General features: G+C 35.2%; 1 protein-coding gene across 3 annotated transcripts; it reads left to right on the forward strand.

The window, feature by feature from the left end:
• Positions 1-244,981: 244,981 nt before the first annotated feature.
• Positions 244,982-255,376, forward strand: LOC131039482 (DEAD-box ATP-dependent RNA helicase 47, mitochondrial). Of its 3 annotated transcripts, none has more exons than XM_057972259.2 (2): positions 244,982-245,212; positions 253,178-255,376. In XM_057972259.2, the coding sequence occupies exon 2, from the start codon at positions 253,291-253,293 to the stop codon at positions 255,067-255,069; it is 1,779 nt and encodes a 592-aa protein (XP_057828242.2). In that variant the 5' UTR covers positions 244,982-245,212; positions 253,178-253,290; the 3' UTR covers positions 255,070-255,376. The 3 variants fall into 3 exon arrangements, with proteins under 3 accessions (XP_057828242.2, XP_057828243.2, XP_057828244.2); XM_057972260.2 differs by having other exon boundaries at positions 253,189-255,376; XM_057972261.2 differs by having other exon boundaries at positions 253,251-255,376.
• The last annotated feature ends 32,982 nt before the right edge of the window (positions 255,377-288,358 follow it).

The following is a 288,358-nucleotide window of genomic DNA, read 5'->3' on the forward strand; positions in this document are numbered from 1 at the left end:
ATGCAAATCTAAATCCTTATTCTCAGTTCTACTTCTTTTGCCCCTACAAATAATTACATAGCATCATATTTATACCAAATGGAACATATTCAGGTCAACCTCAAAAGATTGCATTCACCAATGCAGGAAAATGAAACCTATAATTAGGTCAGCCCTAAGATTTAAGAAATATTTCCAGAAAATAACAACCAAGTGATGCGGTTTAGCAGTAAGGTCGACCACACACCAATGAACATCAGACAAGACCCAAGATGGATCCACATGACAAGAATCGCGCTGGTAATGAAGGAAAACCAATTGGTAAGCACAAGAACTATCCCAGGAACCCAGAAGCAGCCAATCGAAAGCGATAACTGACCAGAGAAGAACCCAAATGAACTAGAAATATGGAATCAACCATATGAAACTGCTAGGAAATTGCAAACAAGATCTGCCACAAAGAACAACTAATTACCGGTACATACCGATAAGAATACAAAAAACTACACAAGGAACTAAACAATAACAAAATTGAAAGGAAATATTTTTGGTTGATGCAAGATTGCTCATCGACCGAGAATGCTCCTGCATCAACTTAGGAAGTTGACTACTTTTGAACTTAACTTTGAGATCAGAGTGCTACTAAAAATGAGATTGCATTTAAAGCATTTTCCTCTGGTAAGCAGAAGACATACTGGAAGGAGTTATATGCTAAAGAATTGGAAGACATTGAGAGAGAAGACAAAGAACTTGAAGAGTTGGAAGCCCTAATTGCCAGACGAATCCCTAAAGGACTAGTTGGAAGTAAGTATGAAGGAAAAGTTCCTTTTAAATGTTTTTCATGCAATAAGATTGGTCATTTTGCTTCTAGATGTCCTAAGAGCTGCTAAGAATCATGAAAGATTTATGAGGAATTATAAACCTAATTTGGAATATTAGAGTAGGCCTATATTTAGAAGGAATAAGGATACTATGCTGGTGATGATGATTTTGGTATTATTGATGATGATGATGATGATGATGATGATGATGAACCTATGAGTGGATCCGGTAATGGAAACTCTGACAAAGATTGGGTCTTTATTACTATTAAGGATGATTCTTTGGAACCTGTCATTGATAGAAATCATACCAAGGAGAAAGCCCTAGCTGCTAAAATTGAAGAGATGGATGAATGGGTTATAGACAATGGTTGCTCACATCACATAATTGGTGACAAGAGGAAATTCCTAACTCTACAAGAATTTGATGGTGGACTAGTCAGATTTGGAGACAAGGCATGCAAGATCAAACACAAAGGAACAATTTCCTTGGATGGTAAGACTAATACCGAGAATGTTTATTATGTTGAAGGTTTGAAGCATAATATTTTGAGTGTAGGTTAGATGGTAGATAGAGGATTTTGTTTACAATTCAAAGATGGAAAATACAAGATTATCAATAGATGTGGTTTGGAAATTGCATCCGGAACTCGGACCAAAGGAAACATCTTTCATTTGAATTTCAGTGAGAAGGCCTGCTTGATTGCTCAGATTGATGAAAGTTGGATTTTGAATAAAAGGACGTGTCATGTAAATTTTGATTGCACAGTGAAGATCAGTTCAACCTAGGCTATCAGAGATTCGCCCAAGATTATCAAGCCTCATAATCTGGTATGTAGAGAATGTCAAATGGGTAAGAAATTTAGAACTTCCTTAAGAAGCATACATGATAGATCTAATGGAATTCTTAATCTTATTCATACTGATCTGTATGGACTGGCAAGGACTAAAAGTTTTCAAGGTGACAGATACTTTATGTTGCTTATTGATGATTATTCTAGAATGATGTGGGTTGCATTTTTGAAAGAAAAATCGGAATCTCTTGAGAAATTAGAAATTTTCAAAGCTATGGTTGAGATAGAAACAAGATTGAAGATAAAATGCTTAAGATCAGATCAAGGTGGTAAGTTTACATCTGGTGAGTTCAACAACTTTTGTGAGAAGCATGTAATCTGAAGATAATTTTTTGCACCTAGAACCCCACAACAAAATGAAATAATGGAAAGGAAGAACAAAAATATCTTAGATGTTGCAAGGTCAATGATGGTGGAAGCCAAATTGCTTGATATCTATTTTTAGAGAAGCTATCAATACTGTGGTATACACTTTCAACAAAGTACACATAAAAGGTGATACCGGTAAGACTCATAAATCATGGTTCGGTCATACTCCTACTGTCAGATATTTTAGAATTTTTGGAAGCAAATGCTATATTAGAAGAGATGATGCACTAGGAAAATTTGATCCTAGATGTGATGAAGGAATATTTTTGGGTTATTCTACTAAGAGTAAAGCATATAGATGTTATAACAAAATATTGAATAGGATAATGGAAAGCGTAAATGTCAAAGTGGACGAGCAAGGTAATAATCAAATCAGATCATATGACTATGGACCCTAAGATGAAATTGTCAAATCAGAATCACTAGTGCAAGAATTAGTTTAGAGCATTGATCCAGTTGCTTCGATAACATCAAAAAATTCCACAGTGACTGTTGATGAGAAGAAAGAGTCAGATTGTCAAGATAATTCTAAGACTCCCAGGTATGTAAAGTTGAATCATTCTGAAGATCAGATCATTGGAGATAAGAGGAAAGGTGTGATGACAAGAAGAAGGTTAGATGCTAAAGAGGTATGTCTCATTTCTCAAGTTGAACCAGAATCTTTTATTGAAGCAAGTAAAGATGAGAATTGAATGAGAGCTATGGAAGAAGAATTGAATTGGATAGAAAAGAATAAAACATGGGAATTGGTTCCTAGGCCTAAAGATAAAAATGTTCTTGGAACCAAATGGGTTTTCAGAAATAAATTAAATGAGGAAGGTCGGGTTGTAAGAAACACGGCTAGATTCATTTGCAAAGGATATTCACAAGGAGGAGTTGATAATGATGAAACTTATGCTCTAATTGCTATGATTGAAGCGGTAAGACTATTTCTTGCCTATGCTACGCACAAGAACTACAAGGTTTATCAGATGGATGTTAAATGTGCATTTTTGAATGGAGATCTTGAGGAGGAAGTCTACATTGAGCAGCCTGATGGATTTTCATTATCAGAGGACAAGGACATGGTTTGTAGATTGATGAAAGCTTTATATGGATTGAAACAAGCCCCTAGAGCATTGATGAGCCTATAAATTGACCATATTATTTAATGTTTTACCTCATGTTCATAATTTCCTTCCAATTAATTTCCAAACATTACCTTGGTTTTGTGAAGCATTCACTAGGATTAATGGTGTTTGATATGCATATGTGTGTCTAGCTAGTTGATGCTAAATGATGATAAAATATTATAATAAATGGTTATTATTGAATGTAAAGTACTTAAGAAGGATTAAATTTTTTTTTTGGAGTGTTTTGAGTCGTTCATGCAGCTAGAAGAAAGGAGGAGCAAGTTGGCAATTGGCAGATGTAGCAGTTGACTAAAAGTGCAGAAAAAGTTAAAAGACCGGTTTCAGTAAAATAGGCATATCTCACTCGTTTCTTAACAAAATTAATATTTTTAAAATGATCTGGAAATATTAAAAGAAGGTATCAAATGGGTTTAAACTGTTTGAGCTTATTCACAATATTTAATGAGAAGCATTCACCAAAATTTGACTAAGACAAACTATCAGATTTCTAGGCACAAGTTAAGGATTGAGTTCTAGTTCAACTTGGACTCTTCTACCTCTTCACGAGTTCGTGTATTTGGAGTTGTTAAAGTGAAAAAAAATTGTATAAGATTAAAGAAACAATATCTGATGATTCATCAATAACTATAATATTTTGTACACATGTTCAACCATGACTGCACTTTATAGTTGTAGAGTTCGAAGAGGATTAGAACTCTCTCAACTCTTGTTAGTTTAATCTTTATTATCAGTCATGTGTAGAATAAGTCATCTCCTTAATTTCATAGGAGAAATTACATTTGTAATAAGTTGTTGAGTTTGTAATTACTTCAACTCTCAAGCTTCAAGCATAAATCTGAGATTTTGTTGAGTTGTGAGTAAGTAGTGTTGAAAGTAGTGTAGAGAGTATCCTGTTAGTGTCGAGTCTTGTTAATGGTGTCCAATTTCAATCAGCAAGTCTGATACATGTCCATGTAATATTTGATTTACAATAAGAAGATTATTTGAGCATTGAAGCTTGTCTATTGAAGATGGAATGCTAATGACATATTGAAGCAACTCAAGTAAGGGCCACTTGAAGAACTATGATTTAATAATAGTTTAATTTTTTATTCATTATGATTTACTTTAATTAGTGAGTTGGTTATGAAAGGTTTTGTTTTCAGCATATTTGATTTCACTAGTTTTAGAACAGTCGTCCTACAGCTACTGCTGTTGCAAATAACCAGTCATCCTGTAGCCACTGCTATTGCAAATAATCATTCATCCTACAAGCCACTGCTGTTGCAAATAACCAGTCATCCTGTAGCCACTGTTGTTGCAAATGACTAGTCTTCTTGCAGCCACTGCTGTGTAGTTGGTTTTATTTCCAACATTGTCATGTTTTCAATTCAATTTATTATTCTGAGTTTATTTTCTATACACAACTGATACAATAGCTTAGAAGGATTTCATAGTGCATATACAGTGCTGTCTCATTTCAAGTTCACGTCCCTGGGTTGATAATTAAATGTAGCTCCTAGTTCATGAAGGGTTTCTTAGTGTGGATAAAATCCCCGAGTTGTGAACTAGTATTCCAACCTGGATTGCAATTAAAAATCCCAACATTTTTGGCGTCGTTGTCGGGGATGAGTCAAGCTGTTAGAGTCACTAAGTTGTTTTAGAAGTCAATGAATCGCAATAACCAAGAGCGAATATCATTTGTAGTAAGTTTGGAAATCAATGAAGACATGTTCTCTAACAACATAGAGGAATTTTGTTCATCTATTGATGACAAGGTGCTGGTTTGTGAGAAGGTAAAGGGAAATAACCTTGTTTTGTAAAATAAAGAAGTTACCATACACAAGGTTGTTGAACATGATGTCAAATCAGAACTCTTACTTCAAGAAGAGAGATATCATAAAGCTAAATGCAGTCCTCTAATGCTGAAAAGTAAAGAAGATATTGATGAAGACATGTTTTGGGATGACTTAGAGAATTTTTGCTTAAATTTGGATGCTGGACAAGTATCTTTTATAGAGAAAAATCATGAGTAGCAAGAGGAAAGTGCAGAAATTTCTATGTTTCAATCAAATAAGTCACACAAAATGGAGTTTACAAACCAAGAGGAGGACAAAGAGGCAACTCATCAACACAAAAGAACCAAGGAGGATTCTAAATTTGTACTTTCACGAGGATGTCTCATTAGACATCTAGCTAAGAAGGAGGCAAGCAAATCATCACAACTTATTGCATCCAAGCATGAAGTTGTTGTTAAAGATGAAGCTAAATTTCCAGTTGCAGCTGAAGAAGAATGGTTTCATCTCTCTTATCCACTTCAAAACAAAGTATGTATGGTCAATATGAAGTTGTAAGAGAGTTTGTTAATGTCTTTGAAAAGTCATTGCAGTTGTGTGTTAAGTTTCTATTGATATTGCAACTCTTTTTGGTTGCACATAAGCATGTGAAGCATTGTAAGTTGCTAAGAAAGGGCAGATATTTCATAAAACTAGTGAATGGTTTTATTTGATTGAGTCTTATTTGCTGGTTAGTGTAGGTTAGGATAGGCTAGGATAGGTTTTTCATTCAACAAGTGCTCTTGCACAATGTCTTAGATGTCTTTTTCTTCAAGTGTTCATGCTTAGTTAGTTAGGTGTTGTCAGTGGAGTTGTTTTCCCAAATTATTCTTGTTTAAATGACTCTTTTAGAGGTGTATACAGCTGGTTTGTTAGTCATATTTCAAGATCACTTGTTTTTCAAGGTTGTGAGTCAGTCATGTCTTCAATTTTGAAAGAAAGTCTATTCATATATTGTTGAAAAAAGCTTCCATTAGGTTGTTGGGTCTTCATGGAATGAAAAATGTCTATCCAAATGGTATAGTCTAGTTGATCTACTCATGTTCTAAGTTACCTGCAACAGCTGTAGTGTGACTAAATAGTCAACCTACACAATCTTTCAAGAAGTCTATAACAACTCTTAATGTCAAATATGTAACACTCTTCAAGGGATCTGTAAAATCAACTGTTTAGGGACTTGTACTTTCAGCTCTTCACCAAATTTCTAGCTTTTCAAATCACTAAAGGTACTTATATTTATGATTTTCATTTATTTGTAATATTTATCATTTTTAGTTAATTGGCTATCTATGCATTATAATTTGTTTCCCAAATTTTCATTTTTCTTGTTACATGCTTCACAACTTATTTATTTTTCCACCCTCATCCATTCATTGTCATGTGAGGACAAATGACCTTTCAGCTGGGGGGAAATATCTATGCCTTGTATTGTTGTCCTACACCATAAAAAGATGTTCTTTCCATAGTTGTGTATATTCATACTTACCTTCTAGATTCATAACTATATTTTCTTCATTTGATATGTTGTTGTATTCATTTTCCCTTTACTATTATTGCAGCAAAGTGAAAAAATAAGTGTTTAAGGGCAGCTATACCAAACAAGAATGACACTATCGAGACAATGGAAAGGGATAACAAATTACAAATTGCAGCAGGGATGTAGATTATAAATTTTTTTAGTGCAGGATTAAAAAATGAAAGAACAATGAAAAATATTATCATATGAAGAAGTCAAAAAGATAAGAAAACATGATACAAAGAGGAAGGAAGTTGACAATAAGACGATAAGAATGAAACATATTAGTACAACAACAAATAAGCTTCTACAAATTGATCATACACAACAAAAGAGATGATGAAACAAGATCAAGGAATGATTATAAATAGAAAAGCATGGAAAGAACATTTTCAAATCCCTTGTAGCAGCAAATATAATGAAAAGAAAAGAAGAGCCAAGGAAGAGGATATGACAGTCACATAATTTTATGCATAACCAATGTCTACTCCTTGCTTGAGGACAATCAAGATTTCAGCTGGGGGGAACGATGAGCCTTTAAATTGACCATATTATTTAATGTTTTACCTTATGTTTATAATGTCTTTCCAAGTAATTTCCAAACATTACCTTGGTTTTGTGAAGCATTAACTAAGATTAATGGTGTTTGATATGCATATGTGTGTCTAGCTAGTTGATGCTAAATGATGATAAAATATTATAATAAATGATTATTATTGATTGTAAAGTACTTAAAAAAGATTAAAATTTTGTTTTTGAGTGGTTTGAGTCATTCATGCAGCTAGAAAAAAGGAGGAGCAAGTTGGCAATTGGTTGATGGAGTAGTTGATTGAAAGTGTAGAAAAAGTCAAAAGACCAGTTTCAGTAAAAAAGGGCATGTCTCACTCATTTCTTAACAAAATTAATATTTTTAAAATGATCTGGAAAGCTTAAAAGAATATCTCAAATGGCTTTAAACCGTTTGAGCTTATTCACAATAGTTAATGAGAAACATTTACCAGAATTTGACTGAGACAAACTAGCAGATTTCCAGGCACTAGTTACGGATTGAGTTCTAGTTCAACTTGGACTCTTCTACCTCTTCACGAGTTCGTGTATTTGGAGTTATTAAAGTGAAGAAACATTGGAGAAGATTTTGGAAATAACATTTGATGATTCATAAATAACTATAACATGTTTTGTACACATGTTCAACCATGACTGTACTTTATAGTTGTAGAGTTCGAAGAGGATTAAAACTCTCTCAACTCTTGTTAGTTTAATCTTTATTATCAGTCATGTGTAGAATAAGCCATCTCCTTGCTGTCATAGGAGAAATGATATTTGTAATAAGTTGTTGAGTTTGTAATTACTTCAACTCTCAAGCTTCAAGCATAAATCTGAGATTTTGTTGAGTTGTGAGTAAGTAGTGTTGAAAGTAGTGTAGAGAGTATCCAGTTAGTGTTGAGTCTTGTTAATGGTGTCCAATTTCAATCAGAAAGTCTGATACATGTCCATGCAACATTTGATTTGCAATAAGATTATTATTTGAGCATTGAAGCTTGTCTATTGAAGATGGAATGCTAATGACAAATTGAAGCAACTCAATCAAGGGCCGCTTGAAGAACTGCGATTTCATCATAATTTAGATTTTTATTCATTATGATTTATTTTAATTAGTGAGTTGGTTATGATAGGTTGTTTTTTAGCATATTTAATTTCACTATTGTTAGAACAGTCATCTGCAGCTATTGTTGTTGCAAATAACCAGTCCTCCTGCAACCACTACTGTTTCAAGTAACCAGTCATCCTGCAAGTCACTGCTATTGCAAATAACCATTCATCTTGCAGCTACTGTTGTTGCTAATAACCAATCATCCTGCAGCCACTGCTGTTGCAAATAGCCAGTCTTCCTGAAGCCACTATTGTGTAGTTAGTTTTATTTCCAACATTGTCATGTTTTCAATTCAGTTTATTATTCTGAGTTTATTTTTTATACACAACTGATACAATAGCTTAGAAGGCTTCCATAGTGCATATACAATGTTGTCTCATTTCAAGTTCACGTCCCTAGGTTGATAATTAAATGTAGCTTCTAGTTCATGAAGGGTTGCTTAGTATGGATAAAATCCCTGAGTTGCAAATTAGTATTCCAACTTCGATTGCAATTAAGAAGCTCAACAAGCATGGTATGCTAGATTAGATAAATATCTTTCAAAGCTCTGTTTTAGCAAAGGTAATGCTGATAATAACTTATATTTTAAGATCGAGCATGATGACATACTAATCATTGAAGTCTTTGTGGATGATATAATTTTTGGAGGAGAAGAAAATCTATGCATGAAATTTGCTGATGATATGAAGAATGAATTTGAAATGTCTATGATTGGAGAGATGAAATTTTTCTTACGTTTGCAGATTACTCAGACTGATAATGGTATTTTCATTTGTCAAACTAAGTATGTGAAGGAATTTCTTAAGAAAATTGGTCTTGAAAATTCAAAACATGTTGGTACTCCTATGATAACCGGTTGCAAATTATCTAAGGAAGATGAATCTCCTAGAGTGAACCCATCTAGATAAAAATCAATGATTGGTGGATTGTTGTACTTAACTTAGACCAAACTAGATATAATGAATGTTGTTTGCATTTCTTGTAGATTTCAGTCTGATCTGAGAGGAAGTCATGATATTGCCATTAAAAGAATATTCAGATATTTGACAAGAACAATAGAGTATGAGTTATGGTATCCAAAGGATGATGATTTCGGATTGTGTGCCTATACAGACTCAGATTGGGCAGGAGATGTTGATGACCGAAATAGCACTATAGATGGTGCATTCTTTCTTGGGAAGAAATTGGTTTCATGGCTTAGCAAGAAACAATCATGCACTTCATTATCTACTACTAAAGCTGAATATGTAGCTGTTCCAACAAACTATACTCAAATCTTATGGATGAAGCAAATGTCAAAGGATATAAGGGTAAGTTATGATGAGCCTATTATTATTTACTGTGATAATACTATTGCTATTGATATGTCAAGGAATCTGATATTTTATTCCAAATCAAAACACATTTCTATAAGGTATAATTTTTAAAGGAAAAGGTTGAAGCAAAGGAAGTCAAATTGGTTTATGTGCCTACTAAGGAACAAATTGTAGATATTCTAACAAAATCATTGCCTAAAGATACTTTTGAATATCTTAGAGATCAGTTGGGGGTCACCACCTCTTTGATAGAGACTTAGGGATGTAGGGATGCATCAATCCGATGAGCTTATCAATAACATCTTCTAATCCGAGTTGATGGGATGATGATGCTGCTTAGGGGGAGTAGTCAGTTGTTTGGTTTGGCATCAACCCTTTGTCATTGATGTCAAATGGGGAGATGGTGTTCATGTGAAAATCAAAAAATCTTAGGGGGAGAGATATTTTGTTGGTTCTTGATTGTTTGGGGAGATTATTGTTGGTATTCCTTGGCACTTGGATGTTTTTTCACATTCAATGTTGTCATGAATGCCAAAGGGGGAGATTGTTGGCAATATGCTGAAATTGTTTATGTGTTGTCATTGACATCAACACTATGCTCTGGTTGGATATGGTTTTGTTCTGATTGGTTACTGCTATCCTAGTTGGATCTGTCCCGGTTGGACTTGGTTATCAATTTTTTTGATCCGGTATGATCAGATCCTTGGTTTCAGTTTTGGATGGTTATTCGGGATGGTTATATGCTTGTCACATTTAGTTGGTTCATGATTTGGTTCTCCAGAAGCTATTGCTTATGTTTTGGATTACTGGTTGATATTTCCCGGTACCAGTTGGTAATATTCGATGATTTGGTTAACTGATTTTGGTTCAGCTTATAAAAATGGTTCCTAACATGCGTAAGGCATTCTTGATCACATCCTAATTGTTTGGTGGCTTTGCATTGGATAGCATGATGATTTGGTAATCCTATTTGGATCCAGTTGGTTATTCTATTTTATTACACTGAGGGTTTCTACCAGTTGGTGAAACATGTTGATATTGGTCTTAGTGGAATTTTTGGGGAATAAAATTGTTTGGGAATTTGAATTAGGTCCATTATATGTAATGTAAATCATAATATTGGTCCAGTGGTATCGTGTGATGTAATTTTTGTAATTATGGTTTATGGGTTTAGGGTTTAGTCGACCTTGTTATCAAGGTTGATGATCTGTATTTATAGGTGATATATTCATGTAATTTATATAGGATGATATCAGTATGGTTATTTCTGCATTATCAAAGAGAGGTAATTGTGTGAATGAGATATATCATTCATCAAAGGTTTGTGAAGGATTTAGTGTTGCAGGGCAGACATTGTTAGGGTTCCCACAGATATTGAGAGGGGGGGTGAATCAGTATCTGACCGGTATTCAAATTTTCTTAAGTTAAAACATGCAGAACATAAAGTAGCAGTATACCGGTATGCAAGAATTAATGTAATAAACAGAATAAAAAACATCCACATGAAAAGAACACCATAACATAAGATGTTTTAACAAGGAAACTCGGTGTGGGAAAAACCTCGGTGGGATTTGTGACCCACAATATTCACTTACTGGCCAATAAGAGAATATTACTTATAATAGGGGCCTGCACATGCAGGAAGGCCAATTGCCTAGAGCTCACTGCTCAATGAGAAGTCACACTGACTTACAATGAGGATTGTACTAATCCAATGATCTGTACTACTTTACAATAGCATCTCCAATGCTAGATTCAGTACCAGTTCTAACTCTGTTCTTTACATATACCCTTGACCTATAATTCACACATTAGGTCTGCCTAATAATTTTATTTTTTGTTCGCTTCCTTACACTCACAAATGCCTACAATGATCTCTTTTATATACAGGAGTCATTTTACAATTTGCCAAGTCGGCTTACAATAATAATCAAAATATTACATATCAAAAATCTTGTCGGCCTCTGTGCCGATATACATCTTTTCTTCTGTGTCGGTGTTGGTGCTGGTGTAGAGTGATCTTGTTGATGCTAGTGCATTGTCTTGCTTGAATAATGCTTTGCCGGTATGATGTCTTGTCGGTGCCATAGGATTGCAAGGTTGCCATCAATGACAAAACCTTCAATCACACACAATGTCTCATTGGAGTGTCTATATGCCAACAATCTCCCCCTTTGGCATTGATGGCAACAGTCATAAGAAATTTCAAAAAAGTGTCCAAAATGTGTAGATGAAAATTTTTACCAAAAACCAAAAATTTTACCAAAAATATGAAGGGCTCCCCCTGAGCATATGATTCCTATTTTTGAACTTTCTCATTCCTACTACTCCCCCTTTGGCATCAATGACAAAGGTTGTCAAGATGTTAGTAGAGTTTGTAGTTATACCGGTCCATATCCTCAACCTTGTAGTTGGGTAGTTATTATCTGAAAAAGATCGCCCAAAATTAAGTTTATACTATCCATAAACTTTTTGCTATCTTTTATTATTGTTTCAGTCCTCTTCACAGTACCAGTGAGATGTTGCAATTGTTCTACAAGTGTTTTACTTCCCGGTGTTAATGCCTCTGAGATTTCCTTCCGCAGAGATGCTAGATAGTCCAATCTTGGACTCAGTTTAGATCTCAAGTGTTTTGCCTTGTTTATTATTGTCTCTTTCTCTCTTTCCTATTTAAGTAATTCTGCCTCAAAATTTGCTAACTTATCTTAAAAAATAGATAGTGAATCCGGAGAGTTGACAAAATTATCTGCAAGCTTGTTTATCTCTTCCTGTGTCTTGCTTATTTTCTTGTCAATATCTACAGTCAGGAAGTTTGTTTTGCATGTGTCTTTATACAGGTTTTTATACTCTTTTAGCAAACTACTCAGTTCCGGTAGAAGTGTGTCAAAGTGTTTGTTACACTTCTTTATTTCCTCAAAGAATTTTTGTTTCTCCTTTTCTACAATGTCCTTTACAGATTCTTCCTTTATTTTCTCAATATTTCTAGAAATGTATTTACATAATGTATCCAACTATCCTAAAGAATCTTTATTATCTATATTACAATCAGGAGCAATTATCTTCAAAATTGGTATTGAATCATCTATTGCTTTGTAGCTTGTGAACTATAGTTAGTTATTTTCTTGATGGATTCAAGTAATACCTCAGTCACATTTGTTGACTTTGATGATGACCCAACAAACTGAGTACTGGTGGAAGTGACCATGCTTGTATTGACCTCTAGTAGGTCAGTTTGTGTCTGCATTTCCTTTAGCATTGGTTTTCCTGCTTCATTGCTTACCGGTGGCATCTGTTCTGGAGCCTTTAGCTCTATCGGTTTCTCTATTTGTGCCTCAGATTCCATCTTTTTCCCTATATCCTCTGTCAGTTGCTTTGTATCTCCAGTTACCGAAGGCTCTTTAGCCATATCTGATTTTTCACTTGTGTCTTTATCAACTGTTATGTTGATCTTTTGGGTATCAACATTTACAGTGTATAGGACTTCAGGATTTGTATTGTTATCCTCTGCATCCATACTTTCAGCTATTGGTTGGTTTTCAGGGATTGTAATTTTTACAGGTGGAGGTAGGTTATCTTTAACCTTTATGCTTGGAGGTCCACCAATTTTGCCTTTCCCTTTGTCCTTATCCTTCTGATATACCTTAATAGGCTTGGGATTCCTATATTCTTCTTGTTTCTCTTTTTCAACCAAAAATATGTCCCAACCATCTTCTGTTTCCTCTGAAACTTCTGTAACTCTACCTACCATTAGTGAAATTTGTCGGTGTGCAGTGGAAAAAATTGTCCGGTTAGCCTGAGCTATCAGATCATCAATTTCTTTTGGGGAGTTTACTAGATATACAACAAGTAGTTTTTCTATTTTTATTTTCTTGTCCAGTTTAGTTACTCCTTGCCTTCTGGCCTCAAGTCTTTTGTATAAGTCATCAAGAATTTCATTTATGACTTCCATCAAAAACTTTTTGAACATGTCCATGTGTAATATTACACTTTCCTCAACTTGCCCTTTCTCATCAGCCGATAGGGTGTCATAAATTTTCCCTATGTTCTTCAATTTTCCTTCCTCTGTGATCTCATTTAGCAAAATGTCTAGAGGTGCCAAGTCAGTTTTTGCCTTTTTATTTTTCTTAGGAGTAAGCTTCTTTTTAGGTGTGACCTTTCTGATCGGAGATCTCATAGCTTGTTGCTTCTGCCTTGTCCTTCTAGGTGAAGGAGTGGTTGCCAGTGAGGGATCTCTTTTCCTAACAACTCTTTTAAAGGTTGCTGGCATGTCTCCTTCCGAAGAAGTACCTACTGGTGATAGATGAGCTTCAGATTGTGGGGCTACCAACTCATCTTCAGTTATGCTAGTTTTCTTTAGTACATCTTCCTTAATGGCTTTTGCTTGTCTGGATCCTTTTCTCACAAATGCCTCTACTTTCTTCACTCTTTTCTTGGACTATATTTGTTTTTCTATTGTTTCAACACTACCAAATGCTTCCTCCTTGGGTTCATTGGGGGCTTCCAGAAGTGCTTTGGCATAAGTTTCAACTATGTGGTCATCTGTCTCATAGCCCATTTCTGTTACCTAGATTGTCCTTGGGATGACTGCTTCCATCCATATTTCATCCTTTTTGATAACAAAGCATATATCATCTTTGTATTTATCTACAATTTCCTGAGATAACCTTGTCCTTTTCTTCATTTTTGTCTTTAGTGCTTGGAAAAAGTCATGAATGTTGTTTTCCTTATTCTCACCCATGGTTTTGAACAGTTCTGTCAGTTGCTTTCCTACCGGTAAGTCATATCCAAGTTCTTTATATCCTATACTGGGAACTTGCTTTCCCACAGATACTGAGAGGGAGGGGGGGGGGGGGGGGGGGGTTGAATCAGTATCTGACCGATATTCAAATTTTCTTAAGTTAAAAACATGCAGAACATAAAGTAGCAGTATACCGGTATGCAAGAATTAATGTAATAAACAGAATAAAAAACATCCACATTAAAAGAACACCATAACACAAGATGTTTTAACAAGGAAACCCAGTGTGGGAAAAATCTCAGTGGGATTTGTGACCCACAATATTCACTTACTGACCAATAAGAGAATATTACTTATAATAGGGGCCTGCACATGCAGGAAGGCCAATTGCCTAGAGCTCACTGCTCAATGAGAAGTCACACTGACTTACAATGAGGATTGTACTAATCCAATGATCTGTACTACTTTACAATAGCATCTCCAATGCCAGATTCAGTACTGGTTCTAACTCTGTTCTTTACATATACCCTTGACCTATAATTCACACATTAGGTCTGCCTAATAATTTTATTTTTTGTTCACTTCCTTACACTCACAAATGTCTACAATGATCTCTTTTATATACAGGAGTCATTTTACAATTTTCCAAGTCGGCTTACAATAATAATCAAAATATTACATATCAAAAATCCTGTCAGCCTCTGTGCCGGTATACATCTTTTCTTCTGTGCTGGTGTCGGTGCCGGTGTAGAGTGATCTTGTTGATGTCGGTGCACTATCTTGCTTGAATAATGCTTTGTCGGTATGATGTCTTGTTGGTGCCATAGGATTGCAAGGTTGCCATCAATGACAAAACCTTCAATCACACACAATGTCTCATTGGAGTGTCCATATGCCAACAGACATTTGTGCTTAACCAGAATTGTATCAAGCATTAGGAGATGCTATTTTCATAGTTCATTTTCTCTGGAGTGTAGTCTGATGTTTATGTAAGTTAGCGATATTTCTTTTTGTGATGAGAAGTGAGCTCTAGGTGGTTGTTCTAATTGCAAGTGCAATCCCCATTGCAATTATTTCACATACTGCTGCAAAAGTATTATCTGACTGTGGGTAGGGTTTCCCACTGTGGTTTTTCCCTTTAGCAGGTTTTCCATGTCAAAATATTGGTGTTGTGTGTTATGTGCTTTCATGCTTTATCTTTCACTATGTTGTTTATATTATGCTCCGGTAAATGGTTTAATCTGCATTAATTATTTATACTTGTGGAAAATTGATTCACCCCCCCTCTAAGTTTTCTTCTGGTATCAAAGATTCTAACAATATATATATATATATATATATATAAATGAATGATATTCTATTTCTCTCTCTATAGCTAGTGTGCAGAGATGGCGTGACCTTATTTGTCACATGCTTAGTGTTATTATCACTTCATTATGCATTCCACGGTCCTCTAAAATCACACGTAGATCACAATAGAGTGTTGAGCGACATGAGGATGTTTTTGATGCAGTTAGGATAGAGTTGGAGCCTAGGTGAGAGGAGAGGGAGCTTTAGTGTGAGCTTACAGAGGCTCATGTGGAGTCAACAATGTATAGGGATATAGTGATGGATTGGGATCATCAAGGAGTCACTTTCATTCCACATCTATCTAACAACACACACCCATGGGATCATCACGACAGGGGCTAGAGGGATCAAATATACACCATCCATAGAGTTGGTGATATAGATACCACATTTTGCACTAGTGGGTTGATATGTATATGTTGTATCATATATATATATATATAAAATAATCCTTTGTCTCAAATGTGTTCCCTCTAATTGCAAAACAATTGCCTTATTGTTTTGATTAAAAGTAACAAATTTAGAAAGCTTAAATGTATGTCTAATTTAATACTCATGTGATTGATTGCTCAATATTTTCATGATTAAATTGATACATGTGTGATTTAACTAAACAACTAAGTGTTTAATTAAATACAACAAGTGATGATGTAATGAAATTATGTTAAAGTACATGGACAATGTGATATAACTAAAGTCTATCTTAATTAAACACAACATGATGCAATCTAACTTAATATGTAAAGAAAATTGAATGATAAGCTAGCATAACAAAATGTAAATTCCTAAGACTTACACAATGAATTCAAGACAACCAAAACTATAAGATTTTTGTCAAGAATGAAGCAATACATATTAAATTAACAATTATCTAATGTCATATAATTTAATGATGACATGTTAACATATCATTCAATTAAGATGAAAGGGACAGTAGAGAAAGAAAGGAAGAGAAATTTCTAAGCATAACATCTATGAAGATGCATAGTATTTATGGGTTCCTTAAGAGGCGTACCTTCCATATCTGTAATTTTGTAAGCACCGAACCTATAGACATCAGTGATGATGTATGGTCCAACCCAATTTAAGATAAACTTTCTTTTTTCTTTCGGTAAAGCATTGACATTGTGACATAATTCTTATAAAGTATCAAATCATCCACAGAGAAGGACCGTTGAATAACCTTGTCATTATAGCTTCATTGTAAAGTCTTTTGATAAGCTTGGATATGCTCAGAAGTGTGTATACATTATTCATCAAGCATTTCAAGTTGTTGAAGATGTTTCTCTCAGTAAGAATCATCATCAATTATCCCTTAAGAGAGATTCTCAATGAAGGAATCTCCAACTCTAAAGGCATAATTGCATCAACACCATAAAAAATATTATGAGTATATGTGAACATTTTTTCGATAGGCCCAAAGAGAATAGGTCAATTGAGTATGCCAATCCTTACCATGCTTATTTGTAATCTCATGAAGGATTTGCTCAATGATTCTATTAGAAGCTTTAGCTTGACCATTTGATTGAGGATAATACAGTGTAGAAAAGCAATGTTGAATGCGATATTTCTCAAGGAACTTCTTCACATCTTTGTTCTTAAATGAGGTGCAATTATCAAAAATCAAAGTGGAAGGTATACCAAATTGAGAAATAATGTTATCTAGAAGAAACTGACATATTACATTAGTGGTAGTGGATCGAAGAGGCATAGATTCTACCGACTTCATAAAATAATTTGTGGCAGTGAGAATGAAGGTATGTCCTTGGGAAGAAGGAGGGGGAATTTTACCAATAACATCCAAAACCCACAAGGAAAAGGGCCATGAGGCCACTTGTGATTTAAGTTCATGTGCAAGAGCATGAATTAAATGGTTATGTTGCTAACACTGATGACACTATTTGACAAAGGCAAAGGAATATTTTTCCATAGTTTGCCAATAGTATCCAATTCGAAGCAACCTTTGAACCAAATACTTACTGCCAAAATGCCCCCTGCAAGCACCCGGATGTGCCTCCTTGAGAGTAATAGGGATCTCAGTTTTGTTGAGATAATGAAGAAGAAGACCATTATAACCCCCTTTCTATAAAGGCATTAAAAAGAATAATATATCCCACAACGATCTTACAAATTCTAGCTCTACTATTTTTACTTGTAGAATATAGAAAAGTACCATCAATCAAATATCATGAGATATGAGAATACCATTCATCAAAATCTAAAGCATAACAAGTCACATCACTAGGACTATAAGTAATAGTAGGGAAATAAAGATGATGAATAATGTAATGATAATTCATGGTAGGATCATCAAGGGATGTAAGAGAAGTTGCGCTCACCATCACATTTGCATTTCAATTACCTTTTCAAGGAATAAGTTCTATGGTATAAGAAGTGAACTCTATTAATGATAAGGCCAAGTTGCAATATTGTGATAGTTTGTCTTGTTTAGCTTGATAAGTTCCCATAACTTGTCTTATAATCAATTGTGAATCATTATAGATACACAAATATTGGACATTAAGAGATGAAGGTTCTTTTAGACAAGCAATAAGGGCTTCATAATCAGTAATATTGTTAATACAAAGGAACTTGAAATGATTGGATAAAGAGATTGATTTTCTTGAAGGCAATATTAAAATGACACCAACACCTGAACCAGTTTGACACTTAGATCCATGAAAATACAATTCCCAAGTCTTATCAATATCAATAGTCCTTGAAGAATAAAGTCATCAAGAAAGGCCTCCTAGTTAGGTAAGGTAAGAGGAGGAGAAGCATTATCCAAATGGTCGGTTAAAGATTGTCCTTTAATTGCCTTTTGAGAAACAAATTTGAGGTCAAATTTAGTTAACATCATAACCCATTTTGTTAAGTGTATGAAAGATTAGTTTTAGAAAAGAGATGTTTTAAAGGATCAAATTTGATGATAACATGTATCTCAACATTCAAAAGATAACGTTTCAACTTCTGAGTTACGAAAACAAGAGTGAGAAATTGCCTTTCTATCGTAGAATATTGAACTTCCTAATTGAGTAAAGTGTGACTTATATAATAAACCAGACATTATTTACCATCACTATTATGTTGTGCCAATAAAGTTGTGAGAGAATGAGAAGAAGCAAAATTATAAGGAAGGAAAGGCTGAGTGGGAATAATAGGTTGCAAGATAGGAGGGTTAATCAAATATGTTTTTAAATCTTCAAAAGTTTTTGAAAACCTTTATTCCATCGAAAGGTAGTATCTTTCTTAAGCAATTGAGTAAAATGGAAATTCCAATTTGCAAGTTGTGAGAAAAACCTATGAATAGCCTAAATTTTTCCTTGTAAGATTCGCAATTGAAAGATATTTCAAGGGGGTGGCATGCTCACTATGACATCTATTTTCTTCATATCCACACCAAAAACACATTTTCAGGGATTCAAACACATGTTGTAGTTGTGAATTCTTTTGAAGATTTGGGGAAGGATTCTAACATGGTCTTGACGAGATATAAACTTAGCTAGAATATCATCAACATAATCTTTGAAGATTTTGTGCATGTAATCATGGAAGATAAGAGTCATAGCATGTTGATAGGTTGTGCCAGTATTTTTCAACCAAAAGGCATCATAACCCAACAAAACATACCCCAAGGAGTGGTGAAAGCAATTTTGACTTGATCTTGAGGATGAATAAAGATGTGATTATATCTTGAGAAACGATCCATAAAGGATAACAAAGCATAACCAACAATAAAATCTACTATCATATCAATGTTTAGAATTAGAAAATCATCCTTATTGAGATCTCAAAAATCAGTGCACTTTTTAATCTTGTTATCAAGTTTAGCAATGACAAAAGTATTCAAAATCCAAGGGGAATAATCAATAGACTGAATAAAGCCAACTTCTAGAAGTTTTTCAATTTCAGCCTTAGCTAGCAAAGCTATTTTAGGATTCATTTTTTGAATCTTCTATTTCACAGGTTTAGCATTGAGAATCAACACAATGTTATGAGTCATAATTTTAGGATCAATGCTAGGAATACCAAAATAAATCCAAGCAAAGATTTCAGGGAATTATGTACTAAGATAGAGTATTCATTTTGTTCATCATCACTTAAGCACTTCCTGATTTTTATGATTTTCTCTTCTTTATAAGGATCCATTTTAACATCAATGGTATCACTCACAAGAAGATAAATTTGTTGGGGAACATCCACCAGTTGAGGAAATTAGTAATCATCTAATCATTATCATTGTCTAATTCAATGTCTTTCCCAAAGTATGCTCAATATTCAAACAATAATGGAATCCATGATTATGGTGATAATGAGAAAGATTATCATAAACTCCTAAAAACTCAAATAAGGAATCATTAGTTGAAAAGATATCAAGGGAAGGTGAATGAGAGTCGGAATCAATGAATTCAGGATGTATTAAAGAAAGTGAATTGGAAGAGAAAATAACATTAACATTAAGGGATGGTCTCTTAGAGGCTTTGATGGGCTTAAAGGGATTGCATCCAAGTTTGAAGGATGTTTCACAAACATGATTCTCTAAAGGAAACTTTATCCATTGTTCATGTGCACCACAACCATTGTAATTATATCCACTCTTATCTAAGATGTGAAATCCAAGATGATAAAGAGCAACAATTTCCATAAGTGAAGGTGGGGCCTCATATGTATCAATGTCATAATCAATTGAAGTAGAAGATGTTTTAGATTTTGAAGCAACCACAAAGTTGTTACTAAGTTGTTTAGACAAAGTGGGTTTCTTTTTAGATTCAACCATATCATCCTCCTTTTTAACCTTAGGTTCTATTGGGGGGATTTTATTTTTTCCTATGAAGGAAGGTATAAAATATAAGGGCCCCAAGTCATCACCTAAGAGTACTTCCTTAGATGAAGAAGTATCTTCAGGAGAAGATTGTGTTTCATTTTGAATAGAAGAAGAATCGAGAGTACTCAAAGAAGAAGTAGGAGACTTGGAGAAGAAGTAGAAGTTGTTGAAGAATATTTAGAAGATGAAGTTTGTAAACAAGCTTGTAAATTGGTATTAGCATGAAAAGTATACATCTTGTTGTTATAAATGAATTTAACTTGTCTATAAAGAGTAGAAGAAACAACTTGCATACAATAATAGAAGGCAGTCCTAACAAAAGATTGTAGGTAAGATTATCGAGCTTGACTTGAATAGGTGTGGGTAAAATGATAGGTCCCATGAACTAATAGGCAAGGTTATAGAACCTAAAGAAGTTCTAGCAACATTGTCAAAACCATAAATAGAAAAAGATTTTGGTTTAATAAGAGAAGTATCCACATTTACCTTACACAATAGATCAATGCTACAAACATTAAGGCCATATCCATTGTCCACAAGGGTTAATCACATATCATTACAATTAATAAGGACAACAATCATAAGGGGATCATATTGGTGTTGAATCTCTTGAGAGGGTAACTCATCTTGTGAGAACATAATTTGAGCTTTAGATTATTTCATGAAGTTAATCAAAGAAGCCACATTATTAGGTGTCACTGCAAGTGGGACATCTAAAGTCTTTAAAGCATCTTGTAACATTCCATGATGTGTGGATGAAGTTTGAATAAAATATAAAAGAGATATCTTGGTGAGAGTAGATTTTTGTTGTTCAATAAGAACGCACTCTTTACCAAGATATTGTGATGTACCAGGTGTTGGTGGAATAATAGGTTGAGAAGTAGGAAGTGAAGCAGGGATAACTAGAGGAGGATTAGGTTGCCTATTGTTTCTTTTATTATATGTGTGAGCAATTGAATTATAACTTTCTTAGGTAATTTTTTTAGCATACTCATAGATACTCTTAGTGGGATATTCTCCTTACACAGTATTGACTGGTTTATTAGGAGTACAAAAGGCATCATTAGTATAACCACCTTGAACTAAAAAGGGAGGCTTGTGAAGAGGTTGAGAACTTGGACAAGGACTAGAACCTTGAACAACAAAGAGAGGTTTATTAGGAGGTGTTTGAAAATTATGTTCATTCACATTTATCATGTTAATCAATCTTTTAGATGTTTGAAGAAATTTTAGTAGAAATGAAATCATCAAGAACATCATGTAGCATAGCATAGTCATCACTATTAAATGGTTTATGTTTGGATTGACAAGGAGGTATTTCATCATAAAGAGGATTTTCATACACCACCATGTTACTAGATTTGGAGAATGATGTGATAGGGATGTCTTCATGAGGATAGCCATACAACTTATCAATATCATCACTACAAAATGACATAGTAATAATGTTGATTAGTCTTTGCCAAAATGTTGGTTTAGAAGGTTTGGGATAAGGAAACTCATCAAGAGCCTCAAAAATTTATTCCTTACTAAAAGTATAATCATCATAAGCAAATGCATTACCATATGAATGAAGATCTTCAAAATAAAAATCTGACATCATTTTAACACTAACTTTGGAAATAAAAAATGCATATAAAACTCAAAAACACACAATGCATATAACAATATTGTTGAGATTTTTATGTTTTTTATTTATATAAAAGAAACATGCAATAACAAGATCTAATCAGAAAATACAAATGTAAGAAGGTCGGGTTCACCAAAATGTATTGGGTAAAAATGGGACCAGGTAGTTTTAGGACCTAATCCCACTTTCATCCAAACATTGGAATACAAAATCTCTTAAAGCAGTGATCTGCTTTGACTAACTCTTGTAAAATAGAGTCAAGGGATACTTTTAGGGTTTTTATTCCTTCACTAATATGAAAGGGAATATGTTGAATGTAGGAGAATGCAAAGATAATCTCGTAATATGAATGAAAACAACTATATTAATAGTTGATAACAACCCACTAAAGAAGAAAAAATAAGACAAAAAGTATAGATCTGAGAATAAGGATTTGATGTGCACTTGTGACACCAAACTAAGCTTGATTTTATAGGGCCAGGGTATTATACAACCTGGTCTTAAAGACAATGAGATGTTAGAGTAATTGGGTCTTTACTTCATTAATTAAACAATATTTGTTTAATTCTTTAAGTTCCCTATTATCTTTTTACACTTAAGCTAACATTAGGAGCATAATAATTAATTCTTTTATTAATTATTATGTGCAAGCCTAGGGTTTTCCCTTTTAGGGTTTCTTGACCTATTAGAGGTTAATTTTCTTTTCTTTTTATTATTATCTCATTACACTTTTAGTGAATATTGAGCTCTCATCTTTTGAGCATATTTTCTGTGTTCTTTGATTTTTAGTTATTTTGCTTCCTTGCTTCTCCTTGTAAAAGATTGCTTAGCTTGCAGAAGATCTTTAGGCTCTTGTGGTGTTGTGTTTCTAAACTCTCACATGAGAAACTGCAAACTAAAGGGCTAGATTGTAAGTCTATTTGAGAACTTCTTGTAAAATTTGGAGTTGACTAAGGAGGACCAAGGTGTGGAATGCCCTGGTCTTGGAGGACTAGGGCATGGGGTGCCCTAGTTTGTAAGATCTAGGTCCAAATTTTGTTGATGGGTTTGTGTCTATCTATTGAGATCTCCCAGAAATTGACTTCTTCGACAAAAACCTGTAACTACACCTGCAAGCTAGAAAATGGTTTATTTGTGGCTATATAGGGGTTTTCCTTAGTCAAACCCCTTGTTTTGGTGATTTACACCTCCACAAATAGCCAATATTGTATTGAGAAGTGTGTGTGTCCTAGAATCTCATGTGTTTGTAAGATTCCTATGAGCTAAATACAAACTAGAGTTCTACCCTATGTTTCGAGCAAAACCCTAAAATGAGTGTAATGTAAATGATTCAAATTACAAATGCAATATAGATCTAAAGCATTAATGTAAATCTAAAAATAAATGATATGTAGATCTAAAATTCAATAGAGATATAAAAATAACATGAAATTGTACAAAATCCTATGGAAGAGGTACAACCCAATCAATAGTCGGTGATTTCCTTATCATTCTTCAATATCTCATAAGCTTCCATAATTGATGAAAATGTGGATGAAGACTTGATTGATGGATGAATTTTCTGATTTTAGAGTTCACACAAAGCTTCTCTTTTACTTCACAAGGATCTCCTTTCAAATTTCTAGATTAGGATCCTCAAATAAGGGAAAGACGGGCTTTATATATGAAACCCTAATCTAAATATGATAAAAGACTGACTTAGAATTGATAAAAATTGACACCTAGTGACATTTGAAAATTATAATACTACTAAATAAAGCTCCCAAATTTTAGGGAATTTTTTTTGGGACTAGGTAGTATATTACCTTGTCCAGTCAACTTTTTTTCTATTTTCTAGGGATGCGAGATCGTGATTCTAATGCTAAATTTAGGTAGTAGGTCAATCGAGGATGTGTAGATATGCAAAAACGTGCCTTGAATATTGAAATTAGGACATTCTTAGAATTAAATTAAGATGAAATAAATGGGGCACACTTAGGGTTAATGGCCCAATTTAATGATGTGTGAATTGATGAGAGAGGACTTTAAACTTAATTAAATTAATAATCAAATGCCTAAAGAAGCCTTATAAATTAAAAATGCAATGGGACACACTAAGGTGGGTGCTAACTAAAGTGTGGAATTGGACAACCCTAATTAGGGGTGTACAATTTACGATGCTGCAACAGTGGGGTGTTTTTCAAAATTGGTCTAGATGATGCTTGGTGGTTCTTTGATTTGTGATTTTCAATGTCGCATCTTGGAGGACATGTTTATTTGGTTTGTGTAGTGTTCCAATTCAATTTTCTAGTGATGGTATGATTGGCAAATAATGTTATAGTGTTTTGAGTTCCATGTTGTTAGTTTGGTTGGTTTTCATTTGACTAAGGTGGTATCCTATCTAGATCATGTCTTTCTAGTCTAGATATACTATGGTGGTTAAGTTTGGATGTTGATAAGGGTCTCAACATGGCATGTGTAGATCTGCATTGAGTTTTGTGCATTAGAGGATGTTTTCGGGTCGATTGGTTGGCATGCTACCTTGTTTATCTACGTGTTTAATTTGATGTTAATCTTGGAGGTTGTGTTAGAGTGTAATGTTCATTAAAATAATTTAAAAAATATGTGTTGTGATGTGTTTGGGTCCTCTCTATCTCCTAGAGTAGATTACATTTAATATTTTTGGTTTGGGAGTCCTAATTTATGTAATTTTATATATTTTGTCTGTGATCGACCAAGTTAAGGATTTTAAATGAGTGTAGATGTATGAGTTGGGTATGGGATGTATGTGAATTGATTTGAAGTAGATGTGAATGTTTCACAAATAGATTTGGTATGGTATATGTATGAAAGATAGTTTGAGAAGAACTTTGAGATAGTATTTGAGGTCAGATGTGTTTGCCATGATATTGGTCGCTTGACTCAGTGGTTTGAGGGCAGTTTCATGACCAAAAGATCTTGTTTATTTGAGTTCATTGATACTCTGCACTTGTTAGAAGAAGGTGTGTACCTTTTGGTAACCAATGTATTCATTTGTATCTTACCCTGAGATAGTGATTCTCTATATTGCAAGTTCTTTGTATCTTACCTAAAGGTTGTACGCCTTGGTCTTGCAAGTCCAGTAAGGGGCAGTGAGCTCCTTGGTCTTGAGCCTAAACATTATAATTAGTTATTCATATTGTGAGTGTGATTCTCGCTATGTTTTTTCCTTGTTTAGGGTTTTCTACATATATATAGTGTTCATGTGTTTGTTGTGCTTTGTGCTTTCATGTTTCATAATTATAGTAATACGTAAATTTTGGTTTGAATTTTAATAGATCAAAAGTGAAGTGTTTTGAGGTTTGGAATAATTTACCCCCCCCCCCCGCACTTCTCAGTCATGTGGTGTGTTCAACACATTTCTCTCGGGAGGACTTGTAGGCTAAGGTGCACTACCCCAGGGAAAGATACAAGGGACTTGCAAGTTGAGACTAATTGCCTTAGGAAAACATACAAAGAACTTGCTAGGGATCCTCAAAATCTCTAAGCAAGGTGCATGAATATATGAATCAAAATGAATAAACCTTCAACAAATTGCCTCTATAAATCTCCATGCATGAAGTTTCCCTTGAATCTCTATCTCGAGGGACCAACTTCAAAACAATCATCACACACATTGTTTGCCTTAACTTCACATCACATACTTTGTAATTGATATGATCATGTAATCACATTGATCCAAACATTCAATCCACACATTCACATTAATTTGATCTTCTATATATACCATCCTCTTCATCACAAAATATATATTAGGTCAGCCAAAATATGTAACAAACATAAGTACTATCATGTCAACCACCAAACACAATTGTGGTGAAAGCTGTCCAATACAAGAGATAAAGAGGACCTAAAACATCGTATTACTTTTTGTTGGAGTAAATTATTTTTTACTCGTAATCATAAGTTTACTTAGGCATATCATTTTCCTAGGTAGTAGGTAAAGTTTATTATATTTTATTATTTACCTATATTAATATTTGTACGCAATTAGTTGGAAGGTGGTTATACCTGCCCTCTCACCTCATTGGTACTTGCATTCTACTCTTTCCTATATAAGGAGAGCTTGTGTACATTTCTAAAATCATCTCAATATCATTCATCTATTGGTGAAATATCATATTCTCTATAGTGAAGGTATATAATTGTTTGCATGTCTTGGGAAATTGATAATTCCTACATGGTATTACAGCAGAAATCTAGTGACTCCTTCCAAGTCTGAGAATTTTTACTAGCATTGATTGAGGTCCTAGGGGTTCCAATTGGAGATATTAGCGCCATTATATTTGGTACTCCTCCATTCATTTTTAACTTTTTTCTCAATTATATCAGTCTGTAGTTTTTATTTGTTCCTATGGAGGCTGGTTTCTTCAAATTATAGGACATTTTTATATTGCCGCATCACATTTGTTTTTCTGTATTGGTTGACATTTCATTCTAATGGTCTACACTTTATTTTCAGTGTTCACAACACTTTAATTATATGATTTGTGATTGTAGGAGGCTTGTAATTTGTGTTTGTACCAAGCAATTTCTACAGTTAATGGACTAGTTGATCCCTTCTGGCCAGTGCATTCGCTATCGACTTATCCTTCCAACATCACACCACTTTCTTAGCCGCAATTTAATTATGCTTCAGGTCCTTCCTATTTAAAATTTTATATGATAGATTGATTTAATTATTGGTGGAAAAGTGATTTAATTATTGGTGGAAAAGTGATTAATTTTCCCATCGTGGTTGTATTGTATTCAAATCAACCTTTCCGCCAACATCTTTGTGAAACAGGCAATAATCTATATTGTCAGAGATTGATTTCTGTTGGTTTTCTAATGGGGTGAAAAGTGAATGATGGAGAGATCAAGAGGAAATATTTTCTTCCCTCCAAGGAGAGATGAAAGTTTCACCACAGATTTCCCTTCAATCATCTCATGCACATTACATTTAAAAGAGGGGGGGATAATTCACTAGATCCAATCTAGGAGAGAGATTGAATACTAAATGAATTGATAATGGTATGAAAATGACAGGCTAACCCCTCTTTTAGAATGAGTAATGGTTGATATATGTGTTTTGAGATTAAGTGTAAAAGTAGAAAATAACTGATTATAACTTGAAATAGAAGCATGGGATGAAGTTGTGCACCTGGATCTAGTTATAATATGTCGAGATGAAGTCGCCCTATGAATCTGAGGAAAAGTTGTCGGGACCGTGTTGAAAGTGCACACGGTCCTCTGAAAAATCCGTGAAACAAAAAGGGTTTTTCCGCCTTTGCAAATGGAGTCTAAATATGCAAATACAACTACACACCTACAACCTACACACAGAAAAGAGAGGAAAAGGGGTTGGGATTGGGGGTTTGCCTTTAGGTCAAATCCTGGTTTTGGACTTAACCAAATGATGAAAGAAATTACTTGCAAGTAAATGTAAATGAAAGACTGAAATCTAAATCACCTCAAAGAGATGTTGCAATAGGAATGCAGATAGAATTGCTTGTGAGAAATTGAATGATGAAAGAGATCTCCTCTTCAATGGTTGAATCATTGACTTGAATGCAACACCTAGCCTTGAAGGGAGACTTGAGAATGATCAGTGCTTGAAAGGGATGCTTGAATGCTTTAATGCTTGAACTTATGCCCACTTTTTTACTTATTAAACTTATGCAAATGAGAGGACAAATTTGACTTATATATTTGTCAATTAGGGTTAATAGGCTGATTTTTCGTCATAGGCCAACACAGGGGAAGTTTTCCTGCTTTAAGTGCAAAGTTCAATGCATAGTTTGAATGAAGGGGCCTGGAAATAAGGTAAGGAAAGGGGTGCCACACCCTTGTCCTAGGGGGGAAAGGGGCACCACACCCTTGTCCCGCCCTTATCTTAGAACAAGAAGTAGGTTCAAGTAGTGCGGGGGGCATAAAAAGTGCAGTTTTGGGGGATTGAGCAAGTCTCAGGTCTCCAATCAGGCTTGGGGATTCAATTCGCTAATGTGAAGACCCTAATGTGGTCGAAAATTGTAAGGGTCGCAATTTTATGACACTACAAGTTTGTTGATTGTTGTTTGGAGCTTGTGGTCATTTTTATAGGCTCATGGAGAATTCTTGGCCCGTCTATTGTTGATAAGAGACATTTTTATTGATATTGGCTTTTCTCTGCTATTTGCTTGATGATCTAAAGGTGGTGACTGTATTTGTCAAGCCTTGTAATATCCTTTGGTAGAGTGATTTTTTGATAATCAGTGGTTTGGAAGACACTTATTTTGTCTTTTGCACAAAGGCATTGTATTTTCTGAATTGGTGTTCAAGACAAGATCTTGTTCACAAATTCCTTTATCACTGATTGGACAATCTCATTTGTGTTGAGGCTGTGTTGGGCACATTTATTTTGATCTATAATACATCGAGAGGAGTGGATATTTTGTGATATTGCCAACAAATCTGTGTTTGACACAACTAATTTATTTTTTGGCAAGCTTCTTCTACTGTTGATAGCAATGGGCGTCATATTTTTTTAGTTGCTTAGTATTACTTTCCTATGATATTTAGTGAGGTTTTTTCTTGTAGTTGTTGTTGAATCCTTACATCCTTGGTAGATTGATTCATTGGCAGAGATAGTTGGCAGTTATGGTTCATTGGATTGTGGCTCTCCTTTCATCAGCAAGACTGATTTCGCAAGGTGCCTCCACTCTATGTAGAACTGCATGTGTGCATTGATTTGGTGTACTTGACCTATTCTTTATTTCTGGCAAGATTTTGTGTCTCCTTTCTTTTGCTAGCGTTAGATTTGTGGTTGACTTTTTTTGGCGTTAGCTTTGACATATTTTGTTTAGCAATAAGCCATGTTCTTATGATTAGATTCTTTGGTCGAAGGTTGTTTCATTGTTGCTAATTGCTAGATCCATATGTTTGGTTGGCCTGACTATGAGTCTATTGAATAGTAATTTTGTTTTGCATGCATGATCGACGATTCATTATTGGGATTAGTGACACCATTTAATCCATTTGGTCAAATGTGAAATTGTTAGACAGTTCAAATAACTAGAAGACAACTGAGGGGGGGGGGGGGGTGAATCGGTTGTCACCAAATTACCAGAACCTTAAACAATTAAAACTTTAATAGCGGAACCCAAAATATCAATATCAGAATGCATAAACCAAACACCGAAATAGAAGATATATCTATTAAGCACAAACAATAATTAGAGAATAAATACCATCCACATGACACCAAGATTTATATGTGGAAAACCCAGTAAAGGGAAAAACCATGGTGGGAAGCCTACCCACAGTCAGATAATGCTTGTGTAGTAAGTATGTGATTACAATTGAGGGGCTTGCAATTGAAGGAAGGCCAACAACCTAGAGCACACTACTCATCACAAAAGGAGTTTCACTGACTACATAGAAATCCATACTACAATCTAGAAGAATGAATGAACTGCAAAGATAACATCTCCTATGCCTGAGTACAGTTCCAGTGAAGCTCAATACCGAAGGACTAAATCCTCTTACATAAACCCAACTCGATCACCAATGATCAACCAAATCCTCTGCCTGAATGATTATTAAATTATTCATTCCTATTACCTATCCATATCCCTTCCTATATTCCCATGATCTTTTTCTATATCTTCTACAATGAGATCTTACATCATATATATACAAACCCTCGACCACAAACAATAAGGTCGGCCACTAGACAATAAAACATATTACATAATTACAAAACATGTTGGCCTGAGGCCAAAAAAATAATATCCAACCCATAAGACATCCCGAAAACACATCAAGAAGTCCAATCCACACGTTACATTAAGCCGGTCCATAACCTAGATAATCCAAGACCCAATTTAGGTCCATGTTTTTAGGCAGTAAATAAGCGTAAATTGCATAATCAGATATCAAAGAGCGAATCACAACTCTAATCTAATCAATATTACTCCTAAATTACAATGAAATAAAGCTAACATCAATTGAATTATGAAATGAAACTAACTAAAAGCTCCCTCAATTGACATAGCAAGGCTTCCATTGCTCTTCTCCATTTTTGTTGATGTAGGTGGCTCTCAGGTATTGCACTTGATTTCCTGCATAAAATAGACAACAATATTGAAGACTGTGATTCTAGACTGAATTGAGAAAATGATGTTGAATTTATAGATTTTCAACACAGAGGGGGTGAGAATTTGAACTCAAGTGTTGATTGACAGATAACTGAAATTGATTGATCAGTGAACACAATTGATTGGTTTGTTAACTCATTTGATTGAGTAGTCAACTGGATTGATTGGAGAGTGCACTCAATTGATTGACCAGTAGATTGAATAGACTGGCTAGTTGACTGGATTGATTGATTAGAAGACTGAATTTATGGATTAGTCATAAAAAGTTGATTTTGAGTTAAAAAGGATGATTGATGAGTTAACTGAGTTAACTAATTAGACAACTAATTTGATCAATCAGTTATGATTTTAGCATGTGTTATAGGAATTTGAAATTGAATTTGATTTTCATTTTCAATTTGGATTTGAATTTGGTCATTCGAATGCTGAAATGCACATGAAATTAATTGAAATTCAAATTTGGTGAAATGTGAATTTGGAAGAAATGAAATTAGATGAAATTAAGTGAAATTCGAATTTGGGGAAATATGAAATGAAATTAGATGGAATTAATTGGAATTATAATTTGGGGAAATGGAGGAATTTAATTAATTAATTTAAATAATTTAAATGAAAATTTTTTAATTTAGGAGATTGAATTAATTAAATAATAAAGATTATTTAACTAAGGAATAAATCATAATTAATTAAATAATTGATATTTAATTAATAATTGAGATATTCTTAATTGATTAAAATGATTTGAGAATAGAAATAAAATAATTAGAAGTGTTGGAGGGTGATGATTAGAAGAAATAGTTAATTTAATCAAATAATTAAAGAATTATTTAATTAAATAGATGAATAAATAATGTAGAATTAATGAGACATTTTTAGGTGTCTACATTTGCCCCTCTTTGAGACAACGTCGAAGTGACGTTGTTTCGAAGAAAATAGAAAGAAAAATTTCCCTAGTATGCCCCAGTGATGCTCGGGTATAATGCCCCCTCAGAAAAAGTGGTTGGAAAATTGTGGAACGAAGACTAGTTTTTTGGAAATGTGCTATATAGTGATAATATGAAGTTTGAAATGGTTTCAATCTTGTTTTCTATGTCTACAATTGCATTGAAGCTGGAGTGGTCCACGGGCATTATGTTGAGAAACCCTAATTTTGAGCTTATAAAATGAAGATTTGTATTGATTTGAGCTCATTTGCATTGTTTTGTTTTGAAAGAAGTCTTTAGAGATATTAGTTCTTTCAGCGTCCTTGAAGCGAAATGACAAGTCACAAAGTGAGGCTGCATTTATCCGAGCGAGTGCGGTCTTATCAGAGACCTCCTGACACTAGTAGCATAGTGAGTTGTATGGTTTTCTGCTTGTTTATGTCTGTATTTTGCAAAAAAATTAATCATTTTTTGGTGTTCCATTTGTCTTTAATTTCACAATTGATTGTCGATATTGTCGCAATTGATATAAATGCTTCGCATTTGATAATTTATTTCACATTTGAGAAATATTGAATCACATTTGAAAAAATTGGATCGCAATTGAAATTTTTGACTCGCAATTGATAATATCGTATCATATACGTTAATTTTGATTCGCATTTGAGAAATTTACTTTGTAGTTGATAATATCATTTCGCATATGATTATAAAGGCATTTTTTTTCTTCTTATTTATGTGTACTAATAGTTTTGATGACATAGTTGACTGATTTTTATATTTTCCAAATGTAGGCGCATTATCCAGTACTTCTTGCTAGGTAGACAAGGCCAGATGGTCTTGATCAACGTCATGAGTTGGATCCACAGGATACTGCTTTGTTATGATAGGTTGGATTATATTTTATAGCACATTTGCCTGAGGTTATGACCAACAAGGCCATGATTACTACTTTGATTGAGCGGTGATATTCAGAGACATGTTCTTTTCATATACCGACTGGTGAGGTGTCGATCACACTTGAGGATGTGTGGCGTATTTTACACATTCTGATATTTGGTAGATGATTTAATTTTGATCGTCATGATGGCATCTCTGCTTTGTGTACATTGTTCGAGTGTGAGGAGAAGGATCTACATATCTATGGTCCTTATGAGATTCACTGGGATGATTTTGATTAGGATGATCTCACCGTTGTGCTTGCTTGTACTGTTGCTAGATTATTGATTCCTGATAGACGTGCCCATGGTTTTCCTATTGGATGGGGATGTGTTATACATGATATGATTATTGACAGACATGTATTTACTTGGGGTCATTGTCTTCTTGAAACTTTGTATCATCAGATGCATGGGATTGTTTACTTGCAATATAAATCAGTTGGATGTGGTATTACTTTGCTCCAGACATGGGCTCGGAAGCACATAGCTATCTTCCATTCTACATTACATATGGATTTAGAGCCAGATCAACCATATTATTTTGGGTATACTATTGGTGTGAGGCATAGGGCATTGGGTAACATCTTGTATTGGCATCATCAGATTGATATCTTATAGTATTTCTCATGGAGACCTTATCTTACTTGCCTTGGTTGGATTGATGATGCTCAACATCTTCCTTTTTGTCGACAATAGAGATATCTTATTGGTTGAGATGTGGGTAGTCATAGGGTTATTGATATGCATCTTCCTGGTCGTGTGTGTACTTAGACAGTTTGAGGAAGTATAGGGTATTCCGTATGTGACAACTTATTTTTCTCGCACTACTCAAGAGGTTGGTGATTGGGGTGCTTGTGTGCAGCCTCATTTTGCTATTGCTGAGTTTGATGCTCTTGCTCCTATTTTGTGGGGATGACATCTTGGTGTAGCAGATCTAGGGTCCACATCACAGTATAGTGTATGGTGGATACAACACAGGCCTATACCTTTAACAAATCTGACAGTTCCGATTGGTGCTCAATAGATTAGACATGGCAAGGGTCCTATGGGGAGACGGAGAGGTGGAGAGCATGGAGGAGGTAGGGATGGAGGAGGTAGAGATAGAGGAGGTAGAGTCTGAGGAGGTAGGGGTGGAGGAGGTAGAGGTGGAGGAGGTATATATCTGATAGCAGCAGTTGCAGAGCAGGTGGATAATGGAGAGGAGGATGTGGGTATTAGTGGAGAGACTATATCCATGAGAAATTCTGATGAGAGTGGTGAGTCAGGATTAGGATCATTGAGCAATGATAGAGATGAGGGTGAGGATGATGGATATAATGTGGAGATTCCCCAGGCTTCAAAGTCTATAGGTGTGGAGAGAGGAGATGAGGAGGTATTGAGAGATCAGGTTAGGTATTTAGAGAACGTGGTCGCTAATTTACGACAACGATGGATGGAGGATAGAGATTAGTATTGACATGCGATGGAGGGGTTGAATGCAGAGAGGGATTAGATAGCTATTGAGAGAGATTGATTGCAGAGGAAGAGGGATGAGGCAGTTAGGAGAACCTCGATCACCATGGATGCATATGATCAGTTATTTGGGCCGGTGATAGAGGCACGTAGCCAGGCAGATAGATATTTTGTTGCTACATAGGAGACTATTTATTATCGATAGGCTTACGAGAGATCTATTCCCGAGGGTTAGAGGGAACCTAGTTTTAGTGAATTTATGGGGAGAAGATCAAGTCGATCTTGTTAGATAGTTTAGATAATTGGAAGACAACTGAGAGGGGGGTATGAATCTGTTGTCACATATTACTGGAAGCATTAGCAATTTAAAACAACAATACCAAAACCCAAAACAATAATACCGAAATAGCAATTAATCCAATTAAGCATAAACAATAATCATAGAATAAAATCCATCCACACAACACCAAGATTTGTACGTAGAAAACCCAGTAAAGAGAAAACCATGGTGGGAAGCCTACCCACAGTCAAATAATACTTCTGCAGTAATTATGTGAATTACAATGAAGGGGCCTGCACTTGCCTACACTTGCAGGAAGACCAACAACCTAGAGCACATTACTCATCACAAAAGGAGCCTCACTGACAACATATAAATCCAAACTACAATCCGGAGAAGTGTTAAACTGCAAAAGATAGCATCTCCTATGCCTAAGTACAATTATGGTTTGCCTTAATACTGGAGGATTAAATCATCTTACATAAACCCAATTTGATCTCCAATGATTGACAAACTCCTCTTCTTGAATGATATTACATTATTTGCACATTACATTCCTTGACCATGACTTCTTACAATAACCGTGATGACCTACAATGAGATCTTACATCTTATTTATACAAACCCTCGACCATAAACAATCAGGTCAGCCACCAAATAATAAACAAATTACATAATTACAAATTAAGTCAGCCTTAGACCAAAACAAATAATATCCACACATAAAGAATCCCAGAAATACAACAATAGGTCCTATCCACACATTATATCAATGTCGATCCATAACCTAGATCAATCGGGACCAAGTATAGGTCCACACGCTTCAACAATGATCTCCAAATGCCAAGTCTCGAACATGATCACCAACAACATCTTGAAACTCCATCAGAAGCTGCACCAACACCAATTATGCAATGCATCAAAGATCTCCACCAAAAGCTCTGCCGGTGAAACCCTTGCTAGAACCAGAAACCAATCTTTTGAGTAAGAAGAATAGCATCCAATCACCAGACCAAAACCAACTGACCAAATATTAGTATGTATTATGAACAAGTCAATTCCATCACCAGATTATACCAGAGTGTACTTGATCAAGCCGGATCCAAGTTAACCAAAAAACACTCAACCTACCGGGACCAGAAGGGTGTCGGTAAAGCATCCAAACAACTAGTGTTGACATCAATGAAAAAACATCAATGCAACACATAATCAATTCCACTAAATGGCCAACAATCTCCCCCTTTGGCATTGATAGCAACACTAGATGTAAAAAACATCTAGGTACCCAGAAATGCCAAACAAGTCTTCCCCTATGGAAGACAACCAACAATATCTCTACCTCTTTGAATAATATCTTTGTAAATTTCTGAATTTCTTTTCACATCACTATCTCTCCCCCTTTGACATCAATGTCATAAATCTGACAGAAATATCAAAGCAAAAACATAAGCCTCTGAATCTCAAAGCTGACTACTCCCCCTCAATAGTAGCATCCCACATCAGTGCTAGAATGAATAGTATCTCTAATAATGCATGTCGGAATAATGCCAAACCACATAAATCAAGTCTCTACGGGAGGAGCAGAAACCCCCAATCTATCTCTCAGGTACTCAAATGATTCCTTGGATAAAGGTTTAGTAAAAATATCTGCAATCTATTCTTTAGTGTTCACATAAACTAGTTTAATTTCATTTGCTTCCACCTTCTCCTTTAAAAAGTTATACTTGATAGATATGTGCTTTTTCTTAGAATGAAATACCAGATTCTTTGATATATCAATAGTAGTAGAGTTATCACAGTGAATAACTACTGGTGCATCACAGTCTACCTTTATATCCTTCAACATTTGCTTCATCCATAAAACTTGTGTACAATTAGTAGCAGCAACAACATACTCAACTTCAGTAGTATATAAAGAAGTACATGACTATTTTTTGTTGATCCATGAAACCAACTTCTTTCTAAGAAAGAAAGCTGCACCGAAAGTACTTTTTTGGTCATCAACATCTCCAGCCCAATCAACATCTGTATATGCACATAAAGTAAAGTTATCATTCTTAGGGTACCATAAGCCATATTCTGATGTACCTTTCAAGTATCTAAAAATCCTTTTCACCGCCATCTCATGATTTTCTCTTGGATCACTCTGAAACATTGAAACAATACAAACAACATTCATAATGTTAGGCCTACTCTGAGTCAAATAAAGTAGACCTCCAATCATAGATTTGTATCTTGTAGGATTTATCGGTGCAAAAATATCTTTCCTTGTCAATTTATCACTTGCAACCATAGGTGTTGATTAGCCTATAAATTGGCCATATTATTTAATGTTTTACCTCATGTTTATAATGTCCTTTCAAGTAATTTCCAAATATTACCTTGGTTTTGTGAAGCATTTACTAAGATTAATGGTGTTTGATATGCATACGAGTGTCTAGCTAGTTGATGCTAAATGATGATAAAATATTATAATAAATGGTTATTTTTTAATGTAAATTACTTTGGAATTATTAACCTATTGTTTTTGAGTGTTTTTAGTCGATCATATAGCTAGAGGGAAGGAGGAACAAGTTGGCAATTGACAGATGTAGCAGTTGACTGAAAGTGCAAAAAAAGTCAAAACACCAGTTTCAGTAAAATGGACATATCTCACTCGATTCTTAATGAAATTAAGATTTTCAATATTATCTAGAAATACTAAAAGGAGATCTAAAATGGGGTTAAACTGTTTGAGCAGTTCTCAATATTTAATGAGCAACATTCAACAGAAATTGACTGAGACAAACTAGCAGATTTTCAGGCAATAGTTAAGGATTGAGTTCTAGTTCAACTTGGACCCTTCTACCTCTTAATGAGTTTGTGTATTTGGAGTTATTAAAGTGAAGAAAAATTGGAGAAGATTTTGAAAACAATATTTGATTATATATAAACAATTATAACATTTTTTGTACACATGTTCAGCCATGAGTGCATTTAATGGTTGTAAAGTTCAAAGAGGATTAGAACTCTCTCAAATCTTGTTAGTTTAATCTTTATTATCAGTCATGAATAGAATAAGTCATCTCCTTGTTGTCACAAGGGAAATGAGATTTGTAATAATTTGTTGAGTTTGTAATTACTTGAACTCTCAAGCCTCAAGTATAAATCTGAGATTTTGTTGAGTTGTAAGAAAGTAGTGTTGAAAGTAGTGTTGATAGTAGTTTAGAGAATATCCAGTTAGTGTTGAGTCTTGTTAGTATTTTCCATATTCAATCAACAAGTCTGATACATGTCAATGTAATATTTGATTTGCAATAAAAAGATTATTTGAGCATTAAAGCTTGTCTGTTGAGGATGGAATGCTAATGATAGATTGAAGCAACTCAAGCAAGGGCCACTTAAGGAACTGTGATTTCATCATAGTTTAGATTTGCAATATTTTAGATTTTTATTCATTATTCTTTACTTTAATTAGTGAGTTGGTTATGATAGGTTTTGTTTTCAGCATATTTGATTTCACTAGTTTTAGAACAATCATCCTGCAGCCACTGTTGTTGCAAATAACCAGTCATCATATAGCCACTTTTGTTGCAAATAACCAGTCATCCTATAGTCATTTTTGTTGCAAATAACAAGTCATCCTGCAGCCACTATTGTTGCAAATAATTAATCTTCCTACAACCACTGTTGTGTAGTTAGTTTTATTTCCAACATTGTCATGTTTTCAATTCAGTTTATTATTCTGATTTTTTTTTTCTATACACAACTGAAATAATAACTTAGAAGGATTCCATAGTGCATATATAATGTTGTTTCATTTCAAGTTCATGTCCCTGGGTTGATAATTAAATGTAGCTTATAGTTCATGAAGGGTTGCTTAGTGTGGATAAAATCCCTAAGTTGTGAATTAGTATTCCAACCTCAATTGCAATTAAAAAGCCCAACATTTTTGGCGTCGTTGCCGGGGATGAGTCAAGTTGTGAAAGTCACTAAGTTGTTTTAGAGGTCAATGAAGCACAATAACTTAGAGCCAATATCATTTGCAACAAGTTTGGAAATCATGAAGACATGTTCTTAACATCATAAAGGAATTTTGTTCATGTATTGATGACAAGGTGCTAGTTTATGAGAAGGTAAAGAAAGATAACCTTGTTTTGCAAAATGAAGAAGTTACCATACACAAGGTTGCTAAACGTGATGTCAAATCAGAACTCTTACCTCAAGAAGAGAGCTACCTAAAGCTAAATTCAGTCCTCTAATGCTGAAAAGTAAAGAAGATATTGATGAATACATGTTTTGGGATGTTTTAGAGAATTTTTGCTTAAATTTGGATGCTAGACAAGTATCTTTTATAAAGCAAAATCATGAGCAGCAAGAGCAAAGTGCATAACTTTTTATGCTTCAGTCAAATAAGTCACACAAAATGGAGTTTACAAATCAAGAGGAAGACAAAGAGGTAGACCATCAACACAAAAGCACCAAGGAGGGTTCTAAATTTGTGCTTTCACGAGGATGTCCCATCAGACATCTAGCTAAGAAGGAGGCAACAAAAGTATCACAACTTATTGCATCCAAGCATGAAGTTGTTGTTAAAGATGAAGCTAAATTTCCACTTGTAGCTAAAGAAGAATGGTTTCATCTCTCTTATCCCTTTAAAAACAACAATATGTATGGTCAATGTGAAGTTGTAAGAGAGTTTTCTAATGTCTTTGAAAAGTCATTGCAACTATTTGTTAAGTTTCTATTGATATTGCAACTCTTTTTGGTTGAACATACGCATGTGAAGCATTGCAAGTTGCTGAGAAAGGGCAGATATTTCATAGAACCAATGAATGGTTTTATTTGATTGAGTCTTATTTGTTGGTTAGTGTAGGTTAGGATAGGCTAGGATATGTTTTTCATTGAATAAGTTCTCTTGCACAATGTCTTAGATGTCTTTTTCTTCATTTTTTCATGCATAGTTAGTTAGGTGTTATCTAGTGAAGTTGTTTCCCCAAATTCTTCTTGTTTAAATGACTCTTTCAAAGTTGTAGTAAAGTCATTAGTTGGAGGTGCAAAAATTGTTCAAAATTCCAATGTTAAAGGTTTTGGGTCCTTAAAACCTATTTTTCATATTAATCAGAACAATTGTTCAAAATTTTTGCAACCTTTTTAAGTAATTGTAGTAGTTGTAGTGTGACTAAATAGTCAACCCACACAATTTTACAAGAAGTCTACAATATTTTTTAGTGTAAAATATGCAGAATTCTTAAAGGGACCTGTAAACTCAACTACTTAGGGACCTGTACTTTCAGCATTTGCAACTTTCCAAAGAACCAAAGGTACTTACATTTATGATTTCCATTTATTTATAATATTTATCATTTTTAGTAAATTGGTTATCTATGCATTACAATGTGTTTGTCAATTGTCATTTTTCTAGTTACATGCTTCATAACTGATTTGTTTTGCCACCCTCATCCATTAATTATCATTTGAGGACAAATGACCTTTCAGCTGGGGGAAAAGATAATATTTTTAGACCTCAGTAGTAGTAAATACAAATAGAAGAAAAGGCAATTACAATCTTGAAAACATCAAAGGATATGACGGTAAAATAATTTCATGCATAACCAATGTCTACTCCTTGCTTGAGGACAAGCAATATTTCAGCTTCGAGGAATGATGAGCCTATAAATTGGCCATATTATTTAATGTTTTACCTCATGTTTATAATGTCCTTCCAAATAATTTCCAAACATTACCTTGGTTTTGTGAAGCATTTACTAGGATTAATGGTGTTTGATATGCATATGTGTGTCTAGCTAGTTGATGCTAAATGATGATAAAATATTATAATAAATGGTTATTGTTTAATGTAAAGTACTTTCAAATTATTAACATGTTGTTTCTGAGTGTTTTGAGTCGATCATACAACTAGAGGGAAGGAGGAACAAGTTGGCAATTGATAGATGTAGCAGTTGACTGAAAGTACAAAAAAAGTTAAAACACCAATTTTAGTAAAATGGGCATGTCTCACTCGATTCTTAATGAAATTGAGATTTTCAAAATGATCTGAAAATATTAAAAGGAGATATAAAATGGGTTTAAACCATTTGAGCGGATTTACAATAGTTAATGAGCAACATTTACCATAAGTTGACTGACACAAACTAGTAGATTTTTAGGCAACAGTTAAGGATTGAGTTCTAGTTCAAATTGGACTCTTCTACCTCTTCAGGAGTTTGTGTATTTGGAGTTATTAAAGTGAAGAAAAATTGGAGAAGATTGAGGAAACAATATTTGATGATTCATAAATAACTATAACATTTTTTGTACACATGTTCAACCATGAGTGCATTTAATGGTTGTAGAGTTCAAAGAGGATTAGAACTCTCTCAAATCTTGCTAGTTTAATCTTTATTATCAGTCATGAGTAGAATACATCATCTCCTTGCTATCACAAGAGAAATGACATTTGTAATAATTTGTTGAGTTTGTAATTACTTCAACTCTCAAGCCTCAAGCATAAATCTGAGATTTTGTTGAGTTATAAGAAAGTAGTGTTGATAGTAGTTTAGAGAATATCTAGTTAGTGTTGAATCTTGTTAGTAGTGTCCATATTCAATCAACAAGTCTGATACATGTGCATGTAATATTTGATTTGCAATAAGAATATTATTTGAGCATTGAAGCTTGTCTATTGAAGATGGAATGCTAATGACAGATTGAAGCAACTCAAGCAAGGGCCACTTAAGGAACTGTGATTTCATCATATTTTAGATTTGCAATAGTTTAGATTTTTATTCATTATGATTTACTTTAATTAGTGAGTTGGTTATGATAGGTTTTGTTTTCAACATATTTGATTTCACTAGTTTTAGAATAGTCATCCTGTAGCCACTGCTGTTGCAAATAACCAGTCATCCTGTAGCCATTGCTGTTGCAAATAACCAGTCATCCTACAGTCACTATTGTTGCAAATAACCAATCATCCTACAACCACTGTTGCTGCAAATAACCAGTCTTCCTGCAACCACTGCTGTGTAGCTAGTTTTATTTCCAGCATTGTCATGTTTTCAATTCAGTTTATTATTTTGATTTTTTTTTTGCTATACACAACTCAAATAATAACTTAGAAGGCTTTCATAGTGCATATATAATGTTGTATCATTTCAAGTTCACATCCTTGGGTTGATAATTAAGTGTAGCTTATAGTTCATGAAGGGTTTCTTAGTGTGGATGAAATCCCTAAGTTATGAATTAGTATTCCATCCTCAATTGCAATTAAAAAGCCCAACAGGTGTACTTACTAGTTTAAAATATCCCATACCAAATTTCTTCAACAATTTCTTAGCATATTTAGTTTGATAGATAAAAATAACTTTGTCAGTTTGAGTAATCTGCAAACCTAAGAAAAATTTCATCTCACCAATCATAGACATCTCAAATTCTTTTTTCATATTCTTAGAAAATTCTAAGCATAATTTATCTTCACCTCCAAAAATAATGTCATCAACAAATACTTTAACAATCAGTATATCATCTTCGATGATTTCATAATATAAATTACTGTCAGCACTACCCTTAGCAAAACCAAGCTTCAAAAGATATTTATCCAACCTTGCATACCAAGCTCTAGGTGCTTGTTTCAATCCATGTAAAGCTTTCCTTAACCTGCAAACCATATCAGTATCATCTCATAGTGAAAAACCATCAAGTTGCTCAATATAAACTTCCTCATCAAGATCCCCATTCAAGAATGCACATTTAACATCCATCTGATAAACCTTGTAGTTTTTATAAGCATCATAGGCAAGAAATAATCTTACAACTTCAATCCTAGCTACCAGTGCAAAAGTTTTTCCATAATCAATTCCTTCCTTTTGAGAATATCCTTTACAAACCAATATAGCCTTATTCCTTATAACTTTACCATCCTCATTCAATTTATTCCTACAAACCCTTCTAGTTCCAATAACATTTTTTTTTTTTAGGCCAAGGAACCAAATTCCATCTGTTATTCTTCTTCATCTCATCTAATTCTTCTTCCATAGCTTTTAACCAAAATTTATCTTTACATGCCTCAATTACTGATATCGGTTTAACTTGTGTAATTAGACATACCTCATTAGTTGTCAGTTTTCTTCTTGTTATCACGCCATTGCTCTTATCACCAATGATTTGATCTTTATAATGATTCAATCTCACATACCTAGGAGTCTTTTGACTCTCTGTTCCTCTTCCTTGTTCTTCAGTTACTGTAGAATTCTCTGGTGTTGCCGAAGTAACTTGTTCAACTCTCTATTCCGATAAAGGTGCTATCGGTTTAGATATAATCATTTCCACTTCCGGTTCCTTCTCATAAATTCTGATTTGATTTTTGCTCAGCTCATCTTCTTTGACATTAGCACTCTCCACTATTTTCTACAATCTCTTGTTATAACATTTATATGCTTTACTTTCATTAGAATAACCAAGAAATATGCCTTCATCACTTCTAGGATAAAGTTTCCCAATAGTATCATCTCTCATGATATAACATTTACTACCAAAAATTCTAAAATACTTAACTGTAGGTGTATTGCAAAGCCATAATTCATAAGATGTCATGATATGTACTCTATTGAATGTATAAATCATTGTACCAACTACTTCTTTCCAATAGATATGAGGTAGATTTTCTTCCATCATCATTGTTCTAGCAGCATCCAAGATAGTTTTGTTTTTCCTTTCCACACCTCCATTCTACTGAGGTGTCCGGGGAGTAGAAAATTGTCTTCTTATACCATGCTTGTCACAAAAGTTATGAAACTCACCGGATGTGAATTCTCCACCATGATCCGATCTCAAACATTTAATCTTCAATCCCGTCTCAGTTTCCACTTTAGCCTTAAAGATTTTAAATTTTTCAAATGCTTCAGATTTTTCTCTAAAAAAAGTAATACACATCATTCTAGAATAATCATCAATGATTAGCATGAAATATCTATCACCATGAAAACTCTTAACTCTAGTAGGGCCACACAAATCAGTATGAATAAGATCAAGAACATCATTTGATTTATCTTGTATACTCCTAAAAGAGGTTCTGGCCTGTTTACCCATTTGACAGTCTTTACATATCGAATAATAGGGCTTCATAATCTTAGGTATATCTCTAACAACCTTAGTTGAACTGGTCTTTATAATGCAATCAAAATTCACATGAAATAGTCTTTTATGCCATAGCCAACTCTTATCAATTTGTGTAATCAAACATGTCTTCTCACCGAAGTTCAAGTGAAATATGTTACCTTTTGTCTATATACCAATTCCAATCTCCAAGCCAGATCTGTTAATGATTTTGCATTTTCCATCCTTGAACTGTAATTGAAATCCCTTATCTACCAATTTTCCTACACTCAAATGATTATGCTTCAAACCTTCAATATAATAAACATTGTTAGTATTATTCTTACCATCCAATGATATACTTCCTTTTCCCTTGATCACACATCCCTTGCCATCTCCAAATTTAGCTACTCCACCATCAATTTCTTGCAAAGACAAAAACTTCCCTTTATCTCCAATCATATGATGTGAACAACCAATGCCAATTACCCATTCATCCTTGTCCTCAATTGTAGCAACAAGTGCCTTCTCCTTAGGTACATTCTCTTCCAATGTCGGATCATCTTCCTTGATAGCCAAGAATACCCATTCTTTCCCATTGTCAGATCCACTAGCAGAATCTTTTGTCTATTCATCACTTGAATCGGTAATGCCTTCCTCATCCACTATGTAGCATGATTTATCTATGTTTTTCTTGAATCTATACTTGTTCTGATATCTAGGGTTAGGCTTAAATGATCTTTTAACTCTTTCTTCAAATCTTGAATTCCTTTCAAGATATCTAGATGCAAAATGACCATTCTTATTAAATGCAAAACATTTAAAAGGTGCTTTTCCTTCATACTTATTTCCTACCGGTCCTTTCGATACTCTTCTAGTAAATAGTTGTTCAAGTTGCTCAAACTCATTATCTTCTCTCTTCATATCTTCTAGTTATTTTGCATATAAATCTCTCCAGTATTGCTTACCAGTTGTAGATGTAGATGCATGAAAAACAAGTTCAATCTTTACAGCTCCAGAAGGTCCAAATTCCTCAAGCTCAAAAGAAGATAGTTTCCCAACCAAAGTATCTTTGTTGACAAATGTATTAGCCATTGTTCTCAACTCATTAATAGCAGTAGCCTTCATTTTGTAAGCTGGTGGTGGGGCTCTCAAGACTTTAGAAACAATCTCATCTTCGCTCAGAGTTTCACCACAACATTGAATTCCTATAACAATCTCATTTACCCTTTCCATGAATGCAGTAATCCTTTCATCTTCTTCCATCTTCAAGTTTTCATATCTTTCCCGATAACCATCAATTTTAGCAACCTTCACTGTAGGGTCACCTTTATTAAGAGTCTACAACTTATCCCATATAGCCTTTCCAGATGATTTGTCATTTAATCTCATTATTTGCTAATCAGAAAGTGCACACAAGAGGGCTTCTCTTGCTCTATAATCATTCTCAAGCTCCTTGTCCAGGTTTTCCAGAGGAGGATTGTCAGATCTCGAATTAAAGGGTGTGACCCCATTCTGTGTGATCTCCCAAATCTCTTGGTCAATACATCTCAGATGAGTCTCCATCTAAATCTTCCATAGTGTATAATTTGTTCCTTCAAGCCTCGGTATATCCCTTCGAAAGATATCTCTAGAAGAATTGGATGAACTTTAACTATTAGTCACCATAGGATCTTCCTCAAGCAATTAATCTTTCTGCAGAGAGGACCAAAGCTCTGATATCAATTGTTAGACATTTCAGATAATAGGAAGACAACTGAGAGGGGGGGGGGGGTGAATCAGTTGTCACATATTACCAGAAGCATTAGCAATTTAAAACAACAATAGCCGAACCCAAAACAATAATATCGGAATAGCAATTAATCCAATTAAGCATAAACAATAATCATAGAATAAAAGCCATCCACACAACACCAAGATTTGTACGTGGAAAACTCAGTAAAGGGAAAAACCACAATGGGAAGCCTACCCACAATCAGATAATACTTCTGTAGTAAGTATGTGAATTACAATGAAGGGGCCCGCACTTGAAGGAAGGCCAACAACATAGAGCACATTGTTCATCACAAAAGGAGCCTCATTGACTACATATAAATCCAGACTATAATCCGAAGAAGTGTTGAATTGTAAAAGATAGCATCTCCTATGCCTGAGTACAGTTCTGGCTAAGCTCAATACCAGAGGACTAAATCCTCTTACATAAAACCAATTCGATCTCCAATGATCGACCACCTCTACTACAATAGGATTTACAAAAAAAATAGGGACAAAAGAAGAACCAACCTCCATTTTGAATGATTGATTTGCAAAAAATACATGAAAATAGTTGTCGCTGATGAACCCTAAATATCTCCTTCAAATGCAGTTGAAATCTTTGATGGTTGCCTCTGATCGCTCTGAATCTCCCCTAACTCACTCTGTATTGCTCTGAATGCAAGGTGAACATACTGAGGTGAATTCTTCCTTTTTTCCTTCGAAAAACCCTAATTCGCCGTTGACATAAATGTCTTTTGGTGAGACATACTAGATCTTGATTCAACATATGTATGCTAGATAAACTTCTTAGAAGTCTAGAACTACCTTCCGGATCTCTTTCCTAGGGAATATGCAGGATTTGCATGAAATTTGCCTACCCCTAAGGCATCTACCTCAGTTTCCCGACAAACTTCTTGCTAGTGCAGGAACATTTTTCTCTGCCAGTTGAGTAACCAGTGCAGTTTCACCTCTCGATTGATCATCTAACTTCCTGACCCATCTCTTGGTATGATCATGCTGAATCTCATTGATCTTTTTCCCTCCTTTATCATTTGATCCATCATTGCTAACTGGTGGATTGTTGCTTCTATAAAACTTGGCTATGTGTCCAATCTTGTTGCATGCATAACATGTAACATTGTTCATTTGAATTGATTTTCTATATCCAAAATAATTTCTTGACCTGCACTAATTAGCCATGTGTCCAAACTTTCCACATGCATGACATTTTACATTCATTCTGCAATCTTCTGTCTTATGACCATACTTATTGGATTTGGAACATTGACCGGGGACATAATTATAATCCTGATTTTCTCTACTTCTACATTGTCTAGCCATATGACCAAATTTATTACAAACAAAGCATTTGCCATTAAATTTGTGAGCATTGAATTTTCTTATCGGTGTCTTCTGGTTTCGGTTGTTCTGATCATTCTCCTTATCGGATGTCTGATCTTCATTTGCAGTATCGGAGCTCCGACCTTATTCAAATCCAAGTCCTCTAAAGTCTTTATTCTGCCTTTGACTCTCCAATAATTCATTAAGTTGTGTTTAACTAGCCTTGAATTTGTCCTTATACTCATTTGCAATAGTCAGATCATCTCTTAGGATTGTCATCTGCCTTTCAAGTTCTTGCTCATTGTTTTGGAATTGTACTATCTTTGTCCTCAACACATCATTTTCATGAGCTAACCTGATGCATTCTTTAGATTTGTCCTTCAATGATCTAGCAAGGTCTTCTTCCTTTTTCTTTCTATCTTCAATTTATTTTGCCATCTGCATAGTTAGGGATTGTGTTTCAGTCTTCATAACTTCATTTTCTTGACTCATCTTCTGACATAAGTTCTTCAGAGTGTCCTTTTCTTCATCATCTTGATCTTGCAATGGTTCCCATAGTTTCTTCCTTTTGGCTTGAGCACTAGATAACTTTTCTTGCAGAGTGATAATGAATTCTTTTGTAGATTTAAGTTCATCTTCCATCTTTATGTTTTTAACCTTTTCAACTTCAAAATCTTCAAGAGCAACTTCAAGTTGTTGTCTCAAACACATCTCCATGGATTCTGGATTTAGGATCTCCCTCAAGCTGTTAGGCTTCCTCCGAGGCACAAAGCTCTGATACCAATTATTGGAATCCAAGAACACTGAGAGGGGAGGGGATGAATCGGTGTTCTATTGGAATGTAATATTTTATCCTTATCAAAACATTCATTCATCAGCTAGTAAACATAAATACATGTAACCAAAATAAATAATGCAAACACATAAATGAACACCATAAAACAAAGAGTTTATACGTGGAAAATCTCAATGAGGAAAAACCACGGTAGGATTTGTGACCCACAATATCAGTTCACTGACCATATGAAGAGATTACATAAAATAGGGGCCTGCACATGGAGGGAGGCACACTTCCTACAGCACACTACTCATCACAAAGAGTCTCATTGACTACAATCACTTTTGATACAAAATAACAAAACTAAACTCATATAATGCATCTGCTATGCTCAATTGAGTTTCAATTAAGGCTCTGGCTATTCCAATTCTTAAACCCTAAACCCTTGCCAGAATAACATACACCTTATGAGTACCCTATAAATCATCTACAAATCATTACAGAATACTATTTTCACATACAAATGATCTCGCATACATAAACTTCACATGTCAAATCTTATCTCCAATGTTATATCTTAAATGACCTAATAGATTGGCTTATATACCCTTACAAAAATTTATGGCATATGTTGGCTTACATACAAAATGATAATACATGTCGGCTCATTACAAATACATATGAATTATAAAATGCTTTCCTAGTATACTATCCTTTGTTGGATCTCCAAGTGATGTCGGCTTCCCATATCGGTACCTAGTTTGTCGGTTACCTTTGAAATCCTTGATGTCAGTAAAGTGTTTATCATTGTTGGTGCCGGTGAACCAAAATATGTTGCCAATGTTTACATCAATGACAACATAAGAAACTGAATGAGTGTGAGTTTCCAACACACCATACATAATGAGACACCAAATTTTACATGGAAAACTTTGTTAGGGGAAAGACCATGGAGAAGATATTCTCAATATATGAACACCTGTTAGGGTGACACCGGTTAAGGTGATTTTTACAAAGAAAGGCTCACTACTAGAGGGTTCATAGCCTGAGAGAAAGAAAGAAGAGGCTCACTATAGAAGGGCTCACTGCTACAATGAAGAAGAATAAAAGAAAAAGAATCAACTATAGATGCATTTCTACAATCATAAGATATGTAGACACCTTTCTCTCATTACTTATGGTAGCTAGCACATGAAATCTCACACTACTTAACACTTTTACCAACTCAACATCAACCATAAAATAGTCAGGAAGATAGATCATCTTTCATACACCATCAAATTTCACTTTCTTTTGATAAACTTATAAAGCACTGAGGAGGGGGGGGGGGGGGGTGAATCAGCGAAAGCAAAAATAGCAACACTTTAATTGCAAACTGGTAAAAAAATTTAACCAATTTACCAATGACTTTGCATATAATCCAAAGTGTTATAAAAGTATTCACCACAAGAAAAATATTCACCATAACACAAAGATTTATACGTGGAAAACCCAACTGGGAAAAACCACGGTGATATGAAACTCACAAGTTAACTATCTGCAGTATAGATAACTGATTGGTTAAGGTCTACAAATGCTCTGTTAGGAGAAGATCCTATTAGAGATCTCAAGCCCTGTTAGGAGCTATACCTAGTTAAAGGTAACCTCAGTGGAGGATTTAGATCCAAGTTAATGAATCACCTTGTTAGAGGATTTTTACAAAGAAGCTTGTTAGAGCTTACCCGGTTAAGGGATTTTACTGTTGTAGTGGTTAGAGAACAATAGTTGGATTGATCTAAGAATAGAACCTTCTACTGGTTTAGATCCCTTTCTGTGCATACATTACTGTATCATCGACATACTTTGCAATTCCTTCAATAAATCACATCTACTTCAACTCATATCATAACTTGTTTCTTCTATATGAAATAACTCATCACAATGTCCTTTTATAGATATCAAATTTCATGTTGGCTCCTGAACCTTGACATAATTTCCTAGGTTCAATGAATCAAGACAATCTTTCTTAAACACATCACAGTCGATGATAACTCATCGCACAAAGTGGGAAAACCGATTAGAACATCGATAATGATTCAGTGTTGACCACATGAAATAAAATATTAACTCATAGACTGGTTCACTTTCAATTCATATTGGTTAATTGTCTCCATACTCCTCCTTATCTGTTGCATCTCAAAACTGGTAACTCTGGAACTGATCAAAATTGATTGATTTATCTACATATATCGGTTTAGGCATCTTCATACCGGTTAGACTTCCATTATACATACAATACTGGTTAACAACACAATGATTAAAATATATCAATTTATATTAACTAAGATGACTATGACAATCAAAATAGATGTGCCATCAATAACAACACATGAAGTCATCAAATACAAAAATCATCATCAAGCTAATATTCTCCCCCTTTGGCATTGATGGCAACACTTAGAGAAAATTTTGACAACTAAGTGTGGTTACAAAAATGTAGAGACTCTAAAGACTCCCCCTTAGCATAAGATTCTCCCTTTGACATCATACATGATTACATACAAAATTTTCACATATATATTACTCCCCCTTTGACACAAATGACAAAGGTATGCAAAAACATGAATAGATAAAGCATCATAATAACATTTGCATCAATAAAAAATATAGAGGAGTTAAATAGAAATGTCTAAAACTAAGAAAGATTATCAAATACATATTTAAAGTCTTTTTGCATAATAATAAGGTCAGTAGACCATGTCTCCAATACTGTGGCAATAATCTCCAGTTGAGTCCTTATATGAAATGCCACTTCCTCCATTGCATCCAGAGTGCTCATCTCCTATGTGGCTAGGATTGTATCAGTATGTAGAAAGCTCCTTTGGAGTACCTATAATTTTGGCAATAAAACCATTTGAAGCTCCTATAAGGTTTTTGAACTTTTTATTGTTTCAACCTCTATCTTTGCTAACTGGTGTTGGTATGACTCAACAGTCTGTCCATAAGTGATAAATGAATCATAAGGAAGCTTAAAAGATTATAGTTAGCCTTTAATTTATGCTTCAATTTTCTCTCGTGATTTTATTAAATCTTCATAAAATAAATCACTTAGGCATACTTTTCTCAAAATCTTGTGGCCTTCAGTCATGGCAATAGAGATTTTATCTATGTTATGTACAAGACTCGCCCGGTTGGTGTCAATACACTTGATCAACTCTGCTGATTTCTTCTTCCCATATTCTTTCTCAGCATTCACCTATGTTGTTTCCTCCAAAGTGTTGACTTGATCAGTAATAGATGTACATAGAATATCAAGTTGCTTTATTGGGTTTGAAATACCTAAAATGTCAATATCTAGCAGGAGATTTGACAATACATCTATTGTGGTCTGGAGAACCTCCTTCTCCTTCTTGATCTTTATTTTCTCTTCTTTATCCTAAAGTTCCAATGACAACTTCGTCAACTCATCTACATCATCAGGTATGACAATGTTTGTAGGTGAGTGGGGTTCAATTGCAGCTTGCTTTTGACCCTCATGACCAATTTTATCTCCTTTATTTGTCTCCTAATTTACCCATTCTTCAGATGTCATTACTAGTTCCTTATCCTTTTCTTGGTCTTTCTCTTTTTCCACTTTCTTTACTTCCTCTATTCCCTTTCCCGGTTCTTATTCTTTTTCCTTATCCGGTTCATTATTGGTACCGATTATATTAATAGTATCCTGAGTATCATCAACAAAGAATATGATTGGTGGTGAATTAGTGTCATTCTTATCCTTGTTAGTGTAGATTTCATCTGGTAGAAGCATTTCTTCAGTTTCCAGCTCTGGTGGGACTCTGGTTTCAGTCTGACCAAGTTTACTATGATAATTATTCATTTGTTCATTCATTCTTAGAATATTTTTGGTAGCTTGATGAGTATCATCTTCTCCTACCTGAATTCTTCCTTCCAATAGTCTAAGTCTCCTTTCTCTTGAATGAAATTGTCCCTTGTGTTTAGAAAGCATTTCTAATAACTATTCATGAGACAATTTAGGAAAGTATTGAACAAAAATTCTATCTATAATCTCTTGATCTTGATCTATGATCATCTTTTATTTATTTTCTAGAATTAAATTCAAAGAATCAGAAATTTCCTTTTGAATTTCATGTGGTAATCAGTTATATTGACATAGGTAATGTATTACCTCTTGTACCACTTCTTGTTTATGAATATCATCAAAAGAATCAAAACAATCCTTTACATCATCAAATTGCTTTCTTTTTAAATTTTTCATAGTCCTCTTAAAATGACTCATAGGCTTGAAAGATGCAATATCAATAGGAATATTTTATTTAGGGATTTCCCTTACTGGTTTAGGTTTCCTACTAGTTTCCTTCAACTTCTTCTTATCTTCCTCGAACTCTGTTTCCTCAGATTCTTCTTGTAAGATAAGATGTTCGCCTCTCTTCCTAGTGGAAGTCGACTTCTTTGCATACACTTTTGGTTCCAGTTCCTTCTTGGATTGAGCGCTCCTTGTTACCCATGTACTTGTTGACACTGAAACTACTTGATCATCTTTCTTCTTTTTCTCCTTCACATCACTGGGTTGTGCTTGTGCAATTCTTTCTTGATATGTACCTAGTCTCTTCTTCTTGGTGTCCTTAGGTGATGCCAGAAGGTTGTTGGCATAACCGATCAATAAGTCATAATTGACTTCATAACTCATTTGATCCATCTCTTCTTCTCTAGGTTCTACAACCTCCATTAGACAAAAATCGGTGGTCACTATGAAACAAATGTCATTTTCAAAATGTTTGACCACTTCATCTGATAACCTCATTCTCATACTCATTTTCTTCTGAAATTCAGTGAAATAATTGTTCATAACAATTGAAAATATATTCTTAACAACCTTTATACAATTTTTAATTTGAGCAGAAATAGGTGTATCATTTGACCATTGGATACCTCCAATATTAGGAATAAAGTTATGAAAATAGAAAAACAAACTGATCAAAAGTTGCCCAAACTTGAACTTCTAATTGTTGTCCTTCTTGATTGATTCCAGATTCAACATTAATTGACTCTGCATTTCCTCATACAAGTCATAATCTGCATTTTCCTTTATCATCCGGTAGGCAGCATGTACGACAGCTGATTGCACACTATTCATTCAGCTAGAATGAAATATCCTGTAACCGATAACCATTGTAGCATATTTTACTTGTCATTGCACGACCATCACAAGTGGTCTTTGTCAGTTGCATAACATTATTCTATGAAAATTTTCTCAACATGGGAACTTCCCCAATTTGACACAATCTGGTCACAACATGAATGACCTCCTTGGCAATAGTATGTGACCTGTCCAAATACATGTTTCCTCCATGAACGCGGCTGAGGATGATTCTGATGTGCTCTTCCTCAAATTCCTCAAGAAACTAAATTGTATTGTGAAAACCTTTCTCATGAACCCTAATATACTTGGGTTTAATCTTTCCGTTCTTGTTACACATAGATTTCAGCTATGAATAGATTGCCAATGAACCTAAATCTTCAATCTTACAATCTATATAACTAGACAGATCTCCTTTAACCAAAACTCCTTGGGGTACCTGTGATAATGCATTGTATGATTCTATCTTGTCCAACTCCATTGAATCAATGGCTTCAACAGTGATGAAAAGACTCTTTGATGGTGTAGATGATGATGTCATTCCAAATAACTTTGATTCAAGAGAGGAGAGTGACCAAATACCTTGTTTCCTTCATGCTACTAGGGTTTCTGGTTGCTCTCTTGCTTGCACACTAGATTCACTTTTCTTTGCTTCAAATCCGATCCAACTTCTCAATCCACTGTTCAAATCCATTCACAATCTGCAGGGAATTCATTGTTTCACTCTGCAAATGCTCACAAAATGCTCTTCGAATGCAATAAGGTAAAAATAACCTAGCGAAACTATTTTTTATTTACTTTACCTACTATATTTATTGCACTATCGATAGGGTGAAAAAACCCTAATTATCACTTGACATACTTGCCTTTACCGATAGGTATACTAACCAATTGATAATCCTTAGAAATTGATTGGTAGCAATATCAAAAATCTTATATTTCAATTCAAAATACAAAATTTACTAGCCATACTTTCTTCAAGGGGTCCGAAAATGGATTTACCGATATGCTCCCCCTAAGCTTGTTGAGAAGCTCAGTTTTCTAGTGAAGGATTCTCCACACTAGGTGAAGTATTTGGTTCTTCTGATGGCTTATCCTCACTCTTCTTTTTCCAGATCCTATTCATCTCAGCTCTAGTTTCTTCACATCTACTGTCTTCTTCCCTTTGAGATCTGCAGAGTGACTTATCGGTTGGTTCTTTTGCTATCTACAAAACTTAGCAATGTATCCTGGTTTATGACAATGATAGCAGGCCATTCCAGATGCTCTGCAACGTCCTGCATTGCCTCTTCCTGTTCTTCTTTCGCATTTCATAGCCACATATCCATAGTTGTTACAAATTATGTAAATCACATTAGTTACTTTCTCCATCTCATAGGGACTAGACCTGTTAACATAGGGTTTTTGCCAATTCATGTTTCTCTGGTTATCATAATTTCTTCTCCAATCACCAACATGTCTTGTACTCATATGAGATGCTAGGATGTTTTCTCCATACCTGCATTCAACTAATCTATGCCCATACATATTGCATGTATAACAGTAACCTTCAAATCTCCTAGACACATTTCTAGTGTTAGGTCTATAACCGGTGTTTTCCTCAGATCTACTTCTACACACATTTGTAGTATGTCCTGATTTGTGACAGTTAAAACAAACAGGTTTGTAATATTTCTTACCAGCAGGTTTCTTAAATTTAGGTGTCGGTTTATCTTCATGCAAGTTGACCTTTGTATCAGAAGGTTCACCTTTTTCAAATGTAGAGTAGCCCAACCCAATTTTATCTTTGTTCATCCTTTGAGATTGTATATGCTCATTAAGCATTGCAGAACTCTTATTGAATTTGTCAAGCTTCTCATTAGCCTCAGCAAGTTCCTTTGTAAGATCTTCATTCCTTTTCATCAATGTCTCTTTAAGAGACATAGCCATATCTAGATCTGCTTGTATGCCTTCTTTTTCTTCCTTTTCCTCATGCAAATAAGCATGCAAGGTACCAACTTCTTGATTCAACTTGAAGATTTCATGCTCCTTATCTTTGATCTGGTCTTCAGCCCTTCTCCTATTTTCCAACTCTTGACTCATTCTAATGGTTAAAGCTTACAATTCCTTTCTCAGATTTGACTTGTCTTTATTTAGTTTATCCACTTCATGGGCCAATGCATCCACATTATCTTCATCCAATGAACCATTTTCAGAGATTTCCATTAGTTGCTCTACCAATTCTCTTCTTTTTGCTTGTGAAGCCTTGTATTTCACCTTGAGCTCATCAAAGGCCTATTTAGTCTCTGTAAGTCAATGTGAGAGTTCTCTGTATCTCATTTCCCCCATGATAGCTTTAGGGTTTCTTTTGAAGCTATTAAGCATCAAGGAAGTCAGGCTCTGATACCAATTGATAAACTTATAAAGCATTGAGAGGGGGTGTGAATTAGCGAAAGCAAAAATAGTAACACTTTAATTGTAGATCGATAAAAACATTTAACCAATTTACCAATGACTTTGCATATAATCCAAAGTGTTATAAAGGTATTCACCATAAGCAAAACATTCACCATAACACAAATATTTATATGTGGAAAACCCAACTGGGAAAAACCACAGTGAGATGGAACTCACAAGTTAGCTATCTGCAGTATAGATAACTGACTGGTTAAGGTCTACAAATGCTCTATTAGGAGAAGATCCTGTTAGACATATCAAGCCCTGTTAGGAGATATACCTTGTTAAAGCTAACCTCAGTGGAGGATTTAGATCCAAATTAATGAATCACCTTGTTAGAGGATTTATACAAACAAGCTTGTTAGAGCTTACCTGGTTAAGGGATTTTACTGCTGTAGTGGTTAGAGAACAAAAATTGGATTGATCTAAGAATAGCATCTTCTACTGGTTTAGATCCTTTTTTGCACATACATTACTGTATCACCAACATACTCTACAATTGCTTCAACAAATTGCATTTACTTCAACTCATATCATAACTTGTTTCTTCTATATGAAATAACTCATCACAGTCTTTTTATAGATATCAGATTTCATGTCGGCTCTTAAACCTTGACACAATTTCCTAGGTTCAATGAATCAAGACAATCTTGCTTAACACAACACAAATCACCGCCATAGAGTTGGTCGATGGTAACACATCATAGTCGATGATAACTCATCACACAAACTAGGAAAACCGGTTAGAACACCGATACCAGTTCAGTGTTGACCATATCAAATAAAATATTTATTCACAGACCAATTCACTTTGAATTCATACTGGGTGATTGTCTCCACGTTCCTCCTTATCTGCTGCATCTCAAAACTGGTAACTCTGGAACTGATCAAAACTGATTGACTTATCTACATATATCGGTTTAGACATCTTCATACCAGTTAGACTTCCATTATACATACAATACCGGTTAACAACACAATGACTCAAACATGCCCGTTTATCTTAACTAAGATGACTATGACAATCAAAATAGATGTACCATCAATGACAACACACGATGTCATCAAATACAAAAATCATCATCAAGCCAACATCTTTCACCCATTTGTTTATTCACACATCCACACTACCCAAACATCACTATATATATCATCCTCATATATGCAAAGTCTCCCCAGGTCGACTAAGAAACTAACCGAGCACAATTCAAATTAGGTCAGAACTAAACATTCACATGGTGATAAAAGAATGTAAAGTGGACCACAACAAAACTTAAATAGGACCAAACTGATCATCAAACACATCATGCAAAAGTCCATAATCATCGGAGTAACAATATGAAGTGTAAACGATTGTGGTCGGCCAAACCTAGAGTAAAACATCATTGAACTTGAAGATCATGCTTCTGAAGCCCAAGAACATGTGTTGACTGAATATAATGAAGCTAAGGGCATTATCACCTTAACTCCAAAACTGTAATGCTAGAAACCATAACAAAGAGAAATGCGAAGCATGCATTTCATATGAGAATATTGTCGACACTTTCAAACATACTAATAAACACAAATTCTTTATCACATCAATCTGGAGCACCAAATCAGAACATAACATCTCCAAATATAACTGAACAACAAATCCAAACTGCATAAATAGATGCACAACATAGAAGATATGCGAAACAAATGGCTTAGCACAACTGCACAGAAAACTCAACATCACTTATACCAATTAGTCACTAATGACAACCAAGGAATGTTGATACCAATGACAACACATAAATAGCTCATTTCGATCAACCTTGTAACAATATATACATAAAACACACACTTGTGCAACTTACTTTCTAGTGGCATATGATGAAGTGGTGATAATGTATGTTGCATTGATGTCAATAAGTGCTTAAGCTGGTGAACCGATATGAAGATTGGAAGCGGTTATAGTCAGCCGGGATGGAGTGGACCAGTGTTGGGATTCACTAAGTGTGACTACTGGTTGATAGTCTCAGTTCAGCTCTATGGTTACCATTTGGCTTGTGCGGTGCAGCCAATGATGTTTTTGTGATGATTTAGTTAAGAACAAGGATATGGATCAAAGATGCCACGTCAGCTATGTGCACGTGAAGGATTTCTTTGAGGATCTTGCACATGAAGATCAAATGCATTGAATGTCCACCTCAGGAATGCGCATTTTCCTTAGCAGTATGTGAAAAGCGCATGATGGGTTACTATTTTCCAGATGCGGTGAAGATTGGACGATGCAGAATGAATTGAGATCTGTTTTAGATCGTTTCATTCTATGTAATGTGTTTGGATGGTCAGGATTGGACCACCTGTAATTGTAAACCTAAAACATTTAGGGTTTAGGGTTTATGCTACCGACCTAATTGTTGTCTATAAGGTCAATGAGTTTTGTTATTGTAGTTGTTGGCAAAGGTTGTGTTTGTGTCTGCATGTTGAAGATTTGATACTTGTCAAACCAAAGTGAGGAATCTGAAAAGTGTGATTGCATAAGAGAGGAACTGTAAAGGATCTACCTTAGCAAGGAGTGTTGTTATCAGATCGGAGTTTTACATGTTGTCTTCTAACTATTTCAACATAAGGAAAATCCCTTGACCGAGTAGCTTTAACAAGCTTTGTTGTAAATCCTCTAACCAGGTGGCTCAAGTTCATTGAGTTATTTAAATCCTCTAGCGAGGTAACCTTTAATAGGGTTTCAACCTTTAATAGGGTATATAGCCACCCCTCAACCAGGTGATCCCTAACAGGATCTGTTCCTAACATAACCTTTATTGTAAAGTCTTTAACCAGACTAGGCTCCTAACAGAACAGACTTCAAAAGAGTTCACAAACAAGCTTGTGGGTATTCATCCCCACCGTGGTTTTTCCCATTTGGGTTTCCATGTGAAAAATCTATGTGTTATGGGTTTTGAGTTTTTGATGTGATGATTGAGTGGTTTTTGATTAAGTTAGATATGCATGCATTGTCTAATGGTTGTGGCTTTTATTGGTACAACTCATGCATGATTAAACTGGTCAAGTAGCTATCAAGAATTGAGATCTGTTGAATGTTGTTTGAAGTATTTTTGTTTAATTGGTATTGCTATGGTTAAGTACAGTGGTGAAGACAACCGATTATCTGTGTTTTGATTTATCAAAGTGTCAAAGTAAGTTTTTGTGTGTACTGATTCATCCCCCCCCTCTCAGTACCGGTTAGGACCTTAGCAGTTCATCATTATTCATCAATTGGTATCGAGCACATCCAGGTCCTCAGTGATATAAGCTTAACTGCTCGAGGCAAAATGTCTTTCTTTAATGATGAAGAGGGAAGGTCCTAAGTTCAATAGGAATAAATTTAAAATAAGGAAGCACAGAATGAAGATATATATCAAGAGTTTGGGTGCACAACACTGGAGCTATGTTGAGAATGCCTATGTAATCCCCATTGGCACTCTAATTGATGATCAGAAAAGAGAGATACAAGAAAATGGGCAAGTCATGGAAGCCCTTATTAGCAGCTTGTCCAATGTAGAGTTCATTGAAGTACAAGATAAGGACAATCCGAAAGATGTGTGGGACAAACTGGAATCCATTTATGGCGGTGATGAACATGTCAAGCAGGTTAAGGAAGAAAGCCTTAGAGGAAAGTTTGAAGATATGAGGATGGTTGAAGGAGAGACCATTCAATAGTATGGCATAAGAATCAAGACATTGGTTGGAGAAATCAAGAGCATCGGTGGAAGAATTGATGATGGCACTATTGTTAGTAAAGTTCTGAGATCACTTTTACTGCTCTATGCAATCAGGGTTGCCGCTATTTAGGAGCTAAGGTCTATCGAAAAAACCAAGGTATCTTTAGACTCTATTATTGCAAAGTTGACTGCATATGAATTGAATGGCTATGATGATAGTGTTCAGAAGACCGAGTCAACCTTTAGAGTGGCTGCTTCCTCCACACCGACTAGGAAAGGAAAAGAGGTCAGTACCAGTTATGAATCTAGGTCAAGCAGAGATATGGACGATGAGGAGATTCTGATGGAGTTTGAAGCTCTTCTTGCTAAGAGACTTCCAAAAGGCAGTGGAAAATAGAGAGGTAAGCTTCCTCTGAAGTGTTTTTCCTACAATAAGATAGGACATATAGCTATTAACTGTCCTAAAAATAACAATAAGGATAAACCAGAGAGGTTTAGGAAGTATAAAGGAGTAGGTAGGAGAAATTGTCTTGTTGCAGTGGATGGAGGTGTTACCGATGAGGAATTTGAGGATGAAGAGAATGAGGACATAGTGTTTGTAGTTGTCAAGGAAGATTTGTTTAACCAGAAAGCCCTTGTCTCACATATTGACAACTCTAACGAGTGGATCATTGATAGTGGGTGTTCCCACCACATGACCAGTGACCGGAGAAAGTTTCTAGCTCTTGAAGAATGTGATGGTGGTGTTGTCCAGTTCGGTAACGATGCACATTATATGGTGAAAGTAAAAGGATCCATCTCATTGAATGGAAAGAGCAGTGTGGATGATATCTACTGGGTGGAAGGCCTTAAGCACAACCATTTGAGTGTTGCTCAGTTGAACGACAAAGGACTCATTCTGGAGTTCAAAGGTGGAATCTGCAGAATAATTGGAGAGTGGTGAACTTATTGCCACCGGTAAGCAAACCAAAGGAAACCTGTTTCAGCCGAATGCCAAGATTAGTTAGTGCCTGATGGAAAAATTTGATGACAGTTGGATATGGAATATGAGACTTTTTCATATAAATTTTGACAATATTGTAAAGGCTGGTAAGATCAAGGTAGTAAGAGGACTACCCTTGTTGAACAAATCGAAGAATGCCTTGTGTAGAGAATGCCAACTTGGGAAGATGTCTTCCTCAACATTCAAAGGTAAGTCCTTTCCAGCTAAGAACTTACTTGATCTAGTGCACACCGATCTATGTGGTCTGATGAAAACTAGAAGTATTTAGGGAGATTAGGAGTTCATGATTCTTACCGATGATTGCTCAAGAATGATGTGGGTCACATTCTTGAAAGACAAGTATGAGGCATTTGGAAAGTTCAAAGCCTTTAGGGCATTGGTGGAGAAGGAGAGTAGTAGAAGAATAAAATTCCTAAGAACCGATCAAGGAGGTGAATTCACTTCTGATGAATTCAATAAGTACTACGAGGAGAATGGTATTAAGAGGCAACTATTTGCCCCAAGGACACCACAACAGAATGACATAGCAGAAGAAACAACAGGACTGTAGTTGAAGCAGCCAGAACTATGTTGATCCAATGAAATATCGCTCACACACTTTGGAGGGAAGCGGTGAGCACTACAGTATATACCATGAACCGGGTACTCATTAAGAAAGGTAAAGAAAAAACCCCTTATGAGTACTTGAATGGGAGAACCCCCAATGTGAGTTATTTCAAAGTGTTTGGGAGTAAATGTTATATCAGGAGAGGTGAGCACCTGAGCAAGTTTGATGCTAAGTGTGATGAAGGAATATTTCTAGGATATTCCACTAAAAGCAAAGCTCTCAAGTGATACAAAAGGAGGACTCAAAAGATTGTTGAGAGTATCAATGTCAAGGTTGATGAATCCCCTGAGAAGCTTGAGGAAACCGACAACAAGCAAATGGAAGATGAATTGGGTTTATCTTTCTGGGAACTGGTTAAGAAAGAGACAAGTGACAAACATTGCAAAGACCTCATTGTTTTTGTACTGGTAGAAGCTTTAATAGGTGAAGAAGAAGATGAAGCAAAAAAAGAAGAGGAAAAGGAAGTTGAACCAGCTACGGTCATTCCTAGGTATGTAAGACTGCATCATGATCCAAAGAAAATCATAGGAGACAAAGATGCAAGAATACTTACAAGGAGAAAGGTGAAAGAAAATTCTTGCATGATTTCAAAATTTGAGCCTAAGACCGCTAGAGAGGCACTTATCGATGAAGACTGGATAAAGGTAATGGAAGAGGAGTTGGACCAAATAGAGAAGAATGCAACATGGTCCTTGGTACCCAGGCTAGGACACAAGAATGTCATAGGTACCAAATGGGTCTTCAGGAATAAGATGAATGAAGAAGGCACAGAGGTAAGGAACAAGGCAAGACTTGTATGCAAGGGATATGCTCAGGAAGAAGGCACAGTGGTAAGGAACAAGGCAAGACTCTCATGTTGTGAAGATAGGATTTTAGAGAACAAGTGAGGACAACAACATCTACCTGAAATCTGAAGGTGGTCAGATTTTGATATGTGAAGTATTTGTAGATGATATAATCTTTGGTGGAGATGATGATATGTCATGCATTTGCAGATGAGATGAAAAAGGAGTTTGAGATGTCTTTGATTGGAGAGAAAGTTTTTCATTGGTCTACAGATTCAACAGATGAAAGATGGTATCTTCATTACTCAATCCAAGTATATCAAAGAGGTATTGAAGACCTTTGGCATGGAGGAGAGAAAACCGGTTGGAATGTCGATGGTGACCGACTGCAAACTAACAAAGGAGGATGATACAATGTTAATGGATGAGGAGTACTAGTCAATGATCAGTAAGTTCCACTATGTGGTGCACAGCAGACCAGATATTGCTCATGCAGTGGGCATAGTGGCCCATTTTCAGAAGTCTAAGAGAATCCCACTTGGTAGAGGTAAAGAGGATTATTAGATATCTGAAAGGGACAGTTGATTATGGGTTATGGCATCCATACAATGACGACTTTGATCTCAAAGTGTTTACTGATGCAGATTGGGCAGTTAATGTGGACGAACAAAAGAGCACAACCGATGGAGCATTCTTCCTTGGTGGAAGACTAGTCTTGTGGACAAGTAAGAAGGAGAGCTGTATTTCCCAGTCTACAGTTGAAGCAGAGTATGTGGCAGCATTTATGAACTGTACTCAGGCAATCTGGATGAAGCATGTACTGAATGGCTTCAAAGTGACTGTATCTGAACCGATGATTATTTTTTGTGATAATACTAGTGCAATCAATATTTCCAAAAATCCGGTATTGCATGCTAGGACAAAGCATATTGAGTTCAAGTATCATTTTTTGAGAGAAAAGGTTTAGAATAAAGAGGTTGTATTAGAACATGTTTCTAGTAAGGAGCAACTAGTAGACATATTCACTAAGCCCTTACCGAAGACTACATTTACCTATTTGAGAGGTGAATTAGGGGTTCTGCCCCTTCATGAAGTAAATTAAAGATGTGCGATCCACATCAATTAGGTACTACCATGTCAGATCTTATAGGATTGATGTGTTGAAGGATGCTACTCCATAGGGGGAGCAACATAGTGGAGCCCGGAAGCTTGTGCTTCCACTTTGGCATTGCTGTCAAAGGGGGAGAAGATATCTGATGGTGAAGATATATGGGGGAGAAGATATATGTTTGAAAGATAATATGCAAGTGTGAGAAGCAACTGAGCAAAGTGCACACTGACCAGTCCAGGTGGTGGTGGTGGTGATCTTGTATGTTGAACCAGTATATGTTATTGAGAATGGTGTAGATACTAAGTAATGATACACTGAGTATTGCCATCAATGCCAAAGGGGGAGATTATTGGCATATGATGAAGCAGTGATAATGTATGTTGTCATTGATGTCAATAAGTGCTCAAGCTGGTGAACTGATATGAAGATTGGAATCGGTTATGGTCAACCAGGATGGAGTGGATCGGTGTCGGGGTTCACTAAGTGTGACTACTGGTTGATAGTCTCAGTTCAGCTCTAGGGTTACCATTTGGCTTGTGCGGTGCAACCAATGATGTTTTGTGATGAGTTAGTTAAGAACATGGATAAGGATCAAAGATACCACGTTAGCTGTGTGCACGTGAAGGATTTCTTTGAGGATCTTGCGCATGAAGATCGAATGCATTGAATGTCCACCTCGGGAATGTGCGTTTTCCTTAGTGGTATGTGAAAAGTGCGTGATGGGTTATTGTTTTCTAGATGCGGTGAATATTGGATGATGTAGAATGACATGAGCTCTATTTTAGATCATTTCATTCTATGTAATGTGTTTGGATGGTTAGGATTGGACTGCCTATAATTGTAAACCTAAAATTTTTAGGGTTTAGGGTTTATGCTACTGACCTAATTGTTGCCTATAAGGTCAATGAGTTTTGTTATTGTAATTGTTGGCAAAAGTTGTGTTTGTGTCTGCATGTTGGAGATTTGATACTTGCCAAACCAAAGTGAGGAATATGCAGAGTGCGATTGCAGAAGAGAGGAACTGTAAAGGATCTACCTTAACAAGGAGTGCTGCTATCAGATCAGAGTTTTACTTGTTGTCTTCTAACCATTTCAACAAAAGGTAAATCCCTTGACCAAGTAGCTTTAATAGGATTTGTTATAAATCCTCTAACCAGGGGGCTCAAGTTCATTGAGTTATTTAAATCCTCTAGCGAGGTAACCTTTAATAGGGTTTCAACCTTTAATAGGGTATATAGCCATCCCTTAACTAGGTGATCCCTAACATGATCGGTTCGTAACATAACTTTTATTGTAAAGTCTTTAACCAGACTAGGCTCCTAACAAAGTGGACTTCAAAGGAGTTCACAAACAAGCTTGTGGGTATTCATCCCCACTGTGGTTTTTCTCATTTAGGTTTCCACGTGAAAAATCTGTGTGTTATGGGTTGTGAGTCTTTCATGTGATGATTGAGTGGTTTTTGATTAAGTTAGATATGCATGCATTGTCTAATGGTTGTGGTTTTTATTGGTACAACTCATGCATGATTAAACTGGTGAAGTAGCTATCAAGATTTGAGATCTGTTGAATGTTGTCTGAAGTATTTATGTTTAATTGGTATTACTATGGTTAAGTACAGTTGTGAAGACAACCGGTTATCTGTGTTTTGATTTGTCAAATTGTTAGAGTGATTTTTTGTGTGTATTGATTCACCCCCCCCTCTCAGTACTGGTTAGGACCTTATTAGTTCATCATTATTCATCAACTTTCTACCCCCAAGCAATTACCTTACTTGAAGATGAGACTTATCACTATGATTTTCTCTACTTTGATTTGAACTATGCATATAACTATAATCTAAGAATGATTTCCTAGTAAATGCTAATATGACTCTAATATCATTTTAAGTTATGTTTAAAAAAAAATATTGTGCAATTTATGAGTAAAACTCATTGACCCATATTTCATAAATAGTGGTTCACACAAACTCATCTTTCATGAGCATGAATGGTCCACTTAACACTTATTGCATATAAGGGATGCTCATAAGAATCAAACATCAAGACTTCCCAAAAGGTCACCCATCAAAACCCTACTTTGACCCAAATACATTTAGCCATAATTTTCCCCAAAATCGAAACCCAACTAACTTACTATACTATTTCCAAAATATTTACATATTACACATATAACTCTACCCCTATCCACAAAAATTAACACTTTAACCTTCACTTTAAAATACTATATCATTCACCATTATAACAACTAAGGTGTGTCACTATGAGAAACTAATATGTCCTAAATATCTTGCACATTAATTTAAAAAAGAAGCCTACATATATGTCATAATAGTGTATCCTATGGCAAAACATTAGGCTTTTGACTTGGTTCATTTGGGTAGTTAAGAACTCAGTGTATGACGTATGAGATGAGAGACATGATTAGACACTAGAGTCAATCACATGCAAATGCAAATCAACTTATATCATGATGTATACGTAACTATCAAAATTCATTTGGATTTGGAATTGCTTTCCAATCAAGTGGACCAAAATTTAACCACCCTTTTTGAGTTTCTAAACTTGCCCACTTTTCCTCTAACTTGAATTGTTAAAAATATCCCCACTTAAAAAAGTGGATGTAAGAAAGAGAATTAGTCATCATTTGGTAGGGTGGGTAATATTATTTTATACCAAAAAATAACTAAACAAGGAAAAACAAAAGGATTCCATGACGAGCTAAAAATGAAAGGACAACAAAATTTGGTTGTTGAAGTTGTTAGGTTTACTTTGGGAAATCAATCAAAATATTCTTCTAAGAGCTACAAGTCATTTCTTATTTTGATTTGTTAGGACAGAAGCTTTGAAAAATATATCAAACTTGTTTAATAGTTATTAAATTGTGGATATTAATCCACAAACTCTATTATCAAATAAGAGGATATTCAAAATTATAGAAGATTGAATAATATGTAAATAAATAAAGTTTTTTTTATCAAATTCAAAGATGTAAATATTGGTTTTTAAATGTCAGGAAAGTAGAAAAATATAAATAAGAATAAGAATAAAAGTGATATAAATTATAAATAATAGTTAGATATTATTATAAATATTAAAGGAATTTTTTTAAAAATATTTGTTTGATGAATTTAATTTTGTTTATTATATGTGGTATACATATATGATTTTACAAAAAAGGTTTATCGCTTTTTAAGTTGTTATTATCTTTGGAATGATGGATTCTAGTTAATTTGGTTAGAAAGAAGTTAAATATTTTTGTAGAGTGAATAAAAGGATCTAAATTAGGGGAAAGGAGCCAGTAGTGGACATAGCTAACTTCACGCATCTTAAGCTCCTAAACGGTTCATCCAATTTCGACGATTTTTCTTTTGTTCTCTTTGTATGCGACTTAACTGCTTAAAGCTATTGTTTTGGCTTGTGGGTAGTAACAATGCACACTGTGGAATTCGTTATGTGCACAAAGGTCAAAAAGTACAACTTTTAAATTGTGGTCTAATACATAATCACCTTTGTGCCAATAGTAGATAACTTAAAATAGCCAGTAGTAGTGGACAAATGCCCCAGTAGTTAAGCACAAATGACCCAGTAGTGGTACACAAATGTCCCAGTAATGGGCTAATTATGGTCAAAAAAGCTAAAAAATAATCCACTATTGGTATTGTGATATTTATTAATGGACCTTCCATTACCATTTTTTTGGCTCCTACAATGTCTACTAACAGAGGGTGAGGTTGACAAAAATATGATGATTATTGATCCTATGTCTACTACTAGCTCCTTTCCCCTAGACATGGAAAAAGATTTGGGGAATGATTGAGGATGTGTTGGCTTTACAAACAAGTAAAGAAACTAGAAGTTAAAGTGTGATATTATCCCACCTATCTTTTATGTGAACTAGTGCATTATATGTTTATATTTTAATGCAAAAAGTGCACTATTCATCATAAAATGTATTCACTCTTAAAAATTATATTTTAATTTTTAAATTTGCTTATTTTAAGATTTAAGTAGTATCTTTTTAGTCACATCTTTATGTGACTCTTATATTGACACAATCAAGCTTAATTGGGTAGAAAACTATGTAGTATTGTTGGTCTAATAAATATTTACATTTTAATTCATGATAAATAAAAATAGTACATTTTTCTAAAATATAAGTGAACAAACTGACAATACAACTAAAAAATTGTGTACAGCTATCCTTTGATATAGCTAAAATATGGAATTGGTTCATAATGGAATCAATTAGTGTTATCATCCAAATTTTTAGGTATGGAAAAAATATTTGTGTGTAATATTTTTGAGCTCAATAACATAGGCAAAGGATATGAGTTGATCTATTTAGAAGGCTTTGGTTTGTGCAAGAAAAAGGTTAAGCCAACCATTGTATGAATTATTTAATCAAATTGGGATTGATATTAATTAAATATAATATATGTGGGCCCACTTGACTTACCATTAGGTCAATGAGTATTGACAATATAACTACTCATCAATCTTCTTAAGTTGACTATTGAATGAGGGTGGGTAGTTAGTTCCCCCTTTGTATTTATCATTAAATTTTATATAGGTCAAAAGTTATAATAAAAGAGAGTGGAATTGGAATACTACAATAAGAACAAAATGGGAAAGGAACATGGAGGTTAATCATGTATTGCAATGGTAGTGTTGCAAGTCGCGTTGATGCGGATCACGTGTTTGATTCCCTACAGGTTTTATCGCCTGGTGCACAATCAAGGATTGGTCAAAGTGTGGCATGAGGAGCAGTCCATGATGGAGACCCACATTGGCGCTACCTTGTAGTCCAACGTTGACCCTGTAGCTGCCCAACGTATGGAGGATGTTGGTGGTTGGTGGTAGCTGTGTAGAAAGAAAAGTAGAACGAATGGTGGATGAAGTCATAAGGAGTTCAAAGAGATAAGGTGGTAGGCTCGGTGCAACAAAGAGATAAGGTTGGTACACGAGCAAGGAGATATAAGGAGATCAGAGGGATAAGGAGCATGGAAGGATAAGGAGTAAAAATGAATTTTGCTTAATTTCGTAAGAATCAAACCTAGGAGGTGTTAATACCTCAACAATGTAACCAAGAGGATGAGGTCCCCCAAAGTGATCCCACTGGTTCAAATCTCCAGTCAAAATCATAAGAGACCTAATTACCAATAAAAAAAATGGGAAAGGAACATAATATTTAAGCATAGTGCTTCATGAAAACATAAAATATTTATGGCTAATCTTAAATATTAAAATATATTGTTGAAATATTAGACCAAAAATTGTCAATCTCTTTCAAAAATAGATTAAGAACATATGATATTTAAATTTACCAATAGATGAATGCACCAACAACATAGAACATGTAGCATCCTAAAATTGGGACACTTGCAATTTCGACTGCATTTCGGTCTTCACGATGGCGGCGCAACACGGAACCTGAATGGAGACCCCGAAACCTAATTATGACACTGAAAACTGCATTTTCTTGCACCCTGGCCTGAACCTCCTTTGCACACTGCTGTCCCGGGAGGTGGGACCAGAGCGCCCAGCGCCCTGGTCCCCCAGGACCATGGCGCCCAGCGCCCTGGTCCCCCAGGACCATGGCGCCCAGCGCCCTGGTCCCTGGCCCTATTTTGGGCCCAGTTTCCTATGAGGCTTCGGGTCCTTTTGTTTGCAAATTGGAAAATAAACTTTCCTGGTCGGCCTAAGGTCGGGAAAAATAGTCTTTTAACCCTAATTGGTAAGTATATAAACTACATTTTCCTCTCTCATTTGGACATATACATAGATGATGGGAAAAGCGTGGAAACTATACTCAAGCATTCAAGCATTCAAGCATTCAAGCATTCTTTCAAGCAATTGATCATTCTAAGTCTCCATTCAAGGCTAAGTGTTGCATTCAAGACAAGGATTCAACCATTGAAGAGGAGATCACTTACTACATACAACATACAACATACAACATACAACATACAACAACATCTATACCTTCGCACATAAGGATACAAACATCCTTACAACAAGGTATTAGTACTTGTTTTACATTACAGACATTTACATTTACAGCAATTTCTCATTTCTTGGTTAATTCCAAAACCGGGGTTTGACCTAAAGGCAAACCCCTAATCCCTAACCCCCCAATCGTCTTCGCTTTTATGTGTGTAGGTTGCAGGTACGTGGCTGAAATTGAAGATCTAGAATCCTTGTGCAGAGACGAACAGATCCCCCTTCGTTTCGTGGATTTTTCGGAGGACCGTGGCGCCGGGCGCCATCGTCCCATCAACTTTTGCCCAAATTTGCAGGACAGCGCCGTATCGACATTTTACTGCTAATTCCAGGTCTGCAGCTTCATCCTATATCCCTATCTCAGTTTATAAGCGAATCTTTCTCACTTTCTATGCATTCCTAGCTTAATCTTTCTATGCACATTCTTTACAAAAGAGGGTAGCCTTGCTGTCTTAACCCTTGAAACGCATTTAGCATCCAATCTTGCATTGTGTGGGATTGGATCTTGTGGGTTTCAACCCCTCTTTTGAATGTAAAGTCTCCCAAGTGAAAACCATCAACCCTAGCAACCTCCCTTCTCTCTCCTCGGAGTTGGAAGAGGGGAGAGCAACTAGGGTTCGATTGCGATTTTCCGCTTTACATTTTGGTGAACCTGACATGAACATCCTTTCTGATTTTTCATGCTTAGATCTGAAAAATTGGATTCCTTGATTACATTTCCATGTTTGATCTTTTGCAAATTTTAGAGGTTAATTGCATAAAAACCCTAAATTTTCTTTTTGAAAATTGAACTTGTGAAATATTTAATTGTTAATGCTTGTTTCAGATTTGCCCTTCTATTACAAATTATCAATTCATATTTGTGCTTTAATTTTGAAAATTAAGTGGTTAAGTGTCAAAACCCTAATTTTTGAAACCTTCTTGATTCAACCTTTGTCCGACAATTTCACTGATCAAAACATTTCCAAAGCAGCTGTAACTTTGGATTCCGCAATAAAATCACAATATCTTTCATCCCTGAAAATTTGGAAAAAAGTTGCGAGGACCGTGTGCACTCCGAGCGCCATCGTCCCCGACATTTTTTCCGAAATTTCGGGAGCAAGATTTTACTGTATTTTTCTGCTAAAATCCAGAATTTTGGCTGATTTTGTCAATTATAACACTTTCAAAATTACAGTCAAAGTGGGTCTTGTGATTGCTTGGTTTAAGGCTCCTAATCATTTAAAAATCATTGAAATTGAAATTTTGTGTCAAAATTGTGTCTTTACTGTCATAAATTTGAAAAGTGTGTTTGCATTCATTCGAAACTTCAGTGCTTTATTCAAATTCTTGCAATTTGTGACTTTTGAAATTAAGTGCTTAATTACAGCAACTTTAATTTCCGCTTTCAAAACTGAATTTTGTGTGAAATTGAGTCAATTTTTAAAATTCAAAACTTGCATTGCTTTTGGTATTCCCTCTAAAATCATAAAATTCAAAATTTCAGTTTCCCTCTCTTTTTCAAAATTCAAATTTTGCATTTTTTCGACAATCTGGGTAGGGTTCAATTTTGAAATTGCAACTTCAATTTGGCCTATCTATAGATCGTAAAATCACTCAATTTTTTTCAGATTAGCTCTAAAATCATCATACCTTTCATCCCTGCAAATTTCAAAAAATGTTGCAAGGACCGTGTGCACTTCGAGCGCCACGGTCCCAGACATTTTTTCTGAAATTTCGGGAGACTGTCGTGATTGCATTTAACAGCTTAAATCTAGAAGATTGACTGATTTTACTGAAAATTTGCTACCTCTAAATTCAAAATCTTCTCTCCCTCTCTAGTGCATGAGTTTTACAACAATAAGCCCTACTTACACTATTCCCGTTAGACGAAGCCATAGAATTAAGTCTTTCCGAGGTTTAATTACCGAGGAGATGGAACCTAATTTGAATAGCCTTTATAACAAGGACATGGGTAATTCCTCTAATCCTCCTAATGATGAAGAAGCTCTCCATGAGGTTTCTGTAGAACAACTTTCAAAATTGGATAATCAATTTGACGATTTTCGACAATGGATGTCTCAAGAATACCCCGATAGTCAAGCTCTTCCTTTAATTGAGGGTCTAAAACGCATGCTTCAAAGTGATAAGAATGGAATTGATATTTTGCGTGGTATTGCACACATTGTGGATTCGAATGTGATGCCTATGAAGGGTTGTGCCGAATCTTTAGGTTATACACAACCTCCTACACAAGTCAATCATTCTATTCCTTTGACAACTCCTATTGCTAGCATACTTACCTTTACATCAAACATAATGACCACTTCTATACAAGATATTCCCCCTGTGATCACTAGTCATGGGGGCAATCCTTCTTCTTCAATTAACCCTCTTCCTTCATTTAATCCGACTTCTTCATTCATTCCTTCAATGAGTGTTCCTATTATATCTTCACAAATGAACATGACGCAAGGGGGCAATCCATTCAACCATTCCATTCCTCCTTGTAGTGTTCCTCCTGTCCAATCCTCTCCTATGACTAACTATCATAGAGTCCCACCACCTTACTCTTTGCCTTCTTTCAATAACAGAACACCTCCATCTCAATCTAATACATCTAATATGAATTCTTCGACTGAAGCAACCATTAACAATCTTGCACAAACTGTCTCTTCTTTACAGCAACAGATTGCCTCTATGAATCAATCTAAGTTTAGTGTGCCCACATTTGATGTTGCGAGCCCACTTTCTCTTGATATTGTTTGAGCTATCCCTCCTAAACATGTTGAAATCCCGCATTTGGAGCTTTATAATGGTAAAGGAGATCCTCTAACACATGTTAAGACTTTTCAAACAATATGTACTGATTTTGCTTATGACCAAAGGTTGCTTGCGAAACTGTTTACCAAAACATTAAGAGACAAAGCCCTACAATGGTATTGCTCGTTGCCTTCTTATTCTATTACTTCTTTCGAACAACTTGCAAATGCTTTCATTCAACAATTTCAAAACAATATAAGTCCTAAAGTTACTTTGATTGATTTAATGCATTGTAAACAAGGTGTTAAAGAAAAAGTGACTGATTTCATTGGTAGATATAAACATTTGTATGCTCAAATTTCTTTTCCAGTGCATGACAATGATATTCAAAGAATCTTTATTTCTAATTTACAAAAAGATATTCGAGACAAACTTCTGTTTTCTGAGTTTACTTCTTTCCAACAGTTGTGTGCAACTCTTCACAATTATCAACTGACTGTGAGTCAAATGGAACAATCACATCCTATGGCTTCGAGTGATAAGGGTGATAGAAGTCAACAACCATTTGGAAAGATTAAACTGAACAGAGATTCTATCAAATTCAATGAAAACATCATCAACAACAATGTGAATGCAGCATCAGGTGTGCCTCCTATTTCTAAGTTTTTCAAGAAAGAAAGAAAGTATACTCCTTTGAATGAATCATTGCATAGTATTATGAATAAGTTATTGGAACAAAATGTGCTTACTCTTCCTCCTGTACGACAAATTGATCCTGCAAAGATTACTTCACCTTATTTTGATAATAAATCTTTTTGTCACTTTCATCGTCAACCTGGGCATGATACTGAAAAATGTTTTTCTTTAAAGGGTAAAATTCAAGATTTGATTGATAATAATACTATCTCTGTTTCTGGAGTGAATGATAAAGGCAACACATCTGTAGCTCCTCCTAACCAAAATCTTCAGATTTTTGCTGATCCATTACCTTCTCATACCTCTAATGCGATTGAGGCCAATGATTCCTCTCTCTCATCTGATGGTCTTGTGTCTATGACTCCAAATGTGATTAACTTTGTAGAGAAGCAAGAAAACCCTAAAGAACCTTCCATCACATTTGATTCTAGTGAAACTATCAGGGCACCTGATGGTCCTTTATACATAGTTGCAAAAGTCAAGAATACACCTTGCCGTGGAGTGCTTATTGATCCTTCGTGCATGGTTAATATTATTAATGAGGAACTTCTTTTTACTTTGCAATTGAATCAAGTGATCTATGACAAAACGGATGTGATTGTGAAATTATTTGATGCATTTTCTTCTCCTGCAATTGGTTCTATTACATTACCTATTGAAGTCCATAACAAATCCCTTGATGTGAACTTTGCTATTATCCCTTCATCCGAACAATTTCGTGTGAAGCTTGGCTATCCTTGGCTATCTTCCATGAAAGCTATTGCTTCCCCTATTCACAAGTGTATAAAATTTCCCCATAATGGTGAAGTTGTTACTGTCAATCATAGTCTCTTTAAACCAGCTGAAAGAACCTCTATTGTTCCTATAGATTATTTTTGGCCTAAACAATTCCAATCTCTTCCTCCGCGAAGTGATCATCTTTTCAAATCTTATCAAAAGTGGAAAACAGATATGATCTTATCTCTAAGTGAACCTAGAACACCCAAACTTGATATTCCTATCGTTCTTGAGAAGGAAGTTCTTCCTTTGAAAGATAAAACTAATGTCTTTCCTCAAGAAGATTCCCAACCCATCCCTATGGATGTGACTATGTCTATGCCTAATAAACTTTCTAAAAGTAGACCTATACCTCCTCGTCATGATGGACTTGGTCTTCTTCCTAAACCAAAAATTCCTCCTTTATATGGAGCAGTTCCTCCTCCTTCTTTTTATAGAGACAAGAGACCTTCCTCTTCTCCTATTATCCAGCCTAAGAGACCACAGCCTAAACACCCAAGTGATAAGGATGAGAACATTCCTCCTCCTCAATCTTCTCCACTTCCTACTAAGACTAGATGAAATCGTTCTGCACGTGAACGCCGACGAAAGCGTCGTCTTAGGGCTCAAGCAGCCGCTTCTCAAACTTTGCAATCTCCAAAAACACCTTCAACAAGCATTATTCCATTTTCTCCAAAATCTCCTAAACATAAGATGCATGATGGTCTTGATCCTGTGCGAGTTAAAGACCCTATTTTTATAAATCTTGATGATGCTATAGATGAAAATGTTATTCATGATGAACATATTACTCCTCTTGCTTCTGATAGTGAATATGAACTTATTGATAACCATTTATCTAATGAATTTTCTAAAACACTTATCCTAGCTCCTAGACAAGAACAACGTGGCTTGGAACATGAACATAGCCCTTGTTTGGATCTTGTGATAGCTCCATCTGCTATGTTGGATGTTCCTCCTCTAGCATGTTCCCTGCCTTCCTGAAACATTGATCAGCAAGATCGGGGGGTAGATGACGTGCTAGACTAGTTACATTAGCATAGCAGATTCTCTCCTCCTCTCTTGTGTTACTTCTTCTATATGTTATTCTCATTCTTCTATTTGTTGTCCTTAGTGTTGTCTACTTGAGGACGATGCAAAGCATTGAGATCTCTTTTGGTCTCTCTCATGTTGACTCAAAAGACACATGTGTTCCCTTCTTCTAGGTGACCTTCCTTGATTGGGGAATGAAGAACAATTATGCATACATACATATGATATACATGACTTATCATACAGCATACTGACCCTGAGGAAAGCGAAGTCACCTCGTGCTTTGTGTTTTGTGTCTATTATCCTTGGGTTTATCTCACACTTGGGGGCTAAATCTTTGTGATAACGTGCTCCTTTTCTTTCTCATTTCTTATGTGTATCACTACGGTAAAACAATCACCCCCGTTGAGGCGTGTGCGATCGCTTTAACGTAGGGGGGCATACACCTTGTCTATCCTTTCAAGATACTTGAAAATTTCTTGGTGCGAACTTAGCTTTGCCTTGAAAATTTTTGGTATTTTCTCTTGCATGACTCATAGTGAGGGAACCTTACTACTGACAGTCATGGTTCTCCCTCGTGATCTTCCCTTTTACTTTGTCAATTGAAGTCGTAAGATCCTTAGTCCACTGGGGGCTTGGTGTGTCTTGCCTCCTTGACGTGGTGAAAGTCTTTCAATGATGATTCCTTGTACTTTACCGGAAGTATGAGCATACATACTCCCGCTAAAGTGGGGACTAAATGTAGCGTCCTAAAATTGCGACACTTGCAATTTCGACTGCATTTCGGTCTTCACGATGGCAGCGCAACACGGAACCTGAATGGAGACCTCGAAACCTGATTATGACACAGAAAACTGCATTTTCTTGCACCCTGGCCTGAACTTCCTTTGCACCCTGCTGTCCCGGGAGGTGGGACCAGAGTGCCCAGTGCCCTGGTCCCTGGCCCTATTTTGGGCCCGGTTTCCTATGAGGCTTCGGGTCCTTTTGTTTGCAAATTGGAAAATAAACTTTCCTGGTCGGCCTAAGGTCGGGAAAAACAATCTTTTAACCCTAATTGGCAAGTATATAAACTACATTTTCCTCTCTCATTTGGACATATACATAGATGATGGGAAAAGCGTGGAAACTATACGCAAGCATTCAAGCATTCAAGCATTCTTTCAAGCAATTGATCATTCTAAGTCTCCATTCAAGGCTAAGTGTTGCATTCAAGACAAGGATTCAACCATTGAAGAGGAGATCACTTACTACATACAACATACAACATACAACATACAACAACATCTATACCTTCGCACATAAGGATACAAACATCCTTACAACAAGGTATTAGTACTTGTTTTACATTACAGACATTTACATTTACAGCAATTTCTCATTTCTTGGTTAATTCCAAAACCGGGGTTTGACCTAAAGGCAAACCCCTAATCCCTAACCCCCCAATCGTCTTCGCTTTTCTGTGCGTAGGTTGCAGGTACGTGGCTGAAATTGAAGATCTGGAATCCTTGTGCAGAGACGAATAGATCCCCCTTCGTTTCGCGGATTTTTCGGAGGACCGTGGCGCCGGGCGCCATCGTCCCGTCAACTTTTGCCCAAATTTGCAGGACATTGCCATATCGACATTTTACTACTAATTCCAGGTCCGCAGCTTCATCCTATATCCCTATCTCAGTTTATAAGCGAATCTTTCTCACTTTCTATGCATTCCTAGCTTAATCTTTCTATGCACATTCTTTACAAAAGAGGGTAGCCTTGCTGTCTTAACCCTTGAAACGCATTTAGCATCCAATCTTGCATTGTGTGGGATTGGATCTTGTGGGTTTCAACCCCTCTTTTGAATGTAAAGTCTCCCAAGTGAAAACCATCAACCCTAGCAACCTCCCTTCTCTCTCCTCGGAGTTGGAAGAGGGGAGAACAACTAGGGTTCGATCGATTTTCCGCTTTACAGAACATTAGACCAATAAAAAAATAGAAAAAAACCCAAAGAAAATAAATGAAGGGGCCACACCAAGTATGTAATTTAGAGAAATAATTTTGCCACATGATTTGCTATTTAAAGAATTACCAACCTCCATTCATGCATGAGAATGGGGAAGTTTCGCTATGACCATCACCACTTAAATATGCCTAGGATTGAATCCATCCCAATCTTGAACAAGATTGTTTGTTCTCCATATCCACATTCAATAGGATATATTGTGTACCTGATTTGTTGGAGGCCTGCAAGACAACAAGCAAACATCAAATGCACCCATGAAACATTATATCAAGAAATCTAAATGAAGAAAACATGTTCATCAAATCAAATTACTCAAAACCATCTCACGGTCCTATATCTCCAAGGATCTTCAAGATTCAAGGTGGCCCTCACTTGGAAGAGCACTTGATCTTTTAGATGACAACCTAAAGAACGAGATTGAAGGATATGATCTAGGATCAAAATGGATGCAACTAAAATCCTAGTGATTAGATGAAAAACTATTGATATGATATGCAAGATGGAAGTGTATTTCCAAATTGAAAGATTAAGTGATGTAATTAAGCTAAGATATAGATTAGATATGAAAATGCTATAAAATTGATATGAAATTAAGCTAAATGATAATCTAAAGTGTGATATAATCTAAACTATAATGCAATTAGGATGGCCTAGATGCTTGAGGATGAACAATTGGAGCTCCTTGATAACATGCACAACAAAATAACTATAATATGGATGCAAAAGATGATTGATTGATAGATTGAAGAAATGGGCTCTATTTATAGAGAAAATAGAGAAATGGATGGTTGAGATTGAGCAATCTCAACAAGGGCTAGGATTGAAAGTTATCAATCCATGGGAGGAATTCAATCCAATCTCAAGTTGACAAATGTCACCTTGAGATGGCTTGAGAGGATGCTAAGCAAGCATTATATGCTAAGTAAGCATTAGGGATACCATCAATGGATGACATCATTGGATAATGCCATTATCCAAGGGATCATGCTATTGTCCAAGAGGTATGCTCTTGTGCAAAGTTGAGGGATGACCAAAGGGACAACCATCATGGTCTAGGGTGATGTCTTGTAAGAGACATTAAATGATCTTTGAAAACTTTGGAGGTTAACTTGTTGAAAGTTAGATAACCTTACAAGTTTGGAAGACTCAACAAGTTAACTTGTTGAAGAAGGTAGAGTCTTCAACACATTTTAAAGACTTTCTCCAAAAATGGAGAAGTGACTCCCCCAATTTTAGGGATGTGACATGATTAGAGGAATTAGACTAATTAATGAGAGGTTAGAGGGGTTCTAGAAGAATATTAGCATGCTAATGGAAAACGTAGGAGAATGCAAGTGGAGGAAAATAGGTATTTTTAGATAAAATAAAAGATTTATTTTAGCCAAAAGGGATGCAACTTGCATTTGTAGGATTTTGCAAGTGGGGGGACTATTCAAAAATAAACAATGATTTATTTAAATGCAAAAAGATTTTAATCAAATGTAAATTCAATTAAAAGGAAAAAGGGGTTTTAATTAAATAAATGAGATTTATTCAATTAAATGGATAGAGGGTACTTAATCAAACCTTAGTTTAATTAATAGGTTAGGCTAGAAGAAAAGGATTTTAATCAAATCTTTAATTTGATTAATAGGTTGATTAGAGGAATAGGGATATTAATTAAACCTTAGTATAATTAATAGGCGAATAAACGATGATTAAATGAATAAAATTCATTGAATTAGTTGTGCAAGTTTTAGGTGTCTACACATATTATTACATGTTATAAAGAAAAGGATATTTGTAATAAGAATTCCCATGAGACCAACTTGTTATCCCAATAAGAGTATTCATGTCATGAAAGGCCAAATTACCCTTACAAAGAGTCCAAAAGAATCATAGTCAAGAAAAATAATCCACCATTCAATCTGTTTGGATTTGAGCATTTAATATGTGATATTATAGCATGTCATGATGCTCTTCCATCCCAATTTCAATCACAACCTCTACATCCAAGTTGTAAAGGAAAATATAGCTAATAGTAATGCTAATAATATATTTTTTCACATGTGTGGGCATAATCCTACATTCCCAAAATGATTTTTAAAAAAATCAATGTGAAAATATAAGATATATTTAAATATTGTTTTGTTTGTTTTTTGTTATTAACATGTGAGTGTAAGAAGTAATGAGAAAGAAAAATTGTAGACAATGAATGTAGAGAAAAGATAATGTGTTGAGAAAGAGTATAAAACATGTATGTATAAATAAAAGGATTATTATACATGTTTATTTATTTCAAGATTGAATGAGTAATGCATTTAGTTAATATCAAAACCATATAAAATATCAACATACAAAAATTTTAATTTTCTAATAAAATTTATCATTTTTTGTTGTGAGAGATTATGTTAATGAATGTTCCTAAGCAATGGAGTTAGATGATAAAAAAAATTACTTGGGATCATGTCTTCCAATTTTTTAATTTTTGTATAAGCCCTTAACATTATATATGACCATTTGAAAGTCAGTCTGAAATCTTATTGTGTTAATTTTCAACAAGCACACCATCATGAAGTCTTTAATCATAAAAATAACCTATCTTCCTTAGATTGAGAGACAATGTCGATCACAAAAATTCAAGTAGCATATGAAAATATATGTAGCGTATTGGATCTAAGTTTCAATACGAGCCTCTATCAAGCTAACCTTAATTTAATTAGACTAAAGACTAACCAATTGAACCACACTATTTTACTTCTTTCACTGCCTTTTTCTATATTAAATGAGACAAACCTTTTAACTATTACAAATAACATTAAGAATTTTACTTATTTGATTACTTCATCTTACATTGTCTTATAGTGTATAAATAATATATGAAACCCAATCACAATCCAATTATTTTTAAAAAAAAACCTTACTTATAAATTAAATCAAATAATATATATCATACTAATTTTGACAACCAATATTTTATTTAAAAAAAAAATACAGAACCAAATAAAAGAGAATTAAATATTATAGAATTTTAAAGAAAAAAATGAGCACATATACAATATTATATAAATTCAAAACTATATTATAACCATTACAATTTCAGTTCAAAAAAAAAAATGTTAATGTCAGAATTTCTCAATCGTTATGGTTCAATGGCTATCTCCTACCTATATTATATTTTTTTAATCTAAGCTTTAAATGAGGCCCTAAAATGGTCAACTTAAGACAAAAATAACAAAATTACACCCAACACAACATGTGAGGGAAAAAACATGAAAACTACCATAGATATCAATTTAAACATTAAATAGAATTGATTTTTGATTTAGATTTGTTCAAAGTGGCCTTTAGGGCTGAATTACGTTAATAAGAGTACCCCCACAAAAAAGGATGAAAAGGACTAGACATAATTTCTAAGAGACAATTTGCTGCAATTCTAATCAAACATAACATGTGCTTGAGGGTACCCAAGGGCCCATGGGTCACCAAAAATATCTAGACTTCATGTGAGTATGTTCCATATGGAGCCTCAATGTAGGATTTCCCTAAAGAAGGCTCTAGAAGATTAGATCTTTAAATGGGAATGAAGATTTTTATTGTGATATTTTTCACTAAGAATTGTTGTCTCATTTAGTTTAGATTTAAAATTTGAGGGTATTTATTTATTTTTTAAATTGTTTAAGCGTGATTTTAATATCAATTCTTAAAAGTATTTAAATTTTATATTTATGTTGTTAATTACAGTTTTTAGAGTTATTTCTTATCAGTCGATGAGGTCATCAAATGGGACCTCATTCTTGTTGGTAAATATAATTAATCTAATACAAATAGTGTTTAAACTATGTCAATTTGTTGCCTGACGCGTTCATAAACATTGAGTTAATATTTTAATTGTTTGAATAAAAAATAATGATTGACTATCTTAAGTTGACAAGTTTGAGACTATTTCATAGAATCAACAAATTCTACCTACAGGTTCTTCATAGCTTTGCACTGACACTCTCCCTCCTGCAGGAAAGAATGATGCTGATAAACAAACGGCCAAGGAGCTATACAAGTTCTTCTATGATGATTGGGATAAGGTCATAGACATGACTGGGGTCCGTAAATCGGCCCCTTAGGTCTTTGGTTGTTGGTCTTTTTGCTTTTGTTTGGGGTTGGGCCCTCTTGTTATACTGTTGTACTCTCTTCGATATGTGTTTTTGATGTTTTGAAACTATTTTAGGGTTGTTAAAGTGTTGTTGACAACTTTTTGCTATGTTAAGGGTTAGCGTCCCGGTTAACGCTACTTTTTTAATCGAAAACAAAAATACGTGTTTACATTATAATTTTTTAAAATATTAAATTTTTAAAATTTATGGAATGTTAGTTTTAAATACAAGTATGCGATGAGGTTTAAAATACAACTAAAAACTATTGATTTGTAACTTAATATATTTAAGTCGTGTCTTTTTCATGTATTTATAAGTTAATATATGACTTATCATTTGTTTATGTTATAACGAGATAATGATAGTGAATGATATATTAGGTCACATTTTCGTTAACAATTATTATTCATCTATTTTATCTTTATGATGTCAAAAGAGTAAAAGGTTCTCATGTTATTAAAATGGACTAAATATGATTCATTTTATATATTATTAGATAGAAATTTTACAATCTTATTGCTCTCCATGTGTAGCATGAAGAAATAATTACTATTTTTTAATGTATAACAATAATGACAAGTGTCCAGCATTTTTTTTTTTTTTTGGAATTGATATAAAGTTTCAACACTATTTAAAAATAGATAAATCTAATGTTATGATTATCCTAGTTATTATTTTATTACAAAGCACAAGGAGACTGGCAAGTGTCTAGCATTTTCTATTTTTAAAATTTGGTATAAAATATAATGTCATTTTCAACAATATTTCAAAAGAAAAAATATACATAAATTACTTAAGATTAGCTATGATTATCTAGAAATTGATAATTGAAATAAATGAGTATACAAAAATAAATAAGAATATATAAAGCAATTAGCTTTTGAAAAAATAGTGAATATTTTGATGTTGCACAAAATATGTTCATCTTATCATAGAAAATGGGTGCTCTTAGTGTAACCATTGTCTATAGATTTTATCCGATAATTTTATGCAAGTCAAATGTGTAATATACTCGATTGACCTTGCATGTAACAAAACTATTCTACTTTTCAAACATACTTTGTTGCTTGCAGGATTGTTTTGGTAGAGTATGTACTTATGCAAATTGGTTTGAACCATATCGGTAATAAAAAATTATGAGTAAATATTGGTCATGTTAAAAAATACCTTAGATAGAATAGCAAATTGTAAGGATTATGTTCTCTATGCTCCACCCTTTACAATGATGAAAGAGCATTGAATATGACATTCTGGAGCATGTAGTTGCCCTAAATGAATTTGATATAGATTCATGTAAAAAATAATTCACTATCTAAAAAAACTATTTGTAGAACAATTTCTATTATCAATGCATATCTCTTGATAATTGCTTATGAAGTAATACACATTGAATTTATTTAAATACCAAGGCATTGGCATTGATCATCAAAAAATATATTAACTCATAATAGCTAGTAAAATAGGTAATAATTAACAAAGAATTGGAATTGCTTTTTTGAAATTTAGAGGTCAATTTCACATGGTGTGGAGCCAAACCTACACACTATAAGATTGACCATTGAAAAGGAGGCAAGCTAGCAAGATGATAAGTGAATTTTATGCATGTGGTTGAAAGGATTGGAGTTATAAATTTGGTAAGTATGTATGAATAAATGTGAATATCGATAGGATGAAATTAAATGCATGGAAGTATGTATAAATGGAAATAGGCAATGATCCAAGACTGCAGCAAACATTACAGAAGAGTGCACCATTTCTTGATATCTAATAAGATAAAATGTATTTAGAGTCCAAACTTGGCCCAAAACTAAAAGCAAAATGACACAAGCATGTGAATTTCACCATTACACAATGAATTTAATAAATTTATTACATTAACACTAAAAATTCAAATTTTTTTTTACTATTTTAGATCACAACCTAAGGTCATTAAGGAGGGGTCAAAGCTCTCCTTAATGATAATGAAAATCCTCTCATTGAACATACAATGCTTGGTTAAGCATCTTTTATCTTTAAATAATTATTGTTTTTCTTTTTCAAGAAACAAAGTTAAGTTTTGATAATGGTAATTGTTTGTTTTAGAATAAGTCCTTGTGGAAGTATATTTTTTGTTTCTTTGTAGGGTGCATTAGAGGGCTTAGAAAATCTCTAGTCTTTGAAGAAAGTGAATGTAGATCATATTTCTACTAGTCTAGAAACTATACGTTGTAGGGTGCATTAGGGGGCTTAGAAAATCTCTAGTCTTTGAAGAAAGTGAATTTAGATCACATTTCTTCTAGTCTAGAAACTATATGTTGTGCAAAGTAGATATTTTTCTCCACGATATTTCTTTTTGGCTTTTAAATATTTACGATCCCTTTAGATTGAATTTTAAGAAACAACTTGGGGGTATTTTAGGATATCTACTCTCTAATCTAAAATAGGAACCCGGTGTTCTCGAGGGTGATTTCAATGATATTACGGTTATTTTGAGGATAAATAAAGAGATGTGGTTAATGCTTCTAATTTTCAACTTTACTTAAAAATATTAAGTATTTGAAATTCTAATAAATAATGGAAAGTTTACCTTGTCTAATAGATGGTTAAATTTTTGTACTAATATAACTAAATTTTTAGATAGATCATTGGTGTCACATTTATGGTTTGTCAAAAACATTAGTCTTTTTAATGGTATTCTCCCCTAATATCATATTACTACTTAACATATCTTAATTTATTTGATGATGAGACCCCAAAGAAATTTTCTTTCAAATTTAAATCAATGTAGTTTTGGGATAATTTTTTGCGATTCTAAAAGGTTGGTGAATGACATCTCTTGTGGTTAAGGGTTAAAAGATGATTCAACTATTCTCTAAACTTAAATTTATCAAAATTAATCTCAAGGTTTGGAATAAGACATCCCTTAAGAGTATTTAAAGAGAACTATATAATAGAAAGTGAAAATGAAAATCTAAATGAATAATTTATTAAGATAGAATGGATTAGGAACCTTACTTGCATAATAAGGATCTTTGAAATGATTTACAATAAATTCATGTTCAATAAGAGACTTTTTGGAGATAAAAGTCAAGACAATTGTGGCTACAAGAGAGTGATATAAATACATAGTTATTTCATGTGTCAACTAATACAAGGTCGCTTAATCATATTTCATGTATTAGGTCTTGGGATAACCACTCTCACTAAATCCTCATGCATCCAATCTAAAGAAATTCATTTTTTAAAACTCGAAGGATAGTGATGATTCTAATTGGGAAGAATTGGATCTATTGATCCTTAAACATTTTCCTTTGGTCTTCTTGAAGGATAAAAATAGTGCACTTTTGGCTCCAATTCTTTAGAGGAAATAATATTGTTGTCTTTTTTACAATGCAACATGATAAGGCTTCTAGCTCTAATGGTTTTTTGACAATATTCTTTAAAAATATTGGTATTATATGTCCATGTATAGTTGGTTAAATAAACTAAGAGGAATAAGAATACTCTAAAATAATTCAATTTAACTTTCATTGCACTTATCCCAAAATATGCAAATCCTAGTTCTTTTGTTGATTTTAGGCAAAATACTCAATACAATACAATCTTAAATTATTACTGTTGGAATCCAATAATATTCAAAGGGGGGAGGGGGGGTGAATCAATGTTATACTAGAATGATCAATTTTAGCCTTATTAAAACATGAATACACCAACCGGTATACTGGTACATACAAAATTGAAAGAAGTAAAGCAACCAATACGCCAATCACATAAATGACAACCATAACACATCGAATTATACATGGAAAACCTCAAAGAGGAAAAACCACGGTGGGATTTGTGACCCACAATATCAATTCACTGGCCATATGAAGAGATATTACAAAATATAGGGGCCTTCACTTGTAGGAAGGCTTACAACCTAGAGCACACTGCTCAATCACAAAAGGAGCCTCACTGACTACATATAAATCCAGACTACAATCCGAAGAAGTGTTGAGCTACAAAAGATAGCATCTCCTATGCCTGAATACAGTTTTGGTTAAGCTTTGTCTATTCCGGTTTGAAACCCTAAAGCTTTTACTGGAATAACCCTTTACAATAATATCCTCACATACATAATCTCTCTGATATATTTTGCATCTCCTTCCTAATACATATTCACATTATATCACATTCACATATATCCCAATACAATTACAATATCAAAATGATCTAATCCAACTGACCTATATACCCTATATAGTTTATTGTGCCTTATGTCGGCTTACAAAGATAATTACAATATCAATATACATGTCGACTAGATAACATAAATATATGAATATAAAAAATAATTGCTGATGTCGGATCCAAGAGATGTCGGCCTCCAATACCGATAACATTATTCTTAACCATGTCGGCATGCATTGTCGGTAACAAAAGAAATCCTTCTAACCTATCAGTGTCGATGTCGATGTAGTGTATATGAAGTCCCTGTCAGTACACAACTGAACCAAAACATGAAGCCGAAACAAGATACCATGTTGCTATCAATGACAACATAGTGAAACCAACCAATTGAGTGTCAATTTCCAACAATCTTCCCCTTTGGCATTGATGGCAACACTCATGTGAAAAATGGTCAAGATTTCATCTGTCGGTTTCATCCTACCTGCTCGCCCTGAACTGAATATTCATCAATGCAAAATACTCCATACTCCATGTCTCCCCCTAATGTGTACAACTCCATTTTTTATTTTTCACATCTGTATCACTCCCCTTTTGACATCAATGCCATCAAAAATTCTAAAAAGAATGTCAAAGATCCAAAAAACTGTACAATGAATATCCCAAAAATATCTTACTGGAGCTTAACAAATTTGAAAATTTTCAAATATACCTTCTCCAATAGCTCAAGATAAGTATCCCAACCAATTTTGAAAGTGTCAAAAATAGATAAAATTCCATTTAGTATATGAGAAAATGATTCTTTCTCACTTAACTCTGTCAATGTGGGCTTTCCAGCCATATCTATACACTCCTTCTTATGTACACTAATTGAATCCAACTGGGGACTCACCAAGCCTTGAAGACTTCTGGCTCTTCTTATGATTTTATCTTTTTCTTTCTCAAGAACATAAATTTGGGCTTCCAAAACCAAAATTTGACCATCAATTGATGTAGTCAATGAAGTCAATCCATCAAAATAATTAGCTATACTTGCAATTTTCTCCTAAAATTCCTTAATCTTCTTATCCATATTAACTATAAGTACATATGTGTTACAACATACCCTGTATATATTTGTACACTATTTTAAAGAATTGTCTATCAGTTTCAACTTTTCATCAATCTTCTTCTTCTCAGATTCAATCACTTGATCAAATGTAGCTCTTTTAGCCTGTGTGAACCTCTCCAGAGATTGCCTGTTTGAAATCTATTGCAAGGATTGAAAATCATTTGAAATGTGCTCAGTAAGTGTCTTAAGCTTTCTAGATGGGCTCGCTTCTCTGTCAATCTTGCAATCTGGGAGTAGTCTATGTAAAACAGTGATAGACTGATCAATAATCCCTTTATCCATAAATCCCTCCTTCATCAATTTCTGTGAAACCATCATCATGAGTTCAGTAGGACTCATCTCAGTTATGTTTTTCTTTACAACCTGCGAGGTGTCAATTGACAACAATGATGGACCTACTACCGGTTCCCTTCCAGATTCCTCTTTCTTCTCTTGTGATGATTTATCCTTTATAGCTTCCTCACTTGCACTGGTGGCTTCGCCACTTGGTGCAGACTTTGTAATTATCGGTTCCTCTGTAGGAATTGTAACCTCAACCTGTACATTTGTATCTGGAGGATTGTTGTCCTCAACATTAGTATCCTTTACATTATCAACTTTTATACTCTCTGTTATTTTCGTTATCTCAACATTTGTCTATACATTTGTGTTTACCGGTGGCTTAATTTCCATTATCTTAATGTTTTTCAAAATTGAGGGTGAAGTACCCATAATACCCTTTCCTTTTCCTTCAACCAGGGTGTCTGCAGTGTTTGTCTTAGATTCCAGTGAAGTAAAGAAACCTCGGTTCTCTTCAAAAAACTTAACCCATGCCTTTTAGGTCTCCTTCATTATCTCATTTACCCTTCCTAGCATAAGAATGTCTATTCTATGTTTGTTGTTAAAGACTTTTCTATCTGCCACCTCAAGTGTCCTATCTATTTCTTCTAGAGTAATAGAAACACAAACAGATAACAACTCTTGAATTTTTATGTGCTTGTGTTCTTGCATTGCTGACAATCTCCTAACATCTAACATATCATACAATTCTTCTGGTATTTGATCTTTAATTTCTATCAATGCTTTCTTATAAATATCCAAGTATAATAATACTACTTCCTCTACCCCTCTTTGTTCATCATTCTCTAAACAATCATAGTAAAACTGTACATTCTTCAACATGCCAATCCTTGGTTATTTCATCTACTAACTCTACATAATTTTTTGGTGGAATGATAGTTACATTATCAAATTGAATATATGTATCAATGTCATTCTTCTTCTTCCTTTTTGTCGTAGCGGATGGAGCTGAAGGTGTTACTTTTGGTGCTTGCTTCTATGCCAATAACTTGAATGTAACTTTCCTGACCGGTTGCTTTTTAGCCTCTACCTTGGTTTCCTCTATTTTCTTCATTTTGAATGCTAGGGGTATGTCATCCTCATATGTAGACTCTGTTGTGATAGACTCAATGAACACTTTTGGTTCTTTCCTCTTCTTGCCTTTCTCTGGGATAACATCAATTAATGCTTTAATGTCTTGTGAAACCTTCTCAACAAACTTGCTTACCTTTCCTTCCTTCTTCTCTCTCTTCTTCTGGTTGAACTCTATTTCAACCTCTTGTGTCTTCTATTTTGCAGTACCACAAGGATTCTCAACCTCATCAACAAGTGCATCAATCAACATCTTTGCATAAGCATCAAGGATCCGTGTATCAATTTCATAGCCCATTTCCTCAATCTAGATCTTCCGGGGCTTGACCGCTTCCATAAGTGTTTCATTTTTCTTCACCATGAAGCATATGTCAGTTGAGTATTTCTCAATAATATGCTTGGAACCCTTTCCCTAGATTTCATAGACTTCTGAAATCCCTTAAAATATCCCCATACTTTGTCATCCCTTTGACTACCCAATGTAGCAATTGATTATTTCAATTGTCTCCCTACCAGGATATCAAATGCCCATTGCCTCTTCCCAAAACCGAGAGTGTCATTCATGAAAAATAACATTAAATAGACAATCAAGTTGCCATACCAGAAAGTCCCTTTCTTTTCACCTTTAATCTTTCCTAGATTTATTAATAATTCATCTAACATCCAACCACATAGATCCATTTTCTCATTTTCTCTCATCATCTTGTAAGCTGCAAAAAATGCAGGAGCTAGAAACAAAATTTTGTCGGTTTGACTAAGTTACCTTATAACCGATGATCATGCTACTGAATCTGATGTTTGTGTTGGTAATAGTTCTTATTCTTATAGATCTCTTGTCAGATGTTGTGCCAGTAATCTTGTTGACATAATCATTAGAGACCTTCTTATCTGGATATTGCCCAGCCTATGGTGAACCAATGATTGCCCTGATGGCTTCCTTGGTGATCTTGTAAGGTCTATCCAACCAGATAAAATCTCCATGTACTCTGCTTAAAACATACCTAACTATTTTATCTTCAAATTTTGGAATGTCGGTAAACCCTAAGTCTTCAATGTGCTTGTATGTTGGTTTGATCTTTCTAGAATCTCCCATAAGCTTGCTCATGTACATGCTCTTTATATTAGATGTCCCCAAATCCGCAATGTGGTAGTGTATGTATGCTCTAACATCTTCAACATAAACAACTCCTTTTTGAACACAGGAAAATTTTCCAACCAAATCTTCCAGGGTAGCCACATGAGGATACTGCTTGAAAATTAGCTTGGGATTGTCCTTGACCTCTACAACAGTTAGGTTTGCAACAAAGATAGGAATAGATGATTATCCCGCTTCCATGATTAAAGATAAATACCTTTTAATCGCTTCTAGTGAAACCCTTAACAAACTCTTCCAATCGTCGGTGAAATCGCTCAAGAAGATATCTGATCACATTGAAAAGCCTATGATCGCTCTGAATCACTCTGAATCACATTGAATTGATATGAATTCAAGGTGATAGAAAATGAAGTGAATTCGATCTTTTATCCTCCAAGAAAAACTCTAATCTTTCATTGACAACAATGACTTCTGGTGAAAGATACCAAATCTCGATAAAATATATCCATGCCGGATAAGAATCTCCAATGTCTAGAACATCTTCCAGAACCTCTTCCCAGGGCATATGCAACATCTTCATGAATTTTTCCTACCCCTAAGGCATCTTCCTTAGTTATTGGATGACCTACCTGCCGGTGCAGGAGAAACCTCCTTTTCCGGATAAGTAACCAGTGCATTCCCATCTGCAAATTGTTCTTCAGTCTTCCTGACCCATCTCTGGGTATGATCTTGTCAGATTTCAATAACCTTCTCTTTCCCTTTCTCATTTGATCCTCCATTACCAATCGGTGGATTTTTGCTTCTATAGAATTTAGCAATATGTCTAACCTAATTACATGCATAACATGCAACATTGTTCCTTTGAATTGCTTTGCTAAAACAGGTATAATTGCTTGACCTACACTGATTAGCCATATGTCCAAATTTTCCACATGCATAGCATTTAACATTCATTTTGCAATCTTCTATCTTATGACCATACTTATTGCATTTAGAACATTGACCAGGAGCATAATCAGGGTTATGAATTGCTCTGTTTGTACATTGCCTAGCCATGTGATCAAATTTATTGCAAACAAAACATCTACCATTAAATTTATAAGCATTAAACTGCCTTATCGGTGCCTTATAGTTTTGATATTCATTAGCAGTATCGAAACTCCATGCTTTCTCAAATCCAAGTCCACTGGAATCTCCATTCTTCCTTTGTCTCTTCAATAATGTTAGGATTCCCAAAGATACTGAGAGAGGGAGGTGAATCAGTATCTTGTCGGTTAACAAATTTTTTGATCTTATTAAATAAATTGTATTCCAAAACAGTGTACCGGTAAACCAGAATTAATGCAGTAAATATGAACAATAAACACAACATAGAAATCACACCATAACACAAGATTTTTAATGAGGAAACCCGGTGTGGGAAAAACCTTAGTGGGATTTGTGACCCACAATATTCACTTACTGGCCAATAAATGAATATTATTTACAATAGGGGCCTGCACATGCAGGAAGGCCAACTGCCTAAAGCTCACTGCTTAATTACAAAAAGGAAGTCTCATTGACTTACAAAATGGATTATGCAAATCCAATATAATGTACTGCTTTGGTTCAACATCTGCTATGCCAAGTTCAGTACCGATTTAAGTTCATACAATATCCATAAACCTTACTCCAAAATTTGCCTTAATATTCTCACATTCACATCTACCTCTTACATTCTTACACAAATGGTCTACAAGATCTCATACTTATATATCAATCGAATTACAATTCGCCTTGTCAGCTTACAAAAAGATATTATAATTAAATATAATATGTAATAAACAAAATCTTGTCGGTTGGGGTGCCAGTAATCATCTTTGCCGCTGCCGGTAAACTATTTGTCGGTGTCGGTGCCATAGGATTGCAAGGTTGCCATCAATGACAATACCTTCAATCACCTACAATTTCTCATTGGAGTGTGCATTTTCCAACAATCTCCCTCTTTGGCATTGATGGCAACACTAATGAGAAAAAAGTCAAAAAAATGTATCCAAAATATGTTGTCCAAAAATCTTGCCAAAACTGTACCAGATGTGTGCTCCCCCTAAGCAAATGATCTCTTTTGTCCATTATTTTTCTCATCCCTACTACTCCCCCTTTAACATCAATGACAAAGGTTGTCAAAAATGTCAACTGAGTGTAGTTCTCAGCTGGATCCCTATAATCGGTTGGTTACAATCTGAAATAGATCTTCTAGTACAAAATTTAAGCTGTTATTGAACCTTTCACTGTCTTTTAATGCTGCTTCTTTCCTTTGTATTGTACTGGTGAGTATGTACATTTTCTCTTCCGGTGTCTTAAGTCTAGGAACAAGTGCCTCTGATATCTCTTTTCTCAAAGAGATGAGGATGTCAAGTTTCAGGCCAAGTCTACATTTCAGTTCCTTAGCCTTGAACTTTATTCTTTCCTTTTCCTTTTCCAACTTCTCAATTTTTTCCTCAAATTCTTCTATTTCTTTCTCTATTACCGATAATGATTCAGGTGAACAAATGACATTATTAGCAATAATATTTATTTCTTTCTGCACTTCACTAATTTTCTTGTCTATATCTACTGTCAAAACATCAGTCTTGCATGTATCCCTGTACAACTCCTTAAATTCCATTATTGTTTTTCCTAGTGTCGGTAATAAGGTATCAATGTGTTCCTTGCATCTCTTTATTGTTTCATCAAAGAATCTTTCTTTCTCTCTATTCATTTTCTCACTGAAAGTTTCCTCATTAATCTGATCAACTGCCAATAGGTTGCCGGTGATATACTTAGACAATGTGTCTAATTGACTCAAAGAATCTTTATTGTCCACATTGCACTTGGGTGCAAACAATTTCAAAATAGGGATGGTATCATCAATTGCCTTGTATGCAAGTGCATTGCTATCTGTTATTTTCTTGATGGAATCCAATAATACCTCTGTTACATTGGTCGGTCTGAATTCTGTTAAGGAGGAACCAGAAGATTGTCCAACTACTTTAACAATGTGCATTCCACCAGTGTGAGTAACCTCTTTGCTTATGGTGACCTCTGGTAGGTCAGTCTGAGTCTGCATCTCAACTAGCAAAGGTTTGGGTTTCTCAGTTGTTGCTGGTGGCACTGTCTCTGTCTCAACCTTTTTCTCTTCATGTTTCTCATAATGTACCTCAGTATGTTTTTCTGTTCATTCTTTTGCCGGTTTCTCTAATGAAGTCTCAATATTTTCTACCAATTTCTCTGTGTGTACCTCTGAACTGTCCATTGTCGGTATCTCAGCAAATTTTACTATGTTATCAGTAACTTGTTGCTCTAACTTGGTAGGTTTCTCAGTGTGTGCACCAGTGGAAAATACATTCTTGTTAGCCTCACTTATTAGTTCATCAATTTCTTTTGCTGATTTCACTAGGTGAACTGCAAGTAATTTTTCTACCTTTATCTTCTTATACAATATCCATAAACCTTACTCCAAAATCTGCCTTAATATTCACATGTTCGCATCTACCTCTTACATTCTTACACAAATGATCTACAAGATCTCATACTTATATATGAGTCCTATTACAATTCACCTTGTCGGCTTATAAAAAGATATTATAATTAAATATAATATGCAATAAACAAAATCATGTCGGCTGGGGTGCCGGTAATCATCTTTTCCGCTGTCGGTAAACTATCCACCGGTGTAAAGTCTACCAGTGTTGGTGCTTGCCGGTGCCATAGGATTGCAAGGTTTCCATCAATGACAATACCTTCAATCACCTACAATTTCTCATTGGAGTGTGCATTTGCCAATAAATAACTCATCTAGCTGTGCTAAACTAATCTTGATTTTTTATTTATACTCACTTGCAGTAGTCAGATCTTCTCTTAGAATTATCATTTGTCTCTCAAGCTCTTGTTCATTACTCTAGGATTGTACTAAATCAGTTCTCAACATATTATTCTCATGAACTAGCCTACCACATTCTTCAAATTTGTTCTTCAGAGATACAACAATATTTTCTTCCTTTTTCTTCTGGTCCTCAATCTCTTTAGACATTCTCATAGTTAGAGCTTGCATTTCATTTCTCATAACCATGTTCTCCTGACTCAATTTATGACACTGTTCCTTAAGTGCTTCGTTCTCTTCATCATCCCGATTTTGCAAAAGTTCCTTCCTCCTAGCTTGAACAGATGACAACCTCTCCTGTAGGACAAGAATGAATTCCTTAGCAGAATTAAATTCATCTTATAGCTTTAAGTTCTTCAACCTTTCAACATCATAATCTTCAAGTGCCATCTCAAGTTTCTTTTCCAAACCCATATCCATGGATTTTGGATTCAGGATCCTCCTCAAGCTATTAAAATTCCTCCGAGGCACAAGGCTTTGATACCAATTGTTGGAATCCAATAAGACTGAGAGGGAGGAGGGGGGGGGGTGAATCAGTGTTATACCAGAATGATCAATTTTGGCCTTATTAAAACATGCATACACCAACTGGTATACCGGTACATACAGAATTGAAAGAAGTAAAGCAACCAATAAACCAATCACATAATTGAGAACAATAACACACAAAATTATACATGGAAAACCTCAAAGAGGAAAAACCACGGTGGGATTTTTGACCCACAATATCAATTCACTGGCCATATGAAGAGATATTACAAAATATAGGGGCCTGCACTTGCAGGAAGGCTTACAGCCTAGATCACACTACTCAATCACAAAAGGAGACTCACTGACTACATATAAATCTAGACTACAATCCGGAGAAGTGTTGAATTGCAAAAGATAGCATCTCCTATGCCTGAATACAGTTCCAGTTAAGCTCTGTCTATTCTGGTCTGAAACCCTAAACCCTTTACTGGAATAACCCTTTACAATAATATCCTCACATACATAATCTCTCTGATATATTTCACATCTCCTTCCTAATACATATTTGCATTATATCACATCCACATATATCCCAATACAATTACAATATCAAAATGATCTAATCCAACTCACCTATATACCCTATACAACTTATCATGCCTTATGTCAGCTTACAAAGATAATTACAATATTAATATACATGTCAACTAGATAACATAAATACATGAATATCAAAACCAATTGCCGATGCTAGATCCAAGAGATGTCATCCTCTAATACCGATAACCTTATTCTTAACCATGTCAAGTTCCATTGTTGGTAACAAAAGAAATCCTTCTAACCTGTCGGTGTCGGTGTCGGTGTAGTGCATGTCCTGCTTTAGCCTATATGCATTACTAAATGACATCAAAGCCTACCCCAACTTATTGATCGATCGCCCAAGGGGGCTAGAATCGAGGGGAAACTAGCTGTTGGGAAGCAGGGTGTTCATGAACTGTCCTACTATTATAGTGAAGGTGCCTGCCTAAATTAAGATTTCTTGCCTGATAAAGGGTTCTTTCCCTCCCCTAACTAAAACAAAGCGACTGGACAAAACCTTCCTTCCGAAAACAAAGGATCCAGGCAAAGGACTCGACGATTGGCATATTCCCATCTCCTATAATTCCCAAGTGGGAGGGAACTGCCTGTCAGTACACAACTGAACCAAAACATGAAGCTAGAACAAGATACCATGTTTCCATCAATGACAACATAGTGAAACCAACCAATTGAGTGTCAATTGCCAACAATTACTAGAACTATTTCTTGTAGGTTGAATACCATATTCCTTGACATCATCTCTTTAGAACAAAGGGGCTTTGTTCTTGGTAGAAAAATCTCAGAAGGGGTGCATACTACACATAAAGAACTTATCCACACAATTGAGAGTGATAATGAAAGTAAGTTAACGTAGTGGAATAACTTCCTAAACTAACCTTGAGAGGAGGGTTATGCCAAAAAAATAGATCTTTACAAAAGTTACAAAACTTAATATAAATAAACATAAGTAGTATTCAATAAAATAACCTCTGTCATAATTTGACTATGTCATTCCCTTCATAGATATCTCTCAACTTTTCCCAAACCTCATAAGCAGTATTCAATGAAATAACCTTTGTCAATTCAGTCTTAGATAAAGCACTAAGGATAACATATCTTGCCTTTTCATTCTCTTCATAATATTTAATCTCACGAGGAGTGGCAATACCATTTGTTGATTGAACATGCTTAGTTGCCACTACTTTCCAAGTATTGTACCCCAAAGATATCAGGTAGCCTCTCATATTCACTTTGTAAAAACTATAGTCAGATCCTTCAAAGATAGGAATAGTCAATTTATGTGCCATCGAATCAGGATCTACCTCAAGTGGTTAAGTTCTTCTCCAAGGAACCAAAGCTTTGATGCCAATTATTGAATATCTGAGCAACTAAGAGTGGGTGAATCAGTTGATAGTTTATGTTAGCATCAATCAAGAAGGAAGACTGAGAGGGGGGGGTGAATCAGTCTTTATCGGATCTCAACAAATTAAACTTCAAGACATTAACTGATAAACCAAAACAATAATAGAAGAAAATTAACAGCACAACACACAACACCAATATTTTGGCATGGAAAACTCGGTTAAGGGAAAAAACACAATGGGAACCTACCCACAATAAGATGATACTCTGCAGTAGTATGTGAAAATATTACAATGGGGAATGCACATGCATTCAGGCACACTACTCAAAAGATATATGCTCAGAAGGCTACAACCCTCAAGTAAGTCTCATTGACTTACAATATGATTTGGACTACAATAAGGAAGGAATGAACTACAATAATAGCATCTACAAATGCCTGACGACAATTCCGGTTAAGCACAATTGTCTACTCCGCAAAACCAATCTCACCACAACACTTCGCTAAATGATATATCCTTTGTTCACATATTCACCTCTCTTTGATAATGCAGACACAATACTGACACCTAAATTACATAAGTATATCACCTATATATACAAATCATCAACCTTGATAACAAGGTCGGCTAAATCCTCAACTCATAATTACAAAAAATACATTACATGATACAAAGATCGACCACCAGACCAATATTATGATTTACATTACATAGCATGGACCTAATTCAAATTCCCAAATGATTAAATCCTCTGTAAATCCCACCAATATCAACCGCAACATGCTACACCACCAGAAATACTGCATAACACGCAAATTATCACCGATTCATAGAATTCACCAAAACATCACACACCGATCAATGAAGATCACCAAAAAAAATAGGACTCGACTAGGAAACACCAAAAGCATGTTAGAATCATCCGCAATAGTTGCAGCAACACCTCTTTTCAAATCTTCATCGGTCAACATCTCAAAGCTCAGAAACACAACCAATCAACAACTGTCATGAGGAAAGATAACTTGCAGAGCACCAAATCATGAAACATCTGAAATGAAGATACACAAGATCATCCCAAACAATAATCCAAAATCTTAGCACAAGATCTGATCACACCAAAATATACCAGATTCTTCAAAACAGTGATCAACAAAACCAAACTACAAAATCAGACCAAAAACCTTTTTCAAACTCATTGGATAACTCATAGGAATATGTTGACATCAATGACAACAACATACCCTAGCAGCAACAATGAACAACCAAATCCAATAATCTCCCCCTTTGGCATTGATGGCAACATATGAATGTGAAAAATAGTCAATGCAAAGAAAGAAGATATCACTAGCAAACACCCCCTAAGATCAAGATAGATAAAGCAATTTTTCATATGATCTCTCTTCCCCTTTGAAAACAATGCCAAAGATTACCAAAACATAAAATCAAACTCTCTCCCAAAATAAAATCATGAATCTCTCTCCTCTTGGGACACATAATCAAATCAACAAACTAGTCCAATAGAGGAGCAACACCAACTCATCAATATGGATAATTAATAAGACTTTGAATTCCACATGATCAATGCAACTCAATGCATCTAGTTCTCATCAGGAGGGGTGGAGACCCCTAACTTGTCTCTCAGATAGACAAATGTATTTGTAGGCAAAGGCTTAGTGAAAATATCAACAATTTATTCCTTTGTAGATACATACTCCAGCTTCACCTTCTGTTCACTGACTTTCTCTCTCAAGTAATTATATTTGATTGATATATGTTTAGTCTTTGAATGTTGCACCAGATTCTTAGACATGTTTATAGCACTGGAATAATCACAGTATATAACAGTACGCTCATCATTAATAACTTTGATATCTTTCAACATTTGCTTCATCCATACTATCTTAGTGCAATTACTAGTAGCAACAATCTACTCAACTTCAGCAGTAGATAAGGATACTCAATCCTATTTCTTGTTGGCCCATGAAACCAACTTCTTACCTAAAAAGAATGCTCCACCGGTAGTACTCTTTCGGTCATCAAAATCACCTACCCAAACTGTATCAATGTAAGAACACAACATGAAATCATCATTCTTTGGATACCATAAACCATAATCTTTAGTTCCTTTTAGATATCTGAATATTCTTTTAACAACAGTGACATGACTCTCCTTCATATGAGCTTGATATCTAGCTGCCATACACACAACATACATAATGTCAAGCCTAGTCTGAGTAAGATATAATAATCCACCAACCATAGATCTGTACAAACTCTGATTAGCTTTAGGAGATTCATCATTTTTAGACAATTTACAACCAGTCACCATAGGAGTTCCAACCGGTTTGGAATCATCTAATCCAAACTTCTTCAATAGTTCCTTCACATACTTAGTTTGAGATATAAAGATACATTTTCCTGTCTGTGAAATCTGCATACCCAAGAAAAATTTCATCTCACCAATCATAGACATCTCAAATTGTTTTTGCATATCACCGACAAATTTCATACTCATATCATCATTACCACCAGAGATTATGTCATCAACAAAGACTTCAACAATCAAAATGTTATCATTTTCAATCTTAAAGTACATATTACTATCAGCTGCACCTTTGACAAATCCCAATTTTAGCAAATATTTGTCTAATCTAGCATACCAGGCTCTAGGAGCTTGTTTCAATCCCTAAAGTACTTTCTTCAACTTACATACCATGTCTCCATCATTAGACATTGAAAATCCATCAGGTTGTTCAATGTAAACTTCTTCTAGATCACCATTCAAAAATGTAGATTTGACATCCATTTGATATACGTTGAAATCTTTATAAGCAGTATAAGCAATCAACAATCTAACAACTTCAATTCTGGCAACTAGAACAAAAATTTCTCCATAATCAATCCCTTCTTGCTGTGAATATCCTTTTACAGACTAGTCTGGCTTTATTTCTTACTACTTCACTGGCTTCATTCAGTTTGTTCCTAAAAACTCATTTAGTACCAATAACATATTTATCCTTAGGTCTAGGCACAAGTTCCCAAGTATTGTTCTTTTCAATCTAATCTAACTCTTCTTCCATGGCTCTAATCTAGTTGTCATCTTTACAGGGTTCAGCAACATCTTTAGGTTCAACTTTAAAAATCAAACATATTTCTTTTGCAACTAACCTTCTTCTAGTCATTACTCCTTTATTCTTATCACCAATAATCTGATTCTCAGGATGATTCAGTCTTACATACCTCAAAGTCTTCTGATTCTTCTGATTTTCAGACTCAGGATCCTGAAGATCTTCATTGACGGTAATAATATTCTCTCTCTCTATCAGATCATTCTGCTTAGGCTCTTCAGACCGAATAAGAGCTAAAACAACATGTTGACCTTCATCATAAGCTTTGATCTCCTTCCCAAGGTTTTCATCCACCTTCACACTTGCACTCTCAACTATCTTTCTCAGTCTCTTATTATACATCGACAAGCTTTGTTATTTGTAGAATATCCCCAAAAGATACCTTCATCACTTCTAGCATCAAACTTTCCAATATCCTCATCTCTCTTGATATAACATTTGCTACCAAAAACTTTGAAATATTTCATAGTAGGAACATGACCAAACCAAAGCTCATAAGGGGTCTTATCGGTATTACCTTTGATATGAACTCTATTGAATGTATAGACTGCAGTGCTAATATCTTCTCTCCAGTAGATCTTCAGAACATTTCCTTCAATCAACATGGCTCTTGCAACATCTAAAACAGTATTGTTCTTCCTTTCAACAATCCCATTCTGTTGTGGGGTCTTAGGAGAAGATAGTTGTCTTTTGATTCCATGCATCTCATAGAAGGAATTGAACTCACCGGAACAAAATTCTCCACCTCTATCAGATCTCAAACACTTCAATATTCAATCCGGACTCAATTTCAACTTAAGCTTTGAATATCTTGAATTTCTCAAATGCTTCTAATTTTTCTTTCAAAAAGAAAACCCACATCATTCTGGAGTAATCATCAATTAGCAACATAAAGTATCTATCAACCTACACACTTATAACATTTATAGGTCCACATAGGTCAGTATGCACAAGATCTAACAATGCATCTGATGTGTACCATTTTCTCTTGAAATAAATTCTTATTTGCTTACCCAACTGACATTCCTTACATACCAGATCAATAGGTTTAACAATCTTAGGAAGATCCCTAACAACTTGTGCAGAACTGATCTTGATCAATGAATTAAAGTTTACATGACACATTCTTCTATGCCATAACCAACTCTCATCTATCTTAGCAATCAAACAACTTTTCTCACTAGCATTCAAATGGAAAATGTTACCTTCAATCTTAGTTCCAGATGCAATTTCTATACCAGAGGCATTCAAGATCTTGCATCTACCATCTTTGAATTGTAGATCATAACCCTTATCAACCATCTGTCGAACACTCAAAATATTATGCTTCAAACCTTCAACATACAAGACATCATCAGTGTTATGCTTTCCATCAAAAGAAATATAACCTCTCCCACAGATTACATAAGGTTTGTCATCTCCAAATCAAACTATTCCAGCATCATACCTTTCCATGCTTAAAAATTTGCTTTTATCACCGGTCATATGATGTGAACAACTATCGTCAATCACCCATTCACCTTTTTCTTCTACCTTAGTAGCCAAAGCTTTCTCCTCAACAAAGCAACTAGTGGAATCAATAGGCATAGGTATATCTTCTTTAATGGCAATAAACACAACTTCATCTTCTTCTGATTCTTCATCTGTAACACCTTCATCTACAGCATAATAATAGATCTTTTGGTTCCTAAACTTCCGGTTAGACTTATAAGGCTTATCATACTTCTCATGCTTCTCATATCTATCATTTCTATCAAGCTTATCAAACTTATCATATTTGTCATACTTATCCATTCTCTCTGGACATCTAGAAGAAAAATGTCCTATCTTATTACAGGAAAAACATTTCAAGGGCAAATTTCCATCATACTTACCCGCACCTTTAGACAATCTATGGCAATCAATGCTTCAATCTCGTGAAGCTCTCTTTCTTTCTCTTCTCTCTCTGTCCTTTTTCTTTCATAAATGGATATCCCGCACTCATCAGGATCATATTTCTACTTACTGGACATACATGTTGATGCTTTGAATATTGTCTCAGACTTTCCATGTGATTCTCCAAATTCACTCAGCTCAAATACAATGAGTTTTCCAACCAATATATCTCTTGTCACTGTAGTTACACTCCAGATCTCATCAATAGCTACAACCTTATGTTTATAAGCAGGAGGTAAATATCTTAGCACCTTAGCAACAATCTCATCTTCTTCAATCTTTCCACCAACAGATTTGATACCAAGGATAAGCTCATTCACCTTAGCCATGTATGAATGTATGTTCTCATCATCTCCCATTTTCAATGTCTCATACTTTCCTTTTAAACTCTGCAACTTAGCAACTTTCACTTGACTATCACCTTCGTAAAGGATCTCAAGCTTCACCCAGATCTCATGTGCGGTCTGAAGTTCTATAACATTTGTCATTTCAGAATCAGTCAAAGCACTGAGTAATTCTTCCTTCGCTTTGATGTTATATTCAACTTCTTTAACCTCATCAGGATTGGATCGTCCATTTTGAGGAACAACATAGGAATTCTTAGTAATCTTCCAATAATCTTCTCCAAGACATTTCAAATGCACCTCCATCCATTTCTTCCATACAGTGTAGTTGCTTCCATTAAACCTCAAACTGTCCTTCTTAAAAAGAATAGCTTGAGCTGCCATCCCAAATCTCCTCAAGCGATTAAGCTTCTATCGAAACATCTATCTCTGAAACAAATTGTTAGCAGCAATCAAGAAAGAATACTGAGAGAGGGGGGGGGGTGTGAATCAGTCTTCACCGGATATCAACAAATTAAACTTCAAGACATTAAATAATAAACCACAACAATAAAAAATAAGAAAATTAATGGCACAACACACAACACCAAGATTTTGACGTGGAAAACCCGGTTAAGGGAAAAACCACGGTGGGAACCTACCCACAATAAGATGATACACTGCAGTAGTATGTGAAAATATTACAATGGGGAATGCACATGCATTCAGGGACACTTCCTAGAGCTTACTGCTCAAAAGAAATATGCCTGGAAGGCTACAACCCTCAGGGAAGTCTCACTACCTTACAATATGATTCAGATTACAATCCAGAAGGAATGAACTACAATAATAACATCTACAAATGACTGATGATAGTTTCGGTTAAGCACAATTGTCTTCTCTACAACACCAATCTCACCATAACAATTTGCTAAATGATATATCCTTTGTTCGCATATTTACCTCTCTCTGATAATGGAGACACAATATCGACACCTAAATTACATAAGTATATCACCTATATATACAAATCATCAACCTTGATAACGAGGTCGGCTAAACCATCAACCCTCAACTCATAATTACAAAAAATACATTACATGATACAAAGATCGACCATCGGACCAATATTTTGATTTACATTACATAGCATGGTCCTAATTCAAATTCCCAAATGATTAAATCAATAAAAAATCCCACCAATATCAACCGCACCATGCTACACCACCAGAAATATTGCATAACACGCAAATTATCACCAGTTCATGGAAATCAACAAAAACTTCCACAACAATCAATATGGATCGCCAAAATAAATAGGACATAACTAGAAAATACTAGCAAGCATGTTAGAATCATCCAAAAGAGTTGCACCAACACCTCTTTTCAATTCTTCATCAGTCAACGTCTCAAAGCTCAAGAACACAACCAATCAACAACCGTCACTAGGAAAGATAACTTGCAGAGCACCAAATCACAAACCATATGAAATGAAGATACACAAGATTATCCCAAACAATAATCCAAAATCTCAGCACAAGATCTAATCACACCGGAATATACCAAAGGGAACACTGGATTCTACAAAATAGTGATCAACAAAACCAAACTACAAAACCGAACCAAAAACCAAACCAAACTCACCAGAACAACTCACAAGAATATGTTGACATCAATGACAACAACATACCCTAGAAGCAACAATGAACAACCAAATCCAACAACTTAAAAACAATTTCTTTATTCTTTTTACATCCAAATCCAAACCAATAGAATTAACTAAGACATATATAACATGAAAACCATAGACATATAACATATTACACTATGAACACCAGATATGATGTGGGAAACCCAAGAAGGGAAAACCCATGGAGAATGTCAGTTCTCAATATAAAACACCGATTAAGGTAATTTTTACAAAGGGTGGCTCACTTCCAGAATGCTCACTGTAGGTGGGCTCACTGCCGAGAAAAAGGCTCACTGTCGAAGAAAGAAAGAAAAAATCCACCACTGAAACACAATCTTCACAACCAGACTGATTTTGGTGCCTTAACACCAACACACTCTCACATATCACGAATAGTCAGATATTTCCTTTCGAATCTCGTATATCTTAAAAACAATGTCACACCTTTTCTATTTCTAACACAATCAAATCATTCTCATATAGATACTGTCTTCCGGTATGCATACTCTTCCAAGTCGGCCAAGATAGAGATCTAAAATAGGTCAACACTAAACATTCTGGTGGTGGGAAGGAATGAGAAGTAGACCATACCACAATACACATCAACAATCAGATCAACACGTTACAATCATTATAAATTCTAGATCCAAAACATGATACACACGCTACACCATAAGCCGCTACACATCCTCAAATTTCAGACTTAATCCGGACCCAAACACCATTACCCAAAGAAAAAAAAAGAATGGGACCAAGATATACATGAATACCATTGATCAACACCATATCGGATAAACAAAGGTATTTGGATCACTATCGACACATCTTTTGGAGCACCCAAGATTCTGAGAACGCATATTCCAGATTACCAATACCAAGAACAACAATGACAACCATTATGTTGACATCAATGACAACCACTCAACATCATCACGATCACATCTACAATAGTACCTTATGCTTAAGACCAATGCAAGTTTAAGCATACTAAACTTTAACTCAATTATCTATACAAATTGATTAATTGTTATATTTTTTAAGAAGTTTTGCAATATACCTAAAAGATATGAGGGAATGTTATTTCCTTTAAATGAAGAAAAAGAAGTAGTAACAAATTAATTCACATTCTTCTTCGCATTACTACCCTTTCAAAAACTAGTTGAATTTTGAATGTTAGAAGGTTAGAAATAATGATAATATAATTCAAAGTATTTGAAACTAACAATTACCCTCAAGATTCTTCAAATGTGTACACTTCTCTAAAAGAGGAGAAGATTTTTATGTGCACATTAATATTTATAACTATAAGTAATACCTTAAGAAACATGATTTACAATTCACCACTATCAAATTGATATTTTATTTTACCAAAGAAAGATTCAAATCTAATAATATAATCATTGATAGGTTCATTACACTTTTGTGTGCATTTGGTTTAAGGTCATTAGTAACATAATGAACTTGAAATAGCATTATTGTTAATTGTTACAGGTGATGGGGTTGCTATTTATTAACTAACATCTTTTCATACCCATTTATTTGATGAGCTTCATTGCACTATTTTTCCAAAAAGGTTATTTAACCTATGCATGCCTCTACAATTGCATTATTTAACCACTTATTTACTCTTACACTTATCTATTGACTCGATACATATTTTTTCTTATCAAATGATTCTCTCAAGTCATTTAGAACTATTAGAATTTTTATTATTTTACTACAACCATGAGATTTTATTAGTACATCTTTGAAGTCTCACATTAGGGGATACCATGTTGGTCTCCCTTTATATTTGGACTACTATTGCCAGATTTGTATACATGGAGGACATTGGCCTTCCCCTTTTATACATCATTACACATTATTGCATATTTAGCCCACATGAGCTTTCTTATTTGATTTGAGCTTTTAGCTTACATTTTACATTATTATGTTACCATCAGCCATTTTGATTATTTTTGGAAGAATCACTTTAATCTTTGTCCTTCCTTCTTATTGTTAGGGGAGATGCATCAACCTTGATTCTAATGTTGAGTATATAAAGAACACAATTTTCAGATTATAAAACATTAAAACTCAATTTCTACGCTATAGAGTTCATTTTTGGCAAAAAAAAACTATTTTGCTTGTTTGGAAAATTCATAGATCACTTCAATCCCTATATTTAAAAAAAAAACTGCAATAGCCTCACATATCAAAAGTTGTGACCTCCTAAATTAGAAATTAAAAAAGTTTCTAGGGCATTTAAAATAGCTAAGAGGGGGGTTACACTAGTTAACGAACTTATGACGTGCTCGAAACACATAATAAACATATTTAAACAAATATAATGGAGCAATGAAATTGTCAGGTTGGTGTCTGAGTTATGACAAGCTTATGGTAGGTTGAAGGAATGTGTTATTTTTAGCTCATGGTCTCATCTTCAGACTGTGTGTTGAATTACTAACCATGGATTTTGGAACTACATTTTAGGTGGTTTTAGCTCATGGTTTTTTATTTATCATTTGATGGTTTCATATATTGTTTCTCCTTTTTATTGACTCCTTGATATGGAGGTTTGGATAGTTGATTATATTGTTATGTTGCTAAAAGTACTCCAAAGTTATATGTTGATGACAATCCTATAAGGGCATGTACTTGAGATTATTTTGATTCATGTTTTGGAGTGTTGGGTTTTTCTCTCAAAAGGGTTTTCCTCGCATACACTTGTATTGTGGTATAATTTTATTTTATTTATATATATATTTCTCCTTTTTGTAATTGTAAATATCTAAAATTTGTTTATTATTCTTCTCTAAGATTAGTCTAGGAAGTGCTTTTATGTACCTTTCTTTCTTTCACTTATGGGCCCTTCACCCTTATCATGTCTTCACACCTTCAAATTTTGTTTGATGTCATCTAGTTTGGTCCGTTGACCATAGTTTTAACTCTTTACTGCTAGGGGTTAATTTAAATTTTAAAATTCAAAATTATCTAACTTCCCACCTTTACTCTTTTCAACTAGGGTTGGATAAACACAAGTTTGTATGATATGTTTCTATGTCCTTGTATTCAAATGTATTAAATGAATTCATCATAGTCAATGTGGAAAGCTAGAAATCAAGCAAGTAATTTGAATATCATATGCATCTACACACTTCAATAGGGGCACCAAAAGGGATCTAGCATTACACAATCATTTTAGAAGCATTTAACTGACTAGGAACTGATGTTTTTAAAATTGTTCAATTTCAAGATGATAATCAAGGCATAGAGTCCTCATGGTCTATCATATGGTAACTCTAAACACACACACATACACACAGACTAACACTCATAGTCCCTACCTATATCAAGACAATGTTGAAGAAACTAAGGTACCTTATATGAAGTAAAGAAAACCAATCTATGTATCACATAGGTTAAGTACATGGGTACATGATAATTTCACAGTTGTAAACATGTCTGTGATAGTTGGCCTCATACATGTATCGAGTCAATAAAGTTGTGTTTCAAGACAATTACTAGTTTACTATTAGATAATCTCAAAATATTACAAATTTAGATCTTCATTTTTTTACATTAAGTACATTTATTTCTTATTTACATTTCCCACATTCAATTATTTCAAACTATGAAATATTAAATCAATTCAGACTTTTGACGAATCAATTAAATTAATCACGCTTATACACACTTTTTTGAAAAAAAAATCTTTATAATATTTTATAATATAAATTATTCCTAAAGATATTATAGGAGCCTATTACACATCACAAAAACCTAAGATTCTATGAGGGGACAAGTCTAGAATATCTATCTTATTATAAGGAGAAACTTTGGAATCTTTCTTATTTGCCGTAAATATATTTGACTAAGTAAATCAAAAAATATATGGCTGCCTATTGGGCGCGTGCGAATCTTTCATTTTCTACCGTATACTTGGACTTAGTAAACCTAAATATATATTTCTATTCAAAGTAAAACATATTTCTAAGGTGCTTTAGAGATGAGGACAATACATCTCTATCTATTTAAATATAAAAAAAGATTTTTTCTATTAAATAAATTGAAAGGAAGGTTTGCTTTTTCACGTGTACTACAAGCTATCACATCTCACATACAAAATACAAATCTATAGTGGAAGTTGTCTCTTTCCTTTAAACATTTGAGATGACTAGGTATACTATTTTTTAATCTTCATAAACAATCAATTTAACCATAAGATTTTTCTCCTTTTCCTTGGATTTAAAAACCATAAGATTGTTTATGATTTTTAATTTTGTTGTAAAAAGTTACATATGTTTAATAATAAAAAAATCTTTTATATTGTAATTGTGGTATAATGCAAGGCAAATGCTAGAAACCTACAAATAGAGAAAAAAACATAAAGAAAATTTATTAAATTAAGAAAATAGAATTATACGAAATAAAGGTAGTAGTGGATATAGTCAAATAAGTTAGATAACATTAGGTAAAATAGTAAAGAGAATAGTACAAAGAAAAAAACAAAGCTATTAAACAAACTTGGAATTTTTTGTCTTGAATCTACTGAGATGATAAAGAAAGGAGAGTTTGACGTTAATTTCTTATATCCATGAATATCAATAACATATATTAGAGACCTGAGCATGACAAGAAGTTAAAATGAATGTCTAGTTGCTAATGTCAAATTCAAGAATAACCACTATGACAACAAATAGCTTTGTTAATGCTGGACATGTTTTAGATAGATATATTTATGACATCTATACTAGTTTCTATGAAATATATATTAATGATTACAACAATTTATTTATAAATTACATCATAATATGAAATCTAGAACACATCTTCCTAATTTTTCTACATATTAAAAAATAATATTAAACTTGTAGCCTTTATGTCTGATGAAGGGCACTCCCTTTACAAACTCAAATACACAACAACAATAGAGAAATAAACATAAAATGTAAGCAAGAACATCTTGCTTTATATTATATCCCAATGAAATGAAAACTACAACATTAAGAAGCTAACATGCTATAGCCATATGTGCTTTCTCATTACAATAATTTGCAAGGTGAAAGCCACAATTTACACAACTGAAACTATCTTCAGTCGCTCCCAAATCACGTTCTTTATCTAGAATGTATGACCACCCTAGAATGTTCTGAAAAGTGAAATCCTCATTTTTGGGCACCAAAAGCCTAACTAACTATTTTTTGACTTAAGAAAATACTTTAATGGATTTTTAGAAGTCAAACTTATGGGAGCCATAAGTTTTAATCCATCAATCGGAACATCAACTATCATATATCATTGGAAAACTCATGAAGATATCTACTATAGTGAAGGGTGCTAATGCAACTATGGTCAACTTTTGAGCCCATTTGAAGCCTCTAAGGCCCTCAAAATTGCATTTGAATCTATATTGGAGCAATTTCCCAAAAAAATTGAATATCTCTAAAATACCATAGGACGTTGGGATGATTCTTTCAATAGTAGCTTCATTTCACCATTCAAGAGGTTATGTAAGATTTCATGGAAAACTGTCAACTTACTAAAAATAGTAAACATGTCAGTTTCAACCCTTATTGAAAAGTAACAATATTTTTGGGTAATACAAGAATGCTCTTACACCTTGGATGCTCCTACATAGTGACACAGCCATAACCCGGAGGATCCTCAAAGAGAACAGTTTGGATCATGCAACAAGAGTAACACAACGAAAGCACAAACATAAAACATAGAAAATGCAATCAATGACATCTGCAACATCATATATTCATCAAAGAACATTCGGTAACATCTGGTTACATGCAAGCTCAAATGCCCAGCTACAAACTACATTCCAGAATACAACTCATCTGAATCTCCAAGAAATATCCAAATTACAAATTATGAATCTAGATCATCATAATACTTCGATATCCTCCAAAGGATCACATACAACAATATATATACCATCCAGAACACATCCAGGTCAGCCACAAAAGATCACACTCTCCAAAACAAGAAAATAAAATGTGTAAAATAGGTCGGCCCCAAAACGCAAAGATCTCCTCTACCAAGAATGCAAATGAAGTGTGGAACACCAAGAAAGGTCAGCCAAGGGCCCAAGAATAATTAGCAAGGTACCAAATAGATCCACAAGACAAGAAATCGCTTCACACGAGAAGAAATCTCCAACTAGCCATTAAGCTCAAAAAATACTCTGGGAACCAAGAACATCCAATCTGGAAGCAATAAATCACTGGAAAAGAATCCAAATGAACTACAAATTTAGAACATTAAATAAGAGCATGTCTAGAAGCCAAGAATCTAATCCGCAATAAAAAATAAACAACTATCGGAGAATGTCGAAAGAAACACAGAACTGCAACACAAAACAAGAACAACTGAAAAGCAAAATATATTTTTCGTTGATGCAAGATTGCTCATCGACTGGGGATGCTCCTACATCAAACACCCAAGGTAGGAAAAGATGTTCCATGAGAGGCAACTCATGAACATCGCAAAGGATTTGGGATATAGATCCCATGCTCAAAAATTGATCCAAAGGTCCTCTTTGTCTGCAAATTTCTTCCCGCTTAACCCTTACAATGACTCAGCTGAATTCACCAACTTATTTGCCACTTCTCCTCTTCCTCCTTGCTTCATATCTACACACTATTTCTTTTTACTACTCTCTTTCTTCTGTAAATCTGATCTATTTCTTCCACTGGAATTCTTCTTGTCTGCCACCATAACTCTAGCCTTATTGCCATCTGGTACCACCTTATTAACAGATCCATTTGTAAGATCAATCTTTAGATCCATACCATCATCTGGTACAACCTCTGCAACCTGTTTCTCAGTACTACAACTCTTATCAAGACTAGAATTTTTCACTTCCTTCTCTTTCTCCTCCAAAGAAGCTAAAGTAAACTTCTACCCATCCTTCTCAATAGTGACCAGGTTTCTTCTACAATCATAGATAGCTCCCCTATCATATTGCCAAGGTCTACCCAGCAAAATATGACAAGCACTCATAGGCACAACATCACACAAGACTTCATATTTGTAAGGCCCAATATTAAAATTAACCAAGCATTGCTCTTTCACCTCTACCACATGATCATCTTGTAACCAACTCACCTTGTAAGGACAAGGGTGCTCAAGCCTCTTCAAACCAAGCTTTGCCACCATCTCCTTAGATACCAATTTTTTAGTACTACCGCTATCCACAATAACCTTACAACACTTACCTCCTGATTTACAACAGTTCGAAAAATATTCTTCCTCTGAGTAGGTATGGTATCCTCACTGCTCTACTCCATAAAGACTCTTCTGAACATAAGGGATTATCCCTGCTCTGGTGTTATCGTGCCCTCACCTACAACCCCAGTTTCTGAATCTTCACTTGCTAAGAGATTTCATGCCCTTCCCTTGTTACCCTAATGACATTCAAAATCTCTATGTTTGGTTTTCACACACTTGAAACATGTGCCCAAGAACTCCTTACTACTACCCCATTTCCTCTGTGTCTTCTGCTCCATTTATTTACTCCATTTAGATTTTGGTTCTTTAGCAGTCTGCTTCTCCATATTGCCACATATCTGCCCTCTATCTGCATGCCTCTCTCTTCCCTTAGGGTTATTCTATTATATCCTCTTCATTTTATCTTCTACCTTCAATGCATATTGATAAACCTCCTCAACTATAGAAATCTTCAGCATAATCATCTCATCCTGAATGTTAAATCGAAGTCCATTTATGTATCTAGCCACCTTCTCCCTATCCATCTCCCAATGTTCGGATCTGATCATCACCTTGTAGAATTCTTCAATTTACTTCTTCACACTCATTTCCTTCTGCTCAAGTTCTACAACCTCTTGAATAGCTCCAACTCATAGTCTCCCGGAATGAATTTATCCTTCAATCTTGCAACCATCTACCTCTACCAAGTGATTTTCATCTCACCATTCTCCACTCTATCTCTCCGCAATTATTTCTATAGGAGTTGAGAAAATACAACACCACAGGAGCCTGAAGATCTTCTGCAAGCCGAATAACCTGTTACAAGGAGAAGCAATGAAGCAAAATCTGAAGAACATACAAAACACAGAGAATATGCTCAAAAAGAGAGAGCTCAATATTCACAAAAATATGTAATGTGATTCTTACAATGAAAAGAAAGAACTCAACCTTTAATAGGTCAAGAAACCCTAAAAAGGGAAAACCTAGGTTTGCACATAATAATTAATTAAAACAATTAATTATATGCACCTAAAGTTAGCTTAAGTGTAATAGAGATAAAGGGAACTTAAATAATTAAACAAAGAATGTTTAATTAATCAAGTAAATACCCGAATACTCTAACACCCCCCCTTAAGCTAGACTTAGGGAGAAGCTAAAACCTAGAACAACTACTGAAAGCATGAAAGATGGGTCCCGGCAACAAGGCCTGATCAGGTACCCAAATACAATGAAATCTCTATGAACTGGAGAAATAGAGAAAACCACATGGGAACAAAACTCTACTCCAAAAAGAGATGGAAAATAATATCACTGAAGCATGAAGACCCTGCAAACTCTGCCGAAGAATAACTGCTGATCTGAAGAACATCCACTGAACTAGAACATGACCAGGTAGAGAAGACTGTAATCTGCATGAGTGCCCTCAAATGACACTACTCGAATCAGGAGGCAAACAAGGCAAAACAACTGAAATCGAAGATACAGATGGCATGAGAAACCAAAGCCTGAAGAGCTGATCAATCGAACCACGGAAGCAATAGAACCAACAGGATAAACCTCCCCATAATGCGAAAGTGGGAGAGGGACAGGAACACTGAAAAGGACAGCCAAAAACAACTACATGACGAAGAACCAAGAACATCAAAGGTGCTGAGACACATCATCATGAGGTGAATGTCGTGGAAGGAACACTCACTTGACAAAGGAAGATGGCAAATAAAGGCAAACATCAACCCCCTCATGGCACTGGATCAACAGTGCATGGACAACTAGACACAAGATATGCAAGATTCCAAGTAAACAATGCATGATGGCACTTTATCTCAGTGCGTTTGCATAATTACAAGCTACAATGATAAGAAGACTAGAAATAGAAACGAGAATGAAAACAGAGACACCCTACTCAGAAAAGAGATCCTAGGACCTGAAACAACCACGATATCCACTAGAGTGCTTAAAAGCAAAAAACTGAATAAAATATGCATGGACCAGAATCTGGAAAGTACACAGAACACGCTTTCCGAAAATATAAAGTTTTTGAAAAACGGAGGTCGGATGCTCATTCTACGTCTCCCGGAGTGCAAAAAAGAGACCTCAATTTGACTGTAAAAAAACACAGTCAAACAGCAAAATGGGAATAAATTACCAACACCAAGAGGTTGGCCTCAAAACCAGCTTTCCGATGCCTATTCGTTCTCAAAAAAATGACTCTGTTTGCCCATTCTAGGGCCCTGGAAGTGCAAAAAAGAAGCCCGACTTTGACTGGTAAAAAACACAGTCAAACAACAGATCCAGGAAAAAAATCTACCACCACGAGGTCCGGCTCTGATACCATATAGGAGTTGAGAAAATACAACACCACAGGAGCCTGAAGATCTTCTGCAAGCCGAATAACCTGTTACAAGGAGAAGCAATGAAGCAAAATCTGAAGAACATACAAAACACAGAGAATATGCTCAAAAAGAGAGAGCTCAATATTCACAAAAATATGTAATGTGATTCTTACAATGAAAAGAAAGAACTCAACCTTTAATAGGTCAAGAAACCCTAAAAAGGGAAAACCTAGGTTTGCACATAATAATTAATTAAAACAATTAATTATATGCACCTAAAGTTAGCTTAAGTGTAATAGAGATAAAGGGAACTTAAATAATTAAACAAAGAATGTTTAATTAATCAAGTAAATACCCGAATACTCTAACAATTTCCACCATAAATTAGCAATGCCCTTTCAACTTAGTCTATTCTAGTTGAACTCTGTGTGGGTCCTTAACATCCTCAAACTCAAAGTAGTCCTCCAACTCTTTGATATAGCCTATTAGGTCTTCCAAATTCAGCAAACCCAGAAATTTTAACACCTCAACTTTATGAACTTTTCTTACTTGCACCACCACCCTAAGAAATATTTCTTCACCTTTTTTTTTGGTCTCTCAGCTTCTTCAACCTCAACCTCTTCTCCCGCCTGTTCAAATTCATCCTTTGATTCCGAATTTCTCCACAAACCAGCCAATGCATTTTGGATCTCATTCCTCATCTCATTCTTGAATTCCTCCATCATCTGCTCTACCCTCTAAGGGTTCATTCTTCTTGGCAAAATCTCCTCCTTTGCTCCAGTGCAACTGCCTCGAGTAGGCGATCTGACTACAAGGTTTTAATTGCCTCTATGTTGGTGATCTATTGAACACACTTGCAGACTGTCTCAAATAGACAATCTATTGACCCAAAGGAATGCTTCAAGGTTCGCAACCTGCTCTAATACAATTTAATACAACCAGAAGTCAGAGGATCCTCAAAGAGAACTATTTGGATCATGCAACAAGAGTAACAAAATGGAAGCATGAACATAAAACATATAAAATGCAATCAGTGACAACTACAACATCATATATTCATCAAAGAACATCCTACAACATTCGGTTACATGTAGGCTCACATGCCTAGTTACAAACTACATTCCAGAATACAACTCATCCAGATCTCCAAGAGATATCCAAATTACAAATTATGAATCTAGATCATCACACTACTTCGATATCCCCCAAAGGATCACATACAACAATATATATGATCCATAACACATCTAGGTCAGTCATAAAGGATCACATTCTCCAAAATAGGAAAATGAAACGTGTAAAATAGGTTGGCCCCAAAATGCAAAGATCTCCTCCACCAAGAACATAAATGAAGTGCAGACCACCAAGAAAGGTTGGCCATGGGCCCAAGAATAATGAGCAAGGCACTAAATAGATCCACAAGCCAAGAAATTGGTTCGCACGAGAAGAAATCTCCAACTAGCCGTTAAGCTCAAAAACTCCTCTGGGAACCAAGAACAACCAATCCAAAAGCAATAACTCATCGGAAAAGAATCCAAATGAATTGCAAATATGGAATAGGAAATAAGAACATGTCTGGAAGCCAAGAATCTGATCCGCAATAGAAAATAAATAACTACCGAAGAATGTTGGAAGAAACACAGAAACTGCAACACAAAACAAGAACAACTGAAAAGCAAAATATATTTTTGGTTGATGCAAGATAGCTCATCAACCAGGGACGCTCCTGCATCACATAGACACAAAGGTGAGCTTGTCACATCTAAGGTGATCTGAGAAAAATGAAGATAGTCCACCTCTTCCTTAGATAGCTATGACAAACCTTTGATAGGATTTCCTTTCCATTTAACAAAGTACTCTTCATATTGTCTATTTCTTGTGCTTCTACTCACCTGGATATCCAATATGTCTTCTATCTCCTCCTTTTCTAAGGTAGGTGCTAGAATATTCCACTTATTTCATCTTCAATACCTACTTCATGATACTTTGTCAAGTCTAAAATATCAAACATAGGTGAAATGTTAAGTCCACTTGGCAACTCTACCTCATAAGCATTTCTTGAATCATGCTTCTTTGTAGGATTCTACATGGTCCAAATTTTTGTATCTTCAAGTTATTATGTTTTTCCATTAGAAACCTCTATTTTCTCAAATCAATTGTGACTTTATCTCCAATATAAATTCCTTATATCTCCTCTTCTGATCTGACCTATCCTTGTACTATATATTCATCTTATTAATATGCTTTCTCACCTCTTCATGCAAATTCTTCAAGTTCTCTACAAAGTGTTTAGCTTCAGAACTATTATTTTCTCCTTTGTCCATCTTCCTTAACTCTGAAGCATTTTTGGTACTACTTCAATATACAATCAAGAATGGTTATTTACCATTTCTTCTATTGACATAATTGTTGTAAGTAAGTTCTACCTATAGAAAAATAAAATTACATCCCTCGGGCTTATCTCCTACAAAGAATCTTAGGTGGTTATTGTTGGAAACTTGACTTATGTTGTCATTGACATAATTTTGATATCTACACTTGAGCCCACACTTTAGTTCACCTTCTTTACATCTCATGTCTTGAAATTCCCTTATTCACTCACACAATGTCTAGATGCATTATACATGGATAAAAAATTTAGTAGAAAAGATTATCAAAGATACTACAAATAGTTCCATGTTACTCAATGCAAGAAATGTGTACACATATCCCACAATTATGTCATTTAATATTATGAAAACACCTAATCTTAGGATTTTATCACACTTGTTTCTCAACAACCAACTCTTTATCTCACTCTCTACATTGTGTGACATCTTGTATATGGGTGCACATGTATCTAGATATATGCATGTAGTTCAACTCCATATGCACGTCTAACATGTGGCTATTCTCTGAACCACATAGTCAAAGTATCTATTTGACATCATATGGATATGACACATGGTACCAAGTTATTTGACCTACCATCCAACATGCAAAATCAAGATTCAACACCAATCACCTACATATCTACATGTACAATGCACAATACACACATGACACATATCAACATTCTATTATAAGCTTAAATAATGGTCACTATATGAATACATCTATTATATATATACTACTTGGACTATGTCATTAGTACATTTCAAATTGGTGCAAGTGGTTGGATTCCCTGTGTCACTACAATATTTAGACCTGATTCTAACCTATGCAACAAAATATAATTCAGATGAGTAAAGAGTTTATGGTCCTCTAGGTGATGTCATCCTAGATATTTACCTCGATGCCATTGAAGACGCATTCCATATTTAGACACGTGATACATATGACAAGGTGATAGTTGCCCAAGGGCAACAATACTATCAAGCTAAAGTATATCCCATGGCCTGTATCAATGAGAACTTATTGGAGAAGTCCAAGAAGCCTAATCAACTTGAGAAGATGAAGATTATTCATAGAGAATATCTGAATATTGATGCTAGAGACTATGTCACTCTTCTTAGTAGGGTGGTAGGACTTCCAAATGCCAAAGAGTTTCAACCTTGGATGCTTTTGTTCATTAAAACTATCCTTGCAAGACAAGAATTCATAGACTGGAGAAGAATGATCAATGATAACCTTGATGAGCAATTGCTAAGGGTAAAATAAACTGCAGAACACATTAAACATATTAGGAACTAAGGAAAGAAGGTTCCCTTACTGATCATATTACACATGTGTACAATGATTATCCTTAGCTGCAGCTAGAAATAAGTAGAAAGAGCCACTACATTGTCAATGATTTCTTTGTGTTCACTACAACAACATTAGCAAGAGGCTGTTACTAGAGGCTACAAAAGAGATTCTCTAGTTTGGAAGTTATTTAATTCAAATAGAACTTTCATTTACATTCAAGTTGTAGGCTATACAATTCCTCCACATACACTATCCTGATATCCACATGATAGGTTGGTTGTTTTGGAGTTGTGTAGGCAAATTGCAGATGCACACAAGTTGGTAAAGAGTAGAAATAAGTCATGTTTTCAATTTCCTATGAGAGTAGGAGCACACTCATGTTTAGAAATGAAAAGTGTAGATGTAGAGTTGCTTATATTTTCCTTAAAATAATTGAAGATAGATCGCAACAAGTCTAATTTTGTCAGTACATTTAGTAAGGTAATGGGCTCACGTTTCAAACATGTGTTAGGTATTGAAGACCATTAGGATAAATGTATTGATGATCATGAGGTAAGAATCAAAGACTACTGCATATTGGATCTTGACCTAGTTATACAAGAAAATCAATCATGGGTGTCAAATGAAGTAAGAAAGAAGGATGGCAAGGACAAATTGCACCCATTGTATAATGAGAAGAGAATTTTTTATATTCCTATTCACAATGTGGATCAAAATTGCCTTAAGATAGAGGATATGAAGGAAAGGGAAAGACATGTAATATATTGGACCAGTGAATGGATAAGACATCCTTTAGATATGTTGCCTATCCCACAAGTTGAGACCAAGTCACTATTGGATTGAGCCAACACTTTGAAGAATAAGAAGGGTTCATCTTCATCAAGAAAGCTACCTCCTCCTTGGAATCCTACTAGACATGCAAGGCCTTATGTGGATTAAGTTCCATCAAAGGTGCGTAAACAAATGAAGGAGAAGAAAGGGACTCAAAAGGAACCTTCTTCTAGCACTCCTCAATATAGGAAGAGAAAATATATGTGCGAACACTGCAGTTAGCAATTCCCTTATTCACTCACACAATGTCTAGATGCATTATACATGAATTTTTTTTTAGTAGAAAGGATTCTAAAAGATACCAAAAACAACTTCATGTTACTCAATGCAAGAAATATGTACACATATCCCACAACGATGTCATGCAAGCCTTGTTTGATCAAATGGTGAATCATGGTGAATCAAATGGATGCACTACCTTGTTTGATCACATGAACCTACTTTTCTTGACATGATTTCTATATCTTGTATTTTAAATCATTAATTAATCAAACAAATGTGTTCACATAGTTCTTAGACTTTGTTTCACCTTGGCCATGGTATGAGAAATATTGAATGTCATGCTATTTCTACTAGAACTATTTTTTACTTGATTTTTTAAGCTCCATAACTTTCCCTACATGCACAATTATTATTTTATTCTTAGACTAAAGTGAGATTAGATAAGGTTAATTTCATTGTATTTTTTATTTTTATTTTCTTTCTTGGGTTTCTTTTTGGGGGTTTTGGCTCAATAAGAAATTTTTTAGGTGATAACCGTAACTATTCTATAACTGTTGTAGGGATATTAAGAAATGGGTTCATATAATATAGATGTTGGATAGGGTAGTACTCAAGGTTTATGATTCTTGTACAATTTTTTAACTCTAGTTCCTAGTATAGAGTAGGTAACTCACGATTTCTATACTTTCTAATTCATCATTGATTAGGTCAACTTGGGATTGATACCACTCTACTAGAAAAGGGGGTCTGGTAGTGGTCCAATGGATGTGCTAAGGTTGTAGAGTAGGGTTGTCATTATCTATAGATCAATTAGACATTCAAAAAATGTGATGTAAGTATGTTGCTACTCTTGTAAAGTGTTTCTTTGGTCCCCTACTTTAGTTAGGACTTGACTCGTGTGATTATGCTATAATGCTATGAGACAATGCATGGCTCTATGATTGATCAAGTGATGCTTGATACAATGCATGATGTTATTATTGGCCTAAGTGCCACTTGACTTATGCATTGAAGTGAATTAGTCATCTGACACTTAACAAATGCATGTATCTCAATTCATATCTTGGAAACTAATTGTATAATTACATGACATGTTAGGCTTCAGTTTCAAATTCAAAGTTAAATAAGTTTGTGCATAAGCATAGAGCCTCCAACTTGATAAGTGTTCAAATGGGCTACAGCTGAAAAGGAGTGTTTGGGCAGACAACTGAGACAATTTACTGCATTATTAGTACTTCCTTGTTTAATGAAAAAGTGGAATTGCTTAGGGATTCTTCTTGAGCTGTTCCACACATTTCAACGTAAAATCTTCCTCTGAATCTGGAAAAGATTATGATGGTTCATCATCTGAGTGAATTATATTGTCCTTGATGGGAATTATCGTCTCCATGCATACAATAATTGGAGCAAGTTGGGTCATTCAAACTTTTTCAATGAATGGACAAAAATGACAATTCTGAGCTGTAAAGACTTGAACAATTGAGTATAATAATTGTTCTTATGCCAATTAATCACTGAAACTTTTTAGACAAATTAAAAAATGGTAAACTTAGCAAAAAAAGTGATAATCACTCAATTTTTTAGGTGTTACAGATTGAATCTGTTTTGAATAATGTAGTTTCAGTACTTGGAAAGGTTTAAAATAAATTAATGAATTCTGGAGGTGTCGCAAATTAAATCTGGTTTGTGTTATTTTTATAATTAGATTATTAGAAATATAGATTTATTTGAATCATCTATTATTTTATGATGATATGTATGTTGATAAACAATGTCTTAGTTTTTTGAGTACTCTACTTAAATATTGCAATCTTCTGTTGTCTAATGGTCAAGTGATCAAATAGTCGATAGCAATTTTACTCACCTTTATAAAAAAATGGTGAATAATTGTCCTACTTTTATTGGTCAAAATTTACCTTTGAACAATAAACTCAATGTTACTTAGGTATAGTTTCCTTTGAACTTTAATCACCGAAAAGATAATTTGTAGAAGAAGGGACGAGGACTTGCAATTATTACTTCTAAAACCACATCTCTATATATGAATGACTTCTAAAAACTAAAATCGTACACCTAAAGATGTTATCTATGAATAGCTTATTTGTATATTAGAATTTTTACTCTTATCTATTGAGACATATGTCCAATAATTATAATACACATTATTAGTGATTATAGTTGGCAAACTAAAGGTAGTGGAAAGTTATTTAATGGACCTGAGAGTAACGCCAAAATGAATTATCTATGAATAGCTTAATTCTATATTAGAAATTGTACTCTTATCTATTTAAACATATGTCCAATAATTATAATACACATTATTATTTATAATAGTTGGCAAACTAAAGGTAGTTGAAAATTATATATTTTACAAGTGAAGAACACTAGAAATGTGATGTAGACTTAAGAATAACGTCAAAATGAATTATTCTCTCTTCTACTGTCTTGTCATTCCTTAATTTATATATATGAGATTAAAAATTGTGATAGCTTTTTTTATTGTGGGAAAATATGAGAGATAGTTTAGAGTGAAAAAATATCTTAACTTGGTTGTTGAAGTCGCACTTGATGTGAAAAGAACTATCCAAAAAGATTAAAAAAGATTCAAGAAAAAAATCAATTAATGATAAGATCCAAATCCTCTAAAAAATTGAAATTTTATTAACATATGAGCTACGTAAATATTCAATGACATGAAAATCATTGCGGAATTTTAAGTTTTGAATCCTTGGCCAACCATTCTTAACAACAATCAAGTTGTGTAACAACAAGTAAACAAAATTAGGTTAGAAGAAAAAAGGGAGACCATTTATTAAAGACAAAAAAAGAAGAAAATAAACATCCTAAAAAAAATCAATGAAAAATGTAATTGCAAAAGATATAACAAACTCTTTAATTTGTAGTATATATAAATGAAAAAGATGAGTATATATGAGCACCAAGGCGCGCACCTCTGGAGCGCACCAAAGTGAACAGACTCGTGCCCATATTGTAAAATTCGGATTAGAAGGCGAGAAAAAGCATTGCGGGTGATATGCATTCGAACTGGGGGGATATGAAGGATACACGCAATCTGTTTGAGAAAATGCCCGAAGGTTTCAAACCCTAGCCACAACCCAGATAGGGCACGACCATGAGGACTTATTTTTCAGAACCCTAAGTGAAAACTCACATCGCCACAACTTTTTAACATTTTCAGTTGTCTTTTACAAAATCCGAGGGAAATCTGTGACCAAAAGCGATTCACGATTTCATCTTTTCGCCATTTTTGTTACTTCGAATATGTGGAGAATTTGCAGAGATTGTGAATTTCTGTCGGGCTCGACTTTGCAACGCAGGAGGTGGTTTTCAAACCGGCATCAGAGACATACTTAAACAAAAAGTATCAAGTGAAACATTAGTGCTCTACAATTTCTTGCTCGGTATGGGTGAAACTAGGTTTATTGGCGAGTGGGCTGATGTGGGCTAGGATGATCCGCCGCATGTCCCACAGCTAGTCTTCACGAAGGGCAAATGGGTAGATATGGCGGCGCAGAATTTGTTGAGGGAAGACTTAAGAAATTTCAGACGGGTCTCCAAGTATTTTCAGGGTTTTTTCAGATGTCCAAGCAATGGAAATTGGCGGAGTATGGACAAATCTGGTGAAGGGCATCAACGATTTTTGGATCGTAGGCATTTTGGTCAGGGCCTGCAGCAAAAGTTTATCCCAAATCATTTAAAGGGGCTTTCGAGTAAACGATCTACAGAGTTGGGAGGAAAACCATCCTATGTGAAAGTTGTGAAGTTTTCATCTGTAAATGAGGCAATTAAGGTTTCTTGGCTGAACACTGGTGAAAAGATGATGGACAAACAGTCTAACAGTAACCCACTTGAGTTATCTTCGTCACATCAAAGGGGGGATAAGGTAAGGGAATCTTTGACATCAGGAAAAGATGATAAGGTAAGTGAAAATCAAACCAGCTCTGATTTAGGAGGTGGGTATTCACAAGTATGGGCTCTTGTTCCATGCATTGATTTACTTGATTCTGTTGTGGATTTGAAAGCTCATTGTTTGTATACACATGCTATTTCTGGGGAAATATGGGGGGATGTAACTAGTTTATCTAAATTTCATCATAAATTGTAGAAAAAGTGGTCTAATATGCGTTATTTTCAATTACTCTTTGCAAATGCATTTATTATTGTTTTCAACTCTTCTTCTGTTAGGGGTGAAGTTTTAAAATCTTCATATTACTGGTTTGGTTTGGCTTGGAAACCATTTTATGTTCCTGATTGGTCAAGCTTTAAATTAGTTCCTTTCTGGTTTGGCTTGCCCAAATTACCGTTTGAATTTATGGACCCAGAGGTTTTGGAACAAATTGGTAATACTTGTGGTTCTTTCTTATCATCAAGTTTTGATTTTCTAGAGGGGGAGGTTTTGGTAAAAATCTGTGTCCTGACTAACCCTAATAATGTTTGCCCTCGGACCTGTATCATTAAATCTCATGAGGGTATCTGGAAACAACCAATTAATAAGTTGGAGAAAGACTTTGGTAAAACTTCCTTGTGACTGGATGCTCCTTTTCTTATGGATTTTTTGAAATCCTCTGTTCTAGATAAGGCAGAACATTGCTTTGATTTGATTTTGTGGAGGGGGAGGTTTTGGTAAAAATCTGTGTCCTGACTAACCCTAATAATGTTTGCCCTCGGACCTGTATCATTAAATCTCATGAGGGTATCTGGAAACAACCAATTAATAAGTTGGAGAAAGACTTTGGTAAAACTTCCTTGCGACTGGATGCTCCTTTTCTTATGGATTTTTTGAAATCCTCTATTCTGGATAAGGCAGAACATTGCTTGGGTAGTAACGATAATCCATTTCTGGATAAACTATTAGTTAATGGTTCCACTGGGAAACATCCCGCTACTTTTGAGGTTAACCGGGCTATGAGGGATGTTGGGAAGCGAGAGGTTTATGTTGTGTCTCACGATCCAGAGTCTGTAGGGTTATTTACAAGTAAGGATAAGACAGTAGCTCACCAGAATATTGTGGTTTCAGGGGACAACAATGTGGATGATCTGCTTCCAAATCTCACTACCTCGAATTCCTTGGATAAGTCACTAAATGATGGTGGTGGGAATCCTGTCTGTCCTGTAAAGTCAAAAGAATACTTAGAAAGTTGTCAGGGGATTGGTTAGATTTTTGCGAAGAATGACAGGGTTGTTTTTGAGTCTAATGTTGGGGTTTCTTCTCTAGGGTTTCCTGATGATGCTATCCTTGTTCAACAAGTCAAATAATTGGTGTCTAATTCTTCGCAGCATGTTGATGTGGATTTGGTTAATAACACTGCCTTAGGAGATAATATTCAATTGGGGGACATTCCTGTTATTGTGCCAGATGAAAATCTTGTTCACCAAGTAAATGATCTTTTTAAAGATCATGAGCATCAGATGGATGAGGATATTACGAATAGGGTTATAAATTCCATTGAGAATGACTTGGGGGGAATTAAATCGACCCTTCCTATTTCTACATCTACTAACCCTTTTGAGGTTTTGGCCTCATCAGAAGTGGGTATCATAGATAATTTAGTCATGACTTCTCCTAAGTCAAGTAAGAGTTTACCAATTGTTCAAATTACTCTAATTAGGGCTTTATTTGTGGTTTCTCCTAGTAGGGGTAGGCCTCCAAAGAATCGAAAGACTCAATTGGAAATTGATGCTGGGATTCAGCAGACTTTGTCTCTTTCTCCTGGTGTTGGGAAAGGGAAGCATTCGGTTTTTCTTGGTGACGCTATGAAAGGAAGTGGTACTCCTAAGGGTAAGAGGAGTAAGAGGTCTATTATCAGTCCTCCTATGACTAGGTCAGGGGTTGTGGAGTGTAATCTTCAAAGTAGTTTTGGAGAAGGTAAGTCTTCTCCATCTAAAGGAAAGAGGGCAGCCTCGGTCTCCCCTCGAGAGAAATAAGAATAATATCTTGGAATGTTAGGGGCTTAAATGCCCCTAACAAGAGGTGCTTAATTAAGTCCCAGATGGACTTAGTTAAGTGTGATATTTTCATGTTGCAAGAGACAAAATTGTCAAAGGAGTCTGCTGATTTGGTTTTTTCTTCTTGGAGAAAGTGGGAATTCTTCTCCTCTCCAGCTTGTGGTACGTCAGGGGGTTTGGCATTGCTTTGGAATAACTATAACATTGAGGTTGAGCTAGTTGCTTCTACTGTAAACTGGATGTTGGCCTTAGTTAAAAGCAAGCTTTCGAAGGTTAAGTTTTGGCTTTTTAATATTTATGCTCCTTCTGGTATTCAAAGGAAGACTAAATTATGGGGAGATCTTAAGAGAATTTCCTCCCCTTTAAGGCATGGTCCCTTTATAATCTTTGGGGGGGATTTTAATGCTATCACTGACTTGGGAGAAAAGAAAGGAGGTACTCTTCCTAATAAAAAAATTATGGAAGACTTTGGGATGTTCATTAAGGACATGGGTCTTTTTGATTGTCAGTTTCAGAATGGGATTTTCACATGGACAAATATGCGAAGAGATTTTTCTCAGATTGCGGAAAGGTTAGATCGGTTTTTGTTATCAGATGTTTGGATTGATTCAGAGTTCGAATTTTTTTCCTCTATTCTTCCAGTTTCGGGGTTAGATCATTTTCCAATTTCCCTATCAATTTTGCAAGATAAAGCTCCTTTTAAGTCATCCTTTAAATTTGAACCGATGTGGTTTAGAGATTCTTCCTTTTTTCCTTTGCTCAAAAAATGGTGGAGTTCTGCTCCTTATTGCTCTGGCTCCTGAATGTTTCAAATTGCTAAGAAGTTGAGATTTTTGAAATTTAATATTAGAGAATGGAATATCTTGCATTTTAAGAGCATCTTTCAGGAAAAACAGAGGATTCAAGATATGATTGAATGTCTTAATTCACATGTGATTCAACATGGTATGGTGCCTCTTGTTTTTGATGAACTAAAATTGCTAAAAGTAGAGCTTGAAGAAGTTTTGTCCAGAGAAGAAATCTATTGGAGATAGAAATCGAGGGAGATCTGGCTTTCAGATGGTGATAGAAATACAAAAAAAATTCACTCTTCAAAAAAAATTAAGAGAAGTAAAAATAGGATATCTTGTATTGAGTGTCCAAATGGCAGACTTTTAACAGAACAGGAGGATATTTCTTCAGAGGCAGTTAGGTTTTTTAAGTCACTATTGTCTTCGGAGCATGGAGATCTTCATAATAATATTTCTTCTAATATTCCTTCTTTGGTATCTTCGAAAGATAATAAAATGTTGATGTCTCCTTTTTCTTTGGATGAAGTTAAGAATGTTGTTTTTGCAATGAACCCTGATAAGGCTTCAGGACCGGATGGCTTTACTCCTTTATTTTTTCAGAAATGCTGGGATTTTGTGGGAAATGATGTTTTATTGGCCCTTGAGGAAGCTAGAAGGAATAGGTTTATTTTGAAAGATCTTAATAATACAATGATTGCAATTATTCCTAAAAAAGAGGTTACCAAGACATTTGCTGATTTTCGCCCTATTGCTTTATGTAATACTTTGTACAAGATTTTTACCAAGGCTATTTCTTTAAGGTTGGCTAAAATTTTACCTAAGATCATTTCTTTAGAACAAGGTGGTTTTGTTCCAGGAAGGGAGATGACAGAGGGAGCTATAGTGGCACATGAGGTTCCGCATTCTATTTCTACTCAGAGAATCCCGACCATGATCCTCAAATTAGATATGATGAAAGCATATAATAGAGTAGAATGGGGGGCGTTGTGTGTTGTTCTACTTAAATTGGGCTTTTCCAAGGCATGGGTCAAATGGATTCGTGCTTGTATTTCTTCTGCAAGGTTATCGGTTCTAATTAATGGCTCCCCTTGTGGTTTTTTCTCCTCTTCTAGGGGTTTGAGGCAGGGGGATCCCCTGTCTCCTTTCTTGTTCATTCTTCTAGTTGAAACGTTCAGTTGGGCTATAAGAGCTGCTAAGTTGGGAGGGCTTTGGAAGGGAATTAGGATTCAGAATGTTCAACAAAGCATTTTGCATTGCTTGTTTGCAGATGATACCTTGTTATTTGGTCAGGCCTCTTTGGGTGAGGCAAGAGTGATAAAGGGGATAATACAAAATTATGCATCCTTTTCTAGTCAGAGAATCAATGTTGATAAGTCAAAGATTTTTTTCCTTCATGCTTCACCATTGGTTCAGGATAGATCGAAGTTTTTTTGGGGATTTGCATCTGGAAATCTTCCTTGTTCTTATCTTGGTATACCTTTCTTCATTAAGAAGGATAGAGCTGAGTTTTGGGATAAGATCATTTCAGTTATCTCTAGAAGGATCCTATCCTAGAATCATAGATGGTTATCTTTGGCTAGTAAGATTGTTCTTATTAAGTTTGTCCTAAATGTTGTTCCTATTTATCTCATGTCTGTTTTGCAGTCTCCGAAAGCAACTCTTGTTAGTTTGCAAGATACTCTTAGGTCCTTCCTTTGGAGTAATAATAAAGAAGGTAAGAAGAAACTCCCTCTAGTAGCATGGGATAAAGTTTGTTTGCCTAAAAACCTTGGGGGCACAGGCATTAGGAGTCTGGAAAATCAGAATTTAGCCTTAGGTGCTAAGTTGGTTTGGAAATTGTATGAGAGACCATTCTCCTTTTGGGCACAAATTATGTCTGCTAAATATTTAAATAACGGACCAAGAGAATATGTTTTTCAAGTTTCTAATTTACCGTCTGGTTCAGCTATTTGGAATTTTCTATGTAAATGTAGATTAGTGATTTTGCTTCATCTCTCATGGATTGTTCATAATGGTAGAAAGGTCGGGTTTTGGGAGGAAGTTTGGAATGGACATCCCCTTTGGTGAACTTGAGGGATTGGTCTCCTTTAATTTCCACTCTTTCTTCCCTTTGGGGTGTCTTTGTGGCTGATTATTTTGAAATTGAGTATAGTGGGAATCTTAAGGTGGCAAAATGGAAATCAATTGAGTTTTTAGATATTGATCAAAATGTGAAATTGGAATATGAAAAGATGTTGGTGAAGAGAGTAATAATTCTTTCTGATGCTGACGATGAGCTTATCTGGACAAGGAATATCTCTGGTAAGTACACAGTTAAGGATGACTATAATTCTCTCTTGGTTGCTAAAGATTTATCTACTTGGCCATACAAGCTGTTTTGGGATATGGCTTGCCTCCCAAAGGCTAGTGCTTTTGCTTGGTTAGCAATGCAGGACAAGGTCCTTATAGGCATGAGGTTGGACAGGTTGGGTATTACTCCAGTATTTTCTTGTGTCTTTTGTAATAAAAATTTAGAGTCCTCTGCACACTTGTTTCTTCACTGTGATTTTGCCTATGCTTGCTGGTAGTGGTTGTTTGAAAAGCTTAATCTTTCCTTTGTTATTGGTAAGGATCTCCTTTCCCACTTTAGAGCCTGGCCTCTCCTGTTTGCCTCATCTTTCTATGCATGTCTTTGGATTATTTCTCCATCTATTGTGATTTGGAATATTTGGTTAGAGCGTAATAATAGGATTTTTAAACAAACAAGTTCTTCCTTGGCTGAGGTTTTATTGAGGATTGAATCTTCCATCTCTAAAGTTGCTTTGTCTTTTATCTATAAGAATTTGGAAACCCTTACCTCTTTTTCTCATTGGGATGGTAGGGTAACTCGAGTTTGGAGAATGTTATCAGTCTTACCTTCTCATGGATCTATTTTAAATAAGACTAATGCTATAAGTAAGAGAAATTTTGCTTGCTGGAAACCTCCTCCGCAAGGGCACTTTAAATTGAATTTTGATTGTGCTTCTCATGGGAACCCTGGCTTGGCAGGGGTAGGTATGGTAATTTATGATCATAAGGTAAGATTTATTCAGGCTCGTTGTCATGCGATTGGTTTCAAGTCTAACAATTGTGCAGAATTCTTTGCTTTGTCCTTTGGTTTGGATATGGCTATATCTTTGGGAATTAAGAACTTGATAATTGAGGGTGATTCTATGGTTATTATTCAAAGTGTCATGAAAAAGAAGTCGAATTGTTGGCAATTACAATATATACTTGATCATATTTTGCAAAAATTAGACTTTTTTGATTCCTTCTTGATTTCCCATTGTTATAGGGAAGTGAATAAGATTGTAGATTTCTTGGCTAATTTAGCCATTGACAGTGATGCTAATATGCGGGAGGTAAGTATGGATGAGATCTCTTCCTCAGTTTTGAAATTTTTGAAGTAAAGAAGGGCATAGTTGTTGTCTTCATCAACCTCCTTATTTGGTGTGGCTTTTCTTTGGTGTGGGTTATGCTATGCTTGATCACAATGTTTATTTTGACAGGGTGTCTGATTATGGTTTCATTTCTACTATGTGGTATCATTCTAACTACTGGTTGGAGAATTGTGTTTCATAGATAGGGGTGGTTCAGACTGGTGTTTTTTGGCAGCAATGGATATGCATCCTTCAGTGATCATACTTTAATCTTCCTTCTATATGCTTCTATTGGCGGCTTCCTTTATATCTAATGCGGCTTATGTAATTGGGATGGGTTTTTTGATGTACTATGCCAATGGGCATTTGGTATTGGGTAGAATAGGCTTGTGTTACTTAAGCAATACTAAAGGGTTTTCTTACTAGTTCTTTCCCTTCAGTGCTTTTTGAACCAGACACTGAAAAAAAATTTTAAAATTTAATATAGTTCAGTGGTTCTATCCTCTTTTATCAAAAAATATAAAAAATTTCAAAGGTAGTCTAACCCTTGATTTTAAGTAGAAGTGTGCCAACATTTTAAATCAATATTCATATTATGTTCTATAATTTCAACTTATATTCCACAATATATACAAACTTAACTATACATGACATCAAATTTAAATTTAGATATTCATATAATATATGAATCAATAATTGATATAACATGTTCATTGATTCAAATATAATATTAAATAAACAAAAATATTTCCTTATTCAATGCTTTTATTATGACAAAAATAGATTGAAAGAGACAAAACCATAAACCAAAGCATAATTGTAATATACATTTCTTATTACTGTATGGTCTCATTCAAAATTAAAAAAATTGGTATGTCCCCATTTTTTAGGGATATGTTTTGGATTTTTCCAAAACATAGATGATGCCACCTACATCTCTTATCATTCTTATGTCTTTGAGATGATAATAGGGATGGGGATGTAGGGCTAGGAGATGAGGATGAAATTTTAGAAATCTCGTAATAAGATGTAAATTTTTCAAGTCAATTAGATTGTAGAAAAATAATTTTTATAATTTGAAAACTTAAATATCATACATCCAAACAAAAAACTCATGCTTATAATTGGTGGACAAATAATTGAATAATAATCAATTAACCAAAATTGATAGCAATCGATTGTAATAGTACTAGCCTAACGACAAATACTAATAAAAAACAGCAAACATAAAAGAACATTTTGAAACTTGTTAATGCATCTTAAATTAAAATTACATCAAGACACCAAATAATAATTATAACCACTAAGCAACAACAACACAAGCCAGTCTAGTCTTGCCTAAGCTTGAGGATAAGGATTTGATATATTTAAAATAATAATAAAAAAGGAAAGATTTGCATAAGGAAGTTGTACCTGAAAATCATCTACTTTTCAGTTGTATAATGCGTCTTAAAATTTTATAACTCATCTCCAAATCATTATTTGTATTGCTGCTCTTGTTATTTTGTGCAGTAGCGTGAGAAATGAAAAAGCTGCTGAAAATTTAATATATAAAATAAGTGCAAAATTCTTCTTTATTCCTTGAAATCTAAATCTCACGCCAGGTATATTTTCTGTGAGAGCATAGACGTGTTTCTTTTAAATTGTATGGAATTCCAATATTATGAAATTAAAATAATATTAAACAAATCATTTTATTTCTTTGTGTTGGGTCTTATTTTAAGAGATAAGGGAGTACCTATTTGTGTGGATGGATTTTTTCAAGGTTTTGTCTTTTATTTTTGAGTTATTGTGTTCATTCTTTGTGATGGCAATTGGAGTAAATAATTTAACTTCTCATATTAATTCTTTCACATTTTTGAAAATGTAAAAAGATTAATAGTGAACCTATGAATGAGTTTTTTATAGAGGTATTTTGGTTGGGTGTAGATGACAAAAGTGATAGATTTTTTTTTTAAATTTTGATTTTATGATTTTTATAACTATTTTTTTTTTTTAAATTTCAAACTTAAAACTAGATGAATTGAATGAAGTTTTATTAACTATTGAAGAAAAGATGAAAAGTAATGAAGAAAACTTAGAACAAACATTTTTTTTCTAAAGAAAGTCAAAAAGGCGTGATATTTTTTTCAAGAATCATGATAAAAATGAATTTAGAGATGAATCTAACAATTTTAGAGGAAGGGGTAATAATTTCATAAATTAAATTAGAAATTTTAAAGGTAGAAGTTGTCATGCTCTATGAGAAGTGTGATACCTACAGCTCCAACACAAAACACTCAATAGATCATTACAAGCATGGTTATCAAATCATAAGCAAAAGAAAGATAAAACCATGACAAAGCGATCTATCGCCTCCTAAGAGATGCGGGTATGGATTTTCTCTCAGATCTAGATAAGCAATCCCAGTGACTTGACTACACCTAGATGGAGGATTTGAAATGATAATGATATGCAAAGATGAGATTGATTATGCTAGATTTATCCAAGAGACTAATTAAGATAATGATAAGCATGATTAAGCTATGATGATGATGTTGCAATTAAGCTACATGATTCAACAATTATGCTAGAAAATGATCAAATTAAACTAGATCTAAGATGCAATTGCCTAAAATAACAATGCTCAAATGATATGCTAGAATGGATATGCCTATAGTAACAATGCATAAGATGAAAATGAGATGGGTGTCTACTCCAACTATAATAATAATAACTCTAATTGAAATCTCAATCCGAAGTTTGGACATTCATCTGGTAAAGTTACTATTTTCATGGCTAGTGTTCATTTAGTTATCAACCCAGGGACATAAAACTTGAAATGGGTCTGCACTATATATGCACCAAGCTCCTTCAATGGCTATTTTGCATTGCTGCAGTAACTAACATTATGTAGAAAGGAAAAGCAAGAGTGGAAATCATAGAAGGCTACATGAAAGCTTATAAAAACTATGCTGGAATGATCTAATGTAAATAACAGAAATCACTCTGTTCTGGCTTGGCTGCAGGAACAGTCAGTGGATCTATTTCCAGTGGCTGCAGGAACAATCCAAGCATGAACTTCTATTGCAACTTAAAGAAGAACTAATTTCAATGAACATAAACACATGATCACTCACCAAGTGGGCCCCCTTGGATGAGTGATTTCAAGCTTCCAGCAAAATACTTTTAACAGATCGGAACAACATATTTCTCATTCATTTTTCCGTGAAAATGATTACATGTTCTCCTGAAAATGATTACATGTTCTAAAAGAAAAACTCTAGAATGCTTGTCAAAATTCTCTGCTCTATTCCTTTCTATTTTGTCTAACCTCTAAGAAAAAGGAAGAGCTTATTATAAAGCAAAGGTCAACTACAATGGACATCTCAAATCATGCCCAGAAGAAGAGGCAGATGATTGACAAATGAAGAAGATAACCAAAGCTTGGCTGCAAGAAACGTGGATCTAAACTGAACCACAATCTTTGCACGTCGTAGCGATATTTTGCGAATTTAATGCCCACTAGAGTTAAACTCCCATAGTGATGTATGGTTGCTCTGGTTATGCCATATCTTGTGCTCGCTCGGCTCCTCTTTAGTTTGATCTCTCGTTATCTCATACGTGATTCTTCATTCCTTAGGCGCGAAAGAAGAACATCCACCGTGACATCATTTATTATCTGCACTAAACAAAAACAACATACAAGGACATGCATACATATTTTACTTGATTAATACATTCATTAACTCACATATGACATTATCCCAAATAATCCGCATAACAATAGGAACAAATCACTCGACTGCAGGACTAAATTGGCATGGCTGCAGGAATAGACCGACAAAGTTCAAACATGATTTCATAAGTTCAGGTTTAACACATGGAATACATATAGTCAATTCACAATACTTTACTACCACAATGCAACCCAAAAGATGTTGAAAACCTAAGAGTTTTGATGACAAAAACATGACAAAGTATCAACTTATCATGCCCCCCAACTTTAAGTGTTTGTTGATCCTGCAGCAAAAGGAAAATTTCTGATTCTCGTTGTAACCCTCAAATCACCAATAGTGCCCTGACTTGTCCCCCCTGAAGCCAAGTTTCAATAAAATCCTTTCATTTTTTCCAGCCTGGACCATCTAGTTGTTTCTTCTGTGACTGCATCATAATTCTGCTTTGTTGGCTGGCATGCCAAGAGTGGTCACATAAGGATCGAAGGTTGAAAGGTCAATGGTAGCCAGTTGTTGGCTTTCTCCCTACCTAACTGTATGTATCTGGGGGCTCTTTGCATGGTTGCATGAAAATTTTGTAGTGAGTAAGGTTCTCCCTATTTTAAATGTTCCAGTAGATTATTCTAGCGCTGAGTTAACCCTTCCATTGCAACTGTCCTGCCAGTTTGAACCAAATGCTCATATGCTTGATAAACTTCTTCTCTCATTGGAGGCACTATTTTACTAACATCATCTCTTATTAGTAACTTTTGCCAATCATAATAAAGAACCCTTGGTGCTTGTGATTCCCTTCTTAATGGCAATGGACAGTCAAGCTCTAATTTTTCATACTCCCTGGCTTGTGGCCCTATGATAATCTCATTTTGGATCCATGACATTAAAGCTCTGATATGGATATCCCCAATATACAATAAAGGATTCCACTCCCTGTCTAAAGGTACAACATAGTTATGTAAATATAATTCACATAGCAAATTTTTCACAATAGGTGGAGAGGTTTGATAAGCAGAAAAGAATTCTTCAGGTGTTTCTAAGGAAGGATTAAGGTCCCTATACCGCTCTTTCAAATGTATTGCATAAACTCTTGGAGGTGCTCTACACTGCATCAACTCAGGAACCATATCATAAATTATTTCTACCTTAGCCTCTAATTCCTCAATTCTGTTATCTCTCTTTTCAATCTGTTTTTGTTGTTTATCAATAATCCCTTGCAACCTATCCTTCTCTATTTCCCATTGTTTATAAAATGTTAAAGCAATAGATAAACTACTTAGGGATGAAGGAGGTCTAATAGGTACTACCTTAGATCACGGGATTTCTTCAATAAACTCCTCATTCTGAGCTGGCATACCTCCCATATTTTCCTCAAGCTGCTGTAGAACATCTTCAACATTTTCTTCAAATTGCAGTGCCACAGAAGCAAGATTTGCTAGTTTATCCTCAATAATATTTTCTTGCATTCCATCCTCCACAGGGCTTCCTTCTTCTGAAGTTTCTACTGCAATAACCTCTGTTGGATTACCCACAAGTTGAGTCTTTTGTGTCCTCCTTCATGTTCTTCTCACATACACTTTTGGAATGGCTGTAGGAGATTTTATTTTTGTCCTACGCCTCTTGGCTATAGGAGGAATCTGAGTTTCCTGCGACCGGGTAATAAGTTCTTCCTCTGTTTCACCCCTTTCTAACTCTTTTCTTTCCTTTGCAAAACTAGCGAATCTCTTTGAAGAGAAGTAGAGGGTTGTTCTTCAATTGGTTCCGATTTAATATTTTCTTCCATAATAACTGTGGCTCCTTCAGCAACAAGCAAACCCTCATCTTCAACAGGCAGATTATCTGCAACATTCTCTTCTTTAACCGGCGGATTATCTGCAACAGGGGCATCATCAACCCTAAATTGTTATATATCCTCAAATACACCCCATTCTATTTGTGAAACATCTCTCAGAGACCATTGTACAAGTAGCTTAACCAGTCCATGATGGTTAACAGAGCGATTTCCATTCTTTCGCGTCTCCTTAGCACTTCTAGAAATGAGGTGGTATAAGAAATTAGGAACATTTACTCATCGGCCATGCCGCAGATGACTAAGTAACTTAAAATGAGGTGAATGCAGGTTTGAATACCGCCCTTCACATGTAATGTATTTTATAACATACAAAGCTACTTGAGGCCAATGTGCTGGCAGAGAAACCCTTCTAGTTCCTTGTCTATCCACCATTAAGGGTTCGTCAGTGGGAGTTGTAAACTCTGCCCTGACACTCCTTGCGTCTTTTGATTCCGGAAAGAGTTCTCCTTCCTGTAGCAACCCTGTTACTTTTGCTATTTGCTGCTCCATAGCAATTACCCTTAAACCTTTAATTGTAGCTTCTCCTTCATTAAAGGAATGCATGAATTCTAGAGCAATTTCTTTGTTGTAATCCCTGATTTTTGAGAAGTAATCCAACCAGCCATGGTTTCAGAAATAATGCTCACAAAGACCATCTTGCAACAACCCTTCATGGACCGTTGGCTCATGGAGAATTAGATCACCACCCATCTTTTACTCTGATATTTTTCTCTCTGCAGCTGAACCAAAATATTTGACAATATTGCTAAAAATAAAATCTCTTTACATATCTTAATTCTAGCGGCAAACATTATTATTCACTTGCATGAAATAATAACATAATAAGTAATGATGGGGAGTAGATCAATTTGGGGTACCAAAAAGGACTGATAATTAATCATATTGGAAATCGAACCATAAAGTACCCCCCGCCCCCAACTTAACCTAGCACGTGTCCACACAAGTTGACAAGATTTCGGGTAGTGGAGTGGATTTAAACAGGATACAATCATAATGAACTAATAAATGCATAATTAAAATAAAATACAATATACACGTACCTACAATTGCATGAAAATGAAGGCGAAATGAAATGAAATGACAGGTAAGAACGTGGGATGGAATGTCGTGGATGGGATTTTATGTATGGAGAAGAATATTCCCATATAAAATGGAAATATTTTATTATGAAACGACAAATATGTTCACTGCAGAGGCTGCAAGAACATTACCTTTATTACCTTGCTCAATTACAACAAGAAGCTCATGAGTTGTTGCAGAGTCACTGTCAGTTGCTGCAGGAACCTTTATGTCACTTTGTGGAACAAACTGCTGCAGGAACTCTTCTTTAGTAGGTGGTTTATGATATAGTCTTAGTCGGTGCCCATTTACTAAGAGTTTAAATCGAACAGGATCAATTGTGGACAAACGGATTGCTCCATTCTGGAAAACTTCTTCTATCTCATAAGGACCTAACCACCTGGTTTGAAGCTTTCCCATAACATCTTTATATCTGGAATCATAAAGTAGTGCCTAGTCACCAACTTTGAATTTGTTTTCCCTAATATATTTATCATGTCATTTTGCTCTTTGATTTTGAATCAATTCTGTCTGGTGAACAACTATCTTTCTCCATTCATCTAGAGCATTTAATTGTTGAATGCATTCTTTCTGTGCTTCAGACAATGTCATATTTAATTGCAAAGCTATCCTCAAAGTTTTATGCTCAAATTCAATAGGCATCATTGTTGTTTTGCCATAAACCATCTCAAAAGGTGTGAAACCAATTGGTGTTTTCCATGTTGTTCTATATGCCCAAATTGCTTCTAAAAGCCGATGAGACCAATCTTTCTTGTGAACAGACACTATTTTTGTAAGAATAGCCTCAAGCTCTCTATTTGTAACTTCTAACTGTCCATTAGACTATGGATGATATGGAGTAGATTTCTTGTGTCTTATATTGTATTCATTGACCAAAGCCTTTATCAATATTGAAGTAAATTGAGGTCCTTGGTCAGAGACAATTTCCCTTGGTACTCCATATCTTGTAAATATCTCCTTATAGAGAAACTTAGCCACCTTATTATCTCTTGCATGTGTCATGGCTCGAGCTTCTACCCATTTTGTTACATAGTTTGTACATACCGAGATATAAGATTAGCCATTAGAAGGGGGATCAATTGGGCCAACAAAATCTAATCCCCACTTTTCAAATGGTGCAACTGATATTTGAGGATATATTAGCATCTCATAATATTTTGTTGGTTTTCCCATTCACTGACATCTGTCACATTTCCTTGTGTACTGAGTTGCATCCTTGTGCAATGTGGGCCAATAGTATCCTGTATTAAGTATTTTCAGTGCTGTTCTTTTGGCAGCAAAATGACCTTCACATGGCTCATCATGATATGCATGTAGGATGTCATATGTTTCAACTTCTCTGACACATCTTTGCATGACTTGGTCGGGTCTAGTATAAAATAGACAATCAACAATCCATGAAAAGTTAAAACTTTTTTCAACTAGCAACCTGTTTTCCTTAGGAGAGAAATAAATCGACATCTTAGTTGTAGCTAAATAGTTGGCAATATCAGCATACCAAGGAGTGTGAGCCTGTATAAGAAACAAATGTTCATCTGGAAAAGTGTCATCTATTATTGTAGAATCTTCTTGCAATTGAAGATGTGAAAGATAATCTGCAACCACATTAGACTTCCCTGGCTTATCAACAACTGTGATATCAAATTCCTGCATCAACAATAACTAGCGCGCTAATCTACTAGTGATTGATGGCTTATTCATGAGATATCTAATTGCAGTATGATCTGTATGCACAAATATGGGATACCATGTGATATAGTGTCTAAATTTCTTAAGTGCATATATGACAGCTAACATTTCCTTTTCAGTAACTGTGTAATTCAATTCAGGTCCCTGCAAATTCTTACTAATATAATATATTGCATTTTCCAATTTGTCAATTCTTTGGCCTAGCACTGCTCCTATTGCATAATCAGATGCATCTGTATGGATTTGGAATGGTAAAGACCAATTTGGCCCTTTAAGAATTGATGCTTGAGTCAAAGCATGCTTAAGCTTTAAAAAAGCTTCATTGCATGCTAGAGTCCATTTAAATTCTGCATCTTTAGTGAGCAGTGAATATAAGGGACTTGCAATTTTACTGAAATCTTTGATAAACCTTCTGTAGTATCCAACATGACCAAGAAAACTTCTCACATCTTTTTGCTTCACAGGGTCATTAATATGCTGAATGACCTCAATCTTTGTTGGATCCACCTGTATGCCTTGTACAGATATATGATGACCAAGGACTATTCCTTCTTCCATCATGATGAAACACTTCTCACTATTTAAAGACAAATTATAGTATTCACATCGCTGCAAAAATTTCTTCAAACTACCCAATGCTTGATCAAATTCAGAACCATAAGTTGTAAAGTCATCCATGTAAATTTCCATAATATCTTGAGAAATGTCAGAAAAAATACTGATCACTACTCTTTGAAAAGTGGTTGGAACATTACACAACCCAAAAGGAAGAACAGAATATGCATACGTGCCCCATGGGCAAGTAAATGTTGTCTTCTCTTGATCCTCTGGGGCTATCTATATTTGATTGTAGCCACTAAATCCATCAAGGAATGAAAAATATCTCTTACCAGCAAGAGAATCTAATACTTGATCCACAAATGGCAATGGAAAATGATCTTTTCTTATTGCTAAATTCAGAGCTCTATAATCAACACATACCCTCCATTTGCCTCCCTTTTTAGGCACTATCACCAGAGGTGATACCCATTGACTGTCAGAGATAGGATAGATAAACCCAGCTTTCAACAATTTCTGTAATTCTTCTTTAACAATCTCCTTCAAGGTAGGATTGACTCTTCTTTGAGGTTGTCTAAGTAGGCAACACTCATCTTTTATGTAAATACGGTGAGTACAAACTGCTGGATCAATCCCATTCATATCCTTGTAATCCCATGCAAAAGCATTTTTATGGAGTTTCAACAAGTCTACAAGGCCCTCATTTTGAGTATCTGATAGATCTCTATTGATATTCAAATATTTATTCAATTCCACCTCTATCTTAATAGTAAGATCAATCTGGTTTATATCATAAAAATGAGAAAAAGATAATTCATGCGGCAACAGAGTATGCAATATATCAGTGGATGCAGGAAAGTCCAAACCTGCAATATTCAGAATCAATTCTTGCAATTTTTGCTCTTTTATAAATTCATTTATCAGTATTTTATAAAGAATTGATTCCTCATCACATATCTACATTAGTGGTCCTCGATTAATCATCATAAGGTGATTAATAGAGTCAATTTCTATATATTCCTCCCCCAAGATAGGCCAAACAGCTTGTTGCTACTCAAGTTGTGGTTGTGCTGGAGAATACAAGGCTAATGTTTTTGTAGAACTCCCATCTGAAATAGTCATGTCCCCTGATCTACACCCAATATATGCATCAGCTGTGGCAAGCCAAGGTCTACCCAAAATGACTGAATATCCTCCCAATGTTGCTTTTGGAGATAAAATCATAAAGTCTGCAGGATATTCCCAGGAATCTAGAATAACTACTACATCCTCTATGATATCATTAGGTCTCACTGTAGAGCCATTAGCAAGTTGGAGAACTGTGGGTGTAGCCCTTAAACTATTGATCTCTAAATGTTTCATTACTTCCCTTATCATTACATTAATGGATGCTCCTAAATCAATCAAAATATTTTTTATTTGACTGCCATTAATGACTATACTCACAACAGGACTACCTGGATCAAAATACTTTGGAATTTCAATTTTACCTAACATAATATTAGCCAATTGACCCATAACATGAACTGTTTGTGGATCCTTTTTCTTCCTACCAGGTTTCTTTAGGCATGCCTCTCTCAATGCCTTACCATATATAGGCACATCCTTTATTGCTTGCAACAATGGAATTTTAACACAAATGTGCTTCAGTTGATCAATAATATCAATGCTTTGCTGTTGTTCAATGGGAACTTCTTTGTCTTGCAATCTATGGGGAAATGGTGGTAATATTTGACTCTGGGGTATTGTATCTATTGGATTAGAGATTTCTTGCTCCTCCTGTACCTCAGTGATAACTAGATGAGAGGGATTAGGTAAAGTTGTTCCAGATCGGAGGTGAATGCCATCTAGTGATAAAGAATAGGCTGGGTACTGATTAATATCAGTTGAATAAGCTTGTTGTTGTTACTGAGATTTGATATTTGGATTTGGCAATAGTTGAGTAGGCAACTATGTTGGTTTAGGCGATGTTGTAGTAGCTGCAGGAGGCATTTGTTGGTATTTTGGTATGGTTTTGTCATTGATGTCAACACCTACTAAAACACTAGCACTTTGGAGATCCAACAACATTCACCGACAAGCAAGTAACTATTGCATAGTTACTGGTATCTGGTACACCGGCAAGATATAATAATCACCGGTACTTGGAATGGCATGGAAGACACATGGTTATGTCGAAGACATCATTTGGACATCTTGTCCTGGATTTTTGTTCATTGGTATATTCATAGTTGCATATTTGTTGTTACCGACAAATAGGTCTAGGGTTACACCGACAGGTTTATCTTTTCCAGATCAACATGACACGCTATGGAGATGATTAATTATTATTGTAAATGCATTAAGCCGACATGTTCAATCGGTTATTGTATCGGATATTATATTGTTTGTAAAATGTTTTTGTAATATCTTGTAGAGCCGACCTACTAAAATTGGTCTTAGGTTATGGTATAAATATAAGATCTTATTTTTAAGATCAAGTGTGGAATGTGAAAAGGATAAAAGTGAAGGTATATGCGAGATTAAGCAGAGCTATACACGAAGACATCATTTGAAGGTGAAGCAAGGTTTTTATGAAAGCATATCAGAACTGCACCGGTACTGAATCTAGCATATGAAGATGCTATTTTGTGCAGTACATTTTTATTGGATTTAACCATCCAATTGTAGTCAGTGTGACTCCCATTTGTGTTGGAGCAGTGAGATCTAGGCACTTGGCCTTTTTGCATGTGCAGGCCCCACTTATGTACACTTACTATCTGCAGTAGTATCATCTGATTGTGGGTAAGGTTTCCCACCGTGGTTTTTCCCCTTACAAGGTTTCCACGTACAAATATTAGTGTTATGTGTTGTGGATGACTTTGTCTTTTTGTTTCATGCTTTAATGTTTGCCGGTATTGGATTTATCTGTTAAAACTGTACACCAGTATAACAGACTGGTTCACCGGTATTAAGTGATAATTTGGTTAAGTTGTTTTGGTTTAAATTATATTGGTCAACTGATTCACCCCCCCCTCTTAGTTGCCTCCGGGACCTAACAACATTAAAGAAGGAGGTTGTGGTTGCTCAACAGGAGGTTGATATCCAGAAGATTGGGCTGGCCATGATTGGTTTCCCCTCCATTGAGAGGTAGGTTGCCAATTCCCTTGAAATTGGTTTCCTTGACCCTGAGGTGGATACCAGTTCCCCTTGGCTGTTGCCACTGTGGAACTTGATTAGCAAATTACTGCCCTTGGCCTTGTGACCCATACCAATGTGGATAGTTACCAAAACTTTGAGAATACTGTGGTTGCCATTGGTTATTTGGTGCATAAGAATTACCACTATAACCAGAAAAAGAAAGTGGATTGGGTGGCATACCTTGTATTTGAAAATTTGGTCTCCTTTGAGAAACATAGAAGACTTGCTTGTCCTCACCTTGAACTGGTTTGAAGTCAGGTACTTCCACGTTTGCAACCATCTTACATCTGCAATCTATCTTCCGTTGTTTACAATGAGGACAAAATTTTGCAAGGAATGCATCAACTTCCTCATGCTTCTTCTTAGCTGCCAATGTATCCAACTGGGTAGCCATATTGTTTATAATGTCCTCCTTGAAGTCCTTTAACAGATGACTAAGTTCCAATCTAGAAACTCCAGTTCCAAATGCTGATAATGGTGCCCCTGGCTTAAATCTCCTATTCTTCTTAGAAGTAGATCTGGAATACTTCTTGCAAATTTGTCCTATTTCAGCCCAAGTGGATTGTGTAATGTCACCTCCTCCCACAAGATCTAAGGAATCGGTGCATTCATCACTGATACCCCTCAAAAATATCAATTTGAGGGAATCCTCATTGAGAGTACTATGCTTGGACTTTTTGACACTAAACAGAAACATTTCCAAATAATCTTCAAGACTCTCATCTTCAGTTTATGTCATTCTAAAGATATCATCCCCATGACGATCAGTACCTCTACAATAATCTTTGTATTTTGCAAGAAACAACTGTTTCATCTCATCCCATGTGTTGATTGTGCTACTACCCAAGCTCATAAACCATCTCAAGGATGACTCCTTCAAAGTGGCAGGAAATTTTTTGAGTCTATGGGCATCTGTAGTATAGTCAAAACTCCTAAAGAGAACATCAAACTCAAATAGAAATGTATCCGGATCCTCTGTCACCAACCCATAAAATTTAGGGAGTGAAGATGCTGGAATGTTCTTGAGGTTAGCATTATCATGCTGATCAGAGATGGGAAACTCAAACGTTGGACTTGGTGGTGGTGGTGGATTATTCCCACGAGGAGGAGGGTTTCCTTGCATTGGACTTGTGGGGGTTGTTACTCTAGGAAATTCTTCTTCTTGTGGACCAAAAAGGAACTGAAGACTACCTTCTGGAAATTCATATTCAGGGTGATTCAAAGTTTGTGGAGCTTGGTAAAGTTAAGAAAAAGGATTTATATCTGGGAAATTATCTTCTGCATGATTAGGATGAGTGAGCAGAAATCTACCTCTGGAGTCTCTTCTTCTGCTATGCATGCAGATTCATGAAATTTTCAAACAATTAACTAGAAACTAATAATAACCATAAAAGGTTCTTAGCTTGACACCATCCCTGACAATGGCGCCAAAAATGTCTACTCCAACTATAATAATAATAACTCTAATTGAAATATCAATCTAAAGTTTGGACATTCATCTGGTAAAGTTACTATTTTCATGGCTAGTGTTCATTTAGTTATCAACCCAGGGACGTAAAACTTGAAATGGGTCTGCACTATATATGCACCAAGCTCTTTTAATGGCTATTATGCATTGCTGTAGTAACTAACATTATGCAGAAAGGAAAAGCAAGAATGGAAATCATAGAAGGCTACATGAAAGCTTATAAAAACTATGCTGGAATGATCTAATGTAAATAATATAAATCACTTTGTTCTAGCTTGGCTGCAGGAACAATCAATGGATCTATTTCCAGTGGCTGCAGGAACAATCCAGGCATGAACTTCTACTGCAACTTAAAGAAGAACTAATTTCAATGAACATAAACATAGGATCACTCACCAAGTGGGCCCCCTTGGATGAGTGATTTCAAGCTTCCAGCAAAATACTTTTAACAAATCAGAACAACATATTTTTCATTCATTTTTTCCTGAAAATGATTACATGTTCTAAAAGAAAAACTCTAGAATGCTTGTCAAAATTCTCTGCTCTATTCCTTTCTATTTTGTCTAACCTCTAAGAAAAAGGAAAAGCTTATTATAAAGCAAACGTCAACTACAATGGACATCTCAAATCACACCCAGAAGAATAGGCGGATGATTAACATATGAAGAAGATAACTAGAGCTTGGCTATAGGAAACGTGGATCTAAACCGAACCACAGTCTTTGCACACCGTAGCGATATTTTGCAAATTTAATGCCCACTAGAGTTAAACTCCCATAGTGATGTATTGCTTCTTCGGTTATGCCATATCTTGTGCTCGCTCGGCTCCTCTTCAGTTTGATCTCCCGTTATCTCATATGTGATTCTTCATTCCTTAGGTGTGAAAGGAGAACATCCACCGTGGCATCATTTATTATCTGCACTAAACAAAAACAACATACAAGGACATGCATATGTATTTTACTTAATTAATACATTCATTAACTCACATATGACATTATCCCAAATAATCCACATAACAATAGGAACAAATCACTTGGCTGCAGGAATAAATTGGCATGGCTGCAGGAATAGACCGGAAAAGTTCAAACATGATTTCATAAGTTCAGGTTTAACACATGGAATATAAATAGTCAATTCACAATACTTTACTACCACAATGCAACCCAAAAGATGCCGAAAACCTAAGAGTTTTGATGATAAAAACATGACAAAGTATCAACTTATCAATGGGATCCTTATTGCTCCAAAATGGGGGATGTTTATAGGATTTCCAAGGCCAAGGGTGAGGTGGCAAGAATCAACGTCAAGATTGAGTCTGAAGATATCAAGGGTGAAATTGGAGGAGGTTGGAGAAGAGGTTGGAGGAAGAGACACTTGTCATCTCTGTGGTGACAAGTGTCAAGGAGCTTTTCTCATAAAAGCTTAAGTGTCAAAGAGAGGAGACGTGGCCAAAGTGCCATGTGTCTCAAGAAGAAAATATCCACACGATAGGAGGTTAGGATGTGCAAGATAGGATAGGGTTAGGCAAACCCAAGGTTAGGTAGAATGGGTTAGGTTAGAGAGATGGTTAGGCTAGGTGGTTAGAAGTTAGGAGGCATGTGGGTAATTTGAATTTAAAAATTCAAATAATAGGAAAAGACTAATTAATTCTCAACAACTCATAAATTGATTTATTTTAATTAATTAGGGGATTAGAAGAATTGATTGAAGTGGGGGGAGGATTAATTAATTTGAATTAATTAATCAAAGGGGATTATTGAAATGAACCTATTAAATAAATCCTCAGATTTATTAATAAGTAGATGAAAGGGGGAATTTAATCAAATTGCTTAATGAATTCAATTAAATTAGGAAGGGGCATTAATTAAATAATCACTTATTTAATTAATTATCTTCAGACCATTTTTAGGTGCATACATTTTGCCCCTCTTTGAAGCGAGGTGTGATGACGCGTTGATTCAAAGAATAATCTCATGTTGATGACGATATTTGTTCGATAGGATTCCCCAACTATTGATTGATAAATTGCGTTATGATGATGCCCCCTTGGGAGATCAATTGAGATAATTGATCTTTGGAGTGTTTGAATCTTTGCGAAATTGATATCTCAATTAGAAATGATTTGATGTCTGCAACTGTGGTTGATGAAAATGTGATTTCTACGATCACGGTGATGTGGTTCTTGATTATTGATAAAGATTGATTGACTAGATTGATAAGATCGTGATTCGGTCTAGTTTCAGGAATGACACCTCCTATATAAGACAAAGATGATCAAAGCGTTTGGTTTCAGGAATGATATATCTTGTATAAGACATGATCAAAACGTCTGGTTTCAAGAAAGATACATCATGTATAAGACATGATAAAATAGATGATATGTGATTGATTGATAGAATTGGTAATATTGACTGGATAAAGAATTGACAATTTGTTGATATCAAGTTGCGGGAGGATTTAGATATGTTGATGTTGGTTCTGTTGGTAGGGATAACATAAGATTTTTGTTGGGTTGATAATATCTGGATAGAGATGATTCATCAGTTTGATTGTGTATACACTTAAGATGATACCTTGATGATTGTTGCGATAGATTTAACCTTGGATAAAATGAGCATGCGAGATCCCATGCAAGAATGAAATGCAAGCTAAATGCCAAGCTATGACCAGACCAGTCACTAGGTTATTGCATTTTGTCATCATTGAGCTTTTTAAAATGTGGGAAGTGAGTGCAAACATAGATGGTATAATTAAACCATGATGACCTAATCATTGCTTTCCTGGATTTTGATATGGCAAGTTAGCACAAGCATCAAGGTATAATTGAACCAAGATGACCTGAGTGTTGCTTGCGTAAAACAGGCAGTATTAATCATTTCAATATGCAAACCGGAAATGTCTTCGATGATCATGTCCAGAGACAAATTTGCACATATTAATGATTAATTTACAAACAGCATACAATAAAAATATCATGTTCCTTCCTTGTTTCTCTAGTCAAAGACATCCTGGAGTCATTCATAAATCATGATAGCAAAAAGCTAGATAGAAAAGTTGAACAATCATGTTAAAATCCTTATCCAAAAGATATTGTCCTTGTGTTTAGACTGACTTTGTGAAAGTTTTATGTTTGATAATTTGATCTTGTGTTCAATGTTGGATATGTCTCAGTTTTTGCTTGATAAGAGTTGTCTAATTATTTGTTCTACCTGTTTGATTAAGCCCAAAATGATCAAAAAATTTGCCCCCAACTAGGTGTAGGATTTTGCCCCAAGCCTAGAAACAAATTCAGTATGATATACCCAATGATCGAAACCATGGCAAGAAGCCACCCGAGATGCCTGCATATGTACAAAGGCTTTATTATGCATATGAATAGCGTTGATGGAAAAGAATGCAAGTGGAAGGAAGCATGAACCAATAGATGGCAAAGCTAGCTGACAAATAGCGCCCGTTTGCCAGGTTTTCACCATCTGTTTTTATTGCACTTTTTCTCATATTTGATTTTGATTTTGATTTTTCTACTTTTTCACTTTTTTTTATTTTTCTGCTTTTTCACTGTTTTTTATTTTTCTGCTTTTCCACTTTTTTGGATTTTCTACTTTTTCACTTCTTCTTTTTTTTGGATTTTTCTGCTTTTTCACTTTTTTGAATTTTCTGTTTTTTCACTTTTTTTGTTTTTTCTGCTTTTTCACTATTTTTGGATTTTTCTGCTTTTTCAGACATAAACTTCTTCAAATGCATGCTATTGATGGGTTCTTGAAGTTGATCTTTGTCCTGTGTTGATAGTCGATATGCTCTCGACTCAAATATTGTTGTGACCACAAACAGACCTAACCAGTTTGGTTCAAACTTTCCTTTCTTTTCTCGATCTGTCTAGTTGCATGGATTTTCTTTTATTACTGGTTCCCCAACCTGAAAGATTTGTGGTTTAACCCTGTGATTATAACTTTGGCACATTCTTTGTTGATATACTTTTAAATGATCAAAGGCCTTTTGTCTTCATTCATGGATCAATTCTAACTCCTGCAATCTAGATACTCATTGTTCTTCATCTGGGATAAGACCTTTTAATGATACTCATAGAGAAGGTATCTCTACTTCTATTGGTAGTATTTCTTCTGATCCATAAATAAGAGAGAAAGGTGTGGCACCTGTTGGCATGTGGATATTGGTATGGTACGCCCATAGAGCAGGGTTCAATTGAATATGTCAATCTCTTCCAACATCATTCACTGTCTTTTTGAGAATTTTCAAAATAGTTTTGTTTGATGCTTTTGCTTGTCCATTCCCTTATGGATAGTAGGGTGTGGAAAATCTATGTTGGATCTTGAATTTCTCACATAGCTCTTGTACATCCTGATTCTTGAACGGTCACCCATTATCAGTGATAATGGTCATGGGTATTTCATAGCGACAGATGATGTAGTTCAAGATAAATGCAACAATTTATTTTCTTGTGATATTTGTGAGAGGTACTGCTTCAATCCATTTTGTGAAATATTCTATAGCTACAAGGATGAATTTGTGACCATTAGATGAAGAAGGATTTATTTTTCCTACTAGATCAAGACCCCATTGACAGAAAGGCTAAGATGTTGCTAAAGTATGAAGTTCTTGTGCTAGTGCATGAATCAAATTCCCATGGATATGACATTGTTTGCATGTTCTAGCTATCTAAAAAGAATATCATTCCATAGTCGGTCAATAATAGCCCAAGCGTATGAGTTTTTCTGAAAGGGTAAGACCAATTGAATGAGTGCCACAACTGTCGTTGTGGACTTCATGTAAGGTCTTCTCAGATTCTTCTTGTTTGAGACATCTTAAAAGAGTATCGTCTAGACCTCATTTAAATAGGGTATCCGCGATGAGAATATAATTGGAGGATTGGCGAATAAAGTTTCTCTTTTGATTTTTTGATAAGTCAAGAGGGAGGATATTATCTTTCAGGTATGTGTAAGTTTGGTCGTAGCAGGAGGAATCATGCCCAATAAGGTGACATATAGTTTGGGAATCAGGACAATTATGAGTAGGGTAAAACAACTCTTTTACCAGGAATTCATAACGTTGTTGATTTTCCTATGTTTGAAGGAGAGAAGAAAGTGTAGCCATGGCATCTGGTACTTTGTTGTTATTCCTTGGAATCTGCTGGAAAGTTATTTCTACAAACTATTTCTTGATATCATCAACCATCTTTTTATAAGGCATTAACTTTTCATCCTTTTTTTGATAATCCTCATTGATTTGATTGATGACGAGCTGAGAGTCTCCAAAGAGTTGAAGTTGTGTAATGTTCCATTCTATAGCCATTTTGATACCTGCAACCAAAGCTTCATACTTTGTTGTGTTGTTGGTGCATGGAAAGCTTAATTTGTATGCTTTTGGAATTGTATGACCTTGTCATGTTATAAATGGAATGCCTGCTCCTAATCCATGTTGTGTTCTATTATCGATGCCTGCTCCTGGACTGATATTTGGGTGATGTATTGTAAGATATGGATCAAACCCTGGAATGTTTGTAAATGACCAAGTAAAATTGATTTTCCATCCTTTGAAGGGTTCCCAATATTTTTGTCTTGCTAGTTTTGATAGAGAAGTTATTGGATATAGATCACTTGTGCCAATGGTAACTTCCTTTGTTGCTGATATCAGGATTGATGACCTCTTTTGATAGAATTCAGGTAAGGTGACAAATCTCCCATCTTCTGGCACCTCGAGGAGGTTTTCACCGTTAGATGCATCCTTTCTTTTTACTTTTTCTTGATTTAATGTTGCCAATAAATGGTTTTCAGCATTAGACCTGATATTGTTTTCTTGATTTTCACTTTTGCGACTAGGAGATTTAACACCCACTTGACTTGAAGATACATTAGCGGAATCCTTGGTGAAATTTGTTGCGAGTTTTATTTCATTAAGATATACAGATATGGCATGGTCATTTAGAAAGGTATCAATGGTGGTATGTCCTTCATTTTCCCAGTCCATAGGTTCAGGATGAATTAAGGATAAAGGATCCTCATGTTGGATAGTTTCAAAGATATTAGGGGTCATGATAGAGATTTCAAAGCTTTCAATCAGATCATTACAATCATGCTCTGTGAGAAGTGTGTTACTTGCAACTACAACACAAAACACTCAATAGATCATTACAATCATGATTATAAAATCATAAGCAAAAGAAAGATAAAACCATGACAAAGCAATCTATCGCCTCCTAAGAGATGCGAGTATGGATTTGCTCTCTGACCTGGATAAGCAATCCCAATGACTTGACTATACCTAGATGGAGAATTTGAAATGATAATGATATGTAAAGATGAGATTGATTATGCTAGATTGATCCAAGAGACTAATTAAGGTAATGATAAGCATGATTAAGCTATGATGATGATGCAATTAAGCTACATGATTCAACAATTATGCTAGAAAATGATCAAATTAAACCAGATCTAAGATGCAATTACCTATAATAACAATGCTCAAATGATATGCTAGAACGGATATGCCTATAGTAACAATGCATAAGATGAAAATGAGATGGGATTCTTATTGCTCCAGAATGGGGGATATTTATAGGATTTCTAAGGCTGGGGTTGAGGTGGCAAGAATCAACAATCAAGATTGAGTCTAAAGATATCAAGGGTGAAATTGGAGGAGGTTGGAGAAGAGGTTGGAGGAAAAGATACTTGTCATCTCTGGGGTGACAAGTGTCAAGGAGTTTTGCTCATAAAAGGGCAAGTGTCCAAGAGAGGAGACATGTGGCCAAAGTGCCATGTGTCTCAAGAAGAAAACATCCACACCATAGGAGGTTAGGATAAGGAGGTTAGGATGTGCAAGATAGGATAGGGTTAGGCAAACCCAAGGTTAGGTGGAATGGGTTAGGTTAGAGGGATGGTTAGGTTAGGTGGTTAGAAGTTAGGAGGCATGAGGGTAATTTGAATTTAAAAATTCAAATAATAGGAAAAGACTAATTAATTCTCAACAACTCATAAATTGATTTGTTTTAATTAATTAGGGGATTATAAAAATTGATTGAAGTGGAGGGGGGGGGGATTAATTAATCAAAGGGGATTATTGAAATGAACCTGTTAAATAAATCCTTAGATTTATTAATAAGTAGATGAAAGGGGGAATTTAATAAAATTGCTTAATGAATTCAATTAAATTGGGAAGGGGTATTAATTAAATAATTGCTTATTTAGTTAATTATCTTCAGACCATTTTTAGGTGTATACAAAAGTAGTAACTTCAAAGGAAGAGAAAGATATTGGAATAATGTGGGAGGTAATAAAAAAAGGAATGTCCATACTTTCATTGTAATAAGTTTGGACATTACGATTAATAATGTTGGAGTAAACAAGCTAAAATAAAAAAATTCTCATAATACTATTGAAGATAAACAAAATTTGGTCATTTCCTATATCAATACTTGTACAAGTGACAATAATGTATAATACACTAATTCTAGATGTTTCTCTCATATGAAATCTAATGAAATGTTTGTTCACCAATTTAGATGTGAAGAACAATATTATAGTAGCATTAAGAGATAATGAATCTCATAGAACAAAAGGAAAGATTACTATTTGTAGCATCATAAATTGTACACCCTTAATTGGGTGGTACAATTCCATGCTTATGTTAGTAACCGCCTTAATGTGTTGCATCTTGCATTTTAATTTCCTTTATGCATTTAATTAATTAATTAAGTTAAATCTAAAGTCCTCTTTCATCCCTCTACACATCAGAAAATTGGACCCATTCTAAGTGTGTCCCTTTTTATTTTATTCTTACAATTAATTAATTCATCAAAAGCCCTAATTATGTCCTATTTTGAACTTCAAGGCCCGATTTTGAACATCTAAACACCTTGAATCATCACATCCTTCTGGAATTGACTTTAGAATCATGACACCTTGCTTCCCTGAAAATTTGGGAAAAAGTTGGTTGGACCAAGGTGCTACCTCTTGGTCCCTACTTTTTCTCCCCGAATTTCGGGACCATGTTTTTGTGGTAGTTTTATGTTTAAATCCAAAGGATTGTAAAATTATACCGATTCTAGGTCGGCCTATAATCAAAAACAAAGTTATCATTTTATACATATAGCCTTTCATTTTCTCATTTGAAGGATCCATCTCCAAGTAATTGAAGAAGCCTCTTATGAAGTGAAAGTGTAGGTTTATATGAAGTCTTCAACCAAAAAATCAAGCATCTATCAAGCCTTCATCAACCATTTTCATCATCAATTGAAGCTTTGTAGATATGGAAGAATAATAGGAGATCACTGGTTGTTGATTGGCTTGTACCTCTCCCTTAGGGATTGGTATGGTTTCATGTTATTTTCATGTCCCTATGTGAGTTTCACAACACTTGTTTTCATATTTACATTCATGCTTTAGATCCATTATTGCATTTGTGATTTGAAGCATTTACAATAAAATTTACATTCATTTAGGGTTTACTCTCCAAGCATAGGGTAGATCTCTAGATTTACATTTAGGATCTTGCATACACACAAGGTTCCAGCACACATATTTAAACTTTACATTGGCTATTTGTGGAGGTAGAAATCACCAAAGCAAGGGGTTTGACTAAGGAAAAACCCTATATAGTCACTCAAGCAACATATTTCAAGTTATAGGTGCAAGTACAGAAATTCGACGAATGCACGATCTTCAGAACTGATAGAACACAAGTGCATACTCAAGGCCAGAAGCATATCTCAATTTTCTGGGACCAAGGCGTGGCGCCTTTGTCCTCTGTGTTTTTCAACTTTCTATGGCAATTTAATAGTGAAAAGTTTCAAGATCTTATTTCCATAAGTACAACTCTATGTAATATCAGACACCGGGGTGTGACACCCTAGTCCTGCCCAATTAGCCCTAGATTTTGGTGACAGATGCACATATAAATTCCATTTCCTATCTTGTACCATGTGTTTTAGTTTTAGATCTGCAATTTTTTAGTATTTTAGTATACATTTGCATTTTTGCTTATCTCCTTAGCCTAGTTGATCATTTCATTACATCTTTGCACATCTCCTCTTTATAGTAGCAAAGGAATAGAAAACCTAAAGATATTCCTTGACTCTCTCTCTCTCTCTCTCTCTCTCTCTCTCTCTCTTGTAAGAAGTAGTCAAAGTGAATCATCTCCTTAGGCTCTTTTATATTCCAATGTGTGGAGGAAAGTGAGGTTAGGTCCTAAACCACCCGATCCCATTTTTCACCATCACACTATTGCAATGACAAGTGAAAATGATGAGATAAAGCATTTCAATGAAATACTTGGTTCCAACAATTAAAAAGTTTGGCATATTTTGGGAAAACATTAGAAAAATATTATCAATTGTTTTTTAATGAAGATGAGTGCATAATTTGATGCAAAATATGAAGGAATGCAATTGTTGAAACAACAAAGATTATAGGTGATAAGACATTTCATTCTGTTGGAATCAATAAACACTGAGAGGGGGGGTGAATTAGTGTTCTAGTATTTATAAATTTATTAATTTGATTCTTAATCAATCGGATGCAAAATTAAGAAACTGAAATGTAGAAACACAAAGAAATCAAGAACATAACCATAACACCAATATTTTACATGGAAACCCGAAAGGGGAAAAACCACAGTGGGATTTGAACCCACAAGACTATTCTACTATGGCCAATAGAAAAACAATATTACAAAAAGGGGAATGCACTTGCATTCAGGCACACTGCCTAGAGCTCACTAGTCAATTACAAAAATAGGGCTACCACCCCGGAGGAAGGCTCACTACCTTACAAGTTGTGAGGAAATTATTGCAATGACTAATGAACTAGAAAACAACATCTAACTATGCCAAGTATCAGATCCAGTTAGGCACAAAGTGATTCGCTGCACTGATCTGTTAAATTGTTTTGTTCTGCTCTTCTCTGCTTACTGGATCAACACAACTCAAGTTGCATACGTGAAAATCCACTCAATCGCTCCAAAATCACCACACACATCATATCCACACCAAAATGAATTAACCTAATTGATCTTATATATCTGCACTAGCAAATTTAATCTCCTACAAGTCGGCTTCACAAAATATCAAAATATGAAGCACGTAGCTTCAAGTCGACTCAGATCTTCACTAAGCCATATTCTGGATCCAAGACACATGATCAAAAACTTTGCATAAGTTGGTCCAATAGCCTTGAACTTTCCAATAACCACCAAAATCAACTTAAGGAATCCGATTGACACGTTACACCACCGAAAATGAAGATAACCCTATTTTACTACACAACCGGATATCAGACCTACTAACACAGCAAAGAATCATAATAGAAGGATAATATTGCATGATAATCTTCTTCTCATACCCAATCAAATTAACTCAAGTCACTGGAACCAAAATCACACCATTGAAAATAATAAATGCTCATCAAAACTGTACACAGAGTATTACTTACAGACTTGCCCCAAAACTTCATACCGGATGTCCCAAACTCTGTACCGAATAAGATCAATAGGTTGAGTCTCCATCAATGACAACTCCTAATAAATATCTTGCATCAAACATCACCAATCTTCACTAGAGCATCACCAGAATAACATAAAATGCTAACAATCTCCCCTTTTCGCATTGATGGCAACACTGTGATAAATGATAAGTGTTCTAAAAGCTACAAACAATCCAACAAACTGAAATCTGTACACTCAACTGGCTTCAACTAACTCCCCTTAAGAATAAGCATCATTTTTCACTGTCCTCTCCAATTCTCTCCCCCTTTGACATCAATGGCAAAGGGTAAGAATTTGCCAAAACATATGTATAAAAGAATGCAATAATTTACATGAATTTGAAAATGTTTGCATATGTAACCTTCAGGGATTGCAGGTACCCATTCCATCCTCTCAAAAAACAATCTAATACATTAATCAGAGCACTAAACATATATGCATGCACTTCAACTCCTTTGAGATCTTATGGCACCGGTTTACCTAGTGCACTGACTGCATCCTGTTGAGCTTCGAGCCAGGTGTCCATCTGGGGACTAATTAGACTTCTCAGTTCTCCCACTTTGCTCATCATTTGCTCCTTTTCTTTATTCAATCCTTTTATTTTGTTAGTAAAATCCATTATTTGTGCTTCAAGGGAACTAGGAAAAACTTAATGAGGTGCAAATGAATGACCTATACTATCTAGCTTCCCTTCTAAATCTCTTATTTGTTTATCAATGTCAATTGTAAACTTAGGCAAAAATAGACATGATTTAAGTATTTTACCATCTTCACTTAATGCATCCTCTATACTCTTCACCACTATCGTCAAAGCATCTCTATCAGCTTCAATTGCCTTCAAATAGGTTTGAATCCTCATCTCATTGAATTTATTCAAAACCTTTGTGTTAGCCGCCACTAGTACATTCATGGCTAATTTCTGACGGTTGATTGTCAAAATTTCGACTACTTTTCGTCGGACTGCCGACAAAAGTAGCCATCAAAAACTCGATCTCGAACTTGTCGATGATGGCTCTGACCGTCAAAAATATGACAACCCCATGGACTCTGCCGATGGCAGGCATGATCGCTCTTTCGGTCAAAAAAGTCATTAGATATACAACATCCTTGTCGGATGTTTGTTTAGATTGTGTCGGAATGTCAATAGAAGTCTAAAACTTTGCACCGACAGGTATGCTATTTGTCCAATGGTTTTGTCGTCAGTCCCTTAATATGCATTGATGATCGTCCGATAAGGAAGTGTCGTCGGACATACAACATCCTCATCATTTATTTGTGTAGTTTGAGTTAGAATTTCGACGACTCCAGAAATTTTGCACCAACGAGAACGTTGTTGGTCTGATGATTCCATCATCGGTGGAAAGCTTAGTCTCAGTCGTAATTTCGACGACCATTTATTTTTTTAAAAAATTATTATTATCTAGACGTAAAGAAAACCTCATTGATATGTACAGCGAATGATATTCTATCCCCATCAGCTACCAATAGGGGGCATAGGTTTGAAGCTAATATGAGGTGCATTGGTTTCAGGCTAATATGATCAGGTGCACCATGGTTGAGATGGTCCAACTCCTAAGAGGACTGTATAAACCACTGAGTACTAGTAAACCTATTAAAAATGGTGCTAATAGGGAATTAGCTAACCCAAATACAAGAGCCTTTAAAGCCAATCAGGGAGATGAAATGACTTTATCTACCTTATCTAAGTTAGTTGTTCTTGGGAGCTACCAAAACTTATCTACTATATATATACAAGAAATGAATTTATCTACTATATATACACATATTTCTTATAAGTATATCCCAAATTGATAATCTCATATAAAGTGTCATCCTATGTCAATACATGACATATACCTATTGAATGACATGTATATATCTCATACTAAGTAGTCACTCATTATTATATATTCAACATATATTCAAAGATGATAATCATGCATTCCAGACTACATGAATATCCTCTTTAATAAAATAAATCACATGTACAAGGTTATTGGGAATTGATCAAGTCCAATAGCAAAGTACAATAGGTAAAGATAGTGTATATATATCTCATACTAAGTAGTCACTCATTATTATATATTCAACATATATTCAAAGACGATAATCATGCATTCTGAACTACATGAATATCCTTTTTAATAACATAAATCACATGTACAAGGTTATCGGGTTGATCGATTCCAATAGCAAAGTACAATAGGTAAAGATAGTACTAAAAATAATGTTACTAGAATCTTAAAACAAAACATAAATGCATTATGACCACCCACAAAACACTTGATATAAAATAGTTCCAACCTTTCTTTTGTTTAAGTCCACCCAACCACGTGGAACCCTTAGGTCCACCCCATCGTGCTTGTGGAGATAGTTCCAAATAGTCAATCAAAGTATACAAGGGGGATGATAGGCTCACACATGCCATACGCGATGCATACATGACACAAGTAATGGAACAATACAGTGCAACATCAATAGAGAACAATGATACCAAGTCATGAATCCACATAGGGTCACTACTTTAAAACTACACAAAGCATTAGATTCTAGAGTGTAGTGCAGGAAGTGTCATCGTATGTCTCTTCACACAAGTCCCAACGCTCCATGTGCAGGCTTGCCTTTCATTGTATGTGCTCATGGGGACGCACCATATGTTAGTTTTAGTGATCAAACTTAATAAAAAAACTCAGAAGTAAACAATGCAAATGAAACACAAGACAACACAAACAATTATCCTGGGAAAACCTCCCTCTTGGAGTTGAAAAACCCAACCAAATTTCTCAGATCTTATTAATCAATGTTCAATAGGTCTCTTTACAATTATCTTCAGAATATTAAGTATTTAACACAGTAGTATTAGGTTAGCAAATAGAACAAGCATGTAACTTATCTGCAGTCCACAAATGGAGTTTGTTGATCACTGATAAATAGTAGACCTAAAGGTATGTGTGCTGACCCTGAAAGATGGTTTGTTGACTATGAGAAGAGGTTCACTATGCCAAAGGAGTTCACTGATCACCAAATTGCAGACTTGAGGATATGTTTGGTGTGCCTAGGAAGGATTTTGCTGCCTCCGTTGTCTTGTAGATGAGCTTCACTACACCTGCAAATCAATTCGCTGCCTTAGATAGACAGTCTGTTGACCTTGGATAGGGTTTCTTTACTTTCTCCAATAGTTCACTGATGCTTAGAGGTATTTTGCTGATAGAAGATTGAACTTGCAGAATGGAGAAGTTTGCTAAAGATGTGTAGATACAATGAATGATACTTGCATATATATAGGAGACTTGGCCTCCTTAATTCACTTAAGTTGGCTAGCACATATAATCTTAATTTTATCCTTTAACTCGATGCCAAAACCCCACAAGTTACATATAGGGCATGATTAATTACAAGACTTTCTTTTACCACTCAGAATAGATCCAGACCTATTACAGTTTAATTATAATTATTTTGGGCCCAGCCCTAATGAGTTTAAACGCATAGATAACGATCAAACTTTAATTGGTTTTAGCAACATTAAAGTTTGATAATTCAAGCTAGCTACTAATTTCAACAACTATAACCAATGCCAACACACCTTTGTATTGTTGATGATAAAACTATATAAACTGCAGACATAAGCAATAATAAAGTTCATTGTGCCATAGCTAATAAGAAGTAGTTCTAACCTAATCTCTAGGACTGACTCAATATAAACATATCGATCTGACCATAACATAGGTTCATATAAATTACTTCGATCATCATGATAAATCTAACAAATGTCTTAAACACAATAAACATACAAAGACTAGATATATTTATCTCCATGTTTTGATGTAAACAAATCATCCAATCAGAACAGATCAAAGGTAAGGATAGACACTATTTTTGTTGTATATTCAATGTATATTTTGTTATCAACTTATCATCATTTATCATTAACATTCTTCTGAAAGTGCGGGTACTTGTATCAATATGATACTCACAACAACAATAGTTCCCATTCCAAACATATAACTCATTTTGGATAACTTGGTATAACTCATCCCCGTGAATCATGAGACTGCAAATCTTTAGAAATCTCAAACCCGATCAATATGAGTCCACAATACATATTAATACAACCACTGATAAAGACAGAATGATTATCAATTTAGTGAGTATGAAATCTGTGAGTAACTGTTATTATATGATCTACGGGCAATGACATCTCTATATATCTTCTTTTGACATCAATGACAAATACAAATCTATCTATCTATTTAACAATGTCTAACAGGTTGTTCCATGAGTTAAATATGAAAAGAAAATATAAAACACAAATGAAATTTTAAAAAACAAAAAAAGATTTAAAATAGGAAAAAAACTTTTCAAATTTTCTTAAACTTGATGGTGGATTGTTGGGTGATGGATTTTGAAGTGGACAAGTTCTGATTTGTCAGAGAAATTGGATCATGTGTGGGAGGTTTTGAGCAATGTCTATATATTCCAAATTTATTAACCAATCTATGTTGTATTTTAAAGAATGAACGAGTATTAGAATCAAACATACCTGCAATGAAACTTGAAATTACTCCTGCAAACAAACATTGGAATCCGTACACTCAAAATGTAATGTCCCCACTTTGAAATACAATCTACTGATAAATGATAATAATAAAATTAAATTATAAAGAATATAATTAAATATAATTAAACTTTAATTAAGTTAATGAATGGTCAAAGGCATGAAATGTAAAGTTGCAACTCCCTCAAACATGAGATATAAAAGGGAGAAGAGAACCTCATTTAAAGGGGATAATTTGGGAATCAGAAGTGTAGATCTGATTTAAATAAGAAGTGTAGATCTGATTAAAGAAGAAGTGCAGATCTGATTGTGAAAGGTTGTGTCCCTTTCAAAGGGCAGAAGTAATGAAGAGTTGCACTCTTTCAAAGGATGCTAATGGTGAAAGGGTGTGTTTCTTGACAAAGGGCATCCATAATGAATAAGTGTGACCTCTCCCTCACATTGGAGGATATAAAGTGGAGAAGTTTTCATTTGAAAAGGAAGGATATAAAGTGGAGAATTTTTCATATGTTTTTAACCTTTTTGAATCTTGAAACTTTCTAATTAACTTTATTACATTAATATTGGATGGAATATTGGAAGAGATGTGTGGGACCCCTGCACACCCCATAGAAGCATTTAGAAGCCATAAAAAAGTGCCATAGACCAAATATTAATGATTGTCCTAAGGGTACCAATTGTGACGATCACAAGTTTACCAGTGATACTGCCTACTCAAACAAGTTGTGTTTGGAAACCCCACTAGGTGTGTATATGTAATGGTAATGAAATGTCTTAAGAGTAGCCCTTACACCGGTATGCACAAACCTTGGTGTCACAATGGTGTTGGTGTGGCCTTGGGCCAATGGTGGTTGACGGTTACAATTAGGACAATGATCTCAAACACAATTTACGGTGTTTATAGCTCTAATGTCCCAATCTACTTGTATATATTTTCACAAAATAATTAACAACCCAACCATAGCCATTAATAAGTTTTCCCCATAAAATGCATGCAAAACGTATCATCATTGATAGGATAACTGACTTGCATTTAGTAAGAGACCTCAATGAGTGGAGTTCCATGCTGAAAAGAGTACTTGAAATAAAGATATTGAAATCAACGAGACATTATGCATTCAAAAATCCACAAGGAAGATCTAATATTTGTGAATGAAATTTCAAATCAATCTAAGTTACATGTTTGATATCTTACTTATATCATGACAACATAAAATGTATATATGCACTCAACATATCTCTTTTCTTGTTTATTTGAGAATGTTGCTAGTAATTAATAGGTGAATGATACATTGATCTACACATGAATCACTTGTACTTTCCCAATACTTTCATCCTATCAATCTACTGCAAAAAAAAAATTGTTAATTGTAGACACCTAAAAATGGTCAATGCTTGCGGAGTCATACTTTAACATTTGCGCATTGCCTCATTTTGAGTTTTTGCATCGCATTAACATTTCTTCCATGTTGCGCACTTGGTTTTTATCATTTGCGAGCATCGAGTCATTCTTTTGCATTCTTCATTTATCTCACTCTCAAATTTGGTCTTGTTGACAACAATCTCCAGTCATGATTTTGGTCAATTCTATCCTGTCGCATCAATGTGCACATTCATTTGTCATCATTTTGGACATCATCAATCCTAATTAGGGTTTTTTCCTCTTATCATCAATCTTATCATCAATCTTATCATTTTGGACATCGTCAATCCTAATTAGGGTTTTGTCCTCTTTTCAATCTTATCATTTGGCAATCGGTTTATCAATCTTGTCATTTTATGATCAATTTGTCATCGATCATTGTCATGTTCGATCTTGTCATTTTGCGATCGATTTGTCATCGATCGTGGTCATTTCCAATCTTGTCATCTTGTAATCTATTTTGTTATCGATCCTTGTCCTCTTATCAATATTATCATTACGCGATCGATTTGTCATCGATCGTCGATTCTCATCCTTTTGTCAATCTTATCATCATGCGATCGATTTGTCGTCAATCATTGTCCTCTTATCAATCTTGTCATTTTGCGATCGATTTGTCATCGATCGTTGTCCTTGTCAATCTCTTCAATTTTGCAATCGATTTGTCATCGATCATCGTCATCCTTCTCAATCATGTCAATTTGGATCAATTAGTCATTGTTCCTTGTCAATTGGCACATTTATATATCATATCATTTATCACATTGATCATTTATTAATTCAAAATCATGATCGATATCAATTATCTTCAATCAAGACCTAATTGTCATTCTCGCATTGCTAATTCATCTTTTAGGGTTTCATGATTTAATCATTTAACCTTGTGTGTCATTTCTTCCTCTAGGATTAATAAATTATTTATTTATCCTAAGTCTTCTCATCGCAATTAAATGTTCATTTAATTGGCTAATTATTCCTCTTTTTGTGAATTAATTAATAAATGACAAATTATTAATTAATTTAGCTAATTCTTAATTCCTAATTTTCCTCTTTTTCTAATTTTCTAATTTCTAATTCATCTAATTTCAATTTCCTCCTATTTCTCTCCTAATTTCATGGGAATGACATGTCAATTTGTCATAATTTGTCATAATTGACAATCAATCAATTTTTGACATAGAAGTTTGTCATAATTTGTCATAAATTATCAATCAACAAATTTTGCATAGAAAGTGCATAATTTGTCATAATTTGTCATAATTGGCATAATTGATTTGCAATTTCCATTTGAATTGAATCATGCTAATCTTGTCATTTCTCCAATTTATCTATAAATTGGATGATTTTCTTCAATCAAGGCCCCAATTGATTGTATTTTGAACCCCTAATCAGATTATTGAATTTCTAATCAATCACATTTTGAGTACTCTTGATCAATAATCTTGTCTACTTGCTTTCAATTATGTATGTGCACTTGTAGGTGAGATCCACAACCAAACTATTTGAAGAGGAAAGAAGAACAATGGAGCCGCATGAAGGAAGCATTTGGATTTACCTCTGGTTTGCATAATCTTTTTGAGTGTTTCAATTTTCATGTCTCTATTGAATGTGTTTAGGATAGATCATTGCAATGAGCTTTTGTGATTGGGCTATGATTAGTTTTTATATGTTTGTGATGATTCCTAATTTCCTAGCTACATGGTACAACATGGTTCACCATTTATTATGACATATATAATGACATACCTTAACATACATGAGATTGTTATGTTGTATAAACCATTCATAACCTTCAAGTTCACCAACAACAATACAACAGAGAGAAGAGTTGTCTACGATCCTTCGTAAAGGGCCTCAGATGCCTTCTCAAGTAGAGGGACATCATGAACAACATCAAGGTCATCTTCATCATCATGATCAGCTACGCAAGTACTAAATGTGTCATGGATCAATGTATTTGTACCATCATCTTCAATTGTGTTTTGTGGCTCATGATCATCATCTTCCATGGGATCATTATCTTCGGCTTCGATATTCACACCTCCATGTTCGTCCACTTCAAAAACCATATTCTTCGAGTTGTATTGATCCATATCATGTGCTCCGGGGTGCTCAACCTATATAAAATTGATAAACATAAATAAACCATGATCATGATCTCATCATCAAGTGATTTATTATGTATATAAATTGTTAAAATGATATAATGAAAAACTTACCAATGGATGATAATCATGTCCACCTTCAATGTGACCATGCAACCTACAATGTTTCTTAGTTGTTTTGATTAGAAGTCTTCTATTCTTTAACCCCTTACAAATTTTGCAAGAACAATAACATTTTCCATCACCTTTTCTTTTCAAGTTAGACCACAATCTAGCAATTGTCTCCTTATTTTGTTGTTTGTTGATATTGTCTAACATGGTCTTTCTTCACAGGCAAGAAAATCGGGCTATAGAACTAGTTATATAGAAGTTGAAATGTTAGTTATGAAATCACGTTTTAGTATAATATACCAAATTAAATTACTTGAGAATAGAAATTATCATCATTGAACCAAAACCATTTAACTCTTCTTTTACATCTCAAAATATATCTAATGGCTTTGTGGTATGCAATCCTTGTATCATATCTTAAGTTGACTAATGTCTAATTGGGGTAATCCATGAGTATCTAATGTGAATTCAGTATCCTAAACATTGGAGAGACCTTATCTGACTTGCCTAATCAATGTGGTTGTTGTCCTAATATGAAATACTGAGTTCTACCCTTGCCTCTGCATCAAACTTCTCACATCATGTTTCTTCAACAAAACACACTAATATGAATTGATCCACCACCAAGAGGATAGGTTCAAGTATCGTGGAAACAAATCATAATACATGAAGACAGGGTTCACACATAAGTGTTGGCTCTCAACAATGCCACACTTCCAAAATGTTCAGTCTCAAGACTTCTCCTATTGGGTCAACACTCATTGATGGCCACAAGGCCAAATCAATGTATGTAGGCTTTGAAATCCTTACTCTAGGCTTGGAGGACCCTACACAAGATCTATGATCACTCACTTAGTATTACAATAGAAAGAGCCTTCCTCTAGAACTTTGTTTGGAATGCACACATCATTGGTAATAATTGTTATGATGGATGGTCTATTAGGATGGTAAATAAAATTCTTGTTCTTTTTCCACCCTTTGAAACTACAACAAGGTATTTGACTTGACAGGGTCCCCACATATCACTTCAACAACAAACATTAGGCAATTCAACCTTTTGCCTTCTCAATGCATTTTTTTTGTCTTTCATTGGTTTTCTCAGTCCGATACATAGGGATATCAGACCTTTCACAGCATCATCACATGCACCTTCCAATATGTAGTCCTTTCATATTTTAGGTGCCTACACACTATGTTGTTGCTAAGTATTGATGTAGTCTTAAGACATCTCATGACTCCATTACATGTCCAAACTTGGGTTTACAAACACAACTTTGTCAAAACAAAAACAATATCACTAGTAAAACTATGACTATGACAATCAATACCCTTAGGACAGTCATAGAAATTTAATCTATTTCATTTCGTTTTGATCCAAAAACCCTTCCAAAGGTTGAATAGGGTTGCCTCACCCCTCTCTCTGTCATCAACCACTTCAAAATACCAATCGCTTGGTCTTCCCACCAAATTCTTCACTCTTACTGCCTTTGATTGTTTGATACATAGAGATATCAGACTGTCCTCATGCCCAAACACGTACCAAATCTAATTTGGAGCCCTACACACAACATAATATGATACAGAGCATGAACAAAGGCCTTCCCACATATTTGGGTGAATTTATATGCATGGGAGACCAAACTATACATTATTTACTCCTCTTAGTAAACACTAGGCAGGGTTTTGACAATTTTTGGAAAAACTATGATATCTTCTTTAAAACACTATGAAATATCATCTCTATTATGCTTTAATGGATGTTGCATCATGTTAAAAACCTCACATTTTAGCACTAGAAGAAAGGATTTTAGAAAAGGTTGTGGAATATGGCTTTAAAATCTACCAATTGTCATTCCATATTGTGCATATGGCTTTTACATGTAGAAGAAATAAATTTGATAATTAGGCCATATGGTGGATGATAAGTGAAGGATTTTTCATACTAAAGGTGTGGCACTAGTGGATTTGGTACATGAAGGTGACTAGAGGTTGTGGAAGGAGAAATGGTGGAAGTTGGATCTATGGTAGTGGGAGTAGATGTTATTTACGCATGAAAATGTTAAGCTAACACTCATAAAATAGCTAGGAATCCAACTTAAAGGCATTCTATTTGTTAATAAATTTCTCTATCATTGAGCTACTACCCCCTTTCTTACCATTCCATTGTTGGCTTGAGTGTAGATTATTTTCAACACCCATTATAAGACACGTTATAGGTTCTTGGGGCTACTAACCTAACCTAGCTTTGATAAGATTTTGAGCTACTACTCAAGGACTAGTTAGGTTACCAAGATATAACCTTCTATTTGTTGTAAGAATGCGATAAATGACTAAGTATTAGAGGATCTTACTAACTTGGGTATCATGCTTTTATGTGTCTCTGACATGACTCCTAGTAACTATATAAGGATCTTACTAGTCCTAGATCTATGCAAACATTTTAGTCATCTTGTGACAGTCAAAGAGTGAAATAGTAATAAGTCTTCATGATGGAAGTCCATTAAAGGTGGTAGTCAACATAGTGAAAAAGCCTAATCATGTTTAGAGAAATAGGCAACCCTAAGAACAAGAAAAAATAGTCATGTGATAATGCATAGGACAGCCTTAATTCCCAAGTTTAGAGTGCATATACAAGATGAATAATGATAGTCTACCAGGAGGGATAAAAATAGGGGTAAGTTTAGTGTCAGGTACGTATAAGCATGAATTTCCTGAGTTAGCATTAGAGTATATATCAGCCAGTATGATATACATATTTAAATTCAGAGTTGTGCATCATTGAATATAAATTAATATATTCTTAATCAAGTCAATGACAGTTAATATCGTATTAAGTTAAGAAGGTAAATTTTATCTATTTATTCAAACAACATTAAAATAACATAACATTATTGTCAGACATAACATATAAATATATATATCTGCACATAATTTCAAGAATACATAATACAATCAGATCCAGGTTATGCAAATTATGGTAAACTGCAAATTCTTATAAGGAATAAAAAATTGATTATAATGAAATGATGATAAGTGGTTAATGTTGATACAAAGTAACACTAACAGGAAAATTTGATGACAATCCAATACACATCACTGTTGAACTTACCCCTGCCTCATATAACCCTATGTTGGCTAGGCCCCACCATAATTAGAATATCCTAATTACTATTGTCTTAAACCTTGCATTGATTGTCACAATTTGACAGTGAGTTGAATTAGTCCATTAGCGAGATTGGGAAAGAGTTTGGTATTGAGTTTGGTATTGGTGGAAGGTTTAAGGAGGTACACTACAACATGAAATGACTCTTCTTATCCCTCATGTGAATGTGCTCCTCTTGAAGCACTATGGCAAGGATGACCCTTCCTTCCATTTCCTACACCCTATTTTCTAACCCATACCTCATAACCTTTACCTCACTTCCTATCATTATTACTATCCATCTACTTTTCATATCCCCTCTATTAACCTCCTTCACTTTCCTACATCCTGTCCTAAACCTTAACCTCATACACATTTACTTTTACTTCACCTACCTAACCCCATTCCATCATTCACATCCTTTTATCTCCCCCCATTCACTTTCCTACCTTTCAAACCCCTAACATATCCTAACTTACTCTTTCACCATTACATCCTTCATCACTTACCTCCCTATCTTATCCTAACCCACACCTCATAACCTTATACCTCTCGGCTTCCATTTTATACCACCTTCCTATCACTGCCCTTATTTGGAATTTTCCCTGTCATTGTTGGGGTTGCATTAGATAGCCGCTCAGTAGTTTGCAGAAAATGGTTTTCTGGAGAGTTCCTGCAGATTTTAAAGCTTTTGTTGTTGTTTTCGCAAAAAATCGTGGGCAAGTTTATGGGCCTCCTTTAATTTGATGTGAATTAAGGGTTGTGTGAAACACATTCTTAAGATCTGTCAACAAAGGTCAATCTTGGATGTGCCCCATTTTTTTTGGTACCATAACCTTGGCACTTTGTCCATTGGTATCATGGTCTAACTTATTATTTGAATATGTTGTGCACTTTTTAAAGTGTCTTCTTACTCCACGTGCCTTGAAATTTGTACCCTAGGTGAATAACTTGGTGTAATTGGGATAAGTGATTATTTCAAGTGTTAATAAATATGGTTAAATGAGGTCAAGACTCAATTTTGAGGGAAAGAAATTTGAATCTTTTTGCTACCCCTAGTTTTGACATGGCTAAGCTAAGTCAAGATTCATTAATTTTAAGTTGAAAGTATTCAAATTGTCTATTTGTTCCTAATTTTATTGTTAATAGTAGTTTCACTAAGGATTTGTGGGAAAACTAAATGTTTGGTGTTGAATTAAGTGGAATTTCAGGCATGAAGTGCAGAGTGGGAAATATTTGTGAGTGTTTTTACAAATAACTTAATCTAGATCAAAATTGATTTGGTTGAGAGCAATGCATTTTGTGAGGGATTCGCCTATTAAATTAGCTTACAAAAGAGTTCATTATCTCCCCTAACATATCCTAACTTACTCTTTCACCATTACATCCTTCATCACTTACGTCCCTATCTTATCCTAACCCACACCTCATAACCTTATACCTCTTAGCTTCCATTTTATATAGCACCTTCCTATCACGGTACACTTATCCTCCCTTCCAAAACACCGACAAAAAATGGCACTCGATCACTACACTGTGGTCTGACGGTCTTGCAGTAGGGAGTTTCTATCACAACCATATATACTAGCATCCATACCCAAGGTAAGCTCCTCAGCTAGAGCCTACATTTAGGCCACTTCCAACGAATGTCGGATACAAGAGTGGCACAATCTGTGTTCTTCCCTATTTTATCACGTAGGTTTAGGTCATCCCGGTCCTTAATTAGGGTCTTCCCTAAGAGGTTATGCCTATAAAGAGGATAATTGATCATTTCATTTGATCAACCATCCAAATCAATCTTATTTTTCTCTTTTTCTACCAGACTAAATATGAGCTAGGGAAAAAAAAAATATGAGTAGGAAAATTCATTATAATAAATATTAAAATTGATCATCAACTAGCACAAATGCAACCTCCTATGTATATTTCAAACAATTTCATCACTACATAAACCAAATTCGACACACTGTCACAAACATAATGATTTTTTCTTCAAGAAAACATTACTTGAATGAATTGGTTGATTACCCTACCTTTTTTCTTCAACTGGATCTTGGAGGCACTGCAATCCAGAACTATTTCCCTCCTTGTAATGCCCATTTTTTTTGTGAATATCATAGAGGTGGACAGGACAAAGAGGCGAGATTAATGTTTATCAAATGACTTGGTTTTTTTTTAAGTAATGCACGCGGTCGTCGAAATTTCGACAAACACGGGCACTTTTTCAAAAAAACACAAATTTCATTGCCAATTCCTTCTCCGTCAAAACAAAATGTTGAATTATCATCGGAATTCCGATGAATGCGGGCATTTTTTCAAAAAAAAATCAAATTTGGTCACAACATGCCTTCTCCGTCGGAAACCTTTGTTGGAATTTTAGACCAAATGTATTAGTACACTTTCTCTAATAACACAAAATCAGATTCTACCTTACTCAATATATCCTTAAGCTTACCAAATGGTGAATCATTTAAAATCCACTTAAGGTCTGGCAAAACTTTTTCCAAAAGTACAGTAGCCAAGGATGTCACCTCTTTCTCCTCGGATGCGAACTTGAGTAATTCCTCACTAGCCTTGATCTACACAAGAGTGGCCAACTTCAATGCTTGAAGAGGGGATAGAGTGCTTAGGTCTATCGGACCATGAGAAATATCATCATCAACTGCAATTTGTTTTCCCTTATCTAGAACAATAGCCTTGGTCATGGTTGTCGGAGCATTATTTGTTTTCTCTTCACCCTTTTCCTTCACTGGATCTTCAATCTTGTCTTTTTCACCTACTTGGCCATCATCTTTGGTCTTTTCCACTTCTCCTAACTCCTCTGCTATCATCTCCGTAATAATTTCTATCTTAGGAGGATCCTGAGTAGCATCACCAGAGTTATCTAGTGCTTGATTTTCAATGGCATCAGCTGGAGTTACCTGTTCAATCAGACCAATTTGTACAGTTGGCTAATCCTATGAAACTTTTGTCTATAGAGGGATCTCTAGAGTAGAAGTATCTTTTCTTGAATGCTCTTCTAGCTTCTCAGGAATAACTTGATAGCCATTTTCTTTCAAAACAATTCTCAAAATACCTTCAGAATCATTCACTACCTCATCTACTCTTCCGATCATTATTTTATTCACTCTATGCTTGCTTCAGAAGTTTTCCTTTGCAAGTCCCAAAATCTTAGGTATTTCTCTCTAGTTATTTCTGGACATATTTTTACTAATGTAAATTATTTCAATCTTTCATCTTCTATGCTTGTGGTGTGTTGTCGGGCATCTAGGATATCATACAAGCTCTTTGGGATCATAGATGATAACTCTATCAAAACCTTACTAAATTTGTCCATATATTCTACAATTTCTTCTTCTATAGCGCACTGATCCTTATCCTAAAAAATTTAATAATATACAGAAACATTTTTCAAATTACCATCCTTCAAGATCTCATCAATCAACTACTTCAAGGTTAATGGAGGCACAATTTTATTTGCGCTTTCTATCTTATCGGATTTAAGTGCTTCATCTATCTTAGACTTCTTCTTCTTTCCTACTCTAACCTTTCTGGATGGCTTTACTAGAGATTCAATCTTCTTAGCAGGATGAGCGTCACCGGATGTATGCTTCTGGCCTACCCTTACATAAGTGGCAGTCTTCTTCACTTGTCTCACCTCTTCATCCAATTATATCTCTTCATCAGCTCCAGTATATTGTCTTGTATACTTCTCCTTCTTCCTTTTCTCATCTCCACCAGTAGATACTTATGGTTTGGTTTAGGTGGAGGTATCAGTTTCTGTACACTGGAGGCAGGTGCTGATTTGCTTGGCTTGGCTTGTGTCTACTTGGGAGGAGTCGACTTAGCTTGTGTCTTCACCACATCTTCCTCCTTAAGAATTTTCTTCTCTCTGTCTTTCTGCACAACTTCTCAGTTAATACCCATCTTCTTTGCAAGTTCCTCTATCTCCATTCTCACCTTTCTCTTCCTACCGATATCAGTGAACTTTTTGTGCAAGTTTAAGTCCTTTTCCTTGAATGTTCCAAATCTTTCTTCCTTTGGGTCTACCGTCTTGCTTAATAGATGTTGAGAATATGCTTCAAGTGTAATAGAATTAACTTCATACCCATGGGCATATGATCCAAACTGTCCTCGGCTCAACCGCCTCCATATGACATTGATCTTTATCAACCATATAAAAATTGTTTTCTCATACTTCTCAACTATCTGCTTAATAAATTCTTTCTCGGGCTTTCATAGAATCTTGAAAGGTATTAAAATAGCCCCATAAGGTAGATATTCTCATTATAGCATCACTTATGCCCCGCAGCCCTTCCTTGATTTACATTGCCACCAGTTTGTCATATGCCCATTGGACTTTTCTATTTATATGGGGGATCTCATTCAAGAAGTATAATACCAAACAAATAATAAGGGACCCATACTTGAAAGTGTGTTTCTTGTCCTGCTTAATTTTCTTCAAGTTAATTATCAATTCATTCAGGAGAACTGTGCATAGATCATACCTTTTATCTTCCTTAAGTATCTGATATGCTAAAAAATATTGCAGTATCGGAGACCGAATTTTGCTTGCTTGATTCATAAAATTTGTAGCCTACCACCATTGAAGAAAATCTCACATCATGCTCCAAGGTATCGCTGATAGTCATTGCCATGTTGTCAACTTTGGAACCAGTAGTGGCTATCACATTGTTATTCTGCACTTTTCTTAGTCTAGGCACTTCATAGTTGCACTTAAGCATGTGACCACTTGAATAGCCTACTTGGTGATTTTGTGTGGTCTATCCAACTAGATGAATTCATCATGAACTCTGCTAAGGACATACTAGACCCATTCTGCTTCATCAAATACGAGAAAATGAACAAACTGCGTGAAACCCTTTTCATGAAGAATCTTATGTTTCAGTTTCAAATTTCCCAAACTATCCACCAAATGCTTGTTATAAAGAGTAAGCATGTTAGCATTTCCAAGCTCCTTAATATCATAGTGAATATATAATCTAATATCTTCATTATGAAGAACTTCGTACGACACTAAGGAAAATGCTCCTTTTGGATCATCTTTGATCAATTTGAAAGGATGTCTCTTGAAAATAGGTCTTTCCCTTTCAGAGATCTCAACCACTAGAAGAGTAGAAATACCGGATGCAGATGCCATAATGATCCTAGGGTTTTAAATGATAGCCCACGAATAGATAAATACCTTTTAATTCGCAACTGGGTGCATGAAATTACTAGATGATCGCTTCAAGCTTGATTTCACTATCAAATCTCTTTCACTTAGATGCTCTACTCTTTTCTCTTGATTGCATTGTGAAGAATAAGCTTTTAGAATGCTTTTTTAACCTAATTTTCTGTTGTAATAAATGCTCAACCATAAAGCTTCCAATTACACTTTTTTTCATCAATTCTTTGACCAGATTACCAAACTACCACATAATCTTCTGAATATCAACTGCATGCTCAATCTGAATCTTCTACAACCTTCCAAAATTAGTTAGAGATCTCCACAAAGGGGGTTTTAAGGATTTACATGAAATACTCCCCCTAAAGCTAAAAATCCCTAGTTACCGGATGAGGTTCCATCACCGGATTTAGGTGTGGAGCCTTTCTGCAAATTTTGATATTCTTTCTTTACCCACATCTTCTCATGTTGATCTTTGATTTCATCAACTTTTTATTTTCCTTTCTCATCAAATTTGTTCTTGTTCACTGGTGCATTCTTTCTTCTACAATGCCTTTCAATATGATCATTTGTTACAAGCATGATAGACAACATTCCTTGGCATAGGCCTAAAGTTCATCTGATTTGGTCTCATCCTGCATTGGTTAGATATATGTCCAAACATCCCACAAGCATAACATCTCTTGTTCTAGAAATAATTCATTACTACTACACACATGTTTGACTTGTGACCAAAATTGTTAAATATGAAACATTTACCAGAAAAGGTAGGACCATTGTTCACATTATTGATCATTCCATTATTCATCCTACTTCTGCACTGATTTTCCATATGACCAAATTTATTGCAAGTAAAGAATCTACCATTGAATTTATAGGTATTAGGTTGTCTTACCAGAGGTTTATTGCTCTGTTGATGATTTTATTTTGCATTGCTCCATCTAGAGCCAAAGGATTCTCCTTTCTCATATCCAAGTCCTTGCATGTCTTTCCCATGTCTCTGGCTATCGAACATCTCATCCAACTGAGCTAAACTAGCTTTGAACTTTCCTTTGTACTCATTAGCAGTACTCAACTCATCTCTCAGAATTATGATATGTCTCTCAAGTTCTTGTCCATCATTCTTTGTCTATGCCAATTCAAGCTTCAACTGATAATTCTCATATGTTAATCTGCAACACTCATCAGATCTATCTTTCAAGGATTGAGTCAATCTTTCTTCATTCTTCTTTCAGTCTTCAATATCCTTAGTCAAATTCATCACAATAGATTGCATTTCATTCTTCAAAACTGCATTCTCCCTCGCCAACTTCTCACATTCTTTAGTCTTGTCTTGTATAATTTGATTGTCAACACATTGTTCTTCTTTTTCCTTCAGCTTGTCCAACAATTCCTTTCTCTTTTCCCAAGAAGTGTTTACTTGATCTTTCAGGGTTTCAATGAAGTCTTCGACTATACTCAGATTTCTTTTCAAGCTACTTTTTTTCTTTATCATTGCATCAAGATCTTCAAGTGCCACAACAAGTTGTCTCTACAAATCGGATCCATTGATTTAATCTTCAGGATCTTCTGTTGGCATTTTCAGTAGAAAGACAGATTGTTGATATTCATTAAGGATATTGAAAAGGTTGTTGAAGATTATTGATATAATTGAAAAAGGATGATAACTATCTTTATAACATTATTTTGTCATTGATGTCAAGAAATTGATTTTCTGATTCAGTATGATGTTGCCATATCTTGAGGAGATAGATTTGAAGAGAATTAAGTGGTCGATAAGTGACACAGAAATAATATGAATAAGGGGAATAAGTTATTCAATGGGCAACTATTACCGAGTTAGACAATGATGAGATCATGATGTTTAGATTGTTTTGATATCCTACATATGTTGTTGATTGTAAGGTTAATACTATCCTATGTCACCGAGCAAAGAACCTAGTCGATAAACACTAAGGAACCTAGTCGGTAAACCCTAAGGTTATCGATGTCGGTTAATGAAGGTGGAATGTCTACCAAGTAAAGTTTAGTATTTACTGAGTTGCAACCGAGTTATGACAGAGCGTATTGGATGAATACAAGCATTATTTAATGAAGGACAATGATGAGTTGGAGATGTATAAGTGATTGGAATGTCGCACATGAAGTTTGTTAAGGATCTATGGCAATGAAAGATTGGCAGGAAGATCTATAGCATAGATTGAACCTCAATAACCTTGTGCAAGTTCCAAGAAAGGACTGCAAGTCCTGAGGCAAGGTAAAATGTTTTCAGATCGAAAGATGCATTGAACCTGACCAAGATTGAAGATCTGATGGCTAAGATTGATCATGGGAAATGTGATCAAAGAGATTAAGTGGTGAGAATTGTTTATAAATAAGAAATTGTTGGTAAACAATGCATGTGGGCAAGTGTAAGCACAAGGATGCTACATAGTGATTACCGAGCACAGAAGCTTGAAGACCTATTTTGAAAAACAGAGTAAGGAGCCCAGCAGAAGACTATATAAGTCTTATGACAAGATTGTTTTGAGCAAATAAGAATCTGCTTTAGCATTTTAGATGTGAAGTTGCAGATATATTTATTGTTGTTGTTTATTCTGAATAACAGAGAAATCTCTTAACCGAGTGGACTTAACAGTCTTATTTGTAAGCCCTCTAGCAAGGTAACATTCTAAATGAGTGTTTGAAATCCTTTTACAAGGTCACTTCTAACAAAGTGAAGATCCTAACAGATCTGAGGGAAATCCCTTAACCGGGTCACATCTAGCAATGTGTTTGTAATCTTTAACAGGATTTTCTTTTAACCAAGCATACTCTAGAAGAGTATATTTCTTAGTGGGTCTGAAATCCCACAGTGGTTTTTCCCTATTTGGGTTTCCATGTTAAATCTGGTGTTATGAGTGTTATGATGATTATGTGTTTATGAGTTAACATGTTTAGCAATTTTTGGTTATGTTGCTGAAGTAGAAGTTACCGAGGTTGAATCTGTTAATTTTATGGAAGTTTAAGTTTTTATGATTCAACCCCCCCCCTCTCATCTTGTTAGCTATTGGCATCTATACTTTACATTTAGTATCAGAACTAACACCCTCTAGAACGGAAACTACTTCACTAGAGAAGCAACACCAACCCACCAATCCAGATAAAAGAATACATCTCTGCAGTCCACCGGATTGATGCAACACAATGCATCTAGTTCTCATCAGGAGGGGTAGATACCCCTAACTTGTCTCCCAAATAGACAAATGTATTTGCAGGCAAAGGCTTAGTGAAAATATCAATTATTTGTTCCTTTGTAGATACATACTCCAGCTTCACCTTCTCTTCACTAACTTGTTCTCTCAAGTAATGATATTTGATTGACACATGCTTAGTCTTTGAATGTTGCATTGAATTCTTTGACATGTTAATAGAAATGGAATTATCACAGTAAATGATAGTAGGATCATCATAAATAATTATGATATCCTTCAACATTTTCTTCATCCAGACTACCTGAGTGCAATTACTAGCAGCAGCAATATACTTAGCTTCAACAGTAGATAAGGAAGTTGAATCTTGTTTCTTACTAGCCCATGAAACCAATTTCTTTCCCAAAAAGAATGTTCCACTGGAAGTGCTCTTCTGATCATCAACATCACTAGCCCAATTTGCATCAATGTAGGCACATAGCATGAAATCATCATTCCTTGGATACCACAGACCATAATTCACAGTTCCTTTCAAGTATATGAATATCCTCTTCACAACAGTGACATGACTCTCTTTTGGATCAACTTGATATCTAGCAGCCATGTACACAACATGCATACTGTCCAGTCTAGTCTGAGTAAGATATAGCAGTCCACCAACCATAGATCTATACAAACTCTAATTAGCTTTCAGATATTCAACATTCTTAGATAGTTTACAACCAGTCACCATAGGATTTCCAACCAGTTTGGAGTCATCTAACCCAAAATTCTTCAACAATTCCTTCACATACTTACTTTGAGATATGAATATGACTTTTTCAGTCTATGAAATCTAAAAACCTAATAAAAATTTCATCTCACCAATCATAGACATCTCAAATTTTTTTCGCATATCACCGACAAACTTCATACTCAAGTCATCATCACCTCCAAAGATAATATCATCAACAAAGACTTCAACAATCAAGATATTATCATTCTCTATCTTAAAGTACAAATTACTGTCAACAACACCTTTACTAAATCCCAATTTCAATAAATATTTATCTAATCTAGCATACCAAACTTTAGGGGCTTGCTTCAGTCCATAAAGAGCTTTCTTCAACTTACATACCATGTCTCCATCATCTGATAATGAAAATCCATCAGGTTGCTCAATGTAGATTTCTTCCTCTAGATCACCATTCAAAAAGGGAGATTGACATCCATCTGATATACCTTGAAATCTTTATAAGCACCATATGCAAGCAATAGTCTAACAACTTCAAGTTTGGACATGGGAGAAAAATTCTCCTCATAATCAATCCCTTCTTTCTGACAATATCCTTTGCAAACCAATCTAGCTTTATTTCTGACAACCCCATCGGCTTCATTCAAGTTTTTCTTGAATACCCATTTAGTACCAATAACATCAAGTACCAGAACTATGAATTGGTATCAGAGCAGAGGACTCCGGAAGAAAAATTTTAAAGGTACTTGAGGCAAAGATCCGAAGATGTATAAAAGAGATGCACCAAGGCTGAACAAGTCAAGTTTCTCCACATGGCAGAAAAGGATGAAGATGCATCTATCAAGAATTGGAGAATATGCAACATATTATCTAGAGAATGATTACATTGCACCAAGCACCAACCCAATGACCTTGGAAGAGATAAAGGCAAAGCAAGAACATATTCAAGCAATGATTGAAATAACATCAACATTGACCGACTCAGAGTTTAATGACCTAGAAGGTTGTAATGATGCAAAAGCAATGTGGACTAAACTCATATCTGTTTATGGTGGTGATGAACATTTTCAAAGAGCAAAAGTAGATAGTCTAAGAGGACAACTTGAATCCATGAGAATGAATGAAGGTGAGAACATAACCCAATATAGTACAAGGCTAAAGGAGACTGTAAATCAAATTAAAGGAGCAGGAGGAACTATTGAAGAAAAGGATATAACAAGTAAGTTGTTGAGAACCCTTCTACCTTCCTATGCTATTCAAGTCTCTGCAATAAATGAATTGAGGTATGTACCTAACATGCCAGTTTCTTTGGATGCTACTATTGGTAAGCTACATGCATTTGAGTTAAGTAAATTTGATAACAGTGGGTCTTCGGTAAATAAAGTTGAATTTGCATTCAGTTTTTTTCATCTTGATGAATCTGATGATTACAATGATAGAATGAGTAAGTACTCTGAAGGGGATCATAGTGGAGCAAGTGAAATATTTTGCAAGAACATGGAAAAAGTGCACAAACTATATGAGGAAATCAAGAAGCAAGAAGAGTTTGAAGCATTATTAGCCAGAAGGTTACTGAGAGGCAAAGGTAAGTACAAAGGAAAGCTACCTTTGAAATGTTTCAATTGTGATAAAATAGGACATATGGCCTCTAACTGTCCTGACAGAGAATCTAGTGAAAAGAGAGATTACCGAGAAGACAGATAGAAAGACAACCAATACAGAGGACACCGAGACTTCAGAAGGAGAGATAGAAAGACATGCTTAATAGCTGATGAGGAATCCAATGATGACAAATCTGATGAAACTGATACTGAGGAAGTTGTTTATGTGGCTATTAAAGATGGATCTGATGAAGAAAGATATGAAGAGAAATCTCTAGTATCTCACATAAATAATAATGACTCTTGGATCATAGATAGTGGATGCTCACATCACATGACAGGTGATAAACACAAGTTTGTTAAATTAGAAGACTATGATGGAGGCTATGTAAGATTTGGTAATGATGCACCATGTCCGGTGAAAGGTAAAGGATCTATAACACTTCTTGACAATGCTAAATGTGATGATGTATACTGGGTTGAAGGATTGAAATACAATTTGTTGAGTGTAGCACAGCTAAACAATACAGGTTACCAAATAGAATTTCAGAAAGGAATTGTCAAAGTTCATGACAAGCATGGAAAGTTAGTTGCTACTGCGACACAAACAAAAGGTAATACATTTCATCTTGACTCAACTCGGAACAAGTGTCTTTATGCAAAGATATATGATACCTGGTTATGGCATAAAAGGTTTTGTCATGTAAATTTTGATAATTTGATTAAAATAAGTAAGAAGCACCGAGTAAGAGGTCTACCGAGTCTAGAAAAACCTGAGAATGCTATATGTCAAGGATGCCAGATGGGTAAGATGACAAGATCAAGCTTTACAAGTAAGTCCTACACTTCTAAAGGAATTTTAGATCTAGTACATACTGATCTTTGTGGTCCTATGAAAGTTCAAAGTTATTATGGTGATAAGTATTTCATATTATTTGTGGATGATTACTCAAGGATGATGTCAGTCATGTTTTTAAAAGAAAAATCAAAAGCTTTTCAAATGTTCAAATGGTACAAGGCAAGAGTTGAAAATGAAACAGGAAGACAACTGAAATGTCTTAGATCTGATAGAGGAGGAGAGTTCACTTCTGATGAATTTAAATTATTTTGCAATGATCATGGTATAAAAAGGCAAGTGTCTGCACTGAGAACACCTCAGCAAAATGGGATAGCCAAGAGAAGAAACATATCAATTGTGGATTGTGCCAGAACCCTAATGATAGAAAAGAGGGTACCTCAAACATTTTGGAGAGAAGCAATCAGCACTGCAGTTTACACCCTGAATCGAGTTCAACTAAAGAAAGGAACTATGAAGACACCATATGAAATCTAGTATGACAAGAAACCTAATGTAAGTTACTTTAAAATATTTGGAAGTAGATGCTATGTTCACAAAGATGACAGGAATGGAAAGTTTGATCAGAAAAGTGAAGAAGGAACATTTCTTGGTTATTCTTCTAGAAGTAAAGCATTTAAATGTCTGATCAAATCATCTAACAAAATAATAGAAAGTGTAAATGTGAAAATTGATGAATTTGCAGAAAGAAATGATGAAGGAAATTCCAAAGAACCAGAAGATTATGAAGAATTTGTTTATGTTCAACCGAGAAGTTCTACTGAGAAAGCTGCTGAAGATAATGTCCAGTTACCGACTGATGAAGAAGATCATACAGAATCTACCGAGCCTATATTAGCCAAGTATGTCAGAAGACATCATGCATCAAGTCAGATTATAGGAGATAAGGATGATCCAGTGATGACAAGGAACAAACTAAGACAGAATACATGTCTGATTTCTCAATTTGAACCGAGAATAGTAAAAGAGGCATTTAATAATGAAGATTGGGTAAATGCTATGACAGAAGAGATTGATCAAATCAAGAAGAATGACACATGGACACTGATTCCAAGACCAAAGGACAAAAATGTAATCGGTACAAAGTGGATTTTTAGAAACAAGCTAAATGAAAAAGGTGAGGTCATTCGCAACAAAGCAAGACTAGTTTGCAAAGGTTATGCTCAAGAAGAAGGAATAGATTATGGTGAGACCTTTGCACCTGTGGCTAGACTTGAGGGAGTAAGAACATTGTTGGCATATGCTGCTTTCAAAAATTTCAAGGTATATCAAATGGATGTTAAATCTGAATTTTTGAATGGTATACTAGAAGAAGAAGTTTACATTGAACAACCTAAAGGATTTGTTGAAGACAAGAGTAAAGATCAGGTATGTAAACTAAACAAAGCTTTGTATGGTTTGAAGCAAGCACCTAGAGCATGGTATGAGAGATTACACTCTTATTTGATCAAGATTGGTTTTATAAGGACAAGTGAAAATAGCAACATGTACATGAAGAATGATGAAAACAATGGTATAATGATCTCAGCCATATTTGTTGATGATATTATTTTTTGTGGTAATGACTCCTTATGAAAGAACTTTGGAAATGAAATGAGCAAAGAATTTGAGATGTCATTAATCAATGAGATAAAGTATTTTATAGGTTTAAAGATACTGCAAATGAAAGATGAGATTTTTATTACTCAATCTAAGTACATAAAGGAAATCTTGAAGAAATTTGGAATGGAGAATTCTAAACCAGTAAGTACTCCTATGACTACTAACTGTAAATTATCAAAGAATGATGAATCTGCATCTGTTGATGAGACACTTTACTGATCTATGATCAGAAAGTTGCAATATGTTGTGCATAGTAGACCGGATATAGCACATGCAGTAGGTATTGTAGCAAGATTCTCTGCAGATCCCAAGGAAACCCATATGACAACAATCAAGAGAATTTTCAAATACCTGAGAGGCACTAAAGATTATGGTTTAGTATATGAAAAGAGAAATGATTTTGATTTAAAAGTTTATACTGATGCTGATTGGGCAGGCAACATTGATGACAAGAAAAGCACAAGTGGTGGAGCTTTCTTTTTAGGAGAAAGACTAGTAAGTTGGCTTAGCAAGAAACAAGGATGTATTTCACAGTCAACAACAGAAGTTGAATACGTTGCTACAGCATTGAATTGCACAAACATAGCATGGATCAAACAACTGTTGGAAGGTATAAATGAAAAAGTTACCGAGCCAGTAACTATATTCTATGATAATACTAGTGCCATTAACATTTCAAAGAATCCAGTGATGCACTCTAAGACAAAGCATATATCTATAAAGTATCCTTATCTCAAAGAAGAAGTCCAAGAGAAGAAAGTTGTGCTGGAATATATCAGTTCAAAGGAGCAATTAGCAGACATGTTCACAAAGCCACTACCAAGGGACACTTTTGAGTATCTCAGAAGCAAGTTAGGGGTCCTACCCCTATCTTCTACTCACTGACCGAGTTCGGTGAAAGCATCAATTTGATGAATCTATAGAATATTATGTGTGGATTGATGTTGATTTACACTTAAGGAGGTCACCTAAAGTTGTGCAAGAAATAATGAATAGAGATAAGTTGCTCTGACCGAGACTGAGATGATACACAGCAAGGCAAATCACCTCACAGAGGAAGAAATCATGATTTAGTTCTTTTACTTTTTGGCATTGTTGTCAAAGGGGGAGAAGACTAAATGGTAAAAATCCTAAATGAAGAAGATAACATAAGCCTAATGACGGGGGGAGAAGACTTTCAAAAGAAGTCTACAGCTTAAGGATAACAGGAGAAGTCTAACGGCAATCTGAATCCGAATCAATTTGAATATCTTGTTGGTATTACCATTTAATTGTTGGTTTTGCCATCAATGCCAAAGGGGGAGATTGTTGGCATTTTCAATAGAAAGACAGATTGTTGATATTCATTAAGGATATTGAGAAGGTTGTTGAATATTATTGATATAACTGAAAAAGGATGATAACTATCTTTATAACATTATTTTGTCATTGATGTCAAGAAATTGATTTTCTGATTCAGTATGATGTTGCCATATCTTGAGGAGATTGATTTGAAGAGAATTGAGTGGTCGGTAAGTGACACAGAAAGAATATGAATAAGGGGAATAAGTTATTCAATGGGAAACTATTACTGAGTTAGACAATGATGAGATCATGATGTTTAGATTGTTTTGATATCCTACATATGTTGTTGATTGTAAGGTTAATACTATCCTATGTCACCGAGCAAAGAACCTAGTCGATAAACCCTAAGGAACCTAGTCGATAAACCCTAAGGTTATCGATGTCGGTTAATGAAGGTGGAATGTCTACCAAGTAAAGTTTAGTATTTACTGAGTTGCAACCGAGTTATGACAAAGCGTATTGGATGAATACAAACATTATTTAATGAAGGACAATGATGAGCTGGAGATGTATAAATGATTGGAATGCCGCACATGAAGTTTGTTAAGGATCTATGGCAATGAAAGATCAGCAGGAAGATCTACAACGCAGATTGAACTACAATAACCTTGTGCAAGTTCCAAGAAAGGACTGCAAGTCCCAAGGCAAGGTAAAACATTTTCAGATCGAAAGATGCATTGAACCTAGTCAAGATTGAAGATCTGATGGCTAAGATTGATCATGGGAAATGTGATCAAAGAGATTAAGTGGTGAGAATTGTTTATAAATAAGAAATTGTTGGTAAACAATGCATGCGGGCAAGTGTAAGCACAGGGATGCTACATAGTGATTACTGAGCACAGAAGCTTGAAGACCTGTTTTGAAAAACAGAGTAAGGAGCTCAGCAAAAGACTAGATAAGTCTTATGACAAGATTGTTTTGAGCAAATAAGAATCTGCTTTAGCATTTTAGATGTGAAGTTGCAGATATATTTATTGCTGTTGTTTATTCTGAATAACAGAGAAATCTCTTAACCGAGTGGACTTAACAGTCTTATTTGTAAACCCTCTAGCAAGGTAACATTCTAAATGAGTGTTTGAAATCCTTTTACAAGGTCACTTCTAACAAAGTGAAGATCCTAACAGATCTGAGGGAAATCCCTTAACCGAGTCACATCTAGCAATGTGTTTGTAATCTTTAACAGGATTTGCTTTTAACCGAGCATACTCTAGAAGAGTATATTTCTTAGTAGGTCCGAAATCCCACAGTGGTGTTTCCCTATTTGGGTTTCCACATTAAATCTGGTGTTATGAGTTTCATGATGATTATATGTTTATGAGTTTGCATGTTTAGCAGTTTTTGGTTATATTGCTGAAGTATATATTACCGAGGTTGAATCTGTTGATTTAATGGAAGTTTAAGTTTGTATGATTCACCCCCCCCCCTCTCATCTTGTTAGTTATTGGCATCAGCTCTTTACATCAAGTATCAGAACTATCATCTTCCTCAAGCTATTAGGCTTCCTTGAAGGAACTGGGATTTGATACCAATTATTGGAATCAATGAACACTAAGAGGGGGGGTGAATCAATATTCTGGTATTTATAAATTTATTAATCTGATTCTTAATCAATCGGATGCACAAATAAGAAACTGAAATGCAGAAACACAAATCAATCAAGCACACAACCATAACACCAATATTTTTACGTAGAAACCCGGAAAGGGAAAAACCATGGTGGGATTTGAACCCACAAAATTATTCCACTATGGCCAGTAGCAAAATAATATTACAAAAAGGGGAATGCACTTTCATTCAAGCACACTGCCTAGAGCTCACTGCTCAGTTACAAAAAATAAGGCTACAACCCCGAAGGAAGGATCGTTGCCTTACAGGCTATTAGGAAATTATTACAATGAGTAATGAACTAGAAAAAACATCTACATATGCCAAGTATCAGTTCCAATTTGGCACAAAGTGATCCACTGCTCTGATCTACTAAACTTCTTTGTTCTGCTCTACTATGCTTACCGGATCAACTCAACTCAAGGTGCACATGTGAAACTATGCTCAATCGCTCCAAAATCACCACACACATCATATCCATACCAAAATTCATTAACCTAATCTATCTTATATATCTGCACTAGCAAATTTGATATCCTACAAGTCGGCTTCATAAAATATCAAAATATGAAACGTGTAGCTTTAAGTCGGCTTAGATCTTCACTAAACCATATTCCAAATCCAAGACACATGATCACACGCTTCCCATAAGTCATTCCAATCACCTTGAACTTTCCAATAATCACTAGAATCAACTCAAGGAATCTGGTCCACACGTTACACCACCGAAAATGAAGATAACCCTGTTTTACTGCACAATCGGATACTGGACCTACTAACACACCAAAGAATCATCACCAGAGGATAATATTGCATGATAATCTGCTTCTCATACCCAATCAACTTAAATCAATTTATTGGAACCAAAATCACACCATCGCAAGTAAGAAATGCTCATCAAAATTATAAATAGAGTATTATTGACATACTTGCACCAAAAGTTCATACCGAATCTCCCAAACTTTGTACCGGATAAGAACAATGGACTGGATTGCCATCAATGATAGCTCCTAAGAAATATCATCCATCAAACATCACCAATATTCACTGGAGCGTCACCGAAATAGCATCAAATGCAAACACATTCACATTTCACTCAAGAAAAACATGCATTAAGGACTAGTGAAATTCATAAAAGTAAAATTTGGTACTTAAGATACAAGTTTCTCAGTTTTACTGGTTTAGTTTTACTTAGCAAAATTTGATAAAGTTTGAGTGATTACTATCCATTAAAAATACAAAAATTGGTATGGAGAGTGTACTATTAAGAAATGATGTGGATTTATATTTCCAATTGGTAAATCTAGAGGTAAAAAATCTCATGAAATAATTCATAAATAATTGTATGGCCTCATAGAAATAATTTCACTGAAAGGGTAAAAGTATTTTCTACTAAAAAAAATGTAGATATATTGTTTGACTTCAAAACTAGAAGTATTTACAAAAAATTTAAAAATTTAAGAGGAGTGTTGAAGAAAAGAGTGGTACCCACATCAAATCAATCAATTCAAATAATGGAGTGAGTACAAACCAAATTAGTTTTATATTTTTGTAAACATCATAGATTCAAGAAATAATTCACTACTTCCTATGCACCAAAACAAAATGAAGTTGATAAAAGGAATTATATGGCAAGGGGTATGATGAAAGAATGGGATTTGGATGTGTTTTTGAGGCAAAAGAAATATATCTTCTAAATAGTAGTCAGGTAAAAGTAGTTCAATGAATGACTCCTATATAATAATGGTTTGGAATTAAGCCACATGTCAATCATTTGACAGTATTCATATAGATTTCTTATGCAGGCATGACAAAAAAAAGGTTGAATTTGGATGATAAAGACCTAAAATATTTTTTCATTTGGTATGAACAATGAAATTAACAATACATGAACTATAGGATCCAATATGCAAGAAGTTGGTGATAAGTAGAGTTGTTATATTAACAAAGAAGTAAAATTCATCAAAGAAAATGATATAGAGAAAAAATAATAATGATCTACATGTAGTTGAATAATAAGAAGAATAAAAGTAACTTGAATATTATATTCAAGAAACAAAAAAAATATGTAAATACCACATGACAAAAAAAATACAATTCTTATGTTGGACTCAAATTTAGAGATAATGACAATAAGGTCACAAGCAAAAATGAACTATACCTGATGAGTAAAATCATGAGAACCAAAGAAATGCAAACCTTTCAACAAGCTAACAAAAATGAAGAATGTGTTGAAGCAATAAATGATGATCTATAGAAACAATCAAAATGAATGACACTTGGGATTTAGGCTAATTACCTCTTGATAAAAATTTGTTGGTACCTAAGTACAAATATGATGAAAGAATAGTAGTGTTGTAAATTGTATCCCTTTGCAATTTCACACTTAGTTTGGATCCACTTTGGTGGTTGTGCCTAATGTATACCTAATTCATGTTTGACTATGCTCAATTTTAAGATCATTTCCAATAACTTGTTACATTTGTGGTACATTCCCCTATTCACAACATTTTTCCTAGCCCAAACTGCAAGGATTGGAGCACCCAACACCCCTATCCAAGTAGTTTGGCCCCAAATTTTGAATTATGGATGATGATATATTAAAAAATAATGATGAATGATGGCACTCATGATTGATTGTTGAGATGTTATCATGAAGATATCATATTGATATGAGGATTAGAAGCATTGAGATGAGGATTGGAAGTATTAAGATGAGGATTAGAAGAATGATGATGAAGTGATGTGTTGTTAATGATCTTGAGAATACTAGACATTACTGTAGTATCTCTCTTGATGTTTATGAGTGAGAAAATGGTGCTACAAGGTGTTTTCATCTTTAGAGATTAATGGAGTGAATATTGCAAAAAAGTGTGTTGAAGACAATCTAGAAGAATGCTCTGCATTCCTCCACATTTTTTGTTGTGATCCTGTGGTTATGGATTCAATGTGTATGCTCTATGGATATTGAAATCCTATCTTTTTAGTTCCTTGGTGTTCCAGCTGATGTTTCTGGTCAAGATAGTATGTTGGCAGTTTGATGATTGGTTAGGACTAGTCTAGAGAATGCGCTGCATTGCTCAACGTTGATATTTTTGTTGTTGCATCTTGGAAGACATGCTTATAATATTTGTGTTGCATCTCATATCATATTTCAGGTGATGAATCCTTTTACAATTGCATTTTTTAATGTCTTATCTCATAACTTTGTTTGCCTATTCCAATTGTTTTACCCCTAAGGATCCTTTGATATCTATGGATACAAAGGTAACTCTTCCTGCCTCATAGGTCACAAGTTAACTACAACCTAGATCATGAATCCTCCCTCTTCCTATAGTGTCTAGCATGAATGTTGTAGTTCCACCTCTACCATCTTATAAAGGACAATGAGGAAAATGCCCAACACCATCTAGACCTCCTCTATCTCTCAATCTTTAAAGGTTCTTTCTATTCCTCATTTTTTTCCTAGAGGAAAGGAATAAAAATAATCGATGTTGAAACATATCCAACCTCCTTCTATTGAATATTTGAATCATAACTGATGAAATCATAGTGTGACATAAAACTTATGAAGGTGTTTGGATTAGGCTAGGGAGCTTGTTGTGAGAAGTGAGTCTTCCCCTAAGTAGTCAAATGTTGATTTGACCTCACCTCCTCAATTTTCTTTATCTTCACTTACTCCTATAGATGATCCGTACTTTACCCAACCTCATCGAAAGTTGAAAGTTGTTGATTCCAAGAAATTCTTCTCTTTCTCCTCCTATTAAACCACCTATAATAATAATAATAATAATAATATTTGGATGATGATTCGGATAACAAGGTTGAAACTATTGAAAAATATAATGAGTTGTCCTTGATGTTTTTTAAAGCATTGAATCTAGCTACTAGTGACACACATAGTGATTGATAATTAGAGAATGGCCTATGTTTGGAGCATGACATAGCTCCTTGTATTGTGCTAGTCATAACTCCTTTGGCATATTTTTCTCTATCTCTTTACAATGATTAGCAATATTGGGAGATAGATGATTCGCTATACTAGCTCATTGGTACAGTACATCTTTGCCTTTATGTGTTTTCATATATGCAATGTGATTCCCCATAATATGTTGCTTGGTGTGTGTTTTGTTTGTTATGTTCTCTTTTGATGACCCTTGAGGTTTTGTTGGCATAAGGAAACAAAGAGATCAATCATAATGTGTCATCCCTCTATTTGTATCTTGATTCTTCTATATGTTGTATAAATGTTGTGTTGTAAATGTGATTTTGTGTTTTATTTTGGGGGTGATCAAAAGTATTGAGACTTTTTGGTCTCTTACATGTTGACACAAAAGACCCTTTGTCTCTTCTTATGTTCTCTTCCTCCTTGGTACTTATAATTTCATTGCATTTGGGGGATGAGGTCAATTCAAAAAATTCATATTGATATATACATTATTTATCTTATACATATACTAACCCCAAATGTGTGGATATCTTATATGCTCTTGTATATTTGTATGTGAGTATTGCCTTGACTTGCCTATGTTTGGGGGCATTTCGTTGTTGTGACATGATTGTCTTTAATGTATGCACCTTAAAGAAATTGCTCTCAATTGGTGTATTCAATCACTTTAAGGTGGGGCATACATTTCTCTATGTGTTTCACACAACACAAGATGGGATTGTACACTTTGATCACACACCATAAACTTTCTTGTGCCAATACAACACACTTTTGCAGTATACTATCAAGATTACCTAGGAAACATAGATTTTTTATTGCCCTTGTAATCTTCATTTGTTGGCAAATGCACACTCCAATGAGACATTGTAGGTGATTGAAGGTTTTGTCATTGATGGCAACCTTACAATCCTATGACACCAGCAAGGCAATTCACCGGCACTGCCAAGATCAGATTCTACACCAGCACTCAGACTACTAGCACCGGCAATAAAAGGAAGCATACTGACACAGGAAGCCGACAGGAATTTTATTGATAATATATTTTGTTTATTATTGTAAAAACATTGTAAGCCGACTTGGCATGATGTAAAATGACTCCTATATAAGAGAGATCATTGTAGAACATTGTAAGAGATGTAAGGATTATTATGAATGAATGTAATTAGGCGAAATAAGGTAGACCTATTATGCGAATTATAGGTTAAGGGTTTATGTAAGAAGAAGAGCTTTAAACCGGTACTGGATCTAGCATAGTAGATGCTATTTTGAAGCAGTACAAGACATTAGATTTATATAATCCATTTTGTAAGTCAGTGAGACTTCCATTTTGAGTAGTGAGCTCTAGGCACTTGGCCTTCCTGCATGTGCAGGCCCCTCTTGTAGTAGTAATATTCTCTTATTGACCAGTAAGTGACTACTGTGGGTCACAAATCCCACTGAGGTTTTTCCCACATCGGGTTTCCTGGTTAAAATATTGTGTTATGGTGTGTTTTTCATGTGGTTGTTTCTATCTCTATTTATTGCATTATTTTCTGCTTACCGGTACATAGTTTTAATTTTCTCTACATGTTTTCAGTTAAGAAATCCTAACTACCGGTTGGATACTGATTCACCCCCCCCCCCCCCCCCCCCCCCTCTCAATATCTATGGGAATCCTAACAATTGGTATCAAAGCCTGGTCCTCTATCTTCAGAAGCCTAATAGCTTGAGGAAGATCTTGACACCGGTAGAAATGGAAAATTTGATGAAACAATTGGAAGCAGCTCTCTCAGATTTTGATATAGAAAAGTTGAAGAATATCAAACTTGAAGATGATCTGAAGGCAGCTCAGGAAATTATTCAAGAACTTCAAGAAAATCTTACCATAGCAAGAAACAAGAGAAGAGAACTCTATGAAAAGATGCAAATTGAGGATGATGAAAAAGAAACTCTTAATGAGCAGATATGCAAGCTAAAACAAGAAAACATGACAACAAGGAATGAGATGCAGGATATGACTATGGGATTTTGTAAAGAAATTGAAGATAGAAAGAAGAATGAAGAAGATTTGACTAGAAGACTAAGTGATGCAGCAAATGAGAACACTAGACTTAGCTATGAAAATGATTTGTTGAAGACAGATCTGATGCATACACAGAATGACTCAAATGAACTGATGAGGCAAAAAGAAATCTTAGAAAGAGAACTAGATACTACAAATCAGCACAAGGAAAAATTCAAGAAAAGTTCAGAAGAACTTGGTGACTTGCTGAAGAAACAGAAAGCTAAAGGTGACACTTGTGGAATTGGCTTTGAAGTTGGAGAAAGCTCCGGTACAACAAACACACAAGATCATAGCAAACCGGTAAGACAACCAACTGCTTACAAATTCAATGGCAAATGCTTTAACTGTAATAAGTATAGTCATAGAGCAAATCAATGTAGATCTAGAACTTATCAGAATACCAATACACCCACCGGTCAATGTTCAAAATGCAATAAAATTGGTCATAACTCTGAAAATTGCAGAATGAATGTTAGATGTTATGTTTGTGGAAGATTTGGACACTTATCTAATCAATGCAAAACACAAACTGGCAAAGGTTATGGAAAGGCTATTCAGAAAAATAATGTGACTTGTTATGCATGTAACAAAATTAGGCATATTGCTAAATTTTGTAGAAATAAGTCCTCACCGGCAAACAACAAAGGTCCTAGCTTGAAAGGAAAAGAAAAAGTTGAAGATGTTAAGCTTGAATTTTCAAAACAATGGATCAAGAAATTAGAATTGAATGTGGATAGGAATACTCCTCCACTGGCAGAACAGAGTAACACTCCACCGGTAGGAGTCTCTTCATCAAATTGAAGAAAATGCACTTGAGGGTTTAGCAATCAATGTGAAATATGCTATTATTCCCTTGGTTGATGATAAAAGATAGAACTTATTTCTATACCCGAAAATAAAGTTAAGTGATTACTTAACCAACATGCATTAAATGTGGTAGTTAGCAAATTAACATTATAAATTAGTGGTTTTGGCTCCATTTTACTTCACCAAGCATTCAAACATTCGAAGAGCATGAAATCTCCAGAGCTAAGGCATTTCGAGCAAGGAAGCAAAGCATTTCAGCATTCAATCTTCCAAAGGCAGAAAAAGGTATTTATAATCATGGCATCCTCCTCTGTACCTGAATTCATAGCAAACACTACTATTGTGGAAGTGATCAAGCACCCTAGGCCCGTATTTCAGCTAGTTCCCGAGATAGCAAAGAAAGATGATAATGTAGATGCTTTTTCCCAAATTCCCAAAGGAGTTGTTTATGCAGAAGACCCTAGAATTTATATCCATTGCCATATAGAATAATTAGGAGATGAAGAAATCAAGAACATGTATAAAACTGTTATTTGTGATGATTCTGGTAATGTAAAACCTGAACACCAAATTATTGAAACCCTAGGATTCACAGAAATCCTCAGCATTCTGGATTTCCCCAAGGAAGTTATAAGGATAGTGTTGAGTAGAGTACATGGTGCATTCTTTTGGCTTGATTCGTTTCATAAAATTACCAAGGAAGCTATGAAAGCTGTAACAGGGTTACCCTCCACCGGTAATAGACCAGACAAAACAAATAAGGTTTCAAATGACCTGGTAACAAACCTAATAGGTGCAACATCCGACAAAAGATCTTTAAGGGTTAATGATGTGACTGACATAAATGTGAGATTTATTAGCATGATTTTACGTTACAAAACATCTCATGCAAACAGATTGAACTCAGTTTCCAGCTTATGCATAAAAAATGCACATGACATGGTTAAGGATAATGTGAAGATTGATGTATGTGAATGGTTAAAAGATGAATTGATTGAAAATCTAGGAAAAATCAAGAAGGATAAGAAAGGAACATTTAGGTTTGGCAATTTACTTGTATGTCTGATGCTACATATAACCAAACAGGTTCCCGATATAGGCAACAAAAACCTTGGATTTGACATACCAGTAGGAAAACAGTTAGCTGACTTATTAAACAATATGGGTGAAAACAAGGAGAAGAATATCAATGAATATTTTCTAGCACTAAAGGCCAAAATGAACACCAGAGTCAAACTATCACAGAAAATTGTGGATAAATACAAGGATGACATATGTTTTGTGATCAAGAAAGATGAGATCTGGATGGAAACAGTGATCCCAAGAACAATCTAGGTTACTGAAATGGGCTATGAGACCGATGACCACATCATTGAGACATATGTTAAAGCCCTTCTGGAAGCACCCAAGGAACCTAAGGAAAACGTATTTGGCAGTGTAGAAACGATTGAAAGTCAAATTCAATCCAAGAAAAGAGTGAAGAAAGTAGAAGCAACTGTGAGGAGAGGCTCAAGACAGGCAAAGCCTATCAAAGAAGATGTACTGAAACAAACCGGTATCACTGAAGATGAGTTGGAGGCACTACAACCTGAAACTCACTTGTCACTGGTAGCTACTTCATCAGAAATTGATATGCCTACAGCATTCAAAAGAGTTGTAAGGAAAAGAGAACCTTCACTAGTATCCACTCCTTCACCAAGAAGAACCCAACAAAAACAATAGGCAGTGAGGTCCTTGGTCAAGAAGACAACCCCTAAGAAGAAGAAATTGACACCAAAGAGGAAGACTCAACTGAATATTGCTCTGATTGACTGACTGTTAGATGAAATCATAGAAGAAGGAAAACTTAAAAACATCAATAAATTGTATGACTCACTATCAGCAGATGATAAAGAAAGGTTGAAAACAGTGTTATTTTACACTTGGATTATCTATAAGAAGTTCTTAATGCAAGTCATAGATGAACTACCAGATGAATTATTCAAGAGACGGGAAGTAAGAAGACAAGTTGTGGTAGAGCTTGACAAGAAAATCAAAGTTGAAAAATTACTTGTTGTCTACCCAGTTAACTCTCCAAAAGAAATAGATGATCTAATTGCAGAGGCCAACCGGTCAGTATTCTCTACTGCACACTAGCATATTGCACTAATGGTTGGAAGAGTAAATGAGGTTGCAGAGGAAACTACAAACGGATGGGATATATTCCTTGTGGAGAAGGAAAAATAGGAAGAGTATAGGAACCCCAAGCCTATCAAAGTTTACCAAAAGGACAAAGATAAAGGTAAAGGCAAGGTTGGTGGTCCCCCAAGCTTAAAGATAACTAATAATTTACCCCCACCGCCTCAAGAACTCCACCGGTACAAACAACTGAAGACCAACCTGTAGATGACAGTATGGATGTATCACAAGAGGATACTAATCCTAATTTAGAGGTACTATACACTGTGGATGTTGATACTCAAAAGGTCAACATTGTGGTAGATAAAGACACAACCGGTAAAACAGATATGGCTAGTGAGCAACCAGAAACTGATGGAACAGATAACACACAAGAAAAACTGACAGATGATAACACAGATCAACAAACAAACACACAAACAAATCAATAGGAAGAGACACAAACAGAGCAACAAATAGAACAACAAGCTGAGCAACAGGCTCCAGAACAGCAACAGGTAAATGCAGAATCAGTGTCACCGGTATCTAGTGAACAAAGTAAACCATTGGTTAAAGAAATGGAAAGATAGACTGACCTACCAGAGGTCACTACATGCAAGGATAGTTCTCCCACCAGTGGAATCCAGTATGTTGGTTCCTCTTCTACAGGATTTAAATCAACCAATGTAGCTGAAGTTCTTTTAGATTATTTGAAGAAAATAACAAATTGTAGTTCACAAGCTTATAAAGCTATAGATGACACAATCCCAATTTTGAAGATGATAGCTCCAAAATGCAATATAGATAATAAGGATTCTTTGAGTCAACTTTACACTTTGTTGAAGTATATTACTGACAACACCGTGACAGTTGAGAAAATAAAGGAAGATGCATTCAAAGAGAAGTTAGAAAAAGAAAAATAGAAATTCTTTGAGGATCAAATAAAGAAGTGTACAAGGGAGTTTGACACACTTCTACCAGAATTATGCAACACACTTAAGGAATTTAAAACCTTGTATAGAGACACTTGCAAGACAAACTTTCTGACAGTTGACATTGACAGGAAAATGAGCAAAATACAAGAAGAAATTAATAAGCTAGCTGACAATTTTGAGCAAAAGATAACAAGTTTTGAGGAAGAGTTACTAAACTTAGAAAGAGAAAAGGAGAAAATAAAAAGAAAGGCTAAAGAACTAAAATGGAGATTAAGTCCAAAATTGGACTACTTAGCATGTTTAAGGAAAGAAATATCTGAAGCATTAGTACAAGGACAGAAAACATCGACAGAGCAAATGCAGCACCTCACCAGTACAATTCAAAGAATAGAGTCAGCAATAAAAGACAGTAAAAAGTTTCTTGAAAGCTTAAATTTAATTTTGGCGGATCTTTTTCAAATTGTAACCACTCGGTTACAAGGTTGAGACATGAAACCATACTCTATTGACACTTTGACAACCTTTGTCATTGATGCCAAAGGGGGAGTAGTGGTATGAGAAAATAATCAAGTAAAGACTCATCTGCTCAGGGGGAGTTCACACATTTTTGGTACACACATTTTTGGACTTCAATTTTTGGACACACTTTTTGAATTTTCTCATGAGTGTTGCCATCAATTCCAAAGGGGGAGATTGTTGGCAAATGCACACTCCAATGAGACATTGTAGGTGATTGAAGGTTTTGTCATTGATGGCAACCTTACAATCCTATGACACCGGCAAGGCAATTCACTGGCACTACCAAGATCAGATTCTACGTCAGCACTCAGACTACCGGCACCGGTAGTAAAAGGAAGCATACCGGCACAGAAAGCCGACATGAATTTTATTGATAATATATTTTGTTTATTATTGTAAAAACATTGTAAGCGGTCTTGGCATGATGTAAAATGACTCCTATATAAGAGAGATCATTGTAGAACATTGTAAGAGATGTAAGGATTATTATGGATGAATGTAATTAGGCGAAATAAGGTAGACCTATTATGCAAATTATAGGTTAAGGGTTTATGTAAGAAGCAGAGCTTTAAACCGGTACTGGATCTGGCATAGTAGATGCTATTTTGAAGCAGTACAAGACATTGGATTTATATAATCCATTTTGTAAGTCAGTGAGACTTCCATTTTGAGCAGTGAACTCTAAGCACTTGGCCTTCCTGCATGTGCAGGCCCCTCTTGTAGCATTAATATTCTCTTATTGGCCAGTAAGTGAATATTGTGGGTCACAAATCCCATCGAGGTTTTTCCCACACTAGGTTTCCTGGTTAAAATATTGTGTTATGGTGTGTTTTTCATGTGGTTGTTTCTATCTTTGTTTATTGCATTATTTTTTGCTTACCGGTACACAGTTTTAATTTTCTTTACATGTTTTAAGTTAAGAAATCCTAACTACTGGTTAGATACTGATTCACCCCCCCCCCCCCTCTCAGTATCTGTGGGAATCCTAACATCATTGGCACGAAGTACACCTAGCATAAAAAAAACTAGCTATTCCATATGATACCTTCACTTGTTCATGTGCCACCTAGAATTAGACAACTTTGTGGCCTTGTGACTCCTTGTGGACAGGCTCCTAGTAAGTATATGAGTATCTTACTAGATCTAGAGGCCATTCTTTGTGTGTTTGTAACATGATTCCTAGTAAGATTCGAGGATCCTCACTAGTCCTAGATGTCATGCCTTGTGTTTTTAAATGGCTCCTAGTAAGTTTCTACAGATCTTACAAGTCCTAGATTATATACCCTTGTTTTTACATACTCCGTGTGTGTTACCAATATTAATCATATTTCTCACTTTGTACTTGTCTTTTATCTTGATATTGTAGATTAATAAGATCCTAAGTCCTAGGGGCTACCACTTATCATATCTTGGTGTTGTCTTGTCTCTTTGATGTCTTGATGAAAGAATATATGGCTTCTTTGTACTTTACCAAGACTATATGAGCATAAATCCATACCCCCATCAAATTTGGGGCTAAATGTAGTGTAGTAAATTGTAGCCCTTTGTAATTTCACACTTAGTTTAGACCCACTTTGGTGGTTGTTCTTAATGTATATCTAATTCACTCTTAGTGCCTAAAGATTGTAATTTGGTGGTGACTTTTGTAGCACTCCCTTTACTAAAAAATTATTAAACTTTTGATAATAATATAATTGCTATTGTTTGAGAAACTAAATTGATAGTAAGTGTGAGCTTTCACTATAATATGAGGAATAAATGGTTACTACAAATTTCTTGTTCATTTATGAGGGATCAAAATTTGTTTCTACATATTTTATTTAGCTTATTACTGTAAAGGGGAAATTTTGTATCCCCCGGCCTTTTTTTCTGAATATGAACTTTAATATTATTATCTAATAGAGAAGGCTTATTCATCATAAAAAGGGGGGAAATTTTGATTTGGAAATTTGCAACATAGAAGGAGAAATCACCAAATCAATTTTCTATTTGGGGAGGAATTCCTTTACATTCAAAAGAGGGGAGGAATCCACTAGATTCAATCACAAATTAGATAAGGACTGAATACTAAGTAGATTGATTAATTATGATGTGTTTTTCCCTCTTTTGTAAGTTGAAATGTTGATTTAGGGTAAAGTGCTGAAATTGGAGATAAAACTGAGAAAATAATGAGCTACAAGTTCGGGATTTTGTTGTGCACCTAGATCAAAGTAATATAAGCTAATTCAGATCTTTCCTATGAAAATGCGCCAAAAAACCAAGGACCGTGACACAGAAAAATAGTCCTCTGAAATTTCCACACACCAAAAAGGGTTGCTTTGTCCCTGTGTCTGAAGCTTATTATGAGAATTATATTTGTGCACCTATTTCCTACACACAGAGAAAGGGAAAGAAGGTTGGGAATAGGGGTTTGCCTAAGTCAAACCCCTATTTGGAATTAACCTTGAATGAAATATTGCAAATGCTTGATGGAAAGGTATACCTCATATCTACAATGAATGATGATGATGCTTTGCTTCTTGAATGTAAACACATATGTTGTATGAAAGGGCATGAACATGACAAAACCCTAATCACACCCACATGATTTCAAATTAATGATGTAATGTTGCTCCATAATGGATAGATGAAGAATATGCAGCCTTGAAGACCTCTAGAAATGATTGATGACAAATGCTTCAATTTTTTAATGCTTGAATTCTTGAGAGGGGAAGACCTCCTTATATACTTGCTCATCATCAAACATATTAATTTTCTAACATAAACCGACATAGAGGAAGGTTTCCCACCCAAATTTTGGATAGGGCCTAGGGTTCACATTGGGCCCCAATTAGGGAGAACCATGGTGTGGCACCATGATCCTAGTGAGGACCAAGGCACCACACCCTGATCCTACCCCAAATTGGACCAGGGTTAAGGGATCCCAACAAGGTAAAATGATATAATATGAACATTGTTGCATGGTAGGGGTATAAATAAGTCCATATCAAGTGTGAGGATAAAAACACTAAGGTGAGGGCCCCAAATGCAGTCAAAATTGCAAAGGGTGCCATTTTAGGATGCTACATTTAGACCCCACTTTAACGGGAGTATGAGCTTACACAAATACTCACAGTAAAGTAGAATAAAGAGAGATGAAGAAGATGAGAAATGTGGAGCAAAATCACAAGGAGTATAAGACATCACTAATTTTGAGGAACCAAGCCCCCAATATTAGGTTCTTAACTCACTTAAACATATGCAAGGGCACACAAAAACAAGACCAAAAAGACAAAAGGACACACAAGACACAAAAACTAAGAACAAAAAACAAGACCTCAAGTCAACTAGCTAAAGAGACCTCAATATTAAAATGTCTCAACAACTAATATCATTCTTGAAAAAAAAATGCCATCTCATGAACACAAGCGATCACATAAAAGAGAAAATCAAGCATCATCCATGAAATTTCAATAGAAAAGCTATGAGCTCATGAGAAGAAGAAGAGAGAAAGCATGAATACACACTAGATGTGTTTTTTGAGGTGATCCATGAGAAGAATGATGAGAGAGAACATAGAAACATCGCCCCTAGATGTTTTCATCTAGGTGATCCATATTGGGGAGGAGAGCAGGAATAGTCTAGCCCTATTTCGCAAGTTCCACTCATCCTCATGCATATATGTAAGTGATGTCTAGTTTCAAGTGTATAGCACCCTGTATAAGAGTTTATTTCCTCTGATATTGAGTGTGCTTCAACCTATTTAAGACATGTAATGGTGCATAAAATGAGGATAAAGCATGAGGATGCAACAATCCAGTGTTGATAAATGAAATGAGGATTAAGCACGAGGATGCAATAATCCAATAAATTACGGACAAAATAGGGATTAACATGACTATGCAATAATCCAATATTGATAATTGATAGTCAAAGATGCAACTAGGAGGCCGCATATATGCCCCCCCCTTAAGATGTCAACATAGTTCTATGTTGATGTCTTAAGGTAGATACAAACAAGGATACCAACCTTTAACACCAAGGAGATATCCATTAATCAATAATGCATGCACTCCAAGAGAGAAAGAAAGACTCTTGAATAGGCTTTGTTTCTTTAAGCAAGGAAGAGATAATTGTAAAAGAGATATATTGCAACAAGTGTAAAGGGATCCTTTTGAGGGATGTATTATTAACAAAGTATGAAGAAATATTTGCATAAAAATATCTACCTCCAAGAGTAGAGTACATCCTTAATAAAGATGACATCTTGGAAGGATAAGAGGACTAAGAATACACACCTTTTCCAAAGTGGATTATTAGGATAGCACCCTTTCACTAAGGAGAGATTCTTCATAAAAGATGCACCATTTCAAACAAGGAATGCACACACACTCATAATAAATGACATCAAATTATGAAAGATGCATCTCAATAAAGAAAAAAGGCAATATTTAGAGAGAGAGAGAGAGAATGAAACATTATTATTTCCCCCCAAGAATGGATACAAGGACACCAAACAGAGGTCATCTATAAAAGAAACACCATTCTAAAATAAGCAAAAAATCCTCAGCAGGGATGCATATCACAATATAGAAGGGTTCATTATAAAAAGACACAACTCAATAAAGAGAAGAATTTGATGAATGATTATAGACTTTCAACACTAAGGAAGAGGTCCACTTGAGGATATGCACTTATAAGGCAAGGATAAGATCCTCATTAGGGATACTTGTTCCAATAAGAGGAAGGAGATCCTCAACAGGGATATACACCTCCACAATCAATAAGAGATCCTTAATAAAGGCCCTACTTCACAAAGGAAAAGTGAGAGAGGATGATTGAAAGGCTATTCTTGCCCCTGCAAGCATGGAGACAAGAATAAAAGCTACTATTATGTTGCTACCAAAGTATTATTGCACTTGAAATTATACCACCATAAATGACACTGAGCCCCCAATAGGTAAGCTACCAATGTCACATGATGAGGAGAAACATAAGAGGAAATTAGATGTTATGTAAAGGGATAAATATGAGAATCCAACTCATTGCCATCTAGTATTTGAATGGTACCGGTTACAATAAGTTGTTGAATTTTATCTGCTAAATCATGACATTCATTAGTGGCATGGCTAGGGATTTGATGATACTTGCAAAAAGAACAATCATATTGACTTTTCTTACTATTATTTCTTTGATTATTTAAAGGGGGAGTAATCAAGTTGGCTTTAAGAATCTCATATGAGATACTCTCTTGTTGTGATGAGAAATTGTAAGGAGACATAGATGTATTAGACAATGGGGAAGGGGATGTCAACAAAGGAAGATTTTGGAAACCTATAACTTCTTGGGAAAAGTGTGATGTAGATTTCTCATTGCTGTCAAAACATTGTTACACACATCCTAAACCATATCCATTGTGTTCATGCATAGATGTTGAAATGTTTAGAAGAGAGGGTTCATTCCTAGTATCAAAATCTAAAGACCCCTCATCATCATCAAGACATGTGTTGGAAGGAGAGGTGAGATTTGATTTAGAAGAAGTTTGGATAAATGACACACAAGGTTCCTTCAAGGCTTTCTCCTTATATTGGGGGATTTTATACCCATTGATGGAAGGCATAAAGTCTAATGTACCCTAATTCTTTGCTAAAAAGGAATCATCGATAGGAGATTGTGTTATTGAAGGAATCATAGTATTAAAGAGAGAAATGCATCCTACTTCATCATGAACAACATTTTAAGGATTAGGATCAGCCTTGATTGTGTGAAGTTCATTGTGATATATGAATTTGATTGTGCGATGAAGAGTAGAAAGGATTTCTTTCATAACATGAATCCACAGTCTACCTAGGATAAGGTTATAATTAAGATGGTTGGGCATGACATGAATAGGAGTAGGTAAAGTCATAGGTCCTACTTTGATAGGTAATATGTGTTGGCAATAACAAAGAAGGAAAACAGAGAGGGGGGTGAATTAGTTTTCACCAGATTAAACAATTTAAGGACAATCTCAGATCTAATCAACTATAGCAAGAACAAAGATAAAATCAATAATAGCAACTCACATAACACCAAGATTTTTGACGTGGAAAACTTGATCAAGGGAAAAACCACGATGGGAACCTACCCCTAATGAGATGATACTCTATATTAGTATGTGTAAATATTACAATGGGGAATGCACATGCATTTATGCGCACTTCATAGAGCTCATTGCTCAAAATATAATGACCCAGAAGGCTACAACCCTCAGGGAAGGTTCACTACCTTACGGATATACTTGGACTACAATCTGATAAAGATGAAATGCAAAAATAACTTCTACTAATGCCTGATGATAGTTCCAGTTAAGCTCATACATTTTCCCTGCAACACTCTTTGCTCAATACACCACACCGAAAGATAAATTCACTTGTTCGTACAAACACTACTCTTTGATAATGTAGACTCAACACTCATACATCACCAATCCATAAATATAACACCTATTTATACAAATCATCAACCTTGACTACAAGGTTGCCCAAACCTAATTAAAAAATTACATCACACCATACATAAATCAACCACCGAACCAATACAATGTCATAGACAACATATCATGGACCAAAATCAACTTCTCGAATGCACACCATCACCGAAAATCTTGCCAAGATCAACTGTAACACGTTACACCACCAAAAATACCACACAACACGAAGAATATCACCAGACCCATAAGATCATCAAGAACATGCACAATGATCAATGTGGACCACTAAAACAAATAAGACATGATTAGGAAACACCAACAAGCACATTAGAATCATCCACAATAGCTGCACCAACACCACTTAATCAAATCTACATCAATCAACATGCTATCACTCAAGAACTCTTAACAATAGCAAGTTGGACAAGAAAGATAGCTTATGGAGCATCAAATCACACACCATCTGAAATGAAGATACACACAAACATCCCAAACACTCCAAAATCCGCAACACAAGATATGATCATACTGGAGCGCAATGGAACAAACACCTGAACACTGCAACACTAAACACTGGAAACCATTCTACATACCGGAATCCATAACTTGATCAAATCATCACATAGCATCATGGAATTAATAAAGAATGAAGTATCTCTAGTTGATTCAACATAGAAAACAGATAAACCAACCAGATCAACTCACTGCAATTACCAGATCACCAAATAACTCTCTGCAACATCAAAACACAGGAATATGTTGACATCAATGACAACAACATATCCTAGTAGCAACAATGTCCAATAATATAACTATACCAAGTGTCTCTCTAGGATCATTATCAAGCCACGAACACAAAGAGTATCAGGTTGAATAGAAGAATGATCGCAACTTATCTTGTCTAATAAGTCAACATGACAAATGTTAAGTGCTAACCCATTATCAATTAAGGTACCTTTTATGTTTTGATTATAAATGTGAGAAGTAATCATAAGGGGATCATCTCTATTTATAACCTCTATATAAGGCAATTCGTCTTGTGAGAATGTGATATCATTTGGTTTAGAAGAAGGATGAGGAACCTCTTTATGAAAGGCTTATTGGATCAACCTATGGTATGAAGGGAAAGTTTGAATTAAGTCCCAAAGGGAGATCTTTGCCAAGATACCATGGAGTTTCTCAATAAGATCCTTATCAATGTCCTTCTTAGGGTGAGAAGGGGAAGAAAGAGAAGTGAGAAGAATATTAGGATATTTATTTTTTACACAAGCATTAAATGTTTGATGTATTTCATAACCATATTTTTGTTCTAGTTGTCTTTCCATAACATCTCTTTAGCATATGTATTTTACAACTTTTAGGATATTGGGAGGTTCCTTAGGTTTAGGCTTCTCATAACTAGAAACATGAATGGTATTGACTTGATTGATCTCTTTATTCTCCAATGATACATCTTTAGAAGGGAGAGCATTAAGGAAATTGCTAATGATCTCATCCTCTTGCGCCAAATTATCCTCATGGGGAGGTACATTTTAGGATAAGCATCATTCTTGAAAGATTCATCTTTAAGAGGGAGATCTTTGAAAGAAGTGCCCATAACCTCTTCTTGCACCAATGTGCCGTCATTGGAAGGACCAAATTTGGGAAAAGGTAAATAAATATCCATCAACACTTCTTCTCCAGGAGAGATACCATGTATGGAAGGTAAAGTGACATCAAGGAAGGTGTTTATGATATCACCCTCTTTCTCTAAGGTATTCTTATAGGAGAGACATGTTTTAGGAGAAAGATCAACATCAATTTTCAAAACTTCATCCTTAAGAGAAATAGTTGTAAAAGGAGTGTTCATAATCTTTTCTTTCACCAAAGTATCCTCATGAACAAGAGAAGATTTAGGAGAGGAATTATCATGGTTCATTAGGGTGTCATCTCTAAAAGGTGAAATTTGATAAAGAGGATTGTCAACCACATCAACTTCTTTTATCACAAAAGCTTCTTCATAAATAGGATTGATAGAAGGTAAAGATTCATAAAGTGGATTGTCATGCATGACAATATCCTTGCAAATTGTTGAAGATTTAGAGAATGATTTAGAGGGAAGGGTGATGTCATCAAGAGTTTCATTCATCACATCACTACTAAATGGCTTATGCATTATGTTTATTAACCTTTGGCAAAATGATGGTTTAGAAGGCTTAGGATAAAGGAAACCCTCAAGAGCCTCCTCAAGTTCTTCTCTACTATATACTTCTTCAAAATGATAATCATTATAAGCAAATGGATTGTCAAAGGCACGATAATCTTGCAAAGAGTAATTTGGCATTTTGAAAAGAAATGCTAACTATTGCAATGAAATGAACTAAAACAAAAATGCATAAAACAAGATTTTTTGTATTTTTTTTAAAAAAAAATTGGAAAATATGAAATGAAATTTAAAATTTAAATCTGAAACTTGCAAAATAATTGAATAATACAAAAATTTAGAAAAATGATTATTCAATTCAATAAGCAAATTGATTCAAAGAATAATGAGCAATAATTCAACCTCCTAGGAAATTTAAAATTAAAATTAGGATTATGCAAAAATAATCTCTTAATTTAAATTTAAAATTATCCACAAGAGATTTCAAATTTAAAATTAGGGCCTCATAAAAATAATCTCTTAGTTTTAAATTTGAAATGTTGAAATTTGGGAATTGAAATAATCAATTTAAATCTAAAGATTAGTGCTCTTTTAATTAACCACTTAATTTTAAAATTTAATTTTAAATTGTCCATAAGAAATTTAAATTGAAAATTAGGGCTATGTAAAAAGAACCTCTTAATTTTAAAATTTAAATTTAAAATTATCTATCTAGGATTGAAATTTGGAAATTGAGATAATCAATGTACAAGGTTAATTTAAATTTATAATTGGGATCTTTTTAATTAACCACTTAATTTTAAAATTTAAATTTGAAATTGAAATTGATCCAAAATTATAAATTGGAATTGGAATTGAAATTAACAACCAAGTTTGAAGTGTGAAATTCAAAATTTAAACAACCCACAAGCACAATTTAAAAAAAAAAATAAAATTAGGGTTTTTGAAATTAACCTCTTAATTTTAAAATTTCATTGTGAAATTTGACTTGTAGATAAAAATTTGAATTTTGAAATTGAAGAAGTACTCAGATCTGAAATAAATAATCCAAATTAAACAATTGACAAGCTTAACTTTGAATTTAAAAATTAGGGTTTTAGTGAAATAACCTCTAAATTTTTAAAATTTGCAAGGAAATCAAACTTGTAAATGAAAATTTGAATTTTCAATTGCATACACTCAAATCTGAGAACAAACATCAAAATTAAAGGTGTAAGGAGTCGGGTTCACCAAAATGTAAAGGGGATAATTTGATTTGGAAATTTGCAACATAGAAGGAGAAATCACCAAATCAATTTTTGCTTTGGGGAGGAATTCCTTTACATTCAAAAGAGGGGAGGAATCCACTAGATTCAATCACAAATCAGATAAGGATTGAATACTAAGTGGTTTGATTAATTATGATGGTTTTTTCCCTCTATTGTATGTTGAAATGTTGATTTAGGGTAAAGTTCTAAAATTGGAGACAAAACTGAGAAAATAATGAGCTATAGGTTTGGGATTTTGTCGTGCACCTAGATCTGAGTAATATAAGTTGATTCGGATCTACCTTGCAAAAATTCTTTGAAAAATCAAGGACCATGATGCCACAACATGGTCCTCTAAATTTTTTGCACACCAAAAAGGGTTGCTATGTCTCTATGTCGGAAGCTTATTCTGAGAAGTATAGTTGCACACCTGTTTCCTGCACATAGAAAGAAAGGGGAATAAGGTGGGGAATAGGGGTTTGCCTAAGTCAAACCCCTGTTTGGAATCAACCTTAAATGAAATATTGCAAATGCTTGAAATAAATGATGGAAAGGTATACCTCAGATCTACAATGAATGATGATGATGCTTTGCTTCTTGAATGTAATCACATATGTTGTATAAAATGACATGAATGTAATGGATAGATGAATAAATGATGTAATGTTGCTACATAATGGATAGATGAATAATATGCATCTTTGAAGGCCTCTAGAAATGCTTGATGATGAATGCTTGATTGCTTGAATGTAAGTTCTCCTTGCCTTATAATCATATAGTCACCTTTATTGTTGTCTTATTCCCAAATGAGAGGGCAAGACCTCCTTATATACTTGCTCATCGTGAAACATATTGATTTTGGCCAACACAGAGGAAGGTTTCCTACCCAAATTTTGGATAGGGGCTAGGGTTCAAATTGGGCCTCAATTAGGGAAGACCGTGGCATGGCGCCATGGTCCTAGTGAGGACCAAAGCGCCACGCCCTGGTCCTACCCTGAATTGGGCCAAGGTTAAGGGGTCCCAACAAGGTAAAATGATATAATATGAACATTGTTGCATGGTAGGGGTATAAATAGGTCCAGATCAAGCGTGAGGATGAAAACACTAAGGTAAGGGCCCCAAATGCGGTCAAAATTTCAAAGGGTACAATTTTTGGGTGCTACAATTACCTATTAGGATATACCTTTGATATCAAATAATATCTAATATTTTGTATCCCAAGGAAAGAAATCAAATTGAAATACTAAACATTCTTAATCAAGGATATTATAACAACACACTTCAACATTTTGCACCATTAACTCACTTCATCATTTGTACTATTATTTTGGATCATTTTTTCTCTACAAATTACACTATTTTTCATTGTAGCATCTACGTATATGGATCTACATCCCTTAAAAAGGTAGGATGTGTTGACCCAAATCCTTTCCTTTCAGTGATACAAAATAGGGTCTAACATTTCTTAGAATTTGCAAGCACCATAATAAAAAATATGATTGAAATAGTAATCTTTCTAATATAATATAGATCAAGTCATTAGATCATAGGTAGTGGTATGACTACTTCATATCTTTCATTTATTCTTAAGAAAGAATTATTTAATCTAGAGACATGTTTGGTATTGAACATTTAGAAGTCACTAGGAGACATGTATCAAGCAATGTCAAATGTGTAATCAAGTTTAAACACGAATTTAGCATTGTCCCATTTTATAAATTGGCACCTTTAGGCATTTTTTGTTGTAATGAAGACATCACTCTATTAGAAAGGGTCAAGTGTTTTGGATACAACTGTTGAGTAGTTTAAAGTATTTGTTGGTTTTCAAATCATCATTTTTCGGATAGGTTTCTTAATGGTGTACCAATTATAATGGAGATATTTTCTCTACAAGTAAGGTTAAATTACCTTAATAAAATTTACAAGTCTACACAAAGCCATGCAATCTAGTTAAACATCAAGTTTAGTTGCATGTCGTGATGTTCCCTTAAGCTCTCACATAATGTCAAGATGCATTGTACTTGGGTGAAGTAGGATTTAAAAACATACTACAAAAAGCTTTGTATTTATCAATTCAAGAAAGGTGTACACATAGATCCCATAATTGTAATGTGCAAGTTTGGCTAGACACCATATAAGGTTTTCACCACACTAGTTTCTCAACAATATTTCTATCTCTTTAGCTCACTCTCTGCATTATCTGACATCCTACATATGGGTGCACACACATCTACATAAATACATATAGTCCAAGTCCATATATGTTGTACATGGGGTTATGCTCTAAACCACATAGCGAAGGCATGATCTATTTGACATCATATGGATATGACACATGACACCAAGTGTTTTTTCCTACCACCCAACTAATACCATAAAGGTTCAACACTTATCATTAGAAATCCACATGTATAATGTACCATGCACACTTGACATGTGCCAACATTCAATTGTATGCCTATATAATGACTACTACATCAATACATATATTAGATATATAGCAAGTTGAGAGGACTCCTTATGCATAACATAGAGTACAACTTGATATAGGCCTATAATTGCAACCTTACTTAATTATCATTGTATTGGTTGTAGTCACACTTCCTTAAATTCATGGTGAATCAAATTGATGCACTATATTTTTTATAATGTAAACCTACTTCCCTTGTCATGTTTTTTGTATCTTGAATTTTAGACCACTAATTAATAGTACAAACGTGTTCACATAGTTGTCATTACTTTGCTTCACCTTGACCATGGTGTTATAGGAAGTCTTTCACATTATAATATTTCTACTAGAATTATATCTACCTTCATTTGTTAACCTCCATAACTTTGCCTACATACAAATTTGTCCATTGATTCTTAAATCAAAATGAGATTTGTTAGGGTTTATTGGATTTTTTTTTTTTTGCTTAGATTTTCTTTAGGGGTTTTCGATTAATAAGAAATTGCTTAGGTGATAATGACAACTATGTTATAATTATTGTGGGAATAGTAAGTAATGGGTTCAAATCATATAGATTTTGGGTTATGCTAGCACTCAAGGTTTATGGTTCTTGTATTCATTATAAACCCTAGTTTCTGGTAGGGAGTAGGTAACTTATGATTTGTGCATTTTTTAAGTCAGATCATTGAAAAGGTCTTATTGGGATTGATACCACTCTACCAAGGAAGGGGGTAGGGTGCTATTGTAATGAATGCGCTAAGGTTGTAGAGTAGGATTGTCATTATTTTTAAAGGAATTGGACATTGATACTATGTGATGTAAATTATGTCACTACTCTTGTCAAGTGTTTCTTTGGGCCCCTGCCCTTGTTAGGACTTGAATCATGTGATTATGCTATGGTACTATAAGAGAATGGATGGTGTTATTATTGTTCAAATGACACTCAAGACATAACACATGATGTTATTATCTAAGTGACACTTGACTTATACATTAAAGTTAATTAGTTAAATGATACTTAATAAATGCTTGACTCTAGATACATATCTTGGAAACTAATTTTGTGGCTCCACGACATGTTAGGATTTATGTTCCAAGTCAAAGTTGAATAAATTCATTCATAAGAATAGAAAATCCAAAGGAACAAATTAAGAATCTCTAAAAATATATGTAGGGATATATTTTTGCAACTTATCCCTACATGGAAAGAAAAAAATGGGGGTCTAAATTGCGGGACATTGCACCAATACACATGGAAACAAGATCTTAATTTACTTTTGTTTTCATATGCAAACATTCCATGTTTCTCCTAGAAGAACTTTGATGGAATTGAAATCCATGGAACTCATGGATACCTTCTACCAGATCATGAAATTATATGTTGAACTGGCGAATATTCACAAAGAAGCTACATAGATAGAGCCCATGCTTCTATTCATGGTCGGAAATCTATGAGATATTTTTGTATAGATTCTCATTTTCTTCCCAATGTTTATGGTTATCACATTTGGCCAGCCTTAAACCAAGCAACATATTAAGCCTAGAGAATATTAGTCAACTCTGAGTGTTTAACAATTTTAAGCTTAGTGTGTGTGATTTAAGTGATCTGATCAAATTCTACCATAAAAGTGAATTAGGTGGCCATTCTAAAAATAGTGATAGGTAACTCCACCCCCAACTTGGATAGTTTTCTAAAAATAATTGTGATTGTCTAGAAGTGTCATGATCATAGGTGTTCAGAATTATTAGGTCTTAAAATGGATGTTTGGACAAGCAACTTAGAAAATTTAGTGCACACACTTGCAATGTAAAATCTTCCTCTGAATCTGAAAAAAAATTATGATGGTTCATCATCTTAGAGAATTATATTGTCCTTGTTGGGACTAATCCAAGAGGATATGCTTGGTCAACAATTGATATCATCTTCAACAAAAAATATGTGTTTGTTGGGTGGGGTTTGAACTTGTGACCACCATCCATGTACAAGCTTTACTCTCCACTACTCTACCACGAGATCTCCATGAACTAGTCTAGGAGTTGGGGTTTGTTTTAACAACTAACAAACCACTAAGAGGGGATCCATGGGAGTCAAACCCCTGACCCCCTATTTTCCGTTTGTCTCTCCAAACCACTAAGCCACCTATGATTTTTGGAATGATGAGGGCAAATATTATTTTTTTGAGACTCACCGAATGATAAACCAAGAATAGAGGGCTCGGGCCAAACCCAATCCCCTCATATTAAACTGAGCATAAACAAATCTAAGCCCCAAATAAAACCCGATAAGAATAATACTTGAAAGAGATATATATTGTAAAGCCTGAAATTATAAGGGCCATTAGTTAGAAGGCAGGTTTATTTTGAGAAGATTGTTTTAAAATTAAGGGGGATTTTCAAATGTTACATATTGTAAATAGGAAATATGGTTGTTTTGTAAAATCATATGGTTATGAACCATATTAGGAAATAATAGTGTATAAAAGGGGAGTGAGTTTTAAGTTTGAGTTATTGGTGATTTGTGAGAGAAGTTTTCAAAGAGCTTGAGTGTTCATCTCTATGCACTGGAGCTCTAATGTATTTCTTTTGCATTTGAAGGAGGACTTTGTACTCATTGTAATCAGAAGACTTGAAACTTTTCCAAGTTAAATACCTTGTAACCATGGTTGGAGAATAATCAAGGATCGGTCGCTTTGTTGGAGAGGGGCTCAGAGACATAGCCATATTGGTGAACCCCATTATCAACTCATATTCTGGGCTTCTCTCTTCTTTCTCTCTTTGTTAATTCATTGCTTTATTAATGTTGTGTTCATTTAAGGATTTCAATTATCTTTTCAAGACCTTTATTTTAATCATTGTAATAGTTAATCATACACGTGCAAAAGTCATAGATCCTAACATTTAGATCAAGTAGTATCAGAGCTTGTTGTGACTAGTTTTTGCAGAGTTGAATGATAACAAGATCCAAGAGCCAAAAAGGTGAAGGCACACTTGCAAGTACAATCCTGAGATCATGAAAAGAAGAACCTTTCCACCAAAGATGTCAAAAATCATAACTGAGCATGAAAACCCTGAGATGGATGAGAGAATATTTTGTCAAGACTTTCTTGACATGAAGACCATGGTGGAGATGCTCTAAAAAGAAAGGAAAGAGAGAAGGAAATCCGAAGGAAGAAATCCCTCAAGGAATGAAGATTATGGAGAGCATGAAGATATGAAGAAACAATTAGGAGGTGGTGATTTACCACCAAAAATTCCTCCATCTCCTTCTTCTCCTTCTTCTCCTTTTTCTTCTTCTACTTCTGTTAATCCTTTTAAAAGCACATCTAATCCTGTATTAAGAGCACATCTAATCCTATAATCAAACTTGAGGTAAAATTTGAATTACCTAAATATTATGGGGAACTAAGTGTTGAAAAACTCAATGATTGGATACAACAGGTAGACGTCTATTGTAGGATACAAGGCCTACTAGAAGATGCCTCTAGGATTCAATCTACTACTCTCTATTTAGGAGGTGCCGCTCTCACCTAGTGGGAGACTAGGGCCCTAGAGGAGATTTCCCGTCATGGTAAAGTTAGGATGACATAAATTGAGTTTGTTGCCACTCTAAAATAGCAATTCTATCCTTTGGGTCACATGCAACAATTAACTATGAGTTGGCAAACCTTTAGGCAAGACAAAGGCCAATCAATTCAAGATTATACCCATTAATTCAAGAAATGAGAAATAGCATTGAATGTACCTTTGTATACCCAGTATACCCTACTAAAATATATAGGTAGTTTACATTCCTACCTCTGACACAGTATCCTTATGTTGAATCCTAGTAATCTGAATAGGCTATGTGTCCAAGCTACTCATATTGAGTCCAAAGGTAATAACACTTTTAGTGATAGCTTTTCTAAGAAACTATCTAAGCCCAAGGGGAAACTAGAGGACAAAGGAGAAGGGAAGAAGACTGCTACAATTAAGAAAGAGGGTGCAAAGCCCACGTGCTCTCATTGTAAAAAAGAAGGCCACAAAGATGCCAAGTGTTGGAAGTTGCATCCAGAGCTAAGGCCAAAACGATATGGAGGTAACAAAGATCCAAAGAAGACTAATGCAGTAATCCAAGAAGATCTTGGATACGATTTCAGAGATGAAACTCAAATATTTTCTATCAGGATCCAAGGTACAACAAAAGGTAAAACTCTCTCATGAAATGCATTTATTTCCAATGCAAGTAAAAGTAAAGAAAATTCTCCTCCTAATGTTGATAAACAAAGGAATGAACTATTTCATATTTGTGTTGTAACTAAACACACTAAGATTGACACTATATTTGATACTCGTTCATAAGTCAATCTAATTTCTGAAGAGGTCGTTAAGAAATTGAATCTAACTACTACTCATCCTAAGCCCTATCCGCTTGGATGGGTATGTAATGATGCACAATTGTGGGTGACATAATAGTGCAAACTACGTTTTACCATTATTGCTAATTTCATTGATGAAGTAGAAGTAGATGTAGTACCTCTAGATATATATAGGCTTATGTTAGGAAGTCCTTATCTTTTTGATAGAAAGGCAATATTTTATAGGGGGGAGAATAAGTATCATTTATTCAAAGATGGTAAGGAGTACATTGTTCAATCGCATAAGATCAAAACTAATCTTGCTTTAGTCAATGCGGGTCAAATGAAAGGATTAGTAAATGCGAGTAAAAATTTTGTATTTATAATTGTAAAAATCCAAGGATGATGATAAATTTGAGTCATTTAATGGGTGTAAACCAAAACATAAGTTTGAGTTGGTCAAAATAGTATCTATATATGATGACCTCTTTTAGGAACCGAAGGGGTTGCCCCCCAAGAGAGAGATCCAACACAAGATACACTTGCAATAGGATGTATCTCTACCTAATATTGGGATGTATCACTTGTCTGTTCTTTAAAATGAGGATATTAAGAATCAAGTGCAAGAGTTGGTCGAGAAAGGGGTAATACACCCAAGCACATTGTCATGTGGTTCGCCAATTGTCCTAGTACCAAAGAAGGATGGGTCCTAGAGGATGTGTATTGACTACCACACCTTGAATAGAATCATGGTAAGGCACATGTATCCTCTTCCTCATATTGATGGTTTACTTGATCAACTGAAACATGCGGGTTTTTTTACAAAGCTGGATTTGTGAAGTGGGTATCATTATATTAGGATTGTAGAGAATGGTGTATGGAAGACTACATTCAAGACTAATCAAGGTTTATATGAATGGTTAGTTATGCCTTTTGGGTCGTGCAATGAATGAGCCACTTTCATGTGTGTAATAAATGATGTATTTCGTTCATTCATTGACAAATTTGTAATAGTCTACCTAGATGATATCCTTGTATTCAGTAAGTCGTGAGATGATCATGTAAGTCATGTAAACAATTTTTTTGATATTTTAACACAAGAAAAACTTTTTTTAAAGATGTCAAAATGTGAATTTGCAAAGGCATCTCTAGTGTACTTAGGCTATGTCATAGGAAATGGTCAGCTAAAGGTCGACCCTATGAAGGTCAAGGTAATTGTAAAATAGCCTATGCCAAGTACAGTAACTAAAGTCAAGAGTTTATTGGGTGCTTTATAGTATTGGAGGAAGTTTATTTTTAACTTTTCTTATATTAAATCATTGTTGCATGCTTTGACAAGTACAAAGACAAATTTTTAGTGGGGAGGACCTCAGCAGAAGGCCTTCAACACTTTGAAGAAGAAGTTGAGCACCACACCTGTCCTGACTTTCCCAGACTTGTAGAAACTGTTCGAGATCAAAACCAATTCAAGTGGGTTTTCCATGGGAGTCTTTCTTGTGCAAGGAGGTAAGTCGGTATCTTATCACTCAGACTATCTAATGGGAAAAGAAACAATCATCCAAATTGATCACCAACCACTACAATACTTGCATTCACAATCAAAGTTGCAACAAGATAGGTATTTTAGGTAGATGAGATTCCTTCAACAATTTTGCTTAGTAACTAAGTACAAGAAGGGTGTCCATAATAAGGTAGTATATATGCTTTCTAGGCCTCCTATCATGAATTCTTTGGTTATCCTTCAAGGTAGTTCCATGGTTCATAAAAATTTTCAAGAACAATATGCCATGGATGATAACTTTAAGGAAATTTATGCAACTCTAAGTTTAGGCAAACAAGTAGAAGAAAATAAATACTATGTGAGAGATAAACTATTGTATCATTTAGGAAAGTTATGCATTCCTAAAGGCGAACAAGAACAAGTAGTTAGGGAAGCTCATATGTCATTAATTATTGGACATTTAGGCGGACTAGCAAGACAATGACTCACTTGTAGAAGTTTTGTTACTAGCCTAACATGCAATAAATTGTAGATAAATTTATCAAAGGATGTATAATGTGTGCAACTAGTAAACCTAGTAATAGAAAGTTGGGGTTGTACACACCTATTCCTGTTTCATCCTGACCTTGGGAAAGCATTTCGATGGACTTTGTTGGAGGACTTCCCGTGTCTAAAAAGAGACAAGACTATCTGTTTGTAGTAGTTGACAACTTGACATATTTAGAAAAATGTGTGTTCTAATACCTTGTAGGAAACAGATCACAACTGAACTAACAACTCATTTGTACTTCCAATATGTATGGGTTCATTTTAGGCTCCCTACTTCCATTGTATCAGATCAAGATTCTCGATTCTTAGGAGAATTTTGGTCGACATTGTGGGATCTCATGGACACAAAGCTAAAGAAAAGTACAACTTTCCATCCTTAGACTGATGGACAAACATAAGTGGTAAATAGAATAGATGTACACTTGCTTCAGAGCTATTGCAACAAACATCCTAGGCAGTGGGATGAGAGTCTACATTATGTACAACATGCCTACAACCATGCAACACATTCTTCTATAAAAAGGTCTCCATTTGAGACATGTTTTGGATATCTTCCATGAACACCAATGGACTTTGCCTTTGGAAAAGATGAAGTCGAAGATGGACGTCATGATACAAAGAAGGCTTTGAAGTTCATTCAAAAATTCCAAGAAGTTCATCAGGCAGTAGAAGCTCAGTTGGAGAAGAGCCAAGCTAAATACAAGGCTCGACATGACAAGCATCACACAAATCATTATATTTAGGTTGGTGACCACATTTAGTTACATATCAGCAAGGAAAGGATGCAAGGTGAAGGTAAAAATATTAAGCCTATCAGATATGGTCCCTTTGAGATCTTGGAAAATATTGGTACCAATGCATTTCGCCTGAATCTTCCTCCATATATGCAAATTTACTTAGTTGTAAATGTAGAAAATTAGTAGTTGTATGAGCCTCCAATGATTTTGGATGAAGAGGTTGATGTTCAAGTCCCATCAGTTGATGGCCTTTCACCTGAGTATATGTCAAAGTTGTTAGAGGATGTCATTCTTGATAGAAATGTCAAATCTTCAAGAAGAGATGGAGTACCTTAAAGTAGGATGTAAAGGGATGCATCATGGCGAAGCAAATTGGATGGAGGTTGGAAAAGTGAGGGAGTTGTATCCTCACTTAATTTTTGAATAATCAAGCTTTCGAAGGTCCAAAATATCTGTAGTGGGGAGGATCGATCCAGGAGGATATGCTTGGTCAACAGTTTGATATCATCTTCCAAAAAAAATATGTGTTTGTTGGTGGGGGTCGAACTTGTGACCACCCATGTACAAGCTTTATGCTCCACCACTCTACTGCAAGATCTCCGCTAACTAATCTAGGAGGCAGGTTTGTTTTAACAACTAACAAACCACTAAGAGAGAATATGTGGGAGCCAAACCCCTGACCCCCTATTTTCTATTTGTCTCTCCAAACCGCTAAGCCACCTGTAATTTTTAGAATGATAAGGGAAAATATTATATTTTAAGAGACCCGTTGGACGGTAAATCAAGAATGGAGGGCTTAGGCCAAACGCAATCCCCCCATATTAAACTAAACATAAACAAATCTAAGCCCCAAAATAAAATTTGCTAAGAATAATACTTGAAAGAGATATATATTGTAAAGCCCGAAATATATCTCTTTAAGTCTAGAGATGTTAGTCAACTCTAATTGTTTAACACTTTTAAGCCTAGAAGTGTATTTTAAGTGTGACCAAACACTTTAAGCAACATATTAAGCCTAGAAAATGTCAGTCAACTTTGAGTGTTTAACACTTTTAAGCCTAGAAGTGTAAGCTTAGTGTGTGTGATTTAAGTCGTTCCGTTGTAAATAGGAAATATGGTTGTTTTGTAAAATCATATGGTTATGAACCATATCAGGCAATAATGGTGCATAAAAGGGGGGTGAATTTTGAGTTTGAGCTAGTAGCGATTTGTGAGAGAAGTTTTTAGAGAACTTGAGTGTTCATCTCTATGCACTGGAGGACTAATGTCTTGCTATTGCATTTGAAGAAGAAGGACTTTGTACTCATTTTAATCAAGAGACTTGAAACTTGTCCAAGTTGAAGACCTTGTAACCGTTGTTGGAGCATAATCAAGGATTGGCCACTCTGTTGGAGAGGGGCTAGGAGATGTAGCCATATTGGCGAACTCCATTACCAACTCGTGTTCTTCTCTTCTCTCTTCTTTCTCTCTTTGTTAATTCATTTCTTTATTACTGCTATGTTCATTTAAGCATTTCGATTATGTTTTCAAGACCTTCAATTTAATCATTGTAATAGTTAATCATACACGTGCAATAGTCATAGATCCTAACATTCAAATCAAGGACTCATTGGAGCAAGTTGGGTCATTGAAACTTTTTGAATGAATAGACAAAATGACAATTCTGACCTGCAAAAACTTGAACAATTGCGTACAATCACAGAAAAATTTTAGACAAATTAAAAAATTGCAATCTTGAGCCAAAATTACTGCAGTGCATATTGGAGACATCTTTCTTGGATTCAGAAGTTCTTTGCAACTGTGCAGATCAAGCTCACAAAAGTAAGTTTGTTGTGTTAATAAATCGTGGATTGGGATTGGTAATGATGACTGCAGGAAGTGGATAACATGCAAAATGAAGAGTTTGGTTGTCTTATTTATCAATACAATCTTTTGGACTGCTACCAAGAATAGTAATATTTTAGAAGTGATCATCTATCAAAGAGATAATAGAATTTATATTTGGAAGTAGGTAGACTAGCCCTAGTACTTAGAAAATGTTCAAATTAAATTAATGAGTTTTGTGTTTAGATTAAATCTATTGTGAAGTTGAAATGGTATTCATGTTCGTGTGTATGTCTCTAGATTCAATTGTGTAGAACTTATTTTGCATCAATGTTTTGGATCACACTTCATGATCCATCATCGAGATGAGAGAGAAATGGATTATAGAATGTGATCCGAAATGTTGATGCAAAACAAGTTCTACACTGTTGAATCCAGAAATATACACATGAATTACAATAAACTGTGCAAATCTAATCTCTTTGATTGATATTCATGTTGGTAAATGATATTTTAGTTTTTGAATATTTAACTTAAATATCATATTTTTGATGATTAAATAGTTAATAGTAATCTAATATCTTAAATTTCTATTAATTTTTTAACATCGCATTTAGTATTGTTGAAGAATAACAATCTTTGAACTTTAAACACTCAAAAAAAGGATTTGTTAAAGAAGGAATAAGAATTTGTAGTCTTTACTTCTAAAAAAACATGTCTTTATATATGAATGGTTTTTATAAACTAAAATCATACACCAAAAGGCCTTATCAAAAAATGGTTTAAGGGTATGTTAGAACCTATACTTTGATTTGATAAAATATGTACAATGGTTATAATATGCATGATTGTTTGTTATATCTGGCAAACAAAAGGTAGTTCATATTTATATATTTTAATTGAACACTAGAAATGTAATGTAGATCTAAGTATAATGTGAAAATGAATTATTCTTTCTTTTGATTATTATCTTGTCAATCTTTAATTTAATGATATGGGATCAAAAAATTTCATGGGTTTTTTATTGTGAGAAAACATGAGAGATAGTTAATGTGGGAAAATATCTTATCTTGTTTGTTGAAGTTGTACTTAGATGTAAACTAAAATAGTAAGAAATATTGAAATATATTCAAGAAAAATGTTGATTAACGATAGGATATTTTGATCATGTAGAAAAAAAACTAAATCATCTATTATGTAAAAAATATAGTGCAAAACACATTAAATATTAGTAGATGTACATATTCAATGTCAAATGAAAATTATTGCATAAATTTTTTTGTAATCCCTGGCTAGTCATTCTCAACCAAAATCTAGTTGTATAAGTACAATTCAAAAAATCTAAGTTAGTACTTACAAAGAGAGAAGAAGAACTATCTTGAATAAAAAGGGAGAAGGACAATTCATATAGAGAAGAAATTAACCAAAGAAGTATTACAAAAGATATAACAACCTCTTTAATTTGTAAAATATATGAAAGGAAAAAGGAGAATATATGAAATTTCAAAGGTAAGCTAAACCCCTCAATTTTATTAAAGTGTGTCAACATTTTTAGTCAATTTTTAAAAAGTATTTTGAAATTTCAACCTAGATTCCAATATATATACAAGCACTATACGTGAAATCAAATTTTAAGTTTAAGCTTACATATAATGTGTGAAATCTGATATTTGATAGCATGTTCAATGATTCAAGTATAGTAGTTATAAAAAAAAAAGTTTTGATTTTATTGTCTAATATTTTTATTATGACAAAAGACTTAAGGATACAAAATCATAAATGTAAGTTTAAAAAACTTCTCACAACTTTTTGGTTTTATTTGACATATACATGATTTCACTTTTTAACTATATACTTTCATTTGATAGTTGTAGTTAGACAATTTCACATTAACTAACAGGATAACAATTTCAATTGTAAATTTTCATTTCATATTTGTATGCAATCATTCAAGAATTGTAAATTTTCATTCCATAATTTTAAATAATTGATTGCAATTTACTGTTTTTAATTAAAAAATTTAAAATTAAAAAAAAAATGTGGCAACTCTCCAATTTCAGGACATGTCCTTAATTTCCCTAGAGGATAGGGGACGCATATGACAATGGCAATGGAGATGTAGAGCTAGGTGGGTGGGGATCATGCATTCTTGTATATCATAGGTTTCAATGTTTTTCTATGATTGATATTTTACGCAAGTTTAATTTAAGTGATGAATTAGAGAAGGAGTTGTTAAATGAGGTGACGGTGCATTTGGTTTTAACTGAAGTTGATACTTAGAAACTCTCTTATATAATTACTGCAAGATATTAGAGACTCTTTCTTCTTATCATCAATTACGACTACAGTCTAATTGAATGTATGGTAGATCCCCAACTTGATTTTCTTTAAATTGACTTATCATTTACATAACATATTTTTATCAATTAAAATAACATAACTAATCAGAATTATTTTCATAGTCTTAATATTAATGAAAAATAAAGAACCAAATAGTTATAACTATTGAACAATACAAATAAAAGAGCTCTCTTTGTACAAGCAAGTATAGTCTTCCTAAGCCTAGCCCTCCATGGGCAAGGATTTGACATATCCACAGAAAAGAAAAGGTTGGCTTTAAAAAGCATAGAGAAAGGAGTGTCTTGAAAAGCAATTGTATAACATGTCATAAAAATTTGTAATTGAAGGATTTTTTTATGATCTCCAAATCATTGTTCTTATTCTTATTTATTGCTGCCACTGGATGAGAGTCTATGTTACTTTATGCAGGATTGTTATTATTATATAGCACTAGTGTGAGAAAGAGAAAAGCTGCTGCAGTAGCGTGAGCTGTGTTGCAGAATTTTAAAATAAAATAAGTGGAAAAGCCTGGCGATTCCTTCAAAGAAAAGTGAACTGTCTAAATCTCAAAAGCAAGGTATATTTCCTACATCTCTTTGAAATTGTATGAAATTCCACTACCATGAAAAATGATATCAGGATTTTAGAGATAGGGGAGTATTCGTTTGCGAGGATCTCTCTAAGTTTTACAATCCATGTTTTATCTTGTTAAGTTTAGTCTATATTGTTATTTTTATTGCTATTCTTGTATGTAATAGTTGAAGCATTCAGATGTCTAATGACCCTCTTCATCACAATTAAAGTAAAATAAGTAAAAAATTTGGATTTTCCTATTCTCTACTATCATTATAATCCCTATCCTTCTAAAACCTTCTTTCTACTGTTATTTGTCTTTGTAGATTTTTTATATCTTTATGCATCTAGATAAGACACTCTTTTCCTCTTCCTCTTCCTCTTCCTCTTCCTCTTCCTCTTCCTCTTGCATATTAGATGATGCAACCGGAATTACATATCAAGAATCGCCATTAATATAAGAGAATAAAATTCAATATTAGACACCAAAATTTGTCTAATAACCAACTCATATCATAACATTCACCATTAAAGACAAAAACAAAACAAACAGCGGGAACTTGAAGTTAGATTAATTGTCCTTCATTATTCTCTATCCATTCTGCCTCTACACTTATAAAATAAAGCCTTTTTAACTGCAATCCAAAAAAGATCATTTTGGCAAATTTTTACAAGATTCTTCGTATGACAACAAAACTTAGAATTTTTTTAAAGATAACTAGAGTTAGACTATTTATCAACTTTGCTATACTAATTACATGCATAAAATAAAAGATAACTAAAAATTACAATTTTGAAAAATCCCCAAAAAATAGTAAAAGCCCAATTTGAGGCTTCATATGAAGAAATTTGGCCCTATAAAAGTGTCAAGATTTGGTCCATTCAAGTTGATTTTGTTAGTCCTTTTAAACTCTTCAAGATGCTTCTCCATGTAAAATTCTAGCCCAAATGAACAAGCGAGTCAAAAGTTATGTCATTTGTAAGTCTCTACATCAATAAGAGGATTATTAAGTATATTAGAAGGGCATTAAGTGATGATATTCAATTTCAAGATTTAGAGGATAGTCGATGCTTGGCTGGAAAAAATTAAATTGGGTAGATTTCACAAATAATCAAACGTATAATTTTGGTTACATTTTTGCATTATTTTCTTTGAAGTCCAAGAAATAATCTATTGTTTCACTCTCTAAACTAGAGGCTAGTACAAAGTTACCACATCTATAATTTCTCAAATAATGCAACTATGAATATTATTAGAGGATATGCAATAGATACATAACCAACCTAACTTTTTTATATATATTAAAAGTAGCAAAACAAGGGTGTTGACCCAAAATACAATAGCCTAGGGAGCATATAGACAACCAGGAAACCAGTAGCAACACACTAACAACACATTACTCACAAACTATGAAGAACAAGGGTGTTGACCCTTAATAACAACTCATAGGTAGTAGAGGATAACAAACCAAGATAACAACCTAGACCCAACTCAAGGAGGGGAAGAGGCACCCAGACCTTGGCAAGGAGGGGTCTGGGGGAGGGAGGAGGACTTCCCCTTCCATTTGCAATAAATCAATGTCCAAGCGATAATGTCATTAGGACCATCAAGAGAGAGATCGATTGGGAGGGACCTCGTAGGGTTACAATCATTAGCATCAACAAAATGTTGTTGTAGAGCAACAAGAGACTGCTGCAAAACAACAAGTTGTTGTAGAGGAACAACATTAGGAGCATCTAATTCATAGGAGTAGATCGGGGTTGGACAGGGGAAACTAGAGCTGCATCCCAAGGATGAAGGAAGTCGCAACAATGGTAGCATCAACAACAAAAATAGGCACCTCATCCTCATGGGAGGATTCAACAGAATCTGAATCAGAAGCATGGATAGTCAAATGATCATTTGTAGCGTCTTTCCACGAAGTAGCAACACCTCTATGATGCGAAATAGAGCAATCCAAAGCTAAATGACCCATAGAGAAGCATTTTTGGCAGCAGAAGGGGAGACCCTCATAATCCAACAATTATGACCAAGGCTTATCCCCAACAATGAGAGTTGCATCTCCCGGGAGAGGAAAAGAGATGTCAATGTCAACTAAGATGCAGACAAAGGTGGAGTGGCCCATAGAAGACGTAGTATCATCCACCTTCAAGAAACAACCAATAGAGTTACCAATGGCCTCGTAGTAAGAATTCTCCCAAAAATGGAGTGGAAGATTTAGAAGGCGAACCCAAATCGGACACACATTAAGCAGTTCAGTAAGAGGGTTAAATGAGGTTGTCCAAGGCTTAACATAAAGGGAGTGAACTCTCCAAGCCCACAACTTACCCAAAACCAAATCCCTATTAGCCAAAGATGCAATGAAAAAGCCTTTAGAACAAGGAAAGAGCTCAATATTATGAGCAACCAAAGGCTTCCAGGAGTCACTCACCTAGTGATGGAGATTTGGTAAGAAGGCCAAAGCCCAGAGAATCTACACACTAGAGCAAGGCTTTGGAAAAACTCAATGTTATCCATAATGTCGTGTCTGCAAACCACCACAAGGGAGGACTTGGCACAAGGAAGAGGATGAATCCCCATGGGGGGATGGGCAACAGATCTGGCCACACGAGCAAAGTTGTGCTTACTAGAAAAGGAAGATCTGGGTGAGACCTTAGCACCCACATTAGGGTCGCCATTATTAACTCAATCCACAACAACTACATGCCCTGGAAGGGCATTGGGGGCAAGAGTAGCATCACCACTCTGAGTATCTGTAGGAGGATTTCCAACAAGTTGAACACCCATAAAGGGGGCACCCGAACCAATCACATCCACGGAAGGGTTGCCCAAATCAACTAATGCAGCAAAAACAACACTGACAACACCACCACAACGGACAGGAGAAGTGAGGTGCTAGGTGCAGACAAAGCATTCTGATAGGGAGGAGTGAGTGGGTTCAAACCACACCAAGAGGGAGAGCCATTAGCGGAGGACATCTTCAAAATATTATTACTAGCGCTTGCACCTAATCAGAGGTGCAATGGGTTCATCGATAGTAATATATAATTGATTTTGATATATGACTTTAGCCACAATGCTTCAAATATGTATTTCAAATCTTTTGAATAATCCAAACTATTCTTATGTAAAAAAAATTAAAATATATTATATCAATTACAAACTATATTATATTTATTTATCGAATTTACATAGATAAGTATGCGACAACAACAGTTGACAACATATTGTATAGTTAAAAGATTCCAACAAATTTATTATATTAAACTTTTTAATAATCATGTGGTTTCATGTAACAACAAATGTCTCCTTTGAGAAAGAGTCCTTTCTAGAGTATGCTTTCCTGAAAGGGTAATGCTTGTAACAACAAATTTTGAACGATCACAACTTTCGTTACCCTTCTTCCTTAGATGGACGCATATAAACAACATGTCACGCAGAAGTTTACCTTAGGGGGGGGAAGTTTATATCGCCAAACAATAGGGTTTAGGCTAAGTTACCATCTATTTTAATAGTTTCACACCACGTTAAACTTTTCCTTACCACATTAATGGGTGTGTGGCAGCACTACAGTGATCTATTTGCATAGAATTGTTAGTGTGCTAGAACATCATTGCATAGCTTTAGTAGTATTATTTTATTTTTTATTGCTTTCGAGAAACGTTCATAATAATTTTTAAAAAAAATCAATGACCTAACTTACACAATTTTTTATTTTTTCTAAAGCTGAACACTAAATATATCATATTAATGATTTAAAATTCTTCAAATTTACAATTAAGTGAATGCAATTATTTTTGTATACAGTTATATCAAACAAATATGAATTTTATATTAGATGTGAAATTTTTTAAATGATATTCTCAAATGCAGCAAGCTAATTTTGTTGTTGTTTTTTTCGCTTTGTTCGAGAGAGTCATGCAGAAATGAAATATAAGGGCAAAAAGCGCGAGGAAAGGGAAATGTCTATCTCGTGGAATGGCCAATACAGTGTGGCACAAACACACCTCATTTTCCAGCCTGTCGAAAAATCTAAAACGGTTGGATGTGGATCTTTTCCAATGTGCATGATTCAATACCGGTGGGCTATGCCCACGTTATAATAGCCTATTGGATAATTAGAGCCATTAGCGGAGGACAACCAACCTAACTTGTTGTATTGTGATAACTAAATTACTATACATGTAATAAATGATCCATTTTCTTATAGCATGACTATGCATATTGAAATTCAAGATCACTTCATCATAGTAGTGGTTCAAAAAATATTGGTCAATGTTTTACACTACTCTGTGAAGGATCAAATGTCAAATACATTCACAGAGCCCCTAGTTCATGATAGGTTTCAAAAAAATTGACGTGAACAAATATAGATGTGAACCTAAAAAAAATGAAATTAGGAAGAAATATTATGTGTGTTCTCTTGTTTAGTAACATTGTACACTAATATAAATTACAAGTATCTAAATCTTATAGAAATCATTAAGATTTGTGTTATGCCAACGATATCATAGAAAGGTGTCACCACAACTATTTTTAAAAAATGACTATATTTTTAACAATACATTTAAATTTTACTAGTGAAAAGTGTCATACTTGTTTTTTCTTTTTGCACATTTTTGCTAGCCATTGTTGATCCTTTAATTGCATTTGTTATGTTTCTCTTCTTTTGGCCTCATCAATGACTTCCATAAAAATATTTTAGGTTATATAAATGCAAATAGTTACTAACAATATATTTGAACTACTTTGTAAAAGTATGACAATCAAAAGAGGTAGGATTGACAAGAGATTAATTTTATAGTTTATCTAAAATCTAGCCTCTCCTTACCCCATTAGTCCAAACTCCAAACTTAGTATTATCAATGTTACATGTGGATGGAATTCCCAAAATATTTATGTCGAGTGCATGCACTTAAGAATGCTAAGTGCATACCCCCTAGAGTTACAAGATATTTAAAGCAATAATATAGGTGAAGCGTTACTCGACAAAGTGTCAATATTAAGATTGAATGTGCACCAAAAAAAAAAGTTTTGGAGGTCCATGACTGAGTTATTTCAAGAACAAGTGACCAAAAGTACATATAACACAATCAGTATTTCAATTAGTGAATCTAAATGATTGCTAACGAGTTGGTTCTTCACCAATATAATATAAGAGATAAATTCGATTTATTTTTGACATTTCACCATTCTCTACTACACTATAAGGTATTTCCCCTAGAGCTGTGTCTGCTTCTATCTTCTTTACCACTATTTTCAACTTCATCTCCCTAATCTATTGATAGATCTAGTGTGAGGTTTCAATCATTACTCATCTTGTTTTACATATTAATTGTTTAATTGGGCTGGATGACTAGATCATATCAAATGTTCATCATAAATATTCTATATGAACAATTTCCCATCAATCTAAAAAAAGTAGTATTTTGTATTTAACATCATTCATATCAAGAAATAAGTTTGACAATAAAAAAAATTTCAACAAAATTATTTTTTTATTAGATAATTAACAATTCATTGAAATCATATGAACAAATAGACTATTAATGATAGATTTATTTACCTTGGATTGACACAAAATAGATGCTTACAGATATATTCTTCCCTTTCTTGAAGCATAAAATTAATCTTTACAACAGTTCATGGGCAGTTGCATCTACAACATCAGATGGAATTCTTCAATTCTAGCAATCCCCATCTTGAACATATCCTGAAAACATGGCATTCCATTAGACTACATTTCTTTTAAGGCATTTTGTTAAACAGTTTGCGTGCTATTTCTCCATTCCATGGAGACATTATGTCAAATAGTTGACGTGCCACCTCTATATACTACTTTTATTTGAGGAATTCTATCAAACAATTGTCATACTCCATCTATAATACCACAGTTTACATTCTTGTCGCCCTTGTAATTGCTAGAAAATATTATCTTCTTATTGTTCAAATTGGCTGTTTTCGATTCAGCCAGTCATCATCACCATGATAAACTGGATTACATTGCATACATAACTTAAATGTTTGTGCAGGTATAATGGGACATTCTTCAGCAAAATGCCAAACATTTATTGCAATTCCATCACTTATTGGAGGAGTTATTGGTTCTCTACTTTTATTATTGTTTGTGGACCTTTGCTGTCTCTGGTTTTTGGCATCCTCCATGTGTTGGCATTCACTACACCAACATGCATTGCTGTTCTGCTTTATTGTTTTTCAGATTTTAATGGGTATTCATTTATATCATGTGTTGCACCATATTTTATACAGCATTCCTACTGCTGTCTTTTAGTATAGCATTTCAAACATTCAAGTGTTCATTATCTTTGTCCATATTTTTTTCTTCTCAAGTGATAATTGTTTCATACGTTTTATAAAATCATTATAATATGGAATTTAGTTTCATATTATAAATATACAAATATATATAAATGTATATAATAAAGTCATTTTAATCAATTGTTATAGAACATGTCACATTCACATATTAGAATTTACTATGTTTTCAATGGTGTCTTAGATAATGAAATTCATTTAGAATCTAGGTTCTAAGTAGGAACAATCATCCATATCAATTTGATGAAACTCGTACCAATTACAATAAGGGTTAGATCTTACGAAGGTAAGCAATAATCTACAATTCAAATTACCTAACAAGATTGCATCAAGATGATAGTCTCAATAGATAATACTCTTGTAAAAACTTTATCTAGCTTGCATATCCATCAATATGATATTGTCAATATAGTGACCTCCCAAGTGTATAAGATGTCAAGTTCCACCAATATGATTATAGACAACATTCAAAAAAAGTCTTCAATTATGCAATCAACATTTCAAAATCATTCATATAGAAATATTGTTAGACATTCAAAGGATAACATATTCTCGAACATATCCAACCTCCGTAACCCACAAAGCCAAAATAATTTGATTAGTTTGTAATTTGATAAATCTAATTAAAAATTGTGATTTCTCTATAGAATTGTATAAACCATGAATGATTATTTGAAAGATGACTTCTAGTGATAAGGGAATTCAATATGTCAACTATTGGGAGCCTTCAAGACTAAAACATTATATATATCTTTATTTGTTATTGTTGTAATGTCATAAAATTGCGACCCTAGCAATTTTAACCACATTTGAGGTCCTCACCTTGGCGACAACATCCTCCTTCCTAACCAAGACCCCGTTCCTGCATTTTCACCCTTGAAACCCTCCTTGTCTAGGCTTTGTTTTTGCCTTAGACCTTGTTCGGGCCCCAAAATAGGGCAAGACAGGGGCGTGGCTCCCTTGTCCCCACTCCTTAGGGTGGCCCTAAGATGGGTCTACTCGGTCCCCTATGCATAATTTGACCTTTGGGGTTTGCACGCCTCTTTGTCGGCCTTCGTTGAATGAAAATTAATCCTCTAGGCATGTATAAAAGGGAGTTGGTTTTCTCATTTGCAAGAAAAAGGAGGAAAAACTTACATGAGATACACTATAGGCGAAGTTCAAGCTAGGCAACCTCCATCATCATTATCAAGCATTCAAGCATTCAAGTCTTCTTCATTCATCCATTGGAGCAATATTACAACATTCATTTGCAAGCATGTGTGTGTGTTAGGGTTTTGTCATGTTACATGGAATTTCATGCAACACTTGTGATTACATTCAAGAAGCAGAGCAATCATCATCGACAAATTACAAATCTACAAGGTATACGATTCTATTATTTACATTTTAGCATTTGCAATTACTTTCTTTCAAGGTTGATTCCTCAACCAGAGTTTGACTCCTATCCATAGCCTTTCTCCCCTTCTTTTCTATGTGTAGGTTGCAGGTGCATAGCTATATTTTTAGATTTGGACTCCACTTACAAAGGTGGAAAACCCCTTTTCATTTCACGGATTTTTTCGAAGAACCATGTGTACTCAGGTTTAAAATCATCATAATTAATCAAATTATAAGAACAAATCACAAACTTTAATGTAATTAGAATTAATCCTAAATAACAACCGAATAATGCAAAACCAATTGAATAATGAACAAATGAATCTAATTAAGACTCCCTCAATCAATTTGACAAAGCTTCCATTGCTCTTCTCCTTAGTTCTCGGGTATTGCACTGATTTCCTGCATAGATTAGACAACTATTTCGAAGACTGTGATTCTAGCTTGATTGAGAAAATGATGTTGTTTATATAGATTTTCAACAGAGAGGAGGTGAGAAATAGAACTCAAGTCCTTATTGATAGTAAATTGAGATTGATTGATCAGTGAACTAGTCATGATTGATTTGCTAACTCATTTGATTGATCTGTTAACATGATTGATTGGAGAGTGAACTCAATTGATTAACCAATAGACTGAATAGACTAGCTAGTTGATTGAATTGAATGATTAGAAGACTGAATTGATTGACTAGTCAGAAAAAGTTGATTTGGAGTGGAAAGGGGTGATTGAAGAGTTGACTAAGTTAACTAATTAGTCAACTGATTTGATCATTCAGTTATGATTTCAACATGTGTTGTAGGATTTTGAAATTGAATTTGATTTTCATTTTCAATCTGGATTTGAATTTGGACTTTCGAACGCTGAAATGCACATGAAATTAACTAAAATTCAAATTTGGTGAAATGTGAATTCAATGATTTGGAATTAGATGAAATTAATTGAAATTCAAATTTGGAGAAATTTGAATTTGAGAGAAATTAAATTAGATGGAATTATTTGAAATTTGAATTTGGGGATTTGGAAGAATAATTTAATTTATTTAAATAAGATTATTTAAACATTAGAAATGAGCTTAATTAAATAACTAAGATTATTTAACTAAGAAATAAATTGCAATTAATTAAATAATTAATATTTGAAATAGGGTTAATTGATTAAAATGATTTGAGAATGGAAATAGAATAATTAGAAGTGTTGAAGGGTGGTGATTAGAAGAAATAGTTAGTTTAATCAAATAATTAAAGAATTACTTAATTAATTAGACGAATAATTAGTATATGATTAAAGAGATATTTTTTGGTATCTACATTCGTCCCTCTTTAAGACAATGTTGAAATGACGTTGTTTCAAAGAAAACAAAAAAATTTGCCCTAGTATGCCCCGGTAACACTGGGGTATAATGCCTCCTCGAGAGATTGTTTGTGCATTGAAGGCATGAATAATCTCTCGAAAGAAGACTAATGTTAGATGAAAGATGAAGAATGGTTAACATGATGAAAAGAATGAGTTTGATTATAGAAAATAAATGGTTGAAGTGATTTGTAGATTGGATTGATTTGATAGGATTGGATTGATAAGATTGATAGGATTGATCTGATTGATCTAATAAAGATAAAGTCTGGTTTCAGGAAGGACACATCATGTATAAGACAAAGATAGATGATCAACAATGTTTGGTTTCAAGAAGGATACATCCTGTATAAGATGAAGATAGATAAAAATTGGATGAATGATGAAAGTGAAGAATAATCAATTGAGGAAATGAAATAACTATAGATGAAAAGATTGGAAATAAGTGATGAGAGAGATCATGTTAGATGAAAGAATGATTGGAAAGAATTGAAGAGGTTGATTTAAGAAAAGATGCTTGATGAGAGAATGATCTTGAGAGACAATCAACATGATGAGATCATAAACAATTGGTATGAATTGAAATGATATGATGATGATTTGATTGATGATGAATAGTCCTTCTTGTCTTTATTCATAGTGCAACATTTTCATCACTAAGCCTTATTATGTAACAATGAAGCTTTGTACACCAGGGTATAAGAAACCAAGATGCATAGATATCTCATTGCAAAGAACAAACACATAGTAGACAAGGAGTGAACCCTCCATTCTGGGAATAGTGTTAGGGGTCAAGGTATGTGCAATAGTCACAAGCATAGTTATCCTTCATGGGATACTTGTTGAATGAACGTACCAATCACGGACATGTTAGCCATTTGGTGGAAATGATTATGTGTTGCATTGATGTTTTGTCATTGATGTCAACACTAGTTGTTTGGATGCTTTACCGACACCCTTCTGGTCCCAGTAGGTTGAGTGGTTTTTGGTTAACTTGGGTCCAACATGATCTGGTAGGCTCTAGCACAATCTGGTGATGGAATTCACTTTCTCATGACACATACTCATATTTGGTCAGTTGGTTTTGATCTGGTGATTGGATGCTATCCTGCTTGCTTAGAAGATTGGTTTCTGGTTTCGACGAGGGTTTCATCGACAAAGCTTTTAGTGGAGATCTTTGATGAATTGCATAAGTGGTGTTGGTGCAGCTTCTGATGGAGTTTCAGGATGTTGTTGGTGATCATGTTCAAGACTTGGTGGTTGGAGATCATTGTTGAAGAGTATGGACCTATACTTGGTCCTGGTTGATCTAGGTTATGGACCGACATTAGTGTAACATGTGGATAGGACCTATTGTTGTATTTACGGGATGTCTTATGTGTTGATATTACTTGTTTGGTCTAAGGCCAACATGGTTTGTAATTATGTAATTGGTTTATTGTCTGGTGGTCGACCTGATTGTTTATGGTTGAGGGTTTGTATAAATAGATGTAAGATCTCATTGTAAATCATCATGGTTAATGTAAGAAATCATGGTCAAGTAATTTAATGTGCGAATAATGTAATATCATTTAGGCAGAGGACTTGGTCGATCATTGGAGATCTAATTGGGTTTATGTAAGAGGATTTAGTCCTCTGGTATTGAGCTTAATCAGAACTGTACTCTGGCATAGAAGGTGCTTTCTTTTGCAGTTCAACACTTCTCTGGATTGTAGTCTGATTTATATGTAGTCAGTGAGACTCCTTTTGTGATGAGCAATGTGCTCTAGGTTGTTGGCCTTCCTACAAGCGCATGCCCCTTCATTGTAATTCACATACTTACTCCAGAAGTATTATCTGGCTGTGGGTAGGCTTCCCACTATGGTTTTTCCCTTTATCGAGGTTTTCATGTACAAATCTTGGTGTTGTGTGAATGGCTTTTATTCTGTGATTGCTATTTATATTTAATTGATTTAACTACTATTCTGGTATTATTGTTTTGGGTTCTAATAGTAAATTTTAAATTGCCAATGCTTCACGTAATCTGTAACAACTGATTCACCCCCCCCCCCCCCCCCTCTTAGTTGTCTTCTGGTTATCTAAATTGTCTAACAATTGGTATCAGAGCTTGGGTCCTCTTTGTAGAAAGCTTAACCACTTGAGGAAGATCCTATGGCGACTAACAGTTCAAGTTCATCCAGTTCTTCTAGAGCTATTTTTTCGGAGGGATATTCTGAGGCTTAATGGAACAAATTACATAGTATGGAAGATTCGGATGGAGACTCATTTGAGATGTCTTGGCAAGGAGATTTGGGAGATCACACAGAATGGTGTCACACCCTATAATCCAAGATCTAGCAATCCTCCTATGGCTAACCTAGACAAGGAGCTTGAGAATGATTGTAGAGCAAGAGAATCCCTCTTGTGTGCACTTTTGGATCAGCAAATTATGAGATTAACAGACAAATCATCTAGAAAGGATATATGGGATAAATTGCAAACTCTTAATGAAGGTGACTCTACAGTGAAGATTGCTAAACTTGATGGTTACCAGGTGAGATATAAAAATCTGAAGATGGAAGAAGATGAAAGGATTACTGCATTCATGGAAAGGGTAAATGAGATTGTTATGGGAATTCAATGTTGTGGTGGAACTTTGAGCAAAGATGAAATTGCTTCTAAAGTCCTGAGAGCCCTACCATCAGATTACAAAATAAAGGCTACTGCTATTAATGAGTTGATAACAATGGTTAATACATCTGTCAACATAGATACTTTGGTTGGGAAACTATCTTCTTTTGAGCTTGAGGAATTTGGACCTTCTGGAGATGTGAAGACTGAACCTACTTTTCATGCATCTACATCTATAACCGGTAAGCAAGAATAGAGAGCTCTATATGCAAAAGAATTAGAAGATATGAAGAGAGAAGATGACGAGTTTGAGCAACTTGAAGCACTATTTTCTAGAAGAGTACTAAAAGGACTGATAGGAAGTAAGTATGAAGGAAAAACACCTTTTAAATGTTTTGCATGTAATAAGATTGGTCATTTTTCATCTAGATGTCCTGAAGGGAATTCAAGATTTGAAGAAAGAGTTAAAAGATCATTTAAGCCTAACCCTAGATATCTAAACAAGTATAGATTCAAGGAAAAAAAAAAGACAAATCATGCTACATAGCGGATGAGGAAAGAATTACTAATTCGGATGATCAATCAACAAAAGACTCTGCTAGTGGATCCAACAATGGGAAGGAATGGGTGTTCCTGTCTATCAAAGAAGATGATCTGGCACTGGAAGAGAATGTACCTGAAGAGAAGGCACTTGCTACTAAAATTGACGACAAGGATGAATGTGTAATTGATAGTGGATGTTCACATCATATGACTGGAGATAAAGAGAAGTTTTTGTCTTTGCAATAATTTGATGGTGGACAAGTTAGATTTGGAGATGACAAGGCATGTATGATCAAGGGAAAATGAATTATATCATTGGATGGTAAGACAATATTGAAAATGTTTATTATGTTTAAGGTTTGAAGGCTAATCTTTTGAGTGTAGGACAATTGGTAGATAAGGGATTTCAATTACAGTTCAACGATGGAAAATGCAAAATCATTAATAGATCTGGCTTGGAGATTGCAACTGGTACACAGACAAAAGGTAATATATTTCATTTGAACTTCGGTGAGAAGACATGTTTGATTACACATATTGATGAGAGTTGGCTATGGCATAAAAGGTTGTGTCATGTGAATTTTGATTGCATTGTGAAGATCAGTTCAACTAAGGCAGTTAGGGATATACCTAAGATTATGAAGCCCTATAATTTGGTATGTAAAGAATGTCAAATGGGTAAACAGGTCAGAACCTCTTTTAGGAGTATAAAAGATAAATCAAATGATGTTCTTGATCTTATTCATACTGATTTATGTGGCCCTGCTAGAGTTAAAAGTTTTCATGGTGATAGATATTTCAAGCTAATCATTTATTATTATTCTAGAATGACATGGGTTACTTTCTTGAAGAAAAAATCTGAAGCATTTGAAAAGTTTAAAATCTTTAAGGTGTAAGTGGAAACTGAGACAGGATTGAAGATTAAATTTTTGAGATTAGATCATGGTGGAGAATTCACATCTGGTGAGTTTAATAATTTTTGTGACAAGCATGGTGTAAGAAGACAATTTTCTGCTCCCCGGACACCTCAGCAAAATGGAGTTGTGGAAAGGAAAAAGAATTATCTTGGACGCTGCTAGAATAATGATGATGGAAGCTAATCTACCTCATATCTACTGGAGAGAAGCAGTGGGTACAATGGTTTATACATTCAACATAGTACATATCAAAGGAGAAACCGGTAAGACACCTTATGAATTATGGTTTGGCAATACACCTACAGTTAAGTATTTCAGAATTTTTGGTAGTAAATGTTATATCAGGAGAGATGATACTATTGGGAAATTTGATCCTAGAAGTGATGAAGGCATATTTCTTGGTTATTCTAATGAAATAAAATCATGTAGATGTTATAACAAGAGATTGCAAAGAATTGTGGAGAGTGCTAATGTCAAAGTAAATGAGCTAAACAGAAGTCAAATCAGAGTTTATAAGAAGAAGCCGGCAGTGGAAATGATTATATCTAAACTGGTAGCACCTTTACTAGAACAAAGAATTAAACCAGTTACTCTGGAAACATCAGAGAATTCTACAGTAACTAAAGAATAGGGAAGAGGAACAGAGAGTCAGAAGACTCCTAGGTTTGTGAGATTGAATCATTCTAAAGATCAAATTATTGGGGATAAGAGAAATGAAGTGGTGACAAGAAGAAGACTGACAACTAATGAGGTATGTTTAATTTCACAAGTTGAATTGGTATCAATAATTGAGGCATGTAAATATGAATATTGGTTAAAAGCTATGGAAGAAGAATTAGATCAGATTGAGAAAAATAACACATGGGCTTTGGTTCCCCGACCTAAAAATAAAAATGTCATTGGAACTAAATGGGTTTTTAGGAATAAATTGAATGAAGATGGTCAAGTTATAAGGAATAAGGCTAGATTGGTTTGTAAAGGATATTCTCAGAAGGAAGGAATTGATTATGAAGAGACTTTTGCACCGATATCTAGGATTGAAGCTGTAAGATTATTCCTTGCCTATGCTACTTATAAAAACTATAAGGTTTATCAGATGGATGTTAAAAGTGCATTCTTGAATGGGGATCTTGAAGAGGAAGTGTATATTGAGCAACCTGATGATTTTTCACTATCAGATGATACAGATATGGTTTGCGGATTAAGGAAAGTTTTATATGGATTGAAACAAGCACTTAGAGCTTGGTATGCAAGGTTGGATAAATATCTTTTGAAGCTTGGTTTTACTAAGGGAAGTGCTAATAGTAATTTATATTATAAAATCACTAATGATGATATACTAGTTGTTGAAGTATTTGTTGATGACATTATTTTTGGAGGTGAAGATAAGTTATGCATAGAATTTTCTAAAAATATGGAGAAAGAATTTGAGATGTCTATGATTGGTGAGATGAAATTTTTCATAGGTTTACAGATTACTTAAACTGACAAAGGTATTTTTATCTGTCAAACTAAATATGCTAAGGAATTGTTGAAGAAATTTGGTATGGGAGATTCTAAACCGGTAAGTACACCTATGGTTACAAGTGATAAATTGACAAGAAAAGATGTTTCTGCACTGGTAAATCCTACAAGATACAAATCTATAATTGGAGGTCTACTTTATTTGACTCAGACTAGGCCTGATATTATGAATGTTGTTTGTATTTCTTCAAGATTTCAGAGTGATCCTAGAGAAAATCATGAGATGGTGGTGAAAAGGATTTTTAGATACTTGCAAGGTACATCAGGATATGGCTTATGGTACCCCAAGGATGATAACTTTACTCTATGTGCATATACAAATGTTGATTGGGGTGGAGATGTTGATGACAAGAAAAGTACTTCTGGTGGAGCTTTCTTTCTTCGAAAGAAGTTGGTCTCATGGATCAACAAGAAATAGTCATGTACTTTTGTATCTACTATTGAAGCTGAGTATGTTGTTTCTGCTACTAACTATACACAAGTTTTATGGATGAAGCAAATGTTGAAGAATATTAAGGTGGATTGTGATACACCGGTAGTTATTCACTGTGATAACTTTACTGCTATTGATATATCAAAGAATCCATTATTTCATTTTAAGACAAAGCACATATCTATCAAGTATAATTTTTTGAAGGAGAAGATGGAAGCAAATGAAGTTAGACTAGTTTATGTGAACACTAAAGAGAAGATTACAGATATTTTCACTAAACCTTTATCCAAGGAATCATTTGAGTACCTGAGAGACATATTGGGAGTTTATGCCCCTCCGGTAGAGACTTGATCAATTTCGTTTGACATCAGTCTGACATGCATTATCAGAGATACTATTCATTCCAGGACCAATGTGGGATGCTACTGCTCAAGGGGAGTAGTCAGCTTTGAGATTCAGAGGCTTGTGTTTTTGCTTTGATATTTTTGTCAAATTTTTAGCATTGATGTCAAAGGGGGAGTGATATTGATGTGAAAAAGTAAAAGGGGGGGAGAGACATTGATACTCAGAGCTATATGTAGGTGAATGTTGGTTGTCTTCCACAGGGGGAGAATTGTTTGACATTTCTTGGTACTTAGATGTTTTTCACATCTAGTGTTGTCATCAATGCCAAAGGGGGAGATTGTTTGTAATTTGGTAAAATTGATTATGTGTTTCATTGGTGTTTTGTCATTGATGTCAACACTAGCTGTTTGGATGCTTTACTGACACCCTTCTGGTCCCGATAGGTTGAGTGGTTTTTGGTTAACTTGGATCCGGCATGATCTGGTAGGCTCCAGTATAATCTGGTGATGGAATTGGCTTTTTCATGATACTTATACTCATGTTTGGTTAGTTGGTTTTGGTTTGGTGATTGGATGCTATCCTTCTTGCTTAGAAGATTGGTTTTTGGTTCCAGTGAGGGTTTCACCGATAGAGCTTTTAGTGGAGATCTTTGATGAATTGCATAAGTAGTGTTGGTGCAACTTCTGATGGAGTTTTAGGATGATGTTGGTGATCATGTTTGAGGCTTGGCAGTTGGAGATCATTGCTGAAGCGTATGGACCTATACTTGGTCCCTGTTGATCTAGGTTATGGACCAACATTAGTGTAATGTGTGGATAGGACCTATTGTTGTATTTTTGGGATGTCTTATGTGTTGATATTATTTGTTTGGTCTAACGCCGACATGGTTTGTAATTATGTAATTGGTTTATTGTCTAGTGGCCGACCTAATTGTTTATGGTCGAGGGTTTATATAAATAGATGTAAGATCTCATTGTAAATCATCATGGTTAATGTAAGAGGTCATGGTCAAGGAATGTAATGTGCAAATAATGTAATATCATTCAGGCAGAGGAGTTGGTCAACCATTGGAGATTGAATTGGGTTTATGTAAGAGGATTTAGTCCTCCGATATTGAGCTTAACCGAAACTGTACTCTGGCATAGGAGGTGCTATCTTTTGCAGTTCAACACTTCTCCGGATTGTAGTCTGGATTTATATGTAGCCAATGAGACTCCTTTTGTGATGAGCAATGTGCTCTAGGTTGTTGGCTTTCCTGCAAGTGCAGGCCCCTTCATTGTAATTCACATGCTTACTGCATAAGTATTATCTGATTGTGGGTAGGCTTCCCACCATGGTTTTTCCCTTTAGCGGGTTTTCCACGTACAAATCTTGGTGTTGTGTGAATGACTTTTATTCTATAATTATTGTTTATGCTTAATTGATTTAACTTTTATTCCGGTATTATTGTTTTGGGTTTTAGTATTAAAGTTTAAATTGCTAATGCTTCCAGTAATCTATGACAACTGATTCACCCCCCCCCCCCTCTCTCAATTGTCTTTTGGTTATTTGAACTGTCTAACAAGACACCCACTAGAATTATTGCCCTAGAATTGCATTGGTTCACACCACAAACAACAAACAAACAAAAAAAAATCATGCCCATCACAGCTCCTCTAGTCACTTGTGGACATCCTTGAGTAGCATAGTAACATAATATGTCGCCAAATGATAAAAGATAAAAGCTAACTAGGACAAAATCCACCAGCCATACTGATTTGTGTCTTCGTGCGACTGCTTGATTTGATAGTTGATAATGTCCGGTTTGATAGATCTATCTAGTTTTGAGTGTATCCTCTTATGTTTAAGACAAGACGATGATCACGTTGATAATGATAGTTTGGCAATTTATAAGACAATTTGATCAACTTGGTTGCATATTTTTATTAGATAGTTGTATCCTTTGTTTAACTTCATGCGAAGTGTTTGCTAGATATTTGTTAGGGTATTTTCTTCTCGCGAGACATTTATTGCAAGTTTTTGAATTGTTTTCGATTTGTAGTTTTTTTAAAGAGCTTTTTCGATGTTTTTGGATTTTGAGGTTTTGAGGATCATATTTGAATGTTTTTTTATTTTTGTTGTTTTCCAATTTTTAATTTTTTTAGAACTTTATGTGGATGTTTTTGGTATTTTTGATGAAACATGACTTTCCATCAATTGATAAACATAAGACTAACCTGGACAAAATCTAGTAGCCATACTGATCTATGCCATTGTTTTGATTTGTGTGATCATCGATAATAATGTCTAGTTTCGAGGAGTGAGTGCCCCGTATAAGACCGATTTGTCTGGTTTCGAGTGTACCCTTCCTTGTATAAGACATGCTGATCTTGATAAAGTTTAATTGATAGATTGATTAATAAGACATGTGATCGGTTTGATTGTAGACTTTGAGAGTTTGCCTGTTTTTTATTTGATTTGATGTATGGCTCATGCTTTCTTGCTGTGATTTTTGATTTTTTGATTTTTTGATTTATTTTTAATGGCTATTTTCAAGACATGTTGTGATTTTATGTATTTTTCCAAGAATTTTTTTTATTTTTAAAAAAAATTTCAGGATTTTTTCTTATTTTTTAAGGATTTTTTCAGCTATGCCCCCAGTATGCAGACGTATATGACATGATGATATAGGCGATGCACATGGATACAATGAATTTTTGATATGAGCTATGCTAATGCAAGATGTAAGATGAAGATGCAATTCTTATTCAAACAAGGATGATTGTGTGCTGCACTAATTTGATTAAAGGTGCGAAATGTTTCAAAGATAGGAGTTCAGTTCGTTCTCAGAAGACCTCAGACCATCCAACCTAACACATTATGTAGCCAAGATTTATGAATGGAGGCACAGAAAACTTCTCCATCAATTCTTGAAACTTTGATCTTCTTTTGCCCATGTGTGTGCAATTGAGTTTATTTTGACCCTTATAACCATCAAAGACCCTTGGAATCCTATGTGGTTAGCTACGTGTGTTATTCTAACTTCAAAGCAACCTGGATAGAGCCTCACTGCCAACAAGCTTTTAGGGCTCTAATGAGGTTATGCACTACAATCTCTCAAATAGTGTTCCATTGCTAGTAGGCATCCATAGCCCCGATGGAGTTACTTGCATGTTCTCATAGTCAAGCTTTTATTATCGCACTTGTATGTGTGATATATCTTTGCTCTTTTTGCTTTGAGATGGATTTTGGCATAACACTTTTTTTTCTTTTTTTTTTCTTGCCTTGACTTGTAAGTAATGAAATCTACTTGGATATGACAATTATAGCGGCGTTGAAGCAAAATATTGGATTTTTCACTAGCCACATGACCAACTAGGCATCTGTAATGACTTAGAGCTTTGATTAATGTGTGATATATAGAAATTGATAGATTTTGGGTAACAAGACTTGATAGTGAAACTTCTACTTGCACCAAGGATAAATCTTAATCACAAGGTGACATTGAAGATGAAAGAATAAAGGCCTCCTAAAGACTTCATGAACAAGTATCTAGGAAATGAGACAACCTTCATTCCTTTCAGTGCAAACAAGTGAATGCCTCTGACCATCATCATGTTTTTATTGATGCAACTATATGATATGTAGCTATATGTTATGCATTTTGAAATGCAAGCAACTATGATGCATTCTGAAATGGATATATGCAATGCAATGCGGTAAAGAAATATGCAAATGCAGTACTGAAAATTTAAATAAACCAAGCCCTTAGATGTAACATCTTTTAAGGTGGATGTTGTTATTGGGGAATGATGAAAGGATGGAAAATAGGTGTTGGATAATAGAAAGGATATTGGAAAATTTGTGTAAGGATAGATGAAAATATTTTCAAGATGAAATTTGACACCCACCTTATGAGGTGGTGAAGTAAAGGAAGACAAGTTGATTTTGGATGTTGAGATTTTGAGGGAGAAGTGGATGTGGAATTCGGGACATAAGAACCCAAAATGGATGAAGGAGATGATGGAAGAATAGATTTGGATACAAAGATAGACGATTGAGGGACGCATTTGGAATAGTAAGTCTTGATGTCAGTTTTAATTTTTCTTTGGATTGCAATATTTTTATGGGCTTCCACATCGATTTAGATTTCTCTTTTGTTTTTGATTCTTTAGAACACATTGCTTCTATGGGTGACTTACGAATCCACATAGTCTTGGATTTTTCTTTTCTCATAATGGGCCTTTGTAGCCTTTTGGATATTGCCTTTTTCTTTTGGATTAGATTTTTCTTTGATCTGATATGTCTTTTAGATGAGACATGTTGATCTTTGGAGGTATGTGGATTCTTGGACTTAATTTTATGCTTGGCATCTAAAGCACTTTCAGACAGAATAGGAATCATGGGTAGATAGGAATGATATAGAGGTAGTTTCGACGAGTTGATGTAGGTAGATGGTTGGAGGGTGATAAGAAATGTGTGCTTTTGATGGTCTCGATTGGATTGTGAGATAGGGATCATATGAATAGTAGATGGAGAGATGTAGGGTCCTAATATGAATGGAAGAGAGGAAGCCTTTGATTTTGGGATAAAAGGACCCAAAATGGATTTGAAGAGTGAAGGAGGATAGTTATGTTGGGGTTTAGAAGAAGGTATTTGGGATTTAGAAGAAGGCATTTGGGATTGAGAAGAAGGTATAAAATAAATGATAGGATCATGAAGTGGACCTGATCGAGATTCATGAACAACTTGGATAGATGCAACAAGATCTAGTGGAAGATTAGGACCATGAGAGGGATAAGAAGGAATGATGAGATTTTTAGAGGGATTAGGAGGAATATGACATGGAGGTGAAGGGAATCCTTGATCTTGACTTAGAATAGGAGCATGGAGTTTGTGCTTTGCTCTTGATTTTGAATTGGATCATTAGAATTTGCACTTTCTCTTGATTTTGAATTAGATCATTATGATCTTGCTCGGGAGGTGGATGTTGAAGGGGACTTGGAAATACACTTTGTTATTGAGATAAAAGGGTATCATTGTGAGTGAAATAGAAGAGAATGAGGGGATCATCATAGGATTCTTGATAGGTTGGATCTTGATCAAAAATTGTGTAGGATGAAAGGACTTGTTCTTGATCTTGATTTGTTTCAGGACTCATTTTTTAAAATTTTGGATTATCCTCTTGACATGGGGAAGGAGTTTGGATATTCATGGGAGATTCTTGGAAGGTTTCAACATTTTGATTTGCTGAGAAAGGATTTTGAATGAGACTCTCTAAATAATGACTTGGATTAGATTGGATTTGTGCTATGGATACCCCTTGGGAGATTGTGTTATTGGATAGAGATGGTGTGGATTGCTCTTGTGTAACTTCAAGGGATGATGAAATGGTGGATATATATGATTTATTTGGATTTTGGTTGAATGGGATTTGGTTTAGGTTCAAAGAGTTTTGGTTTTGGTTGGAAGGGTTTTGATTTTGGTTGAAAGAGGTTTGATTTGGGTTGAAAGAGGTTTGATTTTGGTTGAAAAAGGTTTGGTTTGGGTTAAAAGAGTTTTGGTTTTGGTTGAAAGGAGTTTGAATGTTGGGTTGATGTGATTGGTATGTTTGATATGTTAGGTTTAATGTTGGGTTGATGTGATTGGTATGTTTTATATGTTGGGTTGAAAGAAGGTTGACCTGACTCTAATGTTTTTGATTAAGAAAAATAGGTTTTAAGGGACCCGAAACCCGCTTACAATACGAAAGATGAGCATGAAAGAAACAAGACAAAATAGTTGCAAAAGACCAGCACAAAAACCAACAACTAGGACAAAAAGACAGCAAAGAGCCAACAAGAAATTGGCATCCAAAACCCAACATTACATATCAATTGAACACTTTTATAGACTCCTCAGCATTTTGGACCAAAAGAATCATCGCTTTGGCCGCTTCCCTTAGATCATTTCTCTCCTGTTTCAACTGAATGTCTTTCATTTTGGTCTCCATCTCAATGGTGTTCTGCCTAGTCCTTTGCCTAGAAATTTGATGGGTGGAGCTGGAGGTCGGTGCATCTTCAATGATTACCAAGTTCTTATCCTGATTTTTCTTCTCTAAGTGATCCACCAAGGCATTCATATTCTGTGACGAAACTTTTAGGACCTCAAGACTGTGGTTCATGAAACCTTTCAGAGCCTTCTCAGTACGAGCAACCCGGTTATTGATATTGTCTTTATCCTCCTCAGCCTGTTCTTTCACAATTCTGATAACATCCTCCAGATGTTTCAAATCCCCTTTAATCAAATCTTTTTCTAGCTAGTCCTCCATCTCAGTTTCCTCCTCGGCTTCACTAGTTTCTGTCTCCTCATTCTTTTTCCCTGAATTTGTTTCCTTAATCAAATTGTTTATCTTATTTTCCAAATCCCTTTGTTTGCTCTGAATGCTAGTAATGTTGTCAATAACCCATTTCTGGAAGTTGAAGGATTCCAGAGTACAGTTATGGGCAGTATTCAAAATAGTATTTGCTGAATCCCTACCTTGTTCAGTGCCCACAGAATTAGGGTTGTCTTCCTCCTTAGAATTCAGGGCGATATTCCTGCTATCTAAACCCATAGGGTTAGAGTAAGGGTTTTCAAAGTTACCCCCTTCTTCCTCTTCACCAACCTTCTCATCATTCTCACTCTCCATTTTTGTCTCACTATCTTTTCCCTTTTCCTCCTCCAAATCACAGTGCACCTCCGTTTCCACATTATCTGTTTTAGCTCTCCATTTTTTATGGGTCAGGGCATTAGGCTGATCCTCATCCGAATCAAAATCTTTACATCTTTCAAAAATGTATGCATTAGTGACCAAGGGGTCATCTTTGCTATCCCTAGCTTTCTCCTTCAGGTATTCATAAATGAGCAATATGAGCCCCTGATGGGCTATAGGGTAAAAATTAGGCTTTTTAGCATGATCAGCCAGACTCTCATTCAAAGAGGATGCTAAGTAATAAGGTAGGGAGATTTTAACCCCATGACGGAAGTGATTAAGGATTGCAAAATGATAGTTATATATTTTAGTGAATCTACCATCAATAGTGAGAAACTCTATTAAAACCCTTAAAACTTTCTGCCAGAAGGACTTTACCTGTTGGGGAATGTAGTAGGAGATGTTGTCTTTCTTGACAAGCTTGACCTTCTCATCCTCTAATTTTGGGATGAGAAGGTCAAGCTTGTCAAGAAAGACAACATCTTGACAAGCTTGACATGACTCTTGATTGAACTAAGGTAGGAATGATTTTGTTGAAGAATGAAGGTTGGCATATTTGAATGATCTCACAAGAAAAAGAAGGTTGGCCTGATAATGATTCCCTCATGGTTATCACTTCTCTCATCATTTTTTCTAACCAGTCCCCATGGTTGTTAGGAATAGTCATGTTTCTCATTTGTTGTTGCAAAGTATTAATTTGTTGAGCTAAGATCTGTATGGATGGTGATGGAATAGGAATGGAAGGGATGAATTATTCACCTTCCCTATGAAATACATAACGCCAATCCATGATGTTTGCTTGATTGGTTTAGGCCCAGGATCACAACATATAAGATATTTTCTCCATTTCTTGAATGTTTGATTTTGATTTTGATGATGTTGACACTTGATCTTGTTGTAGGTGTTTTGATCTTGTTGATGTTGAAACTTGACTTTGTTGAGGGATTTGACCTTGTTGATGTTGAAACTTGACTTTGTTGAGGGATTTGATCTTGTTGATGTTGATGTTGCAAAGACACAATAGCAAGCAAAGAAAATAATTTAACTAAACAAAGAGAGCACTTGTTTAAAGGACTTTTTCAAATTTTCATGAATGTTGGGATCTTTTTCAAGACCCCATTTTATTTTCGATACTATTTTGGCAATTTGATAGCACAACAAGCAGACTCTCCTAAAGATAAAAGGTCACAAGTATTACCACAACCCACATCTTGATACTCTGTCAGCTCAAATAGCCCTGTCACACCCTAGGGTGTGCCCATTTTTTTGTCTTTTTCCAGAAATTAGACCAAAGAAGATTGCTCCTCAATTGGCCCGTTATCGTGGGAGATATATGGTGAGTGTCTTGGGGGTGGATTCTTCCCTACCCTTGCACTATGATAATTCAAGTGTCTGGTTACTGACTCGGTTGAGATTCTAATTTCTAAGGTGTTTAGAAAGGGTTTCGTTCGAGTGGTCACAATCAACAACATTTTACACTTTGTTGAGGGAGGTCTCCCAGTTTGTAGAGGTTACACTCTACAGATTTTAACTTACCGTATAGGCATTGAGGGATGCATAACATCGTTGTGACAACATTTAACACTCGTCGCATATGATTTTCATCACATATGCATTTATTTATAGTGGCTTGAATTACTTGTCTTTAGTCACTGCCACTTAGGTCATTTCCTCTCACTTGGCCTTATGGGCTACTTGGGAGGCAAGCCTTCTAAAGGTGTTATCGTAATGCAGAAAATGAAATAAAGCATGAAAAAGATGGGTCTGGATTTTTGATCACCAAAAAAAGGGGAGAGCATATATCTATCACCTTGAAGACATGAAGAACAATGATTCATTTTAAACCTTCATTGCAATGTTTTCTAAACTATTGGAGATGTTGCTCCAAAAAGGCATGGGGTTTATTTTAACTGTCATAGCAATGATGAAAGTTGTATTTTCTTTATTAAAAGCACCAAAAAGAAAGATTTAGCTAAACTAAGTTCAACTATCCCTACAAGAAACCATGAGAATTGTTAGCACATTGTGGGCTCTCCAGCATAATTTTCTTCCTTTGGTTACAAAAATCTGCTTCAGTGTTTATCAATGATTTGTTATAAAACAAAACACTAAAAGACTAGAATTTAAGAAAAATGAAAGAACAAAGGTTTTTTATTGCATGAGGAACTTGCTAAAAATGGAAACTGCCAAAAATAGAAACTTTTCATAAATGGAAACTGGAAACCTGCCAAAAATGAAAAAATTCCAGAAATGGAAACCTATAAAAAATAGAAACTTTCCAGAAATGAAAACTTTCCAAAAATGGAAACCTGTAAAAAATGGAAACTTGCTAAAAACAAAAACTTTCCAAAAATGAAAAACCTACCAAAAATGGAAACTTTCCAAAAAATAAAAACCTGCAAAAATGAAAACTTTCTATACATGGAAACCTGTCAAAAATGGAAACTTTCCAGAAATTCAAACCTACCAAAAATGGAAACTTGCAAGCATACACAAAATTTCAAATTGTTGTTAGTTCACGTCGTGTTCACCAAATGTACTCAGGGTTAAAATCATCATAATTAATTAGATTATAAGAACGAATCACAAACTCTAATCTAATTAATTAATCCTAAATAACAATCGAATAATGAAAAACCAATTGAATAATAACACAAATGAATCTAATTAAGACTCCCTCAATCGATTTGACAAAGCTTCCATTGCTCTTCTCCTTAGTTGTTGTAGAATTGGCTCTCAGGTATTGCACTAATTTCATGCATAAATTAGACACCTATTTCGAAGACTATGATTCTAGCTTGATTGAGAAAATGATGTTGTTTATATATATTTTCAACATAGAGGAGGTGAGAAATAGAACTCAAGTCCTGATTGATAGTAAACTGAGATTGATTGATCAGTGAACTAGTCATGATTGATTTGTTAACTCATTTGATTGATTTGTTAACAAGATTGATTGGAGAGTGAACTCAATTGATTAACCAGTAGCCTAAATAGACTAGCTAGTTGATTGAATTGATTGATTAGAAGACTTAATTGATTGACTAGTCAAAAAAAGTTGATTTGGAGTGGAAATGGGTGATTGAAGAGTTAATTGAGTTAACTAATTAGTCAACTGATTTGATCATTCAGTTATGATTTCAACATGTGCTGTCGGATTTTGAAATTGAATTTGATTTTCATTTTCAATTTGGATTTGAATTTGGACTTTTGAATGTTGAAATGCACATGAAATTAACTAAAATTCAGATTTGGTGAAATGTGAATTTGATGATTAATTGAAATTCAAATTTGGGGAAATATGAATTTGAGAGAAATGAAAATAGATGGAATTATTTGAAATTTGAATTTGGGGATTTGGAAGAATAATTTAATTAATTTAAATAAATTATTTAAACATTAGAAATGAGCTTAATTAAATAATAAAGATTATTTAACTAAGGAATAAATCACAATTAATTAAATAATTAATATTTAACTAATATTTGAAATAGGGTTAACTAATTAAAATGATTTGAGAATAGAAATAGAATAATTAAAGTGTTGAAGGGTGATGATTAGAAGAAATAGTTAGTTTAATCAAATAATTAAAGAATTACTTAATTAATTAGACGAATAATTAGTATACGATTAAAAAGACATTTTTAGGTGTCTACACCATGTACACTTTCGCCACGGTCCCGATGACTTTTCTCCAAATTTGCAGGGCAAATTCTTATCAATCTAATTAGCTGAGATCCGAAGTTATAGCGTGATCCCGAACTGGTAGCTCCTCATTTCACTCATTTTCTCTCTTTGTTCCACATAGTCAATAAGTCAGCTTTCCTATTTACAAAATAGGGCAAAATACACTTCAACCCTTGCAATCCACTTGGAATTCACATCCTTGCCTCCCTTGGATTTGGATCTAGTGGATTCAAGCCCTTCATTTGAATGTAAAGTTTCCGCCAAGTGAAAATCGTCCTAGTGACTTCCTTTCTTCTAGGTGGGGAATCACTAGGGTTCAATTTTCCACTTTACAATTGCTTTATGATTAGGTTCTAATTTTTGCATAAAAACTATTTCTAAGGTGAAGGAAATAGGATTCACAATTCCATACATACAAATTAGGAATCTATTTCCTACCTATTGATTACATTGGAAGGAGAATGATCCACTAGGTTCAAGATGGTTTGAACACAAAGCAAATGCAATTCCTTTGTTGTGGAGGGGAGCATGACTATGAAAATTGTAAATGAATAATGCAAGAAGTAGGTTCAAATAGGTTGAAATGACTATTTTCAACATGCATAGGAAAATAGTAAACTGGCAGAGTGATTTTAGAAAGAGATCCAGCAAAGCATATTGTAACTAACTTCCAGTATGAATTTCAAGCAAAAATGGAAGGAGCAAGGCACCCATCTCAACCTTCTCCTAGGACCGAGGCATCCTACTTGGCCCGCTCCTGGTAGTTTCAGCTCCAACAGATTGCAGACTATATATCTCCTGCTTGCTTTGTACCTATTTTTGTGTGTTCATCACTTGTTTCTACACACAAAAAAGAGAGAAAACGTTGGATAGAAAGAAGTTTTCCTAAGTCAAACCTTGATTTTAGGAATTAACCTTGAAATTGAATTGAAAGTGTGTTGTTAGGTAGCAGAGGCTAGAACTGAAAAACATCAATAAACCTTCTTGATGTCAAAATGCTCATGAAGATGTTGATTTTGACCTGAATATAGTTGAGATTAGGAACAGAAGATCATGGATGCCATCACAAATGCATATATCTACAAATTAACCCTAATCTTCAATGCCTTGATGCTTGATATATTTCTCTTTAGGACTTCAAATGTGAAATTGGTATCATACTGTTGTCTTATTTCCAGTCTCTCTACGCAAAATGAGGGAGGATAAATTGCTTATATGCCTCTCCCAAGCATTTCAAGGTGCAAAACTCAGAGCATGCCAACATAGGAAAATATCTCACGCTCAACTAAGTTGACCATTACGTGGTTTAAGTTTGGGGCCAAACAATAGAGAACAAGGCACCCTGATTGGCCAGCTCCTAGGAGCAAAGTGCCCTAGGTTCCTTTCTCCCTCCAATGTGGCCTCAAAATGGTACCTGGGGTCCAAAATGAGAAGGAGAAGTCAGAATGGAATGCTAAATAGTGTTGGATCAAGCATGTCGGTCACATAAGGCCAAGAACACTAAAATTAGGCCTAGATAAGAAAGCAATTGCATAGGGATGCAATTTATGACGTTACACTATTAAAGATCCTTTAGCAATTTTTTAGACATTATATATTTCACTTTTAGTTAATTTGTATCTTTTGGCAAGTATTTTGTTATGTACAAAATCACCGAACATGCAAATTCATCAAGACATAAAAAAGTGGTAGAGTTGATTTCAATTGGTTTTCTTATTTTATATTTTTAATATTTAATTTTTAAAATTGTAGCATTGTTATTTTTGAAAAAAAATAATACCAACTTAATTGTTAAGTATTCTATTGAACATTTATTATTACTCTTTAAGTTTAATTTATAATTGAAACAAGTATTAGAACCATTCATGGTGTTTGATATTAATGATGCCTTTGGTTCACATTTGTAAGTTTGATTTAGAAATCAAATAAAAAAACAAATGCAATAGAAAGCACCCTATTCTAAACTAGAACAAACCTTAGATAGAATCTGCAAAAGAATTTCAAACAAAATAAATATCAATTATTACATAAAACTCCATTTGCAAGTTTGATTTTCTCTAATGTTTTGACATGTGGATGCTCTTGCACAAAAAAATCTATTTTGACAATATAAAATTGGTATAAAATGAATTGACCAAATGCACTAGATGGTGTGTCAATTTGTAATTTTTTGGAAGGGACGATGGATGGTGGAGATATGATGAAAATATCAATGGTGGAGAATGAATGAGAAAACTTTCATATGATTGAGGAGGGAACAAAGGGTCATAATGGCATACGTTTAAAAATAAAGGAATGTGACTACATTTAACAAAAATAGTGACTTGCTACAACTATAACAATGAGCAACCAAGTGCATTGTGCTCCTTTATTCTTAGATTTTGGTTGAGGGAATAGAAGCTCAATTAAAAGTTTATTTAATTAGTTTAGCCATGTGATGTAGAAAATGAGATAATTAATTAATAAAATTTTATTATGTTTGATTAATTTAGGTGGGGTACATTATGTGAATTATCTAAATAATATAATCATTTCTAGTTAGTTCTGGGTGAGGTTATATAAGATAATTATTAAGGTGTCAAAAATATATACTATAAATCAATTTATCATGATTGAACTATTATATCTATAATCTAACATATCTACAACAATGATGTTTGTGACAACATTCCTTAAAATCATTATGGAGTAAAAAGCTAATTATCACCATAAAATGTCTTGAAAGAAAATTTGTACTCAATTAGGAGTATGCATCTAAAATACAATGGCTAACAATGACTAAAAACTTGATGAATAAAGGCTTCTCTTAGTGGCTAGTAGTTGAAGAGTAACTATCTGGGAAAAAGGGGCCCTAGAAAGGTGTATGTGCCCACTTTTAATAGTTCAAACAAAAAATTAAGCCCCCCACCCCTTAGCTAAGCTAGCTATCTGGCCAAAGGCCTTCCTTTTCTTTCTAAACAGAAGAAAAATTGGTATATCCAGTGGACTTCATTTGATCTTATTCTTGCAACCACATCTGATTAAGGGAGAAGGAGATGCGACAGTTGTTGCTTGGATATCGAATATGATTCATTTCATTAATGGTGGGAATAGTGTTTGTTAGATATTCCCAATGGGAAAGCCTTAATTCATTCTCAAGACAATATAACTATAGACACCTAAAAATGTCTTGTCAATCATGTACTAATTTATCGTCTTATTAGTTAAATAATTATTTAATTATTTAATTAAGCTATTTTTTTCTTCTAAACTAATTCAATCATCAGTTTCAATCATTGCCAATTATTCTATTTCTATCCTTAAATCAATTCATCATTTATCCCTTTCTTAAATATTAATTATGATTAAATTCCCTTAATTAAATAATCTTTATTATTTAATTAATCCTATTTATAATGATTAAATAATTTTATTTAAATTATTTAATTAATTAACTTATTCCCCCAATTCCTAAAATTAGAATTTCAACTCATTCCATCTAATTTCATTTTCCCAAATTCACATTTCACCAAATTTGAATTTCAATTGATTTTAGTAAATCTCATGTGCATTTCAACATTCGAAAATCAAAATTCAAATCCAAATAACATGGAATTAAATTTCAAATTTAAAGTCCTACATCACATGTTGAAAATCAAGACTGATTGATCAAATCAGTTAACTCTCCAATCTCCCCTTTTCACTCTCAATCACCTTTTCTAACTAATCAATCAATTCAGTCTACTAATCAATCAATTAAGTCATTTAGCCAATCAAATGAGTTAATAGATCAATCAAATGATTTAATAGATCAATCACTCCACTTAGCTGATCACCCAAAATCAATGAACCATCAATCAACACTTCAATCAACACTTCAATTTCAAATCTCACCCCACCTCACCTAAGAATCTATAAATTCAAGATCATTTCTCCTCAATTTTCATAGAATCACAAAATCACAATCTTCAAAATAATTGTGTCAAATCCATGGAGATTACAAGTTGCAATATCTAAGAGCCAACCCCATAATTTTGGAGAAGGACAATGTGAGCTAAATTCAGAATAGGGGGTTTCTAATCATTTTGATTATTTGATTCTATTTATGCATTCATTTCTATTGCTTTATGTTTAGAATTGGCTTAATTAGTTAAGGGATTTCGTGATTGTTCCTTATTTCCTAATTAGCTATGATTCCTAATATGGTTTTTAACATTGAAAATAATAACCACATATATATTGCATCTTGGTCTTGTTGATGTAGTATGTAGGTGGCTTAGATAAATGAAGGAGGTTCATAGTACATGTGTTTTCTAAAATAGAGTTAATAATTTTTTAACAGATTGGATAACCGACTTATGCCAAAAAATTAAATAAGACTTAGTCACTCAATTAAGTCACATAATTAAAAACCTTCATTAAAATTTAAAGATAAGAATAAAATTCTCCATATACTTGAAAGAATCCAATTGATAAACTGTCTTGACTCTTTAAGGCTTTAGGTCAAATTTCAAGGGAGAAATTAAATTATTTTAATATACTATTCACTAATAGTGACTTTAGCACACTTCTATTAGGAAAATACAGTCATCAATGAGAGACTTGGGATTATATATATATATATACACACACATACATATATACATAGATACATATATGTATATACTATGTATATGTATATGTATATGTATATATATATATATATGTATATATACATTGTTGAAATGTGGTGACTAATCAGCAAAGTACTGTACACTCAGCACGTATCCTCGTTGGGGTCCGGGGCCGGGTTGGGCCCCGGGCAGGGGTTCGGGGGCGGCAGCCCCCGAGAAAAAAATTTTTGCCGTTTTTTTTTTTTGATGAAAACCGACATTGTAATAAAACCCTAAAAAAGGCCGACTTTGTTTGTTGCCCTAAAAACGCATGTTATAAGCGGCTGGGATGCTTAAGGCATTGTAAGGTTGATGTACTGTTTTTGCTAGATAATAGGAAAGATTGGACGGCTGTGTATGGTGGACGTAACCCATTCTGGGTGAACCACGTTAAATCTCTGTGTTATCTGTGTCCTGTTTCACTTCTTTATCTTTTGTATTTAAATCTGCATATAATTGTTAGTTCATATTTGCTTCGGATCTGCTTGAAACCCTAACATACATATGTATATATATATGTACACATATACATATATGTATATATGTACATATACATATATACATATACATATGTATATATATATATATATACATATACATATGTATATATGTATGTGTATGTATATATGTATGTATATGTATATGTATATGTATATGTATATATATATATATATATCTCTATATATACATGTATGTATGTATGTATATATATGTACATGTATGTATGTATGTATATATATATACATACATACATGTACATATATATACATACATACATGTATATATATATATATATATGTATATGTACACACACACACACACACACACACATATATGTTGATGTTATAAATGAATGCACATATATATGTCCTATTTGAATGAATGTTTATCCCCATGGATAGATGTACATACATACATACATACATACATATATATATATATGTTGATGTTATAAATGAATGCATATATATATATATATATATATATATATATATATATGTCCTATTTGAATGATTGTTTATCCCCGTGGATAGATGTCTATGTATGGATACATGTTGCATATGGATAGAATAATTATGAAGTATATATAATTTAACATATAATAACTTTGGTTAAATTATAATAAAGAAAAAGAAAAAATGGTGGGAATTTTTGGAACAATTTGAGGGTTGTTAATGTAATTGTAATGTCATAAATTATATACCCTATAAAATTTCATGCTATATTCAACACATATTTTAGAGGTACTTTTGGATCTAGTATAGATAGGCTCAAGCAGGTCTAGATTGACAATACTAGTCTCGCAGTTGGTGCCATGACTTTTGTGTAGCCTAATTGGGCCAAGCTAGGGCACCTAGCACCCCTATCCTCCCAATTTGGCTCCAAATTTAAATATTTGAAATTCAGTGCTAAGCACTTAATGGTGGTATTCTTGTGTTAGCCTCTATCTAGACAATTATTGATGAAAAGGTGTAAGTCACATATAAAGGTATCTCCCTCTATCATTTGAAAGTCTAAGTGACCTAGCAACCAATTCTAAGAACTCTAATTAACAATCAAGCACTAGATAAAGATCACGTAATCAAAGTCTATAGAGATAAAAAATCTGAGGACACTATCAAGTACAATTGAAGTAATTATTTTCTCACTTGTTATCATATGATGTTCTAACATTTGTAGGATTTGTATCAACACCTTGTGTGGAGTCCAATCTAGGGCTTCACATATAAGGCTTAGATCTGAAGATTGTGATTGACACAACAATACAATTGGACAAAGCAAACAATGAAGAACAACTTTAGACTTCAAACATATGAAATTCATAGGACTTGGGTGCCCAACGCTCATGTCCTTCTAGTTTTGGTTGAGATTTGCATGGTGGCAACTCAAAAACCTTATGAGATCATTCATATCACTTCCATATGCATCAAATTTTTTCAAGATCCCAATGCCTGATGCCCATGTCTAGCAGAGTTTGCTCCAATTTTTAGTCAAAATCTTTACTCCACAATTCATTCCAAAATCTAGTACTCTCTTCTACACTTTAGTTTTGCTTTTACTAGATTCTGGTAAGCTTGTTCAAATTTGTCAGCATCAACCTAATGTGCCATCATTACTCGAGCATATCCTGCCTAATCTTCCTTGGAATCAAGGAGAATTCGAGAGGTAGTATTAAGCAAAATAGGAGAAAATCAACTTGTATAATAATTTTCTAATTAAAATTAGATCCATGAAAAAACAAGGATTCTTAAATAAACTTGAGAAGCCAATGTAAGAAGGTGCATAAGAGTCACACATAAGAGAACTTGTTTCCTTGGAAGAACTCATCAAATTGATTAATGCTAGAACAATAATAACAGTTCAATGATTTGCAAGAGAACACTCAAATACCCCTAGCATTTTAAAAACAAAAGAACACCATATCCCACCACCCAATACTCCTTGCTCATGAGGCGAGTGAACAAATGCAAATGACCCTCGCTTCATACAATCATACACTTGTTATTCTCAACATTCTCCTTGCACATGAATAGAGCAATCCATTAGATTCTCCTTTGCCTAATCATTTTTTTGTAGAAGATCATGAATAATTTGATGTATGTCATTAGCAAGGGTACAATGCATATGCCATTTTGAGCCCACCTCATTCATTTTTGTGGTGAGTAGATATAAAGTACCACATGCAACCCTATGTATTCACCTTGTCCACTTGCTTATCACACCTATACTTGCACACATGCTATCCACTACAATCTATCCCCTTATTTGGGTAGGACTAGTCCATGATCATAGACTCATCCATCACAAACTAGTCCTATTCTTTTTTTATCAAATTTGATGACTTGAGGGCTTTTTTCACATATCATTCACATTAACACTTCAATTAACACACTAAAAGGGGTCTAGTTCTAAATAATCATTCTAGAAGCATTTACATGACTTACTATATTCAATCATTATCAATTTTTGAGGATTTATCTAGGTGAAAGCTCCTTGTGACTCAATGATAATCCCTCAAGGTATGTTTTATTATTGACAAGTCCCCAAATATTTAAGACCGACGTGGAATACTACCATACATTAGGTGAAGAGAAGACGAGTAGTCTATAAATTACACAAGACAAGTTTGTCATTATAGACTTGTCCTTGACAATTGGATTTATTCCTATATACTCACAACAAGAAATCTTGATTATGGGACATTTCCAATATGTCATTGCTATTTGTGGTAGTAAGACTTATTAAAATCAAATCTTTATGCCTTTATACATTTGTTAATATCAAACTCAATATTCACTTTGACCCAACTCTATAATTAGCATCTAATTGTAATTATTTGAATGCATCTTATTGTTGGTATGTGGTGATTGATCATGCTATTAGATTTAAATTTAGGTGACTTGACAACCACGTTTTCCCCTCAAAATTAATTAATGGGGGAGTGCAAGGGGGGGCAAAGCCCCCCCTGTGGGGCCTAAGGGGCCCATCCCCCATCAAGGGCCTAGGGGTGGAGCCTATGGTAGGGGTATGAGGCTAACACCCCTAGCAAGGACTATTTGGGGCAATACCCCTGACTAGGGTTGTTGGAGGCAACACCCCCAGTTGGGAGCTCGAGAGCAATGCTCTTGAAACAAACAAACAAAAAAACATTATTTAATAAAGGAGTTGGTTGTTATTTTGGTATGTTAATCAACCTTTACAAACCATCAAAATAGTTTGTTAAATAAGTCATTGTGGAATGTGAAAAACTATGAGATTGTAATTTGTTTCATCGTTAGATAATAAGAGAAAGTAGATGACTATTTCTTTGTTAATGTAACTTACACTAGATGAACTACATTAAAAATATGTATTATTGTAAATTACTATATTTTATATTTAATTATAAATTAGATTTAATATTTTTTATTGTTCCGATCCACCTAAATCCTAACACTTATTACATTAACCTAAACTACCCCTAAAGGAGAGTTCATTTTCCTTCGCAAATGTAAGTTTCGATTAAAATAATAATTAATAATTAAAAAATCTTTAGAGAAAAATCGGTAGACAAGGTTTAAGGACTCGTTCGCATGTCGCTTTAAGGCGATAAATATTTTTCGGCGGAAGGGTTTAAGCGAGTTCTTTCGGCTTATGCTCTGATAACCATTGTTTCAAAATTATCTAAACAGAAAACTCCATTTGGAACAAAATTCGTTTGACAGAGTAAATCCCACTGAGCTGCAGACGACTGCATGAAAGGAGGAATCTATAACATTTACCAACTGGGGCAGGTTTTCAACAAAATATAATCCGAAGTTTCAGGTACAATATCTTATTCGTAACCATATCTTACATTTTCAGTCTCTCAATCCTGCACTTTTATACTGATTTAATGCAACATTCCGTCCAATACCAAATCACAACTGACCCAAATTACAAGCATAAAACTTACTTTGCAAAACACACTGGGAAGTAATATCTTCTTTTGTTTCCAGCCCAATACAAGCTTTGTGAAATTAGATTGCCAAGTGGGGTTTTCCAATACCTACAGAGTTTAGGTGTTTAATGATGCTGTAGAGAAAAATGTCCATTAAACATCCATCTTGAAATGCCCTGTTTCCTTGAACATGTAAACCCTAAAATATCTGCAAACGGCAAGTAAGAACCTAGACTAACGTTTTGTTTACAGTGGGTCATATGGTCATATTGTGAATATCCAAAATGAGATTCTACATATGTAATAGACTGTCTACGTATGGTGGACCAGGGTTGTTCCCTCTCACAATAACTTTTTTCAGCAGCAGTTCTGTTTCTTGAAAAAGCAGGGATTTTACTTGGGTGGGCTTTCATTGTCCTTGTAATATTGCTAATTTCTATGGAGAAGGATATCTAGCCAACATACAGCATTGCATCATCTTTCTACTATTCTTACTACTTATAAGTCTTTGTTCAATGTCTTACAAAAGTATTTCTTGTGAATTTTTCTGCAGCCAAGCATTCAACTTGGAACCCGTAATAAGGGTGGGTTAATGCTTGAACCCCAAGCCTTGCCAGCTCAAATTAAAAAGTTCTTAGAATACATGGAGACAGATTGGGTAGAATAATGGACAAAGATTAGAGGCTGTGTAAATAAATAGGATTGATTGAATGGGAGGGTTATAAGGAAAAGTGTTTAAACTTTAAAGTTTAAACCAGTGATCCATAGTTGATACAGAAAAGCCTCAACTTCTGCAAATAAATTCCAATTGGATACTGAAAAAAGTTACAGCAATGTTTTAAATCATGATGAGACAGACAAAGAAAATCGAATGAAGCGTATAAGATGCTTTACAACAGCAATATAACATGCAGCACTGTCAATATTTCTTTTACATTAAACTTGGAATACTTCCAAATATCTCTTCTCTTCCCCCAATAAAATTCTCTCTACCTAAACTCAGCAACATCCCCAACTAATAAACAATAACTACTATCCTAAGAAAAGAAAAACTCTTAGATAACCCATTACAACCAGTCACAACAGAATCTCCTACAAATAAGTTGATCACTAAAGCTGACGGGAAGTGGGATTTAATTAGTAGTTAATGGTCAGTTACATTAACCTCCCTTCTTTTCAAACTTTTGAACCTCTTGCTTCAATGAACTCAAGATCCTGTCTGCCACAGCCTACCCTTTACCGTGTTAGGTGATAATGCAATTATGATTTCTTACTTTGTTTCCAGACTCTTGTTGGGCTATAAATCATCCTCTTCTGCAAAATTGTTCTCTTCTATTTTCCCAGCTTATTGTGTGCTTGGACCACCCTCCACTGAAATCCATTTTTGGTTTTACGATTGTTTGTCCAACCTTTAGTTGCACCTGCACATAAACAATAAAAAGCAGAAATTAAGCTAAGGGAGATAAAACTTTTCATGGGTGCTTTCTACTCTACATTATGCCATTTAAGCATGCTTTCCAATTTGTCTTTGCAGCTTGCTTCGTTTCCATGGCTTGTTGCCCTATCACAGACTATCAAGAACCCATTTTCCTTGTTGTTGATTTTTGCTGCCATATTAGTGTTAGTTTTCGTGATCAGATTAACAATAATGAGCAGGAAATAATAATGCACAGTCACAAGAATCAAAGCACACAAATAGAAAGGGCACACAACACAAGTCTACCCTGGGAAAACCTCCCTCTTGGAGGAAAAACCCAGCAACAACAGATCCTCAGATCTGATTATTCATTATGAATAAAATTGCAGTCTTACAACACTTATCTCAGGCTGAATACATGTGCAGATATCTTCAGCTTCAAATGACCTTTTTGTAATCAGCATAACCGTGCCTTCTTCAGCATGAACAATAGACTTAAGTTCGCATCAATCAGAGCAGAGTCGCACCCATAGATCAGGTATCTTCACACCAAAGGAGAGCAGATATATTTCGCACTGTTATTGCAAATCTGATTCGCGTATATAATAATTGTATCAAGATGCATTCTATGTAGCTTTTATATATGAGGATTGGTGCTTTATTGGGTCGGCCCAATAAGGCACCTTTTGGCACTAAAGTCTTTGTACTTTTCCCACGTTATATGTGCAAGATAGGGTCGGCCCTATATCTCACTCCACGATTTATTTAGGTTCAGCCCTATCCTAGGCGCTAAGGTAGATGCTACTATCTCACATGTTTGACCTTGCTTGGCGTGTGGAAGAGAAAGGGCCCAGCCCTATCCTAATTTGTGCACATAGATAGAGCCCATCCCTATGTGCCCTTTTACATAAATATATTAGATGGAGATAGGGCCCAACCTTATTTACACGCCTCCTTAATGAAGAAGGGCCCAGCCATATAAGGATTTGGATGATGCCTTAAGGCAATCCGAATCCTTTTTATTTTCCTATCCTAGTTACACAAAAAAACAACACTCCCTCTTAACTAGGGAGGAAAATAAATACATAGCCAAATTCTCATGGACAAACCCATGACATGAACATTTACAAGGTTTAGGATTAGGGCCCAGCCCTAATAGTACAATCAATATACAATTTGTGATTTGATCACGCAATTACATTACAATGAACCTTTACATGATCTTCTCTTGCAATGCCTGCAGAGGATGAAGCCAACGCTTCATTACTTTACACTTTCGTGGGGACCTGTATGTAACACCATGATCTTTCATCATGCATATCCGCAGAGGATGACAGAGACCTTTCCATATGCACACCTGCAATAATTAATACTCAAAGATATATATAACCATACAACATAAGTCATGCACAACCGCAGAGGATACATAAGCTTCTTCACTGAGAAGAACAACTTGTCACCTTGCACACCGCAGAGGGTGAACTCACCTTGCACTCCGCAGAGGGTGAGAAATAACTGCCACCTTGCACTCCGCAGAGGGTGGAAAGAACTGCCACCTTGCACTCCACGAAGGGTGGACTCACCTTGCACTCCGCAAAGGGTGGGAGAGAACTGCCACCTTGCACTCCACAGAGGGTGGACTCACCTTGCACTCCGCAGAGGGTGAGCGAGCACTGCCACCTTGCACTCTGCAGAGGGTGGATGATACACCCAGTGTATCATGGTTAGTATCATCATAAACAAACATTTTGCAATAGACAAGGAATATATATTATCAATTCCTCTGTTAAACCATAATGATTAGAACCCAAGAATGAAATGAGATATTAAACGATATCAAGACTCCCTCTAAAACCCTATCTAAATAAAGAATTCACAGACTTGATGATTCATTCTTACTTATGAAGTGGACCCATAGCATCTTAAAAGAGAGAGATGAAAGGTAGACTTTCATAATTAGTCCGATGACAAGATCTGATTGAGGTAGGGCTTCTTAGATCATGCATGAATGCTTTCTTCAAAGAGACATAATCTGAAAACATTATCTTCAAGAGTAGACATTAGGCTACCTTAGAGACATGATATAGTAAAACAAAACACCAACCCTTACAAACCCTCAACACACAGATTCAGACATATAGATAGAAGACATTTACCTATACTCGGATCCTAATACACATCCATATATATACACTATCACTTTTCAGCCATGAAAACATTGAATATATAAGTGATTGCAGGTATATGATAGCAGAAATATATAAGGATGACAACAAGTATCAAAATAAGGTAAGTTTTAAGGTGGCTTCAAATCACCTACAACTTCACTTACCTATCTCCCTTGAAATAAATTGAGATTCATCACCTTTGAAGGTTCTAAGATACTAAGAGGATGAGGAATCCATTGGTGCAGATGAAGGACCTTGACTGTGCATGTAATCATCTGAAAACCCTAGCTGTCACACAGAAGTCCAGGCTGTAAATCTGATCACTACACATGCAAACCTAGGCTCTGATACCATGTTAGTTTTCATGATCAGATTAACAATAATGAGCAGGAAATAATAATGCACAGTCACAAGAATCAAAGCACACAAATAGAAAGGGCATACAACACAAGTCTACCTTGGGAAAACCTCCCTCTTGGAGGAAAAACTCAGCAACAAGAGATCCTCAGATCTGATTATTCATTATGAATAAAATTGCAGTCTTACAACACTTATCTCAGGCTGAATACATGTGCAGATATCTTCAGCTTCAAATGACCTTTTTGTAATCAGCATAACCGTGCCTTCTTCAACATGAACAATAGACTTAAGTTCGCATCAATCAAAGCAGAGTCGCATCCATAGATCAGGTATCTTCACACCAAAGGAGAGCAGATATATTTCGCACTGTTATTGCAGATCTGATTCGCGTCTATAATAATTGTATCAAGATGCATTCTATGTAGCTTTTATATATGAGGATTGGTGCCTTATTGGGTCGGCCCAATAAGGCACCTTTTGGCGCTAAAGTCTTTGTACTTTTCCCACGTTATATGTGCAAGATAGGGTTGGCCCTATATCTCACTCCACGATTTATTTAGGTTCAGCCCTATCCTAGGCGCTAAGGTAGATGCCACAATCTCACACATTTGACCTTGCTTGGCATGTGGAAGAGAAAGGGCCCAGCCCTAGCCTAATTTGTGCACATAGATAGGGCCCAGCCCTATGTGCCCTTTTACATAAATACATTAGATGGAGATAGGGCCCAACCCTATTTACACGCCTCCTTAATGAAGAAGGGCCCAGCCCTATAAGGATTCGGATGATTCCTTAAGGCAATCCGAGTCCTTTTTATTTTCCTATCCTAGTTACACAAAAAAAACAACAACAATTAGCTTATGGCATGCTCACAATATTAGGCCCTTCACATTCATTCTTCACAATGCCATCCCCTTTTGTGAGGACTTATTTTCTGCCATCAAATATGGGGCCTCCAATGTAATGTCCCCATTCGGGATATTCCTAAAATTTGTCCTAAAACTACAATTTCATTTAAAAACAAGGATTATAATGTATTTAAGAATTTTAACTTTACCAATTGAAATGCCTTATATAAGAGAAATCTTGGTCTAAGTCCTTTTACACAATATCAGTCATTGGGAATCAAGATTAAATCACAAGTCAAGATAACATCTGTTTTCGTCTAATCATTAGTATCCATCGTAAAGTCATATAACATTCTCATATTAAGATCTACTTAAGGCATTAGCCTTTCCAATATGGACTCTTATAATAACCTCGTTAGGAATCTGTTAAAAAGTTCGCAAACTGCAGTCTCAAGGTTGGCTGCCCTTGTACTACGAGAGCGTGGAAGGTGGGCTGCCCTTTCATCCCTCAGTTCCCCTTTGAGGCACTCCATCCTCCTCGATCAAGCCCAGGAGCACTAATCAGCCTCCCAGCCTATGAGGCTTAACCTCCAATGGGTGGCATGCTTGATAAGAGTATGAAGACTACCTCCCTCCACCAAGCCCGGGAGCACACATACGCCTCCCTGCCCTTGAGCATTCTATCTCGGGGTGGCGTACTTGATGGTGGGTATGTCAGGTCTTCACCTCTTGTGAACTCAAAAGGTTGATTGGCCTTCCTGTTTTGCAATCCATTTCTTTAAATTCCAAATAGATTATTAAACTGAAACAAATCCCTTAATCATATATATTAAATCGCAATATGTAGATTACTTGGAAAGATCATTAAGTACTGCCAACATTACTATAGCATGGACATATAAATATGCATATAATTCTATCATATTCATATTCATAGATTTATCTTTGATCTGATTGCTGCTATAATATAATTATTTTCTGCTCTTTCTCAGGTGTGATCTTAATTCATTTCTGACTTATCTTCTTGATCGTCTTGATCTTGATCCTTCATGGATGCCTTCTTCAAATGATGTCTCCTTCACTTTATACTCTTCATGGTAAAAGGGTCATACCCTTTGGTTATGAAAAGATACACCTGTTTATATTGAAATGATACACCTGTTTTGGCAATTGCTGTCCTTTACAGCAGCTGCATTTTCATGATTGCAGCTATTAAGGAAAGATAAAAGATATTTAATATTAGTCATGGGAAACGGCCAACCAGCAATTATTTATATATTTTAATATTCATTATCTTCGGGTCGGCCTCTCCTGGGATTCACCATCTTCTAATTATTTTATATTTAACTTAGTCGGCCCTTTCTGAATTTGCTGCTTAGGAATTATTTACCCTAGTCAACCTCCTATGTTATTGTTGCCTCAGTTTGATGTTAATAGAAGCTGTGATATGTTCTTAGACGGGGATGTGACATCCAAAGATCTCTATTTCTGCTCCAGCTTCATCTCTAATGTGGATTGCTTCCACAGCTGCAACATCTTGGGCCACCTCCAATCATAGGCTGACTTCCTCATCATTACAATCTCCTAAATCTTCTCCTCTTTCAAGGTGATCATCAATACTTTCCCCTTCTTCAGGATAATACAACTCAAAATATTCATCCCATTCATTCTTTGTGATCGTCAATACTTTCCCCTTCTTCAAGATAATAAACTCAAAATATTCATCCCATTCATTCTTTTTGTCTTTACCCCAAAATCACATTTAAAGGTCTTCCATCCACTAGTAATTTTATCAACTCAAGAGATTTAATGTTTCCCCATTCTAACAGTTTCTATGACTGACATGAATGATAGCTCTCTTTGATTGATATTTCAGGTTGGTTATTTAGAAGGAAAAAAAATCATAGATTTTAAGATTTGAGACATTGGGGCATCTTTCCAAGACATAAAAGATTAAAATTTAATATCCTTAAAATCTAAAGTTGAACGACTAACTGGGTAAGACTCTATAATTACACTTGGACTAAGATTAGCTTAGAAAATATTTACTTGCTAATTTTGAGTACACTTGCATCTCTAATGAAGATCTTCATATTGTGTTAAATAGGAGGAAAGAGGGTAGTGTTCATATGACATGTTCAGGCGCATGTAGATGTAGGAAAAGACCCATAATAAAAATGGGCCATTGTTTGCAGTTTAGTCACTGTTATTCTTCAATGCATGCTTGAGCTTCAGTCCATTTAGAAAAAATCATAAACGGGGCATCATCTCTAATAATGGAAATATTTTTTATTAAAAGATTGTTCAGGATCGGCTGTTCTATCCTATTTATGGACAGTTGTTTGTCACTTTACCTAAAGTAGGCAATGAAGGGAAGTGAGGTACTCCAGCCTCTGTTTATTGACTACTTACATAACTTGTTGATCAGCCTAGAGCATATGGATTTTTTTCATTTTAAGTATACAAATGCATAATCTATTTTCTGTGCCACTGTCTTGTGTATTTAGTTTGCAATGTTCTTCATAATTGTGATTGACCTTATGTGACTGAAATACTCAATTCACTGTACTGACCATGTCTAGTGTTTAGAAAGATTTGAACCACTTCTAATTACAGTCAGTAAACAGTACCCAGTAATGAAAGTTCCATTCTCTTTGTGAGGAAGTTTCTAATACAATTCTTGCTTTACAAAAGGTTTTCTGCCACTTTAATAGTTCAAATTCTGACTTTTCTACCAAGTCCATTGAGCAACAGGAATGGTGAATGTTGAAATCTATTTGTGTAAAGTCATTGAATCCCTAATCATGCAACATTCAATCAAATCATTGTTAAAGGAGTTCCATAAAGGTAATCTAAATAAATGAGATCAGGCAATTGATTCATAGCTTTAGAAGGTGAATTTTTATAATGTGAACAAATCTTTTGTAAGGGAAGTCATGTTATGAAGATAATTCCTATTCTAGGAATCTATAGGTTCAATGAAAATACTTGTTTTTAATTTTATCTCAAAGGTAACATTACAGAATGTTTGTTTGCTGTTCTAAGTTTCTCTATTCTTAGTTGTAAAGCAGATCCCCTTACATACTGGATTTGGTGAAAGCAGTAAAGATACACTTCTATTTTGATGTACTAGGTCCTATGCTGTAAGTGCTACTTTCTATTTGCCTCTAGTTATGGTTGTGATAATGGCATCTGTTGCCCTACATCAAAATATGGTGCCTTTATACTGCAAGAATTTGCACTCTTTGTTTGGGGGATCTCTGTGTACAAGCAGAAAATCTGGAAGATTCTTCCTTGATGTTACTAAATTTCATGCAACATCTTTTGTTGGCCATCTTGACAAAGGTCCCCTGACCCTCAAAAGTTTGGGATTTGAAAGTGACTCCAATCAGATAAAGGTTAAAAGTAAAAGGGACAAAGTGACAGAGGTTATTCAAATTGATGATAAATATCCCCCATTGAGTGGAAAATTTCCTGTAGCATATAAAGCAAAGACATATAAGAACAAAACCAATGATGATCGAAAACAAAATATTATCAATACTGAGGCTTTTCCATTTGCTGCGAAGAGTTTTTCTGCATTGAATTTATCTGATGCACTCATTGAAAGGTTGAAAGTTGAAGGCCTGGAAGTTCCAACTGATGTGCAGGTGACAGCGATCCCTATGATTTTGAAGGGACAAGATGTTGCTATCCAGTCTTACACTGGTTCGGGGAAAACTCTTGCTTATCTCCTTCCAATACTGTCAAAAGTTGGCCCATTAAAGGAAACTCAGGCTGGAAACATTAGAGGCAACAGCAGATTTGGGATAGAGGCTGTTATTGTTGCTCCTTCGAGAGAGCTTGCAATGCAGATTGTGAGAGAGGCGGAAAAGATTTTAGGACCAGATCATAAGAGAACAGTACAGCAGCTTGTTGGAGGTGCAAACAGGTCAAGACAGGAGGAAGCATTAAAGAAGAACAGGCCATTAATTGTAGTGGGAACTCCAGGAAGAATTTCAGAAATAAGTCTGGCTGGAAAGTTACAAACTCATGGATGCCGTTTTCTTGTTCTTGATGAGGTTGATGAGCTTTTGTCATTCAACTTTAGAGAGAACATGCACAGGATTCTGGAACATGTTGGGAGGCGGAGACATGCAGAGGAGCAGGAAATTAAAGATAAGAACTCTACGGCCTCTGATCTAGTAGCAAGTCATAAAGATTTAACTGTAGAAGAATTGTCAAACTCATCCTCTATGAAAAAAGATGAAAGAATTCAGAGGCAGACCATTTTGGTGTCTGCCACCATGCCTCCATCAGTGTTACGGGCAGCAAGCACCTGGGGTCACAAGCCATTACTTGTCAGGGCCAACAGTGTCATTGATGTCGAGTCAGCAGCAAGGTCAGGTAGTAGTGGTTCAACCATTCAGGGTGCTATTGAGAGCTTGCCCCCTTCACTGGATCATTTCTTTACCATTTGTAAACTACAGCACAAGGTAGATACTCTGAGAAAATGTGTTCATGCTTTAGGTGCGAAATCTGTAATAGCCTTTATGAATCATAACACACAGTTACAGGACACTGTATTCAAGCTAGAGGCCAAAGGACTGAGTGCTTGTGCTTTACATGGGGACCTTAACAAGTTAGAAAGAACCAACAGACTTGTGAGGTTTAGGAAAGGGGAGCTTACGATTTTAGTTACAAATGAGTTGGCTGCAAGGGGTTTGGATGTGATTACATGCGATCTTGTTGTGAATCTTGACTTGCCAACAGATACAATCCACTATGCTCATAGGGCTGGGCGGACAGGTCGCCTTGGGAATAAAGGTACAGTTCTTTCCATTTGTGAACAAAGAGAGGAGTTTGTTGTAAAAAAATTTGAGCGACAACTTGGCATTTCCATTAGGTGTTGTGATTTTGTTGGGGGGACTCTTAACATCTGGAAGGGAGCTGAAGAGCATATCAAAGCCTAATTATCATTGCATCTGTGGACTAGTAAGCAGTTGAAACTTCAAGGATTTACATATGACATTCAAGCTCAAACTCAGCATTTTCCATGGTAGAATGTGTTCGTTGGTTGGCAAAATTTGAACCTATATTTGCCTTTTTAGCCTCGATTTTTCAAACACTTCTAAATAAACTAGAGGGTTTGTGATGAAGTCCATGTGGATTGTACTGCAACGAATGGAAAATGTTGTAACAGTCAAATGTGTATATGGGGCCCGTTATATTATATATCTTGAGGAAACATTTGGTTATTTTCTTCCTTACAGAAATCAATTCATATAGCATTGTGTAAGTGAAGATTGGGATTTGGGCGCCAGATCACAAGCAAATAACAAGAAACATTGAGCCAATTGATAACAATATACAAAAAAACCCAGAGAATTTGGCAGCTAATTGCTTCATATGAAAATCATTTAAGATAAATAAACATAGATATGAATATGCCAATGCTATTTTTTGGTATTGTGATGGAGGTCACACTCCACTTAAGATGCTCAAGTCTAAAATCACATCAACATTGGGCTATGCCTTAGATGATTTGAAGCTAGATTGTTAATATGAGAAGTGCTCCCTTTTGTTTATTTATTTATATTGAAATATAAAGGTCTACAATGGTATATGGCTCGCTAAAGAACACGAACAATAACTGATACAAGGTCACACTATGAACTCAGTTGTGACGTTTTATCAAGTATTCATTCAATATAAAGAAAAGTGTTAAAGCCACAAAGAATATTCACCCTCCAAGTAACAATGGAAGTAAAGGTCAATTATATGCATATGTTTATTCAAAAATTCCCTTAATACAAACTACAACTAATCATGACAAAAGCATCTCCATCCTTTTCCATCGGCATAACAAATCCAATTTCTTCATCAATGGCTTCAATTTCTCTATTAAGAAGTTCAATTCCCTCATAAGCTACTCTTGAACTACAATCTCACGTATAGGTTTCCCTCTGGATGCCTCATCTACCAAAATAGGTCAACCATGCTAGTTTCCACTCTAGCATTCAGAATCCTTGCTTGTCTCGAGCTGCCTATCAAACTATTTTGCATTTAGAATACTAATAGCCCCATGAACTTTAGCCATCGTGCTTATAGTAATTGCTCTCAAATGAACTTCCCAACCCATGCATGGTCTTGAGAATTGGAACATCTGTTTTTTATTAGGAAAGCAATGTTAGCTAGGGTACTGACCCTTAACAAAGTCAAAGACTATCAACAACACATTAACTCATCAAGCAACAAGAACAAGGGTGTTGACCCTTAATATAACAACCCGCAAGTAGTGAGAGAATAACTAACCATGGGAGCAAGCCCCCAAACAACAAGGTCGGATAGGCGAACAGGAAAACCTCTCAAACCATAAACAACCCAGACCCAACTCGAGGGGTAGACACACCCAAACCTTGACAAGGAGGGGTTTGGGGGAGGGGGGAGGACTTCCCTTTCCGCCTACGACAAACCACAGTCTAGGTGATACTATCTTTAGGACCATCAAGAGAGAGATCAAGCGAGGACCCTGCAAGGTTACAATCAATAGTGACAACAAATTGTTGATGTAGGACTGCAACAGGCTATGACAGAACAACGCCAGGTTATTGTAGAGGAACAACATCAAGAGCGGAATTGGTAGGAGTGGAACGAGGCTGCAAATCCCTAAGGGCAAGAGGAGTTGCAACAGTGGTAACAACAACATCAACAGTAAGAGGCACATCATCCCGAGAGAACTCATCTTCATGAGAGGAGCCAACCGAATCAGAATTAGAAGCATAGATAGTCAAGTGGTCAACAATAGCATCTTTCCACCAAGTAGTAGCACCCTTATGATGCAAAGTAGAGCAATCCGAAGCCAAATGACCTGTGGAGAAGCATTTTCGGGAGCGGAAGGGGAGACCCTCAAAATCCAACAATTATGTCCAAGGCCTGACCCCAACCATGAGAACCACATCCCATGGGAGAGCCAAAGAGATGTCAATGTCGTCTAGGATGCGAGCAAAGGTGGAGTAGCCCATTGAGGATGTGGCATCGTCAATCTTCAAGAAGCAGCCAATAGAGTTACCAATGGCCTCATAGCAAGAATGTTCTAGAAATGGAGGGGAATATTCGGAAGATGAACCCAAATCGAACGAACGTTAGTGGTTCGGTAAGAGGGTTGAAAGAAGTTGTCTAGGGCTTAACAAAGAGAGGGTGAATCCCCCAAGCCCACAACTTGCCCAAAACCAAATCTCGATCAGTTGAAGAAGCAAAGGTAGCAATGAAAAAGCCTTTAGCATAAGGAAATAGTTCAATACTATTGGCAACCAAAGGCTTCCAGGAGTCACTCACCCAATGATGGAGGTCTAGTAGCGAAAGCCAAAACCTAGAGAATCTGCACACCAGAGCATAGTGTTGGTAGAACTCAATGTTTTCCACAACATCCTACCCACAAACCACCACAAGGGAGGGAAGAGGACAAACCCCCTTAGAGGGTTGGGTAGTAGATCTGGCCACACAAGCAAAGTTGTGTTTACCAGCAGAATTGGAACATTTGTTGTGGAAGAACAAGAAGAGAAGTATTTGTTTCAAAACCTGCACCTTCACACGACACATAGGAATCAGAGGAGAGATAAGCAGACACTTTTAAAATTTAGATGGGTTTTGTTTCCTAGTTGTTGCCTTGTTTCAGATTATAGTGACATAATTATATACAACTTCATTCAAGGAAGGATCAAGAACCATGTTAGTGGAAAAATAATGTTCACTTTAATTTAGGTAGGTTTAACCATTGTAAGCTTAATTAGATGAATAAATTCAACTTTAGTTTGACTTTGCAAATGTCGATTTGCAAGTGTGAACATGCCCAATTACAACTATGCACATATTTATCTTGGGTATGCACCCAATCAAAATTGGTAAGTGTGCATACCATTATTTAGTTGTTTGTTGATGTTTGACATATATTTGGCACATGTATTTGCAAAAGGTTCAAGTGTGTTCATATTGGTCTACTTTACCTCTCATTAGCCTATAAATATAGGCCATGTGTATGAGATTTAGTAGAGTCTTGTAGAGAAAGGACTGCTAATTTTAGGTTTAATTGTAGTTTGTATTAAAATTTTCATTTATAGCACTGTAGAATAGTTATGTCTATTATAACAATTATGTTTTCTCTTGAATCATAATTGCGAAAGATAGTTTGGGGTGTTTTAGGTTCTTGACACAATTTTTTTTGTTTCAAATACAGTATCAATGTAGATATGTGTCATGCTCACCTTTTCAGTATGAACTTAAATTATTCATGACGTGTCTTTAATTTCAATCTTTTTGAATTTTCTTAAAAATTCTTTTGCTATTGTGTTTGGGAGGGTCCAAAATTGTAGGTCCCAAGTTGAATGTCTATTATAGAAATTACGAATTTTCTTGAATCTTAATATCATTGTGAAAACAATTAGGATGGTTGTTTCGAGGTTGTTGACACAATTATTTTTCAGTTTGAACACGATATTAATGTAGACTTGTTTCATGCTTGTCTTCTCAATTTGAGCCCAAATTGTTTTTGATGTGTTTGAAAGTTCAAGGTTTTTGGATTTTCTTAAGAAAAAAGTGTTTGTGTTATTATATTTGAAGTGCCCAAAACCTTTAGAATACCTTTCGTTTCACTAGAAAAAAGAGAATTTTTTTTAAACATAGTTTTAAGTTTATTCAATATCTAAATCAAACAGGGGGCATGTCTTTCAAGATATAAAAAATAAAAAAAATAAAAAATAAAAAATTAAAGGAAGGATGCTTAAAAATTGCACCCCTTTTTGCAACATTCAACATAATGCTTGTAAAGGAGTGTTGACTATTACAATAGCAACATTGACCTTAGTTCATACTGACAACTTTTTTTCAGTGCCTTGCAATTCAAATAAAAAACCTAGCTTGAAACCTTCCATTTTTAAAAACAATGCACTTTTTGTTAAAAGGTAGTCACAATTTTGTTTCTTGCTATTGAGCCTATGTTGTATAAAAAAATCAATTTGTTATTTGTCATACCAAATCACACATCGGTTTAAGTTTGATGACAATTGGACTATTAATTTATCTGATTTTATGCTTCTCAAGGTAATATTTTAAAGATTTTTTTTAATTGAATGTTAAAGATTAGTGGGTGGGTTTAATGTGACAGGTCATTACATCTATCATAAAAGGCCGATTGTCTTTTAGACATCTTTAGTGTGCATTGTTCTATGAAATTGTTTAGTTGGAGATCATATCTTTTTTTTTGTATTGAATCAATGCAAATAAAAAATTAGAATGAAAGAGGGCAGCACAAAGACTGCCAAAGAAAATACCAAGTGACTACTCAATACCAAGTACAAAAACATAGGTACTGTTTCAACAAAAACAACTAATGCGGCCATGCAAGAGGCCACAAACAAAGGCAAACCATAGAAACTGAGGTAATGGTGCAACAAAGACAATTATGGTAGCCATTTTAGACGCCATGAACAACCAAAATTTGCATCTATAGGCTATACATGAACAACATCAATATTATCAAGTAATCACTTAGCAATAATAATGACTAAAACATCTTCATCTTCTAAGGTTGCAACTCCAAGATCAATGTCAAAGCTCCAACTACAAAATCAAGAACATAATCATGACAACATGATTGAACAATCCTCTCCTAGGATATAACATGCTCCATATGAACATATCAAATAACTCTATCATGCCAAAACTCTCATGTGCACAATCAAGAGGATACTGTGACATAATAGCAACCATCCCATCATACAAGGATAGCATGTCAAATGAAAGCAGAAATTACACCTCAAACAAACACTCCATGAGTCATCCATGGCTTCAACATGTCAACCATCTTCAATCATCATGAAGATATGATCTACCAATGAACCTACAAATGTGAAAGACCCTTTTGCAGCAACATGATTTAAGTACTCCTCCAGACATAGACAACACTCAAGAAGATCATCCACCATTAATCCACATCATTGCCAACAACTCCCACTTAACTGTGATACTGAGTCACATAGGGTATCATGATAACCATTTCCTAAATGAAGATCATCTAGGTCTACACACATACAGGTGAAATATCAAATAACATCAAGTGAAACCAAGATCTCTGAGCCAAAGAATTCAAAATGCATCAATGAGCTCCCAAAAGCCAAAGTAAAACCATGATTCTTGAACAAGAAGATACATTGTCATAACCAATCAAGAACTTAATCAAACATCACCAACAAAGCACTTGCAAAAACAATCATGTCATGCCAAAGCCCCTAAGCACAAGGAATATACATGACACCATGATCACCTCCAATTGAACAAGCATCTAACTCCCAATGTGTCACACTTGTAAGAATCACATAATCAACATCATAAATCCTCCATCATGACTATACCTAGTAACACCATCTCTCCTCAACATGACAACCAAAACAACAAACTAAGCCACCAATTTGAATATGAATCAACAATGAAAGGTCGATGGGCATAGACAATCCACATCCAAGCCATAAATGCAACCAACAAGTATAGATTACCTACAACATTACACAATATGTAGACCCAACCATGCAATATACAAATCCAAGCCAAATGTTGATAACCATGTCAACAAGAAAGTAAGTTGAGACAAATAACTAAGTATATAATGACACAAGCTCCAAATCTTCAAGATTTAACGTGTCATAAACTCATAATGTCACCATAGTCAAAAGAACTGATAAATAGATTAGATCAAAATAATAATAAATAAATCACATCAAACAACTCTAATCCTGGTCCACTATGTAGTGCTTTGAACGAGATTTTTGTCGATTATTGGAAGTCCAAAATCCGACTCCGTTTGCTCAAGTTATGACCTCTTTAAGCCAAAAAAGGTACCCTTGACTTTCAGCAAGCATTTCACTATCAAAACAAAAAAATCTAGAAAAAACAAGACCACCAATATGTAGTGCTCTGAGTCACCTTTCCAATTACTATAAGAAGTCAAAAAACTGAAATCATATGCTTGAGTTATACTTCGTGAAAGAAAACCAATCTATTAGGATATATGCAAGTCAAATGGTATCTGGATTCCAAGTTTTTATCCAATTTGCATAAATCTCCATTTTCAATTATTTAAAAATAATATACAATGTTGTCCCTACCCCAAACCCAACCAAAATAACAAGCACAACACGTGAAATTGATTGAGTGACGTATTTAAATTTCTCAGTTTTTATTAAAAGAACTTTATAAAAACAAAACTTTTCATTTCAAAGTTTTTTATATTAAAAGATTATTAAAATATTGAACATTGGATTTTTTTTTTAATTTTAATTTTTTAATTTTTGGGGGGCTTTGTTGGGCGGGACCCATCAATCCCCAAGGTATCAACGGTATTGGTAGTTGGGCCCTTTGATACTAAGGTACTAGTGGGCCCTACAGGGCCAACAAGGCAGGCATGTAGCTACTCACAAGTATAGGGGGAGGTGTATGTGAGCTCCCTCCACCCCTAATTTTTATTTTATTTTTTATATTCAACAATGCAACATTACAATACACCAATGAACACCTTTGAATCACAACCTATCTACAAGCACTCTATATGAACAAGCATCTAACCACATATCCTATGCCATGTTTCAAGCCTCCACAAATACTAACTTGGCAAACCTGCTAACCTTAAACAACTACCCTTGTGATTGCTCTTATAAAATCAAGCTCCCACAAAACCACCAAGTGGTATTACATAAAACCCTTGGACTAAAACCATGAGATTACAAATCGTTGACGCCACATTTAATATTAGGTACTAAGTTTTTACTTTATTAATTTATTTTCTGCAATATTAAATAAATATAATGTAATATCCCAATGTTACAATACAACTCATCAAGTGACCCTAAGAATGAAATCTCTACGTGATGCAGGTCCTTATAGATTCCTTTAGGTGCAACATGACTGGTCTCTACTACATACACAAAATTGGTGCAATATATCAATGCACTCAACCTCGTCTAAATGCCTTGCAATATAACCTAGCATCCAAAGAAGAAGCTCATTTAATTATTGAGTAGGGATTATCTTCTTGGATGATGTTGACACTATATGTGCATCAAAGGATTCTCAAGCCTTCTATTTATTGTATGAAAGGAAATGCTACCTAATGAAAGCATAAACAATGCTGGAATGGAAAATCTATTTGTACAGTAGTTGTTGCAAGTAACTTGATAAGTGACTTTGCAGTGGCATATCCGTATGCAATGATTGGAACTACCAAAATATATCATAAGATGAGGAATGCCAATTCTACTCATAAATATGGGTAAATGATAAGAGATTGCACTCTATTGTTGATAGTAGGAGTCAAAAGTATTCGATCTTTGTAGCTCCTATTAAGAGATTGAACCTATAGGCAACTCACCCACAACCATATTCCATAGGTTGGGTAAGATAAGAATGAGATTTTCAAGTAAGTAGACTATTGTAATGGTGGGAAAATGATGAGTGATAGATCAAGAGGAAAACTAACCCTTTCCCTCAAAGAGAGATGAAAGTTTCACTTATTGATTATCCTTCAAAGACTTTTTACCATTACATTAGAAAGATGAGGGATAGTTCACTGGATTCAATATCCACACAAAGATGATAGATTGAATTCTGAATGAATAAGAATGTTAGGATGATCCCTTCTTCCTTGTTTGAAATGGAGAGGAATTGATTGAATTATGTAGTCAAAAGTGACAAAGAATCAATTATAAGTTGAGATCTGAATATGGGAAGAGGCTGTGCACTTGGATTTGACAGTAATATGTCGAGATGAAGTCGCTCTGCAAATTTGACGAAAAGTTGTCTAGACTGTGGCCGGAATGTACATGGTCCTCTGAAAAATCCGTGAAATGAAAAGGGTTTTTCCACCTCTGCAAATGAAGCTTGAATATGAAAATACAGCTGCGCACCTCCAACCTACACACATAAAAGAGAGGGAAATGTGTTGGGATTGGGGGTTTGCCTTTAGTTCAAACCCAAGTTTTGGAATTAACCAAGTAATGAAAGAAAGTACTTGCAAGTAGATGTAAATGAAAGATTGATTTGCAGATCACCTCAAGGGAGGTTGTAGTAGAAACGTTGATAGAAATGCTTGTATGAAATTGTATGTTGAAATAAATCTCCTCTTCAATGGTTCAATCCTTGACTTGAATGCAACACCTAGCCTTGAAGGGAGACTTGAGAATTCTCAATGTTGGAAAAGATTGGTTGAATGCTTGAATGCTTGATCGCTTATGCAACTTGAATCTCTCCAATTTCGACCTATCCAACCTATGAAAATGAGAGAACGAATGCCCCCTTAAATACATGTTTGAAGGATTTGAATTTCATCACAGGTTGACATCGGGGAGATGCACAACCCACAATGCATGCTCTAAGAAGGTCCTGCCCCAAAATAGGGCATGGATAGGGGCGCCACGCCCCCTGTCCTAACCCCTGTCTCCAGGGCAGATTGCGGACATAGTGATGCAAAGGCTAAGGAAGAAGTTGTTTTCGCAAGCCGAGCACTCTCCGGTCTCCGATCAGGATAGAGGATTCGAGTTCTCATGCGTGAGGACCCTAATGAATTTGTAAATTGCTAGGGTCACAATTATATGACACTACATTTAGCCCCCACTTTAGCAGGAGTATAAGTGTATGCCAATACTGCCAGTAAAGTACAAGGAAACAATATTGAATGACTTTCACCACATCAAGGAGGCAAGACGCACCAAGCCCCCAGTGGACTTAGGATCTTACGGCTTCGATTGACAAAGTAAAAGGGGAGATCGAGAAGGGGAGAACCATGAATGCAAGTAGAAAAGTTCCCTTCACTATGAGTCATGAAATCAAGGATAAAAATATTACAAAGTAAAGCAAAGTTCAATAAGTAATTCTAGGTATCACAAGAAGGAAAGTATGAGCGGAGTGTATGCCCCCACATCAAAGTGATCACATGCACCTTATCGGGGGTGATTTCTTTAAGGTAGGATACACCCAAGATAGAGAAGAGAGGGAGCACATTATCACAAAGATTTAGCCCCCAATCGAGGTATAAACCCAAGGATAATGGACACAAAACACGAGGTAGTGTCGCTTTCCTTAGAGTCATTATTTTGTATGATAACCCATGTATATCATGTATGTATATGCATATAATAATCTTCATTCCCCAAATAAGGACACTACCTTAGAAGAAAGGGAAAAGATGATGCCTTTTGAGTCAACATGAAAGAGACCAAGAAAAGATCTCAATGCTTTGCATCATCCCCAAGTAGACATTTAAGAGAACAATAGAAGAACATGGATACACATAGAAGAATAGTCACAAAAGAGAAAGAAAGGAGAGAGAGAAATCTGCATTTCTAATATTGTTAATCTAGCATGACATATGCCTCCCGATCTTGCTGATCACTATTTCAGGAAGGCGAGCAACATGCTATAGGAGCAATATTGAGCGCAATAGATGAAGCTATCACAAGATCCAAATAAGGACTGTGTTCATGTTGTAAGTCACTTTGTTCGATTCTAGGAGATCGGGTTAGGGTTTGTGAAAACTCATCCAATAAATGTTTGTCCACATCAACATAATCATACTCACTATTAGAAGCATTAGGAGTCGTATTACCACTATGAATAACATTTTCACCCATTTCTTCATCAAAGCTTAGGGAAAGAGGAGCAAGAACACAAATAGGAGTGAAACCAGCACATGTTTTATGCAACTTATGATTTAGAGATGTTGGTTGAACATATTGCTTAGGAGAAAAGGGAATGGAATCATGTCAACTGTTGGAGTCTGAGGAGATTGGGTATTTTGAGGGATAGCTTCACGAGCTCTAACACGACATCTTCATCGGTGTTCTCTCACACAACAATTTTGTCGAGTCTTAGTGGAAAGCTGAGAAAGAGGAGGAACACTTGAAGAAGTAGAAATGGTATTCCCCTTAATAGTGGAAGGTTTAGGTTGAGGTCGTTTTTGTTGAACAATAGGAGAAGCAAGCCTCTTCTCTTGATAAGTGGAAGGAGGTGGAACTGCGCCGTAGAAAGGAGGAATATTAGGTGTAGGAACGAGACCAAGTCCATCAAGGGGAGGAGGAATAGATATAACCTTAGGAAGAATATTGGGGTTCTCCTTAAGAGAAGGTAAAGTCGCATCCATAGGAGTAGGTGGACAATTTTCCTTAGGAAGAAGATTAGTTCTATCCGAGAGGGGAAGAACCTCATCTTGAAGAATAATAGGAATGCCAAGTGTTGGCGACCTAGTTTGACTTAAGGAGAAGATCATATCATTCTTCCATTTTTTATAAGATTGAAAAAGAGCATCGCTCCTTAATGGAAGAGATTGAAATTGTTTAGGCCAAAAGATATCAATAGGAACACCAGGGCTTCTTTCAGATGGATGAAATAAGATATGGTTCACGGTTATGATTTCTCCATTGTGAGGAAATTTAAGAAACTTGTGGATTGGAGAAGAAATAGCCTTCATGGAAGATAGCCAAGGATAGACCAACTTCACACATAATTGCTCAGAAGAAGGTATGATAACAAAGTCAACATCCATGGATTTAGCATGGAATTCAACAAGAAGGGTGATAGAACCAATGGTAGGACAAGAGAATCCATCAAATAACTTCACAACTACATTAGAAGCATCATATAATGGTTTATGCAATCGTAAAGTGAAAAGATATTCTTCAATTATGACAAAACCATGCAAGAAGGATCAATCAGGGCACTGCAACAAGGGATATCCTTAACCTTTGCTACTATGTATAAAGGGCCATCCGGTGCTCTAATGATCTCACTGGGGTGAAATTTAATACAAGGATCCTTAGGCGAATCTTGTGTTTCTACCATATTAACCAAATTTGGAGCCATACAGATGAATGTTTCAGAAGAGAGAGAATTGGGCACAATCTCAATAACGTTAGAGGTATGAGATGGCAAGGGATCAATGAAAATCTTAAGATTTTGATTAGGAGGAGAAACTAATTTATTCCCTTTATCATTCACACCTACCACAAACATAGTATTATTATCAATCAAGTCTTGAACCTTATTTTTCAATGCAAAACATTTCTCAGTTCATGACCAGGTTGATGATGAAATTGGCAAAAGGAATTATTATCAAAATGAGGAGATGCAAGTTTGGAAGGATCAACTTGTTTTATAGGAGGAAGTTTGATAACATTTCCATGCAATAACTGAGACATAATACTATGCAAAGATTCACTCAAAGGAGTAAATTGTCCTTCTCTTTGGAAAAAAATAGAAATAGAAGGCACACCTGTTGTAGCATTCACATGGTTGTTGATTTGATCATTGAACTTGATGAATATTTTTGTTGGTTTGACCTTCACAAACAGTTGTTGAACACTCTCCCCTTTATCACTCGGAGCCATAGGAGTGGATTGCTCCATTTGACTCACAACCAATTGATAATTGTGGAGTGTTGCGCACAACTGCGGAAAGGAAGTAAACTCAGACAAAAGAAGCTTTTCCCTGATATCTTTTTGTAAATTAGAAATAAAAATTCTTTGAATATCATCAGGCATATGAAAAGAAATTTGAGCACACAAATGCTTATATCTACTAATGAAATGAGTCACTTTGTCTTCAACACCTTGTTTGCAATGCATTAAATCAGTCAAAGTAATTTTAGGACCAATGTTGTTTTGAAATTGTTGGATGAAAGCATTTTCTAGTTGTTGAAAGGAAGTGATAGAATAAGAAGGCAGAGAGCAATACCATTGTAAGGCCTTATCTCTTAGTGTTCTTGTAAACAATTTTGCAAGCAATCGTTGATCATAAGCAAAATCAGTACACAAGGTTTGAAATGTTTTGACATGTGTAAGAGGATCACCTTTTCCATTATAGAGTTCCAATTGATGGATCTCAATATGTTTAGGTGGCACAACTTTAACAATATCAAGAGAAAGTGGGCTCACAACATCAAATGTGGGCATACTAAACTTGGATTGACTCATGGAAGCAATTTGTTGTTGTAAGAAAGACACAATTTGGGCAAGATTGGTGATTTTCATTTCGATAGAAGAATTTATGTTAGACATAGGTGATTGAGAAGGTGGTGCGATGTTGTGGAAAGAAGGCATGGATTGAGAATAAGGTGGTGGGACACTATGATAAGTAGGCATCGATGATGATAGGGTAGGAAAAGGGACACTTAAAGGAGGAATAAAGTTGTTGAAAGAATTGCCCCCTTGTGTCACACTTATTGGTTGAGAAATAGTAGGAATACTCATGGAAGACATAGGCAACAATGGAGGATTAAATGTGGAAGAGGGATTGCCCCCATGACGTATGGTTGTAGGAATGACGTTTTGAGTTGAAGTAGCCATGATGTTAGATGTGAAAGTAGGAATACTAGTGATAGGATTAGTCAAAGGAATAGAGGAATTGACTTGTGTTGAAGGTTGTGAGTAACCTAGGTTTTCGGCACAACTCTTGATAGGCATGACATTAGAATCAACAATATGTGCAATGCCACGTAATATATCAATTCAATTCTTATCACTTTGAAGCATGTGCTTAAGACCTTGAATTAATGGAAGAGCTTCACTATTAGGGTATTCTTGGGACATCCATTGTTGAAAGCTATCAAATTGATTGTCCAATGTAGAAAGTTGATCTAAAGAAACCCTAATTAAAGCGTCTTCTTCATCATGGGATCCATCAATGGGGTAAATAGGCACACGACTAGGATGGGAAGAATTAACATGATCATCATTAAAGAAGTCACCCAAATTAGGCTCCATCTCCTCGGTAATTAAACCTTGGCAAGATTTAATTCTAATGCTTCATCTAACGGGGATAGGATAGGTAGGACTAATAGTAATAAAACTCATTCACTATAGGGAAAATTTGAATTTTGAATTGTGGAATAAAGCTTACAAAAATTGAGTAATGTCAAATTTAAGAAAATAATGATTACACAATTTGAACTTTGTTAGAGGAAGAGAATGACACAATTTCCAAAAATGAAAGGAAATAGGAATTTTAAAATCAGGGTCAAGGGAACACCACTTAATTTCAAAATCAAAATTTTTAAAATTAGGGCAGACAATGATTAACTTAATTTTTAAAAAAATTTCTTGAAAGTTGAAATGTTGAATTTTGAAGGTATTTCCGATTCTAGAGGGTTCAAAAATTGATAAAATCAGCCAATCTTTTGGATTTAGACTATTAAATACACTCATAACAGTCTCCCGAAATTTCAGAAAAAAAGCCGAGGACCGTGGCGGGAATGCACATGGTCTGACCATTTTTAAAAAAAATATATAAGGATGGATATTATGATGATTTTAGAGCTAACCCCAAAAAGTTGACGAATTTTACGATCTCTAGATGGACGAAATGAAGGCACAAAGGTGAAAATAGGACCCTATTAGGGTTTTGAAAAAAAAGAGTAATTGAAGTGCAATTTTGAAAATGGTCAAACCTAATGGATAGGGACACCTTAAAAAAATGTTTAAGAATCTGAATGTAAATGGGATTGATTTGAAATTCACACAAAATCCAATTAATTTTAAAAATTAGGGTTTGATGACCTAACCACTCAATCTTGAAATTTGAATTTTGGGAAAAAAGGGGGGAAAATGAAAAATTTGAATTGTAGGAATAAAGACAAATCCTAGAACAATCAAAAATCTGAAATATTAAGTTGAAATCCAATTTTTGCACAAGTACAAGATGATTTTTGAAAATTAGGGTTTAAACAAGTAACCTCCTAATTTTATAAATTTTAATTGTGAATTGAACAAGACAATGATGAAATTGAATTTGCTAAACAAAGCAATTTTCAGATCATTTTAACAAATCACAAGTTCAATTTTAATTTTAAAAACTAGGGTTCTTAATGAATTAACCACAAAGTTTGCAGAAATTTGAAACTTGTAAATGAAAAATATGCAATTTTGTTCAAAGGAAAGCATGCAAGACGCCGGGTTCACCAAAATGTAATGGTGGGAAAATGATGAGTGATAGATCAAGAAGAAAACTAACCCTTTCCCTCAAAGAGAGATGAGAGTTTCACTTATTGATTATCCTTCAAACACTTTTTACCATTACATCAGGAAGATGAGGGATAGTTCACTAGATTCAATCTCCACACAAATATGATAGATTGAATTCTTAATGAATTAAGAATGTTAGGACGATCGCTTCTTCCTTATTTGAAATGGAAAGGAATTGATTGAATTATGTAGTGCAAAAGTGACAAAGAATCGATTATAACTTGAGATCTGAATATGGGAAGAGGGTGTGCACTTGGATTTGGTAGTAAAATGTTGAGACGAAGTTGCCCTGCAAATTTGATGAAAAGTTGTCCGGACTGTGGTAGGAATGTACACGGTCCTTCGAAAAATCCGTGAAACAAAAAGGGTTTTTCCACCTTTGCAAATGAAGCCCGAATCTAAAAGTACATCTGTGCACTTGCAACCTACACACAGAAAAGAGAGGGAAATGTGTTGGGATTGGGGGTTGCCTTTAGGTCAAACCCCAGTTTTGGAATTAACCAAGTAATGAAAGAAAGTACTTGCAAGTAGATGTAAATGAAAGACCGAATCGTAGATCACCTCAAGGGAGGTTGTAGTAGAAATGTTGATAGAAATGCTTATGAAATTGTATGTTGAAATCAATCTCCTCTTCAATAGTTGAATCCTTGACTTGAATGCAACACCTAGCCTTGAAGGGAGACTTGAGAATGCTCAATGCTAGAAAAGATTCATTGAATGCTTGAATTCTTGATAGCTTATGCAAATTGAATTTCTCCAACTTTGACCTATCCAACCTATGCAAATGAGAGAGAGAATGTCCCCTTAGATACATGTTTGAAGGATTTGAATTTCATCACGGGCTGACATCGAGGAGGTTTCCCGCTCACTGCACAACCCACAATGCATGCTCTAAGAAGACCTTGCCCCAAAATAGGGCAGAGATAGGGGCGCCATGCCCTTGTCCTTGGAGGACAAGGGTGCCATGCCCTTGTCCAATGGGGGACAGGGGTGCCACACCCCTACCCTACCCCTGTCTCCAGGGTAGAGTGCAGACAGAGTGATGCAGAGGCCAAGGAAGAAGTTATTTTCGCAAGCTGAGAAGTCTCCGATCTCCGATCAAGCTAGAGGATTTGAGTTCGCATCTGTGAGGACCTTAATGCAGTCGTACATTGCTATAGTCGCAATTTTTTGACACTACAACTATGTTGGTGTCCTCTTTCATTAAATATTTTAGATATGAAGTAATTTGTGATGTGACACCTTTGGATGTGTGCGATGTATTATTGAAGGAAATTGTTCATATATAAGTTTGATGGAATACGTGAATCTAGATCTCATATATTCATTATCGAGCTAGGAAAATGAAAGTATTGAATACGAGAGGAAAGTCTTCCAAATTCCATATCCTTGATCAATGCAAAATAGTGTCACACGTGATTAATAAAATTAGAACATTTTATTGCGAATGATACATATTGAAAAGGTAAGGTCATCTATAGTGACCACTCATGCCAAAACAACCATTATGACTATTCACCGTAAGCAAAATGTATCATGTATTATTACGGTATCAAGATGTATTCACTTCATAAACAAGGGTGATTTTATACTATCAAGTAATGCACTGAGTGAACCTACTTCCAAGGATACCTTACTATTTGTCTTGATATATTAGCCTTGGGGAATGACCAAATCAAGAAACAAATTTAAAAAATCAATTCAAAAGGGGCACATTTGACCAAGCACATCACCCAATGAAATCCCTTTTCTTAACAAGAAGCATGACACATGGTATCTTTGCATCAAACATTAGAAATTGAACAATAATATCCAATTCCTTTTATTGATGTTCTCTTGGACTAGCTCAACGGGGCCAAAATTTTCAATTAATTAATTTCAAGTTTAGGTATCACCAAGTTCTAATCGATTCATCATGTGTGTGTAAAGTACCTTCAAATATAAAGAGGGATACTCCTATAAATATTCGAACCAATTTGCTAATACAATTAAAAAATATCAATCATTTATGAAACTAATAAATTGTGTCGCTAACAATTATTTTTTAGCTCAATTGCATTCCAAGATTTCTATACAATGGGCCTATTCAAAATGAAATAGTTACATAGATGATTGAGTCAATCTTTATCTTGAAAGATTGGCTTCCTCTTAAGAGAGGTGAAGGGATCTTATAACTTTAAAGAGTTGTTGAGTGTGTCTAAGCACCCATAAACACCTTGAAAGAGGAAAGTGATTTGTAGATCTCAAATCTAGAATCGCACATGTATCAAATTTCTAAAAACATAACATGGCTTGGGTTAGGCTATACTATGTTTTTTGATTAAGTAAAAACATATTTTTAAGGGACCCGAAACCCTATACAAAACAGGTTTTAAAAGGGGCTCCTAAAACCCACCACATGATATATTCAATCAATTTCACAAAACGGAACAAAACCAAAACAAGACGAAACTAAACAAAGAAAGGGTAGAGACCCCAAAGAGAAAAGTTGCTTGAAAAGAAAAACCCAACTACAGTCAGACCATAACAAACAACGGGAAACAGAGAGATAAAAGAAAAGAAAGTTCCAGCTACCCATAGGGGTAAAGACAACCCCCCTAACTTAGGATTTCCCTATGAAACTCTTCTTGTGGGATACAAGTGTCATGTCAAAAGAAGGCAAGGACCACTTAGAATGTTTTCCTTTGACCTTAATCCAACCGTCTTCAAGTTTAGTAGCCTCATCTTGCCACTCCAACGAATCTAGCGTAGGAAACCCATGAACCATGGAGTGACCAGCAAGGCTAGAGATAGAATCAGCCCTGGTAATAGAACCAAGCAAATGGACTGCACTAGCAATCTCCCCAGAGATAGGAACAACTCTAGCAGACCGGTCACATCCAACAACTGGGGCAGATACAGTAACCAAAGAGACAACAACATCACCTTCCTAACGGATATGGGAGGGACAACCTCAATAGAAGAAACACCACCTGACAACCCACAACCCCAAATAACCACCCTCCATGGGGGATGCCACCCCATCCATCAACGGGACCGTTGTGGTAGTCGGGTTGTCTTGAGTAACCACTTGGGAAAAAATTCGCAGTGAAGAATTCTTCACAACAGAATAATGTTGAGCCGAAGCATCGTTCCACCAAGACAAAGAGCGTTTCTTAGTAACATACCAAGATCACATTTGGCAACAACATTACCCATTTTAAAGCACCTTCTGCATCTGAAGGGAATCCCTTCATAGTCCAAAGGGTGAATCGAGTGGCCCTTAGGAGACATAAGTTTAATCTTTGCAGGCAATCCCTTAGACACATCAATGTCCACCAAGATGCGAGCATAGGTAGAATGGCCAATATTAAAGGAATCAGAATCAAACATCAGGAAGTCCCCAAGACCCTCACCCACTTCCTCAAGAAGAGAATCCACCCAAAGATAAAGTGAAAGGTTAGGGATTCTAACCCATAAAGGCAACTTATTGAAAGTTTCAGAAGAGGGATTGAAATATTTGTGCTGAGGCTTAACCATTAACACAAAATGATCATCCCAACTGAAGAAATGACCACACATAATACAATTTATGTCCTCAACAATGTCAAATTTTTCTATGAAAACCCTTTAGCTAAAGGGAAAATATGAACTATGCCATAAATGAGGTGCTCCCAATGCTTGGAAATCCATGCATGAAGTTTTAGAAGGCTGGGCCAAAAACCCTTGAATCTACAAATGAGATCATGAGCAACAAAAACAAAAGGAACTGTTAGGATAACTGGTGAACAATTGAGAGGGGGGGGGTGTGAATCAGTTGTTAACATATTATAACAATTAATCCACTATACAACCTTAAACTGGAGCACATAAACATTAAATACCAGTAAAGCAGTGTAGCGTCCTAAAATTGTGACACTTGCAATTTCGACTGCGTTTCGGTCTTCACGATGGCGACGCAACACGCAACCTGAATGAACTCACGACACCAAAAACTGCATTTTTCAAGCACCCTGGCCTGAACCTCCTTGCACCTTGCTGTCCCGGGAGGTGGGACCAGAGCGCCCAGTACCCTGGTCCTTCAGGACCAGGGCGCTGAGCGCCCTGGTCCCCCAGGACCATGGCGCCCAGCGCCCTGGTCCCTAGGCCTATTTTGGGCCCGGTCTCCTAAGGGGACTTCGGGTCTTTTTGTTTGCAAATTGGAAATTACATTCCCTGGTCGGCCTAAGGTCGGGAAAATCAGTCTTTTAACCCTAATTGACAAGTATATAAACTACATCTTCCTCTCTCATTTGGGTAGATGGAAAAAAGGCGAAAGCAAGATTCAAGCATTCAAGCATTCCTTCTAAGTCTCCATTCAAGGCTAAGTGTTGCATTCAAGTCAAGGATTCAACCATTGAAGAGGAGATCACTTACTACATACTACATACAACATACTACAACAACATACAACATCTATACCTTCGCACATAAGGATACAAACATCCTTACAACAAGGTATTAGTACTTGTTTTACATTACAGACATTTACATTTACAGCAATTTCTCATTTCTTGGTTAATTCCAAAACCGGGGTTTGACCTAAAGGCAAACCCCTAATCCCTAACCCCCCAATTGTCTTCGCTTTTCTGTGTGTAGGTTGCAGGTACGCGGCTGAAATTGAAGATCTGGAATCCTTGTGCAGAGACGAACAGATCCCCCTTCGTTTCGCGGATTTTTCGGAGGACCGTGGCACCAGGCGCCATCATCCCGACAACTTTTGCTCAAATTTGCAGAACAACGCCGTATCGACATTCTACTGCTAATTCCAGGTCCGCAGTTTCATACTATATCCCTAACTCAGTTTATAAAGCGAATCTTTGTCACTTTCTATGCATTCCTAGCTCAATTTCCCTTATCAACATTCTTTACAAAAGAGGGTAGCCTTGCTGTCTTAACCCTTGAAACGCATTTAGCATCCAATCTTGCCTTGTGTGGGATTGGATCTCGTGGGTTTCAACCCCTCTTTTGAATGTAAAGTCTCTCCCTTAAGTGAAAACCATCAACCCTAGCGAACCTCCCTTCTCTCTCCTCGGAGTTGAAAGAGGGGAGAGCAACTAGGGTTCGATTGCGATTTTCCGCTTTACATTTTGGTGAACCCGACGTGAACATCCTTTCTGATTATTCATGATTAGATCTGAAAATTGATTCCTTGATTACATTTCCATGTTTGATGTTTTGCAAAATTTTAGAGGTGATTGCATAAAAACCCTAAAATTTCTTTTTGGTAATTGAACTTGTGAAATATTTAATTGTTAATGGTTGTTTCAGATCTGCCCTTCTATTACAAATTGTCAATTCATATTTGTGCTTTAGTTTTGAAAATTAAGTGGTTAAGTGTCAAAACCCTAATTTTTGAAACCCTCTTGATTCAACATTTGTCCAACAATTTGACCGATCAAAACATCTCCAAATCAGCTGTAACTTTGGATTCCGTAATAAAATCACAATATCTTTCATCCCTGAAAATTTGGAAAAAAGTTGCGAGGACCATGTGCACTCCGAGCGCCATCGTCCCCGACATTTTTTCCGAAATTTCGGGAGCGAGATCTTACTGTATTTTCCTGCTAAAATCCAGAATTTTGGCTGATTTTATCAATTATAACACTTTCAAAATTACAGTCAAAGTTGGTCTTGTGATTGCTTGGTTTAAGGCTCCTAATCATTCAAAAATCATTGAAATTGAAATTTTGTGTCAAAATTGTGTTCTTACTGTCCTAAATCTGAAAAGTGTGTTTGCATTCATTCAAAATTTCAGTGCTTTATTCAAATTCTTGCAATTTGTGACTTTTGAAATTAAGTGCTTAATTACAACAACTTTAATTTCCGCTTTCAAAATTGAATTTTGCGTGAAATTGAGTCAATTTTTAAACTTCAAAACTTGCATTGCTCTTGACTTGCATTGCTCTTGACATTCCCTCTAAAATCATAAAATTCAAAATTTCAGTTTCCCTCTCTTTTTCAAAAATTCAAATTTTGCATTTTTCGACAATCTGGGTAGGGTTCAATTTTGAGATTGCAACTTTAATTTGGCCTATCTACAGATCGTAAAATCACTCAATTTTTTCAGATTAGCTCTAAAATCATCATACCTTTCATCCCTGCAAATTTCGAAAAAAGTTACAAGGACCGTGTTGCACTCCGAGCGCCACGGTCCCGGACATTTTTTTCGAAATTTCGGGAGACTGTCATGATTGCATTTAACAGCTTAAATCCAGAAGATTGGCTGATTTTACTGAAAATTGCTACCTCTAAATTCAAAATCTTCTCTCTCTCTCTAGTGCATGAGTTTTGCAACAATAAGCCCTACTTACACTATTCCCGTTAGACGAAGCCGTAGAATTAAGTCTTTCCGAGGTTTAACTACCGAGGAGATGGAACCTAATTTGAATAGCCTTTTTAACGAGGACATGGGTAATTCCTCTAATCCTCCTAATGATGAAGAAGCTCTCCATGAGGTTTCTGTTGAACAACTTTCGAAATTGGATAACCAATTTGATGATTTTCACCAATGGATGTCTCATGAGTATCCCGATAGTCAAGCTTTTCCTTTAATTGAGGGTCTAAAACGTATGCTTCAAAGCGATAAGAATGGAATTGATATTTTGCGTGGTATTGCAAACATTGTGGATTCGAATGTGATGCCTATAAAGAGTTGTGCTGAATCTTTAGGTTATACACAACCTCCCACTCAAGTCAATCATTCTATTCCTTTGACAACTTCTATTGCTAGCATACCTACCTTTACATCAAACATAATGGCTACTTCTATACAAGACATTCCCCCTGTGATCACTAGTCATGGGGGCAATCCCTCTTCTTAAATTAACCCTATTCCTTCATTCAATCCAACTTCTTCATACATTCCTGCAATGAGTGTCCCTATTACATCTTCACAAATGAACATGACGCAAGGGGGCAATTCATTTAACCATTCTATTCCTCCTTGCAGTGATCCTCCTATCCAATCATCCCCTATGATTGACTATCATAGAGTCCCACCACCTTATTCTCTACCTTCTTTCAATAAAATAACACCTCCATCTCAATCTAACACATCTAATATGAACTCTTCGACTGAAGCGACCATTAACAATCTTGCACAAACTGTCTCTTCTTTACAGCAACAAATTGCCTCTATGAATCAATCTAAGTTTAGTGTGCCCACATTTGATGTTGCGAGCCCACTTTCTCTTGACATTGTTCGAGCTATCCCTCCTAAACATGTTGAAATCCCGCATTTGGAGCTTTATAATGGTAAAGGTGATCCTCTAACACATGTTAAGACTTTTCAAACAATATGTACTGATTTTGCTTATGACCCAAGGTTGCTTGCAAAACTGTTCACTAGAACATTAAGAGACAAAGCCCTACAATGGTATTGCTCGTTGCCTTCCTATTCTATTATTTCTTTCGAACAACTTGCAAATGCTTTCATTCAACAATTTCAAAACAATATAAGTCCTAAAGTTACTTTGATTGATTTAATGCATTGTAAACAAGGTGTTAAAGAAAAAGTGACTGATTTCATTGGAAGATATAAGCATTTGTATGCTCAAATTTCTTTTCCAGTGCCTGACAATGATATTCAAAGAATCTTTATTTCTAATTTACAAAAAGATATTCGAGACAAACTTCTGTTTTCTGAGTTTACTTCTTTCCAACAGTTGTGTGCCACTCTTCACAATTATCAACTGACTGTGAGTCAAATGGAACAATCACATCCTATGGCTCCGAGTGATAAGGGTGATAGTAGTCAACAACCATTTGGGAAGTTTAAACCGAACAGAGATTCCATCAAATTCAATGAAAACATCATCAACAACAATGTGAATGCAGCATCAGGTGTGCCTCCTATTTCTAAATTTTTCAAGAAAGAAAGAAAGTATACTCCTTTGAATGAATCATTGCATAGTATTATGAATAGGTTATTGGAACAAAATGTTCTTAATCTTCCTCCTATAAGGCAAATTGATCCTGCAAAGATTACTTCACCTTATTTTGATAACAAATCTTTTTGTCACTTTCATCGTCAACCTGGGCATGATACTGAAAAATGTTTTTCTTTAAAGGGTAAAATTCAAGATTTGATTGATAATAATACTATCTTTGTTTCTGGAGTGAATGATAAAGGAAACACATCTGTAGCTCCTCCTAACCAAAATCTTCAGATTTTTACTGATCCATTACCTTCTCATACCTCTAATGCAATAGAGGCTAATGATTCCTCTCTCTCATCTGATGGTCTTGTGTCTATGACTCCGAATGTGATTAACTTTGTAGAGCAGCAAGAAAACCCTAAAGAACCTTCCATCACATTTGATTCTAGTGAAACTATCAGGGCACCTGATGGTCCTTTATACATAGTTGCAAAAGTCAAGAATACACCTTGCCGTGGAGTGCTTATTGATCCTTCGTGCATGGTTAATGTTATTACTGGAGAATTTATTTTTACTTTGCAATTGAATCAAGTGATCTATGACAAAACATATGTGGTTGTGAAATTATTTGATGCATTTTCTTCTCCTGCAATTGGTTCTATTACATTGCCTATTGAGGTCCATAACAAATCCCTTGATGTGAACTTTGCTATTATTCCTTCATCCGAACAATTTTGTGTGAAGCTTGGCTATCCTTGGCTATCTTCCATGAAAGCTATTGCTTCTCCTATTCATAAATGTTTGAAATTTCCCCATAATGGTGAAGTTGTTACTGTTAATCATAGTCTCTTTAAACTAGCTGAAAGAACTTCTAGCGTTCCTATTGATTACTTTTGGCCTAAACAATTCCAATCTCTTCCTCCGCGAAGTGATCATCTTTTCAAATCTTATCAAAAGTGGAAAACAGATATGATCCTATCTTTAAGTGAACCTAGAACACCTAAACTTGACATTCCTATCGTTCTTGAGAAGGAAGTTCTTCCTTTGAAAGATAAAACTAATGTCTTTTCTCAAGAAGATTCCCAACCCATCCCCATGGATGTGACTATGTCTATGCCTAATAAACCTTCTAAAAGAAGACCTATACCTCCTCGTCATGATGGACTTGGTCTCCTTACTAAACCAAATATTCCTCCTTTATATGGAGCAGTTCCTCCTCCTTCTTTTTATAGAGAGAAGAGACCTTCCTCTTCTCCTATTATCCAACCTAAGAGACCACAACCTAAACACCCAAGTAATAAGGATGAGAACATTTCTCCTCCTCTATCTTCTCCACTTCCTACTATGACTAGATGAAATCGTTCTGCACGTGAACGCCGACGAAAGCGTCATCTTAGGGCTCAAGCAGCTGCTTCTCGAACTTTGCAATCTCCAAAAACACCTTCAACAAGCATTATTCCATTTTCTCCTCAGCCGGAAATTGAGCCTAAATCTCCTAAACATAAGATGCATGATGGTCTTGATCCTGTGCGAGTTAAAGATCCTATTTTTATAAATCTTGATGATGATATAGATGAAAATGTTATTCATGATGAAAATGTTACTCCTCTTGCTTCTGATAGTGAATATGAACTTATTGATGTTGATAACCATTTATCTAACGAATTTTCTAAAGCACTTATCCTAGCTCCTAGACAAGAACAATGTGGCTCAGAACATGAACATAGCCCTTGTTTGGATCTTGTGATAGCTCCATCTGCCGTGTTGGATGTTCCTCCTCTAGCGTGTTCCCTGCCTTCCCGAAACATTGATCAGCAAGATCGGGGGGTAGATGACGTGCTAGACTAGTTACATTAGCATAGCAGATTCTCTCCCCCTCTCTTTTGTTACTTCTTCTATATGTTATTCTCATTCTTCTATTTGTTGTCCTTAGTGTTGTCTACTTGAGGACGATGCAAAGCATTGAGATCTCTTTTGGTCTCTCTCATGTTGACTCAAAAGACACATGTGTTCCCTTCTTCTAGGTGACCTTCCTTGATTGGGGAATGAAGAACAATTATGCATACATACATATGATATATATACATGACTTATCATACAGCATACTGACCCCGAGGAAAGCGAAGTCACCTTGTGCTTTGTGTTTTGTGTCTATTATCCTTGGGTTTATCTCACACTTGGGGGCTAAATCTTTGTGATAACGTGCTCCTTTCCTTTCTCATTTCTTATGTGTATCACTACGTTAAAACAATCACCCCCGTTGCGGCGTGTGCGATCGCTTTAACGTAGGGGGGCATACACCCTATCTATCCTTTCAAGATACTTGAAAATTTCTTGGCGAACTTAGCTTTGCCTTGAAAATTTTCGGTATTTCTCTTGCATGACTCATAGTGAGGGAACCTTACTACTGACAGTCATGGTTCTCCCTCGTGATCTTCCCTTTTACTTTGTCAATCGAAGTCGTAAGATCCTTAGTCCACTGGGGGCTTGGTGTGTCTTGCCTCCTTGACGTGGTGAAAGTCTTTCAATGTTGTTTCCTTGTACTTTACCGGAAGTATGAGCATACATACTCCCGCTAAAGTGGGGGCTAAATGTAGCGTCCTAAAATTGCGACACTTGCAATTTCGACTGCATTTCGGTCTTCACGATGGCGACGCAACATGCAACCTGAATGGAGACCCCAAAACTTGCTCACGACACCAAAAACTGCATTTTTCAAGCACCCTGGCCTGAACCTCCTTGCACCCTGCTGTCTCGGGAGGTGGGACCAGAGCGCCCAGCGCCCTGGTCCAGGACCAGGGCACTCAGCGCCCTGGTCCCCCAGGACCATGGCACCCAGCGCCCTGGTCCCTAGGCCTATTTTGGGCCCGGTCTCCTAAGGGGACTTCGGGTCTTTTTGTTTGCAAATTGGAAATTACATTCCCTGGTCGGCCTAAGGTCGGGAAAATCAGTCTTTTAACCCTAATTGACAAGTATATAAACTACATCTTCCTCTCTCATTTGAGTAGATGGAAAAAAGGCGAAAGCAAGATTCAAGCATTCAAGCATTCCTTCTAAGTCTCCATTCAAGGCTAAGTGTTGCATTCAAGTCAAGGATTCAACCATTGAAGAGGAGATCACTTACTACATACTACATACAACATACTACAACAACATACAACATCTATACCTTCGCACATAAGGATACAAACATCCTTACAACAAGGTATTAGTACTTGTTTTACATTACAGACATTTACATTTACAGCAATTTCTCATTTCTTGGTTAATTCCAAAACCGGGGTTTGACCTAAAGGCAAACCCCTAATCCCTAACCCCCCAATCGTCTTCGCTTTTCTGTGTGTAGGTTGCAGGTACGCGGCTGAAATTGAAGATCTGGAATCCTTGTGCAGAGACGAACAGATCCCCCTTCGTTTCGCGGATTTTTCGGAGGACCGTGGCACCGGGCGCCATCGTCCCGACAACTTTTGCTCAAATTTGCAGGACAGCGCCGTATCGACATTCTACTGCTAATTCCAGGTCCGCAACTTCATACTATATCCCTAACTCAGTTTATAAAGCGAATCTTTGTCACTTTCTATGCATTCCTAGCTCAATTTCCCTTATCAACATTCTTTACAAAAGAGGGTAGCCTTGTTGTCTTAACCCTTGAAATGCATTTAGCATCCAATCTTGCCTTGTGTGGGATTGGATCTCGTGGGTTTCAACCCCTCTTTTGAATGTAAAGTCTCTCCCTTAAGTGAAAACCATCAACCCTAGCGAACCTCCCTTCTCTCTCCTCGTAGTTGAAAGAGGGGAGAACAACTAGGGTTCGATTGCGATTTTCCACTTTACAAGCAGAAACAAATGTCAGTAGAAACAGATACCAGTAAACAATGCAACTCATCAACAAAATAGATAATCAACACAATGCAACCATACCACATCACACCATGATTTGTATGTGGAAAACCCAACAAAGGGAAAAACCACGGTGGGAAGCCTACCCACAGTCAGATGATACTTCTGCAGAAAGTATGTGATACAATGAGTGGCCTGCACATGCAGGAAGGCACACTGCCTAGAGCGCATTGCTCATTACAAAAGAGTCTCACTGACTACAGAGAGGTTAAAACCACCTCAAGATATTTGGACAAAAATCCAGTAGAGTGAACTACCAGAAATAACATCTACCATGCCTGATTACAGTCCCGATTAAGCTCAACACCGGAGGCCTTTGACCTCTTCCTTAAACCCAATTCGATCCTCAATGATCAACCTATTCCTCTACCTAAATCATATTACAATATTCACACATTATATTCCATGCCATGATCTACAATGAGATCTTACATTAATTTATACCATCCCTAAGGCCTAAACCAATTAGGTTGGCCACCTAAAAGATATTGCAATAAGTTCATTACATAAATCCATATTACAATGATATGACATATCGGCTTTAGACCAAAACAACATTAACCAATCTATAAATCATCCCGGTAACGTGTAGAGAACACGTTAACATGACACCGGTCCATAACCTAGATAGGCAATAGACCTATTCTGGGTCCACCACGTCAAAGCAATGTCTCGAACTCATTGAAGCACGATCAGAAAACATCTTTAACATCTTGAAAGCTGCACCAACACCACTTATGCATCCTATCAAATATTCTTAGTAAAAGTTCTACCGGTAGAGCCTTAAACCTATGTCGGTAAGGTTTTACTAGAGTGTATGGTAGCATCCGATAACCAAGTCAAAACCATATGACCAAGATATGCTCTAGAAGCATGTAACACATAAAACCAAACACATTCCATTGATCCAAACATGTCAGAAGTGTCCAATAGATAGTCTCTACTGTCGGTAACACTAGATCTTCTGTTGGTAACCGAGACTTGTCTGCTGGTAACTTGCCATAACAACTAGTGTTGACATCAATGATAAAACATCAATGCAACACATAATCAATCCCTCCATATTGCCAACAATCTCCCCCTTTGGCATTGAAGGCAACACTAGATGTTAATGTTAAAAACATCTAAGTACCAAGAAATGCCAAACAAGTCTCCCCCAATGGAAGACAACCAACAAACTCCCTGATGCAAAGATTCTTGGAGTTGCTCTCAGTCACCTAGTTGTCTTTCTTGTTCTCTCCAACCTTCTAACTCCTTAAGCCAATCCAATCGTAGTTAGACCTCCAAGGCCTAATCCACTTTGGGTTGAATCCAAGGTATAGCCACAAATGTTTTACAACAATGCTTCCTATTGAGGATTCCACCTCAATCCCTATCACACCTTCCCAACACTCCAACAACCTCTGCAAAAGGATATTTAAGCACAAACTTGTTCCCTAAGTGTAAATGAAGTTGACATGGTGCCTTTGGTGTCTTCTAAGGGTTTTATCACCTTTAAACCTATTGCGAAGCCTTCTCAAGCTCACTTTGTCTATACCGGGCTCCAAACAAACCTAATTCAATTAGGCCTCCTTTTACTGTTTTCAGGGCTTAAGTTCACATCTACCCACACAAGGCCCCCCCAAAATTACATTTATGAGTAACCTTTTCCTATTTACACACAATATTTCATAATGGCATCTGGGTTCTCTGTATACATGTGGTTTCTAGAACTATCCTATTTTCAAGGGTTTTAGGGCTACCCGAGTGACTTGCAAACTTGGCCTTAGAAAGCTTCACTAGTCAAATCCTCTACACAAACTAATCATGGATTATTTAAGGGAATTCAATGGGGTCTCCAACATGTATCAACTTTTTCTCTACCAATCCGTGTGTCCTCTAAAAACACACATTTTCTGTTGTCCTAGTCTCACCAACTCCTAGCTGTGAGCCTAGGGTATCATTGTAAAACCACCAAAAAGGTCTACATAGCCACAAAACCTACACTAAACATATTTACAAACCCTAACCTATCATTCCACTAGATTTCAACCGGTTCCATCAGTGGGTGCTCAGGTTGGAGCCATTTACTGCTAAAACCCTAGCCTACAAGGGTTTTGTACCTAGGTCACAGAGAATGGTTTGAATCTCTACAACCCGACACAATAAAACCTTGAAATATACCTTTATGGAAAGTAGATTCACTATTCCTTCATTCCCTGAAGGTAGGTTCCTCTGACAAGTCCATACTGGACCGTACAACACAACAAAAACAAGGAAAAATAGTGAAAGCGGTGTAAAACAAGGTTTTTTTCCTTACAAACAAAACTTGCTCTGCATTCCAAACTCTTCCAACCTCTACAATGATGTTTTCTTTGGATTTGAACGTCATGATTCAGTTGGTTAGAACCAACTTCTTCATCACCAACAACATAAAGTGCAACTTTTTGCAATGTTGCAAATGTTGCTTAGCATTTTTACATCTTTTTGATCCTTAGGATGCAACCTTGCACTCAAGTGTACTCCAAGGCTCCAAAGACCCTCTATGCATTCTAGGAGACCTAAAACAATGCATTACACCCTCATTACATGATGACTCTATTTTTAGAGTAGTGCACCTGTGAACACCATCAGCATTACATCTTTCTAGGATATCAACATCCTGAACACAACAAAAGCTTGGACAACTCAACCATGAATTCATTAAGTCCCAAATGGTTGGTCCACTTATTACAACATAAAATACAACAAAAAAGACTTAATAACAAACCAAAATTTGTATGGAGTGATAGGTTCCCTGCACCATACTCCCCTGGGACAAAGAACTCAACTCCCTTGAGTTAAGAGGTCTGCAATTTCTACACCATGCAGAAGTATATCTGATTCTGACATCTACATAGCATTTGATTCAGGTAACCCTACCCACTTTACAAGATAATGCTTGTATACCCCTTTCCTTGTCTTCTTTATTACCTTGGTGTCCAAGATACTTTCCAACTTGACTAGTTGGCTTAGTGGCAAATCTCTCACCCAATTTTCAATACCCTATGATGAAGTGTCCAATTGATTTGTTTGTGAGTCTCCCTTGTATGGATAGATATCACATCATTAAAGATAGGAGAAATACCCAAGGTGGGAGGTAGTTCAACTTCATATGCATTCTGACCATATTTATGCACCACATTGAGAGACTCAATCTTCTTTATCAATAGCTTAGTAGGCTGCGCTTTTGGAAGTCTCTCTTTCCTTAGGTATGCTAGGACCAAATCTCCAATCTTAAATTGCACATTCCTTCTTGTTTTATCAGCATTCATCTTATACTGCTCGAAATTTTGTTGTAAGGTCTATCTTACCTTACCATGCACTTCTTTGATTCCTTCTGCAAAATTCTCACCTTGCGCACTCTTAGGTGTCATAGAACTGAGATCCCCGAGCTCTAGTATGCCCCTAGGATGAAAACCATACACTATTTCAAAGGGACTTTTACTTATACTTCGGTTAACTAAGTCATTGTATGCATATTTTTCCTGGCCGATTACGAAATCCCAAGTCTGCCCATGTTGTTTGGTGAGGCATCTTAGTAGATTACCCAAGGATCTATTTACTACCTCTATTTGACCATCTGATTGAGGATGGTAGGCAGATGAAAAAGATAATTTTGTGCCCAAATTTCACCAAAGTATTCTCCAAAAGTGGCTTAAGAACTTTACATCTCTATCACTAACTATGCTGATTGGAAGGCCATGAATTCTAACTATCTCTTTGAAGAAGAGTCCTGCAATGTAGGTGGCATGATTGGTGCTTTTACAAGGTATAAAATGTACCATCTTGCTGAACCTATCAACCACTACATACACACTATCAAATCCCCTTGGAGTTCTTGGTAAGCCTAACACAAAATCCATGCTTAAACATTCCCAAGGCCTCTGGGGTATGACCAAAGGTTGGTACAAACCTGCATTACTTGATGAACCTTTTTCTCTTTGGAAAATTTCACATTGTTCTACAAACATTCTCACTTCTGATTGCAACTTGGGCCAATGGTAAAACCTACTAACCTGATCCATAGTTTTATCTATGCCAAAATGACCTCCTAGACCTCCTTAATGCTTTTCTTGAATAATGTTTTGTCTCATAGAACATTGGGGAATGCAAAGAAGGTGTCCTTTGAACAACAAACCCTCTTGTATCATATACTCTGAATAAGAAACATGTGAGGTGTTAGGAAAATTAGAGCAAACAACATATATCTTAGCAAAGTCTTTATCATCCTTATAGAGGTCTTTTAACTCATTCAATCCCACACTTTACAATTGTATCTCCTGCATAGTCATGACTCTCCTACTTAATGCATTAGCTACCTTTTTTGCAATGCCCTTTTTGTGCTTGATAGTGAAGGTGTAGGATTGTAAGTAGTCAACCCACTTTAGGTGTCTTTGATTCAATTTCTCTTGCCCATTAAGAAAACTAAGGGCATGGTTGTCGGTATAAACTATAAACTCTTTGGGTAGCAAGTAATGATGCCACTTCTTCAATGCTTGCACCATGGCATACAACTCCAAATCATATGTAGAGTATCTCTTCATTCAATTTCTCTTAAAAGAATGTTATAGGATGATATTCTTGACTCAAAATGGCCCCTATTGCCCTTTGGGTAGCATCACACTCTACATTAAACAACTGAATGAAATTAGACAATCTAAGGGTTGGCAAATCTACTATCTTAGCTTTCAACAATTTAAATCCCTTATTGGCTTCGTCTGTCCACTTAAATTGACATTTAATCCCTCCTTTAATGGTGTTACAGATAGAAGCAAAAACATGGCTAAAGTTTCTCACAAACTTCCTATAAAAATATGTCATTCCATGAAAACTTCTAACATCACTTATGCTCCTAGGTGTAGGCCAATTAAGTATTGCCTCTACTTTACTTGGATCCATCTTTAAACAACCTTGTGAAATGAAAAAACCAAGGTAAACTAACTCTGTTTTCAAGAACTCACATTTTTCAAGGTTGATTTTGAGTTGAGCCTCCTTCAAATTCTTCAAGACCATCTCCACATGCTTAAGGTGTTCCTCCTTGGACTTGCTGAAGACCAAAATGTCATCAAGATACACAATAACAAACTTGCCAATAAACTCAACTAAGACTTCATTCATGAGCCATTGAAAGGTACTAGGTGCATTGGTGAGGCCAAAATGCATCACCAACCATACATATAGGCCTGCATTGGTTCTAAATTCTATCTTCCATTCATCACCAGGTCTGATTCTTATCTGATGATAACTAGATTTCAAGTCCACCTTTGAGAAGTAGCATGCTCCACCTAGATTGTCCAATAGGTCCTCTATCCTTGGCATGGGAAACCAATATCTTATGGTGATCTTATTAATTGCTCTTGAGTCAGTGCACATCCTCCATTTTCCTCCTTTTTTAGGCACTAGAACAATGGGAACAACACAAGGACTCAAACTCTTTTTAATAAACCCAATGTCTAAGAGTTCTTGCACTTGTTTGGCAATATCGTCATTTTGGCTAGGTGTCATTTTATAAGTAGCTTTGTTAGGAAGCTTTTCCCCTGGTATCAAGTCTATTTGGTGATTAAAATCCCTCATTAGAGGCAAAGAATTAGGCATATCATCTCCTATAACCTCTACATATTTCTTTAATAAAACTTGCACTTCTTGAGGCAGTTCACTCATTGGATCTACCTTAGCTTCATCTTTAGGTTTTAGCCCTATAGCATATCCCTGATTACCTTCTTGTTTTAACACTTTAAGGAACTCTTTGCCACTCATCAACATAACACTTGACCCTACTTTTTTTTCCGTCTTTGGATTAGGTAATGGATCCATTTGATACTTCTAACCATTCTTGGTGATGAGATAACTATTCTTTTCTCCATCATGATAGGCTTTCACATCATATTGCCATGGACAGCCCAAGAGTAGATGACAGGCATCCATAGGCAATATGTCACATAGAAGTTTGTCTTTGTATTCACCAATTTCAAAGTCCACCCATGCTTGTTCATCAACTAAGACACGTTGACCCCAGTTGAGCCATGATACCTTATAGGGAGTGAGATGAGGCAATCTTTTCAGTTTGAGCTTATCCACCATTTCAATTGAGACAATATTCTCTATGGAACCTGAATCCACAACCGCCTTACAAAGTTTGCCATGTGACTTACAAGTGGTCCTAAATAGACTTTTCCTCCATGGTGGCTCTTGAGCTTGGGGTAACTTTAACATTGTTCTTCTCATCGTCAAATTTTCCCTATCTGTCACTAGCCCTGCCTTGCTGATTGGAGAGGTCACACTTTGAGTATCCTCCTCTTTCACTAACTGAGTCCTTCTCTCACTCATGTATGAACTTGATGAACTTGAGGCTTTTCCTGGGCACCTGCTCATGGTATGTCCAACTTGGTTGCAGTGGTAACACCTACCGGTGAAGACTGTATTTCCTCTCCCCGAGCTTCCAAAATTGCCTCTAAAATTGCTTCTCCTCTAAAGGATCCTCTATATGTCCCTCTTTGAGAGTCCCCACTTCCTTCTTGGTTTTTATGCTCTTCATTTCTTGAAGCACTTTGCCCTCTACCAAAGGTTCCTCTACTCCTAAAGTTCTTACCACCTTTATGCTTTTGATTTTTCTCACTCCTCCTTTTGATCTTTTCCTCTGCTCTTAATGCCAACTGAAAACACTTGTGAACAGTGTCTGGTGTGAGGATTCTTATTTCATCTTGTATGTTTTTCCTAAGATCATTCATGTATCTGGCCAATTTCTCCACTTCATTCTCATGTTTCCTAGCCCTCAAACTTAGTTTGTGGAATTCCTCAATGTATGCATTGACATCTAGTTCCCTTTGTTTCAAATTTTGCAGACTCTTGTGGATTTGAACTTCATAATCCCCTGGTAGGAATTGAGCTTTAATCCTTATCTTCATACGCTCCCATGAAGTTATCTTTTTCTTACCTACCTGTACCCTTTCTTCTTGCATCATGTTCCACCAAACTAGGGTTGATCCCCTCAATATTGACTTGGCTACATTTACTCTTTTCTCCTCTGCTACCTCCTTATAATCAAAGTGATTATTCAATGCTTCTATCCAATCTAATAACTTTTCTCCATTGAGATTTCCTCCATAGGTAGGTAATCCATCCAAATTATCCTTGGAGATGGATTTGAATTCATCCAAGAATGGTTTTTGGTTTTGAGGCATTGCTACTGTTGTCTGGTCCTCCTCATCTTCCACTTCTTCATTTGTCTCCTCTCCCCATTCTGTCTTAACCTTCTCCTTCTCCTTCTTAGCATCTTGGGTCCCTTTATTTTCTTCCCGAGCCTTCAATTCTTCTAACATCTTAATCACCATCTGCTAGATGGCTTCTTGATTCATTGCCTTTGGAGGAGTTGAAATTGCTTTTGA

The sequence above is a fragment of the Cryptomeria japonica genome, chromosome 9 (assembly GCF_030272615.1).
Source record: "Cryptomeria japonica chromosome 9, Sugi_1.0, whole genome shotgun sequence".
NCBI classification, from domain to species: Eukaryota; Viridiplantae; Streptophyta; class Pinopsida; order Cupressales; family Cupressaceae; genus Cryptomeria; species Cryptomeria japonica.

Excerpts from the sequence above, each read along its gene's own strand:
- LOC131039482 (XM_057972259.2), top strand. The coding sequence starts at position 253,291 with ATGGTTGTGATAATGGCATCTGTTGCCCTACATCAAAATATGGTGCCT.